Source organism: Rhinopithecus roxellana, chromosome 10, assembly GCF_007565055.1.
Source record: "Rhinopithecus roxellana isolate Shanxi Qingling chromosome 10, ASM756505v1, whole genome shotgun sequence".
NCBI lineage: Eukaryota > Metazoa > Chordata > Mammalia > Primates > Cercopithecidae > Rhinopithecus > Rhinopithecus roxellana.
In genome coordinates this window covers 46,100,578-46,365,369 of record NC_044558.1, presented here as the reverse complement: position 1 = coordinate 46,365,369, position 264,792 = coordinate 46,100,578, and the positions used below count along the sequence as shown (strand labels likewise).

Here is a 264,792-nt window from a genome sequence, read left to right as displayed (position 1 = left end):
GTGAGATTATGATGCATTATTGTAGTGGAGAATTTTAGGCATCATATGTACACATAACAAATAAATGCAAGGGCGTATGCCTTTATTTAAATAATACAGTTATCCACTGTCAGTTACCTGTTCCGTTTGAGAGTGTGTGGGGCAAGGAAGTATTTAATCCCGCTTTAATTTTCCATTTGACCATCTAATATGGGTATCTTGTATAGTTTAAAAGCTTACATCATTGAATATTAGGTAAAATTTTACTCAAATTATGTGATTATTTGATATATTTGCCAATTTAGTTTTTATTTCAGCACCTCTAGCACAGAACACCAATAAACAGAACCTTTATGTGGAGATTGTATTTTTATTAATAGTATTGATAGGAATATATCTATTCCACAGTAGTATTTTTGAAGTTTGACTCTTATTCCCCCATTATAGTGACATGGAAGAGAAGCATTCTTGCTTTCAAGAGAGATCTTGTATTTTTATTAGTAGTATTGATAGGAATATATCTATTCCACAGTAGTATTTTTTAAGTTTGACTCTTTTATGCCTCCATTACAGTGACATGGAAGAGAAGCATTCTTGCTTTCAGTATTTTACCCTCAAAAATGCATCCTTATTCAAAACATTTATTTTTCAAAACATTTTAAATAAATAAATGCATGGTGATACCAGTCTGCTAATTTTCAGTGACTATTTAAATGAAATTAGCTTTAAAATAAGTTGTATCTTCACTTTAGTAGCCCTTTTTAAATATTATATTTTGAAAAGATAGCAATTAATGGTATAAAAATAGTATATATAACAAATAGCAGATGGGTGTGATGGCTCATGCCTGTAATCTCAGCACTTTGGGAGGCTGAGGCAGGGATATCACTTGAGATCAGGAATTCTATACCAGCCTGGGCAACATAGCAAGAGCCCTGTCTCTACAAAAAAAAAAAATGTTAATTAGCCAGGCATGCTGGTATGTGCCACAGTCCCAGCTACTCAGAGACTGAACTGTGAAGACTGCTTGAGTCGAGGAGTTCAAGGTTACAGCAAGCTATGATTGCCAGCCTGGGTGGCAGAGAGACCCTGTCTCAAAAAATTAAAATAGAAGGGTTAGTAGTTAGAACTCTTAGCATAAAACAAAGTACGGACAGCGGAAAAAATAAAAGTGAAATAAGTGAATATAAGTATATGAAAAGAAGGGATAGCTGTGGCCAGGTGTGGTGGCTGACGCCTGTAATCCCAACACTTTGGGAGGCCAAGGCGGGCAGATTGCCTGAGGTCAGGAGTTCGAGACTAGGCTGGCCAACATGGTGAAACCCTGTTTCTACTAAAAATACAAAAATTAGCCAGGCATGGTGGCTGGTGTCTGTAATCCCAGCTATTCGGGAGGCTGAGGCAAGAGAAACGCTTGGACCCGGGAGGCGGAGGTTGCAGTGAGCCAAGATTGCGCCACTGCACTCCAACCTGGGCAACAAGAGTGAGACTTCGTCTCAAAAAAAAAAAAAAAAAATAGCTTCAAGTAAATAAACAGGAATGTAAGGTTAGGAAAGAAATGGGAAAAATAATCCCATTAAGTCTCCTAAAATTTGAGCTGCCGGCCAGGTGCGGTGGCTCATGCCTGTAATCTCAGCACTTTGGGAGGCTGAGACAGACCAGTCACCTGAGGTCAGGAGTTTGAGACCAGCCTGACCAACATGGTGAAATAGTCTCTACTAAAAATAAAAAATTAGGCTGAGCATGGTGGCTCACGCCTGTAATCACAGCACTTTGGGAGGCTGAGGCGGGTGGATCACAAGGTCAACAGATCAAGACCATCCTGGCCAACATGGTGAAACCCCGTCTCTACTAAAAATAAAAAATTAGGCTGAGCATGGTGGCTCACGCCTGTAATCACAGCACTTTGGGAGGCTGAGGCGGGTGGATCACGAGGTCAACAGATCAAGACCATCCTGGCCAACATGGTGAAACCCCATCTCTACTAAAAATACAAAAAATAGCCAGGTGTGGTGGCATGTGCCTGTAGTCCCAGCTACTTGGGAGGCTGAGGCAGGAGAATTGCTTGAACCTGGGAGGCAGAGTTGCAGTGAGCTGAGATTGTGCCACCTGCACTCTAGCCTGGCAACACAACAAGACTCCATCTCAAAAACATAAATAAATAAAAATAAAATAATTAGCTGGGTGTAGTGGCATGCACCTGTAGTCCCAGCTACTCAGGAGGCTCAGGCAGGAGAATCACTTGAACCCGGGAGGTGGAGGTTGCAGTGAGCTGAGATCGCACCACTACACTCCAGTCTGGGCAACAGAGTGAGACACCATCTCAAAAAAAAAAAAAAAAAAAAAAAAAAAAAAAAAAATCCAGCTGCCATTATTTTGGAGGTTACCAAATTGTTGGCTTATAGACCTGATTATACCATGTCAAAAAGAAATGCTTCTTAGATATTAAAAAAATCAACATTTCTTTACAAATGGTAGTGTCTTTATCAATAAATTATCCAGAAAAAAATTACAATAATCCTGAACTTTTTATGGTTGTTTTGGTTTAGATTGTTTTTATTTCTTTGGTTTTTGTTTTTACAATAGTGTTTACCTTTTGTGGTGATCTGTGTTAAAAGTAAGAGATAGATTGTTTAGAATTAAGAAAGGAACTATCAGTAGGAATAAGTACTCTCAACTGAAATATCAACAATTTATTCCCTTTTCAGAATTACAGCCACCACCAGGGCTAGTCTTTTTTTTTTTTGAGTTGGAGTTTCACTCTTGTTGCCCAGGTTGGAGTGCAATGGCGCAGTCTCGGTTCACTGCCACCTTCGCCTCCCGGATTCAAGTGATTCTCCTGCCTCAGCCTCCCAAGTAACTGAGATTACAGCACCCACCACCATGCCTGGCCAATTTTTGTATTTTTATTAGAGATGGGGTTTCACTATGTTGGTCAGGCTTGTCTCAAACTCCTGACCTCAGGTTATCCGCCTGCCTCAGCCTCCCAAAGTGCTGGGATTACAGTTGTAAGCCACCACACCTGGCCAAGAGCTAGTCTTTTGTTTCTAATTTCACCTCACTCAGATGTGTTTTATACATTGTGCTTTGTCTTTGAGGAAGTGCTGCAGAAAATTTACAATCACTCAAACAAATTTTTGAAACTGGTAAGTGCTGGGGCAGACACAGTTGAAGGGAAAAACATTTAAAGAAATCTTAACAGTACTGTTTTAGCTGGATTCTCCACCCCACATCCCACTTTTAAGAAGACCTGAAAAACTTGTACACTGTTGTTTTAGTTGGACTTGCTCCCCACTTGTCACTTATAAGAAGAATCAAAGTCCAAATTCTTAAGAAATACTGAAAGTGGAATAGAAAACAAAAACATCTGATCTGGAAATAAAAACTGGCAATATAATAATAATATCCCTTGTTTCTCTTTAGAGAGTAAATCAGCTCCAAAAATTTGTTGTGGCATATAAAAAGCAAGCATCAGGCAAATTGTTTAAGCGACTTAGCTCCTAAATGAATATATGAATAAGTTTATTTCTTTTGACATAAACAGAAGGCACAAGGACCAACTGTTAGACATAGTCTCAGGAGTGATGATGGGAACCTCAGTATGAGCTGCGTGGTAGACAACTAGGCATTGATGTCTGCTGAAATGCTGAAAGGGATTCAATAATGTTAGAAGTTCTAGAGAATGGTTCAATAAATGGTTAAAGATCAAAATAGGACCCTGGGGGAGAATGTTGTTTTGCACCTTTTTTGTTTTTAGATACGGTCTTGCTCTGTCACCCAGGCTGGAGTGCAGTGGTGCAATCATAGCTCGCTACAGCTTCATCTGGATTCTAGCAGTCCTCCCACCTCAGCCTCCTGAGTAGCTGGGACTATAGGTACATGCCACCACACCCAGCTTTTTTGTTTGTTTGTTTGTTTGTTTGTTTGTTTTTGTAGAGATAGCACGTTGTTGCCTAGGCTGGTCTTGAGCTCCTGGACTCAAGCAATCCTCCCATCTCAGCCTCCTAAAGTGCTGGGATTACAGGTGTGAGCCCCTGTGCCTGGCACTTTGACACATTTTTTGACTCTTAAGAACTAATTTTTTTTTCTGGGATAAATTCCTGCCAAAGTTTAAAATAGGATTCTTTTTTCCAGTAAAAATGCACAAAACAAATGGGATCAAGGCTACGGCTTTAGGAGATTGCTTGCCCATCACCACTAAGTCCTGCAACTTACCACTGACAATTCTGTTGGAAGTTGAGTTAGTTAATACTGTTTTTTTTTTTTTTTCACTCCTCTGTGAAAATAATTGTGTTTTTATGAACGAGGTCAGGAGGTCCATGCTTGAAAATTACCAAGTGTTGCATTAGATTAGAGCTTCTTTTAAGAAAGCTTAAAACTCTTTCTTTAGAAAGAACATCTATTAATACAGTTTCTAGTTATGAGGGCCAAGGCCTAAAGGACAAGCCAAAAGAATGACAGAGGAAGGGGATTTAGGGCTAACAGGTGGTCCCCAGACATATTGGCTGAAAGGCAGTTCACAGCTAAAGTGTCATATGTGGGTGTTACTATGCTCCTCATCCATGCTCTCTGTAGCGAGTCGTTCTGGAACACTCCTGGTTCTCGCTATGGCCATAAGAAGTGACTTTCATGAGACCTTCAGAAGAATAGCCCGGCTCTTTTACTGGTTCCCCAAATCACTGACCTGCTCAAAGAATCGGAAATCCAAGCTGCTCTGGAGCCAAGGTGGGGGTAAGTTACCTCAGGCTAATGCCTTATTTCAAATCCATTTTTTTCTGTTACATTTTTAAATGGAGCCTCCCTCTAGTGGGCAGGGAGGAGTGGGAAAGAAAAGTCTTGAAGCCTTTAAAAGGTATTTTACCACTTGGTCATCTGGAGGGAAAATTGAGAGAAAATAAAGTTAAGCATTTTAAGGCTGAAGTATTAGAAGCCATGAACACTGTTACAATCCAATTGTATGCTCTTTAGGCATTTTGATTCTGAAAAGTTGACTAGAGAGAGATGGAGAATGTTTAGTATTTAAAAACAACAAAAACATCTCTTATTCTCAGGGACTCTTAACTTGTCCTGGTACTAAAACATCTTAGAATAAACAACACAAAAAATAAGTCACAATGAGTTCCCCTCCTTTCCATAGGAAACTTAAAAAGGTCAGTGGGCCTTAAATCTCTTTTATTTGCGTCAGTTTATGCATCACATTTTAGTCAGGTATTTATTGATGTGAGAATTTAAAGCACCTTATATTTGCTACCACATAAAGCCCTGCCTTTTCCGTCCAGTCCTGCCTGACTAGAATATGCAAGGGTCAGAGGAGAGGGGGTTAAAGGGAGTAGATGACCCCTCCAAGTCTGGTATCTGCAGTTCCTGCAGGAGCCCAGCTTTCGCCTTCATACTCTGCAGCACTGGTTGTACTACTTACACTACTTAAGACAATTCTCTCATTTCATAATGTTTCATCTTGCAACTGAATCAAAATTCTAATTATGTTTCTTTCACACCTATGTAGCTCAGCATTTTATGTAAGTGCTTAACAATTACATCAGTTGTATTATGTGTTTGATACATTATCACACATAATCTGATGATGTGCCAGATTATCCAGTGCCAGACCCTCCTTTGAAAACAGAAGTGAAGACTGGGCCCCATGGCTCACGCCTGTAATCTCAGCACTTTGGGAGGCCAAGGCGGGTATATTACCTGAGGTGAGGAGTTCAAGACCAGCCTGGCCAACATGGTGAAAACCAGTCTGTGCTAAAAATACAAAAAAATTAGCCAGGCATGGTGGCTGGTGCCTGTAATCCCAGCTACTCAGGAGACAGGCAGGAGAATCGCTTGAACCTGGGAGGCAGAGGTTGCAGTGAGCCAAGGTCATGCCATTGTACTCCAGCCTAGGCAACAAGAGCTAAACTTCATCTCAAAAAAAAAAAAAAAAACAAGTGATTATGATCTATAATCACCAAGGCGTGATTAAGAAATTTATTTAAAAGCATGCAGGCCAGGTGCAGTGGCTCACGCCTGTAATCCCAGCACTTTGGGAGGCCAAGGCAGGCGGATCACCTGAGGTCGGGAGTTCCAGACAAGTCTGACCAACATGGAGAAACCCCATCTCTACTAAAAACACAAAATTAGCTGGGTGTGGTGGCGCACACCTGTAATCCCAGCTACTTGGGAGGCTGAGGCAGGAGAATTGCTTGAAAACCCAGGAGGCGGAGGTTGCGGTGAGCTGAGATTGCGCCATTGCACTCCAGCCTAGGCAACAAGAGTGAAACTCCGTCTCAAAAAAAAAAAAAAAAAAACATGCAATTCATTTAAAAAAGAAATAAGAAATTTATAAAATACAATGCCTAGGACATTTCAATCATCCATTTTTTCTTTAATTTTTTTCATTCTTTCTCACTGTCAAAATAGGGATAATATCAAGTCTCTGTTTATATGTACCATTCTTCAGATATGGATTAGCACAATTTGGGATGTTAGAGCCCCAAGAGAACTTAAGAAAAATCATCTTCACCAATTGCTTCATTTTAAAGATAAGCAAAAAGGCCGGGGGGCGGTGGCTCAGGCCTGTAATCCCAGCACTTTGGGAGGCTGAGGTGGGTGGATCATTTGAGGTCAGGAGTTCGAGACCAGCCAGGCCAACATGGTAAAACCCCGTCTCCACTAAAAATACAAAAATTAGCCGGGTGTGGTGGTGCCTATAAACCCAGCTAGTTGGGAGGCTGAGACAGAAGAATCGCTTGAGCCCGGGAGGTGGAGGTTGCAGTGAGCTGAGATGGCACCACTGCACCCCAGCCTTGGCAACAGAGCAAGACTCCATCTCAAAAAATAAAAATAAGATGAGCAAACTGCCTTCAGAAGGTTAGATACCTTAAGCTCCCAAAACTATTACATAGGCACAACCAGAGCTTTATCCCAGATGATCTAATTCTTGGTCTGCTGCTCTTTTTATCACACCACAGAGCAATAGTGAGTAAGTAACAGAATGTGAACATATGAGTCCTCACTGAATATTTTACTTATAGCTTTCATCAGTAGAAAATCTATACCTAGAAAGTTTGATTATCTATTTTTCCAAAGTAAAGCTTGTTAGTTTTCTTATTACTGTGGAGATTGATAGCCTGATTCCAACAATCTTTTTACTTATACACAATATTATGAAAGAAAGTTTTTTTGTTGAGGCCAAGCGCAGTGGCTCATGCTTGTGATCCTAGAACTTTGTGAGGCCGAGGCAGGCAGATCACTTGAGGTCAGGAGTTTAAGACCAGCCTGGCCACCATGGTGAAACCCCATCTCTACTAAAAATACAAAAATTAGCCAGGCATGGTGGCAGCCGCCTGTAATCCCAGCTACTCGGGAGACTGAGGCAGAAGAATTGCTTGAACCTGGGAGGTGGAGGTTGTAGTGAGCTGAGATTGCACCACTAGACTGCATGCAGCCTGGGCGACAGAGTGAAACTCTGTCTCAAAAAAAAAAAAATTCTGTTGAAATATTACTCTATCATAATGGGATTATTTAAATATATGCTTTATAGGATTATATCCCCTCAAGAGCAAGAACTATCTTTTCTTCTATCTCCAGTGTTTAACATAGTGTTTTGTATGTGGGCAGTCAATAACTATTTGCTTTACTGAATTGACTTATGAAGACAGCCCTATGGAATTTTGAGTTAAAAAAGAGTGAATTTATTCTTAGAAATCTGCTAATCCCTGGGGATCCTTGCTCCACCCTTCTGTGTAGATTAATGGATTGTGGCAACCATCAACATCAGATTGTCTCCTTAGGATTAAACTCTGTCACTCATCAATATCCTAGAGTCATCTAACGGTTGACAGAAATATGTCAGTTTCCCTAAGTACCTTCATCCCGATCAACCCCACTTGAAAACGTAAATGGTCTCAGGGCAAAACCAGTGCATGATATTTTAATACTAATTAAGTGAAGGCTCCCAAACGGCTTTACTCCCTGTAACAGCACGATTCAGCTGACTCTCCCTGCAGCTCTCTTCTGTCTACCCCTAGAAGACAGTAAGTTACACCAAGGCATGATTTAGGAAGAAATATAGAAGGAAAATTGTAAATCTGAATTCAGTACATATTTTACACACCGTGGTAATCTATGGTCTTGAAGGAGGAGAATGGGGAGGGGTATGTGAGAAAAGCCCACATTCCATGGCCTGGAGCCATTTCTAATCTAGTTGAGGAACCCAAACTATATATAAAAAACAGAGTTCACGAGCATTGTAGGCTGCTGGGAAGATCAAGGGACTTCAGAGTCAGACCTGGCTACTGAGAGCTGTGCTACTTTGAGAGCTTGTGGGACTTCAGAGTCAGACCTGGTGTGCTACTGAGAGCTGTGTGACTTTGAGCAAGTCACTTAGATCTCTCTGATGTGGGCTTTCTTGTCTGTAAAATGTGCAGATTGGACTTGATCTTAAAGGTTCCTTCCAGTTTCATAAATGCTGTGAAACTAAGACACAGTAATACAAAGCAGCAGCAGAGTTGCTGAAGAGCAGCATGGAGGAAAGTTTCTTGATGTCAGATAGTATACCACCATGTCATTCATCTGCAGAAACAGGACTGGCATTGCTCATTGTCGTAATATCTGAGACCTTATGTTAAACCCTGCTTAAGGAGTTTACATACCAAAAGCATACATGCTCTTTTTAAAAAACAAATATGAGATCTGGTGAAACCCTGTCTCTACTAAAAATACAAAAATTAGCCAGACGTGGTGGCATGCACCTGTAACCCCAGCTACCCCGGAGGCTGCAGCAGGAGAATCGCTGGAACCCAGGAGGTGGAGGCTTCAGTGAGTCGAGACTGCGCCACTGTACTCCAGCCTGGGCGATAGAGCAAGATTCTGTCTCAAAAACAAAACAAAACAAATTTGAGATCTAGACTCTCCATATATAAGATGAGCCCTAAATTTCAGGCTCCTGCTTATGGAAACTTGCCTCCTTTTCTGTGTAACTTGCTCCAGGGCACTTTGGGGTTCCCAGCAGTCATCCTGGTCATTTAATTTCTGTGGCAAGGACATCACTTTCACAGCCTAGCTCTTCATTTCTTTTCCAAATCATTACTAATGCCCAATCAAACATTGTTTCCAGGACACCCCTTTGAAGACAAAAGCCTATCCTATTAATTTATTTTTTAAAATATTTTTTCAGCTCCTTTTCATCATGACTTGTAAGATAAACAAACTCTCAGGATGGTCAGAAAATCAGAGCTAGAAGACCTAGCTGTTTTCAGACAGTCTCTTTACACTAACAATCTTCTCTGGTTCTCCCTTTCACCCCTTCCTGCCTCATGTTTTAACAGTTAATGAGATTGCATAACCAAATGAAAGTCTACTGCTTCTTGTAAGGAGGCAGATGTAAGCACATCTGGACAACACAGAAACCCACCTCTCACCACAGGGAAGAAGAAAATGGAGGGGGCTGCTTATGAGACAGCACCCCATTTGTCTCTAGCATCGTATGGCTTTCTTAAGGACACTTATTGTAGATCAGAAGCCCTGAGAGAGAGAACTGCCATGGAAGAACAGGCAGAGGAACACTCTAGCATGGATACTCTGGTGTCTTGTCTGTTGGAGAGTAGGATGTAACCTCCTGGTAGAATGTATTCTCTGTGCATCAGTGGGGCAATAGAAAGGCTAATGGACAAGATGACATCACAAAATCTGTTCTATATTTAGTGGCCTGTAAAAGCAAATGATCAGCCAGGCACAGTGGTGCATGCCTTTAGTCCTCACTAACCAGGAGGCAGAAGGGTCACTTGAGGCCAGAAGTTCAAGTCCAGCCTGAGCAACATGGTCCCATCTCTGGAAAAAAAAGGCAAATTGTCTCTAAGTGAGAGGGAGCCAGCTTGAAACAAATATGGAACTATCACTGTAAAAGGCTATTTATTTTTCCTCTGCAAGGAGAGAGGAGAAAGTTTAGATGCAGGAAAAATATTTTCATGCACAGAGTTCTTACCAATGGTTTAACGATAACTCAGACCCTTGACAATATTATCAAGCCATTGTAATACAAAAAAAAAAAAAATCAATACTTATTAGTTCCTGAAATACAAAGCAAAGAATGGAGAGGGGTCTCCTACACTAAATAAAATTCTCTCTGCTTAAGGCAATCGAGCCCCTTTTATTCTGAGGCACTGCTCTAATGAGCAATCTTACTCATACCAATGTTCCTCAAACTACAGTCACTACAACTTTAAATCGTCCTCAATAAAGTTATATCAGGAGGTAGCATAAGTTTGTTGGAAGACAATAACAATCCCATGAGAAACTGGCTGATGGCTGGTCAAAAATAAAGACATTGCTTCTGAGGGTTTCTGCCCTCATCCATAAAGTGAAGCTGTCCCGACTGCTGACCCAAGAACCAGCAGTCTCCCAGAAGGTGAAATGTACAAACAGAAGCCCTCCCGAAGCAAATCGTACAAGCATAGACAGGGCTGAGAAATGTTCTCAGAGACAAACAACATATAACACATTGCACAAGCAGCTAAAAGACAGGAGAGATGTTAAAAGCCAGATTTCAGGCTGAGTGCGGTGGCTCACGCCTGTAATCTCAGCACTTTGGGAGACTGAGGCGGGCGAATCACCTGAGGTCAGGGGTTCGAGACCAGCCTGGCCAACATGGCGAAACCCCGTCTCTACTAAAAATACAAAAAAAATTAGCCGGGCGTAGTGGCGGGCGCCTCTAGTCCGAGCTACTCAGGAGGCTGAGGCAGGAGAATGGCATGAACCCGGGAGGCAGAGCTTGCAGTGAGCCGAGATCGTGCCACTGCCCTCCAGCCTGGGCGACAGAGCGAGACTCTGTCTCAAAAACAAAAAAAAAAATACGCAAAAATTAGCCAGTCATGGTGGTGGGCACCTGTAATCCCAGCTACTCGGGAGGCTGACACAGAAGAATTACTTGAACCCAGGAGGCGGAGGTTGCAGTGAGCTGAGATCACGCCACTGCACTCCAGCATGGGCAACAAGAACAGAACTCCAAACTCCATCTCAAAAAAAAAAAAAAAACAGATTTCACCAGAAGATAGCAAAGTCTGATTAGAACTCCCAGATCTCAGGAGATATATAATACCCTAACAGTGAAGGGCCAAAGGAGATTGTGATCACATCCAGATTCAATACAAATCCTAGGCAGCTGGAGACAGAGAGGCCTTGGGCAGGTGAGACTTAAGGAGTCTCAGATACACACATTATTACTGAGGCAAAGCTCCCCTCCCAGTTGCAGCAACAAGGCTCAAATCTCAAGAATCTCCGAATTGTTCTAGTACAATCAGCCTAAGCCCCCTGGAGACAAACCTGTAGATCATGCAACCATGGAGAGACCTCAAACCAGAGGAACCCTCCGATAGCTCATCAAAGGAAATTACAGAGCTATTCTAGGATTTGGAAGAAGGGTGGAATTTACGGTTTGTTTGTTTGTTTGTTTGTTTTGAGACAGAGTCTCACTCTGTTACCCAGGCTGGAGTGCAATGGCAGGATCTCGGCTCACCACAACCTCCGCCTCCCGAGTTCAAGCAATTCTCCTGCCTCTCCCTCCTGAGTAGCTGGGATTTCAGGAGCATGCCACCACGCCCAGCTAATTTTTGTTCTTTGTTTTTTTTTTTTTGTTTTGTTTTTTTGTTTTTTTGAGATGGAGTCTCGCTCTGTCGCCCAGGCTGGAGTGCAGTGGCCAGATCTCAGCTCACTGCAAGCTCCGCCTCCCGGGTTTACGCCATTCTCCTGCCTCAGCCTCCCGAGTAGCTGGGACTACAGGCGCCCACCACCTCGCCCGGCTAGTTTTTTGTATTTTTTAGTAGAGACGGGGTTTCACCATGTTAGCCAGGATGGTTTCAATCTCCTGACCTCGTGATCCGCCCGTCTCGGCCTCCCAAAGTGCTGGGATTACAGGCTTGAGCCACCGCGCCCGGCCTGTATTTTTTTTTTTTTTTTTTTTTTTTTTTTTTTTTTTTTTTTTTTTTAGTAGAGATGGGGTTTCACCATGTTGGTCAGGCTAGTCTCGAACTCCTGACCTCATGATCCGCCTACCTCAGCCTCCCAAATTATTGGGATTACAGGCGTGAGCCACAGCGCCCAGCCTCTATTTATTTATTTTTTTTTTTTCTTTTTTTTTTTTTTGAGACGGAGTCTTGCTCTGTAGCCCAGGCTGGAGTGCAGTGGCATGATCTCGGCTCACTCCGCCTCCCAGGTTCAAGCAATTCTCCTGCCTTAGCCTCCCGAGTAGCTGGAACTACAGGCACGTGCCACTACGCCCAGCTAATTTTTGTATTTTTAGTAGAGACAGGGTTTCACCATGTTGGCCAGGATGTTCCTGATCTCTTGACCTCGTAATCTGCCCACCTCAGCCTCCCAAAGTGCTGGGATTACAGGTGTGAGCCACCGTGCCCGGCCAGAATTTAGGTTAAATTTAAATGAAGTAGTGTTTCGATAGGTGCAAAGCAGGGCTGTGTGGGAAGGGGTCGACATCAGGTCTGGACTGCAGAGGGGGATCCAGGCTCCTGTTTCCTTAGAAATCACACAGAATTTTTATCTGAAGTTCTGCACCTGGCTTGGAAATCGAGGCTGCCTTTTTTGTGTCAGTGTGACTTAGATCCTCCAGGCAAGAGTGGGATGTTTCACTACTGCTGATGTTTATTTCAATTAGCAAAGTTTCTCATAGTGCATGGCTTTAGGGATTTCTTAGGGGATCATTGTGACACGTTATAGCTGCCGTGTGTCCCTGAGAGAAAGAAACATTAGCATTATCTGTCTCTGTCTTCGAGATCTGATGAACAGTAGGAAAGAGTTGAACTTTCTCTGTCCAAACTAATTTGTACTACCTTGTATTTTTTAAAATTTTTGTTTTCTTTATCTCTAATTCTTTCCATGTTTGCCAATAGCTTCCCAATACAATTTTTCATATAATAAAACATTTTATTTGTTTTATTTATTTATTTTTTAATTTTTTCTTTGAGACGAAGTCTTTCTGTGTCACCCACGGTGGAGTGCAATGCTGCAATTTCTGCTCACTGCAACCTCCGCCTCCCGGATTTAAGCGATTCTCCTTCCTCAGCCTCCCGAGTAGCTGAGATTATAGGCATCCACCACCACACCTGGCTAATTTTGGTATTTTTAGTAGAGTCAGGGTTTCACCATGTTGGCCAGGCTGATCTCGAACTCCTGACCTCAGGTATCAACCTGCCTCCGCCTCCCAAAATGCTGGGATTACAGGCGTGAGCCACCATGCCTGGCCTAATTAAACATTTTAGATAGCTGAGCACTTCTACACCCCCACCTCCACCCCAGATCCCTCTTTTTTCCTTGATTCCCTCCTTTCTCTTGTTCCAATGTGGACAGTTTGTTTTCCAGGCCTAGTTGGGCCTTTATCCTGGGAATTCCCTTTACCTCTTTCTTGAGTTAGATCATTTACTTCTCAAGTCCTACTCCTTCTTCATTCTTTGTTTAATCCTTCACTGTAGTGTGGAACATCCAGTAGCTTTCTGTAAAATGGGTATGTGAAAGGCATTTCATGTCTAATATTCAGAAATTTCCCTATAAAGTGCTTTGGAGTGAGCTTTTAAATTTATTTGTTTGTTTGTTTGTTTAAGGATGGGGGACTCGTTATGTTGCCCAGGCAGGTCATGAACTCCTGGGCTTAAGCAGTCCTCCCACTTTAGCCCCCTGAGTAGCTGGGATTACAAGCATGAGCCACCACCCCTGGCTTAAAAAGTATTTATTTAACCAGACACTCATTAGGCCCTTTTAAGCTAGAAACACATGTCTTTCAGTTATGGGAAATTTTCTTGCATTATTAATTATCTTCAATGTCCATTTCAGTAGTGCATATATGGTTCAGTATTAGGAAGCTATTAATGTAATTCACCATATCAGTGGATTTAAAAGATGGAAAAAGCCTATGATATTTTCAATATATGTTGTAAAGGCATATAATAAAATTCACCATGTATTTCTGAGTTTTTTAAATCTTAGTAAAATATAAATGGATGGAAATAGATTTTCTTGACATGATTTTTATATATCCCACAAACTAAAACCCAACATCAATGTCTGATATATTGCCATTAAAGTGAGGAATAAGCAAGAATTTCCACTATTACCACTAATACATAATATTGTTCTAAACATACCATAAGACTCAGTGGGATAGAATGTGACTGAAAATTTTTGGAAAGGAAAAGATACCACTGGCATTATTTACTCCCAACATGATTATATATCAGGAAAATTCAAAAAAAAATAATTAACTGAAAATAAGGAATCCTGGCCGGGTGCGGTGGCTCACGCCTGTAATCCTAACACTTTGGGAGGCCAAGGCGGTTGGATCACCTGAGGTCAGGAGTTCGAGACCAGCCTGACCAACGTGGTGAAACCCCGTCTCCACTTAAAAGACAAAATTAGCAGGGCATGGTGGTGCATGCCTGTAATCCCAGCTACTCAGGAGGCTGAGGCAGGAGAATTGCTTGAACCTGGGAGGCGGAGGTTGCAATGAGTTGAGATCACACCATTGCACTCCAGCCTGGGTGAGAGAGCGAAAATCCATCTCAAAAAAAAGAAAGAAAAGAAGGAATTCTGTAAGGTATCTATTTGTAAAACTAGCATACCAAAACTAATAGTTTTTCTTTATAAAAATAATAACCAAGAATAACAAAAAAAAATTTGTAATATCAGTGAAGTAACAAAATACCTAAAAAATAAACCTAACAAGACGTATATAAGGCCTATCAGAGAAATACTTAAAAAGTCGTCTTAGGAACATAAAATATGATATACATGGAAAGGTATCCTTTGTTCTTAATGAAAGGATTCAATATTGTATTGATATTAATTCCTCCCCCCCATTAAGCTATAATCTTGATATGGTCACAATTAAAATTCAAAAAATATTTTGGGGGAAACAAAATAAAATGTTCTAAATTTCATCTGGAAGAATAAACATGGAAGAATATGAAAGAAGATACTAACCCTACCAGATATCAAAATATATTACAAAGCTGCTAAAAAGAATGAAATAGACCTGGACTTACTAATGTATTGCTATGGAAGGATAAGAGAGAGAACAGGTTGCAGGGCAAGATGTAAGTATGATGCCACTTGCATACAGAAAAGTAAGTATACTGTACATACATACACACACATACACTTTTTTTTTTTTTTGACACACAGTCTTGCTCTGTCACCTGGGCTGGGGTACAGTAGCACAATCATGGCCCACGGCAGCCTCAACCTCCTGGGCTCAAGTGATCCTCCCACCTCAGCCTCCCTAGTAGCTAGGACTACAGGCACACACCACCATGCCCAGCTAATTTTTGTACTTTTTGTGGAGACGGAGTCTCGCTATGTTGCCCAGGCTGGTCTTGAACTCCTGGGCTCAAGTGATCCTCCTGCTTTGGCCCCCAAAGTGCTGGGATTACAGGCATGAACCACTGCGTTCAGCTGCACACTCACTTTAAATAGTTATAAAGTTCACATCAGACTTCTACACATTGTTTACTCTGGGAAGTGGGGTTGAAGTTGGGACAGGGAAAAATGGGGAAACTCCCTTTTACTCTCTATTATTTTTATGACTTTACTTAAAAGACTAGGCAATCATAACTCAATAAAGTGTTTTTAAAATAAAAACTAATTAAAAAGATAAAATTAAAAAATCATCCATAGTCAATGAGAACAAAAAACAAAGAAGGAAGCAAAATCTTTTGCAGGTTGAATTTCAATTCATCACATTCTATGGTTGGCAGAACGCTCACTGCTCTTTCATATACTCCATCTGTTAGTCCATTTTTTGCATTGCTATAAAGAAAATACCTGAGGCTGGGTGATTTTTAAAGAAAAAAGGGCTCTATGGGCCCATGGTTCTGCAGACTGTATAGGAAGCATGGTGCTGACATCTGTTCCTGGTGAAGGCCAGGAAGCTTCCAGTCATGGTGGAAGGCAAAGAAGAAGCCAGTGTATCACATGGCAAGAGGGAGCAAGAGAGAAGGAAGTTCCAAGCTCTTTTAAACAACCAGGTCTCACATGAAGAGTGAGAACTCATTACTGCAAGAATGGCACCAAGCCAGCATGAGGGATCCATCCCCACATTGGGGATTACATTTCAACGTGAGATTTGAAGGGGACAAACATGCAAGCCATATTACCATCATAAAGGATCTTGTGGCCAGATGAGTCTGAGAAGCAATGTGTACTTGATTTCCTCCTCCTCGGAGACACCCAGCATAAATTAACACATGTATGTTGTTCTGCAGTTAAAAAAAAAAATGTTTAACTTTGTTGAACCATTGTTTCCAGACTTATTTGAATGTAATTTTGGCCTGCTCTTGTTGTCTCTGTCTCATTTGTATACCTCCTAAACACGAAGGATATATTCAAAGAGAGATATGGTCCGAAGGGAGAGGACCCTGAAAGATAACAGACACAACAGTGTGATGGGGATACCTTTATTACCAGACATATAATCAAGGGGGAACACATTTTGGGAAATACTGGCAGGTTCATTACTTTTATTCTGTGACTAGAAGCTCAAAACTCCAAGAAGTCATATGATTGATTGTGCATGGGTATATGATTTGAAGTTCTTTCTCCCACCTCTCTCATATTATTTTCAAAAATATATTAGCTCTGGGCTGGTGTGGTGGCTCATACCTCTAATCCCAGCACTTTGGGAGGCTGAGGCGGGAGGATAGCTTGAGTCCAGAAGTTCAAGACCAGCCTGGGGTACATGGAGAGACCCCATCTCTACTAAAAATAGAAAAGTTAGCTGGGCATGGTGGTACACACCTGTGATCCCAGCCACTTGGGAGACTGAGGCACAAGAATCGCTTGAGCACGGTGAGTGGTGGTTGCAGTGAACCAAGATCATGCCCCTGCACTCCAGCCTGGGTGACAGAGCAAGACCCTGTCTCATATATATATATATGTGTGTGTGTGTGTGCATATACGTATATATGTGTGTGTGTATATATGTATATATGTGTGTATATATGTATATATGTGTATATATGTGTGTATATATGTGTGTGTGCATATATATGTGTGTGTGTGTATATATGTGTGTGTGTATATATATATATATACACTCTTAGGATGATAGAAGTCAGATCAGAGGTTGCCTGGACAGAGGAGAGGACAGACTGGGAAGGGCCATCCTGAGGGTCGATATGTCATTACTTTACATTTTATTGGGATGTGATTTACCTGTGCATCAAAATTGACCCAACTGGAAATCTGTGCATTTTATTGTATGTAAACTCTACCTCAAGGAAATGAATCTAAGTGAATATATATATACACATACATTCACTTGTCCCAACCTGAAGTTGGGACAGGGAAAAATGGGAAACTTCCTTTTACTCCCTATTCTTTTTATGACTATACTTAAAATATTAATTATCTAGGGAATCATATCTCAGTAAAGTGTTTATATATAGAAACACATGTATATGTGTTTATAAGCACATACATATGTGTGTGTATATGTGTATATATTTTTATATATAAGCTCTGAAGAGATTTAAGACACAGATTAGCATTGTGGCTAAAAGCATAGGCTCTAGAACAAAACTCCCTAGGTCCGTAATCCCACTCCCTGCCCCCACCTTCTTGTACCTGACTTTGATCAAGTTCCTCACCCTCTCTGTCAAATGGGGATAATAACGGTACTACTGTTGCAGGCTTTCTTCATGAAGGTTAAGTGGGTTGATAGAGATCATGCATTTAGATTGAAACCTGGCACACAATAACTACTCAATAGATGTTAGCCTCTAAATCTAGCCATAATGGTGCATTAAAGACAGTTGCTCATTTCTGACTTCTTTTTTTTTTTTTTGAGATGGAGTCTCGCTCTGTTGCCCAGGCTGGAGTGCAGTGGCGCAATCTCAGCTCACCACAACCTCTGCCACCTGGGTTCAAGCAATTCTCCTGCCTCCCAAGTAGCTGGGACTACAGGCGCTCACCACCATGCCTGGCTAATTTTTGTATTTTTAGTAGAAATGAGGTTTCATTATGTTGGCCAGGCTGGTCTCAAACTCCTGACCTCATGATCTGCCCACCTCGGCCTCCCAAAGTGCTGAGATTACAGGTGTGAGCCACCACGCCCAGCTAATTTCTGATTTTTTAAAGCAAATATATATATGTATGTGCATGTGTGTGTGTGTGTGTGCATATGTGTGTATACACACGTAGATACACACACACACGCATATATATATGCACATATATGTTGTAGGTTCCCAGACTGGAAACCTAGAAATATGTGTTAAATATGAATTTGGTGTTTCAGTTCTTTGGATTTCTGTTCCTATTCCTGCTAGCTAAAAAAAAAGTATTGAGGTCATAATGGAAAGAAGGACACTGGAAAAAAAAGAGAAGGACCAAAAAACCAAGATGACTGATTAAAATTAGAGGTATTGCTACAGCCCCTGGGGAGTCTACATTAAAGTCTTAAAATAGATGGACTTTGAACATCTATGAGCCCAAAGGAGCTAGAGAGGACCTTTCTTTAGAATATGTGAAACTGGTGCCCAGTGGCTAAACAGCATCCCGAAGGGCTCCAGATGTAGCCTTCTGATGAAAGAGATCTATAGACAGAGAAGGTGATTGGACTAAGCCAATTTATGGCACTGAGCTGGAAACGGTTGCGGGGTCATCTGTAGAAGGGTGTGGGGACTGGGCCACCTCAACCAGTGCACAAGCTCCCTGTTATGGTCTGAAAGGGTGCAGAGACTTGTGACCCCACCTCACCCAGACCTGGGCCCAGTGCCGCTCCCCCAGCTGACCCACCCAAGCAATGCCTCTGATGTTTGGGACATCACAGCCCTTCCCTGTAGTGATGCTCGATTGTGCCCCTGTAGCAGGTGTGCTCCTAAAGTGGACAGGTAAGTGATCATCTTTGATGGAGAAATCCATCCCCACTCCTTGGGCAGTGGCAGGAGAAAGAGGCCCAAAGTCCCTCCTGTGAGGCTGAGATTAGGATCCCAATGTTAGAGTTTCTGTTCTTTCATCCTCTCCTGCTCTGGACCACATCCCTTCATGAATATGTCCTTGGTGTCAGGGACACCAAAAAGACATCAATTCTAAAAGTAGGCAAATCTCCCTGGGCCAAAACTAAAGTCAGAGAAGTCTGTCTTTTAATTTTGAAAGTCCTCACTGGATAACCTGATGCTAAAAATGACGAGTGGGCTGTATCACCTATGCACCAGGAAAAGAATCATTTCCACAGGTATCAGGATTGTGGGTAATGTTTCCCTTCTTCCATGCATCTATGTCGCTGTTTTCCAAAGCTCCATCGTGCCTGTCACTGCCGTTTATTGGATGGCTGCTCTGGGTCTGTATTCTACACTGAAACATTGTGTTAGTATCCCCCAACCCTCTTTATTTTGACCAAAGGAGAGATTTCAGGAGCTCAAAGCTCAAAGAGGGTAAATAATTTGCCCAGGTCACACAGCTTTAAAGAGGCATAGTCAGAAGAAGTAAATTTTAGTTTCATCAATGCCTGAGTCTGAGCTCTCCTCCCACCTTCAGAACCCTCTGGGGTCTCTTCTCCCAAATGCTGGGAACACAGCCCTTCTGCTGGCTTGGTTGATTTATCTCAATTGGAAAAGGGAGTCTGTGAAATTACACAACGCTCAACTTGTGAAGCTTCAAATTTTCAGTTTCACACTTGAAGTTCTTTAGGCACAGTAAACTTTTTTGGAACACTATGAGGCATGAAAGCAGATGCCTTTGGAAATGAACTGTTTTCTATGACATGGTTTTCCAGACAGATCTGAGAAGCTCAGTCAAAGGAAAATGAACATCTTTGAAAATACCAAAAAGTCTATGTTACAGGGTAGATCTTCTCCAGGCTCAAAACTATTCCTTTATTTCTTTTTTTGAGGGCATATAAAATAAAAAACAGAAATTGCAACCGAACTTCTGTTCTCCAGATGTCAAATCTATTATTTTCCTCCCAGCTCCTGCTGGGGGGATGTGGGGAGAAATCGGCAGGGACCCCTTTTCACTGTCCTTTAGACATGCTAGGGCATGCCCAGTGCTGATGATGAAATATGTGCTTAAAAACGTTTAACCCTTTGTCCCACCCTCTCTCCTCCTCCCACTCAGCCCAGCACCTGCACGAAAGAGCACAAATGCTACCCACACATAAACACGAGCACCTACCAAGTCTCTTGTCAAAAGCCATTTTAGGATTGCAGCTATCAGATTGTTTGAATGATGTGCCTTCTTAGATTTTTTTACTGAGATGATTGAGAGTTGATTCATAATAAGGACTGTGAAACTTGTGTGCCAGGAGTCTCAACGCAAGAAATTTGAAAACTGAAAGTCTCACCCGCCCAAATTATCCTTTTAGCTATTGTCATAGCCATTCAGCTACTTGGTTTCAGCTAGAGAGGCTGGAAGGACAGAAATTGATCTGTCCCCGTAGGGGGTTAAGATGCAACAAAACATATATAGAACTAATACTTACCATCAGGCTTCCGGGGGAAAGGTGGGGAAAAGTGTATCTTCATCTCCATTCCTCTCCCACTCCTCCAGGCTGCTGGGACCCTTTGGAAACCCAGAAAAAGAGTGTCGCTTCTCGACCAACTACATCCCCCAAGCCCAAATCATCAGGCACAGGGCCGGAGGGGTAGGGAAGAGTGCTGACTTGTGTTAGGGCAAAAGAAGATGCCCATATATTTTTTTAAAAAACTGCCGCCCTGTGCTTTTTCTGGAATGCTTTCTCTGTTGATTCGCTTGAAAAAATAAGCTTCTGGCCAGGCACAGTGGCTTACGCCTGTAATCCTAACACTTTGGGAGATGGAGGCAAGCAGATCACCTGAGGTCAGGAGTTCAAGACCAGCCTGGCCAACATGACGAAACCCTGTCTCTAAGAAAAATACAAAATTTAGCTAGGCATGGTGGTGGTTACCTGTAATTCCACCTACCTGGGAGGCTGATACAGGAGAATCTCTTGAACCCAGGAGGCAGAGGTTGCAGTGAGCCGAGATCATGCCACTGCACTCCAGCCTGGGCCACAGAGCAAGTAAAATAAAATAAAAAAGAAAAAATAAGCTTCTTTGTACAGGCATTGCTTTGTGGATAAAGATGTCACCTGAAGTTCCAAAAAGCTCTCTCCTTACCCCGCAAGGTCCAGCAGCCTTCAGTGGGAGCTCTCTGTGAAGACCAGCTCCTGAATTTGCATATGATCCAGAGTCGTTTGTAGACTAAGACCAGAAACCAGGACTCTTTAAACCCTTTGTCCTACCCTCCCTCCTCCTGTAACTGGAGGAAAGGGGCAAAAAATACAGGAGGAACAAATGTTTTCAATTTTTTTTCTTTGAGACAGAGTCTTGCTATGCTGCCCAGGCTGGGGTGCAGTGGCTATTCACAGGGGTGATCGCAGTGCCCTGCGGCCTCAAAGTTCTGGGCTCAAGCAATCCTCCCACCTCAGCTTCCCGAGTAGCTGGGATTACAAGAACACGCCACTGCACCCACTACGGGACAAATGTTTTCAATAAAGAGGACTTCATCACCTCTGTTTGATCTCCTGCCCCACAGCCCAGTTCCTGAGCTCATCAGGGTGACTAATTCAGGGAGGATCGGGAAAGCTGCTGGTAGAGAGAAGGCTCCCAAATACCACCCAGATTGCTATCACCACTTGCTAGCTGTAACTGCTCTTTTTTTTTTTTTTGAGACAGAATATTGCTCTATTGCCCAGGCTGGAGTGCAGTGGCACAATCTTGGCTCACTGCAGCTTCCTCCTCCTGGGTTCAAGTGATTCTTCTGCCTCAGCCTCCCAAGTAGCTGGGACTACAGGGGTGTGCCACCACACATGGCAATTTTTTTTTTTTTTTTTTTTTTTTTTGTAGAATCAGTGTTTCACCATGTTGGCCAGGCTGATCTCGAACTCCTGATCTCAAGTGATCCACCCGTTTTGGCCTCCCAAAATGCTAGGATTACAGGCATGAGCCACCACGCCCGGCCTGTATTTGCTCTTAATCATCCCTCTTCCCTCTGTCCTCCAAGCTTCTCCAGAGTGGTGTTTCTAAAGTTCAAGTGTGCTCACATCATTCCCAAGTCACATTGTTTTGTGGCTCCCTAGTGCCTACAGCTTTGGCTCTCAGCTGTTGTTCTACCTCCACAACATTCTCACGTACAACACACACCCAGAAGAAGACTTCTTATACTCAGTGATGTCAAGGTGCCCAGGTCTAAAAAGGGGCCCACCTTCCAGTTGAGAACCACTGACTTTTAATGTGCAAACTCCTTTGCATAGATTCAAGGTCCATGCCAGTCCGGCCCACATGGCCATTTCATCACATCCTCTGCAGCAACCGCATGAGCATCCGTATCATGCTTGGAACCAAGGACTGCAAACTCTTATGCTTGTAGGAATCCCAGCATAACTTAAATGAATAAAAAGAGTTGAGTAAAAGAAAAATCTGAAATAGTGAGAACTATGGCAAGCTGAAGAGTTCATGTTCCAGCTTCATCCTCTTTATCCAGTTGTTAGGCATCAGGTCTTACTTAGAGTTGTGAAAATATTTTGTTTCATTTGCTCATCAAACTTGCTCTACACCTCTTTGAATATATTTGTAGTGGCCAGACACAGTGGCTCACGCCTGTACTCCCAGCACTTTGGGAGGCTGAGGTGGGTGGATCACCTGAGGTCAGGAGTTTGAGACCAGCGTGGCCAACATGGTGAAACCCTGTCTCTACTATAAATACAAAAATTAGCCAGGTGTGGTGGCATGTGCCTGTCATCCCAGCTACTTGGGAAGCTGAGGCAGGAGAATTACTTGAACCTGGGAAGCTGCGGTTGCAGTGAGCCAAGATTGCACCATTGTACTCCAGTCTGGGTGATGTAGTGAGACTCGGTGTTAAGAAAAAAAAAAAAGAGAGAAAAATTTGAACTACTTTTGTGATGTTCACTGCCATTTTCTACTCTGAATTGTAGATATTTGTGTATGTTTTAAAATCTGTTTTCAAGATTGTGGGTCTGAGGAGGGCTATAACTGGAGGACTGCTTCCTTTTTTTTAGATGCTGTGAAAGCATCCTCACTCATTTTTCCTTTTGTTCCCCCCCCATCTCCTTTTAGCAGGCCTGACTGGCAAAGCCATGCCTGGGTCAGGCAGCTCTTCTCCTCATTGTCTCATATGAACAGTCATACACATTCTCCCACTGCATTTTCAGCCTTTTTCAGTTCCATCTCCTTGGCCTACTTAAGATCATAATGAGCCTTGGCTGCGGAATGGGAAAATGGGCTGGCAGGTGGCAGTGGTAGCGTGGGCGAAATTCCTGCAGACCCAGAATTTGTTTGCTTCTACATTTCATTTTCAAAGTCTATTTTTTTTCTTGCTGTCTGCTTTGGAGTTTCTTATATTATTGTTCATATTACTGTAGTGTGATCAGAAGCATATAGATCTACTGTCAGAACAGACTTCAGAATAAAGGCCATTTGTTCCTCACTGCTACTGTGATGCATGTGAAAGACAGTATTGAAAGAGGCACATCATCAGCACATTACCTCCGTCCCAAAGACTGCAAAGAGCCTCAAGTGGGAGTGACAAGCCAGGTGAACAGGGAGAGATGTCTGTAGTGAGCTCATCTCCCAAATAGAGCTCATTATTCTAACGATTCCTAGAATTGCCTTCATTTCTCACTATGAGACTGCAGGTCCACGCACTTCAGAACTATCTGGGGTGATTATTCGTACTGCTTTCCCATACCCGGGCAATGTAAGGGCCAGGATTTCTGGAGAAAAATGTATCTACCTTTTTATTTACTTCTTATTTTTAATTGACAGATAAAAATTATATATACATATATTTATGGTATACAACATGATGTTTTGAAATATGTATTTATTATAGAATGGCTAAATCAACCTCATTAATATATGCATTATCTCACATACCTGGTTTTTTGTGGTGAGAACACTTAAAATCTGTTCACCTGGCAATTTTCAAGTACAGGATACGTTGTTACTAACTATAGTCATTATGTTGTACAATAGATCTCTCAAACTTATTCCTTCTATCTAGGTGAAGTTTTATGTCCTTTGACCAATATCTCCCCTAACCCCTCCCAACCCCCAGCCTTTGGTAACCACTATTCTATTTTCTGCCTCTGTGAGTTCAAAACTTTTTTAAAAATGTTTGTTTGTTTTTTAATTTTTTAGAGACAGGGTCTTGCTTTGTCACCCAAGCTGTAGTGTAGTGGTGCAATCATAGCTCACTGCAGCTTCAAACTCCTGGGCTCAAGCAATCCTCCCACCTCAGCCACTGAGTAACTGGGACTATAGGCACATGCCACGTTGCTTGGATAACTTTTTAAAACTGTACAGACAGGGTCTTGCTATGTTGCACAGGCTGGTCTTGAACTCCTGGCCTCAAGTGATCCTCTTGCCTTAGCCTCCCAAAGTGCTAGGATTACAGGCATGAGCTACTGTGCCTGGCCCTGAGTTCAACTTTGTTAAATTCCACAAAGAAGTGAGAACATGTGGTAATTGTCTTTCTATGCCTGGCTTATTGCATTGAACGTTCTCCATATTTATCTACACGATCACAAATGGCAGAATCCTTCTTTTTTTAAGGCTGACTAGTATTCCACCATGTACGTATACCACATGTTCTTGATTAATTCATCCATCCGTGGACAGGGAAGTTGATTCTGTATCTTGGCTACTGTGAATTGTGGTGCAGTGAACGTTGGAATTCAGTGAATCTGCATTTTAACAAGTTACCCAGCTGAAGCCCATGCTGTCCTCCTCTGAGAACTGCTGAATTACAGAATCATATCATTGAGTCCCAGTGAGTCCTTCACACTCCATCAAGGTCGCCAGCAGAGAACTGGACTAAGAACAAGGCTTGAGGTCAGAACCTGGTCCTGCCATGTGTTGGCAGATGACTGTAAGAAAGCAGCTTAACCCTTTAGAACCCCAGTGTCCTCTTCTATAAAAAACAGAAGATAACGACAGTACCTATTCCTTGGGGATGTTTTAAGAATTAAATAAATTAATGCATATAAAGTGCACTAATATGACACACAGTAAGTGCACAATAAATGATAGCTCTCATTTCCTGCCCAATCCAGTGTTTCCCAAATGTCATTCACAGGCTATCTTCACAATTTTTGCCATACTTGCATAACTCTCTACTAGTATTTACTTATTTTTTACTAAGTATCTTACCCCTTTTATTAGCATCATCCTAAAAAGTGATACCTAGGGAATTATTTGATATACGATAATATTTTTAAAATGTTAAAATTGATACCAGCAACGGGGTATGGTGGTTCATGCCTATAATCCCATCATTTTGGGAGGCCAAGGTGGGTAGATCACTTGAAGCCAGGAGTTCAAGACCAGCCTGGCCAACATGGCGAAATCCCATCTATGCTAAAAATACAAATATTAGCTGAGCATGGTGGCACACGGCTGTAATCCCAGCTACCTGGGAGGCTGAGGCACAAGTATTGCTTGAACCTGGGAGACAGAGGTTACAGCGAGCTGAGATCAAGCCACTGCACTCCAGCCTGGGTGACAAAGCGAGACTCTGTCTCAAAAAATAAATAAATTTAAATTTCAAAAAAATTGATACAGGTCAGGTGCGGTGGCTCATGCCTGTAATCCCAGCAATTTGGGAGACCAAGGCAGGAGAACTGCTCACACCCAGGAGTTTGAGACCAGCCTAGGCAGCATAATGAGATCTTGTCTCTACACACACACACACACACACACACACAAAATGTTGAAAAATTAGTGGGGCATGGTGGTGCACACCTGTAGTCCCAGCTACTTGGGAAGCTGAGGTAAGAGGATCACTTGAGCCCAGGAGGTGGAGACTGCAGTAAGCCATGATCTCACAACTGCGTACCAGCCTGGGAGACCGAACACAAGATCCTGCCTCAAAAAAGAATTTTAAAAAGAAAGAAAAGAAATTGATACATAACTACTGAAATTTCAAAATGTTGATTTTAGGTACCACCATGGTATGTCAACCACTGTCAGGAAACACTGATCTCATCCAACCTCAGTTCCGGCAACTGAGACTCAGAGTGGTTAAGTGGATTTTCAAAGGTCACACAGGGAGTTGCTGGAAAAGCCAGAAATACAGGAATTCAGGTTTCTTTCTAACTAGGTCAGGGCTCTTTATTCCACATCAACCTGCTGGTTTTACAGCAGTCTTCAAAGGCACATTAGAAAGTACTGAAAAAGGAACATCCTTTTGTTAGCCTGACGTTAGGAAACTAAAAGAAACCTTATGTATTGAATAGGCTACAAAGGAAACCTCCCTTTAGCATTAAGCAGAAGAGGACATTGAAAGCATAGGTTCACCTCATTTCACCCCTTCCAACCCCGGGGGGGTGCTGGATAACAGTGTACAGGGCAGGTGAGGCTGAAGAGGCCCAGCCCTAGCGGTGCCACCTGCCAGGCCCCTCACAGCTGTGACTCATGGTGACTGATGATGCTGGAGACAGGAGTCTGCCGAGGATGATAGCAGCTGGGAGCACAAGCTTTAGCATCACATGGGCCTGGATTCTAACCCTCTTCACCACTTACAAGCTTGACCTTGGGCAGGTTACTCAGCCTTTCAGAACCTCAGTTCCCTCATCTGTAACACCCTCACATGTTGCTGAAAAAATTAACTACTAACTAGAGAAAATGCTTCATACAGCAGAGGTAGCTTTTTTTTTTTTTTTTTTACTTCATGGTGCATTTCCCTAGATTCGATGATCATATGCCGTAAAATACAAGTTGCTTTTAACCACAGCTTCAATGTATTAGGAGACAGGAAACTTGTTAAACTGAGTAGTTAGACCTTAAACGTCCTTTTTAATCATGTGAGTCCACAATTCTAAGTATCTTTAATACAAATGCAATTACTTTCCAAAAGTCAAGTCTTCAGGAAATAAAAAGCACCACATTAAGCTTGTTATTAGTGTTTTTTAAGGGGTTAATATTGAAGATGTAGTAGATATCTGATTTGCCTTGGAGAGACATTTATGCCTTACTTGCAGTTGATCCATGGGTGGACACATACCCAAGCCTGACCAATCAGCATTTTCTAACATCTAGACATAGACGTTTGCTGTAAGTCCATTCAATCAGAACCAATCCTGGACTCTTAGGAAAATAAGCACTCTGTCTTCTAGCTGTGGGCCTAGAGCTGCTGAGAGCCATCCTGCAACCATGAGAGGACTTTCCTGGCAATGGCGCCGTCAAGTGGAAAAGAGAGCAGAAAGATGTAAATAGAACAAGAATTGAAGACTTTGTTTGGGTTCCTGGACCCAGCCACACCTGAATGTAGTATATTACTATACTTATCAGTATAAATTCCCTTATTGGCTTATCTACTGAGATAGATTTCTTATTATTTATAATCAAAATAGTCTCAACAATAAAATAGGCAATATGGTTTGGGAAATATTTTTGGAAAAATACAGAGAAACTTAACAAACATGTTGTTCACCCAAAGTATTACTATGACAAACAAAGAGAAGAGAGAGGTTTCAGAGGACTCAGTCATCATATTTTGTGGCAATTCAGCTTGGTGAGATATTTTCTTGCTAGTACTATGCTTTTATTCTGCTGAGACCCTGCAAACTTTTCTACCAACCTACTCCCATCTCAGAAGAGCTTGACTTTGTAACCCTGGAAGTCACCATATTAAGATAATGAACTCCAAAAGTGTCCCCATGTCCCTTTGTAATCCTTCTTGTTCATTCCTCCATCCCTCTCACCTCTAAGTAACCTCTGATCTGCTTTCTGTCATTATAGATTAGTTTGCATCTTTTAGGGCATTATATAAATGGGATGATACAATATATATTCTTTTTTGGCTGGCTTCTCTCACTCAGTATAATTATCCATATTTTATGTGCATCAATAATTCATTTTTAATTGCTGAATAGTATTCCATTGCACAATTTGTTTTTCATAGAGACATGGTCTCACCATGCTGCCTAGGCTGGTCTTGAACTCCTGGGCTCAAGCAATCCACCCATCTCAGCCTCCCAAAGTGCTGGGATTACAAATGCAAGCCACCACACCCGGCCCATTGCACAACAATTTATCTATTTTCCTGTTGATGGACATTTGAGTTGTTTCCACTTTTAGGTTATTGAAAATAAAGCTACTATAAATATTTGTGTACAAGTCTTTGTATGGGCATATACTTTCCATTCTCTTGGTTAAATATGTAGGAGTAGAATGGCTGTGTCATATGGTAGATGTATATTTAACTTTTTAACAAACTGTTTTTCCAAAGTAGTTGTATCACTTTACATTCTCACTCGAAGCCTATAAGAAAAAGTTCCAGTTGCTCCACATCCTTACCAAAATGTGGTATTTTCACATCTTCATTTCAGCCATTCCAATAGGTGTGTGGTAGCATCTCAATGTGGTTTGATTTTGCATTTCTCTAGTGACTAATAATATTGAGCATCTTTTCATGTACTTATTTGCCATCTCTATGTCTTTTCTTGTGAAGTCTGTTTATGTATTTTGCCCATTTGTTAACTGGGTTGCTTGGTTTCTAGTTAAGGTTTTAGATTCTTTATATATTCCTATATCAGACATGATTTGCAAATATTTACTTTCAGTCTCTTGTCTTTTCATTCTCTTAATTGTAACTTTTGAAGAGTAGTTCTAAATTTTGATGAAGTCTAGCTTATCAATTTTTTCTTCTATAAATTGTGCTTTTGTCATCTCACCTGGAAAATCTTTGCCCAACCCAAAGTCGCAATGATTTCCTCCTATGTTTTCTTCTAGAAATTGTATAGCTTTAGGTTTTACATTTAGCCTTATGATCTACTTCGAATTAATTCTTATATATGGTGCAAGGTATGGATCAAAGTTGATTAAAGAATATGCAAAAAAGGATATGAATATCTAATTGTCCCAGCACCATTTTTTAAGGGGATTATCCTTTTTCCACTGAAGTACCTTTTTAGCTTTGTTGCAAATCACTTGACTGAGTATGTGTGAGTTTATTTCTGGACTCTCTAATCTACCTGAACATTGCTTTTTAATTTTTTTATTGTGGTAAAAAATAGATATAACATAAAATTTGCCATGTTAGCCATTCTTAATTTTACAATTCAGTGGCATTAAAGTTAATCACAGTGCTGTGCAACCACCACCACTATTTTTTCCAAAATGAACATTTTTTTAACCTCACTTTAAAAATCTTGGGAACTTTGAATTGTATTTCATAAAAACTCCCAGTTTTGTTTTAATATAAAAAAAAAGTTACCTTTCTAGAAAGATGAGCTATGTTTAGCCTGTAGCTTTGTGTGATTCCACTGTCTCCCTCTTTCTCTAGGGTGTGTAAACACCCATTTGAGAACCTCAAAAGAAAGCAGAGAATTTACAGGGACCTTAGAGGTCTTCCAGGAACACCCCTTTGTTTTATAGATGTGAAAAGTGAGAAGCCGGATCACAGGGCTGGTAAGTGACAGAGCCAGCTGAGAAATAAGAAATGCTATTTTTGTGCTGCTGAAGAGTTTGCACCCAATCCTGATGGCCTCCCCTCTACGTGATCTGGCTTTGGTGAAATCAACTCTCCTCTGCCTCAGGACACCAGAAAAGTAAAGCAATGCAATCTTCCTCAGAGGGTTTCACCAAGGGGTAAAAATGTCTCATAGTCCACAAAAGTGGGAGATCAGGGAGAGAAAAGGACAGCTACTCATAGGTTTCTAACCATTAAAAAGGCAACCATTTGGGAGAGAACGCTTCGAAAGAGCTTGAGCACAAGGCAACGGCAACACTGAGCAGCTTTGCACCGTCTTGGGATGGATTGCCGACTGCGGGTTCAGATAGAAAACAGCCCTATTGACAGGGCTGGTTGAAGAATGCTGCTGAGCAGCCTCTCCTCTCCTCTTCATTCCTGGCTATTATAGTGGGTCTTTCCCTCCAAACACTGGGAATTGTAATCTAACCTATCATGTGAAGTGGGGTTTCCTAGTATTCTCAGAAATATTTAGAAAGTAGTACCCCAATCAATCAGCAGCCCTGCTCATAAATGCAAATTTTCTGAACAAAAAACACCCAGAGTTTCTTTCAATGGCTCACCCTTTCAGAGCACTTACTATGGTACTGAATAACAGTCTAAGCACTTTTCATACTTATCACAACTCAGAGAGGGCTAGACATGGTGGCTTATGTCTGTAATTCCAACATTATGGGAGGCCGAGGTGGGAGGATTGCTTAAGTCCAGGGGTTCAAGACCAGCCTGGACAACATAGGGAGCTCCCATCTCTACAAAAAAAAAAATTTTTTTTTTAATTAGGCAGGCGTGGTGGCTCTTGCCTATGTTCCCAGCTACTCAGGAGGCTGAGGTAGGAGGATTGCTCCAGCCAGGAGATCAAGATTACAGTGAGCGGAGTCATGTCACTGCACTCTAGCCTGGGCAACAGAGGGAGACCCTATCTCAAAAACAACAGCAACAGCAAACTCAGTGAGATGGGAACTATTATTTTCCTCATCTTACAGAAGAAATGGAGGCACAGAGAGGTTAAATACATTGCCAAAGGTCACAGAGCTCACCTAAAGTGTCTGGGTCCAGAGGTCTTAACCACCTCCACGGGCGCCTCCAATCAACACTGTGGTCTTAGAGACGCTCCCTAAGCGTCTTCTAACTTGACTTACAGACACAGGTGTGAACATTTGACGGTCCCTGTGAGCAGAGTTGCTGAGCATGCTGGTGACCTCTTGGAAAAATACATGACGCCGGGGAGTGAAGATAGGCCGAGGGCCTGCTCCCTGGTGGGCTCTGAGTCACGCAGGTCAGCCAGGCCTGGCCGGCTCAGCCTGTCACCATCAGCTGTCTCTCTGTGCTCTGCTGCACAGCAGGGCCAGGCTCGAAGATGGGAACTGCGATTTATAAGCTCTCGGGCAAAATCAACTTTCAGGTGAAGAAAACCCACATAGCTGGTAGGTTACCCTTGCTTCGGATGGTCTGAGGGCACCAGGGCTGCTGGACAGAACACATCCCCATGTTGGTTCAATTGTTTGTGCCTTTGATGTTACAGAAAGACCCAGCTGGCTTTCAGGGCTAGGGATGCATGCTTCAGCCAGGCCCGCTGTTTTGGTTTCTTGTCATCTGAGTTCGTTTATAAGCCATTTCACAAGTAAGTTTTATTTCTTGTAGGCAAATGTACTTTCAAATGTTGCATGAGTTAAACAAAAGATGAAAACAACAGGGCTCTGCAGCTTCTTTCTGTTACCAGACAGCTCAGGAGGTTTCATTTTCCGTAACAGATGGAACATTAACTCCAGCGTTATTTTGACCAGTTACAAATATAAAGGACATGTGTTTTGCAGTTCAGGTTCTTCCTAAAAAGACCCAAGAACTTTTAGGCTAAAGCGATGGCTCCCAGGTCTTTCTCAGGAAGCAACAGAAAATGCATACAGGCTTGCAGTCCTGGAAGGAGAAGTGTGGGACGTGCCCAGGTAACAGCGGTGCACCTAGAAAATGCTTGGTAGAGCCTGGGGCTCCCTGCGGCTTCGGGAAATGGGTAAATCTTTACTATTAACAAAATCTAAATAAAGCTTTAGCAGAAATTAAATATCAAGGCAGGGCAAGGTGGCTCATGCCTGTAATCCTAGCACTTTGGGAGGCTGAGGTAGGAGGATTGCTTGAGCCCAGGAGTTTGAGACCAGCCTGGGGAATATAGCAAGACTCCACCTTTATTTATTTATTTATTTATTTATTTATTTATTTATTTATTTATTTATTTATTTTTTGAGACAGAGTATCGCTCTGTCGCCCAGGCTGGAGTGCAGTGGCCGGATCTCAGCTCACTGCAAGCTCCGCCTCCTGGGTTCACGCCATTCTCCTGCCTCAGCCTCCCAAGTAGCTGGGACTACAAGCGCCCGCCACCTCGCCCGGCTAGTTTTTTGTATTTTTTAGTAGAGACGGGGTTTCACCGTGTTAGCCAGGATGGTCTCGATCTCCTGACCTCGTGATCCGCCCGTCTCGGCCTCCCAAAGTGCTGGGATTACAGGCTTGAGCCACCGCGCCCGGCAAGACTCCATCTTTAAAAAAATGTTGTTGTAATTAGCTGGGTGTGGTGGTGGGCACCTGTAGTCTCAGCCACTTGGATGACTGAGGCAGGAAGATTGCTTGAGCCTAGGAGTTCAAGACTGTGGTGAGCTATCATTGCACCACTGCACAACCAGCCTGGGCAACAGAGCAAAACTCTGTCTCTAAAAAAAAAAATAAAAGAATAAGACAACCTGGGAGACATAGGGAGACCCCATTTCTACAACAACAGCAGCAACAACAACAACAAAAAAACCTAGCCTGGCATGGTGGTGTGTACTTAAGGTCCTAGCTACTCAGGAGGCTGAGGTGAGAAGATCGCTTGAGCCCAGGAATTGGAGCTTCAGTGAGCTATGATCATGCCACTGCCCTCTAGCCTGGGTGACAGAGTGAGATCCTGTCTCAAAAATAAAACAGAATAATAAAATAAATTAAATTAAATATTAAGTAAAAGAGGGAATTTCCCACTTTACTCTCACCAGTGGCTGATAAATGACAACCCCAAGGCTAGTACGGACCTCTGCAAGGCTGGTAGTAGGAAGGAGGGCGCTCACAAGGAGTGGGTGTATGTGTGTGTATGAGAGAGAAAGAGAATAGAGAGACAGAGAGACAGAGAGAGACAATGTGTGTTTTTAGGGTGGGAAGGGATGGAATGGACTTGGAGAGGAATTCTACCTGATCTTAAGCCATGACCTGCTTGTTTGTGGGTAGCGAGATGCCTGCCTTCATGCTAAGTTATGGAAAATGTTGCCAGGCTGTGTGTTTGCCGCGTGACCATCTTACTACCATTATCTAGAGGCTCTTACAACATCAGTAAGTAGTTGTATTTCTAGAATAGCTTGCCTGGTAGTAAGGCACAGCATTACCCTATTTCCTCATCTCTAAGGCACCGTCTATTGTGCCATACACCGTCACTTATGTACCACTAAGAAAGGAAAATGCTGTCAATTTCAGCATGCTGTGCCATTGATGATAAAATGTATGCCCATTTCAGAGATGTTTACATGTAAAAAAAAAAGAAGAGTACCTTTTAATATAGATGAAATTCAGTAGATGGCAGTCCAAAGTTCCTTTGAGTCTTTTATGTCAGTGCTAATCCTGTAAATCGGTGGTCCACACAAGAGCATTTCATTCTATTAAAACTACATTTATGGCTAAGCATTGTGGCTCATGCCAGGAGTTCAGGGCTGCAATCATGCCATTATACTCCAGCTTAATTGACGGAGTGAGACTCTGTCTCGAAAAAAACAAAAAAAAAAAAACAAAAAAAACCCAAATAAACAACATTTACAATAAGGGATAAATAGCTCCCCTATTCTTGTTTGGAGACACAGTCTTGCTGTGCTGCCCAGGCTGGAGTGGAGTGGTCCAATCACGGCGCACTGTAGTCTCAACTTCCCAGGCTCAAGTGATCCTCCCACCTCAGCCTCCTGAGTAGCTGAAACTACAGGCACACCCCCCCACACCAGCTAATTTTTTGTATTTTTTTGTAAAGACTGAGTCCCTTCATGTTGCCCAGGCTGGTCTCGAACTCCTGGGCTCAAGCAATCCTCTCACCTTGACCTCCCACAGTGCTGGGATTACAGGCATGAGCCACTGTGTCTGGACATGCATGGGTTTTGTTTTCACTTTTTTTTTTTTAGACGGAGTTTTGCTCTTATTGCCCAGGCTGGAGTGCAATGGTGCGATCTTGGCTCACTGCAACCTCTGCCTCTCAGGTTCAAGCAATTCTCCCGCCTCAGCCTCCAGAGTAGCTGGGATTACAGGCATGCGCCACCATACCTGGCTAATTTTGTATTTTTAGTAGAGGCAGGGTTTCTCCACATTGGTCAGGCTGGTCTCAAACTCCCGGCTTCAGGTGATCTGCCCACCCAGGCCTCCCAAAGTGCTGGAATTACAGGCCTGAACCACCGCGCCCAGTCTGTTTTCACTTTTTTAAAGTAAGCTTTTAATGGAAGAAAATAGCGGGCCTGCTGTAGACTTGACATTGTAGAGATAAAAGTTAAAAATAATTATGATAGAGAAACAAAAATGCATCAAAAGAATAAATGTTTCCTGTATTGTTAATGAATTCCCTCTTAGAATACTGTTGACCAACACACAGCTCTCTAATTCAATTTGTCTATGTTGGTTTTATTACCACATAGACACACATAAATAATAACATAATAACTTTATTTCCCATATAAGAAAGGAGAGCCTTGGGACTTAAAAAAATGGTGCATAGTCTTAAAAGGAGAAACACATGGAATAAGGAATTGAAATGAATCATATATCCCATTCTATTTTGAATTTAAAGAAGGAATTATATAGGATTTCAGTTCTAGTCCCATTTTGGGGTAGAAAACAGAAGATAAGCAGCCAGGTGAGGGATTCAGTGCCTCATGTCTGTTTACTTCAATATCATGTCTGTTTTACTGAATAATAAAATACATAGCTCATGGTCACATCTCTGTTCTTTGCAGACAAGATCCAGGCCTATTACCCGCCCCCACCCCCAACTGCCTGGCAGAACACAGTTAAACTTCTTGAAGAGGTGGCCTATGCCTACAAACCTGCTCCCTTACCTCTCATTTACTTCAAGGCGAGGTCTCTTTCCCCCTAAACGTCCTGACGGCCAGGTCTCCTATACTCGGTTCTGTGCTCATCTTCTTGACTTCTCTATGGCACATCACATTGCTGATCAATTGTTTTCTTGAAGCCTTCTTGGATCTTGACTTCCTTGCCCCACACTCTTGCCTATTTCTCCCCCTATCTCTCTGACTTTGCCTTCTCAGTCCCCTTCAATGCTCATCTTCCTCTGAGCACCTCTTCAGGAACAGTGTTCTCTCCTTGCCCTAGTTCTTACTAAAATAGAAATAGCTGCCACTTTGTGTGAACTCTAACTCTAGAACATGCTAGAACTTAACATGGTACATCATTTAAGGCTCACAAGACCCTGTGAGACCCAGCCATCCCCTCTGTCTCACAAACAGTAAGTTGAGGTTCTGAGTAGGATAGTAATGGGTGCAAAGTCTCACAGCTAAAAAGAGGTAGAGACAAAATTCAAAGCCAGTCTATCTGACACACAATCTGTGCTCTTTCCAAAAATAGGTCACCCTCTCTCAGACTGCTCTCAGTCACACCCTTGACTTCCCATACAACTTAATAAGCTAAACGACTCCCAATCTCCCAACTCCATCTCAGCTCTCCCTCCTGAAGACTCACATGTCCAACTTCTTACTCAACATCTCTGCTCAGTTCCACTGGCATCTGAAGCTCAAACTGCCTAGAACTCAATCTTTAATCTTTCCTATCAGTGTCTACCTTGAGAAAGGCAACCAGGAAGTAATCTTAGAGTCCTCCCTTCCCATATCAAAATCCTGACAACACTAGCTATCTTTGTTTTCTAGGGATGCCATAACAAAATACCACAGACTGGGTGGTTTAGACAACAGAAAGTCATCTTCTCCTAGTTCTGGAGGCTGAAAATCCAAGATCAACATGTCTGCTGGTTTGGTGTCATCTGAGACCTCTCCTCTTGGCTTACAGATGGTCACCTTCTTGCTGCGTCCTCACATGGCCTCCTCTTGGTCTTGGCCTCTGTGTTGTCTATGTCCTACTCTCCTCCTCTTTTTTTTTTTTTTTTTTTTTTGAGACAAGGTCGCTCCATCACCCAGGCTGGAATACAGTAGTACGGTGGCATGATCACAGCGCACAGCAGCCTCAATCTCCCAGGCTCAAGCAATCCTCCCACCTCAGCCTCCCAAGTAGCTGGGACTACAAGTGCATGACCTCATACTCAGCTAATATTTTTCTATTTTTTGTAGAGATGGGATCTCTTCCTATGTTGCCCAGGCTTGTCAATCTCTTGGCCTCAAGAGATTCTCCCATGTCATGCTTCCCAAAGGGTTGGGATTGCAGGCATGAGCCACTGTGCCCGGCCTTAGTTTCCTCTTCTTGTAAGAGCACTAGTCATATTGGATTAGGGCATCCACATGATCTCATTACATCTTAACTACCTCTTTAAATGTCCTGTCTCCAAATACAGTCACATGTTGATGTAGTAGCGGTTAGGACTTCAACATCTGAAATTTGGAGGCACACAACTCAGCCCATAACACTAGTTTTTAGGCATCTTTCAAATTTGACTTTCCATTTTCAGCTCTAATTGCCACCCTTTTAGTTGAGGACTATGCCATTTCTCACAATTATAATATTCTCACCATCATGACTATTATGCTTTATAAATAATAATGTTATAATTATAAAATAATTACATGAGCTCTGTAGAAAACACACACACACACAAAAACACAAATAAAATATAAAATCTCTGTAATCTCAACAACCAAACATAATTAGAATTGATCATTGGCATATATCCTTATCTTTTTTCTATGTATATATTCTTAAAAACTGGGGCTGGCGCCATGGCTCATGCCTGTAATCCCAGCACTTTGGGAGGCTGAGACAGGTGGATCACTTGAAGTCAGGAGTTTGAGACCAGCCTGGGCCAACATGGTGAAACTCTGTCTCTACTAAAAAATACCAAAAAATTAGCCAGGCGTGGTGGTGCATGCCTATAATCCCTGCTACTCAAGAGGCTGAGTCAGGAGAATCACTTGAACCTGAGAGGTAGAGGTTGCAGTGAGCTGAGATCATGCCACTGCACTCCAGCCAGGGTGACAGAGCGAGACTCCATCTCAATAAAAATAAAAATAAAAATTGGAATTTTCTTAGTATGTTTTGCATTACTATAACAGAATACCACAGAATGGGTAATTTATAAATAAAAGGAATTTATTTCTTACAGTTCTTCAAGCTGGTAAGTTCTAGGTCAAGGGACACCTGGTGAAGTCCTTCTTGCTGCATCATTACATGGCAGAGGGCATCACATGGCAAGGGGGCAGGAGCATGTGTGTGAGCTCAGGTGTCTCTTACTCTTCTTATAAAGCCACCAGTCTCATCATGGGGGCCCTATCCTGATGGCCTCATCTAATCCAAATTACTTCCCAAAGGCCCTACCTTCAAGTACCATCAACACATGAATTTGGGAATTAAGTTTCCAACACATGACATTCGGGGGACACATTCAATCCATAGCAGAATCATAACATATCTTCTCTTTTGTAATTTGATTGCTTCCATTAACAATGTCTTGCCTGGGTGCAGTGGCTTATACCTATAGTCCCAACACCTTGGGAGGCCAAGGGGGTGGATCACTCGAGCCCAGGAGTTCAAGACCAGCCTAGGCAACATGGTGAAACTCCATCTCTACAAAAAATACAAAAATTAGGCAAGCATGGTAGCACACGCCTGTAGTCATAGCTAGTTGGGAGGCTGAGGTGGGAGGACTGCTTAAGTCCAGGTGGTTGAGGCTGCAGTGAGCAGTGATGGCCCAACTGCACTCCACTCTGGGCAATAGAGTCACACCCTGTCTCAAAAAAAAAAAAAAAATTTATCATACCATTAAATATTATTATTCTCCAACATTATTTATTGATCACTTCACAATAGTCCATCATATAGATAGACCAATAATAAACTTATTATTAAATCAGTTCATATAGTCTATCTGTATGATGGAATATTGTGGGCATGTGGGTTTCAGGCAGGCCCACCACTCATAGCCCATAGAATGGTCTTTTTATCTCCATGGCTTACATATGTATCTTCAGAGAACTGAGCTCAGATTCATTGACTGCCATTGCTTCTCTCTTTACTGCCTGTTTTATCTGAAGCTTAACCCTGGGTTATAATTTTAGAAACAATGAGATAGTTGGCAGACTGATGGCTTCATTTTAAGTAGTATCTTATGTGAAGTTTACAACTGAAGCCAATTGGAGTTCTTTCCTAAGAAAGCTCCTTAAGAATTTCATTATGTTAGACCTGTCCTGAGTGGGTTCCATTACTAGACTCTTGATGAGAGAAATCTATTTGCTGATGAATAAAATTGTGGCAGCTCTTAGTTATGTGTCATAATGTGGCTAAGAGAAATGTTTTTAAAATGCTTACTTTGGAAACAGTTTGGTAGTTCCTCAAAAAGTTAAACTTAGAATTACTATATGACCCAGCAATCCCACTCCAAGGTATATACCCAAGAAAATGGAAAACCTTATGTTCACACAAAAACTTGTCCATGAATGTTTGGCTATTATTTATAATAGCCAAAAAGGGGAAACAGCCTAAATGGCCATCGACAGATGAGCGAATAATCAAAATGTGTTACATTCATATAATGGAATATTATTCAGCTATAAAAAGAAATGAAGAACTGACATATGCTAAAACATGTATGAATTTTGAATATTTGATAGGTGAAGCTGTGCTGGTGGCTTATGCCTATAATCTCAACACTTTGGAAGGCCAAGTCAGGAGGATCGCTTGAGCCTAGGAGTTCAAGGCCGCAGTAAGCTATGATTGCACCACTGCGTTTGGTGACAGGGTCGCACCCTGTTGCCTAGGCTGGAGTGCAGTGGTTGAACACAGCTCACTGCAGCCTCAACCTCCTGGGCTCAAGTGATCTTCCCAACTCAGCCTCCCAAGTAGCTGGGACTACAGGTGTGTGCCACCACACCTGGCAAATTTTTTTTTTTTTTTTTGTAGAGACAGGGTCTTGCCATGTTGCCCAGGCTGGAATTTTTTTTTTTTTTCTAAGTAAGGCCAGTGTGGTGGCTCATGCCTATAATCCTAGCACTTTGGAATTATACTTGGGAAACTCCACCTCCCAGATTCAAGTGATTCTCTTGCCTTAGGCTTCCAAGTAGCTGGGACTAGAGGCACCCACCATCACATCTAGCTGATTTTTGTATTTTTAACAGAGATGGGTTTCACCATGTTGCCCAGGCTAGTCTTGAACTTCTGGGCTCAATTGATCCACCTGCCTTGCCCTCCCAAAGTACTGGAATTACAGGCATGAGCCACCACACCCAGCCAATGTTGTCTTAATTTAAACCTTGCAAAAAGAAAAAAAATATGTATCGTAGCCTAATCTCCTGTCTTTGTGAAAGATATTCAGTCATAGTATGATTGAATTTCAGAGGAGGCCAAGACAGTCTAGGTTTAAATGGATCTGCCTTGTGAACAGATGGGCCCCACACAAACTCATATTTGTTACTCCAGGTTGGATGCTGGCTTTTGGAGTAGGGGAGGGGCTTCAATTTCCCTCGGCCTGTTGGATGAGTAGAGAATGACATAGATCTAACAGGGAACCTAATGTGCTTTCTCTTTCAGAGGGTAAATATATATGTCATGCTCACTGCCGAGACCTGGTACATCTGGATTACCCACAAAATGGGAAAGTATCAAGCTGTATGCCGACTTCTGAAGTAAGATATTCAAGCAAAAAGAACAGTCAGGTAGGCACTATTGGTGTTTGTGGACATCGTGCGTTTGGGTCACTCCCATCACTCATACCCCATGGTATGGTCTTTTTATCTCCATGGCTTATGTATGTGTCTTCAGAGGATTGAGCTCAGGTTCATTCATTGTCATTGCTTCTCTCCTTACCGCCTGTTGCATCTGAAGCTTAATGTTGGGTTATCATTGTATTTTTTTTTTATTTTTTTTATTTTTTTTTATTTTTTTATTTTTTTATTTTTTTTATTTTTTATTATACTTTAAGTTCTAGGGTACATGTGCATAACGTGCAGGTTTGTTACATATGTATACTTATGCCATGTTGGTGTGCTGCACCGGGTTATCATTTTAGAAACAATAAGATAGAGTGTATCAGTAGTTTTATCCAACAGATTTGACATTAGATGTGAGGCTTTCACCTGCTTGATTACTTGTCACATTCAGGATGCAATCTTATTGACAGACATACTTCCTGCTGCGGAAAATAGGACACGAAATGTAAATGTGTGTGTTCATTGTTTTTTTAATCCAATAAAGAACCTGAGCATTTAGGAGTTTGAGACCAACCTGGGCAACATGGTGAGACCTGTATCTCTACAAAAAATAAAAATAAATTAGCTGGGTGTGGTGGTGTGTGCCTATGGTCCCAGCTACTCACCCAGCTACTCAGGAGGCTGAGGCAGGAGGATCACATAAGACCTAGAGGTGGAGGTTGCAGTAAGCTGAGATTCCACCACTGTACTCTAGCCTGAGTGGCACAATAAGATCCCATCTCAAAAAAACAAAAACAAAAAAACCAGAGCATGAACACTGTGCTGGGGAAATCCATCAGTTTTTACTGGTTAAAGCAAAGATCTTCAACTAGTAGAACTAGTAGATCATGCTCTACTTCCTAGTAGATCCTCAACCTGGTTTCAGCCAGCATCTCCGTCCTCACTCTGTTCTCCTGATTTGCTAAGAGACCAGAAGAGAAGGGGTACAGCTATCTGCAGATTCAACTATAGCATCCCCTCTCCTGACACATCAAGGTTCTTCTTTTTTTTTTTTGTAGCTGGGACTAAAGGCGCCCACCAACACGCCTGGCTAATTTTTTTGTATTTTTTAGTAGAGACAGGGTTTCACCATGTTAGCCAGGTTGGTCTCGATCTACTGACCTCGTGATCTGCCCACCTTGGCCTCCCAAAGTGCTGGGATTACAGGCATGAGCCACCACACCCAGTCACATCAAAGTTCTTCTTAAAAGGTAGGCCACTTTTTTCGGCCAAGCACAGTGACTCATGCCTGTAATCCCAACACTTTGGAAGGCTGAGATGGGTGGATTACTTAAGGCCAGGCGTTCGAGACCAGCCATGGCAAAGCCTCGTCTCTACAAAAGCTACAAAAATTAGTGGGGAGTGGTGGTACGCACCTGTGATTCCAACTACTTGGGAGGCTGAGGTGGGAGGATCACTTGAGCTGGCAAGGTTAAGGCTGCAGTGAGCTGTGATCGCATCACTATACTTCAGCCTGAGCAACAGGGTGAGACCCTGTCTCAAAAAAAAAAAAAAAAAGGTAGGCTATTTTTTCAAGGGCTTGGGGGCACTTGCATTAAATTATCTGAGTGTCTTCTCAGTTTCTGGGAGCTTACTGGCATATCTGGATAGAATTGCTGAAACTAGGCAGCAATATTTATCCTTCCTGCATATGGGAATGAAACGATTTTTCAGTTTGGGCCAAGAGGCTGATTCTCCACTGTCCCCTGACCAATGCTGAGTACAAAAGACCAAATACATGGGTTTGCCACTTGTTTTTCCCTAACAAAGTTAACTCTTGATCAGAACAGTAATAGCTGTTTTGAAGAGTGTGTTCAGCGTGTGTGGTTTACATATGCTAAATTCCCATTCAACTCAATTACACTTGGCAGGGACACAGAAAGCTAATGGGGAATCTGTAAAGGGCATGAATAATAGCTTTTCTGGCAGACTGATGGCTTCGTTTTATGTAGTATCTGATGTGAAGTCTACAACTGGAGCCGACTGGAGTTTCTGCAAAGTTGTATCAGCCTTAAAATTAACTTCAGAAAATGCCTTCGTATCAGGAAGAAAACCTTGGATTGGGGATGCAGCTTGTAATTTAATAGGATGACTTTGGAGAGAGCAGCAAGGATAATAGAGGTATTATGAGAAGCTCTAGGGAGAACAAATATATGTTTGTTCGGCCTGGAAAAAAAATGTAGAGTTCGAGTGTAAGGTTTAAACAAATGCTTTGCAAAGTTTCTCAAAAGGTACCAGAACTACTGATACTTTAGTAACTTGCATTATTTTTTTTTTTTTTTTTTTTTTTTTTTGAGACGGAGTCTCGCTCTGTCACCCAGGATACAGTGCAGTGGCCGGATCTCAGCTCACTGCAAGCTCCGCCTCCTGGGTTCAGGCCATTCTCCTGCCTCAGCCTCCCGAGTAGCTGGGACTACAGGCGCCTGCCACCTCGCCCGGCTAGTTTTTTGTATTTTTAGTAGAGACGGGGTTTCACCGTGTTAGCCAGGATGGTCTCGATCTCCTGACCTCGTGATCCACCCGTCTTGGCCTCCTAAAGTGCTGGGATTACAGGCTTGAGCCACCGCGCCCGGCCACATTATTTTCTTATATTGATTTTGAAACAGTAATACTGAGCTCTCTGATGTGGCTCTAAACATTTTAGAAAATGATAAAGTATTTTGATATTTAATTTCTTTTAGTTCAATTCTTTTTTTTTTTTTTTTTTTTTTTTGAGACGGAGTCTCCCTCTATCCCCCAGACTGGAGTGCAGTGGCGCTATCTCGACTCACTGCAAGCTCCGCCCCCCGGGTTCATGCCATTCTCCTGCCTCAGCCTCCAGAGTAGCTGGGACTACAGGCGCCCGCCACCTCGCCCGGCTAATTTTTTGTATTTTTAGTAGAGACGGAGTTTCACCGTGGTCTTGATCTCCTGACCTTGTGATCCGCCTGCCTCGGCCTCCCAAAGTGCTGGGATTACAGGCGTGAGCCACCGCGCCCGGCCCTCAATTCTTACAAAATTACAGAATTTAAGATTCAGAAGTTGATGTCTTAGGCAGCCCCAGATTTGGTTTGATAGACAACTTTATAAAGATCACGTGAAATAAGGCTTCCCAACAAGTTGAGCATAAAATTATTCTAGATCAGGGTGAGAATCCTCTCATTTAAGAATGCCCCTCTTGGTGGGCGGCAATGGCTCATGCCTGTAATCCCAGCACTTTGGGAGGCCAAACCAGGAAGATCACTGGAGCCCAGGAATTCGAGACCAGCCTCGGCAATATAGTGAGACCTCATCTCTACAAAAAATTTTAAAATGAGGCAGGAAGATTGCTTGAGCCCTGAAGGTTGAGGCTGCAGTGAGCCATGATCACACCACTACACTCCAGCCTGGGTGACAGAGTGAGACCCTGCCTCAAAAAAAAAAGAGGAAGAAAAAAAAGAGAGAGAGAGAGACCATCCTGGCTAACACGGTGAAACTCCATCTCTACTAAAAATACAAAAAATTAGCCAGGCGTGGTGGCAGGCACCTGTAGTCCCACCTATTCTGGAGGCTGAGGCAGGAGAATGGCGTGAACCCGGGAGGCGGAGCTTGATGTGAGCCGAGATCGCGCCACTGCACTCCAGCCTGGGCGACTGAGTGAGACTCCATCTCTGAAAGAAAAAAAAAAAAAAAAAAGAATGCCACTCTAGCACATAATTTTCTGTATATACACGTAGGTCGTAATGATATGTACTTCATAAGGGATCATAAGTATTAGATTATTTCCTATTTTTGCATACCCAAAGTGTGGTGTTATAATACATTGTTTTATTTGTTTATTTATTTATTTTGAGACGGAATCTCGCTCTGTTGCCCAGGCTGGAGTGCAGTGGCACAATCTCGGCTCACTGCAAGCTCCGCCTCCCGGGTTCACGCCATTCTCCTGCCTCAGCCTCCCTAGTAGCTGGGACTACAGGCGCCCACCGCCACGCCCGGCTAATTTTTTGTAGTTTTAGTACAGAGGGGGTTTCACCGTGTTAGCCAGGATGGTCTCAATCTCCTGACCTCGTGATCCATCCGCCTCGGCCTCCCAAAGTGCTGGGATAACAGGCGGGAGTCACCGCGCCCAGCCAATACATTGTTTTAATAGTCTATCAAATCAGTCTGCTCTTATGAATTAATTTAATACTGCACTTAACCTTTTTTCCTATTGGCTTTAAAGGTGCCAAATGATAAATGCAATAGTTCTCAAGTCATTAACAAAATTCTAAATCTTGTCAATATCTCAAGACCCAGGATTGTATAGCCTTTTGGATATGTGTGTCAGCTGATTATGTTAGATCTCTCAACCCAATTATAATCCCCAATGTTGTTGGCTTCAAGCACTGATAGAGCAATAAACTTCAGAAAGGTTTCAATTTGGTCCTTGAAAAGAACTGTTCAAGCAGAAACTCCTAGAAGCTACAGAATTTGGCCAAGAACCACAAAAACCATTCCCTCATTCTTATTTTGCTCCCACTTTTCCATATGGAGAGGACATTGAAAGATTGTTGGGGCCAGGCATGGCGGCTCACACCTGTAATCCCAGCACTTTGGGAAGCTGAGGCATGTGGATCGCTTGAGCCCAGGAATTGAAGACCAGCCTGGCCAACATGGTGTACCCGTCTCTACTAAAAATTAAAAAAATGAGCCGAGCGTGGTGGCAAATACCAGTAATCCCTGCTACTTGGGAGGCTGAGGCATGAGAATTGCTTGAACCCAGGAGGTGGAAGTTGCAGTGAGCCGAGATCATGCCAGTGTACTCCAGGCTGGGTGACAGAGGGAGACTTGGTCTAAAAAAAAAAAAAAAAAAGCCTGGCACAGTGGCTCACGCCTGTAATCCCAGCACTTTGGGAGGCCAAGGCGGGGCTGGATTACGAGATCAGGAGATGGAGACCATCCTGGCTAACACAGTGAAACCCCATCTCTACTAAAAATACAAAAAAAAAAAAATTAGCCAGGTGTGGTGGCAGGCGCCTGTAGTTCCAGCTACTCGGGAGGCTGAGGCAGAATGGTGTGAACCCGGGAGGCGGAGCTTGCAGTGAGCCGAGATCGTGCCACTGCACTCCAGACAGTCGGCAACTTAGCAAGAAGAGCAAGACTCCGTCTCAAAAAAAAAAAAAAAGCACGTTTTAACTATAAAATATTTTAAAACATATTTAGTTATTTATCACCTTTAGAGTTTGATGAAACCTGGTATTCAGTTTCTAAATTCAATACCATGAAGAAGATGAAACTCAAATTTGACCAATTTTTCAAATCAAATTGCTTTGCGCCCCCCCTCAACAACCTTGATTCAGGATCAAATTCCTGTTGTATTGCATTTTTTAATTATAAAAATAATGCATGATTATTATAGAAACTATGGGAAATGTAAAAAGGCTAAGAAAAACATTAAAATTGCCTATAATCCCACCACCCAGAGATAACTGCCCTTAATATTTTAGTGTCCTTCATTCCTCTCTTTTTTCAGTGTCCACTGACTATACGTACTTCTTTGTAAAACTGAAAATCAGTTTTTGGATAGATACAGACATAAGTATGTCTTCACCCTTCCTTACAATGTGACCATGTTTCCTGTCACTCTATATTCTCTGAAAACATGAGCTCTAAGGTGTAATATATATGAATCTTTCATACTTGATTTAACAATTCTACTTCTTATCTTTTAAATTTTTAAATTGTATTTTATTTATTTATTTATTTTGAGACGGGGCTCACTCCGTCGCCTAAGCTGGAGTGCAGTGGCGCAATCACAGCTCACTGCAGTCTTGACCTCCTGGGCTCAAGGGGATCCTCAGCCTCTCAAGTAGCTGGGACCATGGGCAGGCACCATCATGCCCAGCTAGTTTTTAAAATTTTTATTTATTTGTTTATTTATTTTTATTTATTTATTTATTTTTTGTAGAGATGAGGTCTCATCATCTTGGTCAGGCTGGTCTCAAACTCCTGGGCTCAAGCTATCCTCCTGCCTTGGCCTCCCAAAGTGCCAGGGTTATAGGCATGAGCCACAGCACCTGGCCAACAATTTTACTTCTTTTGGTGTTGTTTCTTACTGTTGAAAATGAAGCTGCAACAACATATTTGTATGAAAATCTTTTCCTACATTTCTTCTTATTCCCTTACTACAGATTCTGAAGGAGGATTTATCAGTCAAGAGTTTTAATAGCCCTTGATACGTACTGCCAAATTCTTTAATAGGAACTTCATACCATTTTACACCCTTTCCAGCAATTCACCAACAAGCTTACCTCACTATAAATTCACCCATAGTCTCCTGAGTAATGTATTCTGCCTAAAATCTTTAAATTTTAAATCCATTTTAAAATTCCATTTTAAAGGGCTTAGTACCTTAAGATTTGGTGGGCAGGGTGAGAGAATGATCGAGTGGTTTGATCTGTTCCAATTTTCAAATTGTAATTAATGAAGTTAAGACTCAGAGGTTAGTAATTATTGTGAGCCCTTGATCTGGCCTTTCTCAGAGGGTGTGGACTTCAGAATCAATTGTCTCCAAGGCCCTGAGAGTGGGTCCTTTCCCAAGTGGGAAAGGAAAGAGAAGGTCAGAGTAAACTCCCAGAAAAGTGGGGCACGATAGCCCAACAACACTTGAACTTCTAACTGGGGTAAAGTCGGGACATAAGGGTGAAGGTGTTAGAAGAGATACTGGAAATAAGGAAAACAGCCCGAGTTATTAAAATCCCTGAGGGGTTTGACTAAATGTGGAGACACAGACCGTTCTTCTGCCAGTTCCAGATCCGACAGAAGACCGGGTGCAGTGCTTCCCGCCTGTAATCCTAGCACTTTGAGGGGATCACTTGAGCCCAGAAATTCGAGAACTGCCTGGACAACATAGTGAAACCCTATCTCTAAAAAGAATTTTTAAATGTTGAAAGCTAATAAAAAGGTCCCAGAGGCCACAAAGTCATTCTTAAAGTCATTGTGCACTTTGCTTCCTTTGTTGTATGTTTGTTTCCTTTGTAACTGATTTACCACTTTACACACTCAGATTTTTAATTATAGCAGCAATTACTAGATTCAATGACATAAGGTTGCCATTTCTGTCAGTAAAGATTCAATACCAGCTAATTTCATACAGTTCAATTTCATACCTGGGATTCTTAATCATTAGGAGTCAAAGTTAAAACTTTCTGATGAAAGCGCCTATAGCAAGGCCTCCACCCAACTCCCCTCCTGTGCGGGTTGTCCACATGTTGGCCAGCAACCGGCACAGCCTGTCTCCCCTGAGCCCCATAAGCGGAGGTAGGGATACAGTAGTTGGTGTGTTTGTGACAGCAAAGCCACCAGAGGGAGCTCTAGCATTGACTCCTATATGTTTGTGTGTGAGCCACGGATTCAAAGAAAAACAAATACCTGATGACTGCTTGTGTTTTTGAGCACTCCCTGCACAGTCCTAAGGTTTAGACATCATCATATCAATATAATTTCATTGCTAACATGAATTAAGCTTCTTTGTGTCTGTCAGATATTCTTTCATTTCGTGCTTACCACAAGTCTATCAAGATATTATTATTCCCACTTTTACTGACGAGGGAGGAGATTAAGGTTTACAGAAGTTAAGTGATTTTACAAAAGAAGAAATGACACAGGGATTTTATCTACTGTCTCAGCACCTCCCACCCCCTTCCCACCTCCATCAAAGTTCTCCTTCCTGCCCTCTCTCTTTTTTCTCTTTTCCTACTGGGAATCTAAAGGAGATAAATCCTTGCTTTACAACTAAGGAAAGAAAGAAAGAAGAATGCATTTTATTTTGTGTAAATTATTCTTCAATATATTTAACATGTAAGGAGAAAACAAAAAAGAAAGGGAATGAAAATGAGAGGAGAGGGGAAGAGAAAGGGAGAAGAGAGAAAAGGCAAGAAGAGGGGAGGGGAGAAGAGAGGAGAAAAGAAGAGAAGAGAAGAGATAGAAAAGAAAAGAAAAAAGAAATAGCTTGGCACGGTGGCTCACGCCTGTAATCCTAGCACTTCGGGAGGCCAAGGTGGGCGGATTACCTGAGGTCAGGAGTTTAAGACCAACCTGGCCAACATAGGGAAACCCCATCTCTACTAAAAATACAAAATTAGCCAGGTGTGGTGGTGCATACCTGTAATCCCAGAAGCTGAGGCAGAAGATTCTTTTGAACCCGAGAGGTGATGTTGCAGTGAGCCAAGATTGCGGCACTGCACTCCAGTCTGGGTGACAGAGCAAGACTCCGTCTCCAAAAAACAGATAGAAAAGAAAAAGGAGACCCGGCATGGTGGTGGGTGCCTATAATTCCAGCTACTTGGGAGGCTGAAGTGGGAGAATTGCAACCAGGAGGAGGTTGCAGTGAGCCAGGATCTCACCACTGCAACCCGCCTGGGAGAGGAAGAGAGACTTCATCTCAATTAAAAAGAAAAAAAAAGAGCTGATGCTCATGTCCATAAAGTCCGAAAATGTTCCAATTCTGCCAGCTTACTGCTAAGGGAATACTTCATCCTGCAGCACCCCACCTCCCGCCACACATTCCTTAGGCTACTGTTTCTATGACTCCTTTTCCCTCCTCAAGCTTGCCCAAGGTGGCTATTTGATCTTGGTTTCACCCTTATTCAAATTCAGAAGTAGGGACAGAGACCAGAGGAAGATGTTAGGAATATCCATAATCCCCAAAGATGGTCACTAGACTTACTTCTTCTTCTTTTCTTTCCGCCCAGACTGGAGTACAGTGGTGCGATCTCAGCTCACTGCAACCTCCACCTCCCCAGGATCAAGCAATTGTCCTGCCTCAGCCTCCCCAGTAGCTGGGACTACAGATGTGTGCCACCACGCCCGGCTAATTTTTTTTAGTAGAGATGGAGTTTGGGGTTTCACTGTGTTAGCCAGGATGATCTCGATCTCCTGACCTCTTGATCTGCCCTCCTCGGCCTCCCAAAGTGCTGGGATTACAGGTGTGAACCACCGCGCCAGGCCTAGACTTACTTCTACAGCACTTTACAGTACTAGACTAAACTGTGCTCTTAGTATGCACAGATTAAGAGCAAGGAGGGTCAAGGGATACAGCCACATATTTGCTGGGTGGACTTGGTTAAGTCACTTAACCTCTTCCATAAACTGTGTAATAGGCGGGCACTATAACAAAATGTATGTAATAGGCTCACTCCTGTAATCCCAGCACTTTGGGAGGCCAAGGCGAGTGGATGGATCACTTGAGCCCAGGAGTTTGAGACAAGGCTGGGCAACATGGCGAAACCCTGGCTCTACAAAAAATGCCAGAAATTAGCCGGGCGTGGTGGTGCATACGTGTAGTCCCAGCTACTTAGGAGGCTGAGGTGGGAGGATCACTTGAACCTGGGAGGTCAAGGCCTTAGTGAGCCATGATCATGCCACTGCACTCCAATCTGGGAGACAGAGTAAGACCCTGTCTCAAAAACAACATGCATGTAGTAAGTGTAATCATGTCTACTTCTTAGCATAGCTGTGGAGATTTAATTAGACAATGCATAGAAAAGTACTTAGCCTGGTGTTTGTTGGGAAACTTCCATCAATGTTAACTAATGTTATTGTTTTCTTTAATACTCAGAATATTTGTCCATTTCGCATAGAACTTGGCATAGACAGATGATTTGTAAGCGTGTTTGTGGTTAACAGCAGGCTTCAATTAAAGAGAGGCTAACCAACTTGCCAAAGGTCCACAGCCAGTTTTACAACTACGAAATGTTTTCCAGAATATTTTCAGTTTTTCTGTGAGACTGAGAGATATTATCTTCAAGTAGATTATGAGATGTGCACAGCAATGTCCACCCGCCTTACACAAGAGCGAATGGCCTTCCAACAGCCATCAGAAAACCCCTGGGGTTGGTGGGTCTAAGAACAAAAACAATGCAGTCACACCTGGACCCTAAATTTAGGGGGGGCCTTAGAGTTGGTTTTATTTAAATATTGTAATGTGACTCTGAGCAAGCAACATTTTCTTTATGCTTTGTTTTTTAAAGGATATGGGAAAATTTACTTTCGGGAGCCAGGGCGCTTGGCTAGAAGGGGAAGGAAAAAAGAAAGAAAGGAAAGGGTAGAGGGAAAGCTGAGACCTGAGACCCGAGACCCAGGAGACCTCGGGCAAGAGATTTGAACCTTGGGTTCCACTGTCCTCATTTTCTTTTTTTATTATTTAAATTTAATTTTTATTTTTGGCTCTGGGATACACGTGTAGGATGTGCAGATTTGTTACATAGGTGAATGTGTGCCATGGTGGTTTGCTGCACAGATCAACCCATCACCTAGGTATTAAGCCCAGCTTCCACTAGCCATTTTTCCTAAGGCTCTCCCTCCCCCAACCCCACCTCCCGACAGGCCCCAGTGTGTGTTGTTCCCCTCCTGGTGTCCATGTGTTCTCATTGCTCCACTCCCACTTGCAGGTGAGAACATGCGGTGTTTGGTTTTCTGTTCCCGAGTTAGTTTGCTGAGAAAAATTACTTTCAGCTCCATCCATGTCCCTGCAAAGGGCATGATCACATTCCTTTATATGGCTGCATGGTATTCCATAGTGTATATGTACTACATTTTCTTTATCCAGTCTATCATTGATGGGCATTTGGGTTGATTCCATCCTTATTTTCTTTTTCTTTCTTTCTTTTTTTTCTTTTTGAGATGGAGTTTTGCTCTTGTTGCCCAGGCTGGAGTGCAGTGGCACAATCTCTGCTCACTGCAACCTCCACCTACTGGATTCAAGCGATACTCTTGCCTCACCCTCCCGAGTAACTGGGATTATAGGCATCGCCAACATGTCCAGCTAATTTTTGTATTTTTAGTAGAGAAGGGGTTTTACCTTGTTGGCCGGACTGGTCTCAAACTCCTGACCTCAGGTGATCCACCTGCTTCAGCCTCTCAAAGTGCTAGGATTACAGGTGTGAGCTACCATGCCCAGCCAATTCCATCCTTATTTTCTTTTTCTTTCTTTTTTTTTTTTTTTTTTTTTTTGAGATGGAGTCTCACTGTGCTGCTCAGGCTGGGCTGCCATGGCATGATCTCGGCTCACTGCAACCTCCACCTCCTGTGTTCAAGTGATTTTCCTGCCTCAGCCTCCCGAGTAGCTGGGATTACAGGCATGCACCACCAAGCCCAGCTAATTTTTGTATTTTTAGTAGAGATGGGGTTTCACCATGTTGGTCAGGCTGGTCTTGAACTCCTGACCTTGTGATCTGCCCACCTTGGCCTCCCAAAGTGCTGGGATTACAGACGTGAGTCACCACGCCAGCCCTTTTTTTTTTTTGATATGGAGTCTCACTCTGTCACCCAAGCTGGAGTGCAGTGGCGCAATCTCAGCTCACTGCAAGCTCCGCCTCCCAGGTTCATGCCATTCTCCTGCCTCAGCCTCCCAAGTAGCTGAGACTACAGGCGCCCACCACCAAGCCCTGCTAATTTTTTTTTTTTTTTTTTTTTGAGATGGAGTCTCACCCTGTTGTCCAGGCTGGAGTGCAATGGTGCAATCTTGGCTCACTGGAGTCTCTGCCTCCCAGGTTCAAACGATTCTCCTGCCTCAGCCTCCAGAGTAGCTGGGATTACAGGTGCCTGCCACCATGCCCTGCTAATTTTTGTATTTTTAGTAGAGACGGGGTTTCACCATGTTGGTCAGGCTGGTCTCGAACTCCTGACCTCATGATCTGCCCACCTCAGCCTCCCAAAGCGCTGGGATTACAGGCATGAGCCACCGTGCCCAGCCCATGCCCAGCTAATTTTTTGTATTTTTAGTAGAGATGGGGTTTCACCATGTTGGTCAGGATGGTCTCGATCTCCTGACCTCGTGATCCACCTACCTTTGGCCTCCCAAAGTGCTGAGATTACAGGTGTGAGCCACCACGCCCGGCCTCCATCCTTATTTTCAAATGTTGCAACTTGGAGCTGGGTGCGGTGGCTCACACCTGTAATCCTAGTACATTGGAAGGCCAAGGCGGGTGGATCACTTGAGGTGAGGAGTTCAAGACCGGCCTGGCCAACATGGCAAAACCCCATCTCTACTAAAAATACAAAAATTAGCCAGGTGTGGTGGCGCACGCCAAAGGCCTGTGAGTCTATAAACATTTTCTGTCTGCCCTCATCCTGCAGCACTTTCCACGTAATCTCTTTTCGATATCACATGATATTTTATATGCTCAGTACCAACTTTAGAGTTCTGCAAGTTGTAAGCTTTTTCTTTTTGGTAACTTTGTTAATATCATTATTAGAAGTCCAGTTCAATAATTACACTAGGTTCAGTTTAAATAGGAAGCAAGCAGCAATATGTCTAAGTGCAGAACTACTGACCATGAGGGTGGACCAGGGGGGTTAAATATTCCTGACATTGGGCCAGTGAGAGTTGAAAGTTTGCCAATTGTGGCACTGGTAAACTACTGCAAAGAAATTTGGAAGTGTGATCAAGAATTACAGTAAGATAGATGCTTCAGGATAATATGTCCTTTGCAAAGAGAAGTATGCCATTTGGAGTCAAAAACATTTGATGCACTGTCCAGGTCGCAGAAATCACCAAATCTCAGAAGGAGATGAGACCTTGGATGTCAGGCAACCTGACTTCCTTTCCAATCAGGCTTACAGTCCAACAAGTGACCATCCAGCCTCTACGTAAGCATTTCTCCAGAAGGGAAGCTTCTTAATTTAAGAAGTTGTCTGGACTGAGTGCAGTGGCTCACACCTGTAATCCCAGCACGTTGGGAGGTGAAGGTGGGTGAATCACTTGAACCTGGGAGTTCAAGACCAACCTGGCCAACATGGCAAAAACTTGTCTCTACAAGAAATACAAAAATTAACCAGGCATGGTGGCATGTATCTGTAATCTTAGCAACTTGAGAGGCTGAGGTGGGAGGATTCCCTGAGCCCAGGAGGTCAAGGCTGAAATGAGCTGTGATTATGCTACTGCATTCCAGCCTGGGTGACAGAGTGAGATCCTGTCTCAAACAAAACAAAACAAAAAAAGTGTCGAGGGCATGTTTAGGACTAAGCACTTTTGGATTAAGAATACATTTGTCTCGCTGTAGTTTTAGCCCATTGGCCCAGTTTTGGATTTGAAGAACAAAACAACACATTCTTCTCTTTTCAGACCCGTGACTATCTTGCTCTTCTCTGGGTCACTGTCCCTCATAAAGTGTGGTGAAAGCAAAGGTTCAGGGTCAATGCTGTCGAAATTGAGATGAGCATTGGCCTTAGCAAATGGAGAGATTAATCCTGAGAAGAGCAAAGTCAGTAGATTGAAATGTGTTTTTTTGTGAGTTTTTTGTTTGTTTGTTTGTTTGTTTGTTTTAGATGGAGTTTCGCTCTTGTTGCCTAGGCTGGAGTGCAGTGGCACGATCTCGGCTCACTGCAATCTTTGCCTCCTGGGTTCAAGCAATTCTCCTGCCTCAGCCTCCTGAGTAGCTGGGATTATAGGCACGCACCACCACGCCCAGCTAATTTTTGTATTTTTAGTAGAGACGGGGTTTCGCCATGTTTGCCAGGCTGGTCTCGAACTCCTGACCTCAGGTGATCCACGCACTTTGGCCTCCTAAACTGCTGGGATTACAGGCATGAGCCACCGTGCCCAGCCCAAAATGTGTTTTAAACAGAAAGGGGAGAAGAATCAGAGACTGAGAGTACAGATAACTCTTTCAAGGAATTTTGCTCCCAAGGAGAGCTAGAAATGGGATGACAATGATCCCAACTCCCGTGACAGTTACAACATGTTTGAAATGACTTTTGTGTATTTTTTACTTGTTTATTGTCTATCTCCTCCCACTAGGATATAAGCTCTGACAGCAGGACTTTGTCTCGTTCACCACTGTATTCTCAGTCCGTGGCACATGGTGGCGGCTCAATTAGTATTTGTTGGATAAATGAATAACGCATTTTAATATAATATCTGCTGTAATTGAAAACTGGAAAATTCTGGATCTTACAATTTTTTTGTTTAAAAAAAATTTTTTTTAGGCCAGTTATGGTGGCTCATGCCTGTAATACCAACAGTTTGAGAGGCCAAGGCAGGTGGATCACCTGCGGTCAGGAGTCCAAGACCAGCCTGGCCAACGTGGTGAAACCCCGTATTTACTAAAAATACAAAAATCAGCCAGGTGTGGTGGTGCACACCTGTAATCCCAGCTACTCAGGAGGCTGCAGTGGGGGAATCGCTTGAACCTGAGAGACGGAGGTTGCAATGAGCTGAGATCACACCACTGTACTTCAGTGGGTGACAGAGTCAGACTCTGTCAAAAAAAAAAAAATTTATTCTAGAAATGGAGTCTTGCTATGTTGTCCAGGCTGGACTTGAACTCCTGGGCTTAAGGGATCCTCTCACCCCAGCCTTCTGAATAGTTATGACTACAGGTGTATACCACTGTGCCCAGCTAGAATCTTAATGTCTTAAACAAGAAATGTATACCTCTTAAGAAACTCTGATGGAACAATATTTTTGTTTTACCATAGAAAGCCTCTACCTTGGTCAGGTGTGGTGGTTCATGCCCGTAATCCCAGAACTTTGGGAGGCCAACGTAGGAGGATCACTTGAAGCATGAGTTTGAGACCAGCCTGTGCAACATAGAGAGATCTATTAGAGAAAAAAGTCTCCCCCTTAAAATAGATTACTGAGGCTTCAGGATACCTCTGCATAGTTTGGGTCATCAAAGAAGCAGAAGCCAAGATGAGATTGGACATGAGAGAGATTTACTGTGGGAATGTCTGTGAAGGATAAAAGGGAGGGAGCCAGAGAAAGAGAAAAACCTTCCCATAGCCACACAGAGCTGACACCTGTGAAGAGAGAGGGGAAGGTGAGAGATGGGGTGGGAAGAGTCTGAGGGTGCAGCACAGTTCTAAAAACTCCTTGAGTAGGGAGTTCTTTGGCTAGGGGAGTGGAAAGGATCTCACTCTGTCACCCAGGCTGGAGTGCAGTGGCCGTGATCATTGCTCACTACAGCCTCAGCCTCTGGTGCTCAGGTCCCACCTCAGCCTCTTCGGTACCTGGGACTGCAGGCATGCACACCATACCCAGCTAATTTTTTTGTATTTTTTTGTGGAGATGGGGTCTCACCATGTTGCCCAGGTTGGTCTCGAATTCCTTGGGCTCAAGAGATCCTCCCACCTCAGCCTCTCAAAGTGCTGGGATTACAGGAGTGTAACCCTGCATCTGGTCGAGTGGGGAGTTCTATAAAAGAGCCTGCCCCTGCCCATTAAAGGAGTCCTGCCTTTTGCAGGAATGGGCCTCCATGAGTACCCTCTCCTTGCTCAGTCAGGCTGGGGGCAGCCTGTAGGAAGTGTGGGCTTCAAGAAAGTAGGTCCAGGGATCTGCAGCCAGGGCCATCAGTCAGTTATGCTCCCCACAGCAGAAGAGCTGAGCAGTGGGGACTCACAGCTGCCACAGTTCACCCCTGTGTCACAGGTCTACTTTTCCATGCAGATTGGGGAGCAGCTCCTCTTCTCTTCCTGAGGGGAAAGTCCTATTGCTGCATTTGGTCTCAGGGGCACAGTTGGTATTCATTTTCTCCTTCCATCCCTGCCCCCGGCCCCCTTTTTTTTCCACTTTATTTGGTTTATTTTATTTTTTTTTTGAGACAAGTCTTGCTCTGTCGCCCAGGCTGGAGTGCAGTGGCTCCATCTCAGCTCACTGCAACCTCCGCCTCCCGGGTTCAAGCGATTCTTCTGCCTCAGCCTCCCAAGTAGCTGGGAGTACAGGCACCCCTGGCTAATTTTTGTATTTTTAGTACAGACGGGGTTTTGCCATGTTGGCCAGGCTGATCTTGACCTCCTGACCTCAGGTGATCACCCACCTCGGCCTCCCAAAGTGCCGGGATTACAAGTGTGAACCACAAAAGTGCCCAGCTTTCCCTGCCCATCTTAAATTCCCTTCACCTTAGAATCTCACCTTGGCAGTTCTCAGTGCTTATCTTGTTATGTGACCCAAACTGTCACTCCTGAGAGCCTGAGTTCCTGGCAATCATGCTGTTTTGAGACTGGGGGTTGCTGTGAATGTCCATACACAGTTACAGTGGGGCAAGGAAGTACCGGGAGGTGCCCAACTGGGTCACGTGGGTTCCACATAAATTATTCCCTGACCCCATGTGTAAGCACAGCCCTACATCTTCCTGCTACTCTAGTCAATTACTCCTGCCACAGTGGTGACTCTTCTCACCTGCTGGTCTCACAGGAGTTTATAGTACCCTGGCAATAACTACAGCTGGCAATTCAGTGTTCCCTGGCAAAAGTGTACCCCCTTTGGACCTCCAATTCTGCAGAGCCTAGAGTTGTAGGGATGGGAAGCACAGAATCCCTCAGTGGGTCACTGGGAGTGATGGTAGGTAAGGGTTGCTCCTGCTTCCATCCCTTGGTTCCCAGATCCATTTATTCTTTCTATGGGGAACACAGCACCACAGAGACATCTCTGATTTAATGCATATTCCTCATCCTGAAGATGGCACTCTGTATTTGCATAGTGTTGCCTCTGAGCTGGTGCTTTAGTTATCTTTAGAAGCCATACTATTGCATCAAGCTGCTTCTGGATGGTGTGATGTATGATATGACCAGTGGATCCCATGGTCACGGGTCCACTCCTGCACCTCCTTTATTATAATTGGGTCCCCTGGTCAGATGCTACGTCATAAGTGATTTCATACTTATGGATCAGGCATTGTGTAAGACTCCAGACAGTCATGCTGGCTGAGGCTTTTTGGGCAGAAAGCCAAACACATACTCAGAATATATATCTATCCCTTTAAGGATCAACCACTGGCCCTCCGGGATGGAGGGTGCCCAATGTAGTAGGTTTGTCAAAAAGCAACCAGTTCTCTTGCTGAAGGAATAGTGCCATATTGAGGGCCTGTTGTTAGTCTGTTTTGCTGACAGTTGGACATTCAAAGTCAGCAGTAGCTAAATCGGCCTTGATACGTGAGAGTTCATACATTGGGATGATGTCTGGGCTCCATTTACGCCACCATGGCCGCTCCATTCATGTGCCCATGATGCCTGTTGTGGAGTGGCTGATGATGAAGATTGGCTAATGTCACTGGCTAAGTCATTCTGCCTACTTGGTTGATCGGTACCTTTTCCATGGGAGATGCTTTCTGGTGGTTGTTAACATGTGACACAAAAATTTTCATACTCAGTGGTCATTCAAATATGTCCAGCTGCATGCCTCTATTCCTACTTTATGACTTGGTGGATCTGACAGAAGCCAGTTCATAGTGGGCAGTTCTAAGGGTGTGGTTACTTATAACCATAGTCAAGTATTCTCTCTGTCAGAGCCCAGTAAAATGTGAGAAAAGGGCTGGCGTAACTCAAGGAATCAAGTCAATTTAGACCCTACGTCCAATAATCCTTGAAATGACTGAGTATTCCCCTTTCCCTATTTTATAATCACCTGAGTAAATGGCCAGAGGTCTCTCTGAGGAATGGCTGCAAGGATTATTACAGTAGATATTTGCTGCAGTATGGCAGCCTCCTTCTCCCTAGGGACCTGGCCACCCCTTCAGTCAATGGGTTACAGATCTGAAAACTGGCTGGAGTATGGGAACATTGAAGGGATGTGGCTTCTGACTGGAGTGATCTTCCTCAGCCTCCTTCCCCTCCTTTCCTGACATCTTCTAGTGTCAGTATAATGCTGCACCCTCTTGGCTCCCTTTTACTCCTAGGGACAGCATGCTCTACTGTCTCACAGCTCCCTTCAGGTCCAGCCCTCTGACTGCAGCCTGGCCTTGCTAGTCGTTCTGGTGATTGTGGCTGCCTGGCTCCTGACACTTAAGTGCCACCACCTGGCCTCTATTACTCTGGGGTCTCATATTCCCACAGATGTTAATAAGTCCAGCTCTGCCACTGCCACTTCTGCCATCGGCGCTGACCTGCAGAGGAGGGCCACCACTGCTTAGTGATACTGGTGCCTCTCTCGAGTCCTGAAGGCGTTGGTGAGCAGCATGGCTTCTGGGTCCTTGTGGGTCCATTTTCCTCAGCTTCTTCATTCTTTTCTCTGCCATCTGCCAGGGCATCTCAAGCATTTCCACTTTGCTCAGCATGGCCTAACATTGCAGTAGGCTTCTAAGAGCCACTTTAGCAGTAAGTCTCACTCATCCTCTGGGGTCCTTTTCAGGGGCCTGTGTCCCCCCAAGAATTGTCCCCTAGTCAAGGAAGTCTTGCTTTTCTAGTCTTATTTTCTGGCCTCCTTGACCAAGTACTCTCAAATCTGATTCCAAAGTTTTCCACTGGTTCCTGCTAGCTCATTCTTATAGGTCCTTTGATATGTAATCTCTTTTCTCCCTATTAGGCCCAACACATCCCTGTCTTGATTATACTGGGTTTGTTTATTGGCTTGGGAGACAGTAGAGGAATTGGAGGCAGCTCCTGAGAGGGCAACCTATTGCCTTGCTAGAGAGGGATGCATTTTCATGGCCGCGGTCTCCCACCAGGTCCCCTGAAGCCGGCCTGTGAAAGTGGTAGTTCTTACTATGAAATGATAAACCAGCCTGGCAGACCTGGAGGGTTTAGAGGGCTCTGCCAAGTCAACATCCTGATGGGCATGCATTCGGATGCCCCCATCCCATGTTTCAGAGTCCCAGATTCCTCCAAACAGGGCCCTGACCTTAGCGTAACTGACTTGCTTTAGCTGAGCATGTAGGCATCTTTAGAGCTCTAGGACTATCAGATCCTCAGTCTGTTGCTCAGCTGTGGCAGTTCTTTCACTGCAGGAGAGAAGGACCCTTTTTTAAGCTACCAAACAGCTTCTCTAGCTCTCACAGTCTCTATTGCTTGTTATCACTTGGTAGGATGTCAGTACAACTTAGCAGTAATCAGTCAACTCTGCTCTCCCTGTAACTATCATTCCCCCACCACCATAGCTCTCCGATGCCTGGATCTCTGCACCTGCACTGCATTCTCCTCCACCAAGATAGCTTCCCGAACCACCACTGATGGAATCTTTAGCAGTTGTGCCACCACCTTGTGCAAGGGACTATCCACACCCCACATATCATTCAGGGTAGCATCCTCTTAGCCTACTAAGCAATGAGGGAGCCAGTCTCCAAACCCCATCTTATTCTTGTTTTCTCAGACCACTGCTGACATTACTTGGGTTAGTTTGAGTTATTTGAGAAGCAGAAGCTAAGATGGGATTGGATGTGCAGGAAACTCCTTGGGGAATACTTGTGCAGGAAGAAGGAGAGGGAACCGAAATAGGCAAGAAGAGCGTTCAGACGCAATACAGGTCTGACCTCTGTGAGGGATATGGGGAAGGAAGGAGGATCTGATAGGAGACTCTCGGGCTGCAGTCACAAGAACTGCTCAACCTGGTTGATGGGGCATCCTTGAGCCAACGTCTGTCATTCAAAGAGTCTGTATTAGTAAATAATGAGTCTGTATTAGCACAGAATGAATCTGTATTAGTTGTGCCCTGCTTGCTCAGTCATTGGCTAGCAGCAGCTTGTAGCAAGAGCATTCTGTAAATAAGATGGGGGTGGGTCCAGAGGTCTGCAGCTGCAGCCATCAGTCAATTATGCTGCCCGCAGCAGGAGAGCTAAGGGATGCATTTTCATGGCCACAACCTCCCACCAGGTCCCCTGAAGCCTATTATATCACTATTGTTTGTGTATCTTGTGAGTCATAGAATAAGGAAGCTGGATCTAACCTCAGAGATGATTTCATGTGATGTCTTCATTTTAATGATGAAGGAAGAGAGAATTGGAAATTTAAAACAAACTTTCCCAAGGCACATGCATTTCGGATTGGACCTTTTTACTTTGTGTGAAGATATTCCACACATTGCTGCACATTTGGCATTTCTGGCCCCAGGGACTAGATGCCTTAGTCCCCCCGATCTCCTGCATCATGAAAATATAATTGCTCCCCAACCACCTCATTTCTAAAAGCTCCCTGGAGGCAATACAGTCCCAAGTAGTACCACTGAACAGCTCACTGATCGCAAAGTCAGAATTAATATCCAGACAAGACTCCTGTATAATGCACTTCCATAACTTCAAGAGAGCCACTAAAACAAAAAATGCCTCACCCTCAGGGAGTCACAACCATTCCTGCTTCAGAGAGTACTCTGCACCTCTTTAGCATTTATCTTTTTTTTTTTTTTTTTGAGATGGAGTCTCACTATGTCACCTGGACTGGAGTGCAGTTGCATGATCTCAGCTCACTGAAACCTCCACCTCCTGGGTTCAAACGATTCTTGTGTTTCAACCTCCCGAGTAGCTGGGATTACAGGCGAGCACCACCACGCCTGGCTAATTTTTGTATCTGTATACAAATACAGTGTTGGCCAGGTTGGTGTCAAAGTCTTGACCTCAAGTGATCCACCCACCTCAGCCTCCCAAATTGCTGGGATTACAGGCCTGAGCCACCGTGCATGACCCATAGTATTTTTATTTATTTATTTATTTATTTATTTATTTATTTAGAAACAGAGTCTTGCTCTGTTGCCCAGGCTGGAATGCAGTGGTGTAATCTTGGCTCACTGCACCCTCCGCCTCCCGGGTTCAAGCGATTCTTCTGCCTCAGCCTCCTGGATAGCTGGAACTACAGGCGCGCACCACCACGCCCGGCTAATTTTAGTATTTTTGGTAGAGACAGGGTTTTGCCACATTGGCCAGCCAGGTCTCAAACTCCTGACCTCGAGTTATCTGCCTGCCTTGGCCTCCCAAAGTGCTGGGATTACAGGCGTGAGCCACTGTGCCTGAGTACCCATAGCATTTTTATAAGCTCCTTTGACATCCTGGTTAGGAGACCCATTGTAGGCAATTTGGTCATAGTTCAAATTGCCTTCCTAGTATCTTCATATGAGTGAATGAAACGCACTTCAGCACCAAACCATTGCTTTTCCATCCTTTCCGAAGCTGCTCTTTCATGTCTCTACCCCCATCTTTCCTTTCTAAATAAGTGATGCTCTTCTGCAGCTAGTTGTTCAAGCTAAAAGCTGGGGAAACTTCCTCTATTCTTCTGGGTGTTTAAATTTTATTTATCTATTTATTTATTTTATTTTTGAGGCAGGGTCTCTCTCTATTGCTCAGGATGGAGTGCAATGGCATGATCATGGCTCACTGCAGCCTCGACCTCCTGGGCTCAAGTCATCCTCCCACATCAGCCTCCCAAGGAGCTAGGACTACAGGTGTATGCCACCACACCTGGCTAATGTTTTTTAAAAATATATTTTGTAGAGACAGGGTTTCACTTTGTTCCCCATGCTGGTCTTGAACTCCTGGGCTCAAGTGATCCTCCTACCTTGGCCTCACAGAGTGTTGGGATTACAGGCATGAGCCACTGTGACCAGCCCAATTCTTCTCTTTTTCTTACACCCCAAATCCAATCCATGAGCAAATTCAATTGTCTTTGTCTCCAAAATCTAACCAATGTCTATCTACTTCTCTCTGTGCCCACAGCTACTGCATGTCCAAGCCACCATCATCTCACTCATACCAATATAACAGCCTCCTGTCTACGTTTCTACGTTCTCTACTTCCTTTACAATATAACAGCCAGATAATATATTTTTTTCTTTTCTTTTCTTTTCTTTTTTTTTTTTTTTTTTGAGATAGAGCTTCATTCTTGTTGCCCAGGCTGGAGTGCAATGGCATGATCTCAGCTCACTGCAACCTCCGCCTCCCAGGTTCCAGCGATTATCCTGCCTCAGCCTCCCAAGTAGCTGGGATTACAGGCACCTGCCACCATGCCCAGCTACATTTTTTTGTATTTTTAGTAGAGACAGGGTTTCACCATGTTGGCCAGGCTGGTCTCGACCACCTGACCTCAGGTGATCCACCCACCTCCGCCTCCCAAATTGCTGGGATTACAGGCATGAGCCACCACACTCGGCCAGAATATTTTCTTAAATGTAAATCAGATTACATCTGATGTTAAAATCCCTACTTCCCTAAAATAAAATCCACATGCTTTACCAAGCCTTAGAAGGCCCTCATGATCTAGCCTCTGCCTACCTTGCTGATGTTGGCTCATGCCCCTGCCCTGCTCAATCACTGTATACCACCAGCTCTGCTGACTCTTGCTCTGTCCCTTAAATACACCAAGCTCAGTCCTGAGATCCATTGCTGTTCATTCTGCCTGGAATATCCTCCCACATCCTCTCTAAACTGTCTCCTTGATTCAAGTCTCAGTTCAAATGTCATCTCTCAGTGAGGACTTCCCTGACGACCCAAACTAAAGCAGCCTCCACACTACCACATCCTCTAACATATTACATACTCTGTTTAGTTTCTTCTTACCACTTACCACTATGCAACATCATTTTATTTATTTCTTTTCTCCCCCATCTAAATGTAAGTTTCATCAGCGAAGAGGCTGTCTGTTTTGCTCATGGCTGCATCCCTAGCACGCACCCCAGCTGGGCATAGAGTGGGTTCTCAACAATGTGTGTGTTACATGAATGAATAGTACCTTTGATGTACATGGTCCCCTTATAGCTAATGTCATTGCAGATTTTGATCATTGACATCAATCTTTTTCCTTTCAACATACAGTATCCCAAATGTTGGGATTTGTTGTTCTATACGCTGTCAGTTGTAAGTATTGACTTCAACTGTCAACTGATAGACAATATTTGCTGGTCGACAATGGAGTCTGCATAATTTCTAAAGAGAATCTTTATAAACAAGAAGCCAAGGGGCTCTTGCCCTCTGAAAACTACTATATTAACTTTATTGGATTGGGGACTGATTCTTCTTTGTTAGCCCCCTAAATTCAGTAAAGTCCTCCTCTCCCTGACACATTTCTTTTCTTTCTTTCTTTTTGTATTTTATTTATTTATTTATTTATTTTTGAGATGGAGTTTCACTCTTGTTGCCCAGGCTGGAGTGCAATGGCACGATCTCAGCTCACCACAACCTCTGTCTCCTGGGTTCAAGCTATTCTCCTGCCTCAGCCTCCCGAGTAGCTAGGATTACAGGCATGCGCTACCGCACCTGGCTAATTTTGTATTTTTAGTAGCAATGGGGTTTCTCCATGTTGGTCAGGCTGGTCTCAAACTTCCAACCTCAGGTGATCTGCCCGCCTTGGCCTCCCAAAGCGCTGGGATTACAGGCGTGAGCCACCACGCCCAGCCCTCCCTAACACGTTTCTACAAGCTGCCATCGCCAACAGGGAAATGCGTTATTGAAGAAAACAATGTGGTTATGTCTCAACACTTTTTAGGTGTTTTTCTGTTTGTTTGTTTTGTCTTTTCTTTTTTTTTTTCTTTTTTTTTTTTTGAAAGGGAATCTTGCTCTGTTGCCCAGGTTGGAGTGCAATGGTGCAATCTCAGTTCACTGCAACCTCCACTCCCGGGTTCAAGTGATTCTCCTGGCTCAGCCTCCCAAGTAGCTGGGACAACAGGCATGCATCACCATGCCCAGCTAATTTTTGTATTTTTACTAGAGACAGGGTTTTACCATGTTGACCAGGATTGTCTTGAACTCCTGACCTCAAATGATGTGCCTGCCTCAGCCTCCCAAATGCTAAGATTACAGGCGTGAGCCACCGCACCTGTCCTACTTTTTGGGTATATTTTTAACAACCTCAACCTAAACCGGCATATATAAGTAGTAGAAGGTGAACTACAAATATCTTGAGAACCAGAAAAAAAAAAAAAGCCTGGTCCACGAATAGAGAAAAATTTCTGTCTTCAACTTGGAGACTGTGTTAGGAAGGCACTGAGGGGAGGATGTCTTTTTGCACCAATTACTGATACCTAAAGAATAGAAGAGCTGGCCGGGCGTGGTGGCTCATGCCTGTAATCCTAGCACTTTGGGAGGCTGAGGCGGATGGATCATGTGAGGTCAGGAGTTCAAGACCAGCCTTGCCAACAGGTCAAAACCTCGTCTCTACTAAAAATACAAAAATTAGACCAGGTACGATGGCACACACCTGTAATCCCAGCACTTTGGGAGACCGAGGGAGGTGTATCACCTGAGGTCAGGAGTTTGAGACCAGCCTGGCCAACATGGTGAAACCCCATCTCTACTAAAAATAAAAAAAATTAGATGGCTAATTTTTTTATTAGCCTGTAATAAAAAAGTGACGTGCGCCTGTAATCCCAGCTACTAGGGGGTTCTGAGGCAGGAGAATTGCTTGAACCTGGGAGTCAGAGGTTGCAGTGAACTGAGATCATGCCGTTGCACTCCAGCCTGGGGGACAAGAGCAAGACTCCATCTCAAAACAAACAAACAAACAAACAATTAGCTGGATGTGGTGGCATGAGTCTGTAATCCCAGCTACTAGGGGGTGCTGAGGCAGGAGAATTGCTTGAATCTGGAGGCAGAGGTTGCAGTGAAGCGAGATCACGCCACTGCACTCCAGCCTGGGCAACAGAGCAAGACTTCATCGCAAAAACAGAAGGAGAGAAGACTCTTGCAGCCGGGCGTGGTGGCTCATGCCTATAATCACAGCACTTTGGGAGGCTGAGGTGGGCGGATCACCTGAGGTCAGGAGTTCGAGACCAGCCTGGCCAACATGGTGAAACCCCATCTCTACTAAAAATACAAAAATGAGCTGGGCATTGTGGCGGGCGCCTGTAGTCCCAGCTACTCGGGAGGCTGAGGCAGGAGAATGACTTCAGGTTACAGTCAGCGGAGATTGTACCACTGCACTCCAGCCTGGGAGACAGAGCGAGACTCTGTCTCAGAGCAAGACTCTGTTTCAAAGAAAAGAGTCTTGCTGACAGACTCTATTTAGAATAAGACAGGAGAGAAGCTTTTCTAAGAATGCTTGCCATCCTAGACATTTCTGCTTTTATTCCCCAAGGAATGCAAACCATCTTGTTTAACATTTTTTAATTTTACCATTGAATCCATTTGCATGGCACTGTTACAAAGCATTTGAAAAACACATTCCAAAGCAGAACTCATTGGAAGCAAGGCCACTGGCCTCAAAATTTAGTGTCCAGCCGGGCCTTGCACCTGGTGGGAACTCAGTAAGTATATTAAACAGACCTGGGTGCCTGAAAAGGTCCCAAAAGGAGAGACAGAGCCTCAGTTCTGCTCAGTCATGAGGCTCATTGTCAATATTACCAAGAGTAGAGGTGAAAAGGTAGAGGACAGAGACAGTAATGAATAAATCCTAAAATGGCAACACTGAGAAGTCTAAAATGAATATGAATTGAGGGTTCCACACAGAGATGCTCAGGAATTTTCACAGGTAGAGAGTAAGCAACCACAGGCTATCATGGTGAGAAGCCCACAGTGAGACTCAGCCTTAAAGATGGTGAGCATTGGCCAGGCACGGTGGCTCACGCCTGTAATCTCAGCACTTTGGGAGGCCGAGGTGGGTGGATCACCTGAGGTTGGGAGTTCAAGACCAGCCTGACCAACATGGAGAAACCCCATCTCTACTAAAAATACAAAAAATTAGCCAGGCGTGGTGGTGCATGCCTGTAATCCCAGCTACTAGGGAGGCTGAGGCAAAAGAATCACTTGAACCCCGGAGGCAGAGGTTGCAGTGAGCCAAGATCGCACCACTGCACTCCAACCTGGGCAACAAGAGAGAGACTCCATCTCAAAAAAAAAAAAAAAAGATGGTGAGCATTTACTTTCCTCACCACTCTACACAAATGGAAGTTATTATGCATGCCTGTCCGTGTCTCCCCTGAGGGGCAGGGTTTCTAGATTCCTAAAACTCTGAGGTGGTGTTTTTGTTGTTGCCAGGTGGGGACCAAGGGCAAAAAACAATTGTTGAAGCGATTAGGTCCAGATTAAGTATAGCTTTATGGGCAAGGCTGAGACCTTGAATCCTATCCTCTGGCAGATCAGCAAACGCCGAGGTTCACTGAGGCCAGGGATAATTGATTCTCTTGCTACTGGTGGAGGAAGTAAAGGAGCAGCTGGGGGTTGCAACTGTTGGGGCAGATCAATTTCAAAAGACGCCTGGTTAGAGGAAACCTGTTGCAGGAGCCAGGCTGGGAGACAAAGGCGTGGGTGACCACAGCAATGCCCCAAGGGAGGACCTGGGTGACATTTTGCCTGAACATAAGAGGGTGATAGTTACACCCTGGTTCCTGGCCCTGCCTTTATCAGTCACGGTTACAGCAGCAACTGTCTTGCCTGAACAAGTACAGATACAAAGAAATGGAAGGAATCTCCTACCTGGGGGTCACAAACAAATACCATACCCATCTTCTCCTCTGCTTCCTGGGCACACAGCTACATTCTCTTCCCCAGCCTCCCTTCCGTTAAGTGTGGCCAGTGACTGTGTTCCAACCAATGAAATGTGAGTGGAAATGCTGCTGGCCACTCTCAGCCCTGGCCCCTCAAACCTCTCATGCACAATCGTTATTCTCTCTCCTTTCCACCTGCTGAACAGAGACATCTTTGGGAAGCTAACAGTGTCATAGCCATGGGTTGGAAGGAGCCTGGCCTTGAGTGATGTCTCAGCTACAGCGGGCTACAGCATGAAGGCTAGGATTTTGGGATTCCCTACAACAGTTGACATGCCCTGAATAATAAACTCTGGAACTGCAACTGCTAATGTCCCATTCCCTGATAGAGTCTCACAAGTCCCACTGTCGGAGCTACTGGCCTGGGAGATGTGACTCCATACACCAGAGCTGCCTCTGCAGAGCATGTACTGCTGGGCTGTGGGGTGTCCACATCTGTCCCTGCTGCCCAGGCAGGAGTAATGGGAGACACAGCCTTTCCACCGGGCAGGGTGAAGCTACTGCTCTTGCTCTATCTCGAGTTGGAGGCTGGATAGAAGAGTGTTTGTATAGACGCTCATGCCTTTCTCCTCACATCCTGAGGCATGCATGTGTCCATGGTGTCTGTTTGCTTGTCTGGTTTTTATGTGTTCAGTTTTTGGTTTTTTGAGATGGAGTCTCACTCTGTTGCTCAGGCTGGAGTGCAATGGTGCGATGTTGGCTCACTGCCACCTCTGCCTCCTGGGTTCCAGTGATTTTCCTGCCTCAGCCTCCCGAGAAGCTGGGATCACAGGCATGGACCACCACACCGAGCGAATTTTTGTATTTTTAGTAGAGACAGGGGTTTCACCATGTTGGCCAGGCTGGTCTCGAACTCCTGACCTCAGGTGGTCCACCTGCCTTGGCCTCCAAAAGAGCTGAGATTACAGGTGTGAGCCACCACGCCTGCCTGCTTGTTTGGTTTTTTAAACTTGTGTGTGTGTGTATGTGGTAAAACATACGTATATCAGAAAATTGTCTATTTGAACCATTTGCTTGCTTTTCCTCTATTACAACAGAGTCCTTGGTAAGGATCATTCATCTTCATTCAAGTTGGGTGGGGCCGTTTCCTGCAGCTCCCTTTCCTCACATCCCCAACACACCATGTGGTGGCAATTCCTTCTTCCCCTTCCTCTGTCTCTGGAACAGTCGCTGGACTCCACCCCAGCAGGAGCTGCAGTCAGGCACTCCCCAGTCTGTTTGGTGGAGTTCTGGTCTACTGAAAATTTCCAGAGGTGCCTTTTTCTCATACACACACCACCCCCAGCCCTAAGGTGTAATGAGCCTTTTCTGAGTTCACTTTTTTTTTTTTCAGAGTCTCACTCAGTCACGCAGGCTGGAGTGCAGTGGTGCGATCTCGGCTCACTGTAAGCTCCGCCTCCCGGGTTCAAGCAATTCTCCTGCCTCAGCCTCCCGAGTAGCTGGGACTACAGGCACCCGCCACTATGCCCAGCTAATTTTATTTTGTATTTTTAGTAGAGAGGAGTTTCACTGTGTTAGCTAGGATGGTCTCGATCTCCTGACCTCGTGATCTGCCTGCCTCAGCCTCCCAAAATGCTGGGATTACAGGCGTGAGCCACTGCGCCCGGCCAATTTTTGTATTCCTTTAGTAGAGACAGAGTTTCACCATGTTAGCCAGGTTGGTCTCAAACTCCTGACCTTGTGATCCACCTGCCTCGGCCTCCCAAAGTGTTGGGATTACAGGCGTAAGCCACCGTGCCTGGCCATGAGTTCAGTTTTAATTGCCATCCACTCACTGAAGTAGCCAGGTCAACTAGGGAGTCTCAAAGTAGTATGAGAAAATTTAGAGAGAACTAAGCGTGGCGGCAAGAAGAGGTTTTGGTTGGGCTAAGTGTAAACCCACTCAAGTGCTCAGTGACCCAGACATACAAATGTGTGTGTAAATGGCAGCTTCTCTCTTGCCTCTCCCCAACTGATACTCTCTTGTAGAAAAGCCATCCTTTGCTGTAACTATTGGAACCTCTAGAGCTTATCTGGGCCAGAGCTCTTTGCACAAGTTAGAAAAAAGCCGCCGTTCTGTCTCACACAGCCCTGTCCTGCAGCCTCAGCTTGGCTGGTAGAGGGCAGGCTGGATTTCAGCCTCTTCTTGGCCTCCAGCCAGCTGCTTTGTGCAATGCACCAACTCCACACCTGTGGTGTTGGCCTCTTCCCACTTGGCTGCTAAAATCTCTCCCGAACGTTGCCATGTGTTACAACCAGTTCCTCCCAGCTCCATCTCATCACTGTCACCCTTGGGGATCTTAGGGTGACCAGAGGTGATTTTTAGTTACACTGTCCCAAATGGAATTCCGTGGGCTGATCCAAGAATACAAGTATTTTAACGTCATTATTCTTATGAGGAAACGTATTCCTAGGTCTTTTCAAGTAAGCAACTTAAAAATACATCTTTAGGCTGGGTGCAGTGGCTCATGCCTGTAATCCCGGCATCTTGGGAGGCCGGGGCAGGCAGATCACGTGAGGTTGGGAGTTCAAGACCAGCCTGACCAACATGGAGAAACACTGTTTCTACTAAAAATATAAAATTAGCCGGGTGTAGTGGCACATACTTGTAATCCCAGCTACTCGGGAGGCTGAGGCAGAAGAGTCGCTTAAACTGGGGAGGTGGAGGTTGCAGTGAGCCAAGACTGTGCCACTGCACTCCAGCCTGGGTAGCAAGAGTGAAACTCTGTCTCAAACAACAATAACAACAACAAAACATCTTTAGGGGACAAACTGCCCACTAAAAATACCAGGGCTGCCTGTAATGTATTTGACTTTCTTCTCCTCACCCCTTAAGCTTGTGAATAACTGTGGCTCACTCTGCCTTCTGCCTTGGCTGGTTCAGATTTGACCTTGGCTGTCTCAGGCTTCGGCCTATAAAGTGCACAAACCTTAGAGAATAGATTTCTGGATGTACTATTGTCTTTGAGACCTGAACCTCAAGCAAAGGGTGTGTCTTTGTAAATGAATGATTTAATTAAAAAGTGGGCCGATGCTGATTATACAGATTTCTTCTCTTGGAATGCTTATTTTGGTGTTGTCCTAAAACTGATGTTTCACAGCTGATGGATTAGAAGGACAGATGTTTTTGCTTGGCCTTCTCTCCTTTATATTTCTCATCTGGGCATAATAATAATAATATCAAGAGACAAACAGGGTTGAACTCAACACTAACACTTGACCTCATTTCTGATTTATGAATTCTCCCTGTGACCATGCAGTTTGAGGAGAAGGCTGCCTCTGAAATGTGTTTTGCATTTTAATATTTTTTCATACTGGCCTCCTTCTTTGTCAAGCCACTGTGTGTGCAGCTGGCTTAACTTGCTGACTAGAAAATTGAAATATGCTTCTATCCAGCAACCAAAAACAAAGGGAAAAAATTGTCTTTCTAGGAGCTATGTAGCTGCCTGCGTTTCCCCCACCCCATCCCTCCTATCGTATATGAACAATCCCCACAAGAATCTAAGCTGCTTTTGGATTAATGTCAGCTGCAGCATTTCTCACGAGGTTCTTGGGTAGTGCTGAAAACGTGAGGGTTCTGTCATCTCAGTGTGGCTCTGTGAAGTGTCCTACCCTGCTCCAGAGGACAAACTGGAGACCCTTCTTAACCTTGGGGGACTCAAGTCATCTGGCAAGCCAGATTTTGGGTTAAAAAGTGTCTAGAGGCTGGGCACGCTGGCTCATGCCTGTAATTCCAGCACTTTGGGAGGCCGAGATGGGCGGACCACCTGAGGTCAGGAGTTCGAGACCAGCCTGGCCAACATGGTGAAACCCCATCTCTACTAAAAATACAAAAATTAGCCGAGCGTGGTTGCGGATGCCTGTAATCCCAGCTACTTGGGAGGCTGAGGCAGGAGAATCACTTGAACCCAGGAGGTGGAGGTTGCAGTGAGCCGAGATCACGCCATTGCACTCCAACCTGGGCAACAAGAGCAAAACTCCATCTCAAAAAAATAAAAATAAAAACAAAAATAAAAGAATGACAGTTTGTCTCCAAGCTTGTCCAGGTTGGTGCATTATAAATGACACACTGCAGATGCCAGGCCCTTAGACAAAGAAGAGGGGCTGTCACTTTTTCAGGACATGGGCTTCAGAGAATCGTGAGGCTACCTGGCCACAGGAAACGAGAACATGATCCTCAAACCCACACCAGTGAGCACAATCGGAAGCCTTGTTATGACCTGGCAGCAAAGGAGAAAGTGGGTTCAGTGAGATCTGTCTGGAGATGCACTGGGCTGGGCTGAGGCTTCAGCACACATAAGTTTCCTGATCATTCGGCATTCTCCTTTGTATTTTTTTTTTTCTTTAAGACACCTGTGTGTTTTGGCTGCCATGGAGGTGGGAGGAAGCCGAGCTTGGCAGCCTCTTCTGATCTGGCGTTAACAGCACCATACAGCAATTTCCAGCAATTATCTCCCCATCGTAAAAGTTCTGTGGAGAGATTCGTGACACTTTTTTTTTGTGCTGTTCCAATGCATACATTTAAATGGGGAACAAATTCTGTCCATATGGTGTCTCCTCTCTCTTCCCAGGTTCCCAAGTGCTTGGCCATGCCCAGCTATGAGTGGCTGCATACACAAAGTAAGGCTTGCTGGTATAGACAGTGGGGGCAAGCAGTGATTTTGGGATTCTGCTGGTGCCAGAATCACTTACTTTATTCTCTTCTTTCGGATAGCTGGAGGACAAAGGGCCTTCCACCAAGCCTAAAATTCATAGGTTATGACATTCATAAGCTACTCCTTACCTGCGATTAGGCCTAGTTACCTGGTTAATTCTTCCCGTGGCTCTATGAACCTTGCCTTCATGGCACCGATCACAGTTTGTAATTGTAGATTTGTGTGTGTGTGATTATTTATGTCTTCTTATTAGACTATGCTATGGGCTGAATCGTGTCCCCTCAAAATTTATATGTTGAAACCCTAACACCCAATGTAGATAATTCGGGAGATTAATCTTCAGGAGATAATTCGATTTAGATGAGGTCATGAAACTGGGAACCTTCATGATAGGATTAGTGCCCTTGTAAGATGAGACACTAGAGAGCTTGCTGTCACCAGCATGCTCTGTCTCCCTCTTTGTCTTGCCATGTAAAGACACAGTGAGAAGGTGGCCTTCTGCCAGCCAGGAGGAAAGCCCTTACGAGAACTTGACCATGCTGGTACCCTGATCTTGGACTTTCAGCCTCCAGAGGTGGGAGACAATAACTTTCTGTTGTTTAAGCCACCCAGTATATGGTATTTTGTTATGGCAGCCTGAGTAGATGAATGCAGACAGTAAACTTTATGAGAACACAAGCCACATCTCTTCTGCATATCACCGAACCCCAGCACCAAGCACAGAGATTGGCATATGGTTGGGGCCCAATAAATATTTACTAAAGGAATGAAAGAGTGAATGGATGTACGAACAAAGCTTGAAGAAATCACAGAAAATAAGTCTACTGCCTTCACTTGATAGATGAAGAAACAGAGGTTACATTTCCAACTTGTCCAAGTCTATGAAGCTTGTTTTTTTGTTTCACATATATAAAGACAGATTGAATGTGTCAATTCCAAACCATTAATTGGACATCTATTTTTGTTATGTTAGAGAATTCAAAGATCAATAAAATGCAATTTCTTTTGAAAATTTTTTTAAGGGACAGTGCTTCCTTCTGTCACCTAGGTTGGTCTCAAACTCCTGACCTCAAATGATCCTCTTGCCTCGGCCTCCCAAAGCACTGGGATTATAAGCAGGAGCCACTGTACCCAGCCCAAAATGCAATTCCTATTTTTAAAAAGCTTTCCTCTTGCCAGGTATGGTGGCTCATGCCTGTAATTTCAACACTTTGGAAGGATGAGGTGGGAGGATCACTTGAGACCAGTTTGAGCAACTTAGTGAGACCCAGTTAGCTGGGCATGGTGTTGTGCCTCTGTAGTCCTAGCTGAGGCTGAGGTGGGAGGATGACTTGAGCCTGGGAGGTTAAGGCTGCAGTGAGCTGTTATCATGCCACTGCACTCCAGCCTGGGTGACAGAGTGAGACCCTGTCTTAAAAACAAACAAACAAACAAACACACCTTTCATCTAAACAACAGTTTAGCCAGTTAAGATAAATAATAGTGACTATTCATTAAGTGCTTACTAATACATTATTTTATTTCATGTTTACCACAATCCTATGGAATAGATCATATTATCCCCATTTAACAGATATGAAAAGGCAAACTCAGAGGTAGTGTTGCTAAATTATATTAAGCTTTTACCAGGTGCCAAAATTGTTCTACATGTTTTACCTCCATTTATAAATTCACTGAATGCCCCAGGCTTGACTAGGGAAGGATCTACTTCCAAGCTCAGTCATGTGTATTTATTGGACTCAGGTCCTCATTGGCTGTTGGACAGAGACAGTTCCTTGTTATTTGGGCCTCTCCAAAGCAGCCTTCACAACATGGCAATTTGCTTTCCCTGGAGGAAGGACAGAGAAAGACTGAAGTTTAAGTCTTTGTAACCTAATCTCAGCAATGACTTTTCATATCACTATGGCCATTTTCTATTCATTAGAAGCAAGTCACTAGATCCAGCCCCCACTCAAAAGTAGGGATTAGGGTGTCAACAACCAGGAGTCAGGAATCACAGGTCACCTCACAGGCTGCCCACCACAGCAAGGTTACTTTAATAATTCAAAATCAATCTGTATAATTTGTCATATTAATAGTACAAAGGAGAAATATATGATCACCTCAATAGATTAAAAAAAATTTGGGCCAGGCATGGTGGCTTACTCCTGTAATCCTAGCACTTTGGGAGGCCAAGGTGGGTGGATCACTTGAGGTCAGGAGTTCAAGACTAACCTGGCCAACACGGTGAAACCCTGCCTCTACTAAAAAATATACAAAAATTACCTGGGCCTGGTGGCTGGCACCTGTAGTCCTAGCTACTCGGGAGCCTGAGGCAGGAGAATGGCTTGAACCTGGGAGATGGAGGTTGCAGTGAGCAAGCTGTTGCACTCCAGCCTGGGCAACAGAGTGAGACTCCGTCTCAAAAAAAAGAAAAAAGAATTATTTGATAACATTTAATATCCACTGATGATAAAAATTCTTAGCAAACTAGAAATGGGAGGAATTGTTCTTATTCTGATAAAGACATACAGTAGATTGCACTTCCTCACCCTTCCTGTTTCATACCTTTTGCTATACACTTTTGCAATGCCCTCAATCATGGGCAAAGTTACCCTTGACTCTGGACTCAGGCATATGACTTGCTTTGGCCAATGGGATATTGGCAGATGTGATGCAAGTAAAACTTTGAAATGAGCTTGCCTACTGGGGTTTGCTCTTTTGTTCTTCTACTCTTTTTTTTTTTTGAGACGGAGTCTCACTCTGTCCCCAGGCTGGAGTGCAGTGGCCGGATCTCAGCTCACTGCAAGCTCCGCCTCCCGGGTTTACGCCATTCTCCTGCCTCAGCCTCCTGAGTAGCTGGGACTACAGGCGCCCGCCACCTCGCCCGGCTAATTTTTTTTGTATTTTTTAGTAGAGACGGGGTTTCACCATGTTAGCCAGAGTGGTCTCGATCTCCTGACCTCGTGATCCATCCGTCTCGGCCTCCCAAAGTGCTGGGTGTTCTTCTACTCTTTACCATGAAAAGAACCTGCCTAAGCTGCTCCTTCTGGTCCCAGGAAGAAGATATGAAACACGTAGAACACAGGTTCTCCAGCTAAGGTACTCAGTCAAGCCAAGCTGAGGACAGAGCTCCTAGCTGAGCTGCAGATGCATGCATGAGCTCAGCCAAGACCAGCAGAGTGATCTAGCTAAGCCTAGCCCAGATCACCTGATTGCCACATATGTGTAAGAAATAAGTATCTATTTTTATATGTCACTGGTTTTGTGGTTCTTTTGTTATCCAACAAAAGCTAATTGATACAGGTCATCCACAAAAATACCTCAGCAAGTATCAACTTAATGATGAAATGTTAAAAGCTTTCCTCTGACACTGGAAACTTGTTAAGTTTGACTGCTGCCACTTCTATTTGACCTTGAATGGCTACCTTAGCCAATGCAATAAGGCAAGAAAAAGAAATAACAGAAATAAGGATGGAAAAAAGAAAGAAAGCTATCATTATTTGCAGATGACATAATTATGTACATAGAAAATCCTAAAGAACCTTCAGATCAAGTTTTGGAATTTGAGCTATGTCACTGAATTCAAATCAACACACATAAACCAATTGTGTGTTCTATATACCAATAACAAAAATAATTGTAAAGTGAAATGTTTAAATATAACATCTGACCAGGCATGGTGGCTCACGCCTATAATCCCAGGGCTTTGGGAGGCCAAGGCAGGCAGGTCACGAGGTCAGGAGATCGAGACCATCCTGGCTAACATGGTCAAACCCCGTCTCTGCTAAAAATACAAAAAATTAGCTGGACATGGTGGCGGGCGCCTGTAGTCCCAGTTACTTGGGAGGCTGAGGCAGGAGGATCACTTAACGCCAGGAGTTCAAGGCTGTAATGCACTATGAGCGTGCCTGAGGATGGCCACTGCACTCCAGCCTGGGCAACCTCGCCTCTGTTTGTTTGTTTTTTTAATCAAATAGGAATAAAACAAATGAAAGATTTTCAACATCGCCATACAGAAGACTATTATGAAAAACTAAAGATTTTTTTTAAAAGAGAGAGAAAGCCAAATGATGCTTATTTGACTCTGGTGCACTTCAGTGTAAGGATGATTCATAATCTGTCACTCATGATTGATGGCCTTGGAAAAAGGAAAAAAAAAAAAAAAACAGGAGTTACATCATATTCATGATTGGAAGACTGCATATGTCAATATTCGATTGTGAATTGTAAATATGTTAATTCTCCCCAAATTTATCTCCCCCTGGTACATTCCGAAAATAATTTTCAACAGATTTTTTTTTTTTTTTTTTTGAAACGGAGTTTTGCTCTCATTTCCTGGGCTAGAGTGCAATAGTGTGATCTCAGTTCACCACAACCTCCCCCTCCCAGGTTCAAGCAATTCTCCTGCCTCAGCCTTCCAAGTAGCTGGGATTACAGGCATGCGCCACCATGCCTGGCTAATTTTGTATTTTTAGTAGAGACAAGGTTTCTCCATGTTGGTCAGGCTGGTCTCAAACTCCCCACCTCATGTGATCCGCCTGCTTCAGCCTCCCAAAGTGCTGGGATTACAGGTGTGAGCCACTGCGCCCAGCCCCCAACAGATCTTTTTGTGAAATTTTACAAATTGATTCCAAAATATATCTGGAAACACAAAGGGCCAAGAATAGTTAAAGCAATCTTGGAGAAGACAAAAATGGGAGGATTTTTTTCACAGAAAAATTAAACCAATATAATTAAGGCTGTGATTTTGGCTCAAAAATAAACAAATAAACCACAGGAACGGAACTGAGAGCATAGAAACAGACTGACATATTTATGGATGCTTAATTTATGACAAACGTGGTGCCCTTGAATGGTCTTTTTAATAAATGCTTCTGGAACGGTTGAATATCTATGGAAGGAAGGAAGAATCTTGACCCTTATCTTACTGTGTACATAAAAAATCAACTCCAATTGAATTATATGTAAATCTAAATGTGTAAACCAAAACAATAAATATTCTAGAGGATATCACAAGAGAATATCTCTAAGATCTTGAGGGTAGGAAAAGATGTATTAAACAAGACACAAAAACCACTCATTACAAAGGAAATAACTGATACCTAGACCAGGGATTGGCAAACTACAGCCCTCAGGTCAAATCTGGCCACCTGTTTTTGTTATCCCAGCACTTTGGCACTTTGGGCAGCCGAGGTGGGCAGGTCAGTTGAGCCCAGGAGTTTAAGACCAGCCCGGGCAACGTGGAGAATCCTTGCCCTACAAAAAATACAAAAATTAGAAGGGTATGGTGGCACATGCCCAGCTACCCAGGAGGCTGAGGTGGGAGCCTGAGCCTGGGAGGTTGAGGCTATAGTGAGGCATGACTGGGCCACTGCACTCCAGCCTGGGCAATGGAGTGAGACCCTGTCTCAAAAAAAAAAAAAAAAAAAAAAAAAAAAAAAAAAAAAAATTGATGATGAAGTATAAGAACATGGAAGAGTATGATATTATACAAAGTAAAGGAAGCAGGAGGCACAGTGGCATGCACACTATAATAACAACTATGGAAAACATGAGTGCATCAGGCCAACGACAAAAGGGTGTTTTGCAAAAAATAAAAAATAGTTGTCTAGGGTAGCAAGTTTTCTCAAAATGATTCCTAAAATTGTTGCATAGTCTTTCTATGAATGATAAACTAAAAAAGAAAGGAATGACTTTCTTTTCTTTGAGAAATCTCATTTTTCCAAAAAATGTATTATAGGTTGTTAAACGCTACTCTGCTGAGGTTCCTAAAAGGAGACTAGCCTGCCCCATAAGGGTTGTGATGGCAGGAATTCTGGCTTCTATTTCTAGCCCTGTTGACAGACTGATGATGAAACTCATGCATACCCTTTAAGCTTTTCCCATCTTTGAAGCTGGGAGCAATTCCACTTGCTGCTGCCATTTAGTGCTACAATGTTTTAAAAATTAATGAGGTGCATTTACTGCCCACGATGTTCAGGAGATTGGCTTTCCTTGAGAAATCGGTGTTGTCTGTGAAGAAGACAAAACAGTAGGAGTGGCCGGATGTGGTGGCTCAGGCCTATAATCCCAGCACTTTGGTAGGCCGAGGGAGGTGGATCACCTGGGGTCAGGAGTTCAAGACCAGCCTGGCCAACATGAGGGAATCCCTGTCTCTACTAGAAATACAAAAATTAGCTGGGCGTAGTGGCGGGCTCCTATAGTCCCAACTACTGAGGAGGCTGAGGCACAAGAATCTCTTGAACCCAGGAGGCAGAGGTAGCAGTGAGCCGGGATCATGCCACTGTACTTCAGCCTGGGTGGCAGAGCAAGATTCTGTCTCACAACAAAATCAAAAACAAAAACAAAAAAAAAGTAGGAGTGCTGTTATGTTGTCAGACATTGAATTCCTGCAACCAACATTTGTTATTGGGCACCTGTTGTGGACAAGAGACTGTGTTCAGAGTTATGATTATATGCAAAGATGTCTAAATCGTGGTTTCTGCCTTCAAGGAACTTACAGTAGGGTAATGATAAAAATACCTAAAATTGCCAGGCACGATGACTCGTGCCTGTAATCCCAGCACTTTGGGAGGCCGAGGTGGAAAGATCACTTGAGGTGATCTGGAACAGGAGTTCGAGACTCGCCTGGCCAACATGGTGAAATCCCATGTCTACTAAAAATACAAAAATTAGCTGGGCATGGGGATGGATGCATGTAATCCCAGCTACTCGGGAGGCTGAGGCAGGAGAATCACTTGAACCCAGGAGGCGAAGGTTGCAGTGAGCCAAGATCATGCCGCTGCACTCCAGCCTGGGCAACAGAGTGAGACTCTGTCACAAAGAAAAAAAAAACCTAAAATTTCCTGAGGGTTTACAATGTGACAGGAACTATACTAAATGGTTTACGTACATTAATTTATTTAATTCCAACAACACCCCAGGGAGGCAGAGGTTATTGTTATCATTTTAAGAGATAATTAGGCCAGGTGTGGTGGCTCCTGCCTGTAATCCTAGTGCTTTGGAAGGACAAGGTGGGAGGACTGCTTGAGGCCAGGAGTTCAAGACCAGCCTAGGCAATATAGCAAGACCCTGTCTCTACAAAAAATGAAAAAATTAATTTAGTCAGGTGTGATAGGGCACGCCTGGAGTCCCTGCTAGTCTGGACACTGAGGTGGGAGGATTGCTTGAGGCCAAGAGTTTGAGACCAGCCCAGGGAACATAGTGAGATCCCTGTCTTTACAAAAAAGAAAAAAAATAGAGCAATAGATTTAAATTGATGGCAAGAAAGGCTAAATAAATACCCAAGGTCGTGAAACTAAACCCACCTGACCCTGATGGACTGCCTGGCAGGAAAGTCAACGCTCTTGACTACTTGCCTATACTGCTGCCCAGGCACCAGCCACACTGGGAAGCAACTGCTTCCCTCAGCCAGCTTGCAATTTATAAACTCTATAAAATCATGTCTTTTTGGCTGGGCGTGGCGGCTCACGCCTGTAATCCCAGCATTTTAGGAAGCCGAGGTGGGTGGATCACCTGAGGTCAGGAGTTCCAGCCCGGCCTGACCAACATGGTGAAACCCCATCTCTACTAAATACAAAAAATTAGCTGGGTGTGATGGTGCATGCCTATAATCCCAGCTACTTGGGAAGCTGAGGCAGGAGAATTGCTTGAACCTAGGAGGCAGAGGTTGCAGTGAGCCGAGATTGAGCCATTGCACTCCAGCCTGGGCAACAAGAGCAAAACTCCGTCTCAAAAAAAAAAAAAAAAAAAAAAAAAAGCCTTTTTGATGGGGTACCAGTTGAACCTACTAATCACACATCCATGTTAGAAAGTCTGCACCTTTGTTCAGCTTCAAAAGAGTTTCCAATAGAGTGGGAATTGTCAAGTAATCAAGCCATGGAAATCATCGCATTTAAGTTATAATTAAATGTTTTAATATCTATTATTTGGGGGAACGGAATTATTAGCAATAGGCAAATTCTTTTTTTTTTTTTTTTTTTTGAGATGGAGTCTCAATCAGTTGCCCAGGCTGGAGTGCAGTGACACAATCTCGGCCCACTGCCACCTCTGCCACCCAGTTCAAACGATTCTCCTGCCTCAGCTTCCCGAGTAGCTGGGACTATAGGCGCCTGCCACCACGCCTGGATGATTTTTTGTATTTTTGGTAGAGATGGGGTTTCACCGTGTTAGCTAGGATGGTCTCGATCTCCTGACCTTGTGATCCGCCCACCTCGGCCTCCCAGAGTGCTGAGATTACAGGCATGAGCCACCATGCCCGGCCAGCAATAGCCAAATTCGTTAATAAACAACTTTTTATTAATGCTATTGCTTTGTGTTGTCTAATATTAAAATATTTCTGTCTTTTTCCAGAAACTGTAAGAGATTATAAAGTGAAGATTGACTATGCTGAGTAGGGTACAAAACTAGGTGTTTTTTTGTGTTCTTTTTTTTTCTTTTTTTAAGACAGAGTATTGCTCTGTTGCCCAGCTGGAGTGGAGTGCAGTGGCGTAATCTTGGCTCACTGCAACCTCTACCTCCTGGATTCAAGAGATTCTCCTGCCTCAGCCTCCCTAGTAGCTGGGATTGCAGGCATGCCCCACCGTGCCTGGTTAATTTTTTTTTTTCTTTTTGGTAGAGATGGGATTTCACCATGTTGCCCAGGCTGGTCTTGAACTCCTGACTTCAAGTGATCTGCCCACCTAGGCCTCCTGAAGTGCTGGGATTATAGGCATGAGGCACTGTGCACAGCCTTTTTTAGTGTTTTGATTCTTCTGATCTGTGCCCCACTTAGGTCCCATAGAATCACAAACTCTCAAGTTTGGAAAGAACCTTCAAGGGTATTTCTGGTATATTATTCACACTTTGGATTACAACCCGTTAGATTATGAAACCAGTGAACTGAGTTATGACAAGCTTAAAAAAAGAATAAAATAAAATTGCACATGGTAAAGGTAAAGGTAGCAGTTAGCAAAACTTTCGTTTTAATTATTATATTCATTTTCTAGAGCTGCCATAACAAAGTTCCACAAACCCGGTGGCTTAAAACAACAGAGCTGGCACAGTCGCTCATGCCTATAGTTCTAGCTTCCCGGGAGGCTGGGGTGGGAAGATGCCTTGAGTCCAAGAGGTCGAGGCTACAGTGAGCTATGATCATGACACTGCACTCCATCCTGGGGGATAGAGTGAGACCTTGTCTCTTTTTTAGGAAAACACACACGCGCGCGTGCACGCACACACACACACACACACAGATAAATTTATTCTGTCTTGATTCTGGAGTCTAGAAGCCCAAATCAAGGTGTCAGTAAGGCCATGCAACTCTGGGTAGAATCCTTCCTTGACTCTCCACCTGCAATCCTTGGCATCCCTGGCTTGCAGCTGTATCACTCCAATCTCTGCCTTTGTCACATTGTATTCTCTTGTCTGTGTGTGTCTGTGTCCAAACTTCCCTCTTCCTATAAGGATATCAGTTGTACTAGATTAGGGCCCATCCTACTGACTTCATCTTAACTCGTTTATATCTGCAAAGATCCTATTTCCAAATAAGTCACAACCACAGATACCAGGGGTTAGGACTTCAACATATCTTTTGGGGGTGAGGATTCAACTCATTCAACCTGTAATATATATATATCATACATATATATAACATATATATTACATATATATTACATGTATCTACTTACACGTTTATACATCATATATTTACATATATATGTAAAACCTATGTATTGAATCACAATGCAAAAATGTGTTTAATATTACTTGTGGCAAAAAAAAAAAAGAGAGAGAGCTTATAAACACTGATTTAATCTAAGCACTCATCCAGTTCTTGAATTCTTTTGGTAAAAACTTGACAATAGTAGTTGTGCCTATACTGAGCCCACTGACAGGTGACTATCTCTGTCGATTGCCCAGGGTTTGGACAATTCTGACTGTTGGCAGGGCTAGCAGAGAAGAATTCATTAGAACTGTACACGTAGCTTATAAGGGACTTAGTTGAGCACCTTAAAACATCAGGTTAGTTTTTAGCGGCAGTGGTTACAAGTAAAGTGCTCTTTTGAAACAAAATATAATACAACTTGCAAGTAGTTGCTTTTCAAGCCTGTAAGCTCGGCCCTTTGGGAGGCCAAGGCGGGCAGCTCACTTGAGCTCAGGAGTTTGAGACCAGACTGGGCACCATGGTGAAACCCCACCTCTACAAAAAAAAAAAAAAATTAGCCAGGTGTGGTGGTGTATGCCTGTGGTTCCAGCTACTAGGGAGGATGAGGTGGGAGGATTACTTGAGTCTAGGGAAAAAGCAGTGATGAAAATGAGAATGTTTTTAAAGTTATAGGCAAATTTGAAGAGTTACATATAATGAAGACCTCATTGCCAAAGCCCAAAAAAGGATGTTTCTTCTTTTTAAATCTGAAAACCTTTCAAAAGAGATTATGACCTGTTTTTTGTTTGTTTTTGTTTTTTGAGACAAGGTCTCACTCTGGTGTTCAGGCTGGAGTGCAGTGGCACAATCTTGGCTCCCTTCAGCCTTGACTTTCCAGGCTCAAGCAGATCCTTCCACCTCAGTCTCCTGAGTAGCTGGGACTACAGGCATGGCCCACCATGCTTGGCCAATTTTTGTATTTTTTGTAGAGATGTGGTTGCCCAGGCTGGTCTCAAACTCCTGGGCACAAGTGATCCTCTTGCCTCAGCCTCCCAAAGTGCTGGGATTACAGGAGAGAGCCACTGCGCCCATCTGCCCATGACATTTTTTATTGTAGGAGACAGAAAAATGAACTAGGTCAAAGATCCCCTAACCAAAAGATTTGGGTCTACTGCAAAATCATGAAGGCTTGCCCTTGTAGGTCTTTCAGCACAGTGCCACCACCCTGCCCAGCTCTCTGAAATTTGCCAGGTTTTCCTTGTCTACTCAGAAACTTTGCTGACAGCACCAGCCTGCTCAGCTAGTGAAAACGCCTCCTGCCAAGAAGATTAACTACACTCATCTTTCTTTAGGTAATTTCATAAATCATTGTGCCTATTTTACTTTGAAAAGCTTTACTATTTTCGTCATAGAAGATAATTTAGAGCCTGAAGAACACTTTAGGTAACTGAATCTTTTTCTGTCTTCAAGACACTCAGATTGGAAACAAAGTCTCGTCAGTTACAACCCATTTCGGCACAGAGACTCCCGGATATGGGACTTTGAGGGGTAGGTGAGGGGTGCATCTCAGAATGAAGGAAAGAAAGTGTGGAGTTAGAAAAAGATTCATTCTGAAGCAATCTCCCTCTCAACACCCACCCTTGAGCTGGCTCAGGAACAGGTACCCTGCAGTGTGCTTCTTAGAGGGAAGAATCAGACCTGGAGTCTTTCATAGCTTCTAGCTGTTTGGGGCTTTCTACTTCAAGGAAAACACTGAAGGTTGAGCCAGCGTTCTGATTTGGCACTACTATTGATTTTCCCACACTTTTGGCCAGCGTGTATGTCCGTTTATTTTCTCATTTCTCACATGAACAGGCTGGAAGTGTAGAAAGACCTTCGAGACACTACTTACTCATTTTGAAGTGCTTGATCAATCTTTGTGCATAGCAGCATAAACCCTGGGCCTGGAAGTGCATATTTCAAAGAGAGTCCTGTACCTTTTGTTCTCTTGCAAGACAAGCAGTTCTCTCCCCCAGAGAGATCTTCTCTACCCCACCTCCTTCCCACTTTCTACTCAAGGCAATGGGAGGTACCTGAGGACCCTTCGCATGGCACGAAGTATTGAGTCTGTGTTCCAGGGTAGGAACAAAGTGATCTCAACCCTCTGATGCAGTTAATGCAGTTGCTTTGTTTAGGCTCTTTCTGAAATTAAAAAGAATCTCCCTTTTTACTCACTGTTAATGGGGTGAAAAGCTCAAGTGTTCCATGTCACGCAGGGGAAATCAGATTTGTGTTTCATACAAAACCAAAGTTTCAAGCTCAACACAGTGGCTCACGCCTGTAATCCCAGCACTTTGGGAGGCCGATGGAGATGGATCACCTGAGATCAGGAGTTGGAGACCAGCCTGGCCAACATGGTAAAACTCCATCTCTACTAAAAATACAAAAATTAGCCAGGCATGGTAGCACGCACCTGTAGTTCCAGCTACTTGGGAGGCTAAGGCAGGAGAATTGCTTGGACCCGGGAGGCGGAGGTTGTAGTGAGCCAAGACTGAGCCATTGTACTCCAGCCTGGATGACAGAGTGAGAGTCCGTCTCAAAAACAGAACAAAACAAAACACCAACGTTTCAGTCATCCACATGATTTTTGCTGGCACCAGGCACACGTTGCAACCCCTCTGCCTCGGTTTCCATGCAACTCCTCCACCCTAACAATCCTTACTGTATTCAGCTGAAAGAAACCAAGGATCTTGGTGGTGGAATTTGCTCGACTTATTGTTCTCCAATCACGTCCACTTCCTGTTTTCTTTTAAAGCTCACTGACAAGATTTTATTTTATGTGACAAATATGGTCGGTTTATCTGTGTTATCAATTTCTGATAAACTTACATTTTAATCTGTCAGCCAGTGTTCCAGGCACCAATGCTGCTTAAATGTAGCTGCACAGCTCTTACCCAGAAATGGTGCCGTCCAGCTAAAATCATACATTCCGGCAGCTGATTACAGACACTGACCTTGAGCTCCATTCCTGTGCGGTAATCCAAACCATCTGCACTCAACAACAATTAAAACCTTCAGATCTCTCAGGCGTTTCCTTCCTCTGATTATAACTTATGAGCTGCAGCAAAACTCAGAAAGAAACAGAACTAAAAAGACCAGGCTTTGATGCCAGCTTAATTTCTGCAGGGCAGTTCTAAACAGAGAAATCTCCACTTTATGGAATAGCTCCTTCCTCAGCTGAAATGCAGGCACCTAACATCTAACAAACCTTGAACATTTAATTATGCTGATTCTCTCTTTTGCCCAGAGGGGAAAAGGGACTTTTCATTGATGGAGCCAGAGTCAGGCAAAACAATGAGGTGGTTTGTCCTGGAGATCTCCTGTCACCCCTGTTTTCCATACCTCCCTCTTTGTCTCTCTTACCCACTTTTCATACCCTCAAAGGTCTTGCTGCCTTCTACAAAAGGGGTCCAGGCTAAGAAAAAAAAAAAAATCTAAAGAAAGTCAATGCTCTATTTCTGATTGCCTTTCTCTCCCTTCAGATATCCTACATCTTCATGACTGTGACCTTTCCTATGAATTCCAAAGGAAATGCACGCAAACAAATACATTCAGCCAAAGTGTCTGAATGTAGGATGCAAGAAAGACGTAACTGTCACCCTTGGGAGGTGAAGGTGAGGTGTGGTTAGGGAGAGGCCTCACAGAGGATAGATTTCTAATGGGAAACATCCAACCCTTAGCAAATTTCTGGGGAGAGGGAGGTTTGGTTGGCTGAAGCACAGCAACTCACATTACACCTGTTGCAATGTTATTCTCAGGATCACCCTGGAAAAGCACAAAAGGATTCTTTTTTTTTTTTTTTTTTTTTTTTTTGAGACAGAGTTTTGCTCTGTCACCAGGCTGGAGTGCAATGGCATGATCTTGGCTCACTGCAACCTCCACCTCCCGGGTTCAAGTGATTCTCCTGCCTCAGCCTCCCGAGTAGCTGGGACTACAGGCACGTGCCACCATGCCCAGCTAATTTTTGTATTTTTAGTAGAGACGGGGTTTCATCATGTTGGCCAGGATGGTCTCAATCTCTTGACCTCGTGATCTGCCCACCTTGGCCTCCGAGAGTGCTGGGATTATAGGCGTGAGCCACCATGCCTGGCCCAGAAGGATTCTTTGAACTGAGACTCTCCAGCAGGAGGGCTGACGACCTAGGGACACCAGTGGGGATTTCTTGGGCAATCACTGAAAAATCCAAGACCATAAAGACTGGTGCCCAGTCTAGGGAGAGAACTTTGGGAATACAGTATATTGTTTTCAGCACTATGATTTGACACAACAGCTCCTAACTCAGATGCCAATGAGTGAAGAGGGGGAAAAATGAGAAGTTTCTTTCCTCACTGGTTCATCTACATACTCTTACTGCATTTTACTAGACAAGTCCTTTTTTTTTTTCTTTTTCCGAGACAGGGTCTCGTTCTGTCATCCAGGCTGCAGTGCAGTGGCGTAATCACGTCTCATTACAGCCTTGATCTCCCAGGCTCACGCAATCCTCCTACCTCAGCTTTCCAAGTTGCTGGGACTATAGGCATGTGCCAGCAAGCCTGGTTAATTGCTTAATATTTTTGTAGAGACAAGGTCTCACCATGCCGTCCAGGCTGGTGTCAAACTCCTGGGCTCAAGCGATCCTCACGCATCGGCCTCCCAAAGTACTGGGATTTATAGGCATGAGCCGGCGCAACTGGCCGAGTCTTTAACAATTGTTGTAGTAGAGAGTCTCTACAAAAACATCTACATTCATAGTGTCACTTGGTTCTCTTTAGAATCTCCTGAACTAAGCATTTTCAGTCTCTTAAAAAACCAGAAAGGAGACCATGTGTGGTGGGCCATGCCCGTTCCCTACTAAAAAATACAAAAATTAGCCAGATGTGGTGGCCTGTGCCTGTAATCCCAGCTACTCGGGAGTCTGAGGCAGGGGAATTGCTTGAACCCGGGAGGTAGAGATTGCAGTGAGCGGAGATTGTGGCACTGCGCTCCAGCTTGGGTGACAGAGCAAAACTCTATTTCAAAAAAAAGAAAAAAGAAAAGTAAAATAATTTACCCCAAACCACTCAGCTGATAAATCAAATGCTCTGTCTCCAAGTTGATATGTTCTTTAAAATCTATTTTCCATATTCCTCTCCTCACTTTTTTTTTTTTTTTTTTTTTTTTGAGACGGCATTTCGCTGTTGTCGCCCAGGCTGAAGTGCGATGGTGCAATCTCGGCTCACTGCAACCTCCGCCTCCTAGGTTCAAGCGATTCTCCTGCCTCAGCCTCCCAAGTAGCTGGTATTACAGGCATGCACCACCATGCCTGGCTAATTTTTGTATTTTTTAAAATAGAGACAGGGTTTCTCCATGTTGGTCAGGCTGGTCTTGAACTCCCAACCTCAGGCAATCCAGCTGCCTCAGCCTCCCAAAGTGCTGGGATTACAGGCATCAGCCACTGTGACTGGCCTCCTCTCTTCACTTTTTAATTTGTGAAGTGGCAGTAGTTGCATGTGTATGTAGTTCTTAAAGTTTTCTTTTTCCTAAGAAAAAAAAAATGGCTAAGAGTTTGAGAACAACCTAGTTTGGCTGTTTCATCTACAAGACTGTTATGCTGCCTGCCCAGAGTATTTCCAAGTGGAATGTAAAATACCTCATTTAATTTAAAAGACCTTGGTTTTAAGAGTGGGTCACCATTCACAGGATTAATGCGTCTGAAGCCTGGAGGTGTCGCAGTCTTCCTCTCCTTTTCACTTGTGAGGTCAGGGACATATGCGTCCAGTGCAGATGGTGGTGTTTTGTAGGCATTTGCCCAGCTGTTGAGCTTCCACAGTTGTGGCTTCTATACTAGGATGCAAGGTCCTGGTTGTTTTTTATGATTCCCACCACTTCCAGCAAGTAACTGTTTGAAGAAAATAGAAACTGTGGGACTTCTATTTTTGACGTAGTTTAAAATACTGCAACATAGACAATGATATCTCAACCCACGATTTTTTCCAAGATTATACTATTTGGTAGTTTCATGGTATTAACTAAATGAACACCACCCCCTAGCTGCATCTTTAGGTTTCTATATTTATCAAAGTACATTTATGTACTAAATTAGTTTATCAGGAAAGAGCAAGTTATTCCAAGTTTTGCTCAAATGGTTACTGAGAATAAGAAGGAATAATATCATAGGGAATCATTCTTTACATCTCCCTCCCCCTTTTTTTTTTGAGACAGGGTCTCAGTCTGTCACCCAGGCTGGAGTGCAGTGAGTGGCAACATCTCAGCTTATTGCAACCTCCACCTACTCGGCTCAAGTGATCCTCCCACCTCAACCTCCTGAGTAATACATTTTGCCTTTTGCTGTGGTGATGAATGAAAGATTAGAAAAGTGAATTCTTGAATTGTCCAGTCAACTGTACATTTTGTAGGCCATTTCTGCATGATACAGAATTGCTGAGAGCTATAAAAAAACACGATTAATAATATTAATTATTATAGATTAAAAACTGGCATAGAAGCCTTTAAATACCTTTTTTTTCCTGCTGGGCACAGTGGCTCACACCTGTAATTCCAGCACTTACGGAGGATGGCTTAAGCCAGACCCACCTGGGCAATATAGCAAGACTCTGTTCTACACAAAAAGGGAAAAAAAAGATTTCTTTTTTCTTATGATAAATGTATATAATAAATAAAATATAACTTATGAAAAATTCATTAAATGTAGGAAAGCATTTTTAAAATGTTTAAACAACACATACTTCCACTAGGCTAAAATTATATTCATAAACAATATGGTATATTTCCATCTGGCCTTTTTTCTATGCATTAGTTATCGTTAAATAAAATTGGAATCACACTGGATATTTAGTTTTATATTCTATTTTTGACTTAATACTAAATCATGAACATTTCTCCATGGTATTAAATGGTTTTAAATAAGATGACTTTTTCTATCTACTTGAGTGGAATTTTTTTTAAAGATTACTTTAATGTCTATATAATATAAACACATAAAGACCCTCTTTATGTAACTTTTTTTTTTTTTTGAGACGGAGTCTTGCTCTGCCATCCAGGCTGGAGTGCAGTGGCTGGATCTCAGCTCACTGCAAGCTCCGCCTCCCGGGTTTACGCCATTCTCCTGCCTCAGCCTCCCGAGTAGTTGGGACTACAGGCGCCCGCCTCGTCGCCCTGCTATTTTTTTTTTTTTTTTTTTTGTATTTTTTAGTAGAGACGGGGTTTCACCGTATTAGCCAGGATGGTCTCGATCTCCTGACCTCGTGATCCGCCCGTCTCGGCCTCCCAAAGTGCTGGGATTACAGGCTTGAGCCACCGCGCCCGGCCTATGTAACTTTTAATGTGAATGAATCTTTTTAATGGAGTCAAAATGCGTATCTTCTAATTCCTATAATTTTTCACATGACTTCTTTTTGTTTCTAATTTGCAAAAGCTATCTTGACCCAAATTATAAGAAAACCTGGGCCGGGCGCGGTGGCTCAAGCCTGTAATCCCAGCACTTTGGGAGGCCGAGACGGGCGGATCACGAGGTCAGGAGATCGAGACCATCCTGGCTAACACGGTGAAACCCCGTCTCTACTAAAAATACAAAAACTGCTGGGCGAGGTGGCGGGCGCCTGTAGTCCCAGCTACTCGGGAGGCTGAGGCAGGAGAATGGCGTAAACCCGGGAGGCGGAGCTTGCAGTGAGCTGAGATCTGGCCACTGCACTCCAGTCCGGGCGACAGAGTGAGACTCCGCCTCAAAAAAAAAAAAAGAAAAAAAAAAAAAAAGAAAAGAAAAGAAAAGAAAACCTGAAGGAAACACCGCCTTTTGAAAAATAAAACAAAATATTCAAATAACACCAAATATGCTACATAAATCAAAGAACTAAGAGCCACCTGGGAATTTAAGGTGGAAGCCAACTCTCTTTTTCACACTGAAAATGTCAGCATAAGAAAAAAAAAAAGTCAGCATAGGCCAGGAGCAGTAGCTCACACCTGTAATCCCAGCACTTTGGGAGGCCGAGGCAGGTAGATCATTTGAGGTCAGGAGTTCGAAACCAGCCTGGTCAACATGGTGAAACCCAGTCTCTACTAAAAATATGAAAATTAGCTGGGTGTGGTGGCACATGCCTGTAATCCCAGCTACTGGGGAGGCTGAGGCAGGAGAATTGCTTGAAATTCAGAGGCAGAGGCTGCAGTGAGCCAAGACTGTGCCACTACACTCCAGCCTGGGCAACAGAGTGAGACCCTGTCTCAAAAAATAAAATAAAATAAAACAAAAATGTCAGCATAATCAAATAGTTAAAGATGGCACTCCACAATTAAAAACTAAAGATAGCCTTCCACATGCCAGTATTGCTTCCACAAGCTTAAGAATAATTTTAAAACACTTAGCTGTGCTGTTCAAATCAACAACTTTTTTTTTTTTTCTATAAAGAAAAGGTGTTTGGCCAAGTGCAATGGCTCACGCCTGTAATCCCAGTATTTTTGAGCCCAAGGCAGGAGGACAACTTCAGCTTGAGTTTGAGACATGGCTGGGTGTGATAGCTCATGCCTGTAATCCTAGCACTTTGGGAGGCCAAGACGAGTGGATCACTTGAGGTCAGGAGTTTGAGACCAGCCTGGCAAACATGGTGAAAACCCCATCTCTACTAAAATACTAAAATTAGCTGGGCATGGTGGCATGTGCCTGTAACCCCAGCTACTGGGGATGCTGAGGCAGGAGAATTGCGTGAACCCAGAAGACGGAGGTTGCAGTGAGCCAAGATCATGCCACTGCACTCCAGCCTGGGCAACAGAGCAAGACTCTGTCTCAGAAAAAAAAAAAAAAAAAAAAAAAAAGAGTCAGAGACCAGCATGAACAACATGGCAAAACTCTTATCTAAAAAAAAAAAAAAAAAAAAATAGCCAGGTGGTGTGCACCTGTAGTCCCAGCTATTCTGGAGGTTCAGGTGGGAGGATAGCTTGAGGGTGGGAGGTCAAGGCTGTAATGAGCTGAGATGGAGCCACTGCACTCCGGCCCGGGTGACAAATGACCCTGTCAAAAAAAAAAAAAAAAAATAGGTGTTCAAGACTTAGGCTTGCCCTGTAACAATGTGTTCTGTAACTATTAAATGAACATTAACTTATAAGCTCAATCCTTCTCTATAGGAAGGAATGAGGTCAAGACAGTAAACAGTAAAAACATTCAACAACCATTGTGTTCTACCATGATTACTTTGTAGACATGAGCCCATGAACCTGACTTTCAAATAAAGGGGAAGAGACACCCCTCATTTTATTGTAGTGTTGACAAGGGAGAGAGATGAACACATACACACACAACACACATATGTGAACGCAAACATTTTTAAGGAGTTTTAGACTACTTATTATATGTGAAATTTAGGGTTTAAAGGTGATCTTTCTAATATGTATACTATTTAACCAGAGTGCTGGTGTAAAAGCTAAAATACGAATTTTAATCTCCTCTCTTGATGGTAACTTCCTCTGTGGTCTGTATATGATAGTTGGTAGCTGACTTCCAACTCTCCACTAGTACCTGATAGCCAGTTGGCTGATAGGAAACCCGGGTCTCAGTAGCAGGTCAGCTGTGAGCGTGGACCCATCACTTACCTTCACCAAGACTCAGTTTCTCCTCTGTGAAGTGGCAGTAATTACAGACCCTTTAGGTAACTGTGAGATAACTACGTGAGAAAGTCCTGTGAGCATTTAAAAGAGCATCAACCAAACACAGCAAGCTATTATTATTGCACTCCAGTTATCTAATTTCTCCATGTAGAAATACAGCTATTAACTGAAATACCTCTCAATGACACAGTGAAACCTTATCTTTAGGAGTTTTTGAAGAGCTTTGAAGATGAAAGGATGCTAAGAGGTTTCTTCACATTAATTCTGGTCCTACCTGATTTTGTGTTAAACAACATGAGGGGTGGTGATTGTGTTCTGGTGGAGTTATTAAAAGTGGGCAGCTGCTTCTTTTAAAACTTCTTATTACAGAAGTCAACCTGGCTGGGCACGGTGGTTCACGCCTGTAATCTCAGAACTTCGGGAGGCCAAGGCAGGTGGATCACGAGGTCAGGAGTTTGAGACCAGTCTGGCCAACATAGTGAAACCCCATCTAATACTAAAAATACAAAAAATTAGCTGGGAATGGTGGTGTGCACCAGTAATCCCAGCTACTCAGGAGGCTGAGTCAGGAGAATCGCATGAACTTGGGAGGTGGAGATTGCAGTGAGCCGAGATACCGCCACTGCACTCCAGGCCTGGGCGACAGTGTGAGACTCCATCTAAAACAAAAGAAGGCAACCTGAGAGAGAATGATGTAACCAACCCCCACAAACCAATCATGTACATTTAGCAATTGTCAAGATTTTGCCACACTTGTTTTGTCCTTCTTTTTTTCTTCCTTTAACTCAAGCAAACCCCAGACATCATGTCATTTCATCAATATATATTTCAAGATATATTTCCTTTTTCATTTTTGAGCATTTTTTTGTGTGTGCCTCTAAATATTCAGTAGATTCATTTATTTTGTTTTCAATTTAGGAGTTGCTTTTTCCCACTTTTGGTTAAACTTAGATTTTTAGTTATGTAAACATTCATAGAGCTTCAAAATCAAAACTATAAATCTAGACATAGTCACATCAGTTGTGCTTCCATTATGTGTTCTCGTCTGTTTCGCTCTATCCTCCTACAAATAACTAATTTTTATTATTCCTTAGGTTGCTTTTTTTTTTTTTTTTTTTTTTGAGACTGTGTCCCCTAGGCTAGAGTGCAGTGGCACCATCTTCGCTCACTGCAACCTCTGCTTCCCTGACCCAAGTGATCCTCCCTCCCACCTCAGCCTCCTGAGGAGCTGGGACTACAGGCGTATACCACATGCCTGGCTAATTTTTGTAATTTTTGTAAAGAGGAGGTTTCACCATGTTGCCCAGGCTGGTCTTGAACTTCTGGGCTCAAGTGATCTGCCCACCTCGGTTTCCCAAAGTGCTGAGATTACAGGCATGAGCCACCACATCAGCTATTCTGTTGCTTCTTTTAAACAAATTTTTTTTCTAAATAGCCAGTATACTATGAACACTGTTCTGCACTATTCTTTTTAAATGATTTATTCTGGAGGTTATTCCATATCAGTGTACTGAGAGGGTCCTGATTTCTTTTTAATGGCTACATAATATTCCATTAGCCAATCTGCCTAATTGATAGCTATTTAGGTTGTTTCCTTTTTTTGTTACTATAAATAATGGTACAGTCTTAACTTTGACCATGAGGCATTTATATTTTTTTCAGTGTGTCTTTGATACTGTTTCCTACAAGAGGAAATGCATATGTAATTTTGCTGGATACTACGGGATTAGCCTGTCTTGGAATTGTACCATTCTGCATTCCAAACAACCGTATGTGAGAATGCCTGTTTTTCTGCAACCTCAGTAAGAAAGTTGTCTAACTTTCATATTTTTACCAAGTTTTTTCTGTATTGAGATAGGTTCTTGCTCTGTTGCCCAGGCTGAAGTGCAGTGGTACAATCATAGCTCACTGCAGCCTTGAATTCCTGGGCTCAGGGGATTCTCCTGCCTTCGCCTTTCAAATAACTAGGACTGCAGGTACATGCCAAGATGCCTGGCTAATTTTTATTTTATTTTATTTTATTTTATTTTTATTTTTTTGTAGAGACAAGGTCTTGCTGGTCTTGAACGCCTGGTTTCAAGTGAGCCTCCTTCCTCCTTCTCCCAAAGTAGCGAGATTACAGGCGTGAGCCACTGCACACGGCTGGTGTTTGCTCTTCTTGATGTTTAGGAATGTTCTGCAGATTATAGATATTTGCTCTTTATGAAAAAATGTGCAAGTACCTTTTCCTCATTTGTTAATTACAATTACCTCATTAAAAAAATTAAGGTAGAAGTATAATTTACAAACACATCACATTCACCCTTCTTAGAGCACAGTGCAAGAAGTTTTGACAAATGAATATAATTGTGTAACCCACCATGACCACAATCAAGATTAGTTCCTGTCATTTGCCTTTGGACTCTGCTTATTGCATTCTATTTTGCCATGAAGCTGTGTTTTGTTTTGGAGACAGAGTCTCACACTCTGTTACCCAGATTGGAGTGCAGTGGAGCTATCTCAGCTCACCGCAACCTCCGCCTCTGGGGTTCAAGCAATTCTCCTGCCTCAGCCTCCCAAGTAGCGGGGACTATAGATGCATAACACCATGCCTGGCTAATTTTTGTATTTTTAGTAGAGACAGGGTTTTGTCATGTTGTCTGGCTGGTCTTGAACTCCTGACCTCAAATTATCTGCCCGTCTCAGCCTCCCAAAGTGCTGGGATTACAGGCATGAGCCACGCCTGACTGAAGTTGTGTTTTTTTAGTTGCTACATCCATGACTTAATGTAAACAGGTTCTTTCAACAAATATCTCATAATTCTCTTTCTGTGTTTTAAACAAATAGATTATATAGGCCTAATGTATATTCTAGCTGGGGAGATGAGGACACATTATTATAACTAGTATAAATTAACTTCTTTCTGTTAAAGGAAGCTCTAAGATAAAATTTTGAAATCCTGTAGCAAAGCTGAATAGGATTACTCCTTTTTATTTGAGGGTTCATGGGGCAAGCAGTAGGTTAAGGAAGCAAAAAATAATGTGGTAGCCTCAAAAGACTTTTGGTACTCTTGCTATTTCCAACATGCTGCTATAAGAGAATCAAAATACACCATTCAAAAAAATGCCACTTTGGTATAGCAACTATTTTGCGCTGAAGGCAATTGAGAAACAGCAGATTCAGGGAAAACTCTAGAAACACAGCATACCCTTTCCTTTTGCAAAGAAAATTTACATTTGTAAAGGTAATTTCTTCCTTTTTTTGAGCTGGAGGTGGTAGGGTGATGGGTTTTACTATGTTACCTAAGCTGGTCTTCTGGTCTTGAACTCCTGGGCTCAAATGATCATCCCACCTTAGCCTCCCAATTAGCTGGGACTATAGGTAGGTACGACTGTGTTTGGCAGAAATTTCTTTGTGAAGGTGTCCTCTTCTATACCAGGAAGAGGAGAATGACTCCAAAGACACAGACACACGCACATACACACACGCTCACTACATACACACAAACATAACTCTTACCATCTGACCATCTGAGATGACTTTTCATAAGAAATCTGCTTTTTTTTTTGGACAGAGTTTCACTGTCACCCAGGCTGGGGTGCAGTGGTGCAATCTTGGCTCACAGCAACCTCTGCCTCCCTAGTTCAAGCAATTTTCCTGCCTCAGCCTCCTGAGTATCTGGGACTACAGTTGTGTGCCACCGTACCTGGCTAATTTTTATGTTTTTAGTAGAGAAGGAGTTTCACCATGTTGGCCAGGCTGGTCTCGAAGTCCTGACCTCAAGTGATCAGCTTGCCTCAGCCTCCCAAAGTGCTGGGATTACAGGCCTGAGTCACTGCACCTAGCTTCTTCATAACAAATCTTACAAATCAACCCTTATGCACCATACATTTCCTAGTCATCCTCCCAAAACCTACTGCCCCCTGCACATGGAAGTCCAAAACCACCTCCTCCAGGACTTATTACATGATGTATAAACCCTGGGGAATATTTGCATCTTTGTGCTTTCATTCCTTTTCTGTGAAGTTCCCACATGCTTATGTAATATATCTTTTTTCTCCAATTAATCTGTCTTTTGTCAGTCTAATTTGTAGGCCTCCATGTACAGAACCTAAGAGAATGCAGGGCAAAGTTTATTCTTCTCCTACACTACTCACATCACATGAACCTCGCAAGCTTAGTGGAAGACTGAATTTTGTTTGATTGTTTTTAAACTACTAGGGCTCATAAAACAATACCCCAAAATGAGGGTTTCAGAAGCAGCCTAAGAAGCAAAAGTTTTTCTCTGACCTTTTCCTGTCCTCCTTTCTCTCAATCCCATTCTCCCTCAAGGCTAGCCATAGAAACTAGAATCTATCTTCCCCAAGGCAGGTCATAGAAACCAGAACCCCTTTTCTCCAAAGCCAGCCATAAAACCTCAAAATATTACTCAGACTTTTCCTCTCCCTTTCTTTGTAAAAGCTGTCCATAAAGAAATCACCTGACCTACCTTGTTTGACTGTAGGTCAACAAGGGTCCTGCTCCAAACCCAGAAGGAAGGAATGCATGCTCAGAGAGGCCAGGAAGAATCTAGGCAGACAGGCCTTGCTGGGTTTCCCCACTCAGTCTATTAGCATTTGATCAGACCCTTTTTGTCCAATTATATTTTTACACGGCTCTCTGTGCTTTGTTGAACCCAAACCTAAAATGGACATTTTCCCCTGTACCTTTGAGTCTTCATTCTGAAGGCTCTCTTGTATCTACATTAAATAAATTTGTTTGTCTTTTCTTCAGTTAATCTACCTTATGCTAGTTGATTTTTCAGCAAACCTTCAGAGGGACAAGGGGAAAGCTCTCCCTTGGCTCCTGTGTTAGTCTATTTTGTGTTGCTACAAGGGAAACCCGAGATTGCAAAATTTGTAAAGAAAAGAGGTTTATTTGGCTCACAGTTCTGCAGGCTGTACAAGCATGGTACCACTGATGTTCAAGGATTTGGAGTTAAATTTCCCAGTGCCCAACAAGTGCTCATCCTGTGCACTGCATGTGTCCCTTGCTAAATGACAGGAAGTTTCACAAACTATGGTCAGAGCTTGTTTGTCTGATCCTTCCCAGGTTAGTGTTACAACACAGACCTCCACCCTCACCCCATGCCCCAACACTCTTTTCTTCATGTCATGCCCTGACTCCGCTGGTTCTCAAATTCCCTGCAGATAAAGTCTTAACTCTTCAGTGTACTTTTTTTTTTTTTTGAGACGGAGTTTAGTTCTTGTTGCCCAGGCTGGAGTGCAATGGTGCAATCTCGGCTCACCGCAAACTCTGCCTCCCAGGCTCAAGTGATTCTCCTACCTCAGCCTCCCAAGTAGCTGGGATTACAGGCATGTGCCACTACACTCGACTAATTTTGTATTTTTAGTAGAGATGGGGTTTCTCCATGTTGCTCAGGCTGATCTCAAACTCCTGACCTCAGGTGATCCGCCCACCTCGGCCTCCTACAGTGCTAGGACTACAGGTGTGAGCCACCACGCCTGGCCTCAGTGTACTTTTTTTTTTTTTTTTTTTTTTTTGGAAGTTGGCCTTCACATATCTGGTCAATTTTTCTCCATTTTATTTTATTTTTTATTTTTTTTTCCCAAGACAGGGTCTGTTGCCCAGACTGGAGTGCAGTGGTGCAATCTTCACTCTCTGCAACCTCCACCTCCTGGGTTTAAGCAATTCTCCTTCCTCAGCCCCCCGAGTAGCTGGGATTGCAGGCATGCACCACCATACTCAGCTAATTTTTGTATTTTTAGTAGAGACAGGGTTTCACCTTGTTGGCCAGGCTGCTCTTGATTTCCTGACCTTGTGATCCACCCACTTCGGCCTCCCAAAGTGTTGGGATTACAGGCATGAGCCTGGCACCTAGCCTATTTTATTTTTTTATTTTACTTATTTATTTTATTTGTATTTTTATTTTTATTTTGAGACAGAGTCTCGCTCTATTGCCCAGGCTGGAGTGCAGTGGCACAATCTCAGCTCACTGCAACCTTCCCCTCCCGGGTTCAAGCGACTCTCCCGCCTCAGCCTTCCTAGTAGCTGGGATTTACAGGTGTGCACCACCACGCCTGGCTAATTTTTGTATTTTTTGTAGAGACAGGGTTTCACCATGTGGCCCAGGCTAGTCTCGAACTCCTGACCTCAGGTGATCCACCCACCTCAGCCTCCCAAAGTGCTGGGATTACAGGCATGTGCCAACCACGCCTAGCCTATTTAAGTGTTTGATTCAGCAGACAAATAGATTGTGCTTAAGTTTTTGCCAGTGACCTGTCTTCTCCCTGAACTTTCTATTCTCTTCCTCTCACCTATCTTTCTCCTTTAAGAATCAAACTAAATCCCACCTCCTTTGAAGGCTTCCTGACCAAATCCTTTATTTATTTTGTTTTGAGACAGAGTCTCACTCTCTCACCCAAGCTGGAGTGCAGTGGTGCAATCTCAGTTTACTGCAACCTCCTCCTCCCGGGTTCAAGCGACTCTCCTTCCATAGCCTCCTGAGTATCTGGGATTACAGGCACAAGCCACCACGCCCAGCTAATTTTTTTTTTTTTTTTTTTTTTTTTTTTTTTTTTTTTTGAGACAGAGTCTCGCTCTGTCGCCCAGGCTGGAGTGCAGTGGCCAGACCTCAGCTCACTGCAAGCTCCCCCTCCCGGGTTCACGCCATTCTCCTACCTCAGCCTCCCGGGTAGCTGGGACTACAGGCGCCGCCACCTCGCCCGGCTAGTTTTTTGTATTTTTAGTAGAGATGGGGTTTCACCGTGTTAGCCAGGATGGTCTCGATCTCCTGACCTCGTGATCCACCCATCTCGGCCTCCCAAAGTGCTGGGATTACAGGCTTGAGCCACCGCGCCCGGCCCCAGCTAATTTTTTTGTATTTTTAGGAGAGATGGGGTTTCACCATGTTAGCCAAGCTGACCTAGAACTCCTGACCTCAAGTGACCTGCCCACTTTGGCCTCTCAAAGTGCTGGGATTACAGGCTTGAGCCACCTCGCCCGGCCCTTGACCAAATCTTATCACATTCTTCTGACCTTTGTCTTGTATTTTGACACATTCTTCACAGGTTTATTGATTGGCTAATCACAGTCTGTTATCATTACATAATTGTTCTATGTGGAATATTTCTTTCATTAACTAGTTTATAAGGTTTTGAAGGGCAGAAACCTATCTAACTCTTCTTTTATGTCTTACCCAGTTTCCATGGTGCTATGCATATAATAAGATCTCAGTACTCAAGGTAGTGAAAGAGTGGATGTAGCTGTAGCTATGGCATGGATATAGCACAGCAGAGAACAAAGGAGAACAATTGCTGAACTATCTCCATCAGCAATTCTCCTTTGATATGGACAATTTATGCAGCCCAGCTTAGGCTACCACTAAGGCCTCCATAGAAATTCTGAGGGCGCTGTTATGTCTCTTATTTGTATTTATTAAGAAGGCTCAATTTCTCCCTGGAATGCCTTTCTTGAACAAAAAAGCATTTCTATTTTCCTAAAGCTGTCATCATGAGACACAGATTTCAAAGTCAGATATGGTCACCAGATCTCTGCCTTGTGTTTGTGATAAATGGTCCCTATTTAGCCACATTTTATTTATTTCTGTTCCCCTCTCTATCTCTTGACGCGCTGAGGTTAGTTAAATCTCAAGCAAAAATGTCAGAAATGTCTGTTTATTCTTCTCAGTTTACAAAATGCACATGGCTGCAGAGATGACATGGCTTGACAAGTAGTGGCGACTCTTCACTTTGAGGACAGCATTAATCTCCCAGCCTCAGCTCTGCTTCTGGAAGCCCCTATAAGACATAATGTGTCACTGTGGATGGCTCATAATCATGGTGAATACTTCATGGCAAAAAAAGTTCAGGTTCTCCCTACCTGTATTCAAACTAAGGGATAGATAGTTAAAAGACCTTAGTAGAAGCATGGGGGTAGGGAACACGAATTAATTGCAAGGACTGATCAAAATCAATGTTGGAAATTTCAATGTCTCAGCCAATTGAATAAAAATAATATTTTCTCTCATTTAAAAACCTCGAATACAATCTCTGTCACACAAAGACACTCTCTAATAACACATTTCAAATCAATTCACTGCAAATCATTTGTGACTTGAAACCCTTGTGGTTTCCTCTGAAGCCACCTGACACTCCTCTCACCCTAGGTTAGTTGAGCCTGAAGGCTGTGTAATGCAGTAGTGATCAGGAGAGTGAACGTGGGAGCTCAGGCTGCCTTGCCACTTGACGTTGTAAAGTCTATACCATGCTTCCAGGGGAAGATGAGAAGTGTTAGGAGGATTAAATGAGTTTAGCAGCGCTCAGAATAGTGCCTGATATGCTGGGCGCGGTGGCTCACGCCTGTAATCCCGGCAGTTTGGGAGGCTGAGGCGGGCAGATCACGAGGTCAGGAGATCGAGACCATCCTGGCTAACATGGTGAAACCCCCCTCTCTACTAAAAATACAAAAAATTAGCCAGGCATGGTGGCGGGCGCCTGTAGTCCCAGCTACTCGGGAGGCTGAGGCAGGAGAATGGCGTGAACCCTGGGAGGTGGAGCTTGCAGTGAGCCGAGATGGCACCACTGCATTCCAGCCTGGGCGACAAAGGGAGACTCCGTCTCAAAAAAAAAAAAAGAAAGAAAGAAAAAAAAATAGTGCTTGATACATAGTAAGAGCTCAATAAATGTTCAATGAGTTAATCTTTTTTCCTTATTTGAGGAGTCTTTTCCAGAAAAAATATCTCAGAAGTTAAAACAAAAACAAAAAAACTAGCAAGGCACAGTGGCATGCATCTATAATCCCAGCATCTTTGGAGGTAGAGGCAGGATTGCTTAAGTCCAGGAGTTTCAGACCAGACTGGCCAGTATGGGAAACCCATCTCAAAACACACACACACATACGCACACACATCACCACCAACTGCTCTTCAGGTTTTTTCCCCCCTATAGGCTTTCTTTCACTGGACATGAATAAACTAGTACTTTAATGAGCAAACTCATTAAACATACTGAGCAAACAGTATGTGTGTTTACTCGGTAAATTTCCCAACTATTTGAGGAACAACCTGCTTAATTAATTTTTAGTTTCAAATGCCCTTTGGGAGTCCTATATCTTTGCCAAAAAGATCCAAATGTCCAAGTTTGGATTTTGTTTTTGTTCTTTCTCATTTGAGGGAAGCTAGAATTCTCTACCGCTTCCATTCACCATATATGCATCGTCTTTGTAGCGTGACTGAAATAACTAAAAATGAATTTTTAACTGTGACCTATATGTAAGTAATAATAGTAAGTGGAAATTACCAACAAACATCTTAGACTCCAGTGGTTTTGTGTGGTTTTAGAATTTTTTTATTTATGAAGCTATAACTTAAAGTTTTAAAACATTGTTACTATATTTGGTTTCTCATGCTTAAATTGATTTCTGTCTTTTTCTGTTTCGATTACTATGGGAAATCAATTTTTAGATGTAGAGGTGCTATATTGCTTTCTCCTTTCTTTGATCTTCTCTTAATGCCATTGTAACCTTCCATAGTGCCCAAAACAGGGTCATATTCTATTTTTATACACCCAGGTCTTATTTAAACTATTTTAGACTAGGTGCACTGGCTCATATCTGTACTCCCAACACCTTGGGAGGCCACAGTAGGAGGACTGCTTGAGCTCAGGAGCTTGAGACCAGCCTGGGCAACAAAGGGAGACCATGCCTCAATAAATAAATAAATAAATCAGGTGGGCATGGCGACACACGTCTGTAGTCCCAGCTACTCAGGAGGCTGAGGCAGAAGGATCAGTTGAACCCAGGAGGTTGAAGCTGTAGCAAGCCATGATCCCACCACTGCACTCAGCCTAGGTGACAGAGTGAGACCTTGTCTTAAAAAATATGTAATAAAAAATTTAAAAAATATGAACCATTCTAGTAGTTATTGCTATTTCAAAACAAAATATTTTCCACAAAATTGTTGGTGAGAGTCTGCTTTATTACCATGACTTAAATTTTCAGAAGCTTTAGGTCTGAAACCCTGCTCTAACGCCATCATTTATGGATGAAGATCGTCACAGTATTAAAATGGAGTTGTTTAAAAAATTTCAATTGCCATCTGCCTTTCAGTTTATTTTACCATAAAATTAAGAATATGACCGGGCATGGCCTGTAACCCCAGCACTATGGGAGGCTGAGGTGGGTGGATTGCTAGAGCCCAGGAGTTTGAGACGGAGGTGGAGGTTGCAGTGAGCTGAGATCGCGCCACTGCACTCCAGCCTGGCGACAGAGGGAGACTACATCTCAAACAAAAACAAAAACAAAAACAAAAACAAAAATAAAAATAAACAAACAAACAAATATAACAAGGCCGGGCGCTGTGGCTCACGCCTGTAATCCCAGCACTTTGGGAGGCCAAGGTGGATGGATCAGGAGGTCAGGAGTTTGAGACCAGCCTGATCAATATGGTGACACCCCATCTCTTCTAAAAATACAAAAATTAGCCAGGTGTGGTGGTGAATGCCTGTAATCCCAGCTGCTTAGGAGGTGGAGGTAGGAGACTTGCTTGAACCCGGGAGGTAGAGGTTGCAGTGAGCTGAGATCGCGCCACTGCACTCTAGCCTGGGCAACAGAGCAAGACTCAGTCTCAAAAAAAGAAAAAAAAATTATAACCAAAGAAAGAAATAGTCCACACATACAAAAAATACATATGAAACTATTTTAAAAATCTGTATTTTCAATACTCAGATAAAATACACATTAACATTTTGCCATATTTGCTTGCTTTTCTTTCTCTCTCTCTCTCTCTCTCTCTCTCTCTCTCTTTCTCTCTTTCTCTCTTTCTCTCTTTCTTTCTTTCTTTTTTGAGATGGAGTTTTGCTCTTGTTGCCCAGGCTGTTGGAGTATAATGGTACAACTTCAGCTCACTGCAACCTCTGCCTCCCATGTTCAAGCAATTCTCCTGCCTCAGCCTCTCAAGTAGCTGGGATTACAGGCACCCGCCACCACACCTGGCTAATTTTGAATTTTTAGTAGAGATGATGTTTCTCCATGTTGGTCAGACTGGTCTCGAACTCCTGACCTCAAGTGATCCACCACTTTGGCCTCCCAAAGTGCTGGGATTACAGGCAAGCAAGCAAGAGCCACCATGCCTGGCCTATTTCTCATTTCTTTCTTTTTCTTTTTTCTTTTTCTTTCTTTGATTTTTTTTTTTTTTTAAGACTAGTAAAGTGAAGCAGTGGGAGTAGAGGAGAAACCCTTTATTTATTTATTTATTTATTTATTTATTTATTTTGAGACGGAGTTTTGCTCGTGTTGCCCAAGCTGGAGTGCAATGGCCTGATCTTGGCTCACTGCAACCTCCACCTCCCAGGTTCAAGCGATTCTCCTGTCTCAGCCTCCGGAGTAGCTGGGATTATAGGCATGCACTACCATGCCCAGCTGTTTGTATTTTCAGTAGAGGTGGGGTTTCTCCATGTTGGTCAGGCTCTGAGCTCCTCAGCCTCCCGAGTAGCTGGGACTACAGGCGCATGCGGCCACACCTGGCTATTTTTTTTTTTTTTTTTGTATTTTAATAGAGACGGGTTTCACCATGTTGCCCAGGCTGGTCTCGAACTCCTGACCTCAGATAATATACCTGTCTCGGCCTCCCAAAGTGCTAGGATTACAGGCATGAGCCACTGTGCCTGGCCAAGAAACCCTTTTCTTTTTAAAGAAATAAAATGTCAGCTAGAGCCAGGTGCAGTGGCTCACGCCTGTAATCCTAGCACTCTGGGAGGTGGAGGGGGGGGTGGATTGTCTGAACTCAGGAGTTCGAGACCAGCCTGGGCAACATGGTGAAACCCCGTCTCTACTAAAATACAAAAAAAAAAAAAAAAAAAATTAGCTATGTGTGGCAGCATGCGCCTGTAGTCCCAGCTACTCATGGGAGGCTGAGGAGCTTGGAGCAGTGGCACACATGACCTGTAGTCCCAGCTATACACCACTCTGAGCCCAGGAGTTCGAGGCCAGCCTGGGCAACACAGTGAGATCCAATCTCTAAAAATGAAAAGAAAGAAAGAAAGAAGGAGGGGGGAGGGAGGGAAGGAAGGAAGGAAGGAAGGAAGGAAGGAAGGAAGGAAGGAAGGAAGGAAGGAAGGAAGGAAGGAGAGAGAGAGAAAGCAGAAAGCCTCACAACTAAAGAAGGATTTCTCCCTATACTCTACTCTCCCAAATTTGGAGTATAGGCCGGGCACAGTGGCTCGCGCCTGTAATCCCAGCACTTGGGAGGCCAAGGCAGGCGGATCACAAGGTCAGGAGTTTGAGACCAGCCTGGCCAACATGGTGAAACCACATCTCTACTAAAAATACAAAAATTAGCTGGGCATGGGGGTGGGCACCTGTAATCCCAGCTACTCAGGAGGCTGAGGCAGGAGAATCGCTTGAACCCAGGAGGCGGATGTTGCAGTGGACTGAGATCATGACACTGCACTCCAGTCTGGGTGACAGAGCAAGCCTCTGTCTCAAAAAAAAAAAAAAAAAAAAAAAAAATTGGGGGTGTAGCTCTTCCATTTATCTGTTTGGTTTCTTTATCTTTTGTTTTGTTGTTTGTTTATCTTTTAAAGGAGACAGGTAATTATGACTTGGTCAGAGTAAACATTAATGTCAAGGACTTTGAGGGTCTGAGATACAAGGTAACATGATTATGATGATCAAGGATGTTTTCATCAGATACGTGCTTTCCCTTGGCCAGTTCTTATCACAGTAATGAGGAAATGCAGAAGCCTATGATGAAATTCACTTGGACACAGATATCAAACTATGGGCTTTATCTTGCAGTCCTCGTACCAGGTAGTGCCCTTTGCCTAAAATATTTCAGCTCATTCCATTAGGTCCTAGATATGTTGGATGGACAAATCTAGTGATGGACAAGCCATTTGCTTTTCCTCCACCTTGTCCTATAAACCGGGGTTACCTCCAGGCTCACAGGTAACACATCCTTTCTTTGATTATTAAGAATGTGCCCAAACATGGAAATACTATCCTTATATGTAATCATATTAGCTAACATCATGACCTTTTATTATGTGCCAGGCACAATGTTTTGCATGTCTTAGTTTACTTAATCCCTTTAAGAATCCTACAAGGTAAGTGCATACTATTACCCTCCCTTTCCAGATGCAGAACTGTGGTTAAACCAGGTTAGATAATATGCAGTGGGTCATACCATCTGAGCCCACATTTGAACACAGACAGTATGATTTCTTTTTTCTTTTTTTTTTGAGGCGGAGTCTTGCTCTATCGCTAGGCTGGAGTGCAGTTGCACAATCTTGGCTCACTGCAGTGTCCACCTCCTGGGTTCAAGCGATTCTCCTGCCTCAGCCTCCCGAGTAGCTGGGACTACAGGCGTGTGCCATCATGCCCAGCTAATTTTTGTATTTTTAGTAGAGACGGGGTTTCACCATGTTGGCCAGGATGGTCTTGATCTTCTAACCTCATGATCCTCCCACCTCGGCCTCCCAAAGTGCTGGGACTACAGGTTTTCTTTTTTCTTAGACAGGGTTTCATTCCATTGCCCAGACTGGAGTGCAGTGGCCTGATCATGGCTCACTGTAGCCATGACCTCCCAGACTCAAGCAATCTTCCCATCTCAGCCTCTTGAGTAGCTGGGACTACAGGCATGCACCACCATGCCCGGCTAATTTTTGTATCTTTTGTGGAGACAGGATTTCATCATGTTGTCCAGGCTGGTCTCCAACTCCTAGATTCAAACTATCTGCCTGCCTCGGCCTCTCCAAATGCTAGGATTACAGGTGTGAGCCACCTGTGCCGAGCCCAGGCTGATTTCTCACCCCGCATACTTAACAACCAAACACATTGCCTTTCAGTTATTATACCATTTATTCTTGTCATTGCCATGAACAAAATGGAAGCAACCAGGGTGACAGTTGCAGCCAATAGGCACTGACCAAAGAGAAGAGCCGCTGATCGCTGATTGCATCGGTTTAGCTACTACAGAACCTGTCCTCCAGCTACCAGCCTGATGTAACCAACTCTTATCATCTTTGAGTTTGTCATAGAATTTTTTTTTTTTTTTTTAGACAGTCTTGCTCTGTCGCCCAGACTGGAGTACAGTGGTGCCATCTCGGCTCACTGCAACCTCCACCTCCCTGTTCAAGTGATTCTTTTGCCTCAGCCTCCTGAGTAGCTGGGATTACAGGCACCCACCACACCCAGCTATTTTTTTTTTTTTTTTTTTTTTTTAGTAGAGAGGGGTGTTTCACCATATTGGCCGGGTTGGTCTTGAATTCCTGACCTCAGGTGATCTGCCTGACTCAGCCTCCCAAAGTGCTGGGATTACAGGTGTGAGCCACCACACCTGGCCTGTCAGAATTTTTGAGAGAAATTTTAGAACATTTTTTTTTCCTTTTTAAAGTCAATTTAAATACCTCTGTTATGGGTTCTTTTTTTTTTTAATGTGAGAGAATGAACTTTTAAAATTATTTTCAGGGGAACAACTTAGCAATCATGTAAAAACTCTTACTTCTTTTTCTATCTGTCTCTACTGATTCTACCAATGTCAATGCAGGAGAAGAGAACTTGGCAGAAATATCATGAGAGAGATGACTATTCCAGCAGGAACAAAACAATGGGACTATAGGATGATAACAGGTCAACTCAACTGGCTTAAACAAGACAATGTGTGGGCCAGGCGCGGTGGCTCACACCTATAATCCCAACACTTTGGGAGGCTGAGGCGGGTAGATCACCTGAGGTCGGGAGTTCAAGACCAGCCTGACCAACATGGAGAAACCCCATCTCTACTAAAAATACAAATTAGCTGGGGTGGTGGCGCATGCTTGTAATCCCAGCTACTTGGGAGACTGAGGCAGGAGAATTGCTTGAACCCAGGAGGCGAGGTTGTGGTGAGCTGAGATAGCACCATTGCACTCCAGCCTGGGCAAAAAGAGCGAAACTTCGTCTCAAAAAAAAAGCAATGAGACAATATCTTATGTCACATAACAAGAAGTCCTAATTAGGGTGGTGTCAAAACAAACCTGGTTAATCAAAGAGCTATGAAGTCTTTGTATCGTTCTGCTTTGCTATGTCTTCATGGTGTCTGTTTTGTCCACAGCATGGCTACAGAATTCCTAGGTACTATATGCAAGCATGCAAGGTCCAGAGGAAGAAAAGATAGCCTTTTTTGTAGGTTTCTTTTAAAAGTGAGAAACATCTTCCCAAAAGGCACTAAGCTGACTTTCCCTCTGGTCCCAGTGGTCAGGTCTGTGAGACCCGTCCATGCCTAAAGCTATCCTTGGCAAGGGGAATGGGACCACCACGACTGACTCTGCATGTCAGGCCTTACCCCGAACTGAGATTGGACTTCTTTTCCTGAGGGGATTCTTGAATTAAATTCCTTGTTTAGTTAACAAGAAAGAAGTGAGTGATGAATGTTAAGTACGCCATAAGGTCTAATATTTGGGGCAAGAGAGATGAATACTTGCTTGACCCTATTCTATGCCAAGGACTTTGCCTGGATTCTTTCACTTAATCCTTACAGTAAACTAAATAAAATAATATGAGGACACTGTCATCCCCATTTTGCTGCTGATGAACCTGAGGCATAGAGAAGTTAATTAAATTGTTAAAGGTCACATAAGAGTCAGTGATAGAGTTATCATTCAAATTTGGGTCTGCTCGACCTCCAAGGACATGCTTTTTCCATATCACACAGGTATCAAGGTAATACTTGTCTGTCAGTATGTGTGTGAACCTTTTATAAATCCTTGGATGAAGCATCTTAGTTCCCAGCACATTGTAAGAGTATTACCTATGATTATAATTACACACATATAAATCTTATTATGCATGCAGTTTCGTGACCTGCTTTAAAAAATATTTGCCAACCTCATGAGTGAAAAAAAATAGACTTTGTTTTCATTTGCTTTGGTTTTCATAAGCTTCAGCAGTCTATTCCCCACCCAGCAAACAAAGGGGTCCATTAAGAAGGTAAGTCAAATATTGTCATTCCTCTGCTCAAAATCTCTGGTGGTTTCTCATCTCAGAGTAAAAGCCAAAACTGAAGTCCATACCATTGCTTTCCAGGTATTACAGAAACACAGAAACAGTAACCCCTCTGTCTCTGTCATCTTTTTCTTCTCTTCTTTTCTTTTTCTTTTTTTCTTTCTTTTTTTTTTTTTTTGAGATAGCGTCTCATTCTGTCACCCAGGCTGGAGTGCAGTGGCACGATCTTGACTCACTGCATCAGTTACTTTTCCATCAAAATTATTCCTACTACTCTGCTCTCCACTTGCCCACTTAGAAACATTGGCTTCTTGGCTCTTATTTAAACATGCCAAGCATACTTCTGCCTCAGGGCCTTTGCACATGCTATTCTTCCACCTGGAAATGTTTTTCCCACAGATACCTGTATGGACAGCTCTCTCACCTCCTACACATCTTTGCTCAAATGTGACTTCATTGAGACCTTCAGTAACCAGTCCATGTACAACATTCTTTATCTTTCTTCCATAATTTATGTGAAAGTACTTATTACCTTCTAACATACTAGCTCCATTAGAATAAGCATTTGTGTTTGTTTTGTCCAGTGATGTATCCTTTGTGCTAAGATCAGTGTCTAGCAGATAGTATATGCTCAATAAATATTTGTTGGCTGAGTGAATGTTTTAACATATAAATGACTGATAAATTATTCATATTTCTTCTTTTATGAACTGCTTGTTCTTTTACTTATTTTTCTATTAAGTGTTCAACATTTTTATTGATTTGCATGAGTTCCCTATATTTTAAGTATATCAGTCCTGTGTCGTTTATATTGCAAACATTCCCCCCATTTTTTCCTTGTCTTTTAATATTGTATGTATGTGTGTGAATGTGTGTGTGTGTTTAAAATATTTAAATTTTTACATAATCAAATCCAGAAAACTTTTCCTCTGTAATACCGTGTTATCTTTATTAGGACAAATTAGCAAAATAAATATTTTACTTCTAAATGTATTTAGTCAAAGGGTGAGTTGTGTTTGAAATTTTTTCTGCATTTATTACATTTGTGTTTCTATTACTCGTGGCAGTGGGTACTTAGCTGGAATATGATTTAAACTTTTTGATTGATAATCACATTTATATAGAATTATTATTTTCATGATGATTTATCTGTTGAGCAAGAAAGGTTAAAACTGTAACTAAAGTCTCTCCTTTTATATTAAGGGAAATGATTTGATATACAGGATTATTAAAATTATGAAACATTTGTGTGTTTATAATACTTCACATCTTTTTTTTTTAATTATACTTTAAGTTCTAGGGTACATGTGCACAACGTGCAGGTTTCTTACATATGTACACATGTGCCATGTTGGTGTGCTGCACTCATTAACTTGTCGTTTACATTAGGTATATCTCCTAATGCTATCCCTTCCCCCCACCCACAATAGGACCCAGTGTGTGATGTTCCCCTTCCTGTGTCCAAGTGATCTCATTGTTCAGTTCTCACCTATGAGTGAGAACATGAGGTATTTGGTTCTCTGTTCTTGCGATAGTTTGCTGAGAATGATGGTTTCCAGCTGCATCCATGTCCCTACAAAGGACACAAACTTTGAGACGGAGTCTTGCTCTGTCTCCCAGGCTGGAGTGCAGTGGTGTGATCTCGGCTCACCGCAAGCTCCGCCTCCTGGGTTCATGCCATTCTCCTGCCTCAGCCTCTGGAGTAGCTGGGACTACAGGCACCTGCTACCATGCTCGGCTAATTTTTTCTTTTTTTTTTTTGTATTTTTAGTAGAGACGGGGTTTCACCGTGTTAGCTGGGATGGTCTCGATCTCCTGACCTCGTGATCTGCCCGCCTCGGCCTCCCAAAGTGCTGGGATTACAGGCGTGAGCCACTGCGCCCGGCTCAAATAAAGTTTTAAATCGATTCCTCATTAAACGTAGAAACAAAAGCGTATTAGGCTATAAATGTAATCATTAGGATCTTACATCACTGAAATAGTAATGATGATACAGTCTACATACAAATTCAATTGTGTGTTTGATGATAAGTCCTTTCAAAACTGAACTTGGGCTGTGCATGGTGGCTCACACCTGTAATCCCAGCACTTTAGGAAGCCAAGGCAGGCAGATCACCTGAGGTCAGGAATTTGAGACCAGCTTGGCCAACATGGTGAAACCCTGTATCTACTAAAAATACAAAACTTGGCTGGGTGTGGTGGTGCTGTAATCCTAGCTCCTCAGGAGGCTGAGGCGGGAGAATCGCTTGAACTCAGGAGGCAGAGGTTGCAGTGAGCTGAGATCGTAGCACTGCACTCCAGCCTGGGTGACAGAGTGAGACTGCATCTCAAAAAAACAAAACAAAACTTGAACTTCGTTGCATACATTTAATTTTATTTATTCTACCCCCTTCCCTGAATTTGAAATGTTAAAAATGTCTAGTTGCTTAACATGACATTTTGAATTTTTACAGATACAATTTTCATGAGCTGAATTTTAAATTCACAGTATTTTAATTTTAAATGCTACCAAGCTAGGCATGGTGGCTCACACCTGTAATCCCAGCCCTTTTGGAGGCCAAGGTGGGAGGATCACTTGAGCCCAGGAGTTCATCAAGACCAGCCTGGGCAACATAGTGAGATCTTATCTCTACAAATATATATATATATATATATATATATATATATAAATTAGCCAGGCCTGGTGGCATATGCCTGTAGTCCCAGCTACTGGGGAGGCCGAGGTGGGAGAACTGCTTGAGCTTAGGCGGTCCAGGCTGCAGTGAGCCAATATGGCACCACCGCACTCCAGCAACGACGTGAGACCCTATCTCAAAAAAAAAGTTACCAGAAAAATATACAAATATAATTATGCTGCTTTTAGGAAACAAAATCACAATTCTTCCTTCCTTCCTTCATTTATTTATTTATCGTTTTTTTTTTGAGGCAGAGTCTCCCTCTGTCACCCAGGATGGAGTGCAGTGGCATGATCTCGGCTCACTGCAACCTCTGCCTCCAGGGTTCAAGTGACTCTCCTGCCTCAGCCTCCCAGATAGCTGGGACTACAGGCATGTGCCAAAATGCCCGGCTAATTTTTTTATATTTTTAGTAGAGATGGGGTTTCACCATGTTCGTCAGGCTGGTCTTGAACTCCTGACCTCAAGTGATCCGCCGGCCTCGGCCTCCCGAAATGCTGGGGTTACAGTCGTGAGCCACTTCGCTCGGCCCTTTCCTTTATTTATGTTTGTTTGTTTGTTTTTTGTTGCTTAAAAGCAGTGCTTCCATTTCATTATTTGATCATCGCTTTTTAAATTATTTTATTTATTTATTTTTTTAAGAGACAGACTTTTACTCTATTACCCAGGCTAGAGTGCAGTGACAAGATCATAGTTCATTACAGCCGCAAACTTCTGGGCTCAAGTGATCCTCCCACCTAGCCTCCTGAGTAGCTGGGACCACTGGCATGTGACACCACATTGGCTAATTGTTTTTTGTTTTTTGTTTTTGTTTTTGTAGAGACAGGGTCTCATTTTGTTGCCCAGGCTGGTCTTGAACTCCTGGCTTCAAGCAATCCTCCCACCTCGGCCTTCCAAATTGCTGGGATTACAGGTGTAAACCACTGTGCCTGACCTAATCATGCCTTTATAAAAAAATCATTTTTTTTAGAGAACAGGTCTCACTATGTTGGTCAGGCTGGACAGGAACTCCTGAGTTCAAGTGATCCTCCTCCTCAGCTTCCCACTGTACCCCACTCAGTCATGCCTTTTTATTATAACTGATTCTGATGGTATGCTGAGAGATATATAAATTAATCCAGTCCTTTTGAACTTAATAATACAATGAAAAAATCATTTTTGTGGTGTGGTGCATCATAAAGCTATTAATTAATTAATTAATTAATTTAGATGAAGTTTTGCTCTTGTCGCCCACGCTGGAGTGCAATGACGCCATCTTGGCTCATTGCAACCTACGCCCCTCCCGGTTCAAGCGATTCTCCAGCCTCAGCCTCCCGAGTAGGTGGGATTACAGGCGTGCGCTACCACGCCCAACTAATTTTTGTAGTTTTAGTAGAGGCGGGGTTTCACCACGTTGGCCAGGCTGGTTTCCAGCTCCTGACCTCAGGTGATCCACCCGCCTCGGCCTCCTACAGGCGTGAGCCACAGCGCCCGCCCAACGAAGCATTTTAATGCATTTTTCCTCAAAGTATTGATAAACTTCAACTTGTTTTGGGTAAAATTATTTTCCCCTTTCTACCCACAATAAAATGAGTAATTTAAGTCCTTAACCTACACATTATTTTTACATTGGCATATTTAATAAGAGCTGCGCTAATATTATATCTGAATAATGAAATAAGAGAAACCAAATAAGAAAAATTTGTCATAAAGCCCTATTCTCCTACATTAGATTATGTGCATGGCACACACAGGGATCAGCTTAAACCGGGTGAAACTTATACGGAGTTAGAATTCCTGGCTTCCTATCATTCAGTGGCTGTGTGGCTGAGAAGAAGATTTTAATGTTGTAGGACCTTTAAAATGGGCTGTAACTCTAAGGCCCTTCTTCTGGAGTTGTGAATCACGTGGGGTAATATACTATTTTACAAGATGGATGTGTAAGCCCGAAGGTGGAGCAGATTTGCAAGCCTTCTTTCAGCCTGGGGACAGTAGGATGACTCACGAGCCAATTCTTCTCTCCTTCCCGTCATTTCGGGTCCAACTCTTCCTCCTGTAGTCCACAAAAGAGCACAGCTGACCGGCTGACCGAGACCAAGCAGAGAACCCAGTAGGGTTTGTGACCACGGTCAGATCAGCAGAACGCAGAGCAGAATGGTCCGAGTACTGCCACCTACAGCCACTTTCCTCTCTTTAAGCCTCAGCTGCTGCTCTAGGTGTAAAACCGGCATAAAATAGTACTACCTACCTTACAGAGTTGCTCGGAGGATTGAAGGAGATAATGTAAGAGAGTTTGGCTAGTTTGGCTATGCTGGACATTTTTTCTTTTCTAACGTCTCTCTTCCCCTCCTAATGAAACCTCCTCTGAAGCTCGCTAACCATAGCAGGGCTTGCAGCTTCAAAAGAACCTTTCAGTCAAGATTTTGAAATTAGTATAATTTAAATCAGTGCAGTAACACCAAGGTGTAAAAGACTGTTACCCACAGGTGGCTTTAAAAGAGGATTAGCTGACTGGAAGAATTTTAGAAAACATGGAAACTTTTTTTTTGTATGTAGATGAATAGAATTCCCTGATCGCCTTATCCTCACCACTTAAACCATGCCTGTGGGTGACTGTGGAAGGCTGATTGTGGCGGGGACATTTACAAAGCACATTTAATTAATAAGCACTCGATTGTTCTGTAACTATAGAACTAGTTCACCCTTCAGTTGCACTGAGTGCGCCTAAGATAACGATCTTATTTGGAAGTGAGCCCTCGCTAGAAAGAAGGGGAAAAGGATAAGACCGAAGCTCAAATGAATGACCAGAATGGATGTTTTCATTCGAATAAACTCAACCCAGTTGTTGACCTCCGCACCCATCTCTGCCAACTTGAAATCCTCCGGGAGGGGCGAGCTGCTGGGGTTCAGGACGGCTGCAGGAAGCCGTGGGACCTGGGGGGCCCTTCCACAGGGCCGGGCAACCCCCACCCACCCCCATAGGACCCTGGGAGGGGGAAGAGCAGGGTGTGGACAGCAGAGAAAGTTCCCTGCTCTGACCCCGCCCTCTCCGAAACTCGAGCCAGCGAGGCTCGGGGCGGGCGGACGGCTCGCAGAGGAATTTGCAGTTTCCGGGAGGTTGAGGAAGCGACCCGAGCACAGCTCCACCAGATGCAGCCCTAGCGCCCGGCTTTCCGGGTTCCGCGACGCGGCCGGGAGAAACCCGCGCGCCTGGAAGGGGCGGGCCGGGCCGGGCTCCCCCCACCTGCGGGCGGGCGGGGAGGGTCGGGCCCGCGCGGGGTGGGGCTCGGCCGGTCGCCAGTCCGGGGCGGAGCACAGGGAGGCGGGGTCGAGGGCGCACCGGGGCCGAGCCGCGCCTGGAGCCGGGCGGGGAGGCGACGGGAGGGGCTGGGACGCCTGATTGAGCGGCGGCCGCAGCTGCAGCAGGACGGCCCGGGGCCGCGCGCCGGGAACCTCGCGGGGCTGGCGGGCGCCGCACCCCCTCCCTGGCCTCCTGCGCCCCGGGGAGGCCGCCCGGGCGCTACGGGACCGGCAGCATGAGCAGCGGCTACAGCAGCCTGGAGGAGGACGCCGAGGACTTCTTCTTCACCGCCAGGACCTCCTTCTTCAGGAGAGCGCCTCAGGGCAAGCCCCGCTCCGGCCAGCAAGTGAGTGGCGAGCGGCGGGCGCTGCAGTCCGCGTCCCGGAGCTCCAGGGAACCCGCCAGCCCGCGCCCCCTGACTCCACGTGTCTCTGTAGGGCGCTCGGGGGATGCTCGCCGGGAAGGAGGAACGGGCCAAGAAGTGGCTTCTGCCTTTTCGGGTCCCGGGAGCGTGCCTGGAGCTTGTGCATGTGGGCGAGGGAAGGCGGAGGAAGGGCGGGGAGGCTGAGGGCCGGCTTCTGCCTTCCGCGCCAGATGGCCTCTGCAGCTCCGCCTCGGGCCGCCGCCTGCGGGGAGCAGTCCCGGAGCCAGCAGGCGTCCCCGGGCCACTCCCCCATGTTTCCCCTTAGCGTCCCCGCTGGGTCGACGGTCGGGTTCGCGCGCCTGTCCTTCCTGTTAGTCTGCTCACTCATATGTGATCCCCGGAGTGGCTTGGGGTCAACGTGTAATAGCTAGGGGTGGCCAGGTGACCTGGCCTCCCCTCTTCCTGGCCCGGGCGCCGCGGTGGGGTGGGGGTCCAGGGGCACCGCGGGCCTCGCCACCGTAGGTGCTAACTAAATCTCGGTTGCGGGACTCAGGGTTGTGCGTTTCTTGTAAAGCTAGGTTTTTTGGTGCCCAGATGTTTTGCAAACAAGCTCCGATGCTAAATACTAGCCAGCGACAGCTAACCTTTTGGCGGGTTTCTTCCTTTTTTGGAGGCAGCACGCCGTGGGAAGCACGACTTGGGAAAAGATGGGAAGGGAACTTGTGCCAGTTTCGCCAGCCGTAGCCGTGTTTCTTAGGGAGGCCTTCCCGAAACGGGGCACGTCGGCTGGACTGAGGACCCCGGTGCTAGAACCCGCGGCCTCCTGGCACTGGGAGCCGCACCAGGGAGCCGGGCCAACCCGCTCACATCAGATTACAGAAGATCGTAATGGAACAAATTTGTTGCTTTTAGAAAACAGGCGTTTGCCAGACATTTCTATTAATACCAGACTGAGACCTAGAGACTAGAAGTAAGAAGAATCGTTCAGGGGCCGGATGATAACTTTTTCTGGTGGGTGTGGGAGGGTGCAATCTGTCAGGGTGGTCTTGCCAGACCTCTTAAGTTTAGCCACTTTCTGAAGTAAAATTCTTTCTAAAATTCGGAAGTTCTAGTCTTTTCAGGCCCTTAAGTCTCAAACCAGGAGGAGGAGAGGAGACGGTGAAGGGTAAGCTAAAGTCAAGTGCCCTTATTCAGTAACCGCAGTTAATCTCCAGTCAAGTCCCAGTGCCATAGTTGTCCGTCTTGTATTGTTTCTAAGACTTAAGGCCCCACTATTTACGAGTCACTTTGAGTGGGATCTCTTACTTTCCGCAGAGTGTGTTCTAAAAGCATGAGATTTTGTTGTGCAGTTTGAAAGTTGGAAATGCCCTCCCCTCCCCACGCCCACCCTCCCTGGGTTATAGAAAAATTGCATTTGCTTATGCTTTTTCCATTTTGCTTTTCTCTTTCTTGGCTCTCTCTTCCTCTTGTCCATTTTGCATTTTCTCCTTTCATTTATGTTGCTTTCATCACTTGACATGAAAAGGAACTCATGCCAGTTTGAAGTTTATTCCAGAGGTGTCTGCTAATCTGAAAACTAGCTGGTTCTTGGATTCTCCAGGGGTGAGATGCCACAAGGGCCAAAGTATTCAGATTGGAATTGTGTGACAATCCTTTAGTGCTTTAAAGAGTAAAGACATCAGATTTCTTTTCCAGGTTTATATGCATTTAGCATTTTTTTTTTTTTTTTTTGAGATGGAGTCTCACTGTGTTACCCAGGCTGGAGTGCAGTCGTGTGATCTCAGCTCACTGCAACCTCTGCTTCCCTGGTTCAAGCGATTCCCTTGCCTCAGCCTCCCAAGTAGCTGAGATTACAGGCATGCACCACCACATCTGGCTAATTTTTGTATTTTTAGTAGAGATGGGATTTCACCATGTTGGCCAGGCTGGTCTCCAACTCCTGGCCTCAGGTAATCTGCTGGCCTTGGCCTCCCAAAGTGCAGGGATTATAGGTGTGAGCCACCGCCCCTGGCGCATTTATTGTTTCTATGTTGTATGCATTAATTTATGTAATATTCATCTAGCATATATACTCAGGGTAGTAGTATTTAGCATTTAGAATTAGTCTAACATTAATATGTATTTTGAAATAATATGTTGGAAATCAGGACAGGAAAACATAGTTCCGTGCTTGAAGAGCTTCATATGTGTATCTGAAGCTTTATTGCCTGCATATTTTTCCCTTCTAACGTAAGACATGTAAGGTGCTGAGTTGTAGGAGTTATTTGCCAGGCAAAGTGTTCTAAACTGAATTTTAGTGGGCATTGTGGTTTATTTAAAGAGGTGATACGAATGTTTTAAATTCCTGGTAAGATTGGTGAATTAGGGAAGTAAAACATCATAAATTTAAAGCAAAGCACTCTTAATGTAGAACGTTTCTTTTCTCTAAGGTTAGATAAGCTTTTTTCTTCATTTTCATGCTGATGATTAGAAGAATAAGAAAAGCACTTCTGACATATAGCATAGTAGTGAAATTTATCCTTTCTCTAGAGAGATGGAAAGAGAGGTGTTGCTAGAAGGATCTATTAGAGATACAGTGATTTTTTTTGGATGTTGTACCACCTGGTGGAAAAGTGAGAAAAATTAGGTTTCTAGAATTCTTGAAAATATGCAGAGGAAACAAGATGTTTGTGGTAAATGCAGAGTGGGGAGAAAGGGGTGAGGGAGTGGGTAGACTAGAAATTTCTTTCTTCTCTTGCCAGGCAAGGGAACATAGCCCAACTTCTTTCTATCCCCAACAGTAACAAAACCTTATAGATATAAAGAAAATGTTATCATTTTTTATCTTATTTTAAACCCCATTCTTAACAACAACAACAACAAAATGGAAAAGGGTTAAAAACCTGTCTAGGCCAGGTGTGGTAGCTTATACCTGTAATCCCAGCACTTTGGGAGGCTGAGATGGGAGGATTGCTTGAGCCCAGGAGTTCGAGAACAGCCTGGACAACATGGCAAAACCCCAGTCTCTACAAAAAAATGCAAAAATTAGCCAGGCATGGTGGCGCCCGCCTGTAGTCCCAGCTACTTGGCAGACTGAGGTGGGAGTATTGCTTAAGGCCGGGAGGCAGAGGTTGCGGTGAGCTGTGATTGCACCACTGCACTCCAACCTGGGCAACAGAGCGAGATCCTGTCTCAAAAACAAAACTGTCTAAAAGATATAAAGGGAATGAACATATGACTTTTTGTGGCAGTTTGAATGTCATGTTTATTGTATCCCCAGGGTCTGGATCAGTACCTGATATACAGTAGTTGCTCAGTGAATGCAAGCTGAATGAATGAATGTTTTTCTGATTTGATAATAACTGGATTTTTTTTTTTTTTTTTTTTTTTTGAGACGGAGTTTCACCCTTGTTGCCTAGGCTGGAGGGCAATGGCGTGATCTCGGCTCATTGCAACCTCTGCCTCCCGGGTGCAAACGATTCTCCTGCCTCAGCCTCCCGAGTAGCTGGGATTACAGGTGCCTGCCACCATGCCCAGCTAAATTTTGTAGTAGAGACGGGGTCTCACCGTGTTGGCCAGGCTGGTCTTGAACTCCTGACCGCAGGTGATCCACCCACCTCGGCCTCCCAAAGTGCTGGGATTACAGGTGTGAGCCACTGCGCCTGGCCCCTGATCTTTACCATTTTCAAATGTACTCTATCTTATGGTTCTCCCAAAAACTGTATGAAACATTAACTTAATGAAAGGGGGAGGTATTATTTAGTGATTGTGTAAGGCCCATACCTAGATAGCAAGAAGGATGGAACTCAGGTTTTCTGACCCAAATTACACTCTCCATTTTGTTGCTTTTTAGCTATAAAAATAATTTTACAGCCCCATATTCCCTTTGCAAATAAGGACACCTAAAATTTAAGAGTTTCTTAAAATTTTTTTTTTTTTTTTTTGAGACAGATTCTCACTATGTCACCCAGACTGGAGTGCAGTGGCGGGATCTTGGCTCACTGCAGCCTCTGCCTCCCAGGATCAAATGATTCTCATACCTCAGCCTCCTGAGTAGCAGGGATTACAGGCATCTGCCGCCAGGCCTGGCTTTTTTTTTTTTTTTTTGTATTTTAGTCAAGACAGGGTTTTGCCATGTTGGCCAGGCTGGTCTTGAACTTCTGACCTTAAGTGATCTGCCCTCCTCGGCCTCCCAAAGTGCTGGGATTACAGGCATGAGCCACCGTGCCTGGCCGTTTCTTAAAATTTCAACTCCCTGACATGCACATATTGTCATGGTAGTGTTTATAATTTGTATTTGTGGATTCCCTGTGTTTCAAAGGATCCACCTAATAATTGTTTTCAGCAGAATCAAAAATGTGGACAGTTCTGTAATTTATTATTTGCCTTCTTGATTTCCCACCAAAATCAAACTGCCTGTAAATAGAGGACACATTCAAATTTCCAAAGAGTAGAAATGGTCTAAAATTATAATCTGTTGGAGTGTGTCTTATCTCTTAGCTAAGCTCCCTCTCCTGAGCCTTTGGTAGTTCATGGGAATAAGGAAATGAGACAGTATTTTTGCTTTAGAAGTAGGATAGTCAAGAAGTCTTGAGAAACATGAAATTGTCTTCTGAATAACCCACACTTAAAAAAAATTGTGCTAAAGAATTTTTCAGTAAGTAAGCCTATGAGACTCTACATAGCAGGCCTCAACTTTACCCTTTTGGTTTTCTCTTTCTTACTCAGATACTTTTGTGCCTCAGTTATTTGGTTGTGTCTTACTGCTAGAATCAACAGTAATGAGCTGCACTCTTTTATTAGTGTTTCCATTAGAAGTTTCAGAGCTAGATCACTGGGGTAAAAGGATAGTGGTTTATGACATTATAGGTATTTTGACTATACTAGCCGCCCCCTTTTTTTTTTGAGACAGAGCTTCGCTCTTGTCGTCCAGGCTGGAGTGCAGTGGTGTAATCTCGGCTCTCTGCACCCTGTGCCTCCTGGGTTCAAGTGATTCTCCTGCCTCAGCCTCCCGAGTAGCTGGGATTACAGGCGCCCGTCACAATGCCCAGCTAATTTTTTTTGTATTTTTAGTAGAGACAGGCTTTTGCCATGTTGGGCAAGCTGGTCTTGAACTCCCGACTTCAGGTGATCCACCCACCTTGGCCTCCCAAAGTGCTAGGATTACAGACGTGAGTCACTGCTCCTGGCCTATGCTGGCTTTTTAAATGCTTATTTTTAATTCCTGTATTATGGGGCATAAACATTTTCACTAGACATTTTGCCTAGTGCAAGGTGATTTACACATCTTGTCTGCATGTCTGATATGTTCTGTTCTTACACGATATTAATCCATTGGAATTTTGTGTTTGTGTGAGCAAGATTCACAGGCATATTCCTTTAAATGAATTTCAAAAGAAAATTAGTTTCCAGTCTTATAAAGCCTCATATTTGAGCAATATACTCCTTATCCCATTTCTTCTTCTGGTTAACTCGCAAGATTTGGAATTATTTGGAAAGCAGTGACACAAAACATTTTTGAAAAGAAAGGCTAAAAATATCCAATAATGTGGTTTTTCTTTTTAGACTTCCTTTGGCAGTCAGTGCCTGTCATACTGTTAACATTCTTTTTCTGGGAGAAAAAATACTGAGGCTGACCAAATGCTTTCTAGTGTGGCCTGATTACCAACTTTTAGCCCTGGGCATTAGGCCTTGCATTTTCCACCCCAAGTCTCCAAGCATAAGTAGCTGTCTTTACATAAAGGCCCCAGTTTGAAACATGCATTTCACTCCTAATTGGCTAGCAGTCCCTCTTCAGAGGGGATGGTGAAAAGACAGTAGGATATATGATAAATGCATGCAAAGGAGCTTCTCTTCTATATGACAAGTCTTGGCTAACTTAGCCTCTTTATATCTTCCTCTCTTTGAAGAGCTATACACATTTGCCTTGTAGGAAGTTTTTATTCTCATGGCAAGCAGGCATTACCTCTATTACAAGGCCCCCGCTTATTGTTCACCCTGTGATGTAATAACTTTTAGGACTGTAGCCATATTAGCTTTCTCTTTAATTCCTTTCAGGCCCCATCCCCATCTTGGAACCATGGCCAGGAGTTGCCGCCCTCCATTCTCCTTAACATGTCTACTCAAAAAAGTCTTAAAGCCCTCTATTCTTTCCCTTCATAGCAAAAATTACAATTTGTCGTTATATTTTGTTTAATGAGGACAGACATTAGCATTTTTTACCTACTACATAAAATAAATGCTTAGCAGTTAAGGTGCTTGAACAAATGAAATCCTGCTCATTTTGGATGGATGTCCCAGTATTTGGTACTGTTAGTTTTCCTTTATACACGAATGTACACAGTGTCTTCCCCTTTCCAAACTAGACCATAAGCCTTCACAGTATCTTATAGGTAGTAGTGATTTAAAATGGTATGGTGTTGGTGATATCTGTGATTACTGGTTAGGCATAATTCACTTTATATACTTTCCCCTTGTTTTAAGAAAACTCATCATGTATTTGTTAATCTATTTAGTTGACAATTTATTGAGTGCCTACTATGTGCCAGATACTGTTCTAGGCTCTGGGGTTAGGGTGGTGAACAATACACAGTCCCTAGCCTCTTTTGGCAATGTTTTTAAAAAGCTTACCCAATAGGCAAATGAAAATATCTCTCTAATTTTTCCCTAAAGAGCTTGTTCCTTTAGTATATTTGAGGAAACTTTGAAATGTAGTTTTTCAGGAACACACCTATTTTGTAGTGTGGTAAAGCTATACATTGATTGATTGCTGATTGAGACGGAGTCTTGCTCTGTTGCTTAGGCTGGAGTGCGATAGTGCGATCTCTACTCACCGTTTAACCTCCGCCTCCTGGGTTCAAGCGATTCCCCTGCCTCAGCCTCCCCAGTAGCTGAGATTACAGGCGTGTGCCACCACGTGCAGCTAATTTTTTGTATTTTTAGTAGAGATGGGGTTTCACCATGTTGGCCAGGCTGGTCTTGAACTCCTGACCTTGTGATCCGCCCGTCTTGGCCTCCCAAAGTGTTGGGATTACAGGAAAGAGCTACTGCGCCCGGCCCTATACATCTATTTAGATGGGAATGTTGACGTGGAAGTGTATCCCTTCCTGTTTTACATCCCTGTGTAAAACAATCGCATTTCCTTATTGATGACTGTCTTCCAGCAGAAACATAATCATCTTCAAGGTTAGAAAATGTTTTTTAGTAACTTCAACCAGAGTTAACCGAACTGGTTAATTCACCAAAATGTTAACCAAAATTAACCAAAGAAATCAACCAAATTTGGTTTATTTTCCAGCTTTTTTTTTTTCTTTTCTTTTTTCGTTTTTAAAGAGATGGGATCATTCTATGTTGCCCAAGCTAAACTGCAGTTGTTATTCACAGGCATGACAATAGTGCCCTACAGCCTCGAACTCCTGGGCCCACATGATCCTCCTGCCTCAGCCTCCTGAGTATTCCTGGTTTTTCTTAATAGTTTAAACAGATAGTTCTGGTTTGGCTATCAGTAGTGTTGTTAAATAACTTTTGTTTGCTTAATGTTTTTTTTTTTTTTTTGAGATGAGTCCTGATCTGTTGCCCAGGCTGGAGTGCAGTGGCATGATCTCGGCTCACTGCAACCTCCGCCTCCTGGGTTCAAGCAATTCTCCTGCCTCAGCTTCTCGAGTAGCTGGGATTACAGGGGCATGCCACCATCCCCAGCTAATTTTTGTATTTTTTAAGTAGGGACAGGGTTTTACCATGTTGGCCAGACTGGTCTCAAACTCCTGACCTCATGATCCTCCCACCTCAGCCTCCCAAAGTGCTGGGATTACAGGTGTGAGCCACCGTGCCCGGCCTTTTTTTTTTTTTTTTTAAATGGAGAGGGCCAGATAATGCTCTAGGAAGGATGTCAGAACCCATAAAAAATGATGAGTGTTTGAAATATATGTAAAAACCTATGTAACAAATCAGAAAATATATTCTGAGATAGAAGTGACCATTCTAAAACTGTGCTGTGCAATACAGTAGTCACTAGCCACATGTAGTTTTTGAGCACTCAAGAGGTGGCTAGTCTGAATTGAGATTGCTGTGAAAAATACACACTGGATTTTGAAGACTAGAAAGAAGTAATGTAAAATATATTATCATAATTGAAAAATTGCAATTACATGTTGAAATGGTAATATTTGATAATATTCGAGTTAAGTCAGTTTAATGTTACTTATTTTTTGCATGGCTACTGGAAAACTGAAAATGATGCATGTGGCTCGCATTATATGTTTGTTGAACAATGCTGTTTGCTAAAGCAGAGCTGGCAGCCCTTGCCGGAGGTTTGAATCTCCATTGTTTTGGTGGCTGCAGACAGATGGATGTGGGGGTACCAGCCTGGTGTGTTGGAAAGATTTTTCTTTGTGAAGGGGAACTTGCCCTTTACTGTTGGGGATAATTTCTTCTCAGCTTATCCAGGGACACACATACCAGCATTTTGGGGTTGTGAAACTTTTGTGTGGGGAACTTCCCCCTTTTTTTTTTCCCACATGAGCCAATAAGATAAAACTGACCTAATGACATTCTCATTGCAACTCTGCCTTCAGTTTACAGAGAGAAGAGGGCTCATGTTTCATAGAGTATTAAAGCAGCAAACTTAATATTTTGCATTTTATGGACTGTAATTGCTAACTGCTGCTACATGATTCAGTCAGCTAAGAATAATTTACTAATTATATATTGCAGCACTCGGTTCTTTTTCCAGATGCTAAACAAAGTGAGATAATTAGAGGAGGAAAAAGGGTGAGTTTGGGAATTAGAGACCAGAAGGATAGATTTAGAAGATCTTGGAGTTAACAGACTTAGAATATAATCAGCAAAGGGTTCACTTAAAATTAGTGCAGGTTGCCAGGCGCGATGGCTCACGCCTGTAATCCTAGCACATTGGGAGGCCGAGGTGAGTGGATCACGAGGTCGGGAGTTCAAGACCAGCCTGGCCAATACAGTGAAACCCCATCTCTACTAAAAATACAAAAATTAGGCGGGCATGGTGGCGCATGCCTGTACTCCCAGCTACTCAGGAGGCTGACGCAGGAGAATCGCTTGAACCTGGGAGGTGGAGGTTGTGGTGAGCCGAGATCGTGCCACTGCACTCCAGCTTCGGCCACAGAGTAAGGCTTCATATCAAAAAACAAACAAACAAAAAAAAGAAATTAGTGTAGGTTGACCGTGTGTGTGTGTGTGTGTATGTGTGTGTGTAGTTTTCTAAATTCATTTTCCAAGTATTGAATATTCACAGTGATGCTAGACTTAAGTGCTAGAGATTCGGTGGTGAACAAAACAGATTGAAACCTGCCTTTATGGGGGGCCTATATAGGTTCGTCTGAATTTGACTAGTCTAGATACCTCTTATAATTGAATTTGTACAGTAATTGTCTTTTTGTGACTGGCTTAGTTTACTTAGCTTGATGTCCTCAAGATTTATTCATGTTGGAGTATGTGTCAGAATTTCCTTCCTTTTAAAGGCCGAATAATATATCCATTGTATGTATGTATCACTTTTTGTTTATCCATTCATCCTTCCATAGACATTTGGATTGCTTCCACCTTTTGGCTTTTGTGAATAATGCTGCTATGAACATGAGTGTACAAATATCTCTTAAAGACCCTTCTTAAAACTTTTTGCGATATATACCCATAAGTAACAATTGCTCTAGAATCATATGGTAATTCTATTTTTAATTTTTTGAGGAATACTATACTGACAAATTTGAGTCCTTATTTAAACCCAGGATTATGGAATACTGCTGCTTGATTTCAGCTGTCATTTGATTGTCTACATTGTATTTTATCGAATTGGCATTATTCCCCAAATGTTGGAAAATGTGGAAGTTTCTCATTTTTGCTACTGTAAATAGCACTAATAAATACCTTGAACATGAAACCTTTTCCGTTATGGATTAATTTTATAGGATAGTTGTACAAAAATGAAATTTTACTGATTATGAGGGTGTGACTTTTTATGACTGTAGTTATATATCGCCAATTTTTGTGTAAGTTTAAGTTTCATTACATCCGTACCTCCATTGGATATAGTCATTAAAACAGAGAAAGAAAACTTCAATAACTAAAGGCACCTTATTGCTATTTAATTTGCCTTCCGTTATTATTTTTTAAATTATTTATTATTATTTTTTGAGATGGATTTTTGCTCGCCACTCAGGCTAGGGTGTATGGCACGATCTTGGCTCACTGCAACCTCCGCCTCCGGCTCACTGCAACAGGAGAACCAAGCGATTCTCCTGCCTTAGCCTCTCGAGTAGCTGGGATTACAAGTGCCCCCCACTACGCCCTGCTGACTTTCGTATTTTTAATAGAGATGGTGTTTCACCATGTTGGCCAGGCTGGTCTCAAACTCCTGACCTCGGGTGACCCACCCGCCTCGGCCTCCCGAAGAGCTGAGATTACAGGCATGAGGCACTGCACCCGGTGCATTCCTTTAATTAACTATGAATTTAATACTTTTTTAATACTTCTGAGTAAATCTCCCCTGTGTGAGAATTGTCCATGCATGACCTTTGCCCATTTGTCTATTAGGTAGGCAAAATCTTGAGAGAGCACTGCTCGAGTCTGTGCATTTTTAGCTGGGTAGATGGTTCTCCTTTTTTGAGGTCAGCTGAACTTCAGGGTTTTTTTTGACTTACACTGTTTGTACTAAAGGGATATTACATATTTAGGCTTTTTTTTTTTTTTTTTTTTTTTAAAGACGGAGTTTTGCTCATATTGCCCAGGCTGGAGTGCAGTGGCGCGATCTTGGCTCACTGCAACCTCCGCCTCCCAGTTCAAGCGATTCTCCTGCCTCATACTTCCCAAGTAGCTGGGATTACGGGCATGCGCCACTATGCCTGGCTACTTTTTGTATTTTTAGTAGAGATGGGATTGATCAGACTGGATGGTCTTGAACTCCTGGTCTCAGGTGATCCACCCGCCTGGGCCCCCCAAAGTGCTGGGATTACAGGTGTGAGCCCCTGCGCCCAGCCCGGGCATTTTGAAATACTTCAGAATGTGTTTCAGGCTGGTATCACTGAAACTCGGAAAAATACTGTAGTTACAACATGGGGAAGGCGTTGCTAAGAAAGCATCACCATAAATAAACCCATGGGATTCAGAAGGTGGGGAGTTGGGTGATGTGTTTTCTACTAATCATGTTTTTTTAGAAAAAGGGTGACTAGAAAGTTCCTATTTATCTTTGAATTTCAATAAATTTCGTGCATGTTTTCCAACCACTCTGGTAGAACTTAGAAGAACCTAAGTTATTTTTTATTTTTATGTTTTTGATAGTCTCGCTCTGTCACCAGGCTGGAGTGCAGTGGTGCGATCTCGGCTCACTGCAACCTCCGCCTCCCAGGTTCAAGCTGTTGTCCTGCCTCAGCCTCCTGAGTAGCTGGGACTACGGGCGTGCACCACCATACCCAGCTAATTTTTTTTTTTCCTTTTTAGTGGAGTCGGGGTTTCACCATGTTGGTCAGGCTGGTCTCAAACTCCTGACTTTGTTATCTGCCCTCCTCAGTCTCCCAAAGTGTTGGGATTACAGGTGTGAGCCACTGCGCCTGGCCAAGCCTAACTTTGTAAATATACTAGGTATTGAACAAAGGATGATAGGGCAAACTGCTGGAAACCTTACCCACCAAAGATAATTTATACTGTTTACTTATAGGCTTATTGTCTTTTGTTGAAAAATTGTGATGAGAAAGGGATTGGCATTGGCATCTATTAGGTTGGTGCAAAACTAATTGCGGTTTTTGCCATTACTTTCAGTAGCAAAAATCTCAATTACTTTTGCACCAACTTAACACTTCTAGCCTTGTTGATGCCTTTGTAGAAAATTGTTGCTTAATCTCTTTTATTCTGATTAACTCCTACTTTGCATTTTTTCTTCTTTCAGAATCTTTTTATCAAATGAATCTTTTAAAAACATGTGAAGAGTTACTTCTGACTTTATGATTGATAGTTTATGAGCCCTCCTCAATTCCCAATTTCTTAACTCAAACAAGCTTACTGTGAAATTTTTCTTTTTTCTTTCTTTATTTCTTTTTTTGAGATGGAGTCTTTCTCTGTTGCCTAGGCTGGAGTACAGTGGCATGATTTTGGTGCAACCTCCACCTCCTGGGTTTAAGTGATTCTTCTGTCTCAGCCTCCCCAGTAGCTGGGAATACAGGCACATACCACGACGCCCAGCCAATTTTTGTATTTTTAGTAGAGACAGGGTTTCGCCATGTTGGCCAGGCTGGTCTCGAACTCCAGACCTCAGGTCATCTGCCTGCTGTGGCCTCCCAAAGTGTTGGGATTACAGGCATGAGCCACTGCGTCTGGCTACTGTGAAAATTTTCTACAAATGCTTGTTTCGAGGAATCTTTTTTGATATTTTGCCAGCAAAGTCATAGGAACGAAATTTTTAAAAATGAAATTAGAAAACAACAAAGTTAAATGTATTATGTAGGAGGAAAAGTACCAGTATTAAATTAACTTTAGCATTCCTTAGTGTTTTACAGTTAATAGAGCATTCCAGGGGAATTAAAATTCAGTTGATTTTATTGAACTTTAATTTCAGAGGAACTCTGAGATGAGAAATTTAACTAGCACGTTTATCCGTTTAGGCCTTAAGCAGATGCAGGTTTCATGACATGCCAGAGGTAAATTCAGGGGTACTTGACTGTAGTGAGTAATTTCTCAGCTATGGGAAAATGTAAATATTATGTAGATGGTATAAAGAAACAATATTACGTTTGTCCATTTAAGGTCTGTTTCTGTTTGTTCAGACAGGCTTGTGGATTGCTTTTCTTGCCAGTGTTTCTTTAGGAGGAAGGTACAGCCCTTTCAGATATTTCGGAGTTTTCTTTTCTTTTTTGAGATGGAGTCTCGCTCTGTCATCAGGACTGGAGTGCAGTGGCATGATCTCGGCTCACTGCAGCTTTCGATCTCAGCTTACTGCAGCTTCCACTTCCCAGGTTCAAGAGATTCTCGTGCCTCAGCTTCCTAAGTAGCTGGGATTGCCAGCACCCACTACCACACCTGGCTAATTTTCGTATTTTTTTTTAGTAGAGACAGGGTTTCGCCATGTTGGCCAAGCTGGTCTCGAACTCCGGGCCTCAAGTGATCTGCCCGCCTCTGCCTCCCAAAGTGCTGGGATTACAGGCATGAGCCGCCATGCCCGGCCATGTTTCTGTTTTAAAATTGCTTTCTTGCCTTTACTCTGCCCAGATTTGGTCACGTGAAACTGTCAATTAGCGTGAATGAGGTGCTGCTGCCATGCAGGGGTTTGATCTTTGGCTGTCATATTGGTGGTCTCTATATCCAAATAAGTATTCGTGCAATTTGGGGGAAGTGAATGTGGGCTTATTGTATAGCAGAAGGAGTACTTTTCATAAAGGCAAACCTACCGCCCATATCAGCAAATCCACTTACAAAATCCATTCCTAAAGGAGGAAGTTCTGTTACAGTTTTAAAATTAGCATTACAATGAATCTTGCTTGTTTGAGGTGAGGGCTTAAAACTAAGTAATGAAAAAGAGGGAGAACTATAGGCTAAAAGGGTGTGTGTTCTTAATTGATTAATTGCAGGCAGCTATGTAGGGCACCCTGTGTTTAAATCACTAGCTGTATTATCTTGGGTAAGTCATTGTACTTCTTTGTTTTTTAAATTTTTTATTTTTTTCTTTTTTATGAGACAGGATCTCATTGTTGCTCAGGTTGGTCTTGAACTCCTGGGCTCAAGTGATCCTCCTGCCTTGGCTTCCCAAAGTGCTGGGATTACAGGCATGGGCCACCACACCTGGCAAATCGTTGTACCTCTTTGAGTCTTAGTTTCCTCATATGTAAACTAGTAGGATGCCTGGAAGTTCATAAGCATTAATAAATGTTAGCAATAGTTATTACTATTATTTTTTGAGACGGAGTCGTGGTCTGTCGCCCAGGCTGGAGTGCAGTGGCGCGATCTCAGCTCACTGCAAGCTCCGCCTCCTGGGGTTCACACCATTCTCCTCCCTCAGCGTCCCCAGTAGCTGGAACTACAGGTGCCTGTCACCATGCCCAGCTAATTTTTTTTTTTTTTTTTTTTAGTAGAGACGGTGTTTGACCGTGTTAACCAGGATGGTCTTGATCTCCTGACCTCGTGATCTGCCCGCCTTGGCCTCCCAAAGTGCTGGGATTACAGGCGTGAGCCACTGCGCCCAGCCAGCAACAGTTATTTATTTATTTATTTTTTTGAGACGGAGTCTCGCTCTGTGGCCCAGGCTGGAGTGCAGTGGCCAGATCTCAGCTCACTGCAAGCTCCACCTCCCGGGTTTATGCCATTCTCCTGCCTCAGCCTCCTGAGTAGCTGGGACTACAGGTGCCCGCCACCTCGCCCAGCTAGTTTTTTGTCTTTTTTAGTAGAGATGGGGTTTCACCGTGTTAGCCAGGATGGTCTCGATCTCCTGACCTCGTGATCCGCCCATCTCGGCCTCCCAAAGTGCTGGGATTACAGGCTTGAGCCACCGCTCCCGGCCAGCAACAGTTATTTTTAAAAGATCCTCCTACATGCCATTATATACCCCTTTTCATTTGAGGGTAGTAGACCACATGGAGAACTGACAGTGGTTGAAAGATTTGAAGTGAACTAATAGATAGTCCAGCCAAAGAGCGAAAAATGGCAGGAAATTAGGCCTGTCTCATTGGCTTTATTAACCAAAATGAACTGGGAATCTCAATGTAATTGATCAGGAAGGAGCTCCAGTCATTCCTGGAGGATTAATTTTATATTTTTACTTTTATTTTTAACTGCATGCCGTATCACTGTGGTGCCTTTGTTTTTGGAAAGGAGCTGTGGCCTGCTGACCAAGCCTGGGGGCACCTAACCACAAGTCTTCACCAACTTCTTTTTCCTTTAAAGCAAGCCACTCCCGTTGAAAGAGAATGATTGGACATATGAAAGTGTGTGTTTTTTTGCTCAAGAGTTTATGTACAGTTAACACATTGTACACATTTTTTTTTAACTTCCTCTTTCTCTCTTATCTGCCTCTGATCACGGGATCCTGGCTAGTTTTGCTCAGGGCAGCTCGCTTGACCTGGTGACGAATTCCGCTGCTTCCTGGGGCTTTCCTTTTTCAAACTCCAGAAGGTCTTGTGCTCATGGTTTAGGAACTTAGTCACTGTCGTCTTTCTGGTTTTCATGAGATCAAATCAAATAAGGTAATACATGCAAACTGTATAACGTACTGCAGAGGCAGACCCTGCTGCTGTCCTTAGAGTTCAGTTCCCTGGTGGTGGCTGGGTTCCCAGCCCTCTGTTCTCTCTCCACAGAGTGACTGTCTCAGCTTTGAGGGTTTCAGCGATGCTGGATGCTTCCACATTTAGGAAACAGGCCTGCTTATGCTCCAGTACAGGCATTAAAGCTCAATGAGTCATGTGATCTGCTTGGCCAACTCTTCAGAGTTCGTTTGTACTCTGTAAAATTGGTATGAGTCTTGGAATCCGGTGGGAAACCTCTTCCTAGTCCTACAGGCCGGATGTGCCTTCTGGGTTTTCATATTCTCTCTCCATCCCCAACCTCCCCTTCCTTTGGTTGTATGTTTCTCACAATGAATTGGTTGTTGGAAACTGGCTTTGTAGTAATTCCAAATGCCATTGTGAAGATTTTTAATAGCCTTTAAATTTTTTAATTGGCTGAGCTGTAATGTTATTGATATATTTTTGTATATATGTTATTAACAAGTTAATTCATATAAAAGGCTTGGAACTATACCTGGCATATAAGTACATGTTTAATAAAGATTAACCTATTACTTCTGCCGGGTGTGGTGGCTCACACCTGGAATCCTAACACTTTGGGAGGCCGAGGTGGGCAGATCACTTGAGGTCAGGAGTTTGAGACCAACCTGGGCCAACATGGTGAAACCCTGTCTTTATTAAAAATACAAAAATTAGCCTGACGCGCTTGCTTGAACTTAAGAGGCAGAGGTTGCAGTGAGCCAAGATTGTGCCATTGCACTCCAGCCTGGGCAACAGAGCAAGACTCTTGTCTCAAAAAAAAAAAAAGCAAAAAGAAAAAGATTAACTTATTATTTCTAATGGTATTAGAATTGTTTTATTTTATTTTATTTTTTATTTTTGAGACAGGGTCTTGCTGTGTCACCCATACTGGAGTACAGTGGTGTGATCATGCCTACTGTAGCTAGCTTTGAACTCCTGGGCTCAAGTGATCCTCCCACCTCAGCCTCCTGAGTAGCTGGGACTATAGGTGCATTCTACCATGCCTGACTAATTTTAAAAAATGTTTTTGCAGAAATGGGTCTTGCTGTGTTGCCCAGGCTGGTCTTGAACTCTTGGGCTCAAGTGATCCTCCTGCCTTAGCCTCCCACAGTATTAGGATTACAGGTGTATGCCACCATGCTCATCCAGCATTCTTTTTTTTTTTTTTTTTTTTTTGAGATGGAGTCTCGCTCTGTCGCCCAGGCCGGAGTGCAGCGACCGGATCTCAGCTCACTGCAAGCTCCGCCTCCTGGGTTTACGCCATTCTCCTGCCTCAGCCTCCCGAGTAGCTGGGACTACAGGCGCCCGCCACCTCGCCCAGCTATTTTTTTTTGTGTATTTTTTAGTAGAGACGGGGTTTTACTGTGTTAGCCAGGATGGTCTCGATCTCCTGACCTCGTGATCCACCCGTCTCGGCCTCCCAAAGTGCTGGGATTACAGGCTTGTGCCACCGCGCCCGGCCCAGCATTCTTAATTAAAATAATTTGGTAGGAGATTTTATGAAGGCAGTGTGGTTCAGTAGAAAGGTCTGGGGATCTAGAATTGGGAGACAAAATTAATTTTGGATCTGTTATTTACTAGCTCTGGGAGCTTGAGCAGCTTCCTTAGTTAACTTCCTTGAGCAACAGTTTCTTGATCTTTAAAACATAGAGGGGTTAAATCAGATAATGTATGTGGAAAGTATTCCTAGATTATAGATTATTACGTCATTGTAAGTGTGGTAGCAATCACAGGTATGTTTAGAGACTACTAAAAAATGATTTTCTCCTAATTTTAATCTTGTCTCATGTAAATTGATGATACATTCTCAGCTGACTGTACTATTGACACTTGATAAACAGTTTTTGAAAATGAATTTATTCCCCATCTCTTCTATGTCTGTTTTTATCTGCAGAGTGGTGATTTGTGTTTGGGGACCTGAACAATTGATAGCTAAACATCAAATTTAAATTACTTTATGAATTGATGATTATGTTTACGAAGCACTGGTGATTTGGGGGAAGATGACATTTTGGCTTATTGAGGGGACTTGAGTTAATTTAGCTTTAAGCCTTCCAGATTTTCCCACCTATGAGCTTCACAAGGGCAGACCACATCTCTAGTTTACTATGATATTTTCAGTGCTATTTTGGTGCCTGGCACGGAGGACAGAAGGAGTCCCAGTGATATTTGTTAATTGACCACCTCCTTTTCATCTGATCAGACTTGTGTCAGAATTATAATCAAGGAAAAGTTGGGCAAAGGCACTAAAATGTGTTTCTTTTGGTTTCAGAGGGAGTAATAAAACAACAGTAATAGCTTATATATTCATGTGGAGGTAGGATATTTAGGTGAAAAGTGTGTTGGGCCAGGGGTATGGATACCTAGCTCCTAGGACTGGTCCTTTATTAAATAGCAGAGATAACTTTGGGAGAGTTACTTAACCATTTTTGGCTTCAGTTTCTTCCTCAAAGGCCCTGTCCAGCTGTGTGGCAAATGGTTAGTTTATTCTGGAACAGAATTACTGATTGGAGGGAAAGTAACAGCAATAGGACCTGAGAGGGCTTCACAAATGTATTGAGATGCCAAATGAATTAGTTTAGAAACAGCTATATTAGGTCATATCTACTTGGATGGGGAAAACCCAAGTGAGCTGATTAGTCATGGGTGTTTGAGAAATAAATAGAATATATAGAATTATTTCTTTTCCAAAAGATGGAATGTCTTGGGAAAGAAATCAAGGGGGACCTGGGTGATATCTTTGATTCATCCCCTATCTAGTGCCAACAAGAACAGGTTTCTTTCTTTCTTTTTCTTTTTTTAAGAATGGATTTAATGTAAGCCAAAAGGACACTTGATTGCTTTGAACTTCTATATATTGCAGGAGTTATAAATACAGTATCAAGAACTATTTAATAAGAGCCCATTAGCAGTTCCACGTTCCTCAAAACCAGGACAGGATGAATGTATGAGAATCATCTTCTTACTGAGAATGGTAGGACAGAAGGGATTGTTTAGCCACTATACTTCCTGGAAGAGTCAGTACTTGAGGGTTGGTGCAACTTTTTGGGATTGAGGGAGTGTGTTCATTTCTTTTGGAAGATTAATTTTTTTCTTCTTTTTTTTTTGAGATGGAGTCTCGCTTGGTCGCCCAGGCTGGAGTACATTGGCACGATCTTGGCTCACTGCAACCTCTGCCTCCCAGGGTCAAGCAATTCTCTCTCCCTCAGCCTCCCGAGTAGCTGGGATTACAGGCATGCACCACCACACCTGCCTAATTTTTGTATTATTAGTAAAGATGGGGTGTAGCCATGTTGACCAGGCTGGTCTTGAACTTGTGACCTCAGGTGATCTGCCTGCCTTGGCCTCTCAAAGTGCTGGGATTACAGGTGTGAGCCACTGCGCCCGGCCTGATTAATTTCTTTCACTTGCTTCAAGTGTCTCCTTTATTCCAGCCTACACATATAGGTAAATATTCCTAGAAAACTTACAGCAAGTTAAATCCTATTATAAAATGCCAGAGTCAGTTGTCTAATTTTTATTTTATTTTATTATTATTATTTTTTTGAGACAGGGTCTTGTTTTGTCACCCAGGCTGGAGTGCAGTGGCATGAACACAACTCACCACAGCCTTCACCTCCCAGGCTCAAGTGATCCTTCCAGTTCAGCCTCCTTAGTAGCTGGGACCACAGGTGCAGACCACCACACCCGGCTAATTTTCATTTTTTATTTTTTTAAGATAAGGTCTCACTCTGTCGTCCAGGCTGGAGTACAGTGGTGCGATCTTGGCTCACTGCAACCTCTGCCTATGGGTTCAAGCAATCCTCCCACCTCAGCCTCCTGAGTAGCTGGGACTACAGGTACTTGCCACCACACCCAGCTAATTTTTCGTTTTTTTTTTTTTTTTTTTTTTTTTTTTTTTTTTGTAGAGATGGGGTTTCACAGCGTTGCCCAGGCTGGTCTCAAACTCCTGGGCTCAAGCCATCTGGCCGCTTTGGCCTCCCAAAGTGCTGGGATTACAGGCATGAGCCGCTGCGCCCATCCCCCTGCTATTCTTCTAGCTAGAAGGACTATACTTAAATGCATAGTTACACAAACTTGTGATTTTAGTTATGAAAATCATAAAAAACTATTTTTCTAGCAACTCCTGCCCTTTTCATTAAACAGATCTTAGTATTCCTGAAATTCTGTGGTGGATTTTGTAAGTTTAATGTGATAATATGAAGAAATAGCTGATTTAGGTAGCTCCTCACATACTATGTTTTAATTGGAAAAGTTGGCCTATGAAAATGAGTATTATATAAAAATAGTTTATGTCAACCGGGCGCAGTGGCTCATGCCTGTAATCCCAGCACTTTGGGAGGCCGAGGTGGGTGGATCACCTGAGGTCAGGAGTTTGAGACCAGCCTGACCAATATGATGAAACCCCATCTCTACTAAAAATACAAAAATTAGCTGGGCGTGGTGTGTGCACCTGTAATCCCAGCTACTTGGGAGACTGAGGCAGGAGAATCGCTTGAACCTGGGAGGCGGAGGTTGCAGTGAGCTGAGATTGTGCCACTGTACTCCAGCCTGGGTGATGAGCAAGACTCCATCTCAAAAAAAAAGGAAAAGAAAGAAAAATGGTTTATATGAAATAAAAGGTTGTTTGCATTTTGTGGCAAATAAAAGCACCAAATTCCCAGATCCTAAATGTTTCAGTTACGAAATATTTGAAGTACCTCTGAGTTTACACGTAGGCATTCCACTCATGTAGGCACTCATTGATTTTAAGGTTTTTCATTCATCAAAAGGGAAAATGTGGGCTGCCATATGTATAATTTTTGTCATCCAAAAAAGAGATATAAAGTTAAAAATTAGGCCATGGTGGGTCATGCCTGTAATCCCAGCACTTTGGGAGGCTGAGGCAGGAGGATTGCTTAAGCCCAGGAGTTTGAGACCAGCCTGGGCAACAGACCGAGGCATTGTCTTTACTGAAAAAAGAGAAATTATTCAAATGTGGTGGTTTGTGTCTGTAGTCCCAGCTATTTGGGAGGCTGAGGCAGGAGGATTGCTTGAGCCCAGCAGTTTCAGGCTGCAGTGAGCTATGGTCACACCACTGCACTGTAGCTTGAGTGACAGAGGGAGACCCTATCTCAAAAGCAAAACGAAACGAAACAAACAAAAAAAGGGTGCTTAGAAATCCTGAACTGGCCGGGCGCGGTGGCTCAAGCCTGTAATCCCAGCACTTTGGGAGGCCGAGACGGGCGAATCACGAGGTCAGGAGATCGAGACCATCCTGGCTGACACGGTGAAACCCCGTCTCTACTAAAAATACAAAAAAAAAAAAAACCTAGCCGGGCGAGGTGGCGGGCGCCTGTAGTCCCAGCTACTCCGGAGGCTGAGGCAGGAGAATGGCGTAAAACCCAGGAGGCGGAGCTTGCAGTGAGCTGAGATCCGGCCACTGCACTCCAGCCCGGGCGACAGAGCAAGACTCCCTCTCAAAAAAAAAAAAAAAAAGAAATCCTGAACTGTTCTTTTTACTCTCAGGACATGTGATCATATGTCTACACAGGAGTAAGTTGTACCCAGTTCTCAGTAGATGTTCAGTTGTTAAAATGGAATGAAGGCATGAATGTGGGGATGAAGTGGAGGAGGGGCTGGGTTGGAGATACTGGTTAATTGTGAGGCGTTAGTAACACTGAATGTGGGCATACAGGTGGTGAGAAAGAGGAGTCAAGGATGAGTTGTAGGTTTCTGGTTTGGGTCCCTTGGAAGATGGTCCTAGCAAGCTGCCTCTCACCAATAAATCAAGTAAGAAGAAAGATCAGGTTTAGGAGGGAGGACACATTCGGGCAATGTATGTATGGCATACGCTAGGCAGTCAATAAATTTTGAGTGAGTAAATCTGGGCATGTATGTTTTGAGATGTCTGTGGGCTATCAAAGTTTCTTGGGTTTCTTATCAAGAAGGTAGACATGGTCTGCAGAGAGAGATTTGGAATTTGTTGAAGTCATGGGCTTAGATGCAGTCACCTGAACTGTGTGTGTACAGCAAAAAAGGTCTTCAGACAGAAGCATGGACAATATCACAGAAGCATGGGGGCACCAGAAGGTAAGAAGTGGGCAGAGAAGGGCGTGTCCATGGAGGAACCAAGGAGTGGTCAGAGAGGCTGGAGAAAAAGAAGAGGGTGGTTGTCCTGGGATCTGAGGTCGGGACCACCTCAAGAACAAGGGCTTGGTCATGGGACAAGTACTGCAGAAAAGCCAAGAAGGCCTGGAGTGGAACCGTGAGGCAGTCTCTGGAGACCTTGAGGAGAGCCACTTCAGTGAACTGGAGGCGCACAGTCACACTGCAGTGGATGGCGAGTGAGTAGTGCAGAGGAAGCGGGAGAGTGAGTGGAGGTGCTCTTCCATGAGGCTTGTCTGGCAAGGAGAGGATGGTGTAGTAAAATGAACCCACAAGGGCAAAGGAAGTGGTAAGAGTATTGTCATCGTATGTAATGTATGTATGTATGTATGTATGAATGAATGTATGTATTTATATATGTATGTATGTATATATTTTGAGACATAGTCTCGCTCTGTCGCCCAGACTGGAGTGCAGTGGCGCAGTCTCGGCTCACTGCAACCTCTGTCTCCTGGGTTCAAGATTCTCCTGCCTCAGCCTCCCAAAGTAGCTGGGATTACAGGCGCCAGCCACCACACCTGGCTCATTTTTGTATTTTTAGTAGAGATGGAGTTTCGCCTTGTTGGCCAGGCTGATCTCAACCTCTTGACCTCAGGTTATCCGCCCACCTCGGCCTCCCAAAGTTCTGGGATTCCAGGGGTGAGCCACCGTACCTGGCCTGTTTTTTATTTATTTTTAGATTAGAGGACTTGAATGGAAAGTAAGGCTGAGTGTCAGGGGAGTGAGGATCATTGAAGGAGATGCCTGCCTTCGCACTGGAAAGGATTGTATTTGCACTCTCCCATGGTTGAGTGGAGGAGGAGTTCAATCTGGAAATGTGTTTAGAATAGAAGAGGGGGTGACTAGGCCTTTCAGTTGGTGGCAGGTGGATATTGATGGAGGTAGTGGGTATGCACATGTGGGAGTGGTGCATGAAGAGAAGCCCACACATGCAGGCACCGGGCCAGAAGAGGGGAGTGCTGGGGTATTTGGGACCAACTGGTGGTATGGCTGCAGCAAAGGTTGCCACCCCAAGGGTTGGTGAGAAACTAGGCTGGAAAGGAGGGAGGGTTGGCAGGCTCTGAAGGGCTGTGCTTACCAGCCTGAAGATTGAATATTTTGTGAGTAAGGAGGAGCCACTTAGGGAGAAATAAAGTGGTCACACCTATGATTTTAAAACTGACAACAGTTTATGGCAGAGTTTAGAGGGCAAGAGAGGTAGGGATATTGTTTGGAAGGAGATTGCAGTAAGCTGGGTGAAGGTAATTAGGGCTAGAAATAGGGCAGTTGCAGTGGGAGAGAGAAGGATTCCAGAAGTTGAGGTGTCACTTTGGCACCTGATCGACCAGGGTGAGGGGAGGCAAGGAAGGAGACCAGAGAAAAGAAGGAGGTATGGAAGGTGGCTGGGTGGGAGGATGGCCATGCCACTGTGGAACGGGGAGTACACTGGGAGGAAAGGGAACAGGTTTAGTGAGGTAGGGGAACAGCTCGGTTTTAGGGCCTGTACACAACATTTGTGTAGCATCCAGCTGGCAGCCAGAATTAGGGGTCTGCAGCTGAGAACAGACCTCAGATCTCATGCTCAGATCTCATGGAAGCATGAGATCATCATCCTTGAATTGGAAGTGGTTAAGATTTATTTGAAATAACAAGAGAAAAATAAATCTTGATGTGGATATGGACTGGAAGAGTAAACTTCACAGACCATTTGAGTATATTTTTAACTTTCTTAGAAAAAAAGTCTGTGATGACCAGAATGTGGTGGTGCTCCACAAATAGCTCAAAATTAGCACATCTAGAATAAGCTAGAAAATAAATCTAAGAAGTTTCAATACAAATGTTGTTATCTTGATCTGGCTCTATTTGTTTTTTTCCTATCAGGTTAAAATCTGTTTCTTCAATCATTTTGTTTATTCCTTTTTGATAAGAGACTTCAGAGGACTGACAGGGACTAGCTGGTTATGTTTTTGAAAAGTCTTTGAAGATGAAACATACGTTTTGAGTGTGGTGCCATTGCATTAATTATGCCCTGGTTTTGACACCAGTGAATACTGATATGGTTTGGATGTGTGTTGCCTCCAAGTCTCATGTTGAAATGTGATCCACAATGTTGGAGTTGGGGCTTAGTGGGAGGTACTGGATTATGGGGATGGATCCCTCATGAATGGCTTAGTACCACCTCCTTGGTGATAAGTGAGTTCTTACTCTGTTCATGTGGGAGCTGGTTTAAAAAGAGCCTGGCACCTCCTCCTCTCTCTCTTGTTCCCTCTCTTGCCATGTGACACACCTGCTTCCCCTTTTCCTTTCACCATGATTGGAAGCCTCCTAAGGTCCTCACCAAGAGCAGATACTGGTGCCATGTTTCCTATGCAGCCGACAGAACTGTGAGCTAAAATGAACCTCTTTTCTTTATAAATTACCTAGTCTCAGATATTCCTTTATAGCAATGAAGAAAAGACTAACACAGAAAATTGGTACCAGGAGAGGGGCATTGCAATGAAGATACCTGAAAATGTGGAACTGGCTTTGGAACTGGGTAATAGGCAGAGACTGGAAGTTTGGAGGGGTCAGAAGAAGACAGGCAGATGAGGGAAAGTTTTGGAACTTGTTAGAGACTGATTAAATTTGACCAAAATGCTGATAGAAATATGGACCAAGTGGGGTGGCTCACACCTGTAATCAGCACTTTGGGAGGCTGAAGTGGGCAGATTGCTTGAGCTCAGGAGTTTGAGACCACCCTGGACAATGTGGCAAAACTGTATCTCTACAAAAAATACAAAAATTAGCCGGGCATGGTGACTTGCGCCTGTAGTCCCAGCGACTGGGGATGCTGAGGTGGGAAGATGGCTTAAGCCTGGGAGGCAGAGTTTGCAGTGAGCCAATATTGAGTCACTGCACTCCAGCCTGGGTGACAGCCAGACCCTGTATCAAACAAACAAGCAAGAATTGTGTAAGCTGAACTAGTTGAGATGTCTGTGGTGTTGGCTATTGTTTCTGCTGTTAATAATTAGTCCTCTTAAACTAGGACATGAACAAGGTTAACTTTTTTCTTGCAAATTGACACAGAGGGTCTGCTGCTGTGAGCTTTATCTTCAACGTCGTCTTTTTTTTTTTTCCTACTTTGGAAAAAAAATTCATGTTTTCATAGAAATGAGTTCTTACTATGTTGTCCAGCCTGGTCTTGAACTCCTGAGCTCAAGTGACCCTCCTCAGCCTCCCAACTGGGATTACACATGTGAGCCACTGCGCCCAACAATTCTTGAAGGGTTATCCACTTAAACTGATTTTTGGGGGGCATTGTCCCCATAAACTTTTCAAAAAGCAACAGTGATTTCACCATTCTGCCCAAGCTTCACCATAAATTTGATGTTTATTTTTGCTTAAATTTTAGCAGAATTCTAGCCCTGTGTGATGACAGACACCTGTAATCTCAGCTACTCCGGATACTGAAGCATGAGAATCGCTTGAATTTGGCAGGCGACGGTTGCAGTGAGCCGAGATGGCACCATTGCACTCCAGCCTGGGTGACAGAGCGAGACTCCGTCTCATAAAAAAAAAATTAGCAGAATTATTTATGTTGCTCAGAGAGGGGCTCTTTTCAAACTGATGTTTGTCCTTCTTAGTGCCTCAAACTAGGCTTTGCTCAGACATGTTATGACAAGTTAGTACAAGTTTATTTTGGTGCAAAAAGGTTTTCAAATCCATGCAAGTTTCTTCTTTTTCTTTCTTTTTCTTTTTTTGAGACAAGGTCTATCTTTGTCGTCCAGGTTGGAGTATAGTGGTGCGGTCCTGGCTCACTGCAACCTCTGTCACCCTTTTCCCTCCTCAGCCTCCTGAGTAGCTAGGACTACAGGTACATGCCACCACACCTGGCTAATTTTTGCATTTTTTGGAGAGACAGGGTTTTGACGTATTTCCAAGGCTGGTCTCGAGCTCCTGAGTTCAAGTAATCCATCTGCTTCAGCCTCCCCAGATGCTTGGATTACACGCATGAGCCACCGTGCCTGGCCATAGTTTTTTCATAATACTCATTTTCCTTGCAATTTTTGATGATCCCTTGTATCTGTATTCCTGTTTTATAGTATCACACATTTATTACAGTGCCTGCCTAATACCCATTGCTGTGGTTTTCTCTGGGAATTCAAAGAGGAGTAAGCTAGTGGAGCACATGGGCTGGTGGAAAGTCATAAAGTCATAAAGAGCCATTTAATGACCACTGTCAATGTCTGTGTAAGGGCAGTGAAGAGCATGCTGCTGTTGATAAGGATGGCTCACACTTGTGGTGCACTTACAATACCTTTTACACATACTGATTCATCCCATTCTCACACCAACTCTGTGATGTGATACAGTTATTAGAAGAGGCACAGAGAGGTTGAGTAGTAGCTGGTAATTAAATTAACCAACATTAGAAACTGGGTGGTCTGGTGTGAGAGCACATACTTTTCAAAAGCGTTAAGAAGGGTGGGGGGAGAGGGGAGGGATAGCATTAGGAGATTTACCTAATGTAAATGATGAGTTAATGGATGCAGCACACGAACATGGCACATGTATACATATGTAACAAACCTGCACGTTGTGCACATGTACCCTAGAACATAAAGTAAAATAAATAAATAAATAAATAAATAAATAAATAAATAAATAAATACCAAAAAGAAAAAACAAGCAGTAAGAAGAAGGGAAGCTGCAGCCTGGTTAGGGTGACTGTTGTATTATTGAAGATAAGGGGATGAGGACTTTGTGCATGTGTGTGGAGCCTGGGCTGTGGGGGTCCAGGGACAATGGGAAGGGACATTAAAAGGTTATGATTAAATTAAACCTAGACAGACTAGTTTGAAGTCAGATAGTAGAAGGTGAGGATAGAGACGGGGATGGGAACCAGATTCTGAAAATAGGCAGTATCTCCTTTTTATGTCAAAGGTTACCCTGAAATTCCTAAACTATATTTCTTATGAACATACTGATTACATTCATTGTTATTTAAAAATATGCATGTACAGTATGGGTGGAAATGATAATGATTGTAATAAGGGTCGCTCACAATTCCAAAGAAGTTGGGGGTTTCTCTGTGGTTTATTATAACTTAGGTTTTTTTTTTTTTTTCTGAGATAGAGTCTTGCTGTGTTGCCCAGGTTGGAGTGCAGTGGCGCAATCTTGACTCACTTCAACCCCCGCTTCCCAGGTTCAAGCGATCCTCCCTCCCGCCTCAGCCTCCCAAGGCTCCCATTATAAGCATGCACCACCACGCCTGGCTAATTTTTATATTTCTATTAGAGACAGAGTTTTGCCATGTTGCCAGGCTGGTCTTGCATTCCTTACCTCAGGCTATCTGCCCGCCTTGGCCTCCGAAAGTGCTGGGATTACAGGCATGAGCCACTGCACCTGGCTGGTTTATTGTAATTTAAAAAGCAGTCTGTTATTGGTAGGCTTCGGAAATTTGTTTCAGGGAGTGGTAAGGAAGGAGTTCTAGAAAGTGGTTGTATATTGCTGCATGCTTGTTTTCCTCTCAGATCAGAAAAAATGTAAAGGACCTGGGTGAGTTCCAAAAATTAAAGTAGCTGAGCGCGGTGGCTCACACCTGTAATCCCGGCACTTTGGGAGGCCGAGGTGAGTGGATCACCTGAGGTTAGGGGTTCAAAACCATCCTGGCCAACATGGCGAAACCTTGTCTCTACTAAAAATACAAAATTAGCCAGGCATGGTGGCACATGCCTGTAATCCCAGCTACTTGGGAGGCTGAGGCAGCAGAATCGTTTGAACCTGGGAGGCGAAGGTTGCAGTGAGTGAGATTGCGCCATTGCACTCCAGCCTGGGCAACAAGAGCAAAACTCCATCTCAAAAAAAAAAAAAAAAAAAAAAAAAAAAAAAAAAAATTAAGTCACACACCCCCTTACTGGCATACTGGGATTCCTTAAATGTTTACAGTATTATTGAGCATGGACAATGCATAGAACTTTGTACTAGATACAATTAGGTTATTCCATAAGAGACTTGCTTCCTCCCTACATATATTCCCAAGTTTATATGGGGAGACCAATATAATATGATGCAATTTGCAAACAGTAACAGCTGTGTAAATGACTATAGAGCAATCCAGAAGAGGTTAAAATAAATGCATTTAAGGAGGCCCACAGGGATAGCCTGATTTATTCTTTTGTGCAACTGTTGTTGAGCAGTAGGCGCCTTGGGGGCTGCATAGAAAAGGACATACCTCCTGAAGGTGGGAGAAGCTTGGATTTGGAAGGATAGAAGTTCAAACTGACTGAGTGGGTGTCTTTTATTTTTCTGTAGAAAAAGCATTGGTGTGTGTTTGAAAAGTTTAACAAAAGCATAATGAGTTTTATAGACTTCTAGGGATTGTCTCCAGAGATAGGTGGGTAGTATGAGTAGTTTCTTTCTTTCTTTTCTTTTCTTTTCTTTTTTTTTTTTTGGAGACAGATTCTTGCTCTGTTGCCCAGGCCCAGGCTGGAGTGCAGTGGCGTGATCTTGGCTCACTGCAACCTTTGACTGCCAGGTTCCAGCAATTCTCATGCCTCAGCCTCCCAAGTAGCTGGGACGGCAGGCATGTGCCACCATGCTTGGCTAATTTTGCATGAGCCACCATGCCCAGCCCCTCGAGTTGTTCCTTTCTAGAAACACTCCAAAGTGTGTATATGTGACCAGGCTAGTTCTAAAATTAGGATGTTCCTTTGTGCCCTTTTCCTGTAGTTATCAGATTTTCTTTTTTTTTTTTTTTAAAGACTGAGTCTCCCTCTGTCACCAGGCTGGAGTGCAGTGGCGCAATCTCGGCTAACTGCAATCTCTGCCTCCTGGGTTCAAGTGATTCACCTGCCTCAGCCTCCCAAGTAGCTGGGATTACAGGCGTGTGCCACTACACCAAGCTAATTTTTGTATTTTTAGTAGAGATGGGGTTTCACCATGTTGGCCAGGATGGTCTCGATCTCTTGACCTCGTGATCTGCCCACCTCGGCCTCCCAAAGTGTTGGGATTACAGCCATGAGCCTCCACGCCTGTCCTAGTTATCATATATTTCTATTGAAGAATGCAAGATTATAATAGAAAGGAATTATTTTTGAACTATTATAAATGTTAATTTATTGAAGTAGGTCAATTGCTAGGAAAGGATTATTTTTACTATTAAAGTAATTCAGGCATAATTACTACTTTTATAGTAATTCTATAAAAGTAGTATGGGCCAGGCACGGTGGCTCACGCCTGTAATCGTAGCACTTTGGGAGGCCGACACGGGCGGATCACAAGGTCAAGAGATCGAGACCATCCTGGCTAACACGGTGAAACCCCGTCTCTACTAAAAACTACAAAAAATTAGCCGCGCGTGGTGGTGGGCGCCTGTAATCCCAGCTACTCGGGAGACTGAGGCAGGAGAGTGGCGTGAACCCGGGAGGCGGAGCTTGCAGTGAGCTGAGAACCGGCCACTGCACTCCAGCCTGGGCGACAGAGCGAGACTCCGTCTCAAAAAAAAAAAAGTCGTATGAATACCTTTTAGTCACCATTCAGTTTAAAAGAAAACATTGCATCATAGTTGAAGCCCTTGGGTCTCAATTTCTGGCCCCATTTGTTCTTAACCTATTGTTTCCCCCAGTTCATTTTGATCATTGCCATCCATCTGCTGTATACTTTTATTATGGATATGTGGTGTCATATTGTGTGTTTCTTCTACAGGTTGTTTCTGTTGTTGAACCTTGATTTTGAGACTGACCTTTGTTCTAGTTCCTTCTGAGCTGCTGAACACGCCGTAGTGTGCCCATTTTACTGTTGATGGACATTTAATTATTATTTCCTCCCATTTTTCTCTATTGCAAATGGTACTACAATAAACATCTTTATGGATCTCCTTTTGCATGTGTGAGAGACATTGTGTAGTTATAATCCAAGGCCTGGAGCTGCTTAGTCATAGGGAAGGGGCTGTGTCTTCATGTTCATAGGCTACTGCCATAGGCAGATTCTTCAGTTCTCTTTTTGAAATGGGAAGCTCTGAGGATTAAGAAATTATTTTTTTAAACCTGTATGCTGATTTATTTTGAAACTGTAATGGAGCTTTGCATACTTGTGGTTTAGGAGGTAAATGGAATATACACAATAGGAAATATTTGTTGTGTTAATTGTTCATAACTTGTGACTTATGTAAAGTTCCATCTAATTTAAATAATAAACAGTAATACTGGCTGCATAATAATGCCTAGGACCACAATGAGAGACTCTGTAAAAAAGAAATTCCTAAACTATATTTTTGTTTTGTATATCTGTGCCCACCTGTAATTTGACTTACAGTGAATATGGCTTAGTTGGGCAGGGGAGACTTTTGAACAGGTGATAACATTTTTGTGTGGCCTTTAAAACTTCTATAATTTATTTGAAACTCTTTAAACCATCACATCTCAAAGTGATCAAGTAGAAATGATCAGGTGCCTTAATTATGAAGAATGGCATAAATCATGACAAGATCTTTTTGAAGTCACCTGGAATGCTCCCTTTGGGTGAAAGAGGTTCTGTTTTCTTATCGTATTCTTCCTGCTCAAGTTGCCCAGGTGTAGTTTGTGGTTTCCAAGATACCTGTTGGACTGGCTTTAGGCTGATAATATCGGTTCCTTCATATTTTTTTCACGTTGTTTTTATAAATTTTATGTAACTGCATTCTTCAATAAGGTTCTAAAACAGTTTTCCTATTATGGTATAGTTGCTTCTCCTAACGCTTACTACTTACTGGGAGGAATCAGTAAGAGAGCCGCTTCTGGTGGATCTTGGCCACAAGGTCTGTGATGTGTCATTATATTGCATAGATCTTTTGAGGAAATGCAACATGAAAGATCTCCTTGCCATTCTATGATGAAGAAATGAAAGGTAAACTGCATTTATGCAGATTTAATGTAGGTAGATAACGGACCTGTTTAATTCATGTGAGGCCTCAGAGGGTCTTACTTTCCAGCTAGTTTGACCTAAGTCAAACCTTTTCTCCCCAGTGGACCACGTTACTTTTATTTTAATCAATTGATTTTTTTTTAGCGGCTTTATTGAGTATAATTGCTATACCAAAAACCTGTACGTATTTAATGTATACAATTTGATGAGTTTGGACATATGTACACATCAGTGATATCACCACACTCAAGGTCATAAACATCTATTGCCTCCAGATTTTTCTTGTCACTTTTTTTTGTGGTAAGAACACTTAACATGAGTTTGACCCTCTCAACACAAAAGTGTACAGTACCGTATCATTAACTATAGGCATTATGTTGCACACAGATCTTGAGGGCTTATACATCTTATATAACTATAACTTTATTCCCATTGAACAACTTCTCATTTCCCTCTCTACCTATCCCCTGGCAACAACTTTTCTATTTTCAGCCTTTATAAGTTGGATTATTTTAGATAAACCACATATAAGTGGAATTATGCAGTATTTGTCCTTCTGTGACTGATTTTATTTCACTTAGAATATTGTCCTCAAGGTTCATTCATGTTGTTGCAAATGGTAGGATTTCCTTTTCATTTTACTTTATTTTTTGAGACAGGGTCTCACTCTGTTACCCAGGCTGGAGTGTAGTGGTGTCATGGCTCACTGCAGCCTCAACCTCCTGGACCCAAGCGATCCTCCCACCTCAGCCTCCTGAGTAGCTGTGGCTCAGGCTGGTCTCGAACTCCTGGGTTCAAGCAATCCTACTGCCTCAGCCTCCCAAAGTGCTGGGATTACAGGCATGAGCCACCTCACCCAGCCTAGGATTTTCTTTTTAAAGGTGAAATAATATTCTAATGTATATATACTTTGCATTTTTATTAATCTTATTTCATGACATTAAATAAGATATACTTATTTAAAGTCAATCATCATTTGGGTTATTTCCATGTGACTTAGAGCTTTAAAACAGGTGATGTTAAAGTTGAAAATAAAGGCCTGTAATCCCAGCACTTTGGGAGGCCGAGGGAGGCAGATCCCTTGAGCTCAGGAGTTTGAGACCAGCCAGGGCAATATGGTGAGACCCTGCCTCTCTCTCTCTCTCTTTTTTTTTAGGTTACTGACTCCAAGGGGGCATTTAAGCAGTTGAATACCAGCATTTCTTTAGCTATTTAGCACCTCCCTTGTGACTTTAAAGTACCTAGTGATTCTTTTTTTTTTTTTTTTTTTTGGTGATTCTTTTTTTTTTTTTATGGAGTTTCGCCCTTGTTGCTCAGTCTGGCGTGCAATGGTGTGATCTTGGCTCACCGCAACTTCCACCTCACGGGTTCAAGTGATTCTTCTGTCTCAGCCTCCCAAGTAGCTGAGATTTCAGGCATGTGCCACCAAGCCCGGCTAATTTTGTATTTTTAGTAGAGACGGGGCTTCTCCATGTTGGTCAGGCTGGTCTCGAACTCCTGACCTCATCTTGGCCTCCCAAAGTGCTGGGATTACAGGCATGAGCCACCGTGCTCGGCTTGTGATTCTTATTTCTATATATGGAGCCATCTAATTATAATTATTTGTTGCAAATTATCTTTTCTACTGCATTAAGTTTCCTTATGAGCTGATTAAAATGTGTTCTCGTTGACAGCTCACCTGGTTATTTAAATTATTTGCTTTATCTTCTGGCTTAGCAATCATACTTCTAAAAATTTATCTTAAGGAAAAAAGCCAAGGATGTGTGAAAAGATTTCTTATAACAAGGTTCATCAAGGGCTGGGCTTGGTGGCTCACACCTGTAATCCCAGCACTTTGGGAGGCTGAGGCAGGCAGATCACCTCAGGTCAGGAGTTCAAAACAAGCCTGGCCAACATGGTGAAACCCTGTCTCTACTAAAAATACAAAAATTAGCTGGGCATGGTGGCGGGTGCCTGTAGTCGCAGCTACTCGGGAGGCTGAGGCAGGAGAATCACTTGAATCCTGGAGGCGGAGGTTGCAGTAAGCCGAGATCGTACCACTGCACTACAGCTTGGGTGACAGAGCAAGACTCCATCTCAAAAAAAAGAAGGTTCATCAAAACTTTGTAATAGTGAGAAGTTTGGAAACAGTAGATACTCAATTATTTAAAATTATTTGTAGAGTGCAGTGGTTTAAAAGTATAGCTTCTGGATTCAGACTAAGTGGATTCTGATAGTTGTGCTGCCACTTAGAACTTGGTGACTTTGGGCAAGTTTCTTTCTTTCTTTTCTTTATTTTCTTTTCTTTTTTCTTTCTTCCTTTCCCTCCCTCCCTCCCTCCCTCCCTCCCTCCCTCCCTCCCTCCCTTCCTTCCTTTCTTTTCTTTTCCCTCTTTATTTCTCTCCTCCCTCCCTCCCTCCCTCCCTCCCTCCCTTCCCTCCCTTCCTTCCTTCCTTCCTTCCTTCCTTCCTTTCCTTTCCTTTCTTTCCTTTCTTTCTTTCAGAGTCTCACTCTGGGGTTTAAGCGATTCTCGTGCCTTAGCTGGGACTACAGGCACGTGGTACCACACCTGGCTAATGTATTTTAGTAGAGACAGGGCTTCACCATGTTGCTCAGGGTGGTCTCGAACTGCTGAGCTCAGGTGATTCCCCTGCCTCGTCCTCTCAAAGTGCTGAGAGTACAGGTGTGAGCCACCATGCCTGCCCTGGGCAAGTTTCTTAATGCAATTGTTAACTGTAGCTTAACAGCTGTCCTTGGATTATTTTGAATATCAAAGAAGTTATTAATACCTTGTAAAATGCTTAGAACATGTCTGATCCATAGTAAATGCTCCATAAAGATTTAGCTTTTGTTACTGTTAAAAGTGTTAGATGCACAGATATTCACAACATTTTTCAAATGGAAAAGAATCTTAAAACAGCATGTGTAGAGCCCAGTGAGGTGGCAAGCACCTGTAGTCCCAGCTGCATGGGAAACTAAGGCAGAATGACTGCTTGAGCCGGGGAAGGAGTTCAGGGCTGTAAGTATGGGATGATTGTGCTTGTGAATAGCCACTGCATTTCAGCCTGGGCAACATAGTGAGACCCCATCTCTTAAAAAAAAATAAAACCCTAAAACAGGAATAAACCAAAAACCCCAACAAAACAGCATGTATAATGTTTCATTAAATATAAAAATAGGAAAAGAAAAAAGATCTACTCTGGATGATAGGACAATCTCTTTTGGCTTCTGTGTTTTTTCTCTCCTGCAACTCTTCTGTTTTATAACTGAAAAAAATGTTTTGCATGTGAATTTTAGACTGGAGTCTTTGGGTAAAAGCACCCAGAGATTACTGGCAGGTGAATTCTAAAAAGGGCATTTTGTTTTTTCACTTTATCTCAGAGTTTCATTTGTTTCCCAGTGATTGACTAATTATTTTAACAAAGTAAAGCTTCATTGTTGTATGTATGCAGTTGAATCGAAAATATACTTTTCATACAAAGACAGCTTCCTAAAGCTAACTATAAAATTGTATGTAGTTTGTTAATCTTATTGTGGTATTTTGTTTTTCTTAAGCACAGTTTCCTGTTCTTTTGCTTTTACATGTCAACATTGCTGAAAATAAATATTTTGCTCTGCAGGGCTAGTAAGCCAGATGGAGTGGTATTTATAATTTGAGAAAATAGCTTAAACTTTGTCATCGGTTTAAATTGCATTAAAAAGCCTGAAGCACATTGATTAGAGTTGTTTAAGGTAGAGAGCCAGAAATATTCTAAATATCCTGTGCCTAACCTGTCAAAACTGTTGTTGAAATATAGAGAGAGGGAAAGAGTACCTGAGGGGCTCAGGAAGAGTGATGGCCTACAGCGTAGCTTGAATTGAGCAGCAGAGGTTTCTCTGGAGTGTCTTGTGTTGTCTTAGCCAAATTTGTAATCTGCTTAATAATATCTGTTTGACTGGATTAAGAAAATGTGGCACATATACACCATGGAATACTATGCAGCCATAAAAAAGGATGAGTTTGCGTCCTTTGTAGGGACATGGATGCAGCTGGAAACCATCATTCTTAGCAAACTATCACAAGAACAGAAAACCAAACACCGCATGTTCTCACTCATAGGTGGGAACTGAACAATGAGATCACTTGGACTCGGGAAGGGGAACATCACACACTGGGGCCTATCATGGGGAGGGGGGAGAGGGGAGGGATTGCATTGGGAGTTATACATGATATAAATGAGGAATTGATGGGTGCTGACGAGTTGATGGGTGCAGCACACCAACATGGCACAAGTATACACATGTAACAGACCTGCACATTAGGCACATGTACCCTAGAACTTAAAGTATAATAAAAAAAAAAAGAAAAAAAAAATCTGTTTACGTATGAATATGTTTTCTGGCCAGGTGAGGTGGCTCATGCCTATAGTCCCAGAACTTTAGGACGCCGAGGCGGGCAGATCACTTACGCCCAGGAGTTGGAAACCAGCCTGGGCAACATGGAGAAACCCCATCTCTACAAAAAAATACAAAAAATTAGCTGGGTGTGGTTACACATGCCTATAGTTCCAGCTACCCCAGAGGCTAAAGTGGGAAGATCACCTGAGCCCAGGAGGTTGAGGCTGCAGTGAGCTGGGATTGCATCACTACCCTCCAGCCTGGGCAGCAGAGACCCTGTCTCCAACCAAAAACAAACAAACAAAAATATATATAATATGTATGTATACATGTGGTGTTCCTATAAATTTTTAAGTAGGATGTCCTCAGATACATATGCCATGTTTATCCTGTTACCTCCAGGATACCTGGGAATACCCAGAGGTTTGTGTCTGTGTTAGTGTGAGAAGCCTAACACATTTTTGTGTCTCTACAAAAAAATAAAAAAATTAGCTGAGCATGGTGGTGTGTGCCAGTAGACAGCTACTCTGGAGAATCACTTGAGCCTGGGAGGTTGAGGCTGCAGTGAGTCATGATCACGCTGCTGCACTCCAGCTTTGGTGACAGCCTGAGGACTTTCTTATGGATTAAGGTAGGAATTATTTATGGTTTGCATGCTGAGAGAGATTTTCAGAATTTTTTCAACAAATTCAGATTTTCTGAATTTTTTTCTTTTCTTTTTTTTTTTTTTTTTGAGACGGAGTCTCGCTGTGTCGCCCAGGTTGGAGTGCAGTGGCGCGATCTCGGCTCACTGCAAGCGCCACCTCCCGGGTTCACGCCATTCTCCAGGCTCAGCCTCCGAGTAGCTGGGACTACAGGCGCCCGCCACCTCGCCTGGCTAGTTTTTTTTTGTATTTTTAGTAGAGACGGGGTTTCACCATGTTAGCCAGGATGGTCTTGATCTCCTGACCTCGTGATCCACCCGCCTCGGCCTCCCAAAGTGCTGGGATTACAGGCTTGAGCCACCGCGCCCGGCCTGAATTTTTTCAATTCAGGTTGTGAATTTTTGTGGAATGGATCAAAAGGGCTGAAGGAAATGAGCAAATAATTTTGGCAAACCATTATTAAGTAATGAATATGTATTGTATTCATTAATTAATGTATTAAGTAATGAGTATGTATTGAATATGTGTATCATCACAGTAACTCTCTGAGGAGGGTTCTTTTAGGATAAAGTACATGAGAGATTATCCTTTCTTAAGAAATATTTTCACTTTGGCGAGGCATGGCACTTTGGGAGGCTGAGGTAGGAGGACGGTTTGAGGCCACGAGTTTGAGACCAGCCTGGGCAACATAGTGAGACCCCCGTCTCTATCTTTTTAAATTACAAAATTTTGGCCGGGCGCGGTGGCTCAAGCCTGTAATCCCAGCACTTTGGGAGGCTGAGGCGGGCCGATCACGAGGTCAGGAGATCGAGACCATCCTGGCTAACACGGTGAAACCCCCGTCTCTACTAAAAATACAAAAACTAGCCAGGCGAGGTGGTGGGCGCCTGTAGTCCCAGCTACTCGGGAGGCTGAGGCAGGAGAATGGCGTAAACCCGTGAGGCGGAGCTTGCAGTGAGCTGAGATCCGGCCACTGCACTCCAGCCTGGGCGACAGAGCGAGACTCCGCCTCAAAAAAAAAAAATTACAAAATTTTAAAAATAATTTTTTTTATTTTGAGAAGTTTGTGTGCTTTAGGTGTATATTTTGTTTCATTAAGCCAAACTTTGTATTACTAGCCTTCTATCCTGCCTTCCCATCCTTACCAAAAAAAGAGAAAAAGAAAAATAGTTTTATTCCCGAGATTAAGAATGGGGCATGTTGTATCTTCACAGAATGTTTATTTGTGTAGATATTTATTTGAATTTTTGAAAATTGGGGTATCATTTATACACAATAAAATGCACAAGTCTTAATTGTACAATCTAATGAGTCTCTATGTTTAACTACCACCCAGATGTAGAAATGTGGTTCATTTTTGTTATCCGGGAAAGTTCCTATGTGACTGTTCACAATCAGTAATCTCCCTAGTCTGACTTTTATCACGCTAGAACCACTACTTCTAGACTAGTCTGACTTTTATCACGCTAAGTTAATGTTGCCGCATCTGGAACTTCATATCCGTGCAGTATGCACTGTTTTGCAGCCGACATCTTTTGCCCAAGTCAGTGCCACACCTTGAGATTCATCCATGTTATTGCATGTATCAGCAATTCTTTATTGTGGTACAATATTACATTGTTCGAATATATCATTATCCGTTCTCTTGATGAACATTTAGATTGTCAATCAGCTGCTTTGAACATTCTTGTAGGACGTGTCTTTTGGTGGACATAACCCTTCATTTTTCTTGGATATATATACCTAAAAGTGGAATTACTGCATTGTAGAGTAGGTGTATCCTTGGCTTTAGTAGATATTACCAGTTTTCTAACTGTGTTAGACTGACGTACATGCCCACTAACAATGGATGCGAGTTCTCTTTCCTCCACATCCTTGCTAACAGTCTCTTTAGTTGTTCCGTTTTTAATTGTGTCTTCAAGTAGGAACCACCCTCACTTACAGGAGAAAGGAACTCTCAAGGAAGTTTCTGATTAGTGCAAGTTGGGTGGGATGAAGATGAATAACCAACGCATAGCCTAAAGCTTTGCTCAGCATCTTATTCAGATGTAGCATTTATTTCAATGACAACCAAAAAGAATTTCTGATTAGACCCTCCCTACCCATCTACTGTAAGTCAACATTGTCAAAATTCTAGTCTAATTATGCTTATGTTTTTCTTCTCCCCTCTTATATTCATGCTGAAATATTTAAAAAATCACTACATATTCCTATGGGAAACCTCATACTTCAAAAGGGATCAGTGTTTGGTTTCTCTACTCTCCATTTTTTTTTTCCTGTTGAAATAGAGTGAAAGAGCCAGGAAGAATATGCCTGTGTGTACATTTTGCAGATCTAGTAACAATAACAACCGTAGCGTTTACTGAGGGCCTCCTCTGGGTCAGGCTCTGTGCGAAGTGATTTGTATTCCTTAGTTCGTTTACTTTCTATCACGACCCAATGAAGTATATGTATGTTTGCCATCCCCATTTTATAGATGAAGAAGCTAAAGCTTTGAGAGGTTAAGTAATTTGCCCAAGTTTATCTAGCTAGAAAATGCAGAAGCTGAAATTTTAATCTAGGTCTGTCTAACTACAAAGGATGGAATGAGGCTCCTTTCTTATGATTATTAATAAAAATGATCTCTATGTAGTTAGGATTTACTAACCGAATTCCTTTTATCTTTTAAGCTGAGAACCTCCCCCCACCTCCTGGCACCCCAATTCTGGTAAAACATAAATGAAACCCATAGTTGTTTTATTCAGCAAGGTTTTTTTTGTTTTTTGTTTTTTTTTTTTTGTTCTTTGTTTTATTTTTTTTCTTTAAGACAGAGTCTCACTCTGTCACCAAGACTGGAGTGCTGTGGCATGATCATGGCTCACTGCAGGCTCAACCTCCCAGACTCAAGTGATCTTCCCGAGCAGCTGGGACTGCAGGCACACATCGCCATGCTCGGCTAATTTTTTTTTTTTTTTTTTTTTTTTTTTGGACGTGGTCTTGCACTGTTGCCCAGGCTGGAGTGCACTGGCATGATCGTGGCTCACTGCAACCTCCGCCTCCCGGGTTCAAGCAATTCTCCTGTCTCAGCCTCCCGAGTAGCTGGGATTACAGGCGCCTGCCACTACGCCCAGCTAATTTTTTGTATTTTTTAGTGGAGACGGGGTTTTACTATGTTGGCCAGGCTGGTCTCGATCTCCTGACCTCGTGATCCGCCCACCTTGGCCTCCCAAAGTGCTGAGATTACAGGTGTGAGCCACTGCACCTGGCCTTGTTTTTTTTTTAATTTTTTTCTTTTTTTGTTTTTTGTTTTGTTTTGTTTTTTCTTTTTTTTTTTTTTTTGAGACAGAGTTTCGCTCTTGTTGCCCAAGCTGGAGTGCAATGGTGTGATCTCGGCTCACTGCAATCTCCGCCTCCCAGGTTCAAGTGATTCTCCTGTCTCAGCCTCCTGAGTAGCTGGGATTATAGGCACCTGCCACTATGCCCAGCAAATTTTTGTATTTTTAGTAGAGATGGGGTTTCACCATGTTGGCCAGGCTGGTCGAACTCCTGACCTCATGATTTGCCCGCCTCGGCCTCCCCAAGTGCTGGGATTACAGGTGTGAGCCGCCGCGCCTGGCCCTGGCCTTGTATTTTTTTAATAGAGACATGGTTTTGCCCTGTTGCCCAGGATGATCTCCAACTCCTGGGCTCAAGCACTCCTCCCAGAGTGCTGGGGTTACAGGCATAAGCCACTGTCCCCAGCCTCCCAAGGTTGTTTTTAGGCCCTTTAGGAGTATAAAACGGAACAAATGAGAAATAGGTCCAACCTTCAAGGGCACTGCATATGGCACTCAAGATTAGAAAAGCATATGTTCAACCATGATGTCTATGGAAAGTACAGAGGACAGGTCCTGAGGAAGTGCTGGGGCTGTCAGTGGTACCAGGCTTTGTGTAGGAGAAGGTATTTGAACTGTGCTTTGAAAAGTGGCTGGATCATAGACATGTGAACACTAGGAGTTGGGCCAGCACGTGGAGATAAAATTTGTGCCTCAAATTGCAGATACTTCTGTTTGGTGGGTGCATGTGTGACAGGCATAAGCTGAGTAGTGAGTAGGTGGCCCCAGATTTGGACCAGGTCAGGGAGACTCTTGAATGTCAGGCCTTGTGGCCTTTTGAAGCATTTCCCGCTGGACGATTCGTTGGGCAGTGGTATGGCAGCACATGGAGGTGGAGAGGCTGGTGGAGAGCTTGCAGTAGGGTGTCCATCGTGTGGGACTGAAGGCTAGTTGGGAGGTAGATCTGAGCTGGAGAAAATGGACGTGGGAGTTACAAAACTGGTTGTAGGAGCCACGGGAGTAGATAGAGGCTCCCGGCTAGAGCTCTAGGGCATAGTGGGTTAGCCAGTGGTGGGTGTGTGTCAGAATCACTCATAAAGCTTTTTTTTTTTTTTCTTTGAGATGGAGTCTTGCTGTCGCCAGCCTCTAGTGCAGAGGCATGATCCTAGCTCACTGCAACCTCCATCTCCCGGGTTCAAGTGATTCTCCTGCCTAAGCCTCATGAGTAGCTGGGACTACAGGCACGCGCCACCATGCCCAGCTAATTTTTGTATTTTTAGTAGAGACGGGGTTTCACCATGTTAGCCAGGATGGTCTCTATCTCTTGACCTTGTGATCTGCCTGCCTCAGCCTCCCAAAGCGCTGGGATTACAGGCGTGACCCACCACACCCGGCCAAGCTTCTTGTTTTCAAATTGAAAACAATTTTTTTAGAGATAGAGTCTCGCTCTGTTACCCAGGCTGGAGTGCAGTAGTACAGTATTGGCTTACTGTAACCTCCAACTTCTGGACTCAGGTGATCCTCACCCCTCAGCCTACTGAGTAGCTAGGACTATAGGTGTGTGCCACCACACTCGACTAATGATTTAAAAAATGTTTTGTAGAGACAGGGTCTCATTATGTTGCCCAGCTGGTCTCAAACTCATGGCCTCAGTGATCCTCCTGCCTTGGCCTCTCAGGGTGCTGGGATTACAGTAAAGGAATGAGCCCAGCTACTCATACAGCTCTTGAAAACCGTCTGGCTTGGTCTGACTTTGGAGATTCTAATTGGTGTTCTTGGGGTCTCAGCAGCCATCTGGATTTTTTTGTTTTTGTTTTTGTTTTTTTTGAGATGGAGTCTTACTGTCATCCAGGCTGGAGTGCAGTGGCGTGATCTCGGCTCAATGCAAGCTCCGCCTCCAGGGTTCACGCCATTCTCCTGCCTCAGCCTCCTGAGTAGCTGGGACTACAGGCGCCCGCCACCACGCCCTGCTAATTTTTTGTATTTTTAGTAGAGATGGGGTTTCACCGTGTTAGCCAGGATGGTCTCGATCTCCTGACCTCGTAATCCTCTCGCCTCAACTTCCCAGAGTGCTGGGATTACAGGCGTGAACCACCACGCCCGGCCAGCCATCTGAATTTTTAAAAGCACTTTGACTTCTAGTGCATATTCTCTGCCCACTCTGCAGGTAAGAAGCAGTGAGGAAAATGGTCCTACGGTACCCAGTTAGGACATAGTCATATCTCTGAGTTCTCAGGGAACTCAGGAAAAATCCTGCCATCTTGATAGCCAAGTTATCAGTGTTAAATGTCTCGAAAAGATCTTGTTTCCAAAGTGGTCATGCTTAACACTTCCAGAACAAAGAGTTTGCCAACTTCCAGGGCAGCCATTTTTGGGCAATTTTGAGGATCAGAAAAGCTCTTTGGTGAAAAAAGCTAAACGGTCTCCCTGAATAGCTTTCACAGTATGGGCCTTGCAGGGAGCACAAGGCCAGCCCACCCTGTACATGATGTTCTTTAGATTATAAAGACACTTTTTACTGTTTCTCCCAGTTTTCCTTTTCCCCACACTAACATCCCCAGTAGGCTCTTCTGTAGTTTTCAGAGCCTTTGTTATGATTCCCTCTGAACTGTTGCTCTTTGCTAGTACTGATTTTCAAATAAGACACCCGCAAATTTATGCACCAGCACAGTTTAGTGGGATCATTTATTTCTCTCTTGTTATGTAGATGATATATGCATGCATTTGCAGGGGCAGGGCCAGGGGATTCCCAGTGTAAACCTTAAGTGTACCTTTAATTCTATCTTGGATTCACCCTGTTTGAGCCTGTGGTCTGGCTTACCCCCTCAGATGTCATTGGCAATTTGATAAACAAATTTGATCATCTCTATGCCAAAGAGGAAGCAGTGCCTCAAAGCAAGCCTGAAGCAGCGCTGCCATGACAGGACCTTGATAGGTCCTTGATAGGACCTTGACAGGACCTCTGTGCTGTGCTCAGTGATGACCTTAGTGATAGTTGTCCTCAGCTAGGAGGTGTTTATTTCTTTTTTTTCCTTTTTTTTTTTTTTTTTTTTTGAGACAGAGTCTTGCACTGTTACCCGGGCTGGAGTGCAGTGGTGCAAATCTGGGGTCACTGCAACCTCTGCCTCCCAGGTTCACGGGATTCTCCTGCCTCAGCCTCCTGAGTAGCTGGAATTACAGGCATGCACCACCACACCCAGCTAATTTTTTGTATTTTTAGTAAAGATGGGGTTTCACTGTGTTGGCCAGACTGGTCTCGGACTCCTGACCTTGTGATCTACCCGCCTCAGCCCTTCCAAAGTGCTGGGATTATAGGCGTGAGCCACCGTGCCTGGCCGAGGTGTTTATTTCTAAAGGATTTTTAGGAGTCTTAAAAAAAGTCTTTTCTATACCTTAAAGAATGGTTTCACTAAAGGGAATTGCTGTCTTAGATGTTTCATATTGATTCTTACACATTTTTGCCTAAGGTATATCATCCTCATTGGAAAACCCCTGCACTATTTACTTTTAGTCATACTTTCCTGTAAACTTTATGACTTGTGCATGCGCGATTGTATTGCTGGCTCTTTGCCTTTTGCCTCTATTGTGACTAACACTGATTTCTTACAGGCTTGTAAAGTGGTTTCCAAGATGTGTTTGCTGTGTGTGCTTTGCTGCATTTGATATAAATAGATTTGAGATTAGTGTTTGAAAGTGCCATATGACCGTATACAGAGCGAACTTATTAAGGAAATGTTACTGCATTTCAGACACATCTAGTAATAGAAAAATCAGTGTCTTAATGGGCTGTGCCTCTCTCATGTCCCCTCTTTAAAAAAAAAAACATACTTAGTTACAACTAAATGTCAGGAAATTTTGTAGCTTACCTAGTTTAAGGTCCAAGATATGTGGAGAGACAATAAAAATGATAATGACCATGGTGCCTGGAGATGCATGTATTAACGTATGTTTAGAAGTTATTTTTAAGGTTGCCCACTTAATGTTTTTGGTTTTGTTTTTGTTTTTGTTTTTGTTTTTGAGACGAAGTCTCACTCTGTCACCCAGGCTGGAGTGCAGTGGCCTGATCTTGGCTCTCTGCAACCTCCACCTCCCAGGTTCAAGCGATTCTCTTGCCTCAGCCTCCCATGTAGCTGGGATTACAGGTGCCTGCCACCACGGCTGGCTAACTTTTGTATTTTTAGTAGAGACGGGGTTTTGCCGTGTTGGCCGGGCTGTCTTGAACTCCTGACTTCAAGTGATTCACCCTCCTCGGCCTCCCAAAGTGCTGGGATTACAGGCGTGAGCCACCATGCCCAGCTGGTTGTTGTTGTTTTTGTTTTTTGAGACAGGGTCTCACTGTCACCCAGGATGGAGTGCAGGGGTACAGTCACAGCTCACTGCAACCTCGACTTCCCGGGCTCAAGTGATCCTTCACCCTCAACCTCCTGAGTAGCTGGGACCACAGGTGCACGCAACCGCACCTGGCTAAATCTTGCATTTTTTGTAGACGTGGGGTTTCACCCTGTTGCCCAGGCTGTTCTCAAACTGGGCTCAAGCAATCCTCCTGCCTTGGCCTTCTAAAGTGCTGGGGTAACAGACCTTGCCCAGCCCCATTTAATATTTAATTGTAGGCTTGGTGTCTCTTATGTATTAATTACTGGATATTCTTATTTGGAATTATTAGACATGCTAAGGCAATAATTTTGAAATTTACAACAGACTAGTTGGTGTTAAGGTATTAAAATAGATTACCATATTTTGCAGTATATTGGTTATTTCCTTGTTGAATAGAAATGAGAAAGGATGGTATTTTGGCTATAAATTAGAGGCCTGAGGTTCTAATGGCAAAATTAACATTGTAGTTTTATATTACTTGAATAATATAATCTTCTTAGTAGATATTATACTTAATTTTGCTTTAAAGACAATGTTCATTTATAAACTTGCTGTATCTTTCAGTGTGTTCTGTAGCACAGTGCTTCATGGCCATCGCAGGTGCTTGGGCTTTTTTTTTTTTTTTAACGATATCTGAGGACTGCAAAGTGGTTTTTTTTCCCCCTCCCCCTCCCCCTCCCTTCTCCTCTTTCTTACTTAGACTATTGTCCAAGATGACCTCAAACTCCTAGGCTCCAGAGAGTCTCATGCCTCAATCTCCTGAGTAGCTTGGACCAGGCCTGGCTCAAGGACTGTGATTTTATAGACATTGTTTCCATCTTGTAGAGGAAACATATGGGTTAATTTATTTGTTCAGCCTGTGCTTGAGCACACTCTGAGCACATTCAATCCAGAGATGAATGAGGATTCTTGCTCTTAATTCAGTGTTGTTTTTTGCTTCATTTTGCTTCTAAGATGAATATATGATGGAATTATTTAGTGGTTACTGCAGTAATCACACTCTTACTGTTTTCTAATTATGTGGAACTTGGGAAATGTTGATTTTGTTTCAGTATGTAATTTGCAGTATAATTCTATTTACATGTAAAGTCTTGTGTGTATTAGTTTGCCTTGGCTGCCTTGACAAAGCACCACGAGCAAGGTGGCTTAAACAACAGAAATGTATTGTCTCATGACTCTGGAGGCTAGAGGCCCTGGATTGAGGTGTTGGCAGCGTGGCTTTCTTCTGAGGGCTAGGAGGGAAGGATCTGTCCCAGACCTCTCTCACTGGTTTATACGTGATTGTCTTCACCCAGTGTCTTCACGTCATCTCTCTGTACATGTCTGTGTCCAAATTTCCCCTTCTCTTTTGAGATAGGGTCTCACTGTGTCACCCAGGTTGGAGTACAGTGGTGTGATCATGACTCATTGCAGCCTTGATCTCCCAGGCTCAGCTGATCTTCCTGCCTCAGCCTTCTGAGGTAGCTGGAACTATAGGCATGTGCCACCAAGCCTTGCTAATTTTTTTATTTTTTTAAATGTTTATAGAGACGGGGATCTCACTGTATTGCCCAGGCTGGTCTCAAATTCCTGACCTCAAGTGATCCTCCCACTTCAACCTCCCGAAATGCTGGGATTGCAGCCTTGACCCATCACGCCCAGCCTAATTTCCCCTTTTCACAGGGACATCAGTTATATTGCATTAGGGACCACCCTGAACCTTAATAGCCTTAACATTTTAACTTGATTACCTCTGTAAAGACCCTGTCTCCGGAGAAGGTCACATTCTGTTATTGGGAGTTAGGACTTCAACATACGATTTTTTTTTTTTTTTTTGGAGACTGAATTTCGCTCTTGTTGCCTAGGCTGGAGTGCAATAGCACGATCTCAGCTCACAGCAACTTCTGCCTCTTGAGTTCAAGCGATTCTCCTGCCTCAGCCTCCCGAGTAGCTGGGATGACAGGCATGCACCACCATGCCCAGCTAATTTTGTATTTTTAGTAGAGACTGGGTTTCTCCGTGTTGGTCAGGCTGGTCTTGAACTCCTGACCTCAGGTGATCCGCCCACCTCAGCCTCCCAAAGTGCTGGGATTGCAGGCATGAGCCACCATGCCTGGCTCAACATATGATTTTTGGGAGGACACAAATCAATCTTCAGCAGTATCTTTTTTTTTTTTTTTTTTTTTTGAGACCTAGTCTTGCCTTGTTACCCAGGGTGGAGTGCATCGGTGCAAACATGGCTCACTGTAGCAGCCTCGACCTCCTGGACCCAAGTGATCCTCCTGCCTCAGCTTCCCTAGTAGCTGGCATTCCTATGTTAATTCAAATTTTTTGTAGAGATGGAATCTTACTATGTTGCTTAGGCTGGTCTTGAATTATTGGGCTTTAGCAATTCTCCTGCCTTGGCCTCGCAAAGTGCTGGGATTCCAGGCATGGGCCACTGCGCTCAGCCCTTAACAATGTCTTTAACAACTCTCCAGTAGTGTATCTAGAGAGTACTGTCTGCGGGATGGTGGCCATGGGTCCCAACTTAGAGGCTGGCCTTCAGGGATCACCGGTTGGTGGCGGGCTGTTGGTGGATCCCCTTCTCCATGGGGCACAGACAAGTCTGGTTTGGAAAAGAATGATGCTGCTCCAGTGTCAAGTTTGCCAGTTTTCCCTCTGTTCTCCCCACTCTGATTCTGACTGGAATTAATTTGGTAGCCCTAAGAAGAGTCATTTCTACTTTGGCACAGTAATCTTGCCCATGATCTGACTAATTTTTATTGTTATTTTTTTGAGACAGAGTCTTGCTCTGTCACCCAGGCTGGAGTGCAGTGGTGTGATCTTAGCTCACTGCAACCTCTGTCTCCTAGGTTCAAGTTGATTCTTCTGCCTCAGCCTCCTGAGTAGCTGGGATTACAGGCATGTACCACCATGCCCAGCTATTTTTTTTTTTTTTTGGTAATTTTAGTAGAGACAGAGTTTCGCCATGTTGGCCAGGCTGGTCTCTAACTCCTGGCCTCAAGTGATCTGCCCACCTTGGCCTCCCAGAGTGCTGGGATTACAGGCGTGAGCCACTTCCCCAGCCCCATAATCTGACAAATTTTTAGTTAAAACTCTGTATTCCACTTAGAACTAATTCACTGTGGCTGGGCACGGTGGCTTCTGCCTATAATCCCAGCATTTTGGGAGGCTGAGGTGGGTGGATCGCTTGAGCCCAGGGGTTTGAGACCAGCTTGGGCAACATAGTGAGACCCTATCTCTGGGAAAAAAAAAAAAAGCCAGCCTGTCCAACATGGTGAAACCTCGTCTCTACTAAAAATACAAAAAGTAGCCACGTGTGGTGGCACACACCTGTAATCTCAGCTACTCAGGAGGCCTTGGCATGAGGATCCCTTGAATCCGGGAGGCAGAAGTTGCAGTGAGCCGAGATCACGCCACTGCACTCCATCCTGGGTTGACAGAATGAGACTCTATCAAAATAAAATAAAATAAATTAAATTAAATAGTAAAATAAAATAGAATGAATTCACTGATAAAATTGCCTTCTCTCATCTCCAAGTAAATGATTTTATTTTCTCCTTTGTTCCTTGCATATGTGCTGTGACTTACTGACTGTTAAAAACTCATTACACCAGTATGTACCCCGAGACAAATCAGCTCCAAAGTGGAGTGAGTGCAAGGGGAGAACTTTAATTCAAAGCTGCTTTATGGAGGAAGTACAGGTTTTCCTCTAAGCTGCACTGTTATAGATCTGTAGAGGTTTTCAAATCTATGTAATGCTCATCAGTTTTTAGTTTAGTATTTAGCTGTCTGTGATGATAAGTAAATAATTTACCTTTTTGAAGGCTCGTGATATCCTATTCATCGCTTCATTTAAGAGGATGCAACATCAGGATTTTCAAAAATACACATGACGAAGTGTTGTGTAATCGTCTGTACATGGTTTGTTTGATAAGAGAGAGGCAGGAATCTGCATAGAGTAGGTGTACAGACACAGTTTGCCCGTGAGACAGCAAGGAGAGCCCTGATGAACTAAAGGAGAGCCCTCTCCTGAAATGCATATATTATATATATTTTTTCTTTCTTTTTTTTCAAAAAATAGAGACGGTCTCAGTATGTTGCCCAGGATGTCTCAAACTCCTGGCCTTAAGTGATCCTCTTGCCTTGGCCTCCCAAATTATTGGGATTACGGATGTGAACCACCATGCCTGGTCTTCAAATGCATATCTTAGTCACTGTTACTTCTTTTTAATTGTTTTAATTGTATAAACCAAAACAAACAAAAAAATGCTACCTTTTTTTTTTTTTTGAGACAGAGTTTTGCTCTGTCGCCCAGGCTGGAGTGCAGTGGCGCGATCTCGGCTCACTGCAAGCTCCACCTCCTGGGTTCACGCCATTCTCCTGTCTCAGCCTCCTGAGTAGCTGGGACTACAGGCTCCTGCCACCGCGCCCAGCTAATTTTTTGTATTTTTAGTAGAGACGGGGTTTTCACCATGTTAGCCAGGATGGTCTCTATTTCCTGACCTCGTGATCCACCTGCCTCGGCCTCCCAAAGTGCTGGGATTACAAGCATGAGCCACCATGCCTGGCCAAAATGCTACCATTTTAGGAACATACATCTAGTCTTAAAAATATCATAAATCTGGGCTGGGTGCAGTAGCTCACACCTGTAATCCCAGCACTTTGGGAAGCCGAAGCGGGCAGATCACCTGAGGTCAGGAGTTCAAGACCAGTCTGGCTAACATGGTGAAACCCTGTCTCTACTAAAAATACGAAAATTAGCCAGGTGTGGTGCTGGGTGCCTATAATCCCGGCTACTCAGGAGGCTGAGGCAGGAGAATTGCTTGAACCCAGGAGACAGAGATTCCAGTGAGCCAACACAGTACCACTGCACTCCAGCTTGGGCAACAGAGTAAGACTTCGTCTCAGGGGAAAAAAAAAGAAAAAAAACATAAATCCTTTTTTTTTTTAACCCCCTAACTTGGATCTCAGGTTAATTGGGATATGTCTAATAACAAAATTTCTGAACATAAGGTTTACTTTCTAGTAATCCTTTCTAGGATTATTTTTTAGGTTATTTGTGATATATGTATATATGCATTTGATAGTAATAGATGTGTTTATTGGACTCTTAAGTACTTGCTATGTATTGTGGGACATGTAGGAGTATAAGAATATTTGTCAGCTAGATTATAAAGCTTAAAATCATATTAATGGGCAGGAGTGGGATATGGGGCTGTGACTACTAATGGGTCTGGGGTTTCTTTGTGGGTTGATGAAAATAGAGATGGTTGTGCAACTTTGTGAATATAGTAAAACCATTTAATTGTATACATATGGGTGAATTTTATGTTATGTGAGTTGCATCTCCGTGATGCTTAAAAAATGCTGTTAATGAATTTGCAGTGCTGAAAAGATTCCAAAGTTGTGATTCTCTACCTTTTCCCATTATCCCAGTCCCCCAATGCAGTTGCAGTGAAAGATAAAGAACATCAAACACTCTTCTCTTCTGGTGGTGGGGAAATGCTGAGTGGCCCTGACTTTGTGCAGTGAAAGTTGTTTACACAACCCTGAGTATAAACTCAGAGATTAAAAAATCACACCAGGCCGAAGGCCCACTCAGGCAAAAACCTACCAGAGAAATGCTCCTGCCCGACTGATGGAATATCTGGGATTTCCTGATGTTGGTCCCTTAATTTGTGGACCATTTTAGGCTGTCAGTAAAGTAGTAGTCTAAGAGAAAAATTCTGACATGTAACAATGTGGATGAATCTTGAGGACATTACATGAAATAAGCCAGTCACTAAAAGGACAAATACTATATGATTACAATTACATGAAGTGCCTAGAGTAGCCACATTCATAGAGACAAAGTAGAATGGTAGTCACAGGGAAATAGGGAGTCAGTGTTTAATAGTATAGTTTCTTTCTTTTTTTTTTTTTTTCCAGATGGAGTCTTGGTCTATTGCCCAGGCTGGAGTGCAGTGGTGCTATCTCGGCTCACTACAGCCTCCGTCTCCCAGGTTTAAGCAATTTTCTCCTGCCTCAACCTCCCTCGTAGCTGGGACTACAGGTGCGCACCACCACGTCTGGCTAATTTTTGTATTTTTAGTAGAGATGGGGTTTCGCCATGTGGGCCAGGATGGTCTCGAATTCCTGACCTCAGGTGATCTGCCCGCCCCCGAAGTGCTGGGTTTACAGGTGTGAGCCACCATGCTGGGTGATACAGAGTTTCAGCTGGGGAATGTGAAAAAGTTCTGGAGATGGATGGTAGTGATGGTTCCACAATATTGTGAATGAACTCAGTGTCAAAGAACTATATACTTAAAAATGATTCAAATGGTAAATTTTACGTTGTATTTAACCACAATAAAGTAAATTTTTTAAAAGTAAGAGTAGTAAAATCACTTTGATGAAAAGAGAGGGTGGGACCAGGGTATTTAGATTGTCTACCAGGCCAGGCACCCTTTTCAGTGGTCTTCTTGCCTCTGTGCCTGCCTTCTGAGGATGCCCAGGGCAGGTCTCTGCCTGCCTCCTTCATTCTGGTCCTTCCACCAGTCACCCATGGAGCATCTCCTGTGTTTCAGAAACACCAGTGCCTTGGCACAGAAGCAGGATAAAACTCTGCCCCCAAGGCACTTTTAATCCAGAGGGAGGTTGGCAAAGATACATTTGCTTGAAAAGTATTGTCAGGGCCCGGTGTGGTGGTTCACACCTGTAATTCCAGCACTTCCCAGTGCTTTGGGAGGCTGAGACAGGAGGATCACTTGTGCTCAAGGAGTTCAAGACCAGCCTGGGCGAGACCTCATTTCTACAAAACTTCAAAAAAAATTAGCCAGACATGGTGGTGCAGGCTGAGGTGGGAGGATCACTTTAGCCCGGGAAGTCAAGGCTGCAGTGAGTGTTGATTGTGCCACTGCACTCCAGCCTGGGTGACAGAGCAAGACTCTCTCCAAAAGATAAATAAATTGTCAGGTTGCATTGTGCTCCCCTGTGGTAGAAGTGTGGGTGGTGTTATTTAGGTAGTACTTGGAGAGTGCCCGTCAGATGTCTGGAAACCTAATTTAAAGTAGTAAAATCAACATGTGGGTGAGACTTGATAGCCGCAGACGTACTTTTTTTTTTTTTTTTTTTTTTTTTAAGCCAGAATGTTTCTAAAAGAACAAGACTTGTTTATAGGCTAAAAATTCTTCATGGAACGAAGATCCTCGTGGTGCCAAAGGAACTGTGTGCTTTTGGTGAGGAACCCATCAGCATGCGGTTTTCCGCTGACTACAGTTTCCCAAGGCAACATAAGAGACATAGCCAGGGCCTTAAGGAATTGATGGGCCAGTCATGGAGGAGACTCAAATACAAACACAAAACAAAGCATGCTTATGGAGCACTGTCTAAACTAGTGAAAGTAAATTTAATAAGAAGGAATTTTGGCGGGCACAGTGGCTCATGCCTGTAACCCCAGCAGTTTGGAAGGCTGAGGCGGGCGGATTGCTTGAGGCTGAGAGTTCGAGACCAGCCTGGACAACATAGTGAAACCCTGTCTCTACTAAACATACAAAATTATCCAGGTGTGGTGGTATACACCTGTAGCCCTAGCCACTTGGGAAGCTGAAGCATGAGGATCGCTTGAACCTGGGAGGTGGAGGTTGCAGTGAGCTGAGAGGGAAACTCTGTCTCCAAAAAAAGAATGAATTATGCTGGTCATGATGGCTCACGCCTGTAATCCCAACACTTCGAGAGGCTGAGGCAGGAAGATCACTTAGGCTCAAGGAGTTTAAGACCAGACTGGGCAATATAAGCGAGACCTCTGTCTCTACAGAAAATAAAAAATTAGCCAGGCATGATGATGCACACCTGTAGTCCCAACTGCTCAGGAAGCAGAGGCAGGAGGATGTCTTGGGCCCAAGAGTTTAAGGCTGCAGTGAACCGTGGTTGCGCCACTGCACTCCAGCCTGAGCAACAGAAAAACGAACAAACTGTGGAAGAGACATTAAGTCCTGTGGGTCAGTGACCAAGAGCCCAGAGACTCTAGTTTCAAACACATTCCATGGTCCTGCCTGTGTTTTTAGACAGATCATTCTCAGAGGCAGCCTTCATCTGTTAAATAAATTCTTTACTTGGTGGGAGGAGGTGAGAGAGAGGTGGAGTCAGAGGTGAAGTGTGGGGATAAGGATGTGATATTTTTAGCACAGTGTGAGATGTAAAGTAATTTCCTGATAAGATTATTCTTCTCCTAAATGGAACCTGTACTGCCCTCATTCTCTTACTAATGACAAGGTCAGAGCAAACCGACAAACCTGGAAGAACAGGGATCCTAGCCCGGTGGTGAATTCCGAGGCAGAATTTTGGAGCATACTCCAAAAAGTTGGCTTTAGGATACAGAGGGGTCCATTTTTGTGGACTGCTTTATTTTGGTTCAAGGGTTGTCTGTGAATTTTACAATAAATCAGAGTCTTTGTTTTCCTGTTGCTGAGGGAGGGGAGGGAGAGGTTTGCAACAGTCTATTAATAGAATATAGCATAATTTGAAAGGAAATGTAGAAAAATCAAATGCTAATAATAATAATGATATTGCTGGGCATGGTAGCTCATGCCTGTAATCCCAGCACTTTGGGAGGCCAAGGCAGGCAGATCTCTTGAGATCAGGAGTTTGAGACCATCCTGGCCAACATGGCGAAACCCCATCTCTCCTAATACTACAAAAATTAGCTGGATGTGGTGGTGCATGCCTGTAATCCCAGTTACTTGGGAGGCTGAGGCAGGAGAATCACTTGAACCTGGGAAGCGGAGGTTACAGTGAGCTGAGATTGTGCCACTGCACTCCAGCCTGGGTGACAGAGCAAGACTTCATCTAAAAAAAAACAAAGAAAAAAAATACATATGTATGTATATATGGCACGCACCATGTTGCCCAGGCTGGTCTCAAACTCATGGGCTCAAGTGATCCACCTGCCTCTGCCTCAAAAAGTGTTAGGATTATAAGTGTGAACCACTGTGCCCACCCTGAAATGCTAATAATTATTAACCTAATGTTGCTGGAAACAAATTATTTGTTTTTTCAAGAAGAGAAAAAGTAGACAATAATGGTACTGAAAGTGGTATTTCTTTTTACTTTCTTACAATTCCATCATCATTAACCATTTACATTCTGGAGCCACTATACTAAGCGAGTCGAAAGGCATCTTGAAAGAGCTGTCTCATTGTATGTAAGGGTGTGTACACTCAGAAGTCTGTATTGCCCAGTATTACGAGAAAGCTGCTGCTTGCACGTGGCTTGGTGCTATGAGGGACAAATACAACTTTGTGTTTCGTAAGGAAGATTAATACTTTGACATAATTCTAATTTCTTGGCCTTTAAGGAGAAGGCCACAAAATCATTTTTTTTTTTTAAAGGTAGTGACTATCATTTGCTTTTTCCCTGAAAAAGCAGGGACATTTCTTTTTAACATATTTTTTCCCAATGGCTAAAATAATGTATACTCAATGCAGAAGACTTGGAAATTGGAAAAAATGGAGGAGCTTTTGAAAAAACATTTCTTTCAGGATGACTATTGGTTTTGCTTTGAGTTAGAAGCAAGCTTTGTTCGGCTGACTTTTGTCTCATGCTTAGTAGTCCTTTCCTGCCTCCTCTTGTGATCCCTTGAATTTGGAGGACTTGGCAGGGAGTCATATGGCCCTCTCTCCCCATCAACTTCCCATCTTCCCACTGGAGCACACGAGCTTTCCTCTGAATCTGTGAGACTTGAGCTCAGTGGTTCCCATTAATATAATAGAACACCCCTTTCTTGTGAATGTGTGCTCTCTGGGTGTGTTTTCAAGTTGAGGCTTGACACGTCAGAGGGTGTTTTGTGGAAGGAAAGAGCCTAGTGCCGGAGGCATTGGGTTCAGATCCTGGCCTCAGTCGAATGGTAGCTGTAGCCATGAGTAAGTTAAACTTGGCTTGCTCGTATGTAAGTGGTAATAACAATGCTTAGATACAGTGATCTGATGTACCGGGTACATAGCAGGTTCTCGGCCTAGGCATGGTGGCTGATGCCTGTAATCCCAGCACTTTGGGAGGCTAAGGCAGGAGGATCACTTGAGCCCAAAAGTTTGAGACCAGGCTGTCTCTACAAAAAATTAAAAAACTAGCTGGGCACAGTGTGGCCTGTAGTCCTAGCTGTTTAGGAGGCCGAGATGGGAGGATCTCTTGAGCCTAGGAATTTGAGGTGGCTGTAAGCTTTGATTGCCACTGCACTCCAGCTTGGGCAACAAAGTGAGGCCCTGTCTCTAAAAAAAAGGGGTGCGGGGGATTCTTTCCATGGATGTGATGCCCACACAACCCTGTTTGTTCCTTTCATTCAAAAATGTGTATTGAAGTCCTAGCTAGCTGCCCGGGAGGCTGGGATGGAAGGATCATTTGAACCCAGGTGTTTGAGTGCAACCTGGGTAATATAACAAGACCCCATCTCTCTTTTTCTTTTCTTTTTTTTTTTGGTGACAGGGTGTCACGTGTTGCTCAGGTTGGAGTGCAGTGGCTTGATCTCGGCCCACTGCAACCTCCACCTCCTGGGTTCAAGCAATTTTTCTGTCTCAGCCCTGCTGAGTAGCTGGGATTACAGGTGCCCACCACCATGCCTGGCTAATTTTTATGTTTTTAGTAGAGATGGGGCTTCACCCTGTTGGCCAGGCTGGTCTCGAACTCTTGACCTCAAGTGATCTGCCCACCTCGGCCTCCCAAAGTGCTGAAATTACAGGCATGAGCCACTGTGCCCAGTCTCCTTCTTCTTCTTCTTCTTTTTTTTTTAAAGTGTATTAAGCACCAGCTGTGTGCCAAGCCTTGCTCTAGATGCTGGAGACAAAAAGGGAGACAGAGAAAAAAAAAACCCTGCCTTTGTGGAGCTCAGATTCTTGTGGGGAAAGCAGGTAATAAGATAAATGCTGCGTGTGGTGGCTCACACATGTAATCCTGGCACTTTGGGAGGCGGAGGCAGGTGGATTTCTTGAGTCTAGGAATTTGAGATCAGCCTGGGCAACATGGTGAAACCCCATATCTACCAAAAAATAATAATAATAATACAAAAATTAGCCAGGCATGGTGGCACTTGCCTGTAGTCCCAGCTACTCAGGAGGCTGAGGTGGGAGGGAGGATCATTTGAGCCTGGGAAGTTGAGGCTGCTGTGAGCTGTGATTGCACCATTGCACTCCATCCTGGGTGACAGAGTGAGACCCTGTCTCAAATAAAGAAACAAAAACAAGATAAATACCTAGATATATGTTAGATTAGTGGTCAGTGCCAAGAAGCAAATAAAGCTTCCATGGTCTGTGCGTGTGTGTTTGTTGAGAAGGAATATTGGGGATAATGAGTGATTGCAGCTGCATCTTATTTCTGTGTGAAATGTGTCTTTAAGCTCCTGCTGGGGGCCAGACCCCATCTCGTGCTGAAATGGAACTCCCTGGTTGTTTCTGGGATACAGTGTCTGTGGAAGAAGGTGAATTCTTGATCATGCCTGGCTGGGAGTGAGGGCTCTAGCAACAAGGCTTCAGGTTTGATGGGGAAAGAGTGTGTGTGTGTAAGAGGGGTTGGGGGGGGAGATGTCTTCGGATATACATGAAGAGTGCTTAGAATAATGCTAAGCATTCAATAAATTTTAGCTATTAACACATATAATGTATTGTGCCTTTTGTTATAAAACTCAGAGCTTTAAATAGAAACTAGAAGGGCCATGTTCTTGGAAAAAGTGCTCAGTGTTAGAAGCAGTAATTATGTATTAATAATTATGTAAGTGCCAAATTTAGAGCACGCACATAATGTTGATCTCTCTCTACCCCTCACCCTTTGAATTCCCTTAGGCCATTTTGGAGGAATAGATTTTTTAGGCGGGAACCTCGGATGTGTACCTAACAAAGGCCTTCTTGTGTTACTATCTAGTGGATCAATAGGCAAAAGGGATAATTCTCATTCTCAAAGCATGGTCAGATTCCTTAAAATGTACTTGGATAAGGGGGAAAAGGGTAAGAAATGTAGTAAAGGTGTGGTACATGCTGATTGATGGGGAAAACAAAAAAAGAAGAATATAATGATTTCCCAAAAAAGAAGAATATAATGACCGTATCTGGGTTAGCGAATAAATTTGAGTTTGGGAAAATATACACATCAGGGATGCAAGGTTATTCTATGTGGTTTACACCTGCAATTGTTATTATTATTATTATTATTTTTTGAGATGGAGTCTCGCTGTGTCGCCCTGGCTGGAGTACAGTGGTGTAATCTCTGCTTCCTGGGTTCCAGTGATCCTCCCACCTCAGCCTTCTGAGTAGCTGGGACTACAGGCACACGCCACCATGCCCGGCTAATTTTTGTATTTTTACTAGAGATGGGGTTTCACTATGTTAGCCCGGCTGGCCTCCAACTCCTGACCTCAGGTGATCTACCCACCTTGGCCTCTCAAAGTGCTGGGATTACAGGTGTGAGCCACCGCCCCTGGCCATCCTGCAATGTCTTACTACGTTTTAGCCTTGCCTTTTTTTTTTTTTTTTGCTTCAACAGAGAATTCTTTATTATGTCCAAAAGAACAGAACAAAAGCATCCTCAACAATACATAAACCTATATATAAAATATAGACTATCTCCAGATTTTTACTTTATATGGCAGCATGCCAGTATATGTGAGAGAACATATTGATGGGGCAAGGGGAAACCTGATTTGGGCAATGACTTAATTAGTCAGACATTAACATTCAGAGACCTGATAAACGGCAATTTTAGTCAGAAAAGCAATATGAGAAGAGTTCCTGTGAAGCTGGGATTTACATACTTAGTTCTTTGTTCCTGGTCATTTCATCCACAACTTGACTGTTGTCAATCATTGTTCTCTGCCTTTGGAGTGGTGCTATCAAGGTACAGAGAATGCCCATCTCAGTGCCAAAATTTTACCATGAAAAATCGTAATAGAAATAACAAAGCTTTAAAAAAAATGCTGCATTTCAGAAGTAGTTACCCTAATAATTTTAAAGAAAGCTTACCATAAATACTTCCAAAAACAACAGGCTTTACAAAATATTATACAATGTCCTGTGTACAGCAGTATCTACTCAGGCCATTTGTCAAACTGTTCAGTAATTAGTTTCTTGTGTACTCTTTCATCTCAAGAAGGTCAGTAATCATCCGATTTCCTCTCTAATGATCTGTTGTTAGCCTACTTTTAACAATGGAAGAAGAAACTGGTATATGGTTTTTGTTTTTGTTTTTTTGAGACTCTTGTTGCCTAGGCTGGAGTGCAATGGCACGATCTTGTCTCACTGCAACCTCTGCCTCCTGGGTTCAAGCGATTCTCCTGCCTCAGCCTCCCAAGTAGCTGGGATTACAGGCATGCGCCACCATGCCCGGCTAATTTTGTATTTTTAGTAGAGATGGGGTTTCTCCATGTTGGTCAGGCTGGTCTCAAACTCCTGACCTCAGGTGATCCGCCCGTCTCGACCTCCCAAAGTGTTAGGATTACAGGCGTGAGCCACTATGCCTGGCCCTGGTATATGTTTTAAGTCAACCAGTTCTCCTTAAGTCCATAGTTTCTGTTTCAACATCATGTTATTGTGTACTTACAGAAGCAATCTCTCAGTTACGAAAAATAAAATCAGTTTCGGGGCTCAGAAAGTAAAAAGGGAAATTCTTTCCCAGTCTCAACCCTTCCCCCACCGCCTGGCTTTTGTTGTTTAAAAAATTAAATTTAATTTAAATGTGTAAGTCCAAGCACAGGCACTTTCCAAAAAACAAAAATGAAGCCAAATCACAAATTACTCCGTAGTTATAGAAGACAGCTCTGATTTTGGGAGGTCATCTCTGGTTGCCTCAGCACAAGCATTATTGGTCTTTGGCTGTTAGCCTTGCCCTTTAGTTTAAGGAATGTGGATCCTATTATTGGTATTAAAAATTATACTTCTAAAACTATTGAAGGCTATTACTAATTATTTCAGTTCTCTATATAGTATTTGTACCTCAGTTTAACAGTGCTTAGTAAGTCATTTAAATAATAGGTCTCTTGAAAAATATTAGAATTGTACCCCTCCACCTCTAAAAAGTCAGAGGTCCAGGATGAAAAGGTATGACGTTCTCTGTTGGTCATAGTATTTTGTGGGCTAAATCATTGTCTAAAATCAGAAAGACAAGATAGTGGAAGGTTCTAGGAGTTGTGTGGATCTGGGTTAGAATCTCAGTGCCTCTCACAACCAGTTGTTTAAAATGTGGGTAGATTAGTCTCTCCATTTCCATTTTCTCTTTTGTGAAATAATTGTTATTATTTTGCAAGGTTCGTGTGACAAAATGGATTAGTATGTGTGTCTAGCATATGTAGATGCTAAACTTAAATGATTCATTTGGCACCAGTCAGGTTTGTTCACTTTTAATATTGATTTTGAAAGTCTCCAGTCAGATTGCTTAATTGATACACATTAATTTTTACTGTTAGATTTTTAACTTATTATTAAACACCAAGTTTGATAATAAATACTATTAGTGAGGTAGGAGGTGGAACTTGACTCCAGACCAGATTAAAGACTGGCTGAAACAGGGAAGAGGTGAAAGCACCTCTCCATAAATCACACCCACCAGTGCCATGTCAGTTTACTATTGCCATGGCAACACCTGGAAATTACCACCCCTTTCCATGGCAACAACCTGGAAGTTACCACCTTTTTTCTAGAAGTTTCTTATTAACCTGCCCCTTACTTTGCATGTAATTAAAAGTGGGCATAAATATGACTGCAGAACTGCCCTTGAGCTGCTGTTCTGGAGCAGTCACAGAGCTGTGACACTGCTGCGTCAGTAAAGCAGTTTCCTTCTACCTCAGGCTCACTCTTCAACTCTTTCCTCAGTGCAGTCAAGAATCTTCGTGGGCGAAGCCCCAATTTGGGAGTTTGCCTGCCCTTCATCAATAGTAGTAGTAATAGTAATGATGATGGTAACCAGCCAGATACAGTGAAGTGTTCTATGTGTGTTATCTCAGTTACTCTGAACAAGGGCCCTCAAAGGGCAGGTATTTTTATGTTCATTTTGCTGACAAGAAACTGAGGCTTAGTGAGACTGAGATTTAGAAAGTAACGAAAAGAAAAAGTTATGTTAAATGATCACTTTTTTATGGAGCCATGCTTTTTTGTGCTTAATTTATTGCCTATTGCTCATATGTGCTTTACGTTGTTCAGTGTTTTCTCAAGATAAGCAATGAGAAGTAACAGCTGTAGTCAACTTTCTTCCCCAAGTACTAAGTAAATAAGGTGGTTAGGCATAGAATGGAATAGCTATGGAATGCTGATTGTTTATTTTCTGTTGTAGGATGAAAGAAATTAGGCATGAAGAAGGAAGATAATTTTTTACTTGCTATAGATTTGAAATAGTTTTCTTTCTTTTGCTTGCTTTTTTTTTTTTTTTTTTGAACTGAGGAGTTCAGAGTGGTTAACTGAAACAGACTCTAAAAATACCCTTTAGTACCATGCTCACTGAAGTATTTTCTGTTTGTCTAAAATTAGCAGATTTGAGCTGTATACTCTGGTTTTCCAAAGCCTTCCATTAGGTGACTTCTTATTCTGGTGTAACTTTGTTATCTTTCTGGATAACACCTTTGATGGGTGTTAAAAGGTAAAGCTAAGAATGGCTTTACTTTCTAACAGAATACTTTACAAAGCGGTTTCCAGCTTAGATACTTCCTCCTACAGGGAACCTTCCCAAGGTGTTCCTTGCAGTGCTCCCTTCTTTATCCCGCCACTGTCCGTGTCCCACCTGGGCTCTGAAGGGCAGAACCTGTGCTCTGTTCACTGTTGTATTCCAGTGCCTCACATAACTATTTGCACAGTATTTAGGTGCTGAACAAATATTTATTGAATGTCAAAATTGGTTCATTTACTAAGCAGAAAGAAAGGAAAATATTTTTTGTTGGTGGTGTCTGCAAAGAGATTTGTCATTTCACATGAAAATTGAAAAGTGGGTACAGAAAAGCAAGAAAGTGGGAGCAAAAGTAATTGAGATCCATGGTGGCTCAGGAGTGTTGACCGGTGCAGGGTGTGGTAGAAGCCGGTTACTGGGTAGGGGAGCCAGATACGGAGGCTCAGCTGGGCTCGGGGCAGGTCTTCAGGAAATGGAGGGGTGTGGAGAAGGTTACCAGCCGTTACCAGAGTTTTTCTCTGCATTGGGAATTTCTAAGGTGTGTTTTTGTTTTTAAAATAATATCTGTACTTTCAAAAATATGGTTTCTCTGCTGCAAGGGAAACACATTTATTTTGTGAAAGTAAGTGTACCTAGTTAACAGTTTCCATTTATTAATTTCTGGAATTGTGTTTTGGTTACTTGGAATGTGTGTGTGTGTGTATTTTCTTTTCTTTCTTTCTTTTTTTTTTTTTTTTTGAGACAGTCTCGCTCTGTCGCCAGGCTGGAGTGCAGTGGTGCCATCTTGGCTCACTGCAGCCTCCTCCCCCCGGGTTCAAGCGATTCTCCCGCCTCAGCCTCCCAAAGTACTAGGATTACAGGTGTGAGCCACTGCGCCTGGCCTATTTTCTTTCTATTACAAGTCCCTTGCGGGAAGGAGGGTCGTCACTCCTATTCTAAATGAATAGAAGTTCTGTCTTAGAAATTTTCCCATTTTACAGGTATTCAAAGAGGACCAGATTTCATCTTCGTTCCCTGCCTGTGTCCTGGAATCAGTTAAGAAGAAAGACAGGAGTAAGGTGGTCTTCAATTCAGCCAGTCTTCAATTGTTGGAGACCAAAATTTACCTTTATGCTGATCAGGGTTAGAGCTGCTATGCAGAACATGGCTTATCTCTGTGGGCAAGTGGCCTTCCTGAGGCTCATCTCCAGAGCTGTGCAGCATAATGTTGCCCTCAAGAGAGGACAGAGGGTGGGACTGGCTATGCATGCATGCTCACTCCCTCCTTCCAGATTCACTGAGCCTGTTTTCCTTCCGTATTAAGAGGTAAGAAAGTGACACCTAGAAAGATGTACTTTCCCAAGGTCACACAGATAGCTGGCAACAGGTTTTTCTCCTGGGCTCTAGAGGCCTTTGGTCTGAGTACAAAGGGCATGGTTATGGGCTTGGCCAGGACTTGTGTTCACCACATTCTGCTTCTGTGCTCTTAGCTTTGGTTTCTGCATCTATACCATGGGGTTAAAATTTCTACCCTCGGGATTCCTGGGAGGGTTACATAAGGTATAACTGTTGAATGACCGGAACCAGTGCTTGGCACTCAGAATCAGCAATGTAAATATCACTCAGCCAGCCTGGGGCACTTTCCTCTATCAAACCTTACCACCCCCCCCCCCCGCTTTTTTTTTTAACTGAGGCAGGGTCTTACTGTCTTGCCCAGGCTGGGGTGGAGTGTGGCACAATCTCCATTCACGGTAGCCTCCACTTCACAGGCTCAATCGATTCTCCCGCCTCAGCCTCCAAGTAGCTGGGACTATAGGCACGTGCCATCACACCCGGCTAGGTTTTGTATTTTTCATAGAGACAGGTTTTCACCATGTTACCTAGGCTGGTCTCAAACTCCTGAGCTCAAAGCCATCTGCCTGCCTTGGGCTTCGAAAATGCTGGATTACAGGTGTGAGCCGCCATGTCCAGGCTTGTTCTTTCTTTTTAATCACCCTGCGTTGGCACCTCAGAAAACATGGTGATTGGAGTTTAGCTCTCAGCAGGGTGGGACTTGGATGTTGACTGTTTAACTTTGATTTTTTAGGAGGAAAAAAATTTGTTCCTAAGGAAGTCAAGTTCTAAATGGAAAGACTTTTATATATTACACACACCCTAGAAAAAGTTGGGTTACACTTGGGATTGATTTTGAAGTAGAGCATTGAACTATGTGTCCTGTTTAACCTTGAGGAGCAAATGGCCTTCCATTCTAAACATTCTCCTTTCTTCTCTGGGACATTCTTTAGGTGCTTAAGTGTTCTGTTTTGTTATGCGTGTTAGAGGACTCTATATGAACAAGTTCCTAGAGGAAGAAATTGGTGACTTAGATGAAAGAGTGAAAAAGGTGAAACCTTCACATTATTGTGTAAGGGATTGGCCCAGAATGTGTGAAATTTGATGTAGTCCTTGTCTTCGTTTTTTCCTTAGATGTTCTGGATGAAACAGTTCCCCCTGCCACACGTGGAGATAAGGATGTGGCTCTAGGCAGGGCATATCCTGTGTTTAAGACTCTGTTGACTCTTCTCTTAACGGTGTCTGCCACTGGTTTCCTGCCTAGGTCTTTAGTTTTGAGTGAAGTACAGCTGTGAAGTCCTAGACTTGTAATGCTAACACGTTCATTATGTTAAATTCAGTTTCTCTTTTTCTTTTCTCTGCTTCACATCAGCCTTTAGCAGGTTTCCAGTCCAGCTTTGGTAGCTGGACTGCCGCTCTCCTTGACCCGTCTCTTTGTAAGCAGCAGACCACGGCCAGGGTTGGGAGGCGGCTGGGCCACTGACCCCAGTGCTGAGGAAAGGTGGAGCTGGAGGCCCCTTCCTCCTGGCCTCCGGCTTCCTGTGCACACCACCAAGGAGGAAAAGGAGCTGGAGCACGTGTGAACCCTCAGGTTATACAAGCAACACTTCTGTGCAACAAAGAAAATGTAAATTGCTGTAAATTACCAAAAAAAAAAAAAAAAAAAAAAAAAAAAAAAAAATTGCTGGCAATCTGCTTTCCAGAGCAGATGGAGGGTAGCTTTTATTTATACATTGGTCAGCTTGTTTTTGTTTTTAATGGATAGAGAAGCTTTTTTATTTCACAGATTACAACTGCATATCTTTTACCTGAGGGAGCTCAGGTTCGCTCTATCTAGCAGCTTCCACATGTCATCTCTGTATGTGCAGTTGGTGTCTGCATTAAGGAGGCCAGACAGCCTTGTGGTGTTGGTGCCTCTGTTCTGTGTCTAAAGCTATTTATTTGGGGGTGACCGCCCCATGAGCGGCACATCAAAGTGGTGTTCAGTTATGCTGGCCAAGGGCTGAATTGCATTGTTTTTATTTTTATTTCCAAGGTTATTTTATTTTTTACACATGAAAGCCTTTTCCCCTCCTAGATTTTACTTTTTTTCCTGATTAACAAAGATGTACAGTCTGAGGAGAAGTTTTTGAAAATTTTGTAAAGATGTTGAAATTTGGCCGGGCGCGGTGGCTCAAGCCTGTAATCCCAGCACTTTGGGAGGCCGAGACGGGCGGATCACGAGGTCAGGAGATCGAGACCATCCTGGCTAACACGGTGAAACCCCGTCTCTACTAAAAATACAAAAACTAGCCGGGCGAAGTGGCGGGCGCCTGTAGTCCCAGCTACTCGGGAGGCTGAGGCAGGAGAATGGCGTAAACCCGGGAGGCGGAGCTTGCAGTGAGCTGAGATCCGGACACTGCACTCCAGCCTGGGCGACAGAGCGAGACTCCGTCTCAAAAAAAAAAAAAAAAAAAAAGATGTTGAAATTTTTGTATGGAAAGAGAAACAAAGTGAGGGCCCATTCTAAATCTCACCAATCAGGCAGAAACTATTTCTCAATACTGGATGCGGTTTCTCTGTCTCTCTTTTCATTAAAGAGAGGGGGGTCTTTTCATTAAAAAACTCTTCTGTAGGCTTCACGTTAACAGCACTTGTATGGTCCTTAGGAGATGAAGGTGTTTTGTCATTTCTGGAGTGCTGCACATGTAGTTTTCTTTTTAAATTGTCAGTGGCCCTGGCCCAATTACCGATCCCCTACTAAGTTGCCAGTTGTGCTAGTACCCCGCCCTCCAAAATCCATATTGACCTTCTGTATCAAAATGGCTAAGTCGTCAGAAACCAGCAGTGGGCAAGCGTTAGGGTCTCAGCATGCTTTGCGTGTCTTTTCCACAGGGCTTTCCTCCTTTCTTTCACTTGCGTGCCTTCGTTGGCTTTGAATCAGACAGACCTGGGTAGGAACCTCACCTAGCCCCTCCATTAACTTTGTGTCCTCAGGCAAAATAAATCTCCCTAAGCCTCTATTTCCTATTCGCAAAATAGGGATGATAGTATTACCCAATTCCAGGGTTATTGTAAGAATTCAGAGGCAAGTTGTGAAGGGTGTGGCATGGTGTCTGGAATGGGTGATGATACAATTCCCTAAGGGGAGCTGCTGCCACCTCTGTGCTGGGGATTCTGCCTCTGCCCCATCCCAAGAATTTGGGTTGGCTAATCCTGCCCTGTCTGGTTTTGGATGAGGGACCAGGAAAGAAAGGGAGGCAGGATAGGGGAGGTGTCGCTGAGAAAAACCTTTTTCCCTCTTCAAGTATTTGTTTCAGGCAGCACCTGAACCCTCAAAGACTGATAGGGGCTGGTCCTGGGTCACCCCAGCAGGGTTCAGTGAAGTGGGCCAGGGACACCAGACCCTCGGCTTTCTCCCTGCAGGGGGATCTGCCTCCTGGCCTCACCTCTTGTGGTCTTCTGTGCATGTTCACTCCTTACTCACTCTGAGCCTTCTGACTCTGACCAACCTGTGTTCCTGGCATTCTTTTGATCATGTAAGTGTTTCACACCCTATCTGCAACCAAGCAGGAGGACGGAGAGGATTTCTGCAGCGAAGAGTACCTCTGGAAATTGCTTTTGTGAAGTTCTTTGAGGTGTTAATCACCTAACTTTTATTTTAATTGCTCTGACTTATCATTTAATAACTCCAGAGGACTTTTTACTTCCTTGGCAAGAGGAGGAAGGTGATGCCTCAGATAAAACCAAAACTTAGAGCTGCGCTTCTGAAGGAAATTGCTGCTCAGATAGAGCTGGTCTCCATGGGCCCATGCTGTGCCTCTACCAGTGTCCTGAATTGATGGCAGCAGAGGGGTATCTTTCTTCGTTCTTCATCATGTATTGCTTGAGGCAGAACAAATACTTGTATACTTGGGATTTCAGCCATGCCTTTTAAGGACTGTGAACAGACTTATCAAAGAGCCATCTTGAGAGGCCTGTAGGGCGGAAGGAGAATACAGGACAAGAAAGTGGATGGAATTAATGGGAACAAGAGTGATATAAAACAGTTTAACCCCCTATGGCCCTCTTCAGACTTTTACATTTGTCTATTTTTATTTATTTAAAAATTTTTAACTTTTGTGGGTACATAGGTGTATATATTTATGGGGTACATAAGATTTTTTGATACAGGTATATAATGTGTAATAATCATATCAGAGTAAATGGGGTATTCATCACCTCAAGCATTCATCATTTGTATTACAAACAATCCATATATATTCTTTTAGTTATTTTATTTTATTATTTTATTTATTTATTTATTTATTTTGAGACGGAGTCTCACTCTGTCGCCCGGGCTGAAGTGCGGTGGCACGATCTCAGCTCACTGCAACCCCCACCTCCTGGGTTCAAGTGATCCTGCTGCCTCAGCCTCCTGTGTAGCTGGGATTACAGGCCTGTGCTAACTTGCCCAGCTAATTATTGTATTTTTAGTAGAGATGGGGTTTCACCATGTTGGCCAGGCTGGTCTTTGAACTCCTGATCTCAGATGATCCACCCACCTCGGCCTCCCAAAGTGCTGGGATTACAGGCGTGAGCTATCACACCCGGCCTATTATTTATTTTTGAAAGATAGGATCTTGCTCTGTTGCCCAGGCTGAGTCATGCTCACTGTATCCTCTACCTTCTGGGCTCAGGCAGTCCTCCCACCTCAGCTTCCCAAGTAGCTGGAACCACAGGTGCACAACCACCACTCCTGGCTAGTATTTTTATTTTTTGTTCAGATGGTGGGGAGGCTCTTGCTATGTTGCCCAGGCTGATCTCGAACTCCTGGGCTCAGGCAATCCTCCTGCCTCCGCCTTCCAAAGTGCTAGGATTACAGGTATGAGCCACTGTGGCTAGCCTGGTCTACAGAAATGTCTAATTTTCTTCAGACTTTCTTCTCCCTTCAAATTAGGTTCATCTGGCGGAGTGGCTACTCCATTTGTTTGCAAGCCTCTGCCCTTGATGTTCAGATTCCTGCTGCTGGTGGAGCCGGCTGAGTTTCCCAGATGGGCTCCACCTGCCTCCTCGGTTACTGCAGCATTCATTGCTTCATGCTTCCTGTCTGGCTCGCCTCCAAATGAGTCTGTTCATTTCCTTTCTCTGGAAACTGTCCTTATCACTGAGGTTCGAAAGTTCCATAAAGGATATGGCAGTTTTGAGACTTGACCTCCAAACTTTGACCTTAATAAAAACTGGTTTTTTAAACCCAGTTAACCTGAATGAGGGGACTATGGCTTTTAATTGCTGTTAGCTGAAGGAGATGTATGGCTGCTGGGTGACACCTTGAACAGTGAGGTGTTATATATAATCTTGAATTTAGGGTGGTGCTTGTGTCACCACTCGGAATTACCTTGTCAGTCTCACTTCCCTCCTGGCTTCTTGGCAATCCTCTTCTATTAATGTTTTCAGTTAATTTTCTTTTTTTTTTTTTTTTTTTTTTTGAGGCGGAGTCTCGCTCTGTCGCCCAGGCTGGAGTGCAGTGGCCGGATCTCAGCTCACTGCAAGCTCCGCCTCCCGGGTTCACGCCATTCTCCTGCCTCAGCCTCCCAAGTAGCTGGGACTACAGGCGCTCGCCACCTCGCCCGGCTAGTTTTTGTATTTTTAGTAGAGACGGGGTTTCACCGTGTTAGCCAGGATGGTCTCGATCTCCTGACCTCGTGATCCGCCCGTCTCGGCCTCCCAAAGTGCTGGGATTACAGGCTTGAGCCACCGCGCCCGGCCAATTTTCTTACTATCCGGTGAACTTACTTTGTATTTATTGTTTGGGATAGTGTTGTAGATGGTATTAATATTTGAAAACTTACTGTTGAAAAGGACTGTAGTCCAGTGGCTTCTTTTAATAACCAGGGAAAACTGAGTCCATGACGACACGCCTGCCTTTGAAAACCTAAGAATCCACTGCTTTTTCCATTGAGATGGAGCCCACAGAGATCTCAGAGAGGACGGCTGCAGCAAGAGTGCTGACTCCCGTGCAGCCACATTCCTTTTCTAATTGTCAAAGCTGATTAGTGGATTTGGATGTGCGTGGCTCAGAGGCCTCTAATCTTTCATTTCTTACATAGCTCACCTAGAATTTGAAGAAAATTAAACCAGTTGTGAAATATATCACCTTTCAGAAATGAATAGCATCTTAATTGATTCTCTTTGAAAACACGTCAAATTGGGATTTCTGAGTGTAATCTGGTATGCCTTGAGGTTGGGACCTCATGCTGGGGCACTCAGAGGAGACTGGTCCACCTCCAAGTTTGTTTTCTGGCTCCAAACAAATGAGTGGCTGTTTGACTGTTGGCACACTACCCGGTTTTAAAAGTACAACCATATAGGGTATGGAGGGCTGGTAACCAGGGGGTTTAAAAAGTGAGGTCATGGAAGGCCCAGATGAAGCTCTTTTAATGTGTATCACAACTGCAATTAATCTTATTAACATGCTGGGCCTGTTCCTGCTTTTGCTGCCCCGAGTGTGCGAGAGTATTTAGGGGGCACGCTTTGAAGGATTCTTGTTCTTTGATGATGCACATGGATAACAGAAGTACATCAAACTTTGTATCTGGCATTATAAAGGCCTTTTGTATGCCTCTGTAGATTCATTCAGTTTTGAGAAGAGAGCAAAAAGCTTCATGCCAGTTGATAAGATGTACGAAAGAGAGTGGCTTGCAAATGCAGTCTTGCAACAGTGAGCTCTATGACCAGATCAGAATCGGCTGAACAGGAATGGAGCCCTCTTCTTTTTTTTTTTGAGAGTTTTGAGAGTTTCGCTCTGTCGCCCGGGCTGGAGTGCAGTGGCCGGTTCTCAGCTCACTGCAAGCTCCGCCTCCCGGGTTTACGCCATTCTCCTGCCTCAGCCTCTGAGTAGCTGGGACTACAGGCGCCCGCCACCTCGCCCGTCTAGTTTTTTGTAGTTTTTAGTAGAGACGGGGTTTCACCGTGTTAGCCAGGATGGTCTCGATCTCCTGATCTCGTGATCCGCCCGTCTCGGCCTCCCAAAGTGCTGGGATTACAGGCTTGAGCCACCGCGCCCGGCCGAAGCCCTCTTCTATATCCAGCACTGAGGTAGTTCCAGCACAGTATTCTGGGAGTGAAAGATGAAAAAAAAAAAACAAAAAAAAACAGCCAGGCACAGTGGCTTATGCCTGTAATCCCAAAACTTTGGGAAACCGAGGTAGGAGGATTGCTTGAGCCTGGGAGGCGGAGGTTGCAGTGAGCTGATGTGGCCCCACCGCACCTCAGCCTGGGCGACAGAGTGAGACCCTGTCTCAAACAAACGAAAGTGTAAAAGCATTGTTGTGTATTTGGGAAGCAAAAGTATGCACAGGAAGCAACAAGGCGTAAAAGGTGTTGTGGATCCTAAACCTGAACTGATGAGGCTAGCATGGGGGTTCTGAGGACAGGGAGGTAACTGAGGGCTGTTGTGGTTAGGATGGCTTCCTGGGTGGGGTGGGCCATGAACGCAGAGGATCACCAGGTGAGGAGCAGGGTGGGGTGCAAGTGGTGCTCTTAGCTTGCACTGACTGGTAGGGCAGGACATAGTGAGAAGTAAAGTTGGAGTATAGCAGCAGCGGATGGTATGCTTTGGTTTTCTGTGTGCACTCTTGCTCTCTTGTTTTTCTTCCATACAAGTGTATTTAAGGAAGGCTAGTATAGTACTTCAGCCTTATAAGGTTGCTGCTTCATTTTATTTTTGTAGACCATGTGTTAGAAGTTTCCTAAAATACCCACCTAGACTTCCCCCTGCTTCTTGCTTAACAAGTAACCTTAAGGACCAAGAAAGAGGTTGTTTAAAATTTCAAGTTCAACAGATGGGTATTGTGTGTGCTGATAATCCTCTAATGAATAGAATCTGCTCACTTCAATGAATAATAAGAAAAAAGAAATATTTGTTCCTTTATAATGTACTCATTTGCTCATAGTTAAGGAATGTCACATTCATAACATTAAAAGTTTCTTAAGGTTTTCTTGCTGTGTCCTTTAACTGGTTTATTTTTTAATTTTTTAAATTTTAAATAGAGATGGGGGTTTTGCAATGTTGCCCAGGTTGGTCTCAAACTCCTGGGCTCAAGCGATCCTCCCATCTCGGCCTCCCAAAGTGCTAGGATTACAGGCATGAGCCACGGTGCCTGGCCTGGTTTCTTAACTGCAGGATTTCTTAGAGCCTTGAACATTCTAAGGAACACTGGGAATCTCTAAGAGGAGTGAAGGAGGAGGAAGAACAGGAGGGCCTTTTCTGTCCACAGCACATTTTGGAGGATTGGTGTTCCATGGAACACTCTTTGGGGAGCATGGCCCCTGGTGTTCTGCAATGTTGTGTGCATTGCCCTTGTTCATTCCAGTTGCCGTCTGTTTTTTCACTTACTTTTCCTGCCCTGAGATGACAGTGATGCATCTATTGCTACAAGGAGGATTGGGGGATGGGGAGAGGCTGTTAAGTCCCTCTCTAACCTTTTCCTTGCTGTTGGAAACATGAACAAAGTGAACATCTTACGTGGCTGCACTAAAAAAGTTGCCTGCTTACAAACAATTCAGGCAAGATGAACTCCTGAATCCTCACATAAGTGAAAATAGAGCCCCACCCTGTATCCTGCCATTAAAAAAAAAAAAATCCTGTCATCTGGCAGGGGGAAAAAAATCCCAGCCCTAGAGTGGCCAGGATGATTCAGCATGCCAGGGCCATACACCAAGATAAGCATTGAGTCTCTAGATGTGGCACCATGGCAGATTATCAACACTGGTGCTGTGAGAACACTGCAGCAAGCAGCACACTGTACTTTTAAGGACAAGAACAGCAGCACCAAACACCCCAGAAACGACTGTTCTGATTCTTTCCTTCAGGGGTAGAAATTTTTTTTTTTTTTTTTTTGAGGTGGAGTTTCACTCTTGTTGCCCAGGCTGGAGTGCAGTGGCTCAACCTCCGCCTCCAGGGTTCAAGTGATTCTCCTGCCTCAGCCTCCCGAGTAGCTGGGACTACAGGCGCACACTACCACACCCAGCTAATTTTTCTATTTTTAGTAGAGACGAGGTCTCCCCGTGTTGCCCAGGCTGGTATTGAACTCCTGGGCTCTAAGGATCCACCTGCCTGGACCTCCCAAAGTGCTGGGATTACAGGAATGAGCCACTGTGCCTGGTCTGTAGTATTGCTCTAGAACATCCTGTTTTACACTGTTTTATTGTGGATCTTCTCCTTCCTTGTTCTTCATTTACATCTCTGTCTATTATAGTCTGTATTTGCAGTGTTTACTACAGTAATTCGATGAAGCTTGAAATTCAGTTTTCATTTCCAGGGCTCAGAAGCCACATGTTGCTCATGGCTGCTCTGATGGACAGCACAGTTACAGGACATTTCCTCCACTGCAGAAAACACTGCTGAATAGCCCTGATTATATCAACAATGCTGATCATTATTTGAGAAAACTTTCTGGGCTCCCTCAACACCTGTGCTTACTTTATTATTTTAAAACAATTTTTTGTGGGTGCATACCACCATGCCCAACTATTTCTTTGTTTGTTTTTTTTAGAGACAGGGTGTGCTATGTTGCCCAGGCTGGCCTTGAACTCCTGGGCTCAGGTGACCCTCCCGCCTCAGTTTCCCAAAGTGCTGGGATTACAGGCGTGAGACACCATGCTTGATGACTCTGCCTACTTTAATATCTTAGAGGTTTTGGTGCTGAAAGTAAAGAACATTGGACAGACATCAAATGTAAATGCAAAACTGTCCCAGGTGGCTCTTCTCATACATTTCACTAGGGTTGAGCAAGACATGTTCCCCACCTGGAAGACCCTCCTAGGGCTTTGTAGCTCTGTGTGACAATTATCTTTGTATTCATCACATGGCCTCCACTTTGTATACCTAAAAGACTCCTGAGAACAGTATTTTTCCCTATTAATCATACTTTAAAATCTAGTTTAGGAGCACCTAACTTCACATGCTGAAATTTTCTTTTGAAATTTCCTTTTGAAACCCCCACAGTGCTTGCTCTGTAGCTCCTGGAAATCACTTGTTTACTTCATACCATGCTTCGGTGCAAACCTGCTTTGGTTTGCTTTTAAGTCCCTCCAGGAATTCAATGGAAATGTCTCTCCCAGAGAATGTTTTTCTCTTTTGGTCTGGTCCATGGTACTTTATTTGATGTCCTTATTAGAAGACATCTAGAGGAGTCAAGACCTAGGTTCAGTTCAGTTTGAGCTAGCCTTGAATTCCATTTGCAACATGGGATGGGCCCACTGCTCCAATAAATGTGCTGTTTTCCGTGTGAAAGGTGCTTGATGTTTTGCTCTATGCGATTCCTAGGCTAGAACTTGTTCTATCTGTTATTACACTGGGTATCCCAGTCTGTTGATCATCAGCAGGTGACTGCCTATTGCCAAAACAGACGATGAGATGAAAAGTAGGAATTCATGATTTCGGAATCTAGCCTTACTTGGAGAAAGCACCTGTTGGTCTGGGAAGTTCACCCTTCTAGGCAGACCCAGGCTGGACCCCAAACCCAACCAGGTGTCAGAGCACCTGTGAGAGCTGTGGGACCTCCCAGTGGCAGGGTGATGGTACCACTTACTGAGTGTCATGCCGCTGGCATCAGGCACTGTGCATATATTGTCCCCCACTCAATCAGAGCATCTGTGCTATTAATGTTTGCTCTTTTTTGTTTGTTTTTGGTAAAAGGTCTTTATTTTTTTAAAGAGATCTGTAATACCAAAAAAAAAAAAAAAAAAAAAAAAAAAAAGATATAAAAACACCCAAAAACCTCTTGTGGGGCTGAGGTGGGGAGTGAGGTAAACTTTCCTAGGCTGTCAGGCAGGCAAAGGCAGAAAGGCGTCCACAGCTGTCTCTCACAGCTTTGAGTGCTTGGCATGGAGCTTGGCACCAATGGGTAATCAATCAATCGTTGTTGAATAATGGCTTGTATTATATCTTCATAACAGTTGTATAAAGTTATTCTTTTGCACATTTTACAGTAATGAGAAAACTGAGGCCCAGAGAGGTTAAGTAACTTGCCTGTGGTCACACAGCTAGAATGTGGCAGAGCTGTGTGATTTTAGACCTAAGTATGTCTAAATCATAGTCCACAGGCTGTCGCTAAGCTAAAATAGAGGAAATGATAGGGCCACATTCACCTTTTCACTCTCTTTTGAACAGTCACTATTTTTTTGAGGGGGGAGCGGGGACAGAGTCTTGCTATGTTGTCCAGGCTGGAGTGCAATGGCACAGTCTCAGTTAACTGCAACATCTGCCTCCCAGGTTCAAGTGATTCTCCTGCTGCAGCCTGCTGAGTAGCTAGGATTACAGGTGTGCCACCACACCCAGCTAATTTTTGTATTTTTGTAGATGGGGTTTCACCATGTTGGCCAGGCTGGTCTTGAACTCCTGACATCATGATCCACCCACCTTGGCCTCCCAAAATGTTGGGATTACAGGCGTGAGTCACTGAGCCCGGCCCGAATAGTCACTCTTAATTGCACTATGTTTATTGGGCATTTTGTTATGTTTTTAATTTTGATATAATTTCACAGTTATAGAAAAATTAACCAAAAGAGTATAAACAATTTTCATACCCTTTACCCAGATTTGTTGGGGCATATTCTTCGAAAGTCTGAGTTGTGAGCCTGCGGGATTGGGCCGCATTTCTTGAGTAGAGCCTGGGCCATGCTATGCGAGAACTCCTGGGTGCCTGTGAGGTGGGGTGTGTCCCATCTGAGAAAGTTTGCTGCTGAAAAACAGTGACGTAACCCCACCCAGGAACTGAAGCGAGCCTAAGATCAGCTCTCCGGGGTTTGCTGGCTGGAAACAATGAGGGAAGAAGAGTCTAGGATTTACGAAATATTTTTTTGTGGAAGAACTCTTCCTCTGAGAAACTGCTGGAGGGTTTGGGGAATACAAAACAAAACTGACTTATGAAAAGATGACTTGTAACTCAGCAAGCAGACACTCTCAGGCATGGCATGATGCCCTCACTGCCTGCCAAGAACAATAACTGACACATTATCCACAGACGACTGAGCCCCATGCCGTTTCCTCTCCTGAAAGGCCAGGGTTGACACGTGGTGTTGTATCTATCCCACGTCCGCTGCACCGTTTTCTTTTAACCCTTCCTTCTTGCTCCCACCCCTTTACCTGTGAGAGCTTCTGTGCCCCTCCTGGGTTTCATTTTCTTCTCTTCGTTTTTCCTGGGCATACAGCTGCATTCCTAGAGATTGTGGTTCTGATTCATAATCAGTGTGTACGGAGGAAGGGGGAGGATTCTACTCTGTGAGCGGACAGGAGCGTCTGTTTTAAAGGGGTAAACAATTGGGAAGTTTGTAGAGTTAAGGGTCTTCCTCTGATGCTAAATGAAACCACCGTCCTCTGTTCCAAGGCCTGAGCTTATGGCTTCTTTGCTACCAGACCCAGAGAAACAGTGTTTGGTGGCCACTTTGGAAGCAGTTTGTCCTTTGACCTTCCCCCCTCCACTTGTGCAGACACCAAGCCCTGTGAGGAGGGGCGTGGTGTCTGCTGCTGAGCCTGACTGCCCCACACTTAGGCAGGTGCCTGGCACATGGCAGAAGCTCAGCAAATATTTGCCGAATGATGAGGCTTGGGTGTATGATTGCTACGTTTTTGGCTTTAAAAGTACAGCATCAGGGCCCTTTGGGTTTTACCTACGTTTCTGGGATATACTTTCCTATCCAGTTGATCCTTTTTTTTTTTTTTTTTTTTTTTTTTTAGATGGAGTCTAGCTCTGTCTCCCAGGCTGGAGTGCAATGGCGTGATCTCTGCTTACTGCAACATCTGCCTCCCGGGTTCAAGCGATTCTTTTACCTCAGCCTCCCAAGTAGCTGGGACTACAGGTGCTTGGCACCACGCCTGGCTAATTTTTGTATTTTTAGTAGAGACAGGGTTTTACCACATTGGCCAGGCTGGTCTCCAACCCCTGACCTCAGGTTATCCGTCCACCTCGGCCTCCCAAAGTGCTGGGATTACAGGTGTGAGCCACCACACCCAGCCAGTTTCCTTAGTTTTTAATCTCTGAGAAGGAAATATGATTGTTACATAAGGATGTCTCGGTTATCTATGTGTGGATGATCCAGGGAAAATATCTCTTTTCAGACTGGCTTACTCTTTGGATTTTCCTCAAGCTTCTGGGTCTGCCTGTGCGAAGGGGCCTAAGACTGGGTGTTAAGTCCCATAGCATCAGCAAAACCTGTAATTTAGGGTTAACCAGCTTTACTTAACCCTGTTCTTTGCTCTTAATCACTCCCATTACCCCTTTTCCTTCTCCTCCTTCTTAGAATTCTCATGTGAGTGGTGGTAAGCCCCTAGGACGTATGTATGCTGCTGTGTATGTATGTGCTTTGCCATTTCCTGTGTTTTTAATGGTGAGCCTTTGGCGATTCCTCACATGGAACTCTTTTGCCCTTGGTCATACCTGTGAAAGCAGCACCAGATCTTTTCAATCGGATTATTCTAGGCCTGGTCACACCTGTGAAGGCGCCTCTACATCTTTGCAATCAGATCAGCATAGGCCAGGAAGCACCTTAGAGGAGGTGATTGACTCTAGTTCCTTGTTTGGTAGAAAATGAGGGAACGGGCTCAGAGAAGTGAAGCCCAAGGCACAGAGTTAGCTGGTGACAGACTCAGGACCGGAGCCCAAGTCTTGCAGGTGTGGTGCACTTTCTGCAACACCCCTTTGCCCTGCCAACTTCCCATCCCACATCCATGAGATTTTAAGTCCTTTATTATACACTTTTTAGTATATGCTTTGAAGAGTCTTTGGACAGTTAAAACAATGTACAATCCAAGACTACTTCATTTTCTTCTTCAGCTATGACTGGTGCCCAGCTAATTGTGGATTGGTAAGAACAAGACAGAGATGTGATACATGTTTAAAACTTCCTTGGGGCTCAGTGCAGTGGCTCATACCTGTAATCCCAGCACTTTAGGAGACTGAGGTAGGAGGATTGCTTGAACCCAGGAGTTCAAGAGCAGCCTGGGCAACATAGCCAGACCTCATCTGTACAAAAAATTAGCTAGGTGCAGTAGTGCTTGACTGTAGTCCCAGCTATTCAGGAGACTGAGGTGGGAGGATCGCTTGAACTCAGGAGGTCAAGACTGCAGTGAGCTGTGATTATGCCCCTGCACACCAGCCTGGGTGATAAAGTGAGACCTGTCTCAAACAAAACAAAACACTTTCTTGGAAGTAGTCACTGGCGCTTTTGAAAGCTTATTTTAATCCACAGCTTTCCCCCCACCAAACACTAATACCAAAAATAAGATTACTTTGGGGTTTTACATTGGCAAATAGGATGCTCCCAAGGGACTTGGAAGCGTACCCCTGAAGCTACGGAGCAAACACATTATCTTGTGCTGGTATTTATCCAGTATTACCCAGTATACTGACCCATTAGACTTCACCAGGTTGGTGCTGACATTGAAAAGTCACCGAGATAATTTGTAGTCAGCACACTCCTCTTAGGGTCTAAAGTCAAAGATCTTGAGGTTTGAATGGATCAAGAGCCTTTTCTTACTCAACGTGGTATTGATGCAAGTTCTGTAGTAGCCCCTCCTGGTGTATTTACGACACTAGCTTCCAGTGGGCAGATGGAAACCAGTGCCTGCCTGGAGACTATCCAGCTGTGAGAATGGTGTGATGTGTCTGGCAGAAAGAGGCGTGTTTACAAAGGCTTTATTTTGCAGGCGTAAATCATTGGATTTTAACTGTTCTTCCTCTCCTTGTGTTGAATCTGATTATGCAGGCTTTCTGTAAGTTTTTAAATGTTTACCCACACTAGACCCTTGGGGACCGATTGGATTTAGTGGGAACACCCTAGAAGACCTGGAGTAAAGTGGAACTTGGTCTCTCAACTAGTTGGGTTGTCCTTGGACAAACTGCTTGGCCTCTGTAAATCTTCTGTCCTTATCTGTAGCATAGGGGTGCTAATTAGCATTAGCTCATTGTTGGGAGGATGAAATGAGAACACCCCTGTGGAAGCACTTAGAGCTTCCAGTAAAGTTTGGAGTTAGGGAGGGTTAGCAGGCTTTCATTTGCTTCCACTGAACAGTTACATTTTTTTTCAGCAGTTTAATTTGCTGAAACTGGCGTAATAATGCCTCCTTGATTAGGTTGTTGGGAGAAGTAAAGGCAATACAAGTTAGGTGCCTGGTATGCTTCGTCAGGGTGACAAAACGCTGTAATTTGGTCATTTGTGATCACGTCTGCTGCTGCATAATGTCATGCACTGGTGGGACTCTTTAGACAGCTAATTATTGATAAATTCTTCACAGTGAGGAGGATTTAACCGATGTTTCTCCCTCTAGAGTGTAGGGAGTTAGAGAAGTGGGTGAGACTGGAAGGGTGGGAAGGAGAAGTCTGGCTACTTGTATCTTGGCCTGGGGATTTGTTTGGAAGATGAATTACCCTCTGGTAGTTGTGTACAGTTTACAGGTCAGGGGTACTTCTAGCTGCTGACAAGTTAGTTTTTTAAAAAAATATATCCCCTAGGAAGACTGTAGTCTGAAAGAATGAGAACCGTAATTGGTGGATGAGCCTGGAGAGTTTGAAAGTAAGAGAGAAAGGGAAGCATCGAGGGAGTTGGGGCGGGGCCGGGCGGGGGGCGGGGGGAGAGGGAGAGAGAGAGTGTGTGTGTGTGTGTGTGTTTCAAGGTAATGTGCGAGAACAACACGGTTCTTGTGTGGGTTGTAATTTTTTTTTTTTTTTTTGAGACAGTCGCACTCTGTCACCCAGGCTAGAGCACAGTGGCACAATTATGGCTCACTACAGCCTCGACCTCTGGGCTGAGGTGATCCTCCCACCTCAGCCTCCTACGTAGGTGGGACTACAGGTGCGCACCACTGCACCCAGCTAATTTTTATATTTTTTGTAGAGATAGTTTCCTCATGTTGCCCAGCCTGGTCACAATCTCCAGGGCTCAAGCTCTGCCCTCCTTGGCCTCTCAAAGTCCTGGGATTGCAGGCTTGTGCCACCGTGCCCAGCCCTTGTGTGGAATTTTTTAAAAATCCTGACTTATCCCCTTTTATTTTTGAGACAGAGGTTTGCTCTTGTTGCTCAGGCTGAAGTGCAATGGCATGATCTCAGCTCACTGCAGCCTCTGCCTCTCAATCAAAGTGATTCTCCTGCCTCAGCCTCCTGAGTAGCTGGGTTTACAGGCATGCGCCACCATGCCCAGCTAATTTCATATTTTTAGTAGAGACAGGGTTTCTCCATTTTGGTCAGGGTGGTCTCAGACTCCCAACCTCAGGTAATCCGCCCACTTCAGCATCCCAAAGTGCTGAGATTACAGGCGTGAGCCACCGCACCCAGCCTATCCGCAGTTTTTTCTATGATTGCTCACATGTGACATGGCTTGTTTTTCTTCTAGGATGTTGAGAAAGAGAAGGAAACCCACAGTTACCTCAGCAAAGAGGAGATCAAAGAGAAAGTTCATAAATACAACTTAGCAGTCACAGACAAGTTGAAGATGACCTTGGTAAGTACCCACAATACTATTTGGGTTGACACCTGTCAAAAAACAAATATGAATTGTTGGTACTACAATCTATAGTTCTAAATATCTGAATAACATTTGTAGAAAGGGTAGTAGTCACGGTATACAGAACAGGAAAATGCAATATTTCTGTGACTTTCAATTTAAATCTGTATTGTGAAGTAACTTTGTCTCAAAAATCGGTTGCTGGGTTAACCTTAAAAAAGGGAAACACTTACAATTTTATTTTAAAAGATTTTGTGACCCACCCCTCCTTTCTCAAAGGATTTTTAGCAACATTGCCTAACATACAGAAATAGTGACTCAGATTCTAAGAAGACCTCAGGTAAGGTTTTTTTTTTTTTTGAAACAAGATTTTGCTCTGTCACCCGAGCTGGAGTGCAGTGGCACGATCATCGCTTACTGCAGCCTCGACCTCCGGGCTCAAATAATCCTCCCACCTCAGCCTCCCGAGTAGCTGGGACCACAGGCGCTTGCCACTAATTTTTGTAGTTTTTTGTAGAGACGGGGTTTTGCCATGTCACCTAGGCTCATCTTAAATTCCTTGGCTCAAGGGATCTGCCCACCTTGGCCTCCCAAAGTGCTGGGATTACAGGTATCAGAAGCCCGTAAGTTTTTGTCTTGTACAAAATAAGTATGGAAGTGTCAGGGAAAGGATTTTGAGCCCATGGATTGGAATATAGAGGTATATAATAGGACAGTTTTCTCTGCCGGTCGTTAGCGTAAGACGAGGTACTTAATACCCAGTGTCTTCCACGTCGCCATCGCAGGCTTCCACAGCATTGCACCACACTGTTTGAAGCATGCAGAATCGGTGTACAGGAAGGAGAAAGCTCAGGGCCTGGTGACAGGGAAACAAGAGCTGACAGTAGAGCTAGAGTATTCATGTTCCTTTAAACTTAGCTGGCATCTAGGTCTTGCCTACCTATTGGGTGGCCCGCCTTCTTCACGGCACTTGTCAGCCCTTGGTGCCAGTTTCCAGGGCACTTGGACCCCTGTCTTTCAGTCTGTTTACTGTGAACTGACAGAGTTTGGTAAAGGAGGGTGATTGGTTTAAAACAGGCCCTACCGAATCCGATGATTCTTGGGGAGGAGCTTTCAGATAGAAACCCTCGTGGTAAAGGACCCCTCCCTGGTAGAACTCCTCCGAAAAGAGGGGAGAGGAACAGAGAATCCCAAGGTAACTCTTCATCGTTCCAGCAGCAAGATTTCTTTTTCAAACACATTTTTTCATCAAAGGAGAATTCCACTTGCTTTTTTTTTTCTTTCCCCATAGAGTCTAAAACAGATACAAATTATCCATATCATTTTAAAGATAAAAATTTTAGGCCGGGCGCGGTGGCTCAAGCCTGTAATCCCAGCACTTTGGGAGGCCGAGACGGGCGGATCACGAGGTCAGGAGATCGAGACCATCCTGGCTAACACGGTGAAACCTCGTCTCTACTAAAAATACAAAAACTAGCCGGGCGAGGTGGCAGGCGCCTGTAGTCCCGGCTACTCGGGAGGCTGAGGCAGGAGAATGGCGTAAATTCGGGAGGCGGAGCTTGCAGTGAGCTGAGATCCGGCCACTGCACTCCAGCCCGAGCGACAGAGCGAGACTCCGCCTCAAAAATAAATAAATAAATAAATAAATAAATAAAAATAAAAATTTTAGGCTGGGCACTGTAGCTCACACCTGTAATCCCAGCATTTTGGGAGGCTGAGGCGGGTGGATCACTTGAAGTCAAGAGTTGGATGGTGGCTCACACCTGTAATCCCAGCACTTTGGGAGGCCGAGGCGGGTGGATCACGAGGTCAGGAGATGGAGACCATCCTGGCTAACACAGTGAAACCCGGTCTCTACTAAAAATACAAAATTAGCTGGGCGTGGTGGCAGGCGCCTGTAGTCCCAGCTACTCAGGAGGCTGAGGCAGGAGAATGGGGGTGAACCCGGGAGGCGGAGCTTGCAGTGAGCCGAGATTGCGCCACTGCACTCCAGCCTGAGCGACAGAGCAAGACTCCATCTCAAAAAAAAAAAAAAGTTCGAGACCAGCCTAGTCAACGTGGCAAAACCCCATCTCTACTAAAAACAGAAAAAGTAGCCAGGCGTAGTGGCGGGCGCCTGCAGCCCCCACTACTCAGGAGGATGACTTGAACTCAGGAAGTTGAGGCTGCAGTGAGCTGTGTTCGTGCCACTGCACTCTAGCCTGGGTGAGAGAGTGAGACCCTGTCTCAAAAACAGAAAAAACAAAAAAAACAATTTTCAATTGGGATTTCAATCATTTGGGATTGGAAATTGATCTTGCGGGAAGGAAGAAAAATAACACACCATAAAGGTAGTTTTAAATGTTCTACTTTAACTGTGGCATTTATATGTAACACTTGACAGTTTGTTTTAATAAAACATTACAGTAAATCTTTTCTAAATATACTGTTTTTGTTTGTTTGTTTTTGAGATGGAGTCTCACTCTGTCGCCCAGGCTGAAGTGTAATGGCATAATCTTGGCTCACCGCAACCTCCGCCTCTGGGTTCAAGAGATTCTCCTGCCTCAGCCTTTTGAGTAGCTGGGATTACAGGCGCCCGCCACCACACTCAGCTAATTTTTTGTGTGTGTTTTTAGTAGAGATAGGATTTCATCCTGTTGGCCACGCTGGTCTCAAACTCCTGACTTCCAGTGATCTGCTTGCCTCGGCCTCCCAGAGTGCTGGGATTATAGACATGAGCCACTGCGCCTGGCCCCAAATATACTGAATAGAAAAATAAAAATAAAAAGCGAAGACCAAACTGTTATTACTGTTTTTGTCAACTAAGAAATGGTAATTCTGCCATCAGCGAAGATAGTTGTTTTTAAGATCTGTACTGTGAAGTATAGTGGCTTGAATTTGGTTTTTTTTTTTTTTTTTTTTTTTTTTTTTTTTTGAGACAGAGTCTCGCTCTGTTGCCCAGGCTGGAGTGCAATGGCGTGATCTCAGCTTGCTGCAACCTCCACCTTCTGGTTTCAAGCGATTGAATTTGTTTTTAAAATGCTTAAGAGACCTGAAATGCATCCTATGCTGTATGGCATATATGCTGTGTTAAAAAGTTTAAGCAAAGTTGGTAATTCAGTGCCTATGAATACAGCCACTAGGAATGAAAATAGCCTGTTTTCTTACTGTCTCCTCATTGTTGACTTTGGTATTTCAGAGCCCTAATTGTGACCTTCCTTTTGCATATAATAGTCGCCAGTTGAGGATGTTGTTTCCTTTGAGCCTGTAGCCTAGACATATCCCCCAAGCTTTAATAAGTTCTGTGGTTTGGCTAGCATCTGCTTCATTGGATTGTAACCTCGCAAATGACCTTTTGCCAGTAGCTTCAGAGGCATGAGTCTGGGGCCAGCAGTCGGCCACAGCATCAGGAGCCTTCTTCAGTTGCCACATCTGCCCTGCAGACCTTGCCTCTGGAAGCACTTTGCCTGGTGTGTTAACTGCCCTCTGAGGTCATTCCCTTGGGGGCAATCTTTAGTGAAGTTTTGCCACAAACCTCCAAGAGAAGAGAACAAAGGAGTGTTTCACCTTCCCGTTTTGTTTTGATATGCTCCTTCCCTCAAGTGCCACCATCCACCCAGCTAAGTGTGTGCTTCTCTCCCTGCTTCAGAATTCAAATGGGATTTACACTGGCTTCATTAAAGTACAGATGGAACTCTGCAGACCTCCACAGACTTCTCCAAATTCTGGAAAACTCTCTCCCAGTAGCAATGGCTGTATGAATACACTTCATATCAGCAGCACAAACACTGTCGGGGAAGTGATCGAGGCCCTGCTCAAAAAATTTCTCGTGACTGAGAGCCCTGCCAAGTTTGCACTTTATAAGCGTTGTCACAGGGAAGACCAAGGTACGCTGCCAGCTTAAAAGGAAAATGGTCTGTGCTTCTACTTACATCTGCTCTTCTCATTAGCAGAGGGGAAGACTGGTGGGTCTCATCCATGTCAATTGTGTCAGAGCCTGGAGTCCAATGCTGGAAGCCATGGTGATCTTAGCATGCACTTAGTTCTTCCTGGCTGTCCACATTTTTGAGTTGGACAGTTGTGGGTCTGAGGAGCTTGGAAGCATCCATATGTGATGGGCAGTTATGGAGTATTTTGTGTTGTTGGTGGGGGGATGGGGCGGGGGCTGTTTTTTGTTGTTGTTAGGAGTGGCTTTGATTTAAATTTTCTTTAGGACACAAAAGAGTGCCTCTGTGTTTAAAGTTTTCAATAGCACATTCCACATTTGTTGTGCATCGGTACATGGAGTGGTTTGGTGGACCTGTGCTGAGACCTTGTGACTGGGGATGCACATGTGCATCACAGCACATTTCAGCGTACTGATGGAAATGGCCCAGCCCTGGGCTCTCCTGATTCCTTAGCTTGTCTCACTTGGTGTTACACCGGGACATTTTGGTACTCTGCCCCCCAGAGGCTCATAAAATGAGTGAATAACATTTTGATCTAGGGTCTGACTAAACTTCATATCCACATTCAGGGGCTAGAAAGAGAATATTAAATACTAAATTACTGTATGAAACGGAATGAGATATTCCAGGTCAGGCAGTAACCAGAAATTGATACCAGTGGTGGACAGTAGTGATTCAGTGATTCACTACATGCGATTTGAAATTGGGGTGTGTGTGTGTGTGTGTGTGTGTGTGTGTGTGTGTACAATAAACTATTGAAGCTTTCTTTAGTTTTTCTGGGTAAAGTCTCATGTAGCTATAGAAGAAAATATATTAACCTTTACATGATAGTAATGTTCTTCAGTTACACAGGATGAAACCCAGCTCATTGCTGAGTATGCATACATCTTTTTAAAAACATACTATGGGGCTAGACCCCGTGGAATACAAAGATGAACAGACCAGGGTTCCTACCTCCAGAGGTCACAAGCTTAGTATTGTGGGGGAAGTTTATATCTACAGGGAAATTGGCAAGGCAGTGCATCTGGAAGTGCCACAATAATGTAGAGAAGCTCGATGGCATTTTTATCTGCCAGTTTCTTTGCTCACCTGGACTTCAGCTGTACAGTCTGAAAGTAATAGTGACTTGTTGAAATATTACCCCCATGGCTGGCAAATCCTTTAACATGATTGGCAATGTCACTGTATGTGTGTGTCTAGCATGAGACATGGCTGTGCTTGAAGCTACCAGAGCTTATATTCTGATTGCTCGGTTTGTAGCTGCTAATTCTTAATCTGTAGAGAGATTTGCTTCTAGAACTCTTGTTTTTATGTTCTTTGGATGGCATATACATTTTTTAAAATTTGTCTTTTGTTTGTTTGAGACAGAGTCTTGCTCTGTTGCCCAGGCTAGAGTGCAGTGGCACAATCTCGGCTCACTGCAATCTCCGCCTCCTGGGTTCCAGTGATTCTCCTGCCTCAGCCTCCCAAGTAGCTGCAATTACAAGTGCCCACCACCATGCCCAGCTAACTTTTGTATTTTTAGTAGAGACAGGGTTTCACCATGTTGGTGGCCAGACTGGTCTCAAACTCCTGACTTCAGGCAATCCGCCTGTCTCGGCCTCCCAAAGTGCTGGGATTACAGGCGCAAGCCCCTGGCTTTGGTTTTCGAGACAGCGTCTTACTCTGTCACCTAGGCTGGAGTACCATGGCACGATCATAGCTCATTGTAACCTTGAACTCCTGGGCTCAAGTGATCCTCAGTCTCCTGAGTGGCTAGGACTGTAGGTGGGCACCATTATGCCTGGCTAATTAGAAAAAAAAAATTTTTTTTTTTTTTTTGGAGACCGGGGCTTTGCTATGTTGCCCTGGCTGGTCTTGAACTCCTGGCCTCAAGCGATCCTCCTGCCTCAGCCTTTCAAAGTGTTGGGATTACAGGTGCGAGCCAGCATAGCTGGCCTATTTTTACTGTTTTTAAAGGAGTTGTAGACCCGTTTTTAGGTTGATTGTTTTCTCTTTTTTTTTCATTTTTAAAAAAAATTTATTTATTTTTTGAGACAGAGTTTCACTCTTGTTGCCCAGGCAGGAGCACAATGGCACGATCTCAGCTCGCTGCAACCTCCACCTCCCAGGTTCGAGCGATTCTCCTGCCTCAGCCTCCCAAGTAGCTGGAATTACAGGTGCCCAACACCACACCCAGCTAATTTTTTGTATTTTTAGTAGAGACAGGGTTTCACTATGTTGGCCAGGCTGGTCTCAGACTCCTGGCCTCAAACTCCTAGCCTCAGGTGATCTGCCCACCTCAGCCTCCCAAAGTACTGGGATTACAGGCGTGAGCCACCATGCCTGGCTCTTATCTCTGTTTTCTAAAAGGAAGGGCAGAGCTAACTATAAGCGTATTTTGGGACTAATACCTATTAAAATTTATTCTTGAAAATAATTTCCTCCTTAATCAAGGCACAGTTTATATTTGAACAGAAACAGAATAGATTTTATTCCACTGTGGGCTACTGGTATTAAATAATAAGATGAGCCAATTGGCAACTTAGAGACTAGGGTAACTTGAATGGTTACCTTGATCTGGAGGAGGGGATCACAATGGGGAAGTGGTCTCAGGAATGGCTGAATACTCTGTAACATGCTGCTTGTTTCCTTACCCAGTCTACGCCTGCAAGCTCTCAGACCGGGAACATCCACTCTACCTGCGTTTGGTAGCAGGGCCCAGAACAGACACGCTTAGTTTTGTTCTTCGTGAACATGAAATTGGGGAGGTAAGTTATTGTTCACTATTGCTTTACACTGTACAGAAAGCTGGCCCTATTTAATTGCAGTAGCCTAGTGACTTGGCTATTGATGGGGGATGGGAAGAGAGGAGAGTTGGAGGGCAGGAAGAGGGAGAGAGATTTTGAATTGTCAGAAATGAACCCAAAGTTAGCCTACAATGTCGTTCTCTTATAACCTTATGTTATTAGTCTGTCAGAGATGGGAGAAAATAAAATTTTTTTACTTGATCTCCATCCAGAGAGTCATTTTCACCCCTTCCCACCTCCAAAATACTCCAGTCCAGCTGAACTTTGAAAGTTGACACTCACCATGTGTTTGCTGCTAACAAAAGTCTCCAGGCTAATTCCCTTCTAAAGGAAATAAAAGGAAATTTGATCTCTTTACCATGGAAGACATTTAGCTTTCTAGAATCTTTTTTTTCCCCTTTGCCCAGTCAACTGATTAAGAAATTATGTTTCCATGTGCATCATTTGCCATGTTGTCTCCAGGGAGGATTGTATTTAGCCAGTTCAGTAGAAGAAAAAAAGCACTTGAGCCTGCCCTCTAGATCAAGTGTCAGCTTTAAATGACACTTGAGCAAATCCCAAGCTCCTGTCCAGTCTTCTGTCTGGAAACAGGAAATGGTATGAAATGTCCTACATGGTGCAGTTGAGAATAGGGTTTCTAGGTTAAAAGTTGGGAAACACTCTGTTTCCTACTGTTTGTTAGATTAGTAGCATGGCCTCGGGTAAATCTTCTCATCTTTTAGCCTTCAGTTTTAAAATCTGTTGAGTGGGACTAAACACTTTACAAGATGGCTTTGAGTCACAATTAGAAATGTATACATGGAAGTGAAGGGAGTTTTAGGAAGACAGTGGTTTTAGATGTTTTTGAAGTTTCTTTTGATTCTGGTGTTTTGAAGCTTTTCAAGACATTCAGACTCATTTTGGGGAGAAGGCAGGGTGCAGAGTCTGACTTGGCTTTGCAGTTGGGCAGCATTCCCTTTGCCAGCTTAAGCCAGACACATGAGCATAGTCTAGTCAGTGTTTTATTTTTCTTGTACTTAGTGTTTTAAGTAGCAACTAGAACTACACTGGGCAAGAATTTTATTCACTTAGTTATTTTATTTTATTTTAATTATAATTAGAGATGGGGTCTCGCTACATTGCCCAAGCTGGTCTCAACCTCCTGGGCTCAAGCGATCCTCCCCCCTCAGCCTCCCAAAGTGCTGAGATTACAGGTGTGAGCCACTGCACCTGGCTTAACTTAGGTTTGAAATTGACTTCACATTGGGTTTTATTGTTCCAGACTGCTGTACTGGACTTCTGTATGGTGTTCTTGTTTCTCAGTTGTCTGAGGAAAACTGAACTGAAGGAAGAAATTTCCATAGCTGTTAGGGGGTGGGAGGGATATTTATATGATGTCTTTATTTTGGAGACTTCAACATAGGTGAAAGATAATCTGTTGAAATTTTAAAAATTAACAGAATATTCTAATGTGGAATTTTGCTCTCCTCCTCCATGTTGCTCATTTTTGTTTGAATAACCAGCCTAAACTTATCTCTGGGAATTCTTCTACCACTGAGCCCACTTGGTGGATTTACTTATTTTTCTCTATTTGTTTGTATTTGGTTATTTTGAACCTTTTCTCTACCCCATCAGACAGCAATTCTCCACCAGGATCCAGGGCCCCCTTTGGGAGAGGAGGATGTGTTTGGAAAAAACCTCCTAGATGATGCTAGATACCCTCCTTGACATTCACTGCTTCTATTTTTTAAAATTTGTTTTTTTTTTCTTTTTAAACAGACGGGCTTTTGCACTGTCACCCAGGCTGGAGTGCAGTGGCACAATCATGGCTCACTGTAGCCTCAAACTCCTGGGCTCAAGCAGTCCTCCCACCTCAGCCTCCCGAGTAGCTGAGACTACAGGAATGTACCGCCACAACCAGATAATTTTTAAATTTTTTGTAGAGACAGGGTGTCACTATATTGCCCAGGCTGGTCTCAAACTTCTGGCCTTGAACTTCTGGGCTCAAGTGATCTCCTGCCTCAGCATTCCAAAGTGCTGGGATTATAGGCATGAGCCACCATGCCCAGCCTAAAAACTTATTTTGTGCCTGCTAAATAAGTACTAGGAGCTGTTAGGGAAACAAGGCTCAGAGCCTCAAGGCAAGAGATAAACTCTGAATAGGAGAAGCATGGCAGCTGTGGTAAGGTGCAGGTGAGATAGATACTAAGCAAATAATTGTAATTTTAAAATCTTGGTTGTGATGAGGGCTCTGTGAAGGCTTTTGATACACTTAGTCCCAGGTGGGAAGAGAGGGGAGGAAGATGTGGAAAGCTGCTTAAAGAAAGTAGCATTTAAGCTGAGATGGGGAGGATGAGTAGTTCATAGCCAGGCAAAGCGGAGGAGGGGAGAATGCGTGCTACTTGGGTAGAGAGTGAAGCTCAGTGAGAGAGAGATGGGGCAGGAGAGTTTAGAGTCTTTCAGACTTAGCCTCAGCAACTAAGGGGAGTCATCGGATGGTTCTAAGCAGGAGAGAGTCTTGGCCAGATGTGCATTTTACAAAGGATGTTCTGTTTGGGGAACAGATCAGGGAGCGTAAGAGCCAAGTGAGGAGGCCAGGTGGGAAGCTGTCCCAGTGATGCAGGGATAGATGATGGTAGCTAGCACCAAGGGGCCATACCCAGGGAGAAAAGGCTGAGTGGAGAACTGTTTGGGAGTGATAAGATTGATTATGCGAGGTAAGAAAGAAGTCAGTTACAATGAGGACTTGAGGTTAAGATGGAAGGAGTGTCAAGTTGTTTTTAATGCTGCTGGGGGTCAAATCAGGTAAGGACTGAAAGTGTCTAATAGACTTAGGGATACAGAGGCCCCTGGCTTTTAGGGAGATAGTCTTGAACAACAGTGGGAGGAGAGGGTAGGAAGGTGATTGGTGTGAGCTGAGGTGGGAGTGGGAGTAGAGGGAGTCCTTAGGCTGGCAACACCCCAGCTCTTGCAGACCACACCTTCTGCTGCCTGGGGCTGGTAGGGGAGGGCAGCCGCACCTCCGGGAGCTCCCGGTCGGCATTCCTAAGTCTGACTGATCATTAAACACCTGGCGTTTTTCTTCATTTGTTTCCTGACAGTGGGAAGCCTTCAGCCTTCCCGAACTACAGAATTTCTTGCGTATCTTGGACAAGGAAGAAGATGAGCAGCTGCAGAACCTGAGGAGGCGCTACGCAGCCTACAGACACAAGCTGCAAGAAGCCCTCCGCGAGGTGTGGAAGCCTGATTAAAGGGGGGCTCCCTGCCCGCGAGGCCCGGTGCGGGGACCGATGTGCCTCTCTTCTCAGAGGGCTGCTGTCTTGCCCCTGTATGCTAGGGTCTTCCCCTTTCTATCTGTAGATTTTGTTCCCCAAACCTGGTCACACAGCATCCTGCACCTTAGCGTCCCATGTAAGGGACGCTGCAAGCTTATTGTTCAGCACCGCAGTGTTACCTCTTGGCAAGCTGTGAACCTGTAGCATCGTCAGGAGCATTCGAGGGTGTTTGGAAGCATGAACTCTGGGGGTGTTTTTTTTTTTTTTTGGTTGTTTTAATTATGTGATGATGCTGTTAAGCTTACGGATATGCTGTTGATGTTTTAAAAAGCTTAACTAGGAATCTTTCTGAATACTTGTCCTATTTTGAAACTACCTGTCTGGTTTTTGTTTTGTTTTCTTTTCTTTTTTTAATGTCAGAGGAATCATCCATGTGAATCGAAAGGCACAGGAATCTAGGAACTCTGAGGAATTTATCGTGAAGGATTTTGTTAGGGGTTGACACAGAAAGGAAAGTGTAAGTTTGGAAGAAGGCATGTGGGGTGGTGGCGAGCGCTGCGGGCTGTGGAAGGTGACTTGGCTTTTCAGTTAGGGGTAGTGGAGAAAGGGGTAGTTGCTTGTAAATGAGTTAAAAGCATTCAGTGTGGAGATGTTAAACTAATTTTAGGATCGCTTGGTTTCCTGGTGGGTAAAATGTGGGAACAGAGCCAGAGGCAGGAGCTAAACCAAAAGGAGGGCCCTATGAACTCTGCAACCAACCGACCAGAAAATCAGGCAGGTGGAGCCTGCCGACCTGGGCAGAGGTAGGCCTCACACTGGACCTGACCCTCTTCATTCTGCCCTTTTGGAGTGGAAGGTCTAATTGGTGTAGCTGCTGTGCATAGGCAGGACAGTGACCATTCACTAACTCTTGTTAAGTTACATACAGTATATAATTTTCCTCCCCTAGGTGGTTTTCGAAGTTGAGATGGAATTCGGGTAGGGGCAGCTGTTTTTCCCTTGATTGGTAGCTAGGATATTTATCAAGTAAACTTTTGTGACAATCACCGCCTTCCCTTTTATTCCTCCTTTCCTTTTCCTTTCTTCCTTTTTTCTTTCCTTCCCTTCTCTTTCCCACCCTACCTTGTTCCTTCCCTCCTTCTCTCCCCCCCACTTTCTTTTCTACATTGAAATCTGTTCTTACATAATATAGAACAGGGCAATTGAATGAGGACCCAATCCTACCAGATCTTTAGTTCTAAAGGGCAACTTGACTGTGAGTAGGAGGGCCCCCAAGAAAGGGAGGAAAGTCCACACCCAGCTAACCACACAACAGGGCTTCATTATGGAAATATTTTAACAAAAGTACATGTTATTACTAACCAAAGAAATGCATGTGCAATAGAAGCCTTCCTTAAAACAGGCTAAATAACCTCATTTTATGCAGCAGTTTAATATGAGAACAGAGGGAAAGGTGTGCAGTGGTTCCAGAGGGGCCTTATATTCTATTTTTAGTCTAGATATTTTTTGTTTATAAATTCCCAAGGAATTGTTAACACTTTGGTGACACCTAATGGATTCTTTTTGAAATTCCAAGGTGCTTCAGTTCTTTGCCTAAGTGAACTGTGCCTTTTATTGCATTTCTGTTCCTCTCTTGGTGGCTCTTCTGACTTTTCGGAGAACACCCATCTTGTTGGAGGCAGACCTAAGTTGTTACGCTGTGCCACACAATCTACTGAGACAATCAGATCTTCCTAAGCATTTAAGGAAATTTGAAAAAAACAGAATTAGCAGCTATCAAATATGTATGGCACATCTTGTTTAATTTTGCATGTAACTTCTCTTTAGTACATTGATGAGGTTTTAGTGACATTATCATCCAACACTTTACCTTTATTGTTCAGGGAATGCCTTCATGATTTTTTTTTTACTGGTTTTACTATTCAGACTATGGCCTGGGTTTGAGTATATTGTTATCACCACCTGATTTTTTAATTATTCATCCCAGTTAACTTATATTTTGTGAAGCATTTGTTTCTCAGATTAAGACACTGTTAGAACCTAAAGTAGTAGCTTATGGGTATCTGTGAATTTTTTTTTTTTTTTTTTACTTGAAGTAGATTGTCTGAATAGGCATCCTCATCTGTATTTATCCAGAACCTCGCTCACTGTCATGTGCACTACAGATTGCAATTTGGAAACTTACTGTATTGAAATTCTGTCAGTTCATGGTTCTTGAAGACTGAAGTCCTTTCCCAAACACTGGTTACTGCAGCAGCATTTTTAATGTGTAAGTGAAGAAAAAAGGCCACTAAGGCCAAAGATTTTTTAAGAACCATTGTGCAAATCGTTATGTTAAACTATCTAAGCTTTGCTGTAATACTGTTTTCTCTTCAATATGTGATGGTACAGGAAAGATGTTAAATGAAGGGGGGTAGTATTGCAGGAGAGCATTTTAAATGGCAGAAGTAAAAAGTTATAATATTTATAATTTTGATGGGTTTAAGCTTATTTTTGTAGGGAAGATTTTTCCTCCCTAAAATTGTTTCTAGAATGGCAAAATTGTTTCCATTATTAAAAATTGAAGTTATTAGTTGATGTTTGTGTGTGTGTTTATTTATGATAATATGCTAGATTTAAAAAGGTCACAGGAGTGGGCTGAGCTGCTTTTGCAGATACACAGGGACACATGCTGGAATGCAACAACTTTACTAAGTTTGGGTGGGTCATATTTATTCTCCCAGATGTCATTTTCTCTTTGCCTTATCCTCTGAGGAAAAATAACCTTAAGCTCACACCGCATATTCCTATTTTATTTAAAACAATTGTTTTAATTTTTGAAATATACACATTTAAAAGTATAAAAAGTATGCATAAGAGGGAGGCCGAGAGTGAAAAAATAAAAATAAAAATGCATGCGAACAGTTTACAGGATTATTATATAAAATGGACAACCCATGGCCATTACCAAAATAGAACCTTGTCAGTTCTTTAGAAACCTCCCTCCACCCCTGTTGTTGCCCTGAGGTCTCCTACCCCTGAAACACACCATTTCAACATAAAGTGAGTATTTGTATTTTTTTGGTCACCGTGACTGCCTTACACAGATGGGATGGAGAGTGTCTGGGGAACCCGCACGGATGATGGGGTTCCGCCCTGTGCGCACCTGCACTTTGTCCCATGGTATTCAGCTTCCATGCCTGCTGTTGGGAGTGTTTTTACTACTACACTGCCCCCTGGAGGGGCTGGTGAAATAGGAGCAAGGCTGGCACCAGGTGGTAGAGGCCTTTCAAGTACCATAGCTGCTCTCTAAATAAAAATACTGTGATAGAAAATTATGGCTTTGTATAATTCTGTTTAATACTGAAACATTCAGAGGAATCAGGTTTGGGATTCTACTTGGGTTACTACCCAAGGTGCGTGGGGAATGTTTGGGAATTTTTATATTTTTATCCCCCCCCCCCCCCCCTTTTTTTTGGAGATGGAGTCTTACTCTGTCGCCCAGGCTGGAGTGCAGTGGCATGATCTTGGCTCACTGTAACCTCCACGTCCCAGGTTCAAGCAATTCTCCTGCCTCAGCCTCCCTAGTAGCTGGGATCACAGGTGCCTGCCACCACACCCGACTAACTGGGTTTTTTTGTATTTTTCAGTAGTGACGGGGTTTCTCCATGTTGGCTAGGCTGGTCTCAAACTCCTGACCTCAAGTGACCCACCCTCCTTGGCTTCCCAAAGTGCTGGGATTACAGGTAGGAATTTTTTTTTTTAAGTCAATTTTTATTACTAAAAAACCTTTTTTTTTTTTTTTTTTTTTTTTTAAAAAGATAGAGTTTCACTCTTGTCTCCCAGGCTGGAGTGCAGTGGCATGATCTGGGCTCACTACAACCTCCACCTCCTAGGTTCAAGCGATTGTCCTGCCTTAGCCCCCCTGAGTAACTGGGATTACAGGCATGAGCCACCATGCCCGGCTCACATGAATATTTATTGAAGCAACAGTTATCAATTGGCGACAAATTCAGAGACACTGTCAGATAACCCTAATTAGGTGTTTTGTTTTATTGAAAGAAGGGTGCCGGGCGCGGTGGCTCATGCCTGTAATCCCAGCACTTTGGGAGGCTGAGGTGGGCAGATCATGAGGTCAGGAATTTGAGACCAGCCTGACCAAACATAGTGAAACCCTGTCTCTACTAAAAATACAAAAATTAGCCGGGCATGGTGGCGCGTGCCTGTAATCCCAGCCACTCAGGAGGCTGAGGCAGGAGAATTGCTTGAACCAGGGAGGTTGAGGTTGCAGTGAGCCGAGATCGCCCCATTGCACTCCAGCCTGGGTGACAAAGCGAAACTCTGTCTCAAAAAACAAAAAAAACGAAAGAAGGGGGGCAGGCATTGTGGCTCATGCCTGTAATCCCAGCACTCTGGGAGGCCAAGGCGGGCTGATCACTTGAGGCCAAGAGTTCAAGACCAGCTTGGCCAACATGGCAAAACCCCTTCTGTGCTAAAAATATAAAAATCAGCCAGGTGTGGTGGCACACAACTGCAGTCTCAGCTACTCAAGAGGCTGAGGCAGGAAAATCGCTTGAACCCGGGAGGCAGGGTCTACAGTGAGCCGTGATTGTGCCACTGTACTCCAACCTGGTCAACAGAGCAAGACTCTATCCAAAAAAAAAAAAAGGGTGGTGGTGAAGGTCTACACTACAATAGCCAATGCTAACAAAGTGCTTACTATGTGCTAGGCATGCTTCTGAAACGCTTAGTATGTATTAACTCATTGACTCCCCCATGACGTTACCACACTATTTCTTCATATCCCTTTTTTAAAAAATGTGGAAACAGACATGTTGAGGTTTAGCAGTTTGCTCAAGGCCACTGTGTGAGTGAGTGGCAGAGCCGGCCACTGCCCCGTTTCTCTACCATCTTTTCCTGTAAGTGCTCTCTAGTTTCTCAGTTACATCGCCTATTGAGTAAAGGAGCAAAAGTCTGTTAAATTGCCGTAATGGACAGTTCGCCCAGAAGCGTAACTGTTTTGGTGCCATTGGGGTTTGTTGATGTCAGTGTGTTCTCATCCATTTTGGTTCATTTATCATTTCATTTAGGTGATTATACTAAGTCACATAGAAAGAAATGCTGACCTGTGTTTTCTTTTTGTTTTTTGGGGATGGGGCCTCACCTTGTCCCCCAGGCTGTAGTGTAGTGGCATGATTACGGCTCACTGCAGCCTTAACCTTCTGGGCTTGAGAGATCCTTCCATCTCAGCCTCTCAAGTAGCTGGGACTACAGGTGCCTGCCACCACATCCAGCTAATTTTTTTTTTTTTTTCATTTTTGTAAAGATGGAGTCAGGCTATGTTACCCACGCTAGTCTCCAACTCCTGGGCTTAAGCGATCCTCCTGCTTTGGCCTCCTAAAGTGCTGGGATTACAGCCACCATGCCCAGCCCAGACCTGTGTTTTCATTTAGAGGTTCTGTTGCATGGGGTGAAATGAAAAGGCAGGTAACCAAACTTAGTGGTCTCACTGCAATTGGTAAGACAATTCTCCTGGAGCCACCAGAAGAACAGCTTCAGTACTACAGAGTGCTATAGGAGCCACGAAACTTGTGCAAAGGTTTGAGTCATGGAACCATCCCCCCAAAGAAGACTCATCCTCTGCAAAGAGACACTAGGAGGTAAGTATTCAAAGTTTAAAGCGTGTGCTTGTGTGGTGTGAATCACTACTTGCTTAACTGAATGTACAAGAAAGAAGTTTTATATAAGGATAAAGGTCAGGGGGCAGGTGTGGTGAAGACTGGAACAGGAGGGAGTGGGGACTAGTTGGGTTATATACCAACAACTCTGAAGCTAAATCATTTATTCCATCTGCAGGCTTGGATCTGGGTTTGGGTTTTTGTTTTTTGTCTTTTGGGTTTTTTTTTTTTTTTTTTTTTTTTTGCCTGTTGGTTTTGGTTTCATTTGATTTTGTTTTTTGACAAATCTTTCCCTATTCTAGGAGATGAGAATAGCAGGGTACAGGATAGACCCTTTGATCTTAAATAGTAGTTTCCAAAGGATGATTGTGGTTCTCACGTGTTTGGCTGAGGCTGCATTTGGCAGCAAGTGAACCCTGAAAGCTCTCTTCTTCCTGTTTCTGAGAAATGTGAGCACCTTTCAGTATTATTTACATATAAACAACAAAACATCAGGGCTCTTTGTAAACTTCAAAAGAAATTGGGATTTGACTTTGTTTTGGGGAGGGAGTTATTTCAATCAGGAGAGTTCATTTTTTTTTCTCTTTCTAAACGAGGAGTTCTGATTACAATGCGCCTGGGTCATTAAGGGCATCTATCTGATTTGTGTTTGCTGGCATATGTACTGCTGGCTGTTGAGCCATGCTTTGTGGGCACATGGGATTCATTAAGCTCTCTGTGGTTCCTGTCTCTGAAGTGGCTTTCTAGGGAGGCTCTGCTCTAGAGCGTTTTTCCATTTACAGGTGCAATAAAATTTGTTTAAATTCTGAAAATTCTGAAGCAGCAAACTTTAGTGCCTTGCCAAAACTTGGAATTCTTGAATTACTGCTGTTGCAGGCAGAGAGGCAACAGCTTAAATTCAAACCTTTTACTCAGGACTCTAAATGGTGTCTTCAGATTCTTGTAAAGATGGTCAACATTTCAAATATTTTTCTTGCATATGTGATCTTTGCAAGGAAAACATTCATAGTCAATTTTGTTTTGGTCAGATTGAGCATATCGGGGCCTTATCAATAAAAGATGCTTGACTGAGCAGGTAAGGGCAACCATAGAAATTGAGGAACACAAAGACCAGCTTTCAGAAAACTTCCAGTTCTTTTTTTTTTTTTGAGACAGAGTCTCGCTCGTCGCCCAGGCTGGAATGCAATGGCTCGGTCTTGGCTCACTGCAGCATCCGCCTCCCAAGGTCAAGCGATTCTCCTGACTCAGCCTCCTGAGTAGCTGGGATTACAGGCACCCACCACCACGCCCAGCTAATTTTTGTATTTTTAGTAGAGACAGGATTTCACCATGTTTGGTCAGGCTGGTCTTGAACTGCTAACTTCAGGTGATCCACCTGCCTCGGCCTCCCAAAGTGCTGGGATTACAGAGGTGAGCCACTGTGCCCAGCCCATCAGAAAACTTCCAGTTCAATCACCTCTATCTAAATACAATTTGTATAGGAGTTTGTGTGTGCTGGGGAAGAAAGTGGGCTTTAAGGAAGATAAGGGTGTAGGCTGGTGTTGGGGAGGCCAGAAACAATGTCCCCTTTATCATGGAAAGTTATTTGTTATGAAGGTGGTAGTTAGGAAAAGGCAACGGTTAGGATCTGTTGGAAGAGACTTCAAGACAAAATGAGGTTATCACACTATGTCTTCACAGACTGCCTTTGGAACTATGGAAGGTGCTGACTTTTGTTTTTTTGAGATAGGTCTTGCTGTGTCACACAGTGGCATGATCATAGCTCACTGAAGCCTCAAGTTTCCAGGCTCAAGCGATCATCCCACCTCAGCCTCCCAAGTAGCTGGGACTAGAGGGGCCATCATGCCCAGCAAATTTTTAAATTTTTTGTAGAGATGAGGTCTGGCTATGTTGCCCAGGCTGGTCTCGAACTCCTGGCCTCATGATCTTTCTGTCTTGACCTTTCAAGACACTAGGATTATAGGTGTAAGCCACTGCCCAGGCTGATTTTTTAAAGGCAGATTTTTCTGTTCGCCGACTCTGAAGCTACTTAATCTGAATCTCTAGTACTGGCCCCTGAGAATCTGGCATTTTAATAAGTGCTCCATATTTTTTCGAATGCCAACTGCAAAACCTAGAGCTCTCCAGAGGGTTTGTGAGGCTGAAGGGATACATCATTGTGCACAGAGTATTTCCCTCATACCCCTTGTTTTGAAATTTTAAATAAATAACTTCCAAATTGAGAGTAAAAACTAGCCTGCAAAGAGGCTTTCTGACCTGCCTCACTTAGCCTGGAAAGGACAATTCTATATATCCTATTCTCCTGGACCATGGCTAATTGGATCTTAGGCCTCTGCTGAAAGGCCATTGATCAACTAGATTTTCTCAAAACTTAAATAATGTATTTAGAGACAGAGTCTTGCTCTGTTCCCATGCTGGTGTGCAGTGGTGTGATCTTGGCTCACTGCAGCCTCCACCTCCACCTCCCGGGTTCAAGTGATTCTCATGCCTTAGCCTCCCAATTAGCTGAGATTACAGGTGCCCATCACCATGCCTGGCAGATTTTTTTGTTTGTTTGTTTTTGTTTTAGTAGGGATGGCGTTTTGCCATGTTGGTCAGGCTGGTCTCGAACTCCTGGCCTCAAGTGATCTGTCTACCTCGGCCTCCCAAAGTGCTGGGATTACAGGTGCAAGCCACTGCACCTGGCCTCAAAATTTTACATAAACAAGAATTCTAGTTAGTGAGGAATATTTATAGACCAGGAGCTGAGCCCACCATTGGGCCTTATATCATGGGCAGAGAGAGATGGCAGGGAAAGCAGAATGAAGCAGAGAAGCAGAGAGGAGAGGCTGTGCGGCCTCTGGGAGGTGGAGAGAGCACATTTAGAACCTACCTGATGTGTTCCAGCTGTTGGGTGCTTCATGGTTAACACTCTTTCCTTCGTAAAGGATTATTTTGTTTACATAAGCTCTGTACTCATGTGCCCATTTTTACTATGGGATCAAGCATGGAAATGGTAGAGGAAAATTTATAGCACTAAATATCTATATTAGAAAAGATGAAAGGTCTTAAACCAATGACATCAGCTTCCACCTTAAGAAATGAAAAGAAAAGCAAGTTACACACAAAGATGCAGAAGAAAGGAAATACTAAAGATGTAATGAATAATAAAGGTAATGAAATTAAAAACAAAATTAATGAAACTAAAGTTGATTCTTTGAGATCAACAAAATTGGTAAACCACTAGGCAGACTGATAAGGAAAGAGGCAAATTACCAATGTCAGGAACAAGAGAGTTATTATTACTACAGATATACTTGATGTGTTCAGATGTTAGGTCTTTGCATTGAAATAAATTTCCTTATGGCTAGGCATGGTGGCTCATGCATGTAATCCCAGCACTTTGGGAGGCCGAGGCAAGCAGATCATCTGAGGTCAGGAGTTTGAGACCAGGCTGGCCAACATGGCGAAACCCCATCTCTATTAAAAATATGAAAAATCAGCCCGATGTGGTGGCGCGTGCCGGTAATCCCAGCTACTTGGGAGACTGAGACTGGAGAATCTCTTGAACGTGGGAGGCAGAGGTTGCAGTGAGCCGAGGTTGTGTTACTGCACTCCAGGCTGGGTGACAGAGACAGAGTGGGACTCCCTCTTGGAAAAAAAAAAAATTACTCTTATTACTCTTATTCTGTTCTCTCTCTCTCTCATATATATATATATACCTCTGTTATCTATTGGCTAGCTTCAAAGAAGCTTGCCAAAAGACAAGTGCTGATATTGCTGCTGCTACCAACTTCATGGGTCTTTCAGGAATTTACCGTTTACAAGTGTCTGCAGTATGAAGCTTTAATGCATGTGATCTATACCTAACATTTAAGCTTCCACATTATTGGAAACACAGTTGGGTCTACATGTGGTCTCCTCTTTCCCTCCCTCCTTTCCATCTTATTTAATGTCCTTGTATCCTGTGATATCTGTATTCTGTTTTTGTTTTGTTTTGTTTTGTTTGTTTGTTTGTTTTGAGATGGGTTCTTGCTCTGTCGCCCAGGCTGGAGTGCAGTGACACAATCTCAGCTCACTGCAAGCTCCGCCTCCCAGGTTCACGCCATTCTTCTGCCTCAGCCTCCCGAGTAGCTGGGACTACAGGTACCCACCACCACACCCGGCTAATTTTTTTTGTATTTTTTTAGTAGAGACGGGGTTTTACCATGTTAGCCAGAATGGTCTCCATCTCCTGACCTCGTGATCTGCCTGCCTCGGCCTCCCAAAGTGCTGGGATTACAGGTGTGAGCCACTTCGCCCGGCCTATTTATTTTTTAATTGAGATGGAGTTTCACTCTTGTTGCCCAGGCTGGAGTGCAATGGCACGATCTCGGCTCACCGCAACCTCCGCATCCTGGGTTCAAGCGATTCTCCTGCTTCAGCCTGCCGAGTAGCTGGGATTACAGGCATACGTCACCACACCCGGCTGATTTTGTATTTTTGATAGAGACGGGGGTTTCTCCATGTTGGTCAGGCTGATCTCGAACTCCTGACCTCAGGTGATCTGCCCGCCTCAGCCTCCCAAAGTACTGGGATTACAGGCATGGGCCACTGCGCCTGGCCTGTTTTTTTTTCAAGCCTGTGCTGCCTGGTCCCATGACCCACCCCCAAGAACTGGGTAGATTATGATGAGTGAGAACATCATGAACTCTGTTTATGAAAATCAGTCCATGTGTAGTGTAAATTGTTAAGTGTCATAGAGATAAAATTCAGTGTACTGTGAGTGTATAATTTAGGAGGACAGAGAAGGCATCCTTGAGAAAGTGATTTAGAGCTGAGATCTGAAGGAGGAGGAGGAGTTACCTAGAAGAATTAATAACTTACATGAACATGTTCTGCATGGTGGGGACTGGTATCTGAGGTCTTTCTTTTTGACAGTGTGTTTTATCAGGATTACTCTTGCTGGTTTTTCACCCTCCATGGCAAAAACCTCAATTATTTTTATACCAACCTGTAATATTATAAGCAAAGAACTTTAGGCCTAAATAATTCTCCTCACATGAAGAGTTCATCTTTGGCAAGGGTGGAGTTAAAATTAACAATCGTAGGCTGGGTGCAGTGGCTTCCACCTGTAAACCCAGCATTTTGGGAGGCTGAGGCAGGAGAATCACCTGAGGTCAGGAGTTCTAGACCAGCCTGGCCAACATGGCGAAACTGCTTCTCTACTAAAAATGCAAAAATTAGGCGGGCACAGTGGCAACCAGCTCTCAGCCACTAGGGAGACTGAGGCAGGAGAATTGCTTGAATCAGGGAGGTGGAGGTTGCAGTAGCCGAGATCGCATCACTGCACTCCAGCCTGCACACGAGCAAGACTCTGTCCCCCCAGAAAAAAAAAAAATTTGCAATGGCAATTGCTCTGGATCAAATCTATTTTTTCCACTTGTAAAATGGAGAGGACATCACTTGTTTGCTTACCTCACAAGGCTGCCGTGAGGACCAAATAAGATCGGGAATGTGCAGGTATCTTGTGCATTGTAATTCCTGGTATAGCGTGAGATGGTATTATTTTCCAACTATTTGTTCCTACAATAATGTGGCTGCTTCACTACTGGGCCAATGATAGATGCTTATCTATCATTCTAGAGGCATCCTAGGTGCCAGTTTCCAAGATGGACATTTTTCCAAGCAGAAAGGGTTTTGTTTTGTTTTCTTTTCTTTTAAAAATTCATGGTCGGAGGCCGGGCGCAGTGGCTCAAGCCTGTAATCCCAGCACTTTGGGAGGCCGAGACGGGCAGATCACGAGGTCAGGAGATCGAGACCATCCTGGTGAACACGGTGAAACCCCGCCTCTACTAAAAAATACAAAAAACTAGCCGGGTGCGGTGGCGGGCGCCTGTAGTCCCAGTTACTTGGGAGGCTGAGGCAGGAGAATGGCGTGAACCCGGGAGGCGGAGTTTGCAGTGAGCTGAGATTGCACCACTGCACTCCAGCCTGGGAGACAGAGTGAGACTCTGTCTCAAAAAAAAAAAAAAAAAAAAAAAAAAAATCCACGGCCGGGCATGGTGGCTTATGCCTGTAATCCCAGCACTTTGGGAGGCTGAGATGGGTGGATCGCCTGAGGTCAGGAGTTCAAGATCAGCCTGGCCAACATAGTGAAACCCCGTCTCTACTAAAAAAACACAGAAAATTAGCTGGGCATGGTGGCGAGCACCTGTAATCCCAGCTACTCAGGAAACTGAGGCGGGAGAATCGCTTGAACCTGGGAGGTGGAGGTTGCAGTGAGCCGAGATTGTGCCATTGGACTCCAGCCTGGGCAACAAGAGCAAAACTCTGTCTCAAAAAAAAAATAAATTAAAAAATAAAATAAAAAATTCATGCTAGGGGAAGGAAATGGAGTTAAAAGCAAAACATTCAAGATTCTTCGGGTGATTGGTAGGCCAGATCATTTAGTACCTTGCCTTGTGCTCCCTGTAAATACAATCACAAAGTATTCTTTCTTCCTTGACAAGATAGAGTAGGCTCTATCTTGCTCAGAGTGGCTGAGACTGGGGATGCCCAGGTTTTCATATCAATGTAAGGGACAGTGATGTTGCATGATCCAAACCAGACGGCTGTGGTGCAGTGGGGAGCCTTGACCTTTGTTTCTAGGCCATGATTTTATGCATGTAAATTCTCCCCTAGACAGTAGTCTCCTTGGAGACTGGGCCATATCTTCAGCTCACTTTGCATCTCTCCTAGCCGCAGGGCACAGCATTTGGGAGACTAAACATTTCATAGACATGTCTGGAAACAGCCAGTTGGGCAGCTTTGAGACAAGAAGGTGCCCCTCTACAGAGAGACCCGGAGCTGCAGCTTCCTGCAGCTCCTCATCCAGCCAGTGTTCACCTTCGGCTGAACTCTTAATAAACAAGACCTTCGATGGCATTACAGGAAGAAGAGAGGGGCCAGGATGATTGCAGGCCAGAGTGTTGTTATCCCTGGCTGTGCAGAGGACCAGACATGGCATCATGGGCTTCATCCTCTGTGGGAGCATTGCTGGGCATTGAGCTTTAGGCTGAAGCCTGCCCTGATAGATGACAAAGTGAGTACTTACTTGCTCCAGACTGCTAGAAAGAACCCAAGTTGTCGTGTTGATCTTAGGCCTAATTAGTGTGCGGCTCACCTAATCTGTGAGACGCTGGGTAAAAGGGACTGGGAGGAAAAGTACACAAAGCAGCCCCTTTCTTAGGGACGTAAGTGGGAACAGAATCAATTGTGCATCTGAGCTACTTTCCCAGCATCGGGAGGAGAAAGGGAGAAGTGACTGATGATCTTGATTTGGGCAACAGGTGCCTCGGAAACCCAGCTAGAATCTTGGCGTGCTGCAGCTGCTGAGGGGCCGCTCTCCCAAGCTGTGACTCTCCCTCGCACCAGCTTTGTGGAGTTGCGAAGACCCGCTCGAGAGAAAACTTGGGACTCGTGACTGGAGCTTGCCAGCCAAGAGTCCATTAAAATATTTTCCAACATGTGCTGAGAACATTTTAGCAACCATTCCAATGAAGAAGCTTCCACTTGGTTTTAGTAACAATAGCTGGGAACCAGTGCTTATTTCTGTTATTTTAGTATGTCATGTACATATTTTCCCCCACTTTGGAGACAATCTGAGCCTCTACCACTAGATAGCTCTGCCCTGCCCTGTAACAAAAAGGGCTCCCTGCTAGATGCACCGGAAGCCGATACCATGACACTGGGTTTTTTGTTGTTTTTGAGAAAAACTTTATATTGTATATAAGTTGACTCACAAGGAGATAGGAGTGTCAAGCTCAAATATTTCTCCCTGTGCTGTCTTTAAGGCAGGCAGAAATTTTATTAGAAAAGATTAGACAGGCATGCTGGCATATGCCTGTAGCATGTCTGTAGTCCCAGCTGCTTGGGAGGCTGAGACAGGAGGATCGTTTGAGCACAGGTGCCATTACACTCCAGCCTAGGTGACAGACTGAGACCCTGTCTCCAAAAAAAAAAAAGATTTAGGCCAGGCACCATGGCTCATGCCTGTAATCCCAGCACTTTGGGAGACAGGTGGGAGGATCACTTGAGGCCAGGAGTTCAAGAACAGCATGGGAAACATAGTGAGACCCCACTCCATCTCTACTAAAAATTAAAAAAAATTAGCTGGGTGTGGTGCCACGTGCCTGTAGTCCCAGCTACTCGGGAGGCTAAGGCAGGAGGATTGCTTGAGGCTGGGTGGTTGAGGCTGCAGTGAGCCATGATCACAACGCTGTACTCCAGTTGAGGCAACATAGCAAGCCTGTGTCTCAAACTGCCCCTGCAAAACCCCCAAAACATACAGCCCATCTCTGCAAAAAAACAAAAAGGAGTTTGGGGGTGGATTAGCAGGTGCTTGGTGGAAGGAAAACTGAGGTCTGGAAAGTCCTTGCGTGCATATAGTTATTTCTTTATGCAAGCTCATGGGTGAAAGGTGCAAATTTGGGGAGTTCATATGAAACATGCAGTGGAAATTCAGGCTGTGATGTCAGCAGACTCATTCTATGCAAAATCTAGTTAGCTAGTTTTCTTTTAAAATATGCTATCTCGTAAATTAAAGAATTTTACTGTTTTTTTAATCCTTTGGGGGCACAGTTTTAATTTTAGCTTTTTATTTTTATTTATTTATTTTTTTGAGATGGACTTTCACTCTTGTTGCCCAGGCTGGAGTACAGTGGTGCAATCGGGTTCAAGCAATTCTCCTGCTTCAGCCTCCTGAGTAGGGATTATAGGCACCTGCCACCATGCCCGGCTAATTTTTGTATTTTTAGTAGAGGGGGCGGGTTTCACCATGTTGCCCAGGCTGGTCTCGAACTCTTGACCTCATGTGATCCACCTGCCGCACCACGTGGACCTCACCAAAGATCTACTTTGTTGTCATTGATATGGCAGTAGTTTTCTCCCAGAGTTATCCAAGAGAGAGCAAGGCAGAAGTGGCCATGTCTTTTGGGACCTAGTTGTGGAAGTCACACAGCATCACAGGTGCCCTATTCTACTGGTCACATGGACCAACCCTGATGCATTGTGGGAGGAAACTGCACAAGGATAATTAGGCGCCATCTTGGAGGCTGGCTACCACAGTCATGCTGGAAACAGTTAAATGAGGCATACAGAGAGGAGCCCTCTTCTTAATTGTTTTCTGCCAGCCAGGCTGTAGCACAGGACAAGAAGACACTTGAATGGCCGTGGTACATTCTCATCTTAGCCTGAAACCATAGTTTCCCTGTAAGTACAGGTATGAGAGACGAGTTCTCTTTTCAGTCTACATAATAATATCCTGGAGGAATAGAATAATTCCCCCCCCCCTTTTTTTTTTGAGACGGAGTCTAACTCTGTAACCCAGGCTGGAGTGCAGTGGCGCAATCTCTGCTCACTGCAAGCTCCGCCTCCCGGGTTCACGCCATTCTCCTGCCTCAGCCTCCCGAGTAACTGGGACTACAGGCGCCCGCCACCACGCCCGGCTAATTTTTTTTTTTTTTTTTTTTTGTATTTTTAGTAGAGACGGGGTTTCACCGTGTTAGCCAGGATGGTCTCGATCTCCTGACCTCGTGATCCACCCGCCTCGGCCTCCCAAAGTGCCGGGATTACAGGCGTGAGCCACCACGCCTGGCCAGAATAATTCCCTTTCATAACTAAGCTCACCACCAGTCAGAGTAGGCACTCGCACATATAATGAGGTGGAGACACAGCCTCACAGATCATGGTGACAACAGAGTTAATGGAAAGATGGCTTTGAAACCACATCTTTGAAATTCTGACTCTTCTTTGACAATTAGCTTTGTGAGTTTGGATAAATTAAGCTGAGGGAAATAAATCTATCTTATGGAGCTGTTTTTATCCCCCCAAAACGATAATTACAAGCATCCTTGTATCTCTCTATCCTTTGAGAACCTATCGTCATCAGTTAGAGGTGCAGGTTACAATGACATATATGGGTATCAGTCTCACCAGCAGGTGATCATGAAATCTTCCTCTCGAAGACTAAGATTTAGAACTGTCAAGGCTGGGCGCAGTGGCTCATGCCTGTAATCCCAGCACTTTGGGAGGCTGAGGCAGGTGGATCACGAAGTCTGGAGTTGGAGACCAGCCTGGCCAACGTGGTGAAGCCCCATCTCTATTAAAAATACAAAAATCAGCCTGGCATGGTGGCGGGCACCTGTAATCTCAGCTACTCGGGAGGCTGAGGCAGGAGAATTGCTTGAACCCTGGAGGCGGAGGTTGCAGTGAGCCAAGATTGCGCCGCTGCACTCCAGTCTGCGCGACAGAGCAAGACTCCATCTCAAAAAAAAAAAAAGGAAAAAAAAAAGATTTAGAAATGTCATCTACTCTACCGTACTCCAGGAGCTAGCTCCCGTGTCCCATATCTAAATCGTCTTGTTCAGTGATTCTAGGCCATCAGTAGAGATCTCAGCACGATGCTTTCAGCTTGTATCCTTTGGGCTCTCTGGTTGTCAGCTCTTGCCTCAACAGACTTTCGTGTACACATATGACCAGCCCTTTATATCCACTGGTGGTGGCTGGGTGCAGTGGTTCATGCCCATTATCCCAGCACTTTCGGAGGCCAAGGCAGGTGGATCTCTTGAGCCCAGGAGTTCGAGACTAGCCTGGGCAACATGGCAAAACCCCGTCTCTGTAAGAAATACAAAAATTAGCTGGGCACGGTGGTGTGTAACTATAGTCTCAGGTACTTTGGGAGGCTGAGATGGGAGGATCAGTTGAGCCTGGGAGACAGAGGTTGTGGTAAGCCAAGATAGGGCCACTGCATCCAGCCTGGGCGACAGAGCGAGACCCTGTCTCAAAAAATAAAAATAAATTAAATCCACTGGTGGTAGAGAAAGATGAAACAAACACCACTTCTGTAGGGAATTTGGTTCTACAGGGCAGGGTCGTTTCAGTGGGAATAGCTGGGATAAGTTAAAAAAAATGGATCTAATGGAGTCTGTATCTTCACTCTGAGTCTATGCAAGTGAAGATTCTCTTCCTCCTTATTGATGGCTTGACTGTGATGTAATCAAATTTCCAGTGTTTAGGATGGTAATTTAGTGACTTTATGGGAGCTCTGTACCATCTTGCGTTTCTATTAGTATTTAGTCAGTGATCACAGGGACTCTCCTTTCTCTTCCGCCTTTCTCTAGTATTTAGACAACGACCAGACGAGGTAGCTCTCAAAACTAAATCTGACCTGATGCTTAACCTTGCTATCTGTTCCCTTTAAGTCATCACTTTAAGGTCTTGATGTCTTGTCTTGAAATCTGAAAGGCCAGCACCCACTTTTCTTTCCCATGTTTCTTGGCCTTAGGTCCCAGGTTAAAAAAAAAAAAAAAATCTCACTTAAGCATTTAGGTCTACTATTGCTATTTTTGGCCTGATCTAGCATTCTAGCCCTTCTGGAGGGCTAGAAACATCCAGCTAGGTGATCCCCTGCTACTGAACAGCTGACAGCTCTTGGGAGAGGCAATCCACTATGAACCCCAAGCATCCTTGCACCTTCTTGCTGGATATGCCAAGAACGCAAGGTCCTGGCCATTGTTTTGAGAGAATTCCACTCTTGTCACCCAGGCTGGAGTGCAGTGGTGCGATCTTGGCTCACTGCAACCTCTGCCTCCCGGGTTCAAGCAAGTCTCCTGCCTCAGCCTCCCAAGTAGCTGGGATTACAGGCGCGCATCACTGCACCCAGCTAATTTTTGTATTTTTAGTAGAGACAAGGTTTCACCATGTTGGCCAGGCTGACCACTTTTTATGCTGGACATTCCTCAGCATTGTCTGTAGTGAGCAGTTTGAGGGATAAGTTAATGTCTTTTTCTGGAACAAAGAGCAGCCTGAGTGCTTGCTATAAAACAACAGGCTCAGCTGGGTGCGGTGGCGCACACCTGTAATCCCAGCACTTTGGGAGGCTGAGGTGGGTGGATCACCTGAGGTCAGGAGTTTGAGACCAGCCTGGCCAACATGGCAAAACCCTGTCTTTACTAAAAATACAAAAATTAGCCAGGCGTGGTGGTGTGTGCCTGTAATCCCAGCTACTCGGGAGGCCGAGGCACGAGAATTGCTTGAACCCAGGAGGCAGAGGTTGTAGTGAGCCACGATTGCACAACTGTACTCCAGCCTGGACGAAGGCTCCCCAAGCCTAATGTTCTTTTCCTGTAACAAAACCCACTGCATGTGCAGGCATCCCTCTGGGCCCTTTGCATCGTACCTGTAGGACTTGGGTGTGTGAACTGACAGGCTCTTACTGCTTGCTGTGCTGTACTAAAGTCCTTTGTCTTTATCCCGGGAGTCTCATGAAATAACAGACCTACTTAATTAGCTTGCAAGAAGAGTACAAATCCCAGACCCTAATAAATGACCTTAAAATTGTGATATACCCAAATCACCTATTTTTCATTTTTACAATTTAAATGTTTTTTATAGCAACAGAGTCTTGCTGTGTTGCCCAGGCTGGTCTTCCAACTCCAGAGGGCTGAAGTGATCCTCCTGCCTCGGCCTCTCAAAGTGCTGAGATTAAAGGCGTGAACCATTGCCCCTGGCCCAAATCACCTGTTTTTCTGATAGTAATCTGGCAATTTTATGAGTGCCTAACATTGTTTTCTATGTGGTCTTCAGAATTGCTAAGATATGAGGCAACCTATAAGCTCTGGGGTTGGCAAATTATGACCTACTTGTTTTTGAAAATAAAATTGTATTGGAACACAGTCATACACTTATCTATTGTCTATGGCTACTTTTGTGTTACAACAGCAAAGGTAAATAGCTCTGATAGTGATCACATAGCCTGGCAGCCTAAAATACTGGCCGTCTATCCCTTTAAGAAGTTTGCTGACCCCGTAAGAAGTCATTCCTCATCTAGAGCAATGGATCACATGGCAAACCACCTTTGAAGGTGAGCTGAGTCTGTTTCAAAGCCAGCCAAGATAAGGCTTTTTCTCCAAAGCTGTAAATACACAAAGACTTATCAGGAAATATTTTCTACATGGTACTTCATTCAGGGGTTATCAATCAGTAGGGGCCATGTATGTAAGAGCTATACAGATAGAGACTATAGGATCTGACTAGAAAGCCCATTTCCAGTACTAGGTGAGTGATTAAAACAAACTGCATCAGAAGAAAGCATCTTGTCAAAATTACTATTTGTGAACTAAAACAAAGGACACATTCCCACTAGAACAGAAATAAATTTTAATTCATTGAAAAGTGCAGCAGTGAACAGGGTCCTTTTAAAGGGCACTTTCTAAGTAAGTCAAATGACTGAAATGACACAGAGCAAGGGCAGAATAGGAACAGAGGATGCAAACACAGGAAGTTACAAAATTCAGTGGGAACTAAGTGGTGATAAAACTCAAGAACCTAACTCTACCCATCTAATTCCATTGGTGGATCAGCTGAAATAACTTTTGCTTTCTTTAATATGAATCCTGGGACAACTTTCCTTTAAAAAAGCACTAAACCTTAGACACTGAATAAGTTTAAGAACACTTCTCACAGAATAAGGTAAAACTTCCATGGCTATCATGACTATTTTGTACAAGAGCCCTAGTGTTGTCAATTACAATGTGTTTGCGGGCCGGGCACAGTGGCTCACACCTGTAGTCCCAGCACTTTGGGAGGTCGAGGCGGGTGAATCGCCTGAGGTCAGGAGTTCAATCAGCCTGGCCAACATGGTGAAACCCAGTCTCTACTAAAGTTACAAAAATCAGCCAGGCATGGTGGCGGGCACCTATAATCTCAGCTACTTGGGACGCTGAGGCATGAGAATTGCTGGAACCCAGGAGGTGGAAATTGCAGTGAGGCGAGATCATGCCATTGCACTCCAGCCCAAGTGACAACAGCGAGACTTCATCTCAAAAAAAAAAAAAAAAAAAAGAGTGTTTGCAACAGCACCGTTTGTCAAATCCAAAGATGCTCAAAAGGTGTTCCCTACTTTGCGTGAGAGGGAGAGCTTTGTAACAGGAAATCGTATAAGGCAAACTCTCTATTCATTCCTAAGGCCTCTGTTCATTCCTAATGTTTATATGGTTCTCTATTCTGAAGGGCACCAATATGGACTTCACCTTCTTAACATGGAAAATCAAAATCTAAATGAATACAATTAAAAGGAGGAGGCAAGCTTCTTGCAGTGGGTCCCTAAAACATTATGAAAACATCAGTGCATTGTGTAGTCTGTTACGCCATCAACTGAGGTCTCTTTATGAAAGATTTTAGCACAGATTCAGAATGGAGCCAGTCCAAGAAAAAAAGTAGAATTGAAAGCTACTTGAAGGTTAGACAGGAAATATACCAAAAAGAGAAGAGCGTACAGACAGGGCCGCACCACACCCCACCAGGCAAGCACACCCACTGAACTGAGCGTAAGAGTGGTGTGGCAGAGGTGCCGTCAGCAGCTGACTATGTCACTCTTATGAGTTCTGCTCTTAGAAACCAGCATAAAACTGAATTATCTGCAAATAACCAGCAAAAAACTGAATGACATCACAGTCCAAGACCTGGTAAGAGTTGGTTTCTTTTTATTTGGAAATAACTATAGTCAACTTTCATTAATGTGGAAGTTGACTGATAATGTTAAGAATCAAAGTGAAAAAGAAAGCCGATACCCATATTCAACAATGTAGTTTGCTTTTAGTTACAACATTTTTTGAATTTCCTCTTCTAAAACATTCACAGCAGAGGTGTCCATTTCACTTGCCTATTTCACCTCTAGATACCACCTCAGTTGCTGGGATCATGTGAGGTAAAGGAATAAATCCAATGGCTATTAGCCCAATATGACTATCTGCAATTCTGATAGAAAAGCTACTTTCGGCCATGTCTTACAAAGTGCTTAAAGCTGGACAGAAGACTTTAAATATAGCTAAAATCGCTTATTGCCTGAGTTGAACAAGTTATAAACCACAGCTCTTCCTCCTCCCCTGCTGTCTCACCACCAATTAGCCTTCTTGTGAAGAAAACATTAGAAATGGAACTGGTTTTTGAGTCAAGAAACATAAAAATTTAGGTGTTCTCGACCAAGCGTGGTGGCTCATGCCTGTAATCCCAGCACTCTGGGAGGCCAAGGTGGGTGGATCACAAGGTCAGGAGTTCAAGACCAGCCTGGCCAACATGGTGAAACTCCATCTCTACTAAAAATACAAAAAATTAGCCAGGCATAGTGGTGCGTGCCTATAATCCCAGCTACTCAGGAGGCTGAGACAGAATCGCTTGAACCCAGGAGGCAAAGGTTGCAGTGAGCTGAGATCATGCCATTGCACTCCAGCCTGGGTGACATAGGAAGACTCTGTCACCCCCCGCCAAAAATAAAAAAATTTACATATTCTCAACAGTAAAGAAACCTGAATAGATTTGATTTTGACAGGGGGAATACTGATAATTAACAATACTCCAAAACTCAGGAAGAACCCATCTAAAAGGGGAGAAGGTAGGGTAAAGTAGTTGATACTTTGCACCAACTGTAAGAAAATTTTCCATCTTGAAAAAAATGAAGGGAAAGGCAGAAAAATGCAGATTAGAGCCAACGACTTCATGCATGGAACTGAAATTCAAGCTCCCTGCTGGACAGGCACTTCCTTCCTTTATCCCCGGTAGAGTCCTTCCACCTGTCTGTTCAAGAGCCCTGTCTTCAGAACACCCTATAAGAGACAACCCTCACCAACTCTTGGCAGTTCTTCTCTGCTGTTTCTAAGCCACTTTATTTTCAGATCTCAGAGGGGAGTCTCAAGAGAAGGGACCTTGCTCAATCCTTCCAGGGTTAACCGGCACTCCCTGTGGTTGGCAGCCACTGGAAAGTAGATGGCTATCACCTTCAAGAGCTATCTGGAATTGGCCTTTATCACAAGCTTACTGCTCTATTTCAGTGCAGCACCAGCCTAGAATTCCCAAAAACATGAACAGAGCTTGGGTGACATGTTCTGAATTTGCAACCTTACCACACTGTGATGAACATCATAAAAAAATGTATCTCTACTTCTCTATCACAATGGTACTTGTTCTTACTCGGATGATTCAGCTCTGATGGTTACTCTTCAAGCCATGTGATGTCAGTATTTTTGATAGTGAAGTGCTCAATCTGAAATGCTACACAGGTCCTTTGATTTTAGGTCAAGCTTATATATCAAAAGGTGTATCTGTGTGTGTGTGTGTGTGTGTGTGTGTGTGTGTGTGTGTGTCTGTGTGTGTCTGTGTGTCCTAAAGTACTGCCATTTATCTGAATGGATTTACAAATTCAGACTTTAACCACATGAGGAATAATCAAGAACTGTGGCCCCAGAACAAAAAGAATATGGTGAGAACAAAGACCTCAGGAGTGTCCTTATCAGCTGAAGGAAGAGACCAGAGACAGCCACTCCTGACACATGGGCAGAGTTCACAGTTTAACACATTGCACGAGGAAGTCAGCCGATTGGGCTGCTTTTTCAAACAGGACTTAAAGCCAGTCCAGAAACTCTTCCAGGTGTGGTCTTGAAGACTAGCTACAGACACCTACTACAATCACTTCATCAGAAAGAGGCGTGCAGGGATCCATCTGCAGAGGCTGTGTGAGGTTGCTACAGAAGATGTTTGGAAAATCTTCGAGTCCTGACACTGCCGCGATTGCTGAACATGAGGCGGGGGTCAAACCTGTATCTGGGGAGGAAAAACCAAATGTAACATTAGCTCTCGCTAGTTTCTCACCCAGAATATTATTCAGTGGAAAGGATAGCACGAATTGGTGTAAAAGAAACAAATCACCAGAAGGGACTCTAGTGAGAAAGTCTATGGTACAAAACATGAGCCCTCGACACTTCCGAACATTTACATCACCAGTCAGCACACACAAAGTCACACAGTGCAAGTCAAGAGGAGAAAAACAAGTAGGTTAATCCTGAAAGGTGTCAGAAGGCAGCAAGATTTGAGATTTTTTTCTTTTGAGGGAGTAGGGGTGGATCAATTGTTGCATTATTATAGTGCTTGTGTTCAAGTCACCCTTATTTTATTTAATAATGGTTCCAAACCACAAGAGTAGTGGTGCTGCCAATTCAGAAATGCCAAAGAGAAGCCATAAAGTGATTCCCTTAGGTGAAAAAGTGAATGCTCTTGACTTAATAAGGAAAGAAAAAATCATACAGTGAGACTGCTAAGACCTAGAGCAGAGTCACCATAAGCATGAGTCATTTTTGGTGGGAGGGCTGTCAGGGGGACAGAGTCACAGTCTGTCGCCCAGGCTGGAGTGCAGTGGCACAGTCTCAGCTCACTGCAACCTCCACCTCTCAGGCTCAAGTGATTCTCCCGCCTTAGCCTCCTGAGTAGCTAGGAATATAGGCATGGCCACACCTGGCTAATTTTTTTGTTGTATTTTTTCTCTAGAGACAGTTTCACCATGTTGCCCAGGCTGGTCTAGAACTCCCGGGCTCATGTGATCTGCATGCCTTGGTCTCCCAAAGTGCTGGGATTACAAATGTGAGCCACTGCGCCCAGCCAAGAATGAATCTTCTATCTGTGAAATCATGAAGAAGGAAAAAAGAATTCTAGTTTTGCTGCCACACCTTAAACTGCAAAAGTTAGGGCCACAGTGCATGACAAAAGCTTAGTTAAGATAGAAAAGGCATAAAATTTGATGGTAGAAGACATGAATGGAAACATCTTCTGACTGATGGCAACTGGGCCTGGCACTATCCTTGCGGCTTCATGCAGCCACTGTGGGTTCTGGAGTAGATCCTCTGTGGATAAGGGGGAGACTACTGCATTTTAGAACAGCAATTGACCAATATTTTTTGTAAAGGGCCAGACAATACATATTTTAGGGTACGGGAGCCATACAGTCTCTGTCCCAAACATTCTCCTTTGCTGCTGAAGCACACAAGCAGCCAAAACCAGGTAAAAGAATGTGTGAGGCTGTGTTCCAGCAGGTGGGGCTAGATTGGGCTCACAACATCTGATGACCCCATCTTGGAGGACTCAACAGGCCCAAATGTTTGATAGGAAAGGAATAATCAGGGCTAAGGTATTTAAAACAGAAAATCAGGTTAAGTTTCAGTCGTCCAGGCTAACATCAGCAAAGCCAGCATCTAGAACTTTAGTTATAAACTTCTAAAATGGGAGGAAGACAATTTGTTGCAGTTAAAAACCAAACAAAACTTGCTTAGGAAATAATGTATTCACTTCCTTATAGGGTGACCCTTGGGCAAATCACAACTGCAAGCTCAATTTCCGCAATTGAAATTTACTTTTTGGGCTCTAAGGGCTGTATGGAAATTCTATGAATTCTAACACTTAGAGCCAGATGTTCAGAAGAAACAGACAGCTGGCTGCATCTACCTTACACTGGCCAACCAGCCAGGCAGGTCCATGTCCTAGCAGTGGCGTGGTCAGGGACTGTTTGGCCACACATCATAATCCAAGAGGTCCAGTTCCTTGACCTTCCATTTAAGATTTAGTCAGATGCTGGCTTTAAGTTCACAGAGTCAGCCAGAGAGTATATGGTTAAAAAGCATTAACTGCTATTGACATCTAACTTAATTTGGTTTAAAAGAACATTCTGAGCTAAGTAACTGTTGGAAATTGCAAAGTCAGCACATGTAAACTGGAAGTCTTGTGCTTTTATTTTCGGGACTGGACTTCCTATTTCAGGTAAGTAGTACCAAGCTAGGATCTATTTCACTAACTTAGAGGAAAGACCAAAGTGGGGTGGTCAAAATCCATGACCATTCTTATTGTATTAATGGGATTATCCATATAAAAACAGTTATTTCGTTTAAGTGATATAAAATAATGATAAGTATTATCTCCTTATATTGTTATCTGGTTTTAGTTTACTGGTGTCCCTGCCACTTTGGCATTATATACATTATTTAAAAGCAAACAATGAATAGTCTATCATCAAGTTTTTCTACTCATTCACATTCATTTGTCTCTAATTTGGACTAAAGATAAAATTTAGTACAAAGATGGCTAAAAAATTAAGTGATAACTTTCCATCAACTTAGGACATCATTCTTCCCTCTCCTACAGTCTGAAGGTAAGAACTAAAATATTCCTTTCCCATGGAAAGTTTGATTTTTAAACTTCATGATCTTCAAGGAAAAGATAAATAACAAGCTTCCTGCCACCAGCAGCTCCATGCATGGTGTACTGACACCCAGTGTTACTGCTGAAAAGTTACTAAGAGGGACAGTGTGGGGAACAAATCTGACTTAACAGGTGATAGCTAAACATCCTTTATACCTCCATATCATGCAGTGGGCTTATATATTTCAAACCTGAGTTTACACCTTCTATTTTCATTGTGTGTTTAATATCTTAAATTCACCAGCAAACATTCAAGTTTCTGTAGTAGGGGTTTCTGAGAAATGAAATGAAGGCATATACTCTCGGAAGCTCTAGGGAACAGGGCAGCAGTGGGTCGCAGCTTACTTAAAGAAGCCCCAAGTGTCACCAGTGCAATCAAGTAGTACCATGACAATAATCACAGCAGGAAAAGAAGAGCCCCATGTTTGGTGGGGAGGAGGGCTATACCTCTGGCTAAAGCACCAACTGGCAGTGGAGAACAAAAGTTTCAAAAGCTTATTTTCCCAGCACAACAGGCTGGTGCACTAAGAACACAGTATTCCCTCCAAAGCAGAAGAATCATCATCTCACAGCAAAAAGGGCTCCCTGTGCCTTCAAGAACAGCATGACTACTAGAAAAAACTTGGCCAAGTAAATGAAGAGAAAGGAAACTTACCTGGGGTCAAAAACCCCTGGAGTGCGACAGGTCGGCCCAGAACAGGACTGTAACATCATTAACCGATAGTTCATCTTTCCTAAAAGCTCTGGGTCTATGCTTTTAGCAATGTTAGTGATTTGGTCTGGGTCTGCAGTCAGATTATAGACTTCTACAAACACCTAGAGGACACGAAAGAATGGAGGAAAGAAAAGAGCAAGGGTTAGCTGTGAAGAAATACTCTTAATGTGATTTATTTCTAAATGGGAAGGGAGGAGGTAGATAAAAAAAATCAAGGCCCTGGAGACTCTCAATCTGGTCTTGAGATCCTCAAAGAGCTCACTGCTTCCTTGAGATAAGGGAGCATCTGTTCTGGGGGCTCAGTTGCTTCGGGTCTCCAGCCACACAGCCTGTGCCTTCAGGCAGAGGCAAGAAGGGGTATGGGGAAGAAATGCATTATCTTCTGTAATTAAAACAGAACAGAAGGCAGGAGCTTCCAATGGCAAGGTCTCAGAAACAAGACTTGGCAATAAAGTTACTAAAGCAAGAGCGAACATTTAAAGGTGATTTTTGCCCTAGAATTGTGAAGTTCAAATGAGAATGGATATGAAAGTACTCTTGCCTGTATTATACAAATGTTAAGTTTTCCTATTTTAAAAAGTAGTTGTGGATATACTGGGGAAGGACACAGTACTAATTATTATTTCTAAAATAAGACAGGTCAAACGCAGTACTTTTCCCTCTATAATCTGTATGCTGTTCTCCAAATTGGAGTCAAATGTTAGGCTAGAAAGATGGTAGGTAATTTTGCCTATAATGGCTTTAGGTAGCTGCCCTCACACTATCACTTATAAAGTAGTGATGGAACTGATAAACATCATGGGGGAGCAGGGAACAGGAACTGAGTTTGAGGGAAGCTCTCTTGCTTGTCCAAAGTGCTTATCAGCTGCAAATGGAGTGGAGAATGAGTCCATTTCTGTGAAACACAGATGGGTATCTGTTCCAGATGGTCAGATAAGGGTTGCCAGATGGGGCAGGTAAGCATATGCTGATAAACAGTAAGAAACCACAAGGGACTAGAGTCCATGGGCTCCTTCAGATAAATCCACACCAAACTGTGTTGGCCAAAAACCACCTTCTTCCATGGATGGACTCCTGGGCCTGACCCCTACTCTAATCTACTGGAGCAGCAGTGGATTATGCTGTGGTGGGAACAGGAGTTTCTGAATACACCAGGTGCTGGTAAGCTTTCTAGGAAAGGCTCCAACTCAAGTGAAGTTGGCTTCACTTGAAAGTGAAAGTTCTTTCACCCCAAACTACCAGGGAAGCTAACAGACAAAGCATTTATCATTCTGAAAACATGAACTGTGCATTTAAAGTGTGTATTTGGGTGGTGGTAGGAGTGGAGAGAACTCCATTCAGAAAGATTAGAGAAGTGAGACATGGCCTTACAACGGAAGGAAACCTAAAGTGAAGCACAGATAAGAAACACAACCTCTTCCCTAGGGAGCAGCCTTGGAATTGCTATCTTATGCCACCAAGTCCAGCCAACAAAGCACCAGCAAGAAAGCAGTGGGGGAAGTGCAGGCAGAAGTCCCTCTTACCTCCTGGTCATCAAACTCGCAATACTGCAAATTCCACAATGCTGACATTGTCCTCACACAGGCATAGGTATTGTTATAAGCATCTTCACATACACAGTCTGGGAAACATTGCTGTAGGGATATTTCAAAATTTAAATGAAGACAGTTGTTCCATAGTAACAAATACCTAGTTGCCTAGAAGGGCAATCAGCTTGGCTCATGCCAGACATGCAATTTGACAGCAATTAGAAAACCTTCCATGGAGAAGCCAGTAACTCAAAAACAGATGTGAGGCTTTGTTCCTTTGGCTAACTTGATCAAGGTATATGGGTTGTTCCATTTGTAGACTGTTGCCATCCTTGTCTGCTAAACTCTTGACAAGAATTACTTATAATGGGCACCTGTAAAATGTATGGGTTGGCAAGGAGAAGAAATCAACTCAAGTGACTTTTTTTTTTTTTTCTCTGAGATAAGAGTCTCGCTCCCATCGTGCAGGCTGAAGTGCAATGGTGCGATCTCGGCTCACTGCAACCTCTACCTCCTGGGTTCAAGCGATTCTCCTGCCTCAGCCTCCTGAGTAGCACAGGCATGCACCACTACACCCGGCTAATTTTTGTATCTGTAGTAGAGATGGGGTTTTGGCATGCTGGCCAGGCTGGTCTCGAACTCCTGACCTCAGATGATCCACCTGCCTTGGCCTCCCAAAGTGCTAGGATTACCAGGCGTGATCCACAGCACCCGGCCCAAATGACTCATTTCTAAGAGCTACTAGGAACTATCACCCTGAAAAGTTGGAGGAGAAGCCTAAAATGAGTTTTGTGGAATCATTTGCAGGTAAGTTATTTATGAGTGTTTTTATCACCAAGTACAACTTAAATCTAACTTCCGTCTACCATATGATCTGTTATTGCACTTTTGGTTGGTTCATTACACTGTAACACTTTGGTGTTAGAAGAATCAATCAACTCCAAATGGAAGCCGATTTTTCCCTTCTCCAAAGTAAGGCCAACATGGCTGTTCCCCTTTTTGTGACCTGGCTGGCTGCCGCCAATGTGAGGCACTCATAATGGCATGGTTACAGGCAGGAACTACATCTCTCTACTTCATGCCTCAGTAACATCCCTAATTAAAAAAACTGGTAATGTTATTGGGAGGGGTAGAAAAACAGGGAAGAGGAATTGATAAGAACATGGGTGGATACATGCACTTGCTACATAAATTGGAAGAATTAACAGTGCACATTCTGATGACTGGTCGGCAGCATCATTTCCAAGATCACTGGATTTACCTTTGTCCATCTACTAACCACTCACAGTCAGTGAGAAATGAAGAGGACTCAGATGAAAGATTTCAATACTTGACACACGGAAACCAGCACCTTGCCACGTTATCAGTGAGAAATCTGTCTAAGTCGATTCAAGCTATTACTCACAGATACGCCAGGACTCAGGGAAGGGCATGTTGGGTCAGTGACGTTACGGCCTTCTCCTTGGTATTCCACCAGGACATCTGATCGCCAGGTCAAGTTACTGGCACCTCTCTAGATAAAAGAGCAAGTGGAGTTTCTGTGAGGCACATAGACTATGATAAAGATCACAAAGTAATCGACTTCTAAAGGGGACTTGGGAGTCAAAAGTAATTGGACTGTTCATTCAGTAACTGAAGGGAATGACTAAAACAGGTGCACATGAAAGCTACTGAGCAGCATGTTTGGTACTTAAGGGCCTTTCCAAGTGATGGTCAAATGCTTTGAAAATTTAATAGTTCCTTTCCAAGGCTACTTCCATGAATCAGGTCAGCAATGGAACCTGACAAGGTAACTAAGCAAGAATCAAAGTTACAGTGCAAGTTGCTGAAAGTCCAGACTAGAATAAATAATACTGTCATATGCTCTATGTAAGAACTGTTTTAAGCTCAGACTAAGGAACTTATAACCTAATAGAAACAAGGACAATAAAGAAATATTCCGCAGACTTGTGTGCAAAGGACTGTAACAGGTTCAAAGCACCTCTTGATGGTCAGAATGAAGGTACAGTACATTAACTCACTCTTCAATGTACATTCATGGTATGGAAGGAAAGAAGTGGCAGCATTTGAAAGGAGCAAGTTTAAGACACAAATGGTGAAAGGAGAAAGAATCTAGGAATAGGAGCAAGTTTTAGATTCAAAGAGCATGAATATAGGTTGAACACAGACCACTTAGATGTGTGGCTTCCTGAAACCCAGGTTTCAGACGAGGAAGCAGTGCACAGTGAGGGTGGAGAGGCAGGCTGGTACCACACAGGAAAAGGCCCTGAACATCATGCTGCCCAGGCTTGTCCTAGAAACAATAGGAGGTTTTTGAGCAGGGAGGTAACACAATCAAGGCAGTGATTTAGAAAAGTAAGCTTAGTGGCAGAATCTAGAGACAGAATGGAGATATGCAAAGACAGGAAGACCAGGTTAGAAGCTGCTCTTAAAATGGTCAAAGTCTGGTTGGCAGCTTGGTGAAATGCAGAATTTCAGGTCCTACTCTAGCTCTAACAAGCCAAAGCCTGCATTTTAGTAAGACCTCTTGGTGATTTTCATGCATAGTAAAAATCTGAGAAGCACTGTTCTAAAAAAGTGGTCCTTAAAGTGTGGTTCCCAGGACAAGCAGCATCACCTGGAAACTTGTTACAAATGCAAATTCTTAGTTCCTAACATAGGTAGACAGCAACCTGGGTTTCAGCAAGTCCCACAGGCAATTCTAGGGAATGCCTGTTTGAGAATCACTGCTCTAAAGAATGCTAAACATGGGTCAGTACAGTGGGGAATGGGTAACAGCTTGTGCAAGGCCTTGAATGCCGCAGCCACCTGAAAAGGGGGAATTAGAGATAGGAATTATTTCCTAACTTACTGTTCTACAATGAAACTTGAACAATCCTGTGCGGCTCAGGATCTCAGAAATCATGACTCGCTGGAGACTTAAAAAGCTCAGGATGGCTGGGCGTGGTGGCTCACGCCTGTAATCCCAGCACTTTGTGAGGCCGAGGTGGGCGGATCACCTGAGGTCAGGAGTTCAAGACGAACCTGGCCAAATGGTGAAACACCGTCTCTACTAAAAAATACCAAAAAACTAGCTGGGCATGGTGGTGTACACCTGTGGTCCCAGCTACTTGGGAGGCTGAGGCAGGATAATTGCTTGAACCCAGGCGGCAGAGGTTGTGGTGAGCTGAGATCGCACCACTGTACCCCAGCCTAGGCAACAGAGCAAGACTGTCTTGGAAAATGAGAAAGAAAAAAAAAAAAAAGCTCATGCTGCCAAACCTGAGTCATGGAAGCTGGAAGGTGGAATTGAGTGAACTGTCGGAATTGAGTGAACTTCAAAATCCCACCCTTGAATGTCAAAGTGTCCAGGGGAGAAAAAAGCATCTGAGAAGCCCAGATCAGTGGTTCCTGAACTTTGCTGCGTATTAAAAATCACCAGGGAAACTTGAAAAATCCCAAGGGATTCTATCTCATGCCAATTAAATCAGAATCTCTAAGGGTGAGGCCCAGGCATTAGTATTTTAGTTTCCGAGTGATTCTGATGTCTGACCAAGTCTGAGACTCACGGTCTGTAGGGGATGTTAAACTTTTTTTGTAAAAGGCCACAGAGTAAATACTTAGGCTCCTGGCTATACAGTTTCTGTTACATCTACTCAGGTAGCAGGGAAGCAGCCATCAACCATACATAAATGAATGAGTGTGGCTGTGTTCTGATATAACTTTATTTACAGAAACCAGGGTGGGCTAGATTTGGCCCACAGGTTGTAGTCTGCCAACTGCTAGTCCAGCAGAACTTGCTGGCTGACACACTCTCGATCTCTGCTGTTCAATATGATGGCTACTGAGCACATGATGTGCAGCTAGTGCAACCGAAGAACTGAATTTCATTTTTAATTTAAATAAGTAGCCACACATGGCTAATTAACTGTTCTACTACATCAGTATTTCATCGGAATAACCTCCAAAAACAAAACATGAACAAGGAAAAGAACCAAGTCTTTGGCACTTCGAGAACTGTGCAGAGAAATTATACACAGCATAATGATTTTTACCCCTAGAGTGAATCAGTGTTTTTTTCTAATTAGAAATAAACTTAATAAGGTACAAAGTATAAGACTTGTATGAAAAATTAAAAGATGTAAAATTTCCTCTAACTGATCTATAGCTTAAATGCAGTTCCAACCAAAAGCCAACGTTTTTCAGGTAATCTGAAAAGCTGATTCTGAAGTTTATGTGGAAGATAGGGGCTAGGATCCCCATGAGAACAATAAGCAGAGAGGTATGCCTATGCAAATTGAGATTTAGTTACACAGCTTTATAAGACAAAATGATATTGGCACAGGAATAGATAGATCCATGGAGCAAAAAAGACAACTGAGTATCTATGGAGCAAAAAAAAAAAAAAAAAAAAAGAGAGAAACTGAATCTCTGATTCATACCTTACAAGAAAAGAAATTTTAGATACATCAAGGACTTGAATGTAAGAGGCAGAGCTACAAAAGTTTCAGAGGAAAATATAGGAGAATACTTTCTGGCTTCGAAGTTTAGAAGCATCTTTATAAATATACAAAGGACACTAAACATTAAAAGAAACAATATATACATTCAATTCCTGGAGTGCAGTGGTGTGATCTCTGCTCACTACAACCTCCACCTCCTTGGCTCAAACAGTCCTGCTACCTCAGCCTTCTGAGTAGTTGGGACTACAGATGCACACCATCATGCCTGGCTAATTTTCTGCATTTTTTGTAAAGACTGGGTCTTGCCATGTTGCCCAGGCTGGTCTTGAACTCCTGGACTCAAGAGATCAGCCTGCCTTGGCCTCCCAAATTGTTGGGATTACAGGCGTGAGCCATTGTACCTGGTTCCCATATCTTAATATATGGAAAAGACAAGTCATAAAAGGAGACTATGATACACAAAAATGCAGAGGCATTTCTCAAGGAAAGAAACACAAAAAGGCACAAATGAAAAGTGATTCCCTGATCAGTAACACAATTAAAAAACAACAACAACAAAAAAAAGGACAAAGGATCCAAATATGAACACATCTCCAAAGAAGATATACAAATGGCTGACAAACGCCGGGTGCTGTGGCACACGCCTGTAATCCCAGCACTTTGGGAGGCCAAGGTGGGCGGATCACGAGGTCAGGAGATCGAGACCATCCTGGCTAACACAGTGAAACCCCATCTCTACTAAAAATACAAAAAGAATTAGCCGGGCGTTGTGGCGGGCACCTGTGGTCCCAGCTATTCGGGGGGCTGAGGCAGGACTATGGCGTGAACCCGGGAGGCGGAGCTTGCAGTGAGCCGAGATGGCGCCACTGCACTCCCTCCCGCCTGGGCGACAGAGCAAGACTCCGCCAAAAACAACAACAACAACAACAACAACAACAACAACAACAACAACAACAACAAATGGCTGACAAACACATGATGAAATGCTAACCATCAATAGTCAGCAGGGAAATACAAATCAAAACCACAATGAGATACCACTTCACACCTACTACAATAATCACAAAGACAGATAATAGCAAGTGTTGGCTCACACCCATAATCCCAGCACTTTTGGAGGTTAAAGGGGGAGGATCTTTTTTTTTTTCCTTAAACTCTTCTTGGAAAACATGTGAGGATCTCTTGAGCCCAGGAGTTCGAGACTAGCCTGAGCAATGTAGGAAGACCTCATTTCTGTTAAAAAAAAAAAAAAAAAAAAAAAAAAAAAAATTTGCCAGATGTGGTAGCCAGCCACTGTAGTCCCAGCCACTGCGGGGGGGGGGGAGGGCTGTGGTGGGAGGATTCTCGGAGACTGAGGTTGCAGTGAGCTGTGATCAGCAACACTTCGCTCCAGCCTCGGTGATAGTGCAAGACTATCTCAAAAACAAACAAAAACATCACAACTGCATTGTTCATAATAGCCAAAGAGTGGAAACAGCCCAAATTATCTGATGAATGGATAAACAAAACGTGATACATTCACACACACAAGGTTATTTGGCACTAAAACAGAACAAGGTACTGACACACGTTACAATGATATGATCCTTGAAAACACTATGCTCAGTGAAAAAACCAGTTACAAGAGGCCACATGGTATGTAATTTCATTTATGAGAAGTTCAGAACAGACAAATCTATACAGACATAAAGTAGATTCATGGTGGGAAAGGAAGCAACAGATCTAATCAATTCCCTGCACCACAGTTTAAACAATTCTCTACTAGATATGTGGATTTCCAGTTTTCTCCTATTAGAGTGACTACTGTGTCTAGGGGTTTAGGGTGATGAAAATGCTCTTAGATGATGATGATGGTTGTGACTATACCAACAACTATTGAATTGGACACCTAAAAAATGATTTTATTTTGAGATATAGTTTCACTCTTGTTGCCCAGGCTGGAGTGCAATGGCGCGATTTCCGCTCACTGCAACCTCCACCTCCTGGATTGAAGTGATTCTCCTGCCTCAGCCTCCCGAGTAGCTGGGATTACAGGTGCCTGCAACCATGCCCAGCTTTTTTGTATTTTTAGTAGAGACGGGTTCACCATTTTGGCCAGGATGGTCTTGAACTCCTGACCCCAGGTGATCCACCCACCTTTGGCCTCCCAAAGTGTTGGGATTACAGGCGTGAGTCACCGTGCCCAGCCAACACTTTAAATGAGTGAATTGTATGGTATGGGAATTAAGCTGTTAAAAAATAATTCACCTCATTATTAAACAAACAGATGCACAGTAAGACCAAATGCCACATTTCACTCACCAGACAGGCAGAAGTTAACTTGTCTGACTGTTTTTGACGTGTGCACTCTGAAGTGGTATGTCTTATTAAACTAACCTCCTGACAGGTTACACTGATTACACTTGTATGAAAAGTATATAAAGTACTTTCCAAATTCTCAGACTTCTAAAATCTTGGGTGTTTTAAAAATCTTTGCCAGTTCACAGATAGAGGTCTCCTTCAGTTAAGCATTTCCGTGATAAGCACTGAAGTAATCTTTTTGCATTTGTTTTGCCATTTTTAATTCTTCTACAAGTTGATTAGCCACTTTTTTTGCCCATTTTCCCACTGGGATATTAATCTTTGTTAAGAACTCATGTATTTGGACTAATGACTTTTTACATATGCTGCCAATGTGTTCCCAACCTGTCACCTCTCTTTATTTACGGTGGGTATTCTTGGAGGAGAGCAAAAGAGGGGAGGAAACAGAACTCTCAATTTCACATGTGGTCTAATTTTTTATTTTAGAAAACTCCTTCCCGCCACAAGATTTTCTGCCCCCTAAATTTAATAGTATTATTTAATGTTTAAATTTTTAAGTCTTTACACAACCCAGAATTTATTGCGGTCTTGGCTCAGGCCTGACTGAGGGCTCTACACTTACCAAAATGGGCAAAAAGGACATCCCATCCATCTGTGTCTTATTTAGGTCGTAGCCAGCAATGTCCAAAATAGTAGGACCCAAGTCAATGTTGGCAACCAGCATCTATGAGAAAGAGGGAAAAACAATCTAAAAGACAGCTGGTCTCATTTTCCTTTTCTATCTATACTAAAGTTCTCTTCCCCCCACCCCACCCATGAGACAACACCACTTACTATTACCTTTTATACAGCCCATGCTTTGGTCTGTTTCATAGAGTCAAATATAACTATAATAACTTAAAATAAAATATAAAGTTTTATAAGGCTTACATAATAGTATATCCCCCGGGGAAGTGACATATTTATTCTACCGATTCTGTTATTGATCAAAATGTTTTTTGAAAACTCCTTTGGAACTGCTTTGAGTTTGTTGTGAATCATGAGAAAAATATTGGTCTAATTATTTTTTACAAAGTGTCTTACAACTTGATTATTCAGATTAACTAAATTTGACTTCAAATGAACTCCAGACATTTTGGAAGACCTCAAAAATGGAATGTTTGCCACCAATGAGAATTATTAGCTCTTTTTATAGCTTCTCAAAGGGACAACACTGCCAAAATATGTTTGCAACAGGCTGTGAAGGCTGCAGAAAATTTATTCCAAAAATATAGCAATACAAGATTTTTTAAGAGCAAAAAACTTAGATGTTTTTAAACATTCTAGAAACTAAAGGCATTGTCTTGTATTTATGCTTTGACTTATTTCCTTGGTTATCAGACTATTTTCCTTCTGTAGACAACGCCTCTACAGGGCCTAATCCAGAGTAGCCTAATAGAAATATAAAGGGGACCCCACATGCAATTAAAAATTGTCCAATAACCACATTAAAATAAAAACAGGTAAAACTGTATATATTTTATTTAACCTCCTATAAAAATATCTGAATATTAATATTTCAACATGTAAACAATATTTTTTAAAAATCAATGAGATTTAACTTTTTGTGAACCAAGTCTTTGAAATCTGGTATTTCACAATAACACATCTCCATTTGGACTATCCACATTTCAAGTGCTCAACAGCCACAAGTGGACAGTGCAGGCCTAGACAGAACGTAAGCATAGAAGTCACTTGGTCACAGGCTAGAAAAATCTTCAAGCGCTGAAACACTCCATCAGGGAAACAAAGAGGAAATGAGAAAAACTGGGAACTACAGTTTACTGTGCCAGGTATTTGACGTTTATTCTCATTTATTCCTCATCACAGTCCTTGGACACAGTGTTTATAGGTGAAGAAATGAAACACAAGAAGTGACTGGAGCAAAGTTACCAGCTTATAACTGGAAAAGCCATCACTTACTGACAGGAAATAACAGTCTTCAACACTGCTGAGAACACTTAGATCATCTTAAGAGAGGCCAAACAGGGAGATAAAACAAAACAAAAACACCCCAGCCCTGCAACTATTAATTTAAAAACAAAACCAAAAGTACAGATATGAAAGGCAAAAAAAAAATGTTCAGAATATTATCAGGGGCCAGGTTTCCTGATGGCTAGGACAGCTCTTAGAGGGCAGTGATAAATATCCTGGCTCTGAATCAATTAGTCTAACTCTGCAGCTGTCAGGAATTACCGCCCAGAGGCAGACACTTTAGGAGAAAGGCAATCCATGTGTTACTCAGTGGGGGAAAAACCTCACACACAAAAAACGATGTCTCCAGGGATGATACAAGACCCACTGCTACAGATAACTTTCCTGGTTCCAAATCCCCCAGGCAAACTGAACAGCTTGGAAAACAGTCATCAAGTGTGAGTCTCAATATGGAAGAGGTCACAGCAGGAAAGGAGGGTCAAAGAGAGACACCATCTCCAGAATGAGATCAAGACAACAAGCCATCTACAGACCCTGAAGTGTGACTAACAGATCTTCAGTGACGCCTGTAACATGAATGACGTGAAGCCAATTCCTCAGATACTATGATGTTCAAGGCAGTTTTAAAAGAAAAGAGGAAACATCAAAAAACCCACAGAGATATAAAATGGTGACTGTCATCTCACCAAAAATTGCAAGAGCCAACACCTGTATAATGGGAGGCTTGCTCCTTTTTTGTTAAGGTGGGGGGAAGCTCTTTCTTTTTGTTTTGTTGTTTGAGACAGGGTCTCATTCTGTCACCCAAGCTGGAGTGCAGTGGCACAATCACAGCTCACTGTGGCCCTGACCTCCCAGATTCAACTGATCCTCCTGCCTCAGCATCCAGAGCAACTGGGACTACAGGTGCACACCATGATGCCCAGCTAATTTTTGTATTATTTATTTTTAGTAGAGATGGGGTTTCTGCCATATTGCCCGGGCTGGTCTCAAATTTCTGAATTCAAGTGATCCGCCTGCCTTGGCCTCCCAAAGTGCTGGGATTACAGGTGTGAGCCACTGCACCCAGCCGAGGCTCTTTCTAATGGCATTTTGGTCTCTGGAGAGAAAGGGGTAAGATCCAGTGTAAATCCAAAGTCACTAAGATTCAGCACAAGTACCGTAAGCACAAGTCATTCCAGGACTCTTTCTCCCCAGAAATCTACAATTATCACACTCCCCTAAATATAATGGATAAACTGCCTCCTCTTCTAGAATGTTATCTGAATAAGCAGACAGTCTCAAAATTAGCATAGTATATCAGGAGATGGGAGACTTCTAGCGAACAGCCAGTATGAATGAAGAGTTAAAAAGAATTACACCTACCTCTGGTTTTTATATAACCAAGAATTTGGATGGATTCAACCATCAATGTGATGACTTTGAGAAACATTACTTTCAGGGTATTGCTTTTGTCTAGTAAAAATATAAAAATTCATTTATGGGCTGAGCACAGTGGCTCTCGCTGGTAATCCCAGCTCTTTGGGAGGCCAAGGCAGGAGGATCACTTGAGCTCAGGAGGCCAAGGCTGCAGTGAGCCATGTTTGATTCACCACATTCCAACCTGGGTGAGAGAGTGCCTATCTCAAACAAACAGAAAATTCATTTACGGATAGGAACAGAAAAAGCTTTGACAAGACCAAAAATATATTTTTTGAGGCAGATTTTTTGCTCTGTTGCCCAGGATGGAGTGCAATGGTGAGATCTCGGCTCACTGCAACCTCCGCCTCCTGGGTTCAAGTGATACTCTTGCTTCAACCTCCCAAGTAGTTGGGATTACAGGCACCCGCCACCACACCTGGCTTATGTTTTTGTTTTTGTTTTTTTTTGTTTGTTTGTTTTTTGAGACAGAGTCTCGCTTTGTCACCCAGGCTGGAGTGCAGTGGCACGATCTCAGCTCACCACAAGCTCCACATCCCGGGTTCACGCCGTTCTCCTGCCTCAGCCTCCCAAGTAGCCGAGACTACAGGTGCCCATCGCCAAGACTGGCTAAATTTTTTGTATTTTTAGTGGAGATGAGGTTTCACCATGTTAGTCAGGATGGTCTCGATCTCCTAACCTCATGATCCACCTGCCTTGGCCTCCCAAAGTGCTGGGATTACAGGCGTGAGCCACCGTGTCCAGCCTAATTTTTGTATTTTTAGTAGAGACAAGGTTTCACCATGTTGGCCAGACTGGTCTCGAATTCTTGACCTCAGGTGATCTACCTGTCTTGTCCTCCCAAAGTGCTAGGATTACAGGCATGAGCCACTGTGCCCAGCCAAAAAAATAAATTATTTGATAAATCACACTCTCTCAGGTTGAGAATGTTCTTAGCAATCAAGTATATAAATATCCTAATCAAATGAAAGTCCTTAGAAAACCCTGGGGTAGACTGGCTGTGGTGGCTCATGCCTGTAATGAGGGGAGGAGGGCTGATTGCTTGAGCCCAGTGTTCCAGAACAGCCTGGGCAATGTAATGAAACTCCATCTCTACAAAAAAAAAAAAACAAAACAAAACAAAACAAAAAAAAACACACACACACACACACACACACACAAAACAAAAATTAGCTGGGCATGGTGGTGTGCACCTATAGTCCCAGCTACTCAGGAGGCTGAGGTAGGATGATCACCTGAGCCTGGGAGGTGGAGGATGCAGTGAGCCAAGATTATGCCACCGCGCTCCAGCCTAAGTTACAGAGCAAGACTCTGTCTCAAAACAAACAAACAAACAAATAAACAAACACTCCTGGGGCTTAAATCAAGGGGTATCATGCATTGAACCTGCTTATTCTTGCTCTGACACTGTTGCATAATTACTGAAAAGAACAAGATGGCAATGGGCTCTCAGAACACATCAGGTTTCCAAACAGACACCCAAACCCTGATGTTGAATTTCTGTAGAGTTATCAAAGAAAAGGCTCCAAGCACACCAGGAAGCACCCCAAATCCACTTAGTGAAAAGCACTGTAACTGCATGAGAAAGTGCAGAATCCCATTATCTTGGTTGCTTCAGCTGGACCTGCCCCTCAGTTCCAGTTTTCCTGACAAGGAAGAAAGTGGGTTCCACCTGATAATGGAGGCTTAACATCCTCTTATTTTCACAAAACTAGGGGAACCAAGGCTGATTTTGTCCAAAGCCAATAGGTGGTCTTCCTGACTACCCAGCTCACTTCTATTTCCCTGGGACCATGCTATATCATTCTAGTTTTCCTTCTAACCTTTTCCTTTCTAGAATTCCTTTTGCAGAACTTCTACCACCAAAGCTAAACTAGTCAGAGGAGAAAACGTCAATAGCCAGTCTTTGACATCTATACATACGACCTTGTCCCAGTTCTCCCGCATAGCCAACACACAGCTAAGTCCACCAGTCAGTTAAATGTGCACTGATCTGGCTGTCGAGGCTGCTGACAGCTCAGCTCATTATGCCCAACTCACAAGCCAGTGCCACTCACACAGAACGGCTGGTACTGAGACAACTGTGCTGCCAACATATGATACATCACCCATCATCTCTGACATTCTCTGTGCCAGGGGAAAGCTGGGGCATTTCATGCTTCTCAAATTACACCTGTCAATGCAGCAATGTACAAACACATGGGATCTGAGAATGCACAGACTTAACTTTCAGTCCCTGATCTGCCACTTATTTGCAACCTTGGCAAAAATCCATTCAACTAATGTGGATGTTCCCCAGTGTATGTTAGGGGCTGGATATTTTAAGTTTAGATAGTTCCTCTTTTCTAGGACATCCTAGACTAAAAAAGACAAACTCAATAGGGTGTGACAAGTGTGAGGCCAGCTGGGAACATATAGGAAGGGCATCTACCCCACGTGGGAGCAGAAGTATGAAGTGACTTCCCAGAGGGAGCCCTAAACCAAAGCCCTAAAGGACAATTAACTTGGCCAGCTGATGGGCAAGTTAGAGACGGGCATTGCAGAAAGAAGGAGCAGTCACTTGTACAAAGGCCAGGAGGTGAGAGAGAAGGTCCACTTAGGAAGTACAAGGAGTTCAGTACAACTGCTACCTTCTGTCTCTTGAACAAGCCTAGCTTATCCTCACATCTGAGCCTTTGCATTTACCGTACTGCTCAGGACACTATTCCCACAGATCTCTGCATGGCTAAATCCTTCTCAACATCCACGTCTGCTCAAATGCCTCAGAGGCTTTCACTGACCACTGTAGCTTAAATATCTTGTGCTCCCTGACACAGGGATTTAAGAACTGATCTTGTGGGCCAGGCGCAGTGGCTCATGCCTGCAATCCCAGCACTTTGGGAGAAGGCGGGCAGATCACAAGGTCAGGAGATTGAGACCCTATCTCTACTTAAAAAAAAAAAAAAGGCCAGGCGCGGTGGCTCAAGCCTGTAATCCCAGCACTTTGGGAGGCCGAGACGGGCGGATCACGAGGTCAGGAGATCGAGACCATGCTGGCTAACACGGTGAAACCCCGTCTCTACTAAAAAAAAATACAAAAAACTAGCTAGGCGAGGTGGCGGGCGCTTGTAGTCCCACCTACTCGGGAGGCTGAGGCAGGAGAATGGCGTAAACCCAGGAGGCGGAGCTTGCAGTGAGCTGAGATCCGGCCACTGCACTCCAGCCTGGGCGACAGACTGAGACTCCGTCTCAAAAAAAAAAAAAAAAAAAAAAAAATTAGCCAGGCATGGTGGTGGGCACCTATAGTCCCAGCTAGTAGGGAGGCTGAGGCAGGAGAATGGCGTGAACCCAGGAGGCAGAGCTTGCAGTGAACAGAGATCGCGCCACTGCACTCTAGCCTGGGCAACAGAGCTAGACTCCATCTCAAAAAAAAAAAAAAAAAAAAAAACCAACAACAACAAAACTGATTTTGTTTTATTGCTCCTTGCCATGTGCAAGGCTCCTTGGTGTACTGTACTGGCAAAGAAGATAATAAATACTTGTTGACTGAGCTATAATGTAATGGTTAAGTATACAGACTTTGGAGCCAGACTGCCCCAGTTCAAATGCAGGGCTCTGCTGCTTTTTAGCTATGTGATCTTCAGCAAACAACTTCTCTGCTTCCGTTTTCCTCATCTGCAAAACCGGAGTAACAGTACATCTATCTCATCAACTGTGAGGATTGAGTGAGTTGAATCAGGTAATACACTTAGAATAGCACCTGTCCCATACTAAACAATACATGTTAGCTACGTTGTTGAAATGGCTTCTCAGGAACCAGACTTCATTTAGATTGCTTAGAGAAGGTGAAGTTTCTGATTTTTAACATTTAGATGGCAATGTTAACTTAAAGAAAAAAAGGAACAATTTTTTCCACAGGCAGCTGGCCGACACATTTCACTATGATCTCACTCAGCCTCCTTCCCATGTGGGCTGAGGTAGCCCTGCTCCTAAAAACAGAACATGGCTGCTGACATGATCTCCTCAATCAGTTCCAGACAACAACCTCGAGAAAACACTTTTAAGATTTAATGGTCTTCCAAACTTGCTTATCTCCTTTGAAAGAGGGAGCCTGTTTAGAAGGCACTGAAATTTGTAGGGAAAGTGACTAGCTTTAGGAACGTGGGTCTTAAGAGAAAAACACAAAAGGTAATTATGAAGGCCACTTTACCCTTCCAAGAGAATTTTAACAGAACTCCATCAAAAGTGTTGTAAAAGGAAATAAGTGAAAAATAGACATTTTAAACAAGTAAACATCAAGCTCCAAAATTAAAGTACCCAATATACCCAGAAAGTCTGGCCCATTTAAAAACCCACTTAGCAATTTCAGCTTAAAGTGTGTATTTGTTCATCTTCTTTGGTCTCTCAGAACTGGGACTGACATTGAAATTGGGATATCAGAAAGGAGAGAAGACATAGCTGGTGGAGCCTGTCAATTCTTTTCTCCTGAGTGTTGGAGGACAGTATTTTGGATGAAGATGACCGCTAGGAACAAAGTGCCTCAGCATTAGGTACCATGTTTGGAAAAAGACACTGAAACCGAATGGCAATGACAACAGAACAATGTGGCATATTATGGCAGTTCTAGGGAGAGAACCAAGAAAGCAACAAAGCATTCATAAGGAAGAGCCTGGCACAGGGAAAGACTAATTCCTAGAAGACATGTTTTTGATAGCCTTATACTCAAAGCGAGGTCAGGCCAGCAGCAGACATCACCCGGGAGCTAGTCAGAAATGGAGAAGCAGAATCTGCATTTTAACCAGATCCCCAGGGGTTTCACAGAAAAGCCAGAGGAGCTCTGCTCTACAAGGCAGTGGGCCCCAAACCAGGCTGTCTCTCAGAATCACCTGTAAACTTCGAAAAGAAAAAAGGCAGATGCTGGGTCCCTATTCCAGACCAAGTGAGTCAATCACACTCTTTCTGGATATTGCCCAAGCACGTAGCATTTTCTTCTTCAGTTCTGGAGGGCAATCTTGATGTACACCCTCTTTTGAGAGTCACTGCTCCAGAACAAAGATCCAGTCTCAAAAGAGAAAGAAAAGCTATGCATCCTAATGGGACATGTACATCTGGGGTGAAAATACAGATATAGAGAGCAGTGGGAAGTTAAGGGAAAAAAAAAAAAGGAATCACTATTTCCACTTAAAAGCTCTGCTGCTGCTCAGCCCTAGTGGGAAGAGGAACCGAACCCAATCTTCTCTCAGGAGGAAACATCTTATTTTCTCAGGCCAAATGTCTACCTGTCCACAGCACCAGCTTGCCAGGCACCTACCTTGCTTGTCTGATTTGGTTTGATCCCAGGCCCTCGAACCAACAGTGGAACTTTGATATCAAACTCATACAGCTGTCTCTTGTCTATTGGCAAGGAAAACTGTCCTGAAAACAAAACACACAAGGTAAAGATGGAGCCAAGACAGGGGCCTTGCTCATGTTATGTTTCACTCATTTAATCCACAGCCAACACTAAAACAACTTTGTTCTACTGATTCTGGTGTTTTAATAGAAAGCTGAAATTTGCCTAGAGACATCTCTTGTTACTACAAGGCAGGAAAACAACGAATTTATCTTCTCTAAATAAATGACTAGAAGGGACTCCCTGGCTTATGAAAGGACAAAATGAGCAAAAATAATGACAGGAAAGTATTGAAACACAAATACATAAAAAATTATGCATGCTACTCAGCCTCATCACAACTGAAGTTCACTCCAAAAACTGTAAAATAAACAAACAAAAACACCTATCCTGTTTCCTGAATAAACTGCATCTCAAAATAACCAAATAATTGGTAAGGGGAAGTAGTTCTCTGAGGAATTCCAGCTAATAAACACAAAAGAAAGGACAGGATTACAAAATCAACATTTTGCAGTTTCTGAGGGAATAATGAATTTAGGCAACAATCATCAATGGAATAACAGAAAAGCTCAGAGGAAGAGCTCAGGCTGAAACCACCTGACCCATCAATCACCAGCACCCCAAAAACAGTGCAGCCAGATGCCTCGGGCCTCATGACATGATGCAATAGGAAGAACACACCAGCAGGCGAGGATGCACCATCACCTGAAAATGCAAATTTCCATCAAGTTCCGAATCTAACTACCAATCTGTAAGAAATGCTGACTAGAGATGAACAAGTGAAGGCACTATATGACAGCAGTTAGCCAAATTCAGAATGTGAGACATTCTGATGGACAAAAGACCCACTTCTCCCTGTAAATTCATGGCAAATGACAAGAGTTAGGAGACACAATAACTAGAGGTAGTATGTGGACTTTGTCTGCATCTTTTTTTTTTTTTTTGAGATGGAATCTCGCTCTGTCACCCACGCTGGAGTGCAGTGGTATGATCTCGGCTCACTGCAACCTCTGCCTCCTGGATTCAAGCGATTCTCCTGCCTCAGCCTCCTGAGTAGCTGGGACTACAGGCATGTGCCATCACGCCTGACTAATTTTTATATTTTTAGTAGAGAAAATAGTTTTGCCATGTTGGCCACGCTGATCTGGAACTCCTGTGATCCAGACTCAGGTGATCCACCTGCCTTGGCCTCCCAAAGTGCTGGGATTATAGGTGTGAGCCACTGTGGCTAGTGGTCTGCATCTTGATACATAATAACCAGTCAGATGCATAATCTGGTGTTGAATCCTGGAGTCATGTGTATGGGAGTTGCTTCAAAACCTTCTAGCAACAAAAGAAAAACACAGGGAGAGTAGGAAGAATTCAAAAGACTGGCCTCATGCAGCTGAAAATCTAAGTCGGATAATGGGGGCTATTTTACTATTCTCTACTTTGTGTTTAAAAATATTCACGGGCCGGGCATGTGGCTCACGTCTGTACTCCTAGCACTTAGGGAGGCTGAGGTAGGCAGATTACCTGAGGTCAGGAGTTCAAGACCCGTCTGGCCAACATGGTAAAAACCCATCTCTACTAAAATACAAAAATTGGTCAGGCGTGGTGGCATGTGCCTATAGTCTCCAGTACTCGAGAGGTTGAGGCAGGAGAATCGCTTGAATCTAGGAGACGGAGGTTGCTATGAGCCGAAATCATGGCGCTACTACACACCAGCCTGGGTGAGAGAGTGAGATTCTGTCCCCCCACTGCCCCCCATCAAAAAAAAATCACAATAATGCATTAATGCCTAAGCGATCTCCTCCTATGCAAGCAAGTCTCAAGTGAATCCCATTCAAGTGGACATTTATATATGTGGAAAGAAGAAAATGTTTGCTTTTAACAACAGAAGGTCCAAGTAGAAAGCATGAAAGTCAAGGACACAGAGCTGACTCATCCTGCAGCTTTTGAAAAAAAACACAAAAACACCCAAAAAACAAATTCCATGAATGGCTAGAAAGTTTTCCCCACAAGACAACCTTCTTTTGGTCTTCCTGTCTCAAATGCCTTCCATACGGCCTGCCTCCAACCCATCAAGCTCATGCTCTGCCCCTACTCTAGAACACCATGTCATCTTGCGTGTGAAACAGCAAATAAAAAAACCTGGTTTCTCCATGTGTGAATGATGTGGTGCTCCAACTGGAGGGGTCCTGAGGGCAAGATCCTCCCTCTGGCATGTTCAGTTATAACAAGACTAGAACTCCCTGCCAGGGCTCATTGGGTGAAAAAGGAAAGACATATTCTCAAAGATCACAGCAGTACCTAACCCTGCCTCTGACCTGTGTGATAGCCATTGTCTGAGGTATAGAAGATGTAAGTGTTGTTGAGCTCCCCGGTGAACTCCAATCTCTTGACCAGTTTCTCCACAAGGTCATCAACTGAGAGGAGAGTTTGCCACCTGGATGTGAACAGAAGGTAGAAATGGGACTTCAGGGGCAATGGCTGAGGTATCACTATCTTGCCAGAAAAACAAACAAGCAAACAAAAAAAAACAACCAAAAACAAAGACACCCCCATTTAAAAAAAAGAAAAAACCCAAAATACTCTCCCCCAAAACTCAAATCCCCAATCTCCATTCCCCAGACCTTCCCATTGTAAAAAACAGATTAGAAAATTCCAGAACGGCCGGGCGCGGTGGCTCACGCCTGTAATCCCAGCACTTTGGGAGGCCGAGGCGGGCGTATCACGAGGTCAGGAGATCGAGACCATCCTGGCTAACACGGTGAAACCCCGTCTCTACTAAAAATACAAAAAAATTAGCTGGGCGTAGTGGCAAGCGCCTGTAGTCCCAGCTACTTGGGAGGCTGAGGCAGGAGAATGGTGTGAACCCGGGAGGCGGAGCTTGCAGTGAGCCGAGACCGCGCCACTGCACTCCAGCCTGGACGGCAGAATGAGATTCCGTCTCAAAAAAAAAAAAAAAAAAAGAAAATTCCAGAACATAATTCATTCCAAAGTTAATTGTTTCCAAAGAAATAAACTCGTTTTTAAATAACCCGTAAGCTTTACTTTTTATTGCCAATAGTGATGAGAGTAGAGACAAACAGAAGACAGAGTTGTCCATTCTCAGTACTGTGTACCACAGATTAATTCAGATAGGCCTGTGCTACAAAAAAGCTTAAGATGTTTGAACTAGGAGCTGGCAAACTATGACTCATGGGCCGAAGCTTGCCCACTGTCTGTTTTTATAAAGTTTTATTGGACCACAACCATGCTCATTTATTTACATATTACACAGGGCTGCTTTTGTGCTACAACAGCAGAGCTGAGTAGTTGTGACAGAATGTATGACCTGCAAGCCTATTAATATTTACTATCTGCCCCTTTACAGAAAAAGTTTGCTTATCCCTGGTCTACACTAAACACTTCCTAAGAGAAAGTAATGGATTTTTAAAAATTGAATTAAGATAATTTCTTAAAAATTCCAAACGGCAAGGGCAAATATTTTGATCTTGTCTAAGCTTTTGGGTCATTTGTCACAGATGACAATGGGTGCTCTCAACCAAGAAACCTTTTCTTTAAAGCAGAAGAAAAAAATTCTACGACATGGTTCAAGTTTGCAATACTTTTGCCAAGTCCTAAAAATGGGCAGTCTAACTAGTACTGGGGTCCAAAGGCCACCTCACTGAGTGTAAAGGAATGTCTCAGCTTCTGGTGCCCCATTGAAGCCCCTCTCCCACTGACCTACTTCCCTCTGTTTTTGTTTCAGAGACAACAATGTGGTGGTCCCCTCTTCATGAGCTGATTTGTAGAGTCCTTAAAACAACTCAGATTGTTATGTAGCAGCAGCTCTTACCTTTTCCTAAATGCATTATCTAAAAACTGTATTGAAGAATTAGTCATTGGAGTCTTGGCTTGCCTAATTAACCAGTGCTTGTTCTAAAATTTAGAAGAAAAAAATGTTAACACCACAGTCAAACAAACTACTGGATTACTAGAGTAGATAATAAATAGAATCATTTCACTCATACTTCAGCAAGAATGAACTAATTGGAACCTGCTTAAGCAACTTCAGCCCTTCTCTCCCTTCCTGCGTTCCTAAAATAGAAATTTCTGCAGATTAACTCAATCTCTCATTCTTCAGCTTCCCAGCACCTCCCAAACCATAAAAGGTCTTGGCTCCTCTGTTAGCAGCATTAAGAAATTTTAGAGGATGTCACTGGGAAACTACTGGCTAAAACGAGATTACATTTACAACTCTGATTGTATGTCTTTGGTCTATTACAATTACAAAATGGGCAAGTAACTTTACCCTTTCTCTAACTTGCTTTTTTTGAGACAGAGGTGGAGGTGGCATTGAGCCAAGATCGCACCACTGCACTCCAGCCCAAGGCCAAGCTGGAGTGCAGTGGGGCCCATCTCGGCTCACTGCAACCTGTGCCTCCCAGATTCATGTGATTTTCATGCCTCAGCCATGCGAGTAGCTGGGATTACAGGCGTGCACTATGTCTGTCTAATTTTTGTATTTTCAGTAGAGATGGGGTTTCATCATGTTCGCCAGGCTGGTCTTGAACTCCTGGCCTCAAGTGATCCTCTTGCCTTGGCCTCCCAAAGTGCTGGGATTACAAGCATAAGCCACCGCACCTGGTCTGCCTTCCTCTAAGTTTTGCCTAGCCAAGATGTCAGTCACCCTAGATCCTAAGGAAAAATCTTATTACAGCAATTTCCTAAAACTTCAAGTCTAAATCTGGAGGGCCCTCCCATTTAAACAAAAACATCCCCATATACTATTCTCTCTTCTCTATTTGTAAAACCCTAAGCCACCATATCTCAAACTATGCTCCTCAAAGTGTTATTAAGTTTGGGAAATGCTATATAGCATATCCTCCTGCTAGAAATTCACATTTGATCATGAATAACTCTGAGAAGTCCTGCAGCGGAGTGACTTATTTAACTCAAACTTTCCAAACTTACTTGACCATGGGAACTTTTTATTAACTTCTTTTGGAACACAGATTGCGAATGGTCCTCTAATTTAAAACCCAGTTCACTCAGCTTTGAAATTGTATTTAACAAGCACTTGCCCATAACGTGCCAGGCAATATGCTAATTGTTTCTATGTATTTGAATTCATACAGTAGTTCGTAAGGGATCAAGAGCTCCCACTTCACATGAAAAAATGCAGTTAAGCATTGTCCTCATGGTCAGAACTGTGCTAGAAAGTGGTAGTTCTGAGTTTGACTTTATGACTCCTTCTTTCTATAACCTTACAAGCAATTACAATTTCTGGATAACAGACCTGAGGCAATGGAGGCCTTCCGTCTTTGAACCACGGAACTGTCTATACACCAAGCCAAGGGAAGTATAAGTAATTGGCACATGAGGCAAACATATGGGTTGCTGTGGCTTTTAATCATGTCACCTGGTTCATTTTTCCATTCAACTTCCCTTTCCATCCATATTGCTCTGTGCCACCTCTTCTTCCCATGCCTCAAAGGCTAGTGAGGGCCACCAGGAGGCTGGTGCAGTCCCGGCTATGCCAGGAGGGAGGAGAGCCTGCACAGAGGTTACCAGGGGAGCCTGAGTGATATGCCTGTAAATTGGGAAAGATGGCATTCTTTACCATTCCCTGTCAACTCTCCAGCTGCTCACTGGATGTGTAGTAGGAACTTTATCTGTACTTGCAATGCAAGTATACTACTGGTTGTAATAGGGACAGATGCAATTACCTCTAAAACATTGTGAAGAAAAACCCACTGCATGGCTCAAAGGCTTCCTGACAAGTATATCATATAGTTAATTATACTGAGTACGGCTGAATACAAGGGATGGGGGAAGCTACCATTCCATGGATGTTGAAGTTCTTGTTTCTTGGTGCAAAGACATTCTGGAAGGCCTTCTGGTACTGAGGTGCAGCTGTCCAAGGCGAATGAGGCGCTGGAGTGGCGATCATCATGAAGAAGGGCTCAAAGTTGGACTTGTAGTCCAGAAAGTCCAAGGAGACATTAGCCTGACACATAAAAAGATTTGTCATCTCCTATCTTACCCAACAGATGAGTATTTAATAGATAAACGTCTTCTGGTGAGCAGACAGCACAGGGTCTTACTAGCTTTTAAGCAATCTTAGCACATGATCTCATGTCATAGCCATTTGCAAGCATATTGTTGGAATAAATATATTTGGTTTTTAGGCAATACTTTAAAGACTGAGAAGCATACCAACATAAGAAGGCAATGAAGATCTTGATGATTTTATATGACCTAGAAATCATGTCTCCCACAAAGAAGGAAACAGTAACTTGGCCATTTTAGTATTAACTTACACTAATGGAGATTATGGTATCTACATGTGATGCCTTAAAGGATGTAAAAAGAGAGTCAACTTAAAACAGTGGGAAAGGTAGATTAAGTTACCTTAACCTTATGAAAATATGTAGAAAGTAGATGTCATAAATTATGCACTGAAGTAGTTAAGCGAATAACATTAGATTCAAATACATCCCACTAGGGCTTTAATACAAAGACTTACATTTTTCCTTTGCTTATCAGAAGATACTTTATGAAAATGAAAGCATGCAGGCCAGGCGCCGTGGCTCAAGCCTGTAATCCCAGCACTTCGGGAGGCCGAGACGGGCGGATCACGAGGTCAGGAGTTCGAGACCATCCTGGCCAACACGGTGAAACCCCATCTCTACTAAAAAATACAAAAAGCTAGCCGGGCGAGGTGGCTGGCGCCTGTAGTCCCAGCTACTCAGGAGGCTGAGGCAGGAGAATGGCGTAAACCTGGGAGGCGGAGCTTGCAGTGAGCTGAGATCTGGCCACTGCACTCCAGCCCGGGCGACAGAGAGAGACTCCGTCTCAAAAAAAAAAAAAAGAAAATGAAAGCATGCTACATATATATTGTTTTTCATTGTTCTGAAGTAATTTCATTTATTCCCAACACTAACTCAAAAGATACTGACTGTATCTATCTCCTATAACCCCTCCATCTACCTTTCACTCCAGTCCTATCAGCTTCCTTGTGGTTTCTCAAATATGCCAGGTACACTCCTGCCTCAGGGCCCTCCCACTTACTGTTCCCTGACTCTGTAGCACTCTTCCCCGGATCTGCACAGCTCATTCTCACCTACTTCGAGTTTCTGCTTAAATGTTATCTAAGTAACCTCATACCCTAACTTATTTCTCTAACTGATCACCAGCTAATGACACAACACATAAGACTGTGTGTGTGTAAGTAAAATTACCTTCCACAGAATCAGGGACTTTGTTTCATTTACTGCTGGATACTGGCTACACTAGGTGCTGAACTATTGAGTGAATGAATATATAATACTATGGAAGACTGTCGTTAGAAATGCCTCAGAATAGGGAAGTCCCAATTTAACCTGCTTTCAGTAATTTTTATATATAAATACCCAATGCCCATATAAATCCAGTATCCCTATCCCTCCCATCCTCATAATGGGGCCTGTGAAGCTGCCATCTTGTAGCTTGTGAGTAAAACTGGGGTCAAGAGTACGTACCCTTACAAAGTAAAACCTCTACAAAGTAATCTCTATAGTCGACGAGATTAACCTTTGGAAAAGGGATTTGTTGCTGGAATTTCAAGAGCATTAGATCTGAGCCTGGCTTATACACAAAGAAAACACCCTCAGGAGTTTGTAATCAGCTGGAAATACTCTTGGGCAGTTAGACCAGGTTATGTGCATTTATATTACCCAACACAAACAAATACGATTATAGGTTTTCTAGGCAGAGTCTTCAATCAAATGTGAGCCAACCCTGTAAGGACAGAGCCACAGGGCTTCTGCAACTCACCAAAACATCTGTCAGGTAGTCCACGCTATAGTTTTCACCATGCTTCCGTGCCTTCCCATTGATAGACAGGGTGTAATTATAATACTTAGAATTCTTTTCCTATTAAAGAGAGGAAAGTCAAATTTGTTACGAGGTCAGTGCACAAAGTAGAAGTCTGAATCCATGCTGGGCTACATTATACTCTGAACAGTGATAAGACATTAAAAAGATAATTACTCAAGTCAATACTGAATTGGATTTTTTGACTAGGGTTTTATTAAAGACAAGCATAGTTTCAATTATACATTCTAGTTAAAAAGCCAGAAGTAGATCAGGTAGAAAGCAAACTACTTTGCTAACCCATGTACAATGCAGGAAAAACATCCCAGAAAGGACTGACTCACAAGTCAATAGACGTTTTTTTGTTTTGTTTTGTTTTGTTTTGTTTTTTTAAATACGAGACTGGGTCTCTCTCTGATGCCCAGACTGGAATGCAGTGGTACAATCATAGCTCACTGCAGCCTCAAATTCCTGAGCTCAAGTGATCTTCTTGCTTCAGCTTCCTGAGCAGCTAGGACTACAGGCACATGCCACCACATCTAGCTAATTTTGAAATTTTTTGTTGAGATGGGGGTCTTGCCATTTTGCCCAGGCTGGTCTCGAACTCCTGAACTCAAGAGATCCTCCTGTCTCTGCCTCCCAAAGTGTTGGGATTCTAGGCATGAGCCACTACACCTGGCCACAAGTCAATACATTTTAAGGTTTTAAAATGACTGATTGTAATAGCAAATAAAGTTATGTCAATATCAGAGCTAAATTAAACATATTCTGCATCTGTAGGGCTGTATATAATTGTCACTGACTTCAATAATCACTTACCAAGGCATACCAGTAACTCCAACCCAGAGGAACGTGTTCTAGTCCACCTGCATCTGGGGCTCCGTACTGAAAAGCAAGACAAGTAGGGACAGTTACAAGTCCTTAGATATGACCAGACCAGAAAGAAACAGGAAATTTTAGAATCTTTTTAGACCAGTGCCTGAAACACAGTAGGTACCTAATTTTCCCAAACAGACACTAGTCAAAAATAAACTCTAATAATCCTAGGAACTTCTAAAGCCAGAGTTGGCAAACTACAGCCAGTGAGCCAAATCTGGCCTGATGACTTCTGTACGAACAGCAAGCTAAGAATTTGTTTTAACAATTTTCAAATATAAAAGTTAATCAAAATAAGAATATTTTGTGAAATGTGACAATTATATAAATTCAAATTTTAATAATGATAAAGAGTTTTATTGGAAGACAGCCACATTCCTTCACATAGTTTAGTGTCTGTGGCTGCTTTCACACTACAATGGCAGAGCTAAATAGTAGCAACAGAGACATATGGCCTGCAAGGCCTGAAATGTTTACTATCTGACCTACTACAGAAAAAGTCCACACAGCCTACTCCACGCAGCCTATTCATGGGGTGAATGCTGACCTGCTGATACCATAGACTGAAAAGTCCAATTGACCCTAAGTAGTTCAAATAATCAGACTATGAGCTATCGACTTATTATACATTGAACATCCCAAATCTGAAAATCTAAAACTTTTTGAGTGCCAACATGACACTCAAAGGAAATGTTCACTGGAGCACTTCACATTTTCAGATTTGGACTGTTTCAGATTCGGACTGTTCAATATCATGCAAATATTTCAAAATCCAAAAAATCTGAAACGCAAAATACTTCTGATCCCAAGCATTTTGGATAAGGGATAATCTGTATTTCAGTTGCCTGCAGATGAAACCCACTTTTCGAGCTTGATTTATCTGATGAGATGAATAAAATAAAGAAACCACAGAATTATCCCCCTTTACCCTTTCAAGGTTTAATGCCATCCACTTAAGGCAGAATTTAATCCCTGAAAACAAAATCTTTCTACTTTAACGGGCTCTTAATTTTATATACACATCAGATGTCCTTCAACATGCAAAGCAGTGTAAGCTGTCTTTATGACCCATAGCCCCAACCAAATGACCCAGTATCCACAGTTCCTAGTTCTCATGATCCTTTTCAAACTGACTCATCTTCCTGCAGACTCACAAGGTTGCAGATTCCCCCAATTATTGGGGGGAGGGGAGAATTAACAGAAAATCCAGATCAGATATTAAGATCTCTAGCAACTACAGATAAAGAGTATAAGTACATTTTCTCTTTGTCTTGAACCCCCAGTTTAACTGTAAGAGCTAACCCCAAACATTCTCAAACAAACAATTTCCTTTAAGCTTGGATTCTGGGTAACAGCTAAGGCCAATGTGTGAATGTGGGCACATGGAATCTAGCCTTGACAGGTCACCAGGGGGTATCCCTCCATCTAGGTCTACAAGGCTGGTATACCAGCTGCTGGCCATACACTTTAATGACCTGCAGGACCCTGACTCTGGGTACTTCATCACTAATCTCTCCACATTTTATTGCCACTTTTCACATTAGAAAATGAGTTAAACATTAAGTTGTTATAAATCAGAGAAGATTCTAAAAATCTGAGGAAAGATTCTAAGATGAAAAATGTCTTCAGTTAGATACTGTTAACAGGGAATGGAAACAAAGATACCATGACAGCCACATGACAAACAGAATTCCTGAGGAAAAAGGAAAGACGCATCAGACAGCAGGACTCTTAGGACAATTTTTAAATACATGCTCCTGGGACTACTGAAAGGAAGAACAAGTACCCACATCATATAAATACACTGTACTTACCCAAATCATGTAAATATGTACATGTGTACTTATATGAACATATTTACATTATGTGGGTACTTGTTCTTGGTTAACAGGCAGATTCACAGAAAACAACGTACACCAAGAAATCCTTTAACATTTTTGATACTAATAATAAAATTAACATGAATTATATTCACATTTTAAAAGCCATTATAAAAAAAGAAAGAGATCATTCAACATACCTCATTTAAGTATTTCCCTGCAAAAAAGGTCTGATAACCACACATTGATCTGAGAATTGCTGGGAAAGTATTTGGTTCTTGGATCTTCTGCCAGGACCTACTACTGCAGTTCCCTTCTAGAGTGTTGTTCACAACATGATGATTATGTGGGTACTTTCCTGTCAGGATACTGGCTCTGCTGGGGCAGCAGAGAGCACTTGGCACATACTACAAAGGAAAGGAAGCAAAAAGGACAAAGTCACACAAGAAAGATGAACTTCTCATCATTGCTAAAGAGGGTAAAGAAAAGCTCCTTAATACTCTAATTTCAAATATGTAGTTTCTCATGGAATATATGTATTTTTTTCTACACGACACACTTGAGGGCTGCTTTAAGTCACATAGTGGAGACATCAAAGCAGATAAAACAAACTGAGAATACAGATTTCTTTTTCAAGTGGCTTCTTTCTGCAGGATAACAGTAATTCTAGTCTCATCTGCCACAGAGTTTTTTTTTTTTGTTTTGTGGTTTTTTTTTTTTCGAGGCAAGGTCTCACTCTGTTACCCAGGCTGGAGTGCAGTGGCACAAGCACAGCTCACTGCAGCCTCGACTTCCTGGCGCAAGTGATCCTCCCAAACAGCTTGGAGTACAGGCACTTGCCACTACTCCTGGCTTTTTTTTTTTTTTCATTTTTTTATTTGTAGAGATAACGTTCTTCCTATGTTGTCCAGGCTCATCTAAAACTCCCGGATTCAAGTGATCCCTCCACCCTGGCCTCCCAAAGTGCTGGGCTTACAGGTGTGAGCCACTGCACCCAGCCAGAAATAATATTTATACACAAGGAGCACAGCATGGTGAGAGACGGGTCTTAACCAAAGATAGAATACTATTGGGATCTAATTGAGACACAGTGGTTCATTTGCAGGCTGATCTGCAGCTTTACACTTTTCCTGTATCACTTTATACACTGAACACAGACTTTTTTCCCTACTGTAATTATATTTCCATTAGCTACTGTCAGCAACAGACTTTCCCCATTCTACCCAATCATGTTGGTACACATCACCCAGCCACTTCACAGAAAGGTAATACTAGCTTACACTTGGACCAGCAGAGAAGGAATGGGCATTTGAGCACAGACTCATGCCAAAATTGGGTATTATCCTTTTAATACTAGCAAGCCTTTTTGCCTTTCAAATTCGATTTGACATTTTAAAATAACAGTGAGGACGAACATTCTCCACAGGTCCTGACCGACTGTGTTTATGTGTTCATATGCTTTGCTCATTTTTTTCCTCCAGGGCTGTTGGCCTCTTGTTACACATAAGATTTAAGTTAATGGGCCGGGCGCGGTGGCTCAAGCCTGTAATCCCAGCACTTTGGGAGGCCGAGGCGGGCGGATCACGAGGTCAGGAGATCGAGACCATCCTGGCTAACACCGTGAAACCCCGTCTCTACTAAAAATACAAAAACTAGCCGGGCGAGGTGGCGGGCGCCTGTAGTCCCAGCTACTCGGGAGGCTGAGGCAGGAGAATGGCGTAAACCCGGGAGGCGGAGCTTGCAGTGAGCTGAGATCTGGCCACTGCACTCCAGTCCGGGCGACAGAGCGAGACTCCGCCTCAAAAAAAAAAAAAAAAAAAAAAGATTTAAGTTAATGAAGAATTCAGTCATGATACAAATACTTCCCATTTTTACTTTTGCCTTTTAGTTTTATTAGATGTTTGACTTCTTAAGTTTAAATTGGCAACTCTTAACTCTTTCCCTTTTTGCTTTCTGATCAATTTTATAGCCAGTACACAGTTTATCTTAATACACATTTTAGCATCTGGTAGAGCAATTTCTTTTTTTTGAGACAGTCTTTCTCTGTCTCTCAGGATGGAGTACAGTGGTGTGATCTCAGCTCACTGCAACCTCCGCCACCTCAGGGTTAAGCAATCCTCCCACCCCAACTTACCAAAGTAGATGGGACCACAGACGGACACCACTGTATTTTGTTGTTGTTGTTTTGAGACGGAGTTTCACTCGTCGCCCAGGCTGGAGTGCAGTGGCACAATCTCAGCTCACTGCAACCTCCACCTCCTGGGTTCAAGCAATTCTCCTGCCTCACCCTCCTGAGTAGCTGGGCTTATAGGTGCCCGCCACCACACGTCTGGCTAATTTTTTATATTTTTAGTAGAGATGGGGTTTCACCATGTTGGGCAGGCTGGTCTTGAACTCCTGACCTCAGGTGATCCGCCCGCCTAGGCCTCCCAAAGTGCTGAGGTTACAGGTTTGAGCCACCATGCCCGGCCCAATGCCCAGATATTTTTAAGTATTTTTAGTAGATATAGGATCTTGCCATGTTGCCCAGGCTGGTCTCAAACTCCTGGGTTCAAACAATCCACCTGCCTCAGCCTCCTAACGTGCTGGGATTATAAGTGTGAGCCACTGTAATTTTTTTTTTAAATTACTTTGATTATTCTCATCTGTTTATTATTCCAGATGACTTTTGGAATCATTTGAGTCTAAAACAATCTTGTTAGGATTACAACTAGAATAAACATTTTATTATATAATATTGTGTCTTAGTTGAGCACAGTGGCTCACACCTGTAATCCCAGCTATTTGGGAAGCTGAAGCAGAGAATCACTTGAGGCCAGGAGTTTGAGACCAGCCTGAGCAATACAGTGAGACCCTATTTCTAAAAAAAAGTGGAAAAAAATTAGGCGAGTGCGGTGATGCATGCCTGTAGTCCCAGTTACTTGGGAAGCTGAGGCGGGAGGATTGTCTGAACCCAGCAGTTTGAGTTCAGGTCTTCAGTGAGCTATGCCACTGCACTCCAACATGGGCGATAGAGTGAGACCCTGTCTCAAAAAAAAAAAAAAAAAAAAGAAAAAAGAAAAGAAATGTATATAAAATGATGTGCATATCTATGTATCAAATATTTTTTATCTTACCACTCGCATCTTTTGTAACTTACATAGGTCATAGCCATTTCTGGCCCCAACCAGTTACTCTTAGAGAGTTTATAAATTATAAATGAGGTCGGGCATGGTGGTTCACACCTGTAATCCCAGCACTTTGGGAGGCCGAGATGGGAGGATCACTTGAGCTCAGGAGTTCCAGACCAGCCTGGGCTACAGACTGAGTGAGACCTTTTCTCTACCTTTATATAAAATAAAAATAAATAATTATGAATATTTTGTCTCCCACCTTCTATTTTTCTAACTGATTACATGGAAGAAAAAAAAATTTATTTTTTCATTTTTATCTTGAATTCTAGTGATTTTAAAGGGTTTTCAATAATTCTCCTGTGTTTCTAGATAGAAAATCCAAACAATCAGAAATAATTTTTCCAATATTTTTACCTCTTATTTCCATAAGACTTATGACAATGACTAGTCGGAACAACATTAAATGGAGCACTTGTTTCATCCCTAACAGCAATGCCCTGAGTCTTTTACCTTATGTATTTGAAATAGTCATCATAGTCAGGATGTATTCTTACAATAGCTTAATACATTACCAGGAAAGAATGCTAAAATTTCAGAGTATTTTCTAGTATCTATTGGGAAGAACATTAAATTTTTCTTCTTTCAATTACTTGTATCATGTTGGTAGACATATAATAAGCAACACCATGTAGTATATACCATAAGAAGTCAGGCATTGGCCGGGCGCAATGGCTCATGCCTGTAATCCCAGCACTCTGGGAGGCCACGAGGTCAGGAGATCGAGACCATCCTGGCTAACACAGTGAAACCCCATCTCTACTAAAAAAAATATAAAAAGTTGGCCGGGTGTGGTGGCAGGCGCCTGTAGTCCCAGCTACTCGGGAGGCTGAGGCAGGAGAGTGGCATGAACCCGGGAAGCGGAGCTTGCAGTGAGCTGAGATCGTGCCACTGCACTCTAGCCTGGGCGACAGGGTGAGACTCTGTCTCAAAAAAAAAAAAAAAAAAAAAAAAAAAGAACTCAGGCAGTGGCTGGGGCATGGTAGCTCATGCCTGTAATCTCAGCACTTTGGGAGGCCGAGGAGGGCAGATCACTTGAGGTCAGGAGTTCAAGACCAGCCTGGCTAACATGGTGAAACCCCGTCTCTACTAAAAATACAAAAAATTAGCAGGGCATGGTGGTGGGTGCCTGTAATCTCAGCTACCCAGAGGGCTGAGGCAGGAGAATTGCCTGACCCCAGGAGGCGGAGGTTGCAGTGAGTCAAGATCGCGCCACTGCACTCCAGCCTGGGCAACAAAGCGAGACTCCATCTCAAAAAAGAAAAAAAAGAAAAAGAAAAAGAAAAGAACTCGGGCACTGACAGAAGTGCTCTATACCTATTAACTCAACCTCACAACAACTCTGAAAAAGATTTTGGTACTCCCTTTTATAAATGGGGAGGAAAAGGGCCAGAGAGGTTAGTTTGTCCAAGGTCACACTGCTAGAAAAGAGGCAGAGAGGGTATTCCAGACTAGGCGGTCTGGCTCCAGAGTCTGAGCACTTAAACTTAACACTATGCTACTATTCAAGGGATTTCCTGATAGTAAGCTGCCCTTACATTCCTAGACTACCATGCACTTGGTTATGTACACGGTTCTTGAAAATGAATTGATATTTTATTTTGAATTTCTGCATCTATATGGGTGTGTGTTGCTATTTGTCAGTTTTGGCTATCAGGGTTAATTGGGTTTTTACCATGGAAAAGTTTACACAGCATACATATATCTTGATTTTTTTATAATCCATTTTCAAACCTCAAATGGTGAGGTTTAAAATAAAATTCTCTAGTTCTGAGACTGGCTTAGAAATATCTGCAATTCATCTTCAATTGATAAGAGGTAATATTTCAATGAAAAGAGTTTATATAACATTAAATAAATCCTTCATATCAGGCATTTAACAAGGAAAAAACCATATAGATCATACCAGATTCCGGAGAAGAGCATTTCTTCTTAGAATACAAACAGTTAAATTAACAAAATTGAATTAGCTTTCAAACTTACAGCGCTGGAAAAAGTCATCCCCATCTCTCCGATGAGAGCTTTGGTTTTCTTCAGTGGTGTCTGTAAAAGTAAGTAATTATCCATTAAACAATTTCTTCCAATAAATTGAGACACACAGGCCAGAATTCCTGTTTGGTTACATCTTACTCCATCTTTTATTCCCAAATGGTCAGCTCTAAGCAACAGCCAAAGACAGTCCTGTATGATTCTAGAGACAGGTTTGGTTCCAGCCAGCTCCATCCTGTGTAAAAGTGCAGGAGGTCAAAATGCTTGCAGGAAGGGAAAGTTCAGTCAATGGCAATAACATCTTTGTGCCCTTATTAGTCATCTGCCCCCAGATGAGGCAGATAGGGCAGACCTACTTCCATGAATTAATCTTTAGAAGTAGGATGTGGGAAATGATATACAAAGGGAAACTTCCGGCCTATAGAACAGAAGTAAGACAACAGTTGGACTCTGAAAGCCAGACAAGGCCCCAGGGCTCAGAGACTGATTCAAACCTCACACACTCAGTGGTGGAGGTCAGATGCACACTGTTCAACTACCAGCTACTGTTGTCTGCATAGACCCACCAGCACCTCAGGATAAGGACTTGAACCAGGTGGTAAGCAGGTGTACACAGAACACTGTCAGGCAAAAGGCTACTCAGAAACTACTTTATGTCCTGCTTTTCATCTTTTGTTCAAAATCTAAGATCCTTACAAGTACAGAGACAATTAACTTCCCCCTAGAGTGAGGACAAACGTATGAAGACAGTCATTTAAATACGAATAAAAGGAACAGTAATATTCTTCAGATTCCAGACAACAAAAAGTACCATTGAAGAGGTCATTTTAGTTGTAATGGGAGTCAGTTCATGATGATTCTGAGATACCTTTGAAACCTAAGACCATACTGAATGCAGTTTTAAGTATATTCTGTTGTGAAATAATTCCTTAAAGATCGCTCATCTAAATATATAAGTAGGTTAACACGAGCCTCATTTTTAATAATGTATAAATTACTTTTCACCATTGTTTTATATAAATACAAAACCTATGGAATCCATAAACTCAAAAGGATGAGGATTCTAACTTATCCAAAAAAAGCTCTGATAATTTCACGAGTAGATTCAGAAGAGGCTGCCAAGAGACGCTAGAGATGCAGAAGATCTTCGCCAACCTTCCGAAGCAAAGTCATCAACCATACTCTCCTCAAAGCCATCACTGGGTACCATCCTCAGGAAAAGAATACTGGGCTTAATGAGACACTGGCTTGATAAAAAAAATCCTGAGTTACTATGAGGACATTCGAAGATGAAATGAAGATTCAAAGAGTAAGTGGAGAAAAGGACCAGAGTTGACTGTATAGGATTTAATTGTCAAACAGATAAATATGTAAAACTATGAAAGAATATCTGATTTACAGTAATATTGTGTAATAACATTTATTAAACACAACGTGTGCCAGGTATTAATCTAGGCAGTGGTGGACAGAGGATAGTCCTTGCCCTCATGATCCCTGCACTCTCGGGGACTTAAAACAACTAACAGGTAAACAATCAGTCATTTCAGGTGGTGATAAGTGCTGTGAAGAGAATAAACCAGGATGATGTGATTGCACCTGGTGGGAGGAAAGGGGAACTACTTTAGATGGGTGGTCAGGAAAGGCCTCTCTTTCAGGAGGTAACTCGTCCGCAGAGCCAAGCGATGAGGAGTCAGTAACGCAAAGATTCAGAAGAGGTTTCAGGCTGGGTATATAGCAAGTACAAGGGCTGCCAGAGGAAGGAGAGAGGCACCTGGGAAGAAACAGAGAAGCCAGTGTGGTGATGGAAGCAGCTTAGGGAGGAGAAGGGAGAGTGAGGTAAGATGAGGTCAGAGAGGTAGGCAGGAGTCAGTGATGCAGGGCCGCATAGGAATTTAGACTTCAGGCCCGGTGCAGTGGCTCACGCCTGTTATCCCAGCACTTTAGAAGGCAGAGGCAGGAGGACTGTTTGAGGCCAGGAGTTTGAGACCAGCCTGGACAACATAGCAAGACCCTGGCTCTACAAAAAATACAAAAATTAGCTGGGCATAGTAGTGCGTGCCTGTAGTCCCAGTTACTTGGGAGGCTGAGGTGGGAGGATTGCTTGTGCCCGGAAGTTCGAGGCTATAGTGAGCTATGACTGCACCACTGCAATCTAGCCTAGGCAAGAAGAGTGAGACCTTGTCTCAAAAAAAAGTTATTAACTGTCATCTTTATACTGCTAACAATAGTACAAGAGATAATAATCTGTGCTTAATTGAAAAAGTCCCACACAAGAAACCATACTGTACCCAAAATATGTATGTGTCTCTATGCAAACTAAAATGAAAAATGAATCCTTAAGAGCTAGGCAAAGACAGCGGCTGATCAAGTTAAGGTCACGCAAGAGTCTTTAAACAGTAGCCAACTTCATGTCCTCATGTGGGCAAACATGTTTCTCTGCTCACCCCAAGCAGAATCCTTTTCATTAAAACCCTAAAGAATCACTTACTTTCCTGGTTCCATGTATAGTTGTTCTGAAACGACAATTCTGATAATTTTGTGGCTAAAAATGGAAATTGTTTTGCTTTCAATGAAGTAATGACATATTTATTCTTCCCCGGCCCAGCACAGTGGCTCACACCTGTAATCCCACCACTTTGGGAGGCTGAAGTGGGCAGATCACTTGAGGTCAGGAGTTCGAGACCAGCCTGGCCAATGGTGAAACCCCATCTCTACCAGAAATACAAAAATTAGCCGGGCACGGTGGTGGGTGCCTGTAAACCCAGCTACTTCGGAGGCTGAGACAGGGGAATCGCTTGAACCCAGGAGACAGAGGTTGCAGTGGGCTGAGATGGCGCCACTGCACGCCAACCTGGGTGACAGAGCAAGACTCCATCTCAAAAAAAAAAAAAAAATTCTTCCCCTACCCTTTATCAGTTTCTTCCATCACTTGCCTGAGGTTTTGGCCAAATGTCACTTTTTTCTTTTTTTTTTTTTTTTGAGACAGAGTCTCACTCTGTCGCCCAGGCGGGAGTGCAGTGGCACGATCTCGGCTCACTGCAAGCTCCACCTCCCGGGTTCACGCCATTCTCCTGCCTCAGCCTCCTGAGTAGCTAGGACTACAGGCACCTGCCACTACGCCTGGCTAATTTTTTTGTATTTTTAGTAGAGACAGGGTTTTACTGTGTTCGCCAGGATGGTGTCGATCTCCCGACCTCGTGATCTGCCACGGCCTCCCAAAGTGCTGGGATTACAGGCGTGAGCCACCGCGCCTGGCCAATGTCACTTTTCTTAAATGATTTTTTTTTTTTCCCCGAGACGGAGTCTTGCTCTGTCACCCAGGCTGGAGTGCAGTGGCACAATCTTGGCCCACTGCAACTTCCACCTCCTGGGTTCAAGTGATTCTCCCGCCTCAGCCTCCCGAGTACCTGGGACTACAGGCATGTGCCACCATGCCTGGCTAATTTTTCTATTTTTAGTAGAGATGGGGTTTCACCATGCTGGCCAGGCTGGTCTTGAACTCCTGACCTCATGATCTGCCCACCTTGGCCTCCCAAAGTGCTAGGATTATAGGGGTGAGCCACCGCGCCCAGCCGTGAATGATTTTTAAAAGAGCAACTTATGCTTCTGTGAAGAACAGTGTGTCCACCACACTATAATGATGTTTAAGTAAAATCAAGAAAGTGGTAAGAACAGTGTCCTGGCAAAATAAAAAATAAAAACAGAGTCCCATAGATACCTGGAACAAATACAATGAAATGTTAAAGATGATGCTACTATATAAAAGAACATTTCAAAGATGCCTGAAAAATTCCACTATAAATCTAAATCATGTTGTAAGCGCTATCTACAATCCTTTGACCTGAGTTAGTCTGGTAGGGGTTGACCACTGTTTATTTTGCCAACTATGGCAGCAATCTGCAATCTTTTTTAGGTTAGAGCTCTCTTTCCCCAAAAATGAAGATATTATATACAAAGTTTTACATGTAAATTAAGGAGTTCCATGATGTCACTGGCATCCCCGAATGTCACCTGCAGACTCTCTGACCTATGGTGTGATTATGCTGGTGTGGGTATGTGGAATGAAATCTGATTATTATCACAGTATTCTAGAATAGGAGAAAAAGCATGGTGCTCTGAGATCATAAGTACCCAGGCTTTGTCCAGTATTAGCTATGTGAACCTTAGTCATGTCACTTAACCACCTTCCAGTTTTAGTTTCAAGATAAGGATACTACGTACAGTAGAGGACTCCCGTGATGACTGAAGCACAAGTATAAAAATCCTCATACTCTGCTCGGCTCCAAGTAAGTTCTCAAATGCTCTTGTCTTAGCTTTTTCCCTTGGAGTCCTGTTTGACAATTAGTGGTAGAATATTCTGAAAAAGGCTAGAAGAGAATCCAGAATTCTTGAGTTGGGAACATTAAGTTTGACTTATCTCCTCCACTCAATTTTGGTACCTCTCTCCAGTAGAAACACTTATTAAAAAAAAAAGAATCTGGGCCGAGACAGTGGCTCATGCCTGTAATCCCAGCACTTTGGGAGGTTGAGGTGGGGGGATTACTTGAGTCCAGGAGTTCAAGACCGGCTTGGGCAACATGGAGAAACCCTGTCTCTACAAAATATTTAAAAATTAGCTGGACGTGGTGACTTGTGCCTGTAGTTCCAGCTACTAGGGAGACTGAGGCAGGAAGACTGCTTGAGAATAGGAGTTCAAGGCTGCAATGAGCCTTGATTGTACCACTGCACTCCAGCCTGGATAACAGAGCAAGACCCCGACTTAAAAAATCTGCTGCTGGCTTAATGAAGCAAATTGGATTAACATACTAAAAGGAAGAGACCTCAAATACAGACTACAGCCGTGGTTTACAAGAATTGAAGAAACTGAACTCTGAACACCTCATATTTAAGTAATGAATTTTGTTTTCAACACCTAAAAAAGCCTGACCTTTTAACTGAGTACTTTAGTCACTGCTAGAGAAGGCTTGCTTTTTCTGGACAAAACACTCTTCAAGGACACAATTTTTTTTTGTTGTTTAAATAAAAAAGAATGTTGTGAACAGAGAAGTAAGTGCAGTAGTTGGAAGAGTAGTGAAACTGAAGTGTAGGAGGAAAATTAAATCAAGACTGATGTCAACATCGCTTGGTAGAAACTAACAGACAATGAAGCATATATGGCAGGAAGAAGTGTGTAATCAAAATGCAAGCATCTTAAACATCAACTATAAAAGACTCAAGCTCTTGAGCACAACCTAAGAAATATATTTTACAACTCGGGAAGAAAGATAGATAATGATTACCTTTATCAAGTGTTAACACACACACTCACACACACGGACATTTTCTATTCTACTCTATTCCAGAGGAAATAAAAAATGTTGGTAGTTACTAAACTGATTTCACAACTCACTCACGGGTTGGGACCAGGGGTTTGAAGGACACTGAGCGAGGGTGTGTAATTACACAAGAAAAGTTAGGAACGTCTTGCCTGGAGTATTTCATAGTCTCAGCATTCAGCTGAAAGCAAAAAAGAGAACTGAAACGAATAAAGCAATAAAACATTTGGTTTTAAAGCGAAGAGAGGAACACTGAATCCAGGGTTAGAGGACTCTGCCTCAACTACTCATGTCTTGGGCAAGTTGCTTTCTGGACCTCCACGGGGCAGGGGTTGGAGTGGATGTTTCCAAAGGTCACAGATTCCAGAATTCTGCAATACACAAGCAAAATTAACTCTGGGGAAAAAAAAAGAAGTCTTGTGACAACACCCATTAGATAGAAAATGAAACACTGACAGTCTCTAATGCAACAGTCAGGTGTTCAATCAGACTAATTGAATTTTCTTGATTCTTGTGAGGCAAAACACACCCTCAATAGTTCGACGGTCGGCCTACCAGATTAGTTCACTTCAGGCCCCTTTTTTTTTTTTTTTTAGACGGAGTCTCGCTCTGTCCCCAGGCTGGAGTGCAGTGGCCCAATCTCGGCTCACTGCAACTTCCGCCTCCCGGGTTCAAGCGATTCTCCTTCCTCAGCCACCCAAGTAGCTGGGACTACAGGTGCGTGCCACCACGCCCAGCTAATTTTTGTATTTCTAGTAGGGACGGGGTTTCACCATGTTGGCCAGGATGGTCTAGATCTCTTGACCTTGTGATCCGCCCGCCTCGGCCTCCCAAAGAGCTGGGATTACATGAGTGAGCCACCGCGCCCGGCCCAGTCTTATTTTTATAGACATCAGATACAGACATTGTACGCAAGCACAAATGTGGAGGTGGTCTAGGTCCCTCATAAAGGGGACTGGACTTGTCTTTGATCCTCTAATCCAAAAGAAAAACAATCAGGGCTTGAGTGCTTTTAGCCAGCACCTGATCCTCATTGGTTCAACCCATCCTCCACTGGTCTCCACATGTTTATCTTGAGATATGAACGTAAACTCCACAGCAGTACGGTCCAGACTAGAAGCTGTGTGTGCTGTACGCAAGTGCCTCAATCCAGAAGGGAAAAGAGTGTTGCAGTCCCTAACACCGGCATAAAGGGCCTCAGGTGGGAAAACCAAACCTACCCAGGGATAAGACAGCCAGTTCGGGGAGGGGGATGGGGACCGGGAAAGAGAGCAAGAAACCGGGGAGTCAGCCCCAGAGATAGAGGGGCGGGGCAGAAACAGAAGAGTTACCATGCCGCCGAGCACTTCGTCCTGGTCGTCTGTGAGGAGCAGCACCACGTTGGGCCTCCGGGTTCCCGCCGCCACCCCGAAGACCCCCAGGCAGCCGCCCAGCACCAGTAGCAGCAGGGCTGGGCTGCAGGAGGGCAGGTGGCGGGGGCTGCCCTGCCGGAGCCGACCTGGGGCTAGAGGCAGGAGCTGCATGGCGGACAGGCTCCGGGGTGACCCCGGGACGGGACAGAGGGACGCACAGGTAGCTGAAGGGCGAGAGGCCAACCAGCCGAAGGAAGAAAAACCCGTGCCTTGAAGGCCGGTGGCTGGGGTCAGGCGTTTTCTCCCTAGGCACGATCACGTGAGCCGGGGACAGGGGGCGGAGCACGCAGAGCGGTCACGTGACGGTCGGCGTGGGCGGGGCCGCGGACAGGCGCAGCCGGGAGAGAGGCACCAGGCAGTGGCGGAAAAGGGGCGGAGAACCGGAAGAAAGGGCGGAGAACGGGGAAAAGGTGGAGACCCGTGCGTACCTCACGCGCAGGCTCGGGTTGCGTTCTGGTAGGACCTGTTTCTGAGCGCTTGGTGGAAAGATTTAAATTGGGGGAAGAGAAGATGAAAAGCAGGAAAGAGTTGGCAAATACTAAGCAACCGATTAAGGAAGAGAAAGGAGGACTACTTAACAGATACTATTATCAGCTGGTGAGGAAGGTGGACTCTACCATATTTAATCCCCAAGTCGACGGCCACTTCCTCAAGGCCCGGATGTTTAATCGTTTTTTATTTTCTCTACAACTTGTGAAATAAGTCTTAACATTCTCATTTGGCTCAGCCATTAAATTTGGAACTGGATTCCAGTTCAGCTCTCTTAACTCGAAAGCCTGCTCTCTTAACTCCAAAGCCTGATTATGTTCTGCTTTCCTCAGCTAAGATCGTAGTGTCAAACAATTTAGGGATGTCTTGATCCTGATGGTCCTTGCTGACTTTTTAAACACCCTCTTGGAAGATTTTGGAGGTTGTGCAGATCGAACAAATATCTTGAAACATGGTCATCCAACTGCATTATTAAGTAATCTTTAGCGGGGAATAGCCCTTGAAACTAGCTCCAGGTATTTCTGTGGTCGCTCTGGAACAATTCGACTTTGCCCCTCTCCTGACGTTTATAAAAACAGATCTGATGGGGTGCGGTGACTCACGCCTGTAATCCCAGCACTTTGGGAGGCTGAGGCGGGTGTATCACCTGAGGTCAGGAGTTTGAGACCAGCCTGGCCAACATGGTGAAACCCCGGCTCTACTAAAATACAAATGTAGCCGGTCATGGTGGCACACACCTGTAATCCCAGCTACTCGGGAGGCTGAGGCACGAGAATGGCTTGAATCCGGGAGGCGGAACTTACAGTGCGCCACTGCACTCAGGCTTCAGGAACAGAGCGAGACTCTGTCTCAAACCAAACTAACAAACAAAAAAAATCACAGAGATCTTCCTGGCAAGGTGAACTGTCAAGTCATGTCCCCAGACCGATATAACAGGGTAGAACCTCCTTGCTGGTAAAAGTATTTTCTCTGAGTTGATCTGTTTGCCAAGAAGAGTCTCTTAAGACTCGTGAAAACTATCCCAGAACTTAAAATATAATAAAAAATAAATAAAAATACAGAAACTCGTGAAAACACTATACTATAAGGTAAAAATAATGATGGAAACACTTTGAAACCTCATGTGTACAAGGATAGGGCTTATGCAAAAAAAAAAAAAAAAAAAAAAGAAGAATTACCTTTATCACTTTGTTTTTTTCACCACAGAGGGGTAATGTGCCGAGTCCTAACAAGGTTTGAGGTACGGGTTTGAGGTAGGGGTCCTTAACTCACACAATAGCGTGAAAACCCAATCATCAGGCTTATGAACCACAAAAGGATCTTAATACTATTTTCGTTTGTTTGTTTGTTTGTTTTTAAGAAAGCCTACAGAAGGCAAAAGAAGCTTTAAAAAAATTAAGTAGTTTTTCTGCAAGAAACAATTATGCCGGAAATATGGCCAGAGCAGTTCCTAGACAACCAGAATACTTGGTTACAACCTTGGCCTAGGCCAATTTTTCAAGCTAGTTAGAATAACTAATCCTTACGTAGTCAGGTTTCAAGACTTCCAGGAAGACTTTCTTACACAAAAAAAGAACCTATTTCATCTGTATTGATGTCCCAA

At 43.5% G+C, this 264,792-nt stretch overlaps 2 protein-coding genes, 1 non-coding gene and 1 pseudogene across 3 annotated transcripts; 2 read left to right on the top strand and 2 right to left on the bottom strand.

Annotated features, from left to right (window-relative positions):
- Window positions 1-74,174: 74,174 nt before the first annotated feature.
- On the top strand, window positions 74,175-74,251 carry LOC115900176. The gene has a single exon (XR_004059846.1). It is a non-coding gene; the product is annotated as a small nucleolar RNA SNORD83 (small nucleolar RNA).
- A 37,030-nt stretch (window positions 74,252-111,281) lies between these two features.
- On the top strand, window positions 111,282-200,449 carry RASSF3 (Ras association domain family member 3). Its single transcript, XM_010386916.2, has 5 exons — window positions 111,282-111,610; window positions 187,793-187,900; window positions 191,532-191,769; window positions 194,470-194,579; window positions 197,699-200,449. The coding sequence occupies exons 1-5, from the start codon at window positions 111,500-111,502 to the stop codon at window positions 197,846-197,848; spliced, it is 717 nt and encodes a 238-aa protein (XP_010385218.1). The 5' UTR covers window positions 111,282-111,499; the 3' UTR covers window positions 197,849-200,449.
- A 16,217-nt stretch (window positions 200,450-216,666) lies between these two features.
- Window positions 216,667-262,977, bottom strand: GNS (glucosamine (N-acetyl)-6-sulfatase). Its single transcript, XM_010386914.2, has 14 exons — window positions 262,620-262,977; window positions 255,968-256,027; window positions 251,015-251,221; window positions 248,938-249,003; window positions 248,080-248,178; window positions 246,104-246,271; window positions 244,118-244,200; window positions 242,604-242,722; window positions 240,214-240,317; window positions 232,156-232,257; window positions 226,196-226,303; window positions 224,785-224,895; window positions 223,202-223,362; window positions 216,667-220,125 (listed from the first exon to the last, which is right to left on the bottom strand). The coding sequence occupies exons 1-14, from the start codon at window positions 262,809-262,811 to the stop codon at window positions 220,047-220,049; spliced, it is 1,659 nt and encodes a 552-aa protein (XP_010385216.2). The 5' UTR covers window positions 262,812-262,977; the 3' UTR covers window positions 216,667-220,046.
- Window positions 262,978-264,389: 1,412 nt separating this feature from the next.
- LOC115900220 lies at window positions 264,390-264,509 on the bottom strand (annotated as a pseudogene).
- Window positions 264,510-264,792: the final 283 nt, after the last annotated feature.

Excerpts from the sequence above, each read along its gene's own strand:
- RASSF3 (XM_010386916.2), top strand. The coding sequence starts at position 111,500 with ATGAGCAGCGGCTACAGCAGCCTGGAGGAGGACGCCGAGGACTTCTTC. Across the intron at positions 187,901-191,531 it reads ACAAGTTGAAGATGACCTTG|AATTCAAATGGGATTTACAC; the intron begins GTAAGTACCCAC and ends TCCCTGCTTCAG. Across the intron at positions 191,770-194,469 it reads TTGTCACAGGGAAGACCAAG|TCTACGCCTGCAAGCTCTCA; the intron begins GTACGCTGCCAG and ends TTCCTTACCCAG.
- GNS (XM_010386914.2), bottom strand. The coding sequence starts at position 262,811 with ATGCAGCTCCTGCCTCTAGCCCCAGGTCGGCTCCGGCAGGGCAGCCCC. Across the intron at positions 249,004-251,014 it reads CAGGGAAATACTTAAATGAG|TACGGAGCCCCAGATGCAGG; the intron begins GTATGTTGAATG and ends CTTGCTTTTCAG. Across the intron at positions 223,363-224,784 it reads GCGAGTTTGATGACCAGGAG|GTGTTTGTAGAAGTCTATAA; the intron begins GTAAGAGGGACT and ends CGTGTCCTCTAG.